This window comes from Delphinapterus leucas, chromosome 3, assembly GCF_059928025.1.
Source record: "Delphinapterus leucas isolate spDelLeu-1000000601 "Yukka" chromosome 3, BTC_Dleu_Yukka2, whole genome shotgun sequence".
Taxonomy (NCBI): Eukaryota; Metazoa; Chordata; class Mammalia; order Artiodactyla; family Monodontidae; genus Delphinapterus; species Delphinapterus leucas.
Window position 1 is genome coordinate 110,957,547 of NC_143131.1, and position 229,858 is coordinate 111,187,404.

The 229,858-nt window shown below is 45.8% G+C and overlaps 4 protein-coding genes and 1 long non-coding RNA gene across 24 annotated transcripts; 3 read left to right on the plus strand and 2 right to left on the minus strand.

Annotated features, from left to right (window-relative positions):
* Positions 1-35,128: 35,128 nt before the first annotated feature.
* On the minus strand, positions 35,129-113,686 carry P4HA2 (prolyl 4-hydroxylase subunit alpha 2). Of its 16 annotated transcripts, none has more exons than XM_089909293.1 (17): positions 113,577-113,684; positions 112,894-113,112; positions 75,393-75,653; positions 67,222-67,321; positions 66,516-66,612; positions 66,077-66,228; positions 62,965-63,102; positions 59,257-59,496; positions 57,779-57,972; positions 56,819-56,995; positions 52,907-52,977; positions 52,571-52,670; positions 48,381-48,434; positions 47,766-47,831; positions 45,971-46,039; positions 45,482-45,578; positions 40,432-43,787 (listed from the first exon to the last, which is right to left on the minus strand). In XM_089909293.1, the coding sequence occupies exons 3-17, from the start codon at positions 75,426-75,428 to the stop codon at positions 43,693-43,695; spliced, it is 1,686 nt and encodes a 561-aa protein (XP_089765419.1). In that variant the 5' UTR covers positions 75,429-75,653; positions 112,894-113,112; positions 113,577-113,684; the 3' UTR covers positions 40,432-43,692. The 16 variants fall into 16 exon arrangements, 14 of the variants coding, with proteins under 14 accessions (XP_022444448.1, XP_022444447.1, XP_089765423.1 ...); XM_089909294.1 differs by having other exon boundaries at positions 112,894-112,969; positions 113,577-113,626; XM_089909299.1 differs by lacking the exons at positions 112,894-113,112; positions 113,577-113,684 and adding exons at positions 68,517-68,605; positions 75,984-76,191 and having other exon boundaries at positions 75,522-75,653.
* On the plus strand, positions 97,727-113,696 carry PDLIM4 (PDZ and LIM domain 4). 2 transcript variants are annotated; one of them, XM_022588751.3, is made up of 7 exons: positions 97,727-97,873; positions 102,350-102,501; positions 106,277-106,358; positions 110,777-110,958; positions 111,175-111,338; positions 111,663-111,780; positions 111,912-113,696. In XM_022588751.3, the coding sequence occupies exons 1-7, from the start codon at positions 97,781-97,783 to the stop codon at positions 112,114-112,116; spliced, it is 996 nt and encodes a 331-aa protein (XP_022444459.2). In that variant the 5' UTR covers positions 97,727-97,780; the 3' UTR covers positions 112,117-113,696. The 2 variants fall into 2 exon arrangements, with proteins under 2 accessions (XP_022444459.2, XP_022444460.2); XM_022588752.3 differs by lacking the exon at positions 111,663-111,780 and having other exon boundaries at positions 97,749-97,873; positions 111,912-112,095.
* A 14,607-nt stretch (positions 113,697-128,303) lies between these two features.
* Positions 128,304-185,182, plus strand: SLC22A4 (solute carrier family 22 member 4). Of its 2 annotated transcripts, XM_022588755.3 has the most exons (10): positions 128,317-128,981; positions 144,499-144,602; positions 145,948-146,102; positions 153,360-153,531; positions 157,361-157,487; positions 160,695-160,789; positions 169,319-169,533; positions 170,442-170,624; positions 172,783-172,918; positions 175,793-185,182. In XM_022588755.3, exons 1-10 carry the CDS (start codon positions 128,589-128,591, stop codon positions 175,866-175,868), a joined length of 1,656 nt encoding a protein of 551 aa, XP_022444463.1. In that variant the 5' UTR covers positions 128,317-128,588; the 3' UTR covers positions 175,869-185,182. The 2 variants fall into 2 exon arrangements, with proteins under 2 accessions (XP_089765431.1, XP_022444463.1); XM_089909305.1 differs by lacking the exons at positions 144,499-144,602; positions 153,360-153,531 and having other exon boundaries at positions 128,304-128,981.
* Positions 154,291-197,682, minus strand: LOC111182413 (uncharacterized). Its single transcript, XR_002646742.3, has 3 exons — positions 196,985-197,682; positions 169,386-169,527; positions 154,291-158,469 (listed from the first exon to the last, which is right to left on the minus strand). It is a non-coding gene; the product is annotated as an uncharacterized LOC111182413 (long non-coding RNA).
* On the plus strand, positions 197,196-226,204 carry SLC22A5 (solute carrier family 22 member 5). 3 transcript variants are annotated; one of them, XM_089909304.1, is made up of 10 exons: positions 197,196-197,894; positions 205,003-205,106; positions 211,842-212,020; positions 212,977-213,148; positions 214,343-214,469; positions 216,207-216,307; positions 217,922-218,136; positions 219,681-219,863; positions 221,103-221,238; positions 221,593-226,204. In XM_089909304.1, the coding sequence occupies exons 1-10, from the start codon at positions 197,502-197,504 to the stop codon at positions 221,678-221,680; spliced, it is 1,698 nt and encodes a 565-aa protein (XP_089765430.1). In that variant the 5' UTR covers positions 197,196-197,501; the 3' UTR covers positions 221,681-226,204. The 3 variants fall into 3 exon arrangements, with proteins under 3 accessions (XP_089765430.1, XP_022444462.2, XP_022444461.2); XM_022588753.3 differs by having other exon boundaries at positions 197,203-197,894; positions 211,842-211,996; XM_022588754.3 differs by lacking the exon at positions 221,103-221,238 and having other exon boundaries at positions 197,199-197,894; positions 211,842-211,996.
* The last annotated feature ends 3,654 nt before the right edge of the window (positions 226,205-229,858 follow it).

Below are 229,858 nucleotides of genomic sequence, written 5' to 3' on the forward strand. Positions count from 1 at the left end.
AAACAAAGAAAATGAAGGAAAATGAAGATAAAGGTAAACAGGATGAGAGACAGTGATAAATATAAAAGACTGACAAAGAAGAGTAATGTAGGTTTCACTGGATCCTTAAAAAAAGAAAAATGAAAGAATGGATTTGACCTAAAATGGCCAATTCTAAGATATATATCCTAGTAAAACAAGCAAACAGAAAATGATGAACACAGTAAATTAATCTAAAATAGTATGTCAAAACTGAGACCAAATACATCAATCATATGAATAAAGTACTTATTTACGTAGATAAATACAATTATTTTTATTAAAAATAAGAGACTTTTTAATATAGTTGAATATAACTCCTAACAGACTGACCCTCACCCAGATAACTATAAACTCTGGACAAAATATGAAAAATAATTACTGGAAGGCACTGCAGAGTAAACAAAACAGGCAGATTATGAATGGCAGTCAATCCTTAAAAGACAGGAATGAGGGGCTTCCCTGGTGGCGCAGTGGTTGAGAGTCCGCCTGCCGATGCAGGGGACACGGGTTTGTGCCCCGGTCTGGGAAGATCCCACATGCTGCAGAGCAGCTAGGCCCGTGAGCCATGGCCACTGAGCCTACGCGTCTGGAGCCTGTGCTCTGCAACGGGAGAGGCCACAACAGTGAGAGGCCCGCATACCGCAAAAAAAAAAAAAAAAAAAAGACAGGAATGGTACAGGCGGCTTCCCATTTTTTCAATGGCTGTTAGCCTTGGATGACCACAGGTGACATAGCACAGTCTGACAAAAAATCCAAAGTTTTTATAACCTGAAGCACCACATTACAGAAGCAACCATAGGTGCTAAAAAGTGAAGAGTGAATCACAACAATGTGAAAGAGAGAGACTTTCAAACTCTACGTATAAGCTCTGCCTGAATCTCTTGCAGACCTCTAAACAAAGCATATGTAGGTGAGACTGTAAGCATCTCAGCCAAGTATAAGAACTGAACAGCACAAAAAAGTTTGCTGTTTCTGTCCAGCCAAGTCAACTGCCTGTTATTAAAAACAACAGGCTACCTCTTTCAAGATGGTGACATAGGAGGCTCCTGAACTCACCTCCTCCTATGGACACCCTAAATCTATAGCTACATATAGAAAAATTTTCTCTGAAACAAATCCAGAGGATGAGTGACTCCTACATATCAGGCGAACAAGAAAAAATCCACATAAATGGTAAGAGTTAGAAACTAACACATCGTAAAACAACTACACCCCAATAAAAAAAAAAATGGTAAGAGAAGGGGAATTCCCTTGCAGTCCAGCGGTTATGACTCCACGCTTCCACTGCAAGGGGCACAAGTTCACTCCCTGGTCAGGGAATTAAGATCCTGCAAGCCACGCGGCATGACAAATAAATAAATAAATGAAATTTTGAAAAATGGTAAGAGAGAGCAAACTCACAGATATAGAGAACAAACTAGTGGTTATAAGTGGGAGAGGGAAGGGGGAGAGGCAAAATAGGAGTAGGGGATTAAGAGCTACAACCCACTATGTAAAAACATAAATAAGCTACAAGGATATATTGTACAGCACAGGGAATATAGCCAATATTTTGTAATAACTATAAATGGAGTATAATCTACAAAAATTTTGGATCACTATGTTGTACAACTGAAACTAATATTGTAAATCAACTAAACCTCAATTTTAAAAATGGTAAGACTCCAATAAAGAAGTTAAAAAGATAAAAAAATTTAAAAAGTTGCATTTTAAAAATAAATAAATAAATAATGGTAAGAGAGGCTGAGACACAAATCTCACCATAAACCCCAACCCTGGCAAGGTGGCACACAACCAGGAGGGAACTCACAACTCTCAGCTTCTCCCTGAAAGGCAATGGGTTTGGACCCCACATCCAGCACCCAAACTTTTAAGACATCCACCTGAGAGAAGGGACCCCAAAACATCTAGCTTTGAAAGCCAACAGTGCTTGTATCTGTGAGATCTATAAGACTATATGGCAAATTAAGAGACAGTTCTTAAAGGGCTCGCATGGACTCACCATACCTAACCCCCCAGGGCCCAGCAGAGGCAGCAAACTGAAACCAGTCTTCTTGGTGAAAGAGGACTATTTGCTTATTTTGACAGCTGCAGCCTTAGGGGCAGGCTTCTAACTTAACACACATCAAGGGGCCAATGCCAATACTCTCCAGAGACCAGGGAGGTCATCAGCAGGTACTATCTTCACACTCTCCCTCTGCCTTGCTCCAGGTCACTGGTATTTCCCAGAAAGAGTTTGTGTATATCTCTGGCACCCCAGATCTTGTGGGTGCAGCCCAGGGCATGACTCTTGAACACCTGGTTTGCTGGCCAGTGGAGCATGTGTTCATGATTTCTTCAAGAGGAGGGGAGCAAACAAAGAAACAGTTCTTAACTGGCTATCACACCTGGCCACAGTGCAGAGGGAGCAGACCAAAACACCCATTTCAGTATTCACCTGAAACAGGTATATTTGCATACTTTAAAAGCTGCTGCCAGGGGGTCCAGCTTACGATCAGCCTGCATCTAGGTGCTGACTGATATCCTTCCCTTTGGACACTAACAGATCTTGGCATACCCTCAACTACTAGAAGCCACTAAGAACAAACCAGTCTGCTTGAACGACTACAAACGTTTGAGAGAAAACTAAAAGCAAGGGCAGGGGTTAATGACAAGGTTAATCTCCTACACAAGACCACTCCTTTAAGACTGGAAGAGGGGTTTCTTTATCTATTGCATACAAACCAACACAGAGAGTCAAGGAAAATGAAAACAAAGAGAGGAATACGTTCCAATTGAAAAAACAAGAAAAAGCCTCAGACAAAGACCTTAATGAAATGGAGGTAAGTGGTTTACCTGATAAAGAGTTAAAAATAATGGTCATAAGGGAGACGGAGTCAAGATGGTGGTGTGGGAAGACGTGAAGTTAGTGTCTCCCCACAACAAGGGCACCTGCTGGCCGCTCGTGGGGGACTCTGAGGCCCAAGGAGATGGGAGGAATCCCAAAGTGAACCGGTAGGATGTAGGGGGACTGAGGAAGAAGGAGAAGTGGAGGCAACACAAGATTGGCACCCCTGACGCCAGGCAGATCAGGAAAAGCACGCAGAGAGATTCTCCAGGAAGAGTGGGAGAGGAGTGGAGGGCGATTGCCCCACCCACTCAGGCCTGGGGAGACTGTTGAGCTCCCAGGCCGGTGCCCTGCCCTCCAAAGCCCCCTTCAAGGCACATGGGTCCTTGGGGGCATAGGAGGGAGGCCGGGGAGATCAGGAGAGGCAGGCAGGAGGGCCCCTCCCAGACCGGAGGAGCAGGAGAGGAGAGGAAGGCGATTGCTCTGCCCACTCAAGCCCAGAAAGCCTGCTGAGCTCCCAGGTGAGGTCCTCTGCCCTATGAGACCAGGGGTGGGGGGCATGACTTTTTCCAGGTTTTTATTATGTTTTCTTTTCCCTCACCCTCCTTTTCACTATTGTGGTACTGATGTACCTTCCGGTTGCTGATTCATCTATATTTTTATTTTTATATTCTTTCTAACATATCTGTTAGTTTCCTAGTCTAATTTTATTTTTTACTTTTTGTTCCTATTTTTTTTTTCTGCCCCACACGTCTTGTGGGATCTTGGTTCATGAGCCGGGGATCGGGCCAAAGCTCCTGTCGTGGGAGCTCCAACTCCGAACCACTGGACTAACAGAGGACCTCAGACCCCAGGGAATATTCATCAGAGTGAGGTCTCACGGAGTTCCTCCTCTCAGCACAAAGACCCAGCTCTACCCAATAGCCTACAAACTCCAGTGTTGGAAGCCTCAGGCCAAAGAGCCAGTAGGACAGGAACACAATCCCACTCATTAAAAAAAAAAAAAAAAAAAAAATTAGATGGCAAAAAAATATGTCACAGATGAAGGAGCAAGGTAAAAACCTAGAAGGCCAAATAAATGAAGAGGAAATAGGCAATCTACCTGAAAAAGAATTCAGAGTAATGATACTAAAGATGATCCATAATCTCGGAAATAGAATGGAGGAACGGATTGAGAAAATACAAGAAATGTTTAACAAAGATCTAGAAGAACTAAAGAACAAACAAACAGAGATGAACAACACAATAACTGAAATGAAAAATACACTAGAAGTAATCAATAATAGAATAACTGAGGCAGAAGAACGAGTAAGTGAGCCAGAGGACAAAATAGTGGAAATAACTGCTGAGGAGCAGAATAAAGAAAAAAGAATAAAAAGAATTGAAGACAATCTCAGAGACATCAGGGACAACACTAAATGCACCAGTATTCAAACTATAGGGGTCCCAGAAGAAGAGAAAAAGGGTCTGAGAAAATACCTGAAGAGGTTATAGTCAAAAAATTCCTTAACATGGGAAAGGAAATAGTCACCCAAGCCCAGGAAGCAGAGAGAGTCCCATACAGGATAAACCCTTGGAAAAACACACTAAGACACATATTAATCAAACTAACAAAAACTAAATTTGAAGAAAAAATACTAAAAGCAGCAAGGGAAGAACAAAAAATAACATACAAAGGAATCCCCAAAAGGTTGTCAGCTGATTTTTCAGCAGAAAATCTGCAGGCCAGAAGGGAGTGGCAGGATATACTTAAAGTGATGAAAGAGAAAAACCTAGAACCAAGATTACTCTACCCAGCAAGGATCTCATTTAGATTTGATGGAGAAGTCAAAAGCTTTTCAGACAAGCAAAAGCTAAGAGAATTCAGCACCACAAAACCAGCTTTACAACAAATGCTAAAGAAATTTCTCTAGGCAGGAAACACAAGGGAAGAAAAGGACCCACAAAAACAAATACAAAACAATTAAGAAAATAGTAATAGGAACATACATATTGATAATAACCTTGAATGTAAATGGATTAAATGCCCCAACCAAAAGACACAGAATGGCTGAATCAACACAAAAACAAGACCCATATATATGTTGTCTACAATAGACCCACTTCAGACCTAGGGACACATACAGACTGACAGCGAAGGGATGGAAAAAGATATTCCATGCAAATGGAAATCAAAAGAAAGCTGGAGTAGCAATACTCATATCAGATAAAATAGACTTTAAAATAAAGACTTACAAGAGATAAGGAAGGACACTACATAATGATCAAGGGATCAATCCAAGAAGAAGATATAACAATTATAAATGTTTATGCACCCAACACAGGAGCACCTCGATACGTAAGGCAAACGCTAACAACCATGAAAGGAGAAACTGACAGTAACACAATGATAGTAGGGACTTTAACACCCCATTTACACCAATGGACAGATCATCCAAACAGAAAATAAATAAGGAAACACAAGCTTTAAATGACACACTAGACCAGATTGATTTAATTGGTATTTATAGAACATTCCACCCAAAAGTGGAAGAATACAATTTCTTCTCAAGTGCACATGGAGCATTCTACAGGAGAGATCACATCTTAGGTCACAGATCAAGCCTTAGAAAATTTAAGAAAATTGAAATCATATCAAGCATCTTTTCTGACCACAACGCTATGAGATTGGAAATCAATTACAGGAAAAAACTGTAAAAGACACAAATACATGGAGGCGAAACAGTGCACTACTAAATAACCAAGAGATCACTGAAGAAATCAAAGAAGAAATTGAAAAACACATAGAAACAAATGACAATGAAAACACGATGACCCAAAACCTACAGGATGCAGCAAAAGCAGTTCTAAGAGGAAAGTTTATAGCAATTCAATATCACCTCAAGAAACAAGAAAAGTCTCAAATAAACAATCTAACCCTTCAGTTAAAACAACTAGAGAGGGGCTTCCCTGGTGGCGCAGTGGTTGAGAGTCCACCTGCCGATGGAGGGGACATGGGTTCGTGCCCCGGTCCGGGAGGATCCCACGTGCCGCGGAGTGGCTGGGCCCGTGAGCCATGGCCGCTGAGCCTGCGCGTCTGGAGCCTGTGCTCCGCAGCGGGAGAGGCCACAGTGGTGAGAGGCCCGCGTACCGCAAAGAAAAAAAAAAAAAAAAAAACAACTAGAGAAAGAAGAACAAAGAAAACCCAAAGTCAGTAGAAGGAAAGAAATCATAAAGATCAGAGCAGAAATAAACGAAATAGAAACAAAGACAACAATAGCAAAGATCAATAAAACTAAAAGCTGGTTCTTTGAGAAGACAAACAAAATTGATAAACCCTAAGCCAGACTCATCAAGAAGAAAAGGGAAAGGATGCAAATCAATATAATTAGAAATGAAAAAGGAGAAATCACAACTGACACTGCAGAAATACAAAGGGTTATAAGAGCCTACCACAAACAACTATATGCCAGTAAAATGGACTACCACGAAGAAATGGACAAATTCTTGGAAAGGTACAATTTTCCAAGACTGAACCAGGAAAAATTAGAAAATATACACAGACCTATCACAAGTAATGAAATTGAAACCATAATTAAAAATCTTCTAACAGACAAAAGTCCAGGACCAGATGGCTTCACAGGCAAATTCTATCAAACATTTAGAGAAGAGCTAACATCAATCCTTCTCAAACTCTTCCAAAAAATTGCAGAGAGAGAAACACTCCCAAATTCATTCTACAAAGCCACCATCACCCTGATACCAAAACCAGAAAAAGATATCACAAAAAAGAAAATTATAGACCAATTATCACTGATGAACATAGATGCAAAAATCCTCAACAAAATACTAGCAAACAATCCAACAGCATATTAAAAGGATCATACACCATGATCAAGTGGGATTTATCCCAGGGATGCAAAGATTCTTCAATATATGCAAATCAATCAATGTGACACACCATATTAACAAATTTAAGAATAAAAACCATATGATCATCTGGATAGATGCAGAAAAAGCTTTTCACAAAACTCAACACCATTTATGATAAAAACTCTCCAGAAAATGGGCATAGAGGAAACCTACCTCAACATAATAAAGACCATATATAACAAACCCACAGCAAGCATCATACTCTAGGGTGAAAAACTGAAAGCATTTCCACTAAGATCAGGAACAAGACAAGGATATCCACTCTCACCACTCTTATTCAACACAGTTTTGGAAGTCCTAGCCATAGCAATCAGACAAGAAAATGAAATAAAAGGAATACAAATTGGAAAAGAAGAAGTAAAACTTTCACTGTTTTTCTGATGACATGATACTATACGTAGAAAATGCTAAAGATGCCACCAGAAAACTACTAGAACTAATCAACGAATTTGGTAAGGTTGCAGGATACAAAATTAATGCACAAAAATCTCTGGCATTCCTATACACCAACAACAAGAAATCAGAAAGAGAAATTAAGGAAACACTCCCATTTACCACTGCAACAAAAAGAATAAAATACCTAGGAATAAACCTACCTAAGGAGGCAAAAGACGTGTACTAAGAAAACTATAAAACACTGATGAAAGAAATCAAGGATGACATAAACAGATGGAGAAATATACCATGTTCTTGGATTGGAAGAGTCAATATTGTGAAAATGACTATACTACCCAAAGAAATCTACAGATTCAATGCAAGCCCTATCAAACTACCAATGGCATTCTTCACAGAATAAGAACAAAAATTTTAACAATTTGTATGGAAACACAAAAGACCCCAAACAGCCAATGCAATCTTGAGAAAGAAAAATGAAGTTGGAGGAATCAGGCTCTCTGACTTCAAATTATACCAGCTATAGTAATCAAGACAGTATCATACTGGCAGAAAAATAGAAATATAGTTCAATGGTACAGGATAGAATCCCCAGAGTTAAATGCATGTACATATGGGCACCTAATTTACGACAAAGGAGGCAAGAACATACAATGGAGAAAAGACAGCCTCTTCACTCAGTGGTGCTGGGAAAACTGGACAGCTACATGTAAAAGAATGAAATTAGAACACTATCTAACACCATACGCAAAAATAAACTCCAAATGGATTAACGACTTAAATATAAGACCAGACACTGTAAAACTCTTTGAGGAAAACATCCATTTTTCCAACCACAACAGTATGCAACTAGAAATCAATAACAAGAAGCAAATTGGAAAATTCACAAATATGCACAGACTAAGCAACACACTGCTGAATAACCAATGCATCAAAGAAGAAATCAACCAAAAAGGTCTTGAGGGAAATAAAATGGAAATACAACATACCAAAACTTAAGGGATGAAGCAAAAGCAGTTCTAAGAGGAAAGCTCATAGCAATAAAAGCGTAAATTAATTAACAAGAGAGAACTCAAATAACCTCATTATATACCTCAAGGAACTAGAAAAAGGAAAAAATGAAGCCCAAAGTCAGTAGAAGGAAAAAAATAACAAAGATCAAGGGGAAACAAATGAAATAGAGACTAAAAAGGCAATAGAAAAGGTCAATAAAACTAAGAGCTGGTTTTTTGAAAAGATAAACAAAATAGATAAACCTTTAAGTAGACTCACCAAGAAAAAGAGAAGACTCAAAATCATAAATGAAAGAGGAGGTGTTACAACTGATACAACAGAAATACAAAGGACCTTGAGAAACTACTTTGAACAGCTCTACACCAACAAATTGGGACAACCTGGAAGAAATGGATAAGTCCCTAGAAACATACAACCTACCAAGAATGAATCAAGAAGAAACAGAAAATCTGAATAGAGCAATTATTAGTAAGGAGACTGAATCAGTCATTTAAAACCTCCCAACAAAAAGTCCAGGACCGGGCTTCCCTGGTGGCACAGTGGTTGAGAGTCCGCCTGCCGATACAGGGGACGTGGGTTTGTGCCCCGGTCCGGGAAGATCCCACATGCCACGGAGTGGCTCGGCCCGTGAGCTGTGGCCGCTGAGCCTGTGCGTCCAGAGCCTGTGCTCCGCAACGGGAGAGGCCACAACAGTGAGATGCCCGCATACCACAAAAAAAAAAAAAAAAGGGTCCAGGGCCATAGGGCTTCACTGGTAAATTCAACCACACGTTAAAGAAAAATTAGTAACAATACTTCTCAAACTCTTCCAAAAATCTTAAGAGGAGGGAATACTTCCAAACTCATTTTACTATCCCAGCATTACACTGATACCAAAACCAGACCAAAAAAACTACAAGAAAAGTAAAACACAGTCCAATATCCTTGATGAACACAAATGCAAAAATCCTCAACAAACTATTAGCAAACCAAATTCTGCAATACATTAAAAACATCACAAACCATGATCAAGTGGGATTTACCCCTGGAATGCAAGGATGGTCAAACACTTGCAAATTATTCAATGTGATACACCACATTAAAAAAATAAAGGGCCAAAATCATATGATCATTTCAACACATGCAGAAAAACCATCTGAGAAAATTCAACATTCATTCATGATGAAAAATTCTCAACAGACTTCCCCGGTGGTGCAGTGGTTAAGAATCCACCTGCAATGCAGGGGGCATGGGTTCAAGACCTGGTCCTGAAGGATCCCACATGCCACGGAGCAACTAAGCCCATGCACCACCACTACTGAGCCTGTGTGCCACAACTATTGAAGCCCGCATGCCTAGAGCCCATGCTCCGCAACAAGAGAAGCCACCACAATGAGAAGCCCATGAACTGCAACGAAGAGTAGCCCCCACTCACCCCAACTAGAGAAAGCCCGTGTGCGGCAACAAAGACCCAATGCAGCCATTAATAAATAAATTTATTTATTTATTAAAAAAAAACTCTCAACAAGTGAGTATAGATGAAACATGCTTCAACATAAAAAAGGCCATATGTGCCAAGCCCACAAGTAACATCATACTCAATGGCGAAAAACTCAATGATTTTCTTCTGTGATCAGGAACAAGACAAGGATGCCCATTCTCATCACTTTTATTCAATATAGCACTAGAAGTCCTAGCCAGAGCAATTAGGCAACAAAAAGAAATGAAAGGCAGCCAAATTGGAAAGGAAGAAGTAAAACTATCTCTATTTGCAGATGCCATGATCTTTTTTTTTTCACTGAAGTATAATTAATTTACAATGCTGTGTTAGTTTCTGGTGTACAGCGAACTGATTCAGTTATACATATATTCAGTTATATATATACACATATATTTTTCTCTTTTTCATATTCTTTTCCATTATAGTTTATTACAAGATATTGAATATAGTTTCCTGTGCTATACAGTAGAATCTTGTTGTTTATCTATTTTATATATAGTAATTTCTATCTGCTAATCCCAAACTCCTAATTTATCTCTCTCCGTTTCCCTTCAGTAAACATAAATTTGTTTCCTATGTCTGTTTCTGTTTTGTAAATAAGTTCATTTGTATCATATTTCAGATTCTACACATAAGTGATATCATATGATATTTGCCTTTCTTTGTCTTACTTCACTTAGTATGATAATCTCTAGGTGCATACATGTTGCTGCAAATGGCATTCTTTTATTCTTTTTATGGCTGAGTATTATTCCATTGTTTGTGTGTGTGTGTGTGTGTGTGTGTGTACACACATATCACACCTTCTTTATCCATTATCTGTCAATGAACATTTAGGCTGTTTCCATGTCTTGGCTATTGTAAATAGTGCTGATATGAACACTGGGGTGCATGTACTTTTTTAAATTTGAGTTTTCATCTTTTCTGGATATATCCGCAGAAGTGGGATGACTAGATCATGTGGTAACTCTATTTTAGTTTTTTAAGGAACTCCATACTGTTCTCCGTAGTGGCTGCACCAATTTACATTCCCACTGACAGTGTAGGAGGAACATAAGTGAGCACATAACAAAAAAGCTGAACATTTAGACTCAGGAAACACAGATCAATTATTCACTTTTCAAAGGACAAATTTCTTCATCAGTAAAATGGTATATCTGGATATCATGATCTTTAAGGCCACCTCTAGTTTCAAAGAGGGTCTATGATATTTATCAAATCCTGCCTCAAAGAAGAAATACAATATAGGTATATATTGTGGTAACTCTGGTGTATGATAGTTTATCCATTTACTAGCTGCGATGTCTTGGGCAAGTTTATTTATGTTTAAAGTTCTGATTTTACTCTGTATGTGGTTAGTGTAATGAGGATTAAGTAATAGATTTAATGTGACTGGCACACAGCCATCATTCCATTAAAAATAACTACAGCCATCACTGTTTCATAAACATAAAACATAAAAAGTGTCTGCTTTTTTTATGTTGCTATGTTTGCCCAAACTCTGCCCTTAGTCTACTTCTCCCTCTCTATGTTTTTAATAATAATAGTAGCTAACATTTATTGAGTGGTTACCACTCTTCTACATATCATCATGTGTAAACTCATTTAACTCTCACAACAATTCTATGAGGGTAGGAACTCTTTTCACCATTTAATATTTGTGGAAATTGAGCATAGTGAGATTAAATAACCTGCCCAAGGTCACATAGCTAATAAAGTGTCAAAATCAAGCATTCAAGCTTTAAAGTTCATGTTTCTTTTTTTTAGCTTTTTTTTTTGATGTGAACCATTTTTAAAGTCTTTATTGAATTTGTTGCAATAATGCTTCTGTTTTATGTTTTGGTTTTTTGGCTGCGAGGCATGTGGGATCTTAGCTCCCCGACCAGGGATCAAACCCACACCCGCTGCATTGGAAGGCGAAGTCAACCACTGGACCACCATGGAAGTCCCTAAAGTTCATGTTCTCAACCACCATGCCCATATAGCTACCTCAAATAACACACCTAAGCAGACAATTTCCAAATCTAGTATCCCGTGCTTTGGATCAAAATTTTAAAACAAGGCTGAAGCCAGGAGAGTGTCAGAACCAGCCAATGGAATTTCTGTCCCTGTGGGTTGGGTCCTATGGGTTGGGTCCCTATGGTCAAATTTGTAAAGACAATTTACAAAATAGCGTTTTTATAAAATCAGTTGAGAAATTGAGTTATTTGTAGTGAGGTGGATGGACCTAGAGTCTCTCATACAGAGTGAAGTAAGTCAGAAAGAGAAAAACAAATACCATATGCTAACACACATATATGGAGTCTAAAAAAAAAGGTTCTGAAGAACCTAGGGGCAGGACAGGAATAAAGATGCAGACATAGAGGATGTACTTGAGGACACGGGGAGGGGGAAGGGTAAGCTGGGACGAAGTGAGAGAGTGGCATGGACATATATATGCTACCATAGGTAAAATAGCTAGTAGGAGGCAGCCACATAGCACAGGGAGATCAGCTCGGGGCTTTGTGACCACCTAGAGGGGTGGGATAGGGAGGGTGGGAGGGAGACGCAAGAGGGAGGGGATATGGGGATATACGTATGCATATAGCTGATTCACTTTGTTAAACAGTAGAAACTAACACACTATTGTAAAGCAATTATGCTCCAATAAAGATGTTTAAAAAAAAATCAGTCGATAGTAAAAATAAATAAATAAATAAATCAGTTGATAGTGATATAGTAAGAATCCAGCTAAGCAGCACTCAAAGGAGAATCCTACAATACACTGATGGCACAGCTCAAATACCAATGCCGTACATCCTTCCTATGGCAGAAGACTTCTTCTATAACTGCTTAGCCTTGTTCCCATTCTCTGATGGATAGCTAACATTTATTGAATCGTTACCACTGTTTGAAATTGAGTCTAGGAAAAGATAATTACCTCACCAAGGTAACAAAGCATTCAGAATATAGGGCACGGTCTAATGTTTTTAAAGTCTGCTTTTTACTGAGTACTTTGTACCTGGTATCAGAATATATGCTTTATAAATATTATTTCATTCACTCCCCATCTCAGTAATTGGCACATCATTCAACCCATTCAACCAAAAAGCCATGGAATCATCTTTGACTTCCTTTTTGCTTTCATAACAAACACGAGATCCATTACCATACCCTGTGATCTCTACCTTCAAAGTGTATATCAAATGCAATCATTTCTCATTACTTTCATCACAACCACTCTCATCCAAGGTACTATAACCTCTTTCCTGAATGAATGCAGTAGTCTCTTAGCAGGGCTTTCTTCTATCTTGCCACCTCTACAGCCTATTCTTCACAGAGCAACCAGAAGTGATTGATCCTCTATGGTCTCACTCACAGTAAAATCCTGACGTCCTTGCCCCAGCCTGCAAGGTCCTCCATGCTCTGGTATCTGCCTACTTCATCTGCTAAACCTCCCCACCCTTGCTTGTCCACTCCAGCCACAGTGGCCTGACCTTTACTGTTCCTCAAAAGCACCAATCATTCTCCATTTCCAGGTAATTTATATTTATTATTCCTTCTGACTTAAATGCTCTTCTTCTTTATTGCATTCAGGACTCTACTAAGAGAGGACTCGCCCTTATCTCCATAAATATCAGACTCCATTCCTCTCTATCCCCTTAGGCTGTTTTATTTTTCTTCATAAAAGAAGATAATCAGAAATAACCGTTTCTCCTGTCTTGTAAAAATCTAAGTGAGACCATGCTCAGAGCTTTTAACGAGAACAAGAGAAACTGAGCAACTTCTCAAAACAGAAAAAAAGGTCAGCAGAGAGAGGAAAAAGACAAAAGTCTAGTTGAGAGAACTGAATACTACATTCACATGCAGCATCTCTAAGAAAGAATTAGGCCTCAGAAATGATGGTTCTATGGTACACCAAAAGGAGTACCAGGATTCTCAGCCTCCACAGATTCCTGAACCCCAATGTGGCACACAAGCAGAAAACTGTCATCTTTTAAGGAAACACTGTGGATGTCAACAAACATCCATATACTATCAGCAATGACCAGGACAAAGTCAAAGTTTGAAGGCTTCCTTCTATTTTCTGTGGACCTTGCTAGGCTGCTACACTTTGATGGGAACTTTGCAAAGAACAGAACTCCCATAGTGACTGACAGTAAATTTCTCACCAGCACAGGAAAGAGGCTGTAAATCATATTTAATTTGAATTAATGAAAATTTTCAGCATATGCTATTTCTTGCTTACCAGGCTTTAGATTCAGACTTACTACACATAATTTGGATCAAGTTTCTTCTCTTGTTCAAATATTTAAATATTTTGGATAAAATACAAATTCCTGATCATAGTCTTCAAGACTCTATATGAGCTTGCTCTTTTTTAGCACTCTAATCTCATCTGCCCCCACAGTCTTCTGGCTCCCTATGTACCAGCCTTCTTTTTCAGTTATTCAAAACGTCAAGCTCTCTTACAACTCAGAATCTGTTCCCTTTACCTACAATGCTATTTCCCCTCTTTTCTTTACACTCTGATTCCTTCCAATCTTTAGGTCTCAGTTTATATATCACCTTCACAAAGAGGTCTTCCCTGAACATCCTATCTGAAATCCTCCTGCCTGAAGATTCTCCATCACTTTTGATTTCCCTTAGCAAAAGACAGAGTTTTCCAGTTTGAGTAAATAAAACAAGATCTAAATACATACTACATACAAAAACACACTTTAAATTAAAATAATCTAAGAAAATTGGAAAGTAAAGGGAGGTAAAAGATATACCATGCAAACAGCAACCATATTGATAGAACAACTACACAAAAAATCAGTAGGAATACAGAAGACTTGAATAATATTATTGGAGTGGCAGAATATGGCACCCTAATATGGCACCCTTATGTTATTTTGGCATAAGAATTATTTTGAGCTAAAGACACTAGAAAAACAGCAAGTGCAAGTAGGGCACTCTGACCTCCTCTTTTCTCCTGGAAAGCAGGAGATAAAACTTATGTGAAAGATGTCCTCTGAATACCAGGATGAAAGCAACATTAATCCCCAGAGATTGGGAGTAGAGGCCAAGAGAAATCTGTACAAACAGACCTTGTTAAAATAACTCAACTTCTTTTAGTATCCCCATGTATTTTAGTCAGTTTTCCACATTTGCTACTCTTTGTTCAACCTAGTATATAAGCACTTTGGCCTATCCATTTTGGGAATTTTCATTTTCCTATGGGGACTCTCATGTACATTTTAAATTCTACATGTTTTTCTCCTGTTAATCTGTCATATCAATTTTGTTCTCAGGCCCAGACCTAGGCCCTAAGAGAGTAGATATAAAGTTTTGCTTCCCCTGCAATATCAACCAACTTGACCTGACATCTATAGAATACTCCACCAAATAACATCAGATACACATACCTTTTAAGTTCACACAAAACATTCTCCGGGACAGATCATATGCTAGGTCATAAAATAAGTTTCAATGAATTTTTAAAGATTTAAATCATACATTCTCCAATCACATGGAATAAAAATAAAAAACTGCAAGAAATCCTAGACATCCTCAAATATTTGGAAATTGAACAACATACTTCTCAATAACCCATAGGTCAAAGAAAAATTTGCAGTGGAAATTAGAAAACATTTTGAACTGAGTAAAAACAAAACTACAATATGTAAAAATCTATGGGCGCAGCTTAAAGCAATATTTAGAAGGAAATGTATAGCTTTAAATGCCTATATCAGAAAACAAAGGTCTCAAATCAATAACCTAAGTTTCCACCTTAAGAAACCTGCTTTGATTAAACTAATCAAAGCAAGTAGAGGAATGAAATAATAAGGATAAGAACAGAAATGAATGAAATAAAAAACATAAAAACAATAGAGAAAATAAAGGAAGCCAAATACTGTTTATTTGAAAAGATGAACAAAATTAACAAACTTTTAGTTCAAGTGACAAGGAAAAAAGAGAAAATAAACAAATAAATAAAGGAATAAAGTAATGAAACAGAGAACAGCAGTATCAACCCTACAGAAACTTAAGAAATTATAAGGGAATATTATAAACATCTTTATGCTAACAAAGCAAACAACTTAGATGAAAGAGGAAAATTCCCAGAAAGGTACAATTACCAAGACAAACTCAAGAAGGTACAGAAAATCTAAATAGATCTATAGCAACTAAAGATATTGAATTAGTAATTTAAAATATTACCACAGAGAAATATCCAGGCCCAGATGGTGAATGCTGGTGAATTCTATCAAACACTTAACTAAAAAATAATACTAATCCTTCACAAGCCCTCTCAGAAAACAGAGAGCACTTCCCAGCTAAATATATAATGTCAATATTACCTAGATACCAAAGCCAAACAAAGACACCATATGAAAAGAAAACTACAGAAGCCTCATGGAAATCCTAAACTATTAGCAAACCAAATCCAGCAATACGTAGAAAGGATTTAAACACCATGATTAAGTGAGATTTATCTTACTTAATATAAGAATATAATATATAAGAATATAAGGTTGGTTTAACATTCAATTAATGTACGATACTATCTAAAATAAAGGACAAAAAACACAATCACCTCAACAGATGCAGAAAGAGCATTTGACATAATTTAACACTCATTCATGACTTAAAAAAAAAACCCTCACCAAAACATAAATAGAAAAGAACTTCCTTAACCTGATAAAGACATGTGTGAAACTCTCATAGCTAACATCATATTTAATGGTGAAAGACCAAATGCTTTCCTGCTAAGAACAGGGACAAAGTAAGGTTGTCTACTCTTGCCACTTCTGTTGGACACTGTACTAGAAGTTCTAGCCACAGCAATAAGATAATTTTTTAAAATTAGAAAAGAAGAAATGAAACCATCATTTACAGACTACAGGTAGAAAATCCAAGGAATTCACAAGAAAACTACTAGAACTAATGGAAAAATTCAGCAAGATGACAGGGTATAAAATCAACATACCAAAATCAATTACATTTATATATCTTAACAAGGAACATAAAAAAATGGAATTAAGAAAATTCCATTAACAACAGCTTCAAGAATAATATACTATATAGAATCAAATTTAACAAAAAGTATGAGACTTATACATTGCAAACTACAAAACACTGCTGAGAGAAATTTTTAAAACTTTAAATATATGAAAAAAATTCCATGCTTGCGGACTGGAAGACTTAACATTAAGTTGGCAAAATACTCCCCAAATTGATTTAAAGATTCAATACAATCCCTACTGAAATCTCAGCTGGCATTTTTGCAGAAATTGCCAAGCTGATTCTAAAATTCATATGGAAATGCAAGGCACCCAGTGTCAACCCAAACAAACCTAGGAGGCAATAATCAAGCAAAAAGCATTTATTTGGGATCAAAGAATTGAAATATGGGGCACACAGATTTGGGTAGCAACCCAGTGCCCCACTAGGGAGTAAAAGTCAGGGGCTTTTAAAGGCAGAGAAAGAAGGTTTGCATTACAAACAAATGTAATTGGAGTTGGAGGCAGAAGTTAGTCTTGGCTACATATGATTGAGTGCTAAGGCTATCACTAGAAGCAAGTAAAAGTTCGTTACTGTGACAAGCTGCAGGTGTTCTTGCAGAGAGTCCTTGGAATATTTGTGGTTTGGCCCAGTTCAAAAGTTCGGTTCCACCTGGTTTACCTCCTTAATGATCTCCTTTCTCCATTAAAAATTTCTTTGACATAAGTGACTCCAGTTTATTTCACATTTCACACCAGAATAACCAAAAATTAGAAAAATTTTGAGAAATCTTGAAAAAGAATGAAGTTGAAAGGCTTATATTACCTGAAGGACAAGGGACGTCTCCCCTAAAGGACATTTATGCTTAGCCCCCTGAAATAAATGGGAAGACCACTCATTTTCCTATTAGTAACTTGAGGTCAGGCTCATGACTGCATCCTCACCTGCCCCCATCCCCAAGAAATACTTCAGGAAGAACATCTAGCCAGGGGGTAAGTGGCTGTCTCTTTGAGGTATGCTATAATTTCATCTAGAACCCTATAATCCTTATAACTCTCCCCCTTAAGCTGACCAATTAGGAAAACTAAATCATCTGTTTAGTCCTTTTGTTCATAAATTCTCTCAATTGTTCTACCTAAACAATAGACTACTTGCTGTAACAACAAAGTTATGGAATTGATATGTTATCCAACTTTCATAGCTAAGGAAATTAATGCACAGCATCATTAAGTTAACTTGCCTTAGGTCACGGAGTTAAGGGGTGGACTCAGATATCTTACTGTCTAACCAGGATATGAAGAGCTTAAAAAGTGAATAATCATGTTCTAAGTATTAGCTAGTACTGATATACCATCCCACAAACTCTATAAAGTAGATAAGACAAGATCTTTCCTACTGTTTGGAAGAACCCAATGCTCTAAACATTTAAGTGGTATGTCCATGTATTGACACTTGTTGACGATTTACTGGTGGCTATCTCCAAACTTGGAACACAATATAAGAGAACAGAGAAGGTTTAACTAATTTTTACACTGACCATGATTTATAGAAATATTTTTCTTTTTTCTTTTTAGATTATATTACAGTGATTATAAACTGTAGAACTGAGGAACTAAACTCACTTAAACTGAAAGCAGTTTCTCATTGTCATTTTACTGTTGCTGAATGATTTTAGGAAGAAACATTGGTATTTCTCTTCCAAAAAAACAAAAAGGTCACCACTGAGAGAGAGAGAAAAAGCAAGCCACTAAAGACAAAGAATATTTTTGCAACATAGACTACCAATAAGAGCCTTGTATCCAGAATATACAAAGTATTCCTACAAATGAGTAAGAAAAACTACTCAATGTTAAGTCAGGCTAGAGACTCAAAAAGAACTCATAAAAGGAGATATCCATATGGCCAATAAAAATGTGAAAAGTGTTCAGTACCATTCATAATCAGAGAAATGCAAAATAAAACTACACGATACAACTACACACCACCAGAAGGGCTGAAATTTAAGTCTTACAAATACAAAATATTGGTAAGGATTGCAGTGCAATCACATGGCTGGTGAAGTGAAAATACAACTGTTCTGAGAAAGTGGCATAATCTAACAAATTTCAATGACCCAGTAATTCCATTTCCATGAATAAATAGTAATTTCATTCCCATGAACTGAATAGGAATATGTGTACAAGAAACAAGTACAAGAATATTCACCAGAGTCAAAGCAATCCTGAGAAAGAAAAATGGAGCTGGAGGAATCAGGCTCCCTGACTTCAGACTATACTACAAAGCTACAGTCATCAAAACAGTATGGTACTGGCACAGAGACAGAAATATAGATCAATGGAACAGGATAGAAAGCCCAGAAATAAACCCACACACATACGGTCACCTAATTTATGACAAAGGAGGCAAGACTATACAATGGAGAAAAGACAGTCTCTTCAATAAGTGGTTCTTGGAAAACCAAACAGCTACATGTAAAAGAATGAAATTAGAACATTCTCTAACACCATACACAAAAATAAACTCAAAATGGATCAAGGACCTAAATGTAAGGCCGGATACTATAAAACTCTTAGAGGAAAACATAGGCAGAACACTCTCTGACCTAAATCGCAGCAATATCTTTTCTGATCCACCTCCTAGGGTAATGAAAACAAAAACAAAAATAAACAAATGGGACCTAATTAAACTTAAAAGCTTTTACACAGCAAAGGAAACCATAAACAAAAGGAAAGACAACCTACAGAATGGGAGAAAATATTTGCAAATGAAGTGACTGACAAGGGATTAATCTCCAAAATATAGAGACAGCTCATACAGCTCAATATCAATAAAACAAACAACCCAATCAAAAAATGGGCAGAAGACCTAAAGAGACATTTCTCCAAAGAAGACATACAGGTGGCCAAAAAGCACATGAGAAGATGCTCAATATCGCTAATTATTAGAGAAATGCAAATCAAAACTACAATGAGGTATCACCTCACACTGGTTAGAATGGCCATCATCAAAAAGTCTATAAACAGCTACCAAATGTAAAATGGATGGCTAGTGGGAACCTGCTGCATAGCACAAGGAGATCAGTTTGATGCTTTGTGATGACCTAGAGGGATGGAACAGGGAGGTTGGGAGGGAGGCTCAACAGGGAGGGGATGTGGGGATATATGTATATATATAACTGATTTCACTTTGTTGTACACCAGAAACTAACACAACATTATAAAGCATTTATACTCCAATAAAGATGTGAAAAAAAAAACCTACAATCAAAAAATGCTGGACAGGGTGTGGAGAAAAGGGAACCCTCCTACAATGTTGGTGGGAATATAAATTGGTACAGCCACTATGGAGAACAGCATGGAGGTTCCTTAAAAAACTAAAAATAGAGGGACTTCCCTGTGGTCCAGTGGTTAATACTCCACGCTTCCACTGCAGGGGGCACTGGTCCAATCCCTGGTCAGGGAACTAGGATTCTGCATGCCATGCAGTGCAGCCATAAATAAATAAATAATAAATAAATAAATAAAGTGTTCCCATATGATCCAGCAATCCCACTCCTGGGCATCTACCCAGGAAAAAAAATATAATTCAAAAAGATACATGCAGGACTTCCCAGGTGTCCCAGTGGATAAGACTCCACGTTCCCAATGCAGGGGGCGCAGGTTCAATCCCTGGTCAGGAAACTAGATCCCACATACATGCCGCAACTAACAGTTTGCATGCCACAACTAAGGAGCCCACGTGCCACAACTAAGGAGCCCGCCTGCCTCAACTAAGACCTGGCGCAATCAAATAAATAAATAAATAAATTTAAGACAAAACAAAAAAAACATACACGCACCCCAATGTTCACTGCAGCACTATGTACAACAGCCAAGACATGGAAGCAACCTAAATGTCCATTGACAGAGAAATGGATAAAGAAGATGTGGCATATATATATGTAGAGAGAGACAGAGAGAGAATGGAATATTGCTCACCCATAAAAATAAACAATAAAATAATGCTATTTGCAACAACATGGACAGACCTAGAGACTATCATACTAAGTGAAGTCAGACAACGACAAATAACATGATATCACTTATATGTGGAATCTGAAAAATGATATAAATGAACTTCTTTACAAAACAGAAACAGACTCACAGACGTCAAAAACAAACTTATGGTTACCAAAGGGGAAAGGTGGGGGGGAGGGATAAATTAGAAGTTTGGGATATATATGTGCTACTATATATAAAAGAGATAATCAACAAGGGCATCCTGTTTAGCAAAGGAAACTCTACTCAGTATTCTGTAATAACCTATATGGGAAATGAATCTGAGAAAGAATGGGTATATGTATAACAGAATCACTTTGCTGTACACCTGAAACTAACACAACACTGTAAATCAACTATACTCCAATATAAAGTAAAAATTAAATTAAAAATAAAAAAGAACTTCATTTAAAAAAAAAAGAACATTCATACCAGAGTTCATCATATACCTAAAGTGGAAGAAACTCAAATGTCCATCAATAGTAGCACAGATAAAGAAAGTATGGTAGACCACAGTTTCTATCCAATTGAATACCACAGAGTACTTAAAAGGAATGAACTACACATATTACACAAGATACACAAAAATAACATGGATATATCTTAAAAATGTCACACTGAATAAAATAAACTAGACCTAACAGAACAGTGTATGAGTTCATGAACATAAACTTTTAAAAAGGTAAAATTATACTGCTAAATTATAAAATTGAATTATCTCACAAGACCATTACATTTAAATATTTAGTTGTATATACAAAGAACAGAAAAATCTTGGATTTCCCTGGTGGTGCAGTGGTTAAGAATCCGCCTGCCAATGCAGGGGACACGGGTTCGAGCCCTGGTCTGGGAAGACCCCACAAGCCGTGGAGCAACTAAGCCTGTGTGCCACAACTACTGAGCCTGTGCTCTAGAGCCCACGAGCCACAACTACTGAGCCCACGGGCCACAACTGCTGAAGTCCACACGCCTAGAGCCTATGCTCCACAACAAGAGAAGCCACCGCAATGAGAAGCCCACACACCACAATGAAAAGTAGCCCCCACTCGCTGCAACTAGAGGAAGCCCATGCGCAGCAACAAAGACCCAACGCAGCCATCAATAAATAGATAAATAAAAACCTTCAAGACATATTACTAACAAAAGTAAACTGCAGAACAATATGTTTAATATGATTCTATTTATGTAAAACATAATTTATTTGCATGATATATACCTGAGGCATTGTTCAATAAAACTTACTGCAATAACGGAAATGTTCTATAATCTACTGTTCAATTCAGTAGCCACATGTGGCTGTTGAACACTTAAAATGTAGCTAATACAACTGAGGAACTGAATTTCTAATTTAATTTGAACTACTTTCAATTTAAACAGCCTCATGTGGCTAGTGTCTACAGTTTGGACAGTGTAGTTATAGATAAATATATAATGATTACCTCTAGAACAGTGTCTCTCAACCTCGGCACCATTGACATTTGGGTCCCAATAATTCTTTATTGTTGGGGTTACACACTGCAGATATTTAGAAGCATCCCTAGCTTTTATCCTCTGGATGCCGATAGTATCCTCTCAGTAATGATAATCAAAATTATCTTCAGACCTTGCCAAATGTTCCCTGTGGGGCAAATAGTGTCCAACTGAAAGAGAACCCTTTTGCATTGTTAGTGGGAACATAAATTGATACAGCCACTATGGAGAACAGTATGGAGGTTCCTTAAAAAACTAAAAACAGAACTACCATATGACCCAGCAATCCCACTACTGGGCAAATACCCTGAGAAAACCATAATTCAAAATGACACATGTACCCCAATGTTCATTGCAGCACTATTTACAATAGCCAGGACATGGAAACAACCTAAATGTCCAACAGATGAATGGATAAAAAAGATGTGGTATATATATACAATGGAATATTACTTAACCATAAAAAGGAATGAAATTGGGTCATTTGTAGAGATGTGGATGGACCTAGAGTCTACCATACAGAGTGAAATAAGCCAGAAAGAGAAAAACAAATATCGTATATTAATGCATATACGTGGAATCTAGAAAAATGGTACAGGTGAATGTATTTGCAGGACAGGAATAGAGACGTAGATGTAGAGAAAGGATATGTGGACACAGGGGGGAAGGGGAGGGTAGGATGAATTGGGAGATTAGATTTGACATAAATACACTACCATGTGTAAAATAGAAAGCTACTGAGAACCTGCTTTATAGCACAGGGAGCTCAGCTCGGTGCTCTGTGCCGACCAAGATGGGTGGGATGGGGGTGGAGGTGGGAGGGAGGTCCAAGAGGGAGGGGATATAGGTATACATATAGCTGATTCACTTCATTGTACAGCAGAAACTAACACAACATTGTAAGGCAATTATACTCCAATAAAATAAAAAAATAAAATAACTGTAAAAAAAAAAAAGAAAAAGAAAAACAAGTTACTGTGGACCACAGTGTAAGAGCCCTGGGAGAGGCTTCAGAGTGATTGATAGAATAAGCCAATAAATAGTAAAAAAGAAACCAAAAAAAAAAACCCACTGCATTAAAGATAGGAGGAAAATGGGGGGAGGAAACATTGTAACATTTTGCTCAATTTCTGTTTTGCCTAAATTGTTTAGCAGTAATATGTACATACATGTTCTTTATGTAATTAATAATCTAAAAACTAAGGCTATTTTCCCATAGGTAAAAATGGAAAGTACATACCTAAACTCCAAGGTTACTGTAAATACTAAAAACAAAATGGAAACAAATCATCAATTTCCTGGTGCAGTAAAAAAAAAAAAAAAAAAATGAAAGTTAGAAAGTTCACATGATTAGTTATGAAGAACAGTGGAGAAAGAAGATGGAATCTGGGATCTCACAGGAGTCTGTAGCTAGAGAAGTGATCAGTTATTTTTGCCATTCACAGAGACAGGCAAAACAGAAATAGGAACCACTTAAGGGAAGTATAATGAATCTGGTTTGGGATATATTAACATGGAAGAACTTGTGGGCCCTTTAAGCAGAGCTATAGCTGCTAGCTGGAAAGCGATAAAAGCTAGAATTAAAGATTCAAGAGTTGTCAATACATAGGCAGTATTTGGATATCACGAGCCTTCAGGAGAAAGCAAAAGGGGCATAAAGAAACTCTGGGCCATAACTAAGGATTGACAAGGGCCAGGGGAGAGTCGAGTAGTTCTAGTCAAAGAGATAGAAGAAAAAACAGAAGACAACTGGTTTGGCTTCCCATGGAAGCCAAGAGAACGTTTTTGTTTTTAAGTGGCTAATGTTTCCTTAGATCTCATCTCTATTAAAAAAAAACATATTCAGTAGACTATTGGCACAAGAACAAAAGAGATGAAATAGATTTAATTCAGGAGAGAGTGGGGTCAGCCTCAAAGTAGCACTCACTGACCATCAAGGGAATAACTCTGGAACTGAGAAACCACTGGCCCTATGAATCATCAAAGGACGGTTCTGCTAAAACAACAACAACAAACCTGAACTCTCATGCACCTCTATCATTCTTGCCTCCTTACTCAGGGGCTTTTGCCAAGCACCAGGCCTCAGACCTGTACTCAGAGGAGAGGAGCAGGCTACACTCTCACTAGCAAGCACTTTCTGAAAGGTCTGCAGCAGACCCTGATCTCTGACCAGGCTAAGGTAGATCCCATTTGGACTGTGATACACAAAATCTACATAATTAATCAGAAATGCTCTTCTTTGGGCTCCTGGCTTTTCATTCTTGATTCTACCTGTAAAGACCAAGTTTCTATAAATAAGTCTGATGGATTAATTTGAGTTATTGGTCAATGGAGAATGGAATACAATGTATTCTCATGGAAAAGCTCTAAATCTGATGTATATCTATGAAAACACACTTTCTCATTTTATCATCACTTGAGGAAACCCTAACTCAAAATCTGAGTTCTGGAACTGTAGCAGGTCTGGCAAGTTCTGAAACCACAGGCAAAAATTAGTGTGCACCTTTTTAGGGAGAAAGTCCTCAATTTCATAATATTCGCAAGAGGGTCTGTCACCCCAAAAGTTAATAGTCACTATAACTGTATTTTTTTTCCACCTTAGGCCCTATTTATGATGATTCACTGCATAATTTGTGACATCCATTCCAGACTTATGTGCGAGGTCCAGGTAGATATGTCCACTAGGAAGCTGGACATAAGGGTCTAGAACAAAATTCAAGAGAAAGATTTGAGAGCAGTTTAATAAATCATAAGCACATAAACGACTGTTACAGCACTGAGAGTAAATAAGATTCCTTCTCCTACAGAATAGTATTGCGAAAAGGAAACATGGACTGGGGAACATACACAGGAGAAATGTGGCCCAATGAAGAGAAGCGAGCAAGGGAGGCTGGGAGAAAACAAAAATCAAGAATCATGAAGCTATTTTTCCTTCACTTAAAAAAAGTCAAAAGTGTCTACTGAGTTTGGCCACTAGGAGGACCCTGAATACTTCAACAGACAATTTCAGGGAATTAGTTGTGGTAGATTTACTATGCCAAAAAATAAACAATAGGAGGTGAAAAGACAGTATAGTATATAGTTTTAAGTAGCTTGCCAATGAATCAAGAAGACAGACAAGAGGACATCTGTGATCCCATCAGAGGTTTTGGTTATGACTTCAGCGAGGCTCAGTGGCTGCAAATTCATGAAGCAAGGGAAAGAAAGAGGCTGACTTTTCAGAGAAGAGAGTATTGTCAGGGACAAGAGACCACCTGGGGGTTTGCTGATCCCCTATATTATAAAAGCACTTTCAGAAACACACCGAAAAGTTACTTTAAAACACGAAGCTTCGGGTTTGCCAAATACCCGTGGCCTTTTCCTTCCACTTATTCTCTAAACCCCCAAACACTTCACACACACAAAAATTTCCCCGAGTTTAGAGGAATAAAAAAATCTTCACAAAAGTTTAAAAAACCTCTTCAAAGTGGCCTCAGCCTCGTAAATGATGTCTCATACAGCGCTGGGCACTCCCCAGCCCTCCCTCAGGGCGCGTACTCCACGCCACCTGCACTGTGAGCGCCCCCTCACAGGGACACAGCCCCACAGGCCCACTCAGGACCAACCCGGCCCTGAGAGCCTGCTCCGACAGGACTGGCCTGAACAGACGGGCGGGCCATAAGTCCTAAATCAGAGTGGCTACACAGACTGCCTTACCCTCGAGGTCCGCAGAACCAGCTCGCACCGCCTCACCTCTGGGATCACGCGCCACACGCCCAAAGCCTCTCGGGAAACCCCTAGCCCCGCCCTTCCTGCAGACTGCCACAACAAGCCCCACCCCTTCCCAAGGCTGCTCACAGGCCCCTCCCCATCCAGGTACTTAGCCTCATCCGGGTACTTATTTCCCTCTGGGTGGCCGCGCTTTATCGACTCTTGAGGGAGGGCTGCAGGTAGTCAAGCGCCGTTTTGGGCGCTGGCGATAGAGAAGTGGGAAGACAAAGCTCCTTCCCTTAGGGGGTTCCTATTCGAGTTGGGTTAAAACCTAATACACAAATAAGTTTGTCATTTAACGGTGGCGGTGTGTGCTATGAAGAAAGCAGAGCGGGGTAGGGAAATGACGCAGATCTTCACGGAAGTCTTGAAAGGCCTGCCTGATGAGATGCCTGAGAAGGTGGGACTTGGTCAGTCGGAAGGGAATGAGAACAGAAACTCTCTGACTACCTGCGGGAAGAACATTCCAGGCAGAGGGACCAGCAAGCACAAAGGCCTGAGGAGGCCAGTGTGCTGGAGCGCAGGCATAGGGGAGGGAGGGTGGTGGGAACGGAAGGTGCTCTCCGTCTTCGTCAGCCGCTCGCCCTCCGTGAGGGTGAGGGCGCGGGGGTCCCCCTACCTGGAAGGATTGGACGTGCCTACAGGCCGCTCAGCGTGACTCGAAGCCAGGCGACTGCCCCTACGAGCCCCAGTCTCCTCTGCATAACCAGCGGTCAGGGTGACGAGGCGCCCATGGTGGACCCAGAAACAGGCAGGCAGCTTTCTCGCCCATGTAAAATAATGATGTTTAGGGTGGGAAGATAATATACAGGATGCCCAATTAAATTTGAAGTCCGGATACGCAACGAATAATTTTTTAATACCTCTCATGCAAAATTATTCGTTGTTTATCTTAAATTAAAGTTTAACTGGGTGCCCTGTATTTTTGTTTGTTAAATCTGGCAATCCTAATGTTGGAGTTCAGATGCTAGGTTTGGAAACTTAAGCACGGTGCTATGCCAAGCCATATTAGAACCTGAGACAGAAGAAATCGCGTGCCCCTCATATACATGTTTTTGTGTAGTTTTGTTAGTGTTCCCAACGTAGTAAATTAGTTGAAAATATTGCAAAATTGAAAAGATTGGTATATTAAAATTCACATTATTTTTAAGTATTTTATTTATACCAAAAATAAAAATTACTATGTTCTATTTTCCTGGTTTTAGTGGAGGCAGACTCGTCAGTAAAAATTTCAAAATTTACCTCTCTTGACCAAATGCAATCTTAAGTCATCTTAAATTAGCTTCAGTTTACTGAAACTTTTTTTTAGAAACATATTTTTTAATGCTTTTCTCTTTTTTTCAATTTATTTAATTTTTTGTTTTTCTTTTGGCTGCATTGGGTTTTTGAAGCTGTGTGCGTGCTTTCTCCAGTTGGGGAGAGCGGGGGACCACTCCTCCCTGCGGTGCGTGGGCCTCCTACCTCGGTGGCCTCTCTTTTTGCGGAGCACGGGCTCCAGAGCGCAGGCTCACCAGCTGTGGCCCACAGGCTCAGTCGCTCCGCGGCATGTGGGATCCCCCCGGAACAGGGCTCGAACCCACGTCCCCTGCACTGGCAGGCGGACTCCCAACCACTGCGCCTCCAGGGAAGCCCTGAAACTTCTTTTGTAGGATGCCACTGTGACTGGTATTTAGAACAAAATTCCCTAGACCACTTCCAAGTTTGTATAAGATTGCGCTAAGAAAAATTTGTGAATCAGTTTTAGAGGATCCAAACACAATGCTGATTTGATATTACAAATCATTAAAACTACTTCAGATGAAATGTCCATAGTATTTAAATTATCAGACTATTTAACAGGCTGCTTTTTGTAAATCAGATGTATTCATAGAAAGTAACTTTTCTCCAAGTAAAAATTCAGAATATCTGAAGACACTTCACTTGGTAAGTCCACATCTAGGATATCTATAATCTCTTTAATTTCTATTTGATAAACACTTTTTTATAATAATTGATAGACTCATTCAATAATTTTTACATTCCTAATTTCGTTTTCAAATTCAGGAAGTATATTCATACCTCTTGCTAAAGTTTAACATTAATCAAACATACTTTCAGTTACTTGCTCTCATTTGTTATAAGCAAAGGGATAGGACTTCTATTAAGCATGCAGCTTTGTATATAGTCGTGATTTTTTAAAAACTTTTTTTAGTCCAAAATATCATCCCCAACATATAAGTTGCATAAAAATTTGTAATCTATTTGCACAATGATGCTTTATGTTTCAGCATGTTGTATTTTGTCGTTTGATGTTATACCTTTTAACATTTGACAAACATCTTTAATTTGTGTGAAGTGCCTTGATCGCATTTGATCTTGATGCCCCTCAGGATTAGCATTTGTATTTTAATGTAGTTTTTAGAACAGTCATAATATTCTAACTGCTCAATGAATTTTATATATATCTATCTATATCTATCAGTATATCTATATCTTCTGTACAGTACTGAAAAGGTTATATTTGAAGTCACTGAAAGCAGTCTTTTTGCACATTAAATTATGAGCTGAGCAAGGCACAAATTTGGCGTAATCATTTTGGGGGGAAATAGTGGCTTGTATACCCTATATACACACCTGCAATATATGTTCCATTAACATAACTCTGGCCTCAAAGATATTTTATTAAAAGTTTCATTTCATAAGATAGCTCATATCCCTTAATCTCTTCATCTCTTCAGTAAAATCAAAATTTCTTCTGTTATATTCTTTCTTATTAATGTTTATTTATTGATTTGGCTGCGTCGGGTCTTAATTGTGGCACGCAGGATCATCGTTGTGGCATGTGGCATCTTTCATTGCGATATACGGGCTTCTCTCTAGTTGTGGCGCACGGGCTCCAGAGCACGTGCGGGCTTAGTAGTTGCAGCACACAGGCTCTCTAGTTGTGGTGCATGGGCTCTAGAGTTGTGCGGGCTTGGTTGCCCTGGGGCATGTGGGATCTTAGTTCCCCAACCAGGGATCGAACCGGCATCCCCTGCATTGGAAGTCAGATTCCTAACCACTGGACCATCAGGGAAGTCCCTGTTATGATATTCTTAATGCAGACATACTGAAAAATCTGACACACTTGTTCATGATGGGCTACATCTGATATACAAAAAGTAAGGGAAAGTATTTTGCCTCTTTTATTCCCAATAATGTTGCAGATCTAATATGATTTCCTAGCAGCATTATGTACCTCCCCGAAATTCATACGTTCAAGTCCTGACACATAGTACCTTGAAATGCAACTGTATATGGAATTAGGGCCTTAAAGAGGTAATTAAGGTAAGATGAGGTCATATGGGTGGGCCCTAATCCAATATAACTGGTGTCCTTATAAGAGGAGATTTGGACACAGACACATCGAGGGGTGACCATGTGAAGACACAGTGAGAAAGTGACTATCTGCAAGCCAAGGAGAAAAGCCTCAGAAGAAACCAGACTTCCTGACACCTTCATCTTGGACTTCTAGCCTCCAGAACTGTGAGAAAATAAATTTGTTTTAAACAACCCAGTCTGTGATATTTTGTTTTGACAGCCCTAGCAAACTAACACACATTGTAAATTTGTTTTGAATTTTATTAGACAAATAAGGCACAGATTCCTTTTTACGATAGCTACATCAACATCATAATGACTTAAACTAAGATACATACCTAGTTTTTGTTTTCCAACTTTTAAACTCAACTTATCCTGGATATTAAAAGTGTCCAAAGTATAACTGACACAAGTTGGGAGGTAAAAAGGCATGTGAAAGCTAATTTTATATGTCAACTTGGCTAGACTATGGTGACCAGTTGTTTGGTCAAACACTAGTCTAGATCTTCAGCTCACATACTAAAATGTCAGAGATGTTATCTTAGGCTTACAGAACAAAAAAGACGTTTGTGTTACCAGGCAAAGAAGAAAGGACTATAGCTATCAAAAAGTGACAAAGGGAGGGGAAATATGTAATGTAGGATAGTGAATAAAGCTAGATGATCATCTCTCAAATTTCTAAAGTGGAAAAATCAAGAGACAGCACTTTGTAAATATATGCTTTAGAGTCAGAACAATTAAAGACAATTGAAAAAGTTCCTCTCAGAAGGGGGACCAGAGGAGGAGAGAGTAGGGTGGGAAAGCATTATTCATGGTAAGCTCTTCTGTTCCTTACTTTTTAAGCCATGTGCATGTATTTCAAACTGGGATAGCATAGGAAAAAAATTTCTATTTATACTTCAAGACCCAGATCTAATGTGGTGCCAACTCCCTCGTTAAATGAGACCTCACTCTCCTATGCTACTCAAGCACTAGGTTCTCTGTTATCAAACCTCTCAAACTTTACACATCTATTTATGAATCTGTTCCATTACCCAAAATTATTTAAAGGTAAAGGCAGTATTTATCTTTGCTACCACATCAAATCTTTAATAACTGTTGAATGAATAAAAATATACATTCAGATACATTATCTAACCTTTCTGACCTTCAGCTTCTTCTGTATCTGTTCTAAAGAGTTGTGAGCTTGAAGTAACAGACTGCAACATTCCTAGCACACTACCTCACGCACACTGAAATGTTCAACTCTTTGGTGCCATAGTGAACATGTTAATACTTAGCTAAGTAGGTTAATAAAGATTACTGAAAACAATGCCATATCTCTAAGGTTATCTTCTGTTTGTTTCCAGGACCATACAGGGGTTGACAGGAAGGCAACAACACATAACAGATTCCTTAATAGCTGATTCCATGCTTAATGCAGGAAATGTTTAAGATGAATGTGGAACATCTTATTATACCAGGTAGCAAAGGAAGATATCAAAGGCAAATGATATCTGTATTTCATTTCACATGAATATTAATGTCAAAAACAAATGAATAAGAGAATTCTACTCCTAGCTAAGATGGAATAGCTTGTGGTAAATCAACTTTCATGAAACCATGAAAGCTGGATAAATCTCTTAAAAATCTGAAGACATCAACAGACTGCTGAAGCAAAAAGGGCTTAAGCATCAAGATCCTGGGGAAGGATGAATCTCAGGTGGGTGAGCCAAAACTCTGGCCTCTTTTATCCTTTGATCATTTACTGATTCTAGGCATAGCATAAGAGACTGAGGATCCAGATAAAGGACCCAAGCAATGGGCAACTGCTAAGAGACAGAAACCAGCAGAGGTCTTGGTGGTCTCAAAGGGCACTGTAAGACAAAAATGAGACTAATTTTTTTAGCATATTGAATACGAGGGAGGGGTGTGGAACTTAGTAAACCACTCAGACTGTTTACCCATTAGGACATTTTCTGAAATCTGAAGCCATGCACAATGGAAGATTAAGAAGCTAAGCAGAAAACATCTGGGAAAAAAATGGATTTGGGGGGCAATGTCTAGATACTGAGGATACAAGGATTAGAAGTGTAGAACTGCCAGTGAGACAGATCCAGGGAACACTCTAGGCTGTCAACTAAAAAATCCCTGGTGGATTATATCCTGTAAGGGGGTATTGGGGCCCAGGGTAGGCCACCCCAAAATGTACCTCAATGGCATATTATTTTGAATCAAAGTTACTTAAGAAATAGACATCACAAGGGGGACACTCTGACCCTCCTTTCTGTCTCCCTGAAAGCAGGAAATAAATCTCTCGTGTGAAAGTTGCCCTCCTTGCATCTGGAGGTAGAAGGACACCCTTATCACCAGAGTTAAGTGATATCATTATCATTCAGACTGAGGAGCCTGCATAAATCTTGTTACTTATTTAATTTACCACCCTAAGTCCAAATTCTGTTTTGGTTTTTTATTGAGCACCCAAAACCTAAGTTTCTTTGTCCTGCCAATGCTTCACAACTTTATTGTTTCTTTGTCTAAAAGGTATAAAAGCTGCCTGCTTTGGCCACTTCTTAGATCCCATTTCTATGAGACCTCTGTATGCATGATTTAAAATGTTTTTTTCTCCTGTTAATCTGTCTTATATCAATTTTATTATTATACCAGCCACAAGAACTCAAGAGGAGAAGAAGGGGAAATTTTCTCCTCCCTGACAGGGGATAACAAGGGTAACCCAGAGGTAGTGTCTGAAGAAAACTGCAACCCAGCTTTAATTAAGTCAGCCCAGGCCCTGACTGGATTGAGGTGATCAGTCCTCACTCTGCCTAGTAGGAGAGTGGTGTAGGAGGTTATCACCATCCAGAGCCTCTATAATTTGTCATACACAGTGCCCAGCATTCAATCAAAAATTATCAGGCATACCAACAGAATGGACCAAATGACCAGAAACCACAGGAAAAAAAGACAATAGAATGAGATACATAGAAAATCTAAATCATGGAGTTCAGACAAGAACTTTAAAATAACTGATTCATTAGTTAAAGAAAAACATGGAGAAAACAAAAGGTAAATTCCCCAGAGAATTAGAATCTATTAAAAAAAACTGAAAAGACATTCTAGAACTGAAAAATAGATGAATGAATTAGAAGACAGATTAATAGAAAATATCTAGTCTGAAGCGCAAGGGGGAAAAAGAATGGAAGATACAGAAAAGGAGACATAATGAAACACAATGAAAATCCAGATTACTGGGACCCCAGAAAGAGAGGAGAGACAGAAAATGAGACAGAAACAATATTTGAATAATGTCTGAGAAACTTTCAAAACTGATCAAAGACATCAACCCACAAATTCCAGAAGCTCTGTAAATGCCAGGCCAGAAAATAAAAAGAGAAACTCACACTAGGTACATCATAGTAAAACTAGTGAAAACCAAAACAAAGAAAAATTTTAAAATTCAGATAGTAGGGAGGGGGTGGGGGGGGGAAATTACTTTCAAAAGAGCAACAAAATGACAAGATCGCTGAATTTTCAACAGAAATAGTATAGACAGAAAAGAATGGAATTACATCTTTAAAGTGGTTAAAAAAAAACTCCTAGATATATTTAATAGAAATGGATTAGTATATAAGAAGACAGTTGTAAAAATTACCCAAAAACATAGCATAGATATTAAAAATATGAAAGGCAGCTTAAGAGATAAGAATAGTACAATATACTCTAATTTACATTTAACCAGAGTTCCAGAAGGAATGCAGAAAACATTGAAAGAGAAAAGGATTGAATAATTATCCCAAACTGATTAAAGATACTACTGCACAGATTCAAAAAGCCCAAAGCATCTCAAACAGGACCAAAAACAAACAAACAAACCCACCTAGCTTGCCAGTAATTTTTGTTGTTTCTCAGCTCTAAACTCATTTTTCTATACTCTGCTGTTATACTGGAGTTGCAACTCTCTGTATTTCTCAGATTCCCTTACTAGCTGGCTTCCTGTTAGGTTCTGATGGTGGAAGGCACTAGAGGGAGATTGCATGGCAGAAGATAGGTAACAGTTGCCCTAGAGCCAGTGATTTCTTGCATGAGAGTTTTATACATTAAGCCACTGATATATCGGGATTATTTTATTACTCTAGCATTAGCCTAGCCTAGCCTAATAAAATATGTAAAAAGAATCTTTTTAGGTAGACCCTTGCACCTCATATACAAAAATAAAACCTAGGTATATTAAAGATACAAATGTAAAAGATATGACTATAATGATTTTAGAAAAGAATATAAGAGGGCTTCCCTGGTGGTGCAGCAGTTGAGAGTCCGCCTGCCGATGCAGGGGACACTGGTTCGTGCCCCAGTCCAGGAAGATCCCACAGGCCGCGGAGCGGCTAGGTCTATGAGCCATGGCCGCTGAGCCTGTGCGTCCGGAGCCTGTGCTCCGCAACGGGAGAGGCCACAACAGTGAGAGGCCCGCATACCGCGAAAAAAAAAAGAATATAAGAAATATCTTCATAATCTTGGGATACAGAAGAATTTCTTAAACAAGACATAAAAACCATAAATCAAAAAGAAAAAGCTTGATAAATTTGACATAGAAATTAAGAACTTTTGTTCATCAAAAGACAGAACTAGGAGTGAAAAGACAAACTAGAAAAAAGATATTTGCAAAACATGTAACCAACAAAGAGCCTGTGTCCCTATTAAAAATTCCTGTGAATTAGTAAGAAAAAGACTTTAATAGACAAAGATGAAACCTAAAGACTAATAAACATACAAAAAGGTGTTCAATGTCAATAATCATGTTAAAATAGATAACACTATACACATAACAAGCTAGCTAAAATGCACAAGTATGATAATACCAGATATTGGAGAAGGCTGGGATAATAAGAACTCTTATTTACTCCTGGTGACAATGTGCATAACCACTCTGGAATACATTATATGGTAAAGTTGAAGACACACCTACTTAGACTCAGAATTTTCACTTCTAGAAATACATTCTACAGAAATGTGTTTATTTGCACCAGAAATCACATATAAAATGCAATGGCAGCCTTATTCATATTATAAAAGACTGAAACCAACTCAAATGTCTATCAACAGTATATCAGCTATAATATGGTGCTGTCCTACCAAATACACTAACAGAACTGAACTACACGAGTTAACATAAACTACAGCTGCACAGTAACATGAATGAACCCTAGAAACAACTGTAAAATAAACGAAGCCAAACACCCCCCAAAATATACTGATTCCATTACAGAAAGTTCAAAATAAGGGAAAACAAATTTTTTATTTATTTTTTATTACTATTTATTTAGTAATAAAATTTTTATTTTAAAATAAATTTTATCTAAAATAAAATTATTTTTTATTTTTTATTACTATTTATTTAGGGATATAGACACATATAGTAAAACTACAAAGAAAAGCAAAAGCATGACTACCACAAATCACTAGACAATGGTTACCACTGAGGTATGGGGGCAAGGTCAGAAATGTGATCATGGAGGGACTCACAGCAGGTCCTGAGGTGTAAATTTGAAAATAATCTCTTCTCTAACCCAGGTGATGGTGACATGGGTGCTCGTGCTCACCTGCATATTCTTTAAACTGTACGTCTATGTATCACAAACAATTGTGTGTATATCTCAAATTTTTAAAGTTAGAAATTTCAAATTATAACAGCATCACAATCATGGACATACATGATCTCTATGTTCTCTGAGATGCAAGGAGGGACTGTCTCCCTTACTTTGCAGAAAGGACACTGAAGCTTAGAGAAAAAATAAGTGTTGAAACCTGGTCTAGAACCTAACTTCAGGTTTGCCACTCAAGTATTCATTACCTAGATTCTGCCTGTACAGAGAAGATGCATAGGAAATGGTGAACTTGGTAAAAGCTCCCCGTCTTAAAAAAATACTCCAAATAAGGCTCTTTAAGGCTTCTGGCAGGGACATTTTATTTTTTGGTTAAAGCCACATTAATAGAAATTCCATAAAAACAAGCACGTAAACAAGGTATCAGAACTTTGGTTCACTGAAACATCTCACACCTAAAGCACCTGAGGTACAAAAGCACCTTGCTAGGTACTAGACCACCTGACTCTGCTCCAACCCTACCCTTGCGACCAGAGATAGCTGACAGGTGAGGCTGGGACCCAGGTCACCCAAGTCACCCAGGACCTTCCCCAGGACCATCTCTGCTCCAGACAAACATTCACGCCTCCAAAGAGCCGCCTGACAAAGGCTGGAAAGTAGAGGGGGTCTGTCACGTTGAACTTGAAGACAACATGGGCTGTGGGGCCAGGGAGGTGAAGGGCAGAAAAGGATGTCAGTCAACTTCTGTTGATCCACATGGCCTCAAGAACTCCTGTCCTCGTTCATGGAACCACTTATTGGAGACTGTGAACAGATAGAAAGTACGTTACAATCCTGTTGGTTCAGCAGCCAAAATTAATGATTCCTTCTTGATGACTCCTACACTGGGCCTGGGAATCAGACATGACTAAGACTTGGTTTCGGGCATCAAGTTACTTAGGAGCTGGTGAGAAAGAGAGATAATCGTACAAAACTCTGTCAGTGACACACGATACATGTGTGTAGGTTGCTATGGAAACAGAGCCAAAGGGCATCTAACCATGTGGGGGAAGAGGAAACCCCAGGGCTGGGACTCCCTGAATAGGAGTTATCCAGGGAAGAAGATGGACAGAATAGGTGGTTCCTATACCAAGGGGGTCTAGGAAGTGGGAACAGGATGAGAAAGACATCAAGGCATGATCCACACTGGTATATGTCAAAGACCCCAACAAGTTTGATATTACTGGGATGGGGTGGGTGGGAACTCAAAGGTAAGAGACGAGGAAGTCTGTCAGGATTGTGGAGGGCCTGGATGTCAACCTCAGGAGCTCTGGGCCGGCAGATCAATCTTGTGTTCTGTGGGTAGCAGAGAAGCAGAGCTGATGCTAGCACTATCACCTAAACTTGTGTCTTACATGTTCACAAACCACAATTTCACTTCTCAATATAGACTCTTTCATAATGAATGAAAAAACAAATTGCTTTTAATGTACTAATGAAGTCATAGTACTTTTAAAATACAATTAATAATAACTAATTTTTGTAAGTAATACACGAACTTAGTTGAAAAACTCAAATTGTTCTACAAGGCTTATAATGATAAATAGCAATCTCCTACCTACTCCTTCCCACCACCAATCCCCACTTCCTCTAACATTCAACTCTTGTTTCTTCTGATATTTATCCTCATTTTTCTAAAACATAATGTTATTTCTTGACTTCCAACTTTAGATCTTATATGTTGACAGTCTACCATAGAATATGGAGATTTGGAATTTTTTACACCACTGTTAAAATACATAGATCCCCCTCCCATCCCCCAATATAGTTAAATCACAAGTTCTAGTTAACTTAATATTCAGTATTTACATTATTATGTCATGTAAATATTACTCACACTTGAGCTACCAAATAGATGATACAGCTCACCCTTGAACAACACGTTCGAACTGAGCGAGTCCACTTATATGCGGATTTTTTTCATTAGTAAATACTACAGTACTACATGATCCGCAATTGGCTGAATTTGAAAATGCAGAACCTTGGATATGGAGGAACCGTGCATATGGAGGGCCAACTATAAATGAGACACGGGGGCTTCCCTGGTGGCGCAGTCGTTGAGAGTCCGCCTGCCGATGCAGGGGACATGGGCTCCGGCCCCGGTCCGGGAAGATCCCACATGCCGCGGAGCGGCTAGGTCTATGAGCCATGGCCGCTGAGCCTGCGCGTCCGGAGCCTGTGCTCCGCAACTGGAGAGGCCACAACAGTGAGAGTACCGCGTACCGCCAAAAAAAAAAAAAAAAAAGAGACACGGATTTTCAGCTGTGCAGAGGGTCAGCACCCCTAACCCCTGCTTTGTTTTTTGGGGGGTTTTTTCAACATCTTTATTGGAGTATAACTGCTTTACAATGGTGTGTTAGTTTCTGCTTTATACCAAAGTGAATCAGCTATACATATATGTATATCCCCATACCTCTTCCCTCTTGTGTCTCCCTCCCTATCCCACCCCCTAGGTGGTCACAAAGCACTGAGCTGATCTCCCTGTGCAATGTGGCTGCTTCCTACCAGCTATCAGTTTTACATATGGTAGTGTGTATATATCCATGCCACTCTCTCACTTTGTCCCAGCTTACCATTCCCCCTCTCCATGGTCTCAAGTCCATTCTCCAGTAGGTCTGAGTCTTTATTCCCATCCTGCCCCTAGGTTCCTCATGACCTTTTTTCTTTTTTTTAAATTCCATATATATGTGTTAGCATACATTACTTGTTTTTCTCTTTCTGATTTACTTCACTCTGTATGACAGACTCTAGGTCCATCCACCTCACTACAAGTAACTCAATTTCGTTTCCTTTTCTGGCAGACTAATACTCCATTGTATATATGTGCCACATTTTCTTTATCCATTCATCAATGGACACTGAGGTTGCTTCCATGTCCTGGCTATTGTAAATAAAGCTGCAATGAACATTGTGTTAACATGACTCTTTTTGAATTATAGCTTTCTCGGGTATATGCCCAGTAGTGGGATTGCTGGGTCGTATGGTAGTTCTATTTTTAGTTTTTTAAGGAACCTCCACACTGTTCTCCATAGTGGCTGTATCAATTTACATTCCCACTAACAGCGCAGGAGGGTTCCCTTTTCTCCAGCATTTATTGTTTGTAGATTTTTTGTGATGGCCATTCTGACTGGTGTGAGATGATATCTCATTGTAGTTCTGATTTTCATTTCTCTAATGATAAATGAAGTTGAGCATTCTTTTATATGTTTGTTGGCAATCTGTGTATCTTCTTTGGAGAAATGTCTATATAGATCTTCTGCCCATTTTTGGATTGGGTTGTCCGTTTCTTTAGATATTGAGCTGCATGCACTGCTTGTAAATTTTGGAGATTAATCCTTTGTCAGTTGCTTCATTTGCAAATATTTTCTCCCATGCTGAAGGTTGTGTTTTCATCTTGTTTATGGTTTCCTTTGCTGTGCAAAAGCTTTTAAGTTTCATTAGGTCTCATTTATTTTTGTTTTTATTTCCATTTCTCTAGGAGGTGGGCCAAAAAGGATCTTGCTGTGATTTATGTCATAGAATGTTCTGCCTGTTTTCCTCTAAGAGTTTGATAGTTTCTGGCCTTACATTTAGGTCTTTAATCCATATTGAGCTTATTTTTGTGTATGGTGTTAGGGAGTGTTCCAATCTCATACATTTACATGTACCTGTCCAGATTTCCCAGCACCACTTATTGAAGAGGCTGTCTTTAATCTGTTGTATATTCTTGCCTCCTTTATCAAAAATAAGGTGACCATATGTGCGTGGATTTATTTCGGGGATTTCTATCCTGTTCCATTGATCTATATTTCTGTTTTTGTGCCAGTACCATAATGTCTTGATTACTGTAGCTTGGTAGTATAGTCTGAAGTCCAACAGCCTGATTCCTCCAGCTCCGTTTTTCTTTCTCAAGATTGCTTGGGCTATTTGGGGTCTTTTGTGTTTCCATACAAATTGTGAAATTTTTTGTTCTAGCTCTGTGAAAAATGCCAGTGGCAGTTTGACAGGGATTGCATTGAATCTGTAGATTGATTTGGGTAGTATAGTCATTTTCACAATGTTCATTCTTCCAATCCAAGAACATGGTATATCTCTCCATCTGTTGGTATCATCTTTAACTTCTTTCATCAGTATCTTATAGTTTTCTGCATACAGGTCTTTTGTCTCCTTAGGTAGGTTTATTTCTAGGTATTTTATTCTTTTTGTTGCAATGGTAAGTGGGAGTGTTTCCTTAATTTCACTTTCAGATTTTTCATCATTATAGGAATATAAGAATATATAGGAATGCAAGAGATTCTGTGCATTAATTTTGTATCCTGCTACTTTACCAAATTCATTGATTACCTCTAGTAGTTTTCTGGTAGCATCTTTAGGATTCTCTATGTATAGTATCAAGTCATCTGCAAACAGTGACAGCTTTACTTCTTCTTTTCCGATTTGGATTCCTTTTACTTCTTTTTTTTCTCTGATTGCTGTGGCTAAAACTCCACAACAATTTTGAATAATAGTGGTGAGTGTGGGCAGCCTTGTATTGTTCCTGATCTTAGTGGAAATGCTTTCAGTTTTTCAACACTGAGGACAATGTTGGCTGTGGGTTTGTCATATATGGCCTCTATTATTTGAGGTAAGCTCCCTCTATGCCTACTTTCTGGAGGGTTTTTATCATAAATTTGAGTTGAATTTTGTCAAAAGCTTTTTCTGCATCTATTGAGATGTTCATATGGTTTTTATTCTTCAATTTGTTAATATGGTGTATCCCATTGATTGATTCATGTATACTGAAGAATCCTTACATTCTTGGGATAAACCCCACTTGATCATTGTGTATGATCCTTTTAATCTGCTGTTGGATTCTGTTTGCTAGTATTTTGTTGAGGATTTTTTCATCTATGTTCATCAGTGATATTAGCCTGTAGTTTTCTTTGTGACATCTTTGGTTTTGGTATCAGGGTGATGGTGGCCTCGCAGAATGAGTTTGGGAGTGTTCCTCCCTCTGCTATATTTTGGAAGAGTTTGAGAAGGATAGGTGTTAGTTCTTCTTTAAATGTTTGAGAGAATTCGCCTTTGAAGCCATCTGGTCCTGGGCTTTTGTTTGTTGGAAGATTTTCAATCACAATCTCAATTTCACTGCTTGTGATCAGTCTTTATATTTCTTCCTGGTTCAGTCTCGGAAGGTTGTGCATTTCTAAGAATTTGTCCATTTCTTCAAGGTTGTCCATTTTATTGGCATAGAGTTGCTTGTAGTAATCTCTCATGATACTTTGTATTTCTGCAGTATCAGTTGTTACTTCTCCTTTTTAATTTCTATTGATTTGAATCTTCTTCCTTTTTTTCTGGATGAGTCTGGCTAATGGTTTATCAATTTTGTTTATCTTCTCAAAGAACCAGCTTTTAGTTTTATTGATCTTTGCTATCGTTTCCTTCATTTCTTTTTCATTTATTTCTGATCTGATCTTTATGATTTCTTTCCTTATGCTAACTTTGGGGGGGTTTTGTTCTTCTTTCTCTACTTGCTTTAGGTGTAAGGTTAGGTTGTTTATTTGAGCTGTTTCCTATTTCTTAAGGTAGGATTGTATTGCTATAAACTTCCCTCTTAGAACTGCTTTTGCTGCATCCTACAGGTTTTGGGTCGTCATGTTTTCATTGTCATTTGTTTCTAGGTAATTTTTGATTTCCCCTTTGATCTCTTCAGTGATCTCTTGGTTATTAAGTAGTGTACTGTTCAGCCTCCATGTGTTTGTAATTTTGACAGATTTTTTCCTGTAAATGATATCTAGTCTCAGAGTGTGGTGGTCGGAAAAGATACTTGATACGATTTCAATTTTCTTAAATTTACCAAAGCTTGATTTGTGACCCAAGATATGATCTATACTGTAGAATGTTCCATGAGCACTTGAGAAGAAAGTGTATTCTGTTGTTTTTGGATGGAAGGTCCTATAAATATCAATTAAGTCCATCTCGTTTAATGTATCATTTAAAGCTTGTGTTTCCTTATTTATTTTCATTTTGGATGATCTGTTCATTGGTGAAAGTGGGTTGTTAAAGTCCCCTACTATGATTGTGTTGCTGTCGATTTCCCCTTTTATGGCTGTTAGTATTTGCCTTATTTATTGAGGTGCTCCTATGTTGGGGGCATAAATATTTACAATTGTTATATCTTCTTCTTGGATTGATCCCTCGATCATTATGTAGTGTCCTTCTTTGTCTCCTTGTTTTAAAGTCTATTTTGTCTGATATGAGTATTGCTACTCCAGCTTTCTTTTGATTTCCATTTGCATGGAATATCTTTTTCCATCCCCTCACTTTCAGTCTGTATGTGTCCCTAGGTCTGAAGTGGGTCTCTTGTAGACAGCAGATATATGGGTCTTGTCTTTGTATCTATTCAGCCAGTCTATGTCTTTTGGTTGGGGCATTTAACCCATTTACATTTATGGTAATTATCGATATGTATGTTCCTATTCCCATTTTCTTAATTGTTTTGGGTTTGTTATTGTAGGTCTTTTCCTTCTCTTGTGTTTCTTGCCTAGAGAAGTTCCTTTAGCATTTGTTGTAGAGCTGGTTTGGTGGTGCTGAATTCTCTTAGCTTTTGCTTGTCTGTAAAGGTTTTAATTTCTCCATCAAATATGATGAGATCCTTGCTGGGTAATCTTGGTTGTAGGTTTTTCCCTTTCATCACTTTAAATATGTCCCGCCACCCCCTTCTGGCTTGCAGAGTTTCTGCTGAAATATCAGCTGTTAACCTTATGGGGATTCCCTTGTATGTTATTTTTCCCTTGCTGCTTTTAATGTTTTCTTTGCAATTTTTTTTTTTTTTCAGTATGCAGGCCTCTCACTGTTGTGCCCTCTCCAGCTGCGGAGCACAGGCTCCAGACGCGCAGGCTCAGCGGCCATGGCTCACGGGCCCAGCCGCTCCGCAGCATGTGGGAGCTTCCTGGACCGGGGCACGAACCCATGTCCACTGCGCCACCGGGGAAGCCCTGTATTTAATTTTTGACGGTTTGATTAATATGTGTCTTAACGTGTTTCTCCTTGGATTTATCCTGTATGGGACTCTCTGTGCTTCCTGGACTTGATTAACTATTTCCTTTCCCATATTAGGGAAGTTTTTCAACTATAATCTCTTCAGATATTTTCTCAGTCCCTTTCTTTTTCTCTTGTTCTTCTGGGACCCCTATAATTTGAATGTTGGTGCATTTAATGTTGTCCCAGATGTATCAGAGGTCTCTGAGACTGTCCTCAATTGTTTTCATTCTTTTTTTTTATTCTGCTTCTGCAGTAGTTATTTCCACTATTTTATCTTCCAGGTCACTTATCCATTCTTCTGCCTCAGTTATTCTGCTATTGGTTCCTTCTAGAGAGTTTTAAATTTCATTTATTGTGTCGTTCATCATTTGTTTACTCTTTAGTTCTTCTAGGTCCTTGTTAAACGTTTCTTGTATTTTCTCCATTCTACTTCCAAGATTTTGGGTCATCTTTACTATCATTAGTCTGAATTCTTTTTCAGGTAGACTGCCAATTTCCTCTTCATTTGTTTGGTCTGGTGGGTTTTTACCTTGCTCCTTCATCTGCTGTGTGTTTCTCTGTCTTCTCATTTTGCTTAACTTACTGTGTTTAGGGTCTCCTTTCCTCAGGCTGCAGGTTCGTAGTTCCCATTGTTTTTGGTGTTTGTCCCCAGTGGCTAAGGTAGGTTCAGTGGGCTGTGTAGGCTTCCTGGTGGAGGGGACTAGTGCCTGTGTTCTGGTGGATGAGGCTGGATCTTGTCTTTCTGGTGGGCAGGTCCGCATCTGGTGGTGTGTTTTGCGGTGTCTGTGACCTTATTATGATTTTAGGCAGCGTCTCTGCTAATGGGTGGGGTTGTGTTCCTGTCTTCCTGGCTGTTTTGCATAGGGTGTCCAGCACTGCAGCTTGCTGGTCGTTGTGTGGAGCTGGGTCTTGGCGTTGAGATGGAGATTTCTAGGAGATTTTCACCGTTTGATATTACATGGAGCTGGGAGGTCTCTGATGGACCAATGTCCTGAACTCGGCTCTCCCACCTCAGAGGCTCAGGCCTGACACCCAGCCAGAGCACGAAGACCCTGTCATCCACATGGCTCAGAAAAAAGGGGAGAAAAAAAGAAAGGAAATAATAATAATAATAAAATAAAGTTATTAAAATAAAAAATAGGTATTAAAATTTTTTTAAATTAATAATAAAAAAGAGAGCAACCAAACCAAAAAACGAATCCACCAATGATAACAAGCGCTAAAATCTATACTAAAAAGAAAAAAAAAACCAGAACCCTAGGACAAATGGTAAAAGCAAAGCTATACAGACAAAATCACACACAGAAGCATACACGTACACACTCAGAAAAAGAGAAAAAGGAAAAATATATAGTTGCTCCCAAAGTCCACTGCCTCAATTTGGGATGATTTGTTGTCTATTCAGGTATTCCATAGATGCAGGGTACATCAAGTTGATTGTGGAGATTTAATCCACTGCTCCTGAGGCTGCTGGGAGAGATTTCCCTTTCTCTTCATTGTTCACACAGCTCCTGGGGTTCAGCTTTGGATTGGGCGCTGCCTTTGCGTGTAGGTGGCCTGAGGCCATCTGTTCCCCACTCAGAAAGGATGGGATTAAAGTATCAGCTGATTAGGGCGCTCTGGCTCACCCAGGCCGGGGGGGAGGGAGGGGTACAGAATGCTGGGCAAGCCTGCGGTGGCGGATGCCAGCATGACGTTGCACCAGCATGAGGCACGCCGTGTGTTCTCCCAGGGATGCTGTCCCTGGATCATGGGACCCTGGCAGTGGTGTGCTGCACAGGCTCCCAGGAAGGGAGGTGTGGATAGTGACCTGTGCTTGCACACAGGCTTCTTGGTGGCTGAAGCAGCAGGCTTAGTGTCTCATGCCCATCTCTGGGGTCCGCACTGATAGCCACTGCTCACGTCCGTCTCTGGAGCTCTTTTAAGCAGTGCTCTTAATCCCCTCTCCTTGCGCACTGCGAAACAAAGGGGCAAGAAAAAGTCTCTTGCCTCTTCGGCACCTCCAGACCTTTTCCCGGGCTCCCTCCCGGCTAGCTGTGGCACACTAACCCCCTTCAGGCTGTGTTCACGCAGCCAACCCCAGTCCTCTCCCTGGGGTCTGACCCCTGAAGCCCGAGCCTCAGCTCCCAGGTCCCACACCCCCACCCCCTGGTGGGTGAGCAGACACGCCTCTCGGGCTGTTGAGTGCTGGCTGGCATCAATCCTCTGTGCAGGAATCCCTCTGCTTTGCCCTCTGCACCCCTGTTGCTGCACTCTCCTCCGTGGCTCTGAAGCTTCCCCCCTCCACCACCCATGAAGGGGCTTCCTACTGTGTGGAAACCTTTCCTCCTTCACAGCTCCCTCCCACTAGTGCAGGTCCCATCTCTCTTGTTTTGTCTCTGTTTTTTCTTTTTTCTTTTGCCCTACCCAGGTATGTGGGGAGTTTCTTGCCTTTTGGGAGGTCTGAGTTCTTCTGCCAGCGTTCAGTAGGTGTTCTATAGGGGTTGTTCCACATGTAGATGTATTTCTGATGTGTTTGTGGGGAGGAAGGTGATCTCCACATCTTACTCTTCCGCCATCTTTTTTTCTTTTTTCTGGCTGCGTTGGGTCTTCATTGCTCCGCACGGGCTTTTCTCTACTTGCGGCGAGCAGGGGCTCCTCTTCGTTGCAGTGTGTGGGTTTCTCATTGCGGTGGCTTCTCTTGTTGCAGAGCACAGGCTCTAAGCGCATGGGCTTCTATAGTTGTGGCTCACGGGCTCTAGAGCGCAAGCTCAGTAGTCGTGGCGCACGGGCTTAGGTGCTCCGCGGCATGTGGGATCTTCCCGGACCAGGGCCCGAACCCGTGTTCCCTGCATTGGCAGGCAGATTCTTAACCACTGCGTCACCATGGAAGCCCTCTTCTGCCATCTTCAAGCTCCTCCCCTGCTTTGTTCAAGGGTCAACTGTACTTATATTTGCTTTCTTGTACAACTTTTTCTTTTCTCATTTTCTTTTTCATTTGCTTAATTTTCTCTGAACCTATCACTCTTTATCCCCATAACTCTCCAAGAGGGCTATAAACTTATCTCTTTGTGATCACTTCCTGTCACATCCTGCTTCAAGCCTCTCTATGACTCACCACAGCTGCTTCCAGAATAAAGCTCAACTTCAGCCTCCACAGTTTGGTCCTAGACTTGCCTCATCTCTTGGCCCCTGTGCCACGGGCCTCCCCTTGCACAAGAGACAAAGGCAGCCAGCCCCCACACCTTGATGCTCGTTTTAGCCTGTGCCTTGTTCCACGTGGGTTTTGCTTGCCTGGGACACTCTCTCCTCTCTGTTTTCAGTTCTCCCCCACTGCAACCTCTGAACCCTTGCCAGAGTCCACTTTTCTGGGGAGCCCTCCTGGACCTACGAAGCTTATGTAGCTATTCTTCCTTGGGGCTTCCTTAGCTCTCTACGCATCTCTGGGAGTGTTCCCAACCAGCTGTCTTGGCACATAACTAGCTGAGTGGACAGCAACATGGCTGGGTGGGACTACCTGTTAGCAAGAAAAAACAAAAACAAAAAACCAAATCTCAAAAAGTGAGACAGTCTTGGCTTTGTGAAAATTTAGCAGCAACTGTCTCCCAGCTCAGAGTCTCAGGCTGACCACTAGAGCCCAGAGGCCAACACCACACCTTAAGCCACTCACCCCACTTGCAGCCCACAAGCACGGGGCAGGCAGCATGTCTCGTTCGGTAGTCACCTTCCCCGCTCCGCAGGAGGTTGTACCAGAATACAGCCGTACCCTGGAAAGAGAAGCCCTGTCATACAACACCCTTAGATATTGGGCTCAAGGATCTGACCCCGAGTACCAAAGAGCCCTCCCTGAGTAGAAACACCCTCACTTTCCCATGTCCAGGGGCACAGGGCTTTGGCACTCCAGTACAGAGAAGCTCCCCAGAAAGCACCTACCCTTCACGGTAGCGTGGATGTTTGGAATCCCACCTGGCCCTAAAGGGACTTCCCTCTCCATCCCATCTCGCCAGATGGAAGCTGAGACCACAGGTCAGGGTTCAGGCAGGAAGGGGCTAAGGCCCCTCAAAGTGATATTCAAGCAGGCCAGAGAATGGGACTAGGAGACATGGATGAGGTCTGAGTTCTGCACTTCAACTTTTGACCCACAAGAACCAGAACTTACCTTCTTAGGCCAAAGTGCAGCCCCCAGATCAGGAAAGACAGTGGCACCACCAGCTTCCACATCGCTCATCTGGGAATACAAGGCATAGAGCTTGGCCCTTCTACTCAATGCTCTCAGAGCAACTGAGCCACCAAGGACATGACAAAGTATGCAGATCACCCTCCTCTGAGCATGAACAACTCCACCACCAGCCCTTTGGCCAAGAAAGGCTCTTCCCACACCCTGCCCCTCCCTAAACCCTGTTTAATCTGTGTGGTTCATCAGGACAGTCTCCATGCCATGGAGAGATGTAGGCCTGCAGGATACCCATATCTTGGCTGTCAGGTGGGAAAAATCTGAGTCTGTACTGGGAAAATGCCTGACTGACCCCACCCCCTTTATCCTCATCCAGGCTGGCCTGCCTAAGCCACTGTGCTCTGTGAGCTTCCCTGACCAGGAGCTCCCTGCAGCTTCTAACACCATCTGTGGTCCCAACTATGGATTCTGTTTCTCTGGCTTGAGTAACGTGCAGCTCTAGTCAGACCCTCACCTTCCCAGAACAGCTACCGTCCCCAGGGCCAGCTAGGGCACTGTGTCTCCAGAAGGCCTGCTTTCTCCCACAGTAAAACCTCAAACTAAATGGAACACAATATCCACAGTAGCAAGGCTGCACTCATGCCCACAGAGCGTGCCTCAGCTCATGCCCAAAGCGCCACTTCTTTCTCATCTGTCTCTTACTTCAAGTTTTTTGCCTGTAATGTAATCAAACGTGGAGCTAAAATATTTCCACAGGACACATACCAGACAGACTGAAAGGCACCCAACAGACATATGGTAAATGAATAAGATGAAAACCCCTGATGGCTTCCCACCAGAGTGGGCTGAAGGTCCTGGCAGTCTCACCAGCCTCTCCCTCTAGCCACCCCAGATTAATGCACTATCTCTGAGACCCACAACCCTTTTTCTCTTTTTCCAACATCCCAATCTCCTTCCCTCTTCCAGGTCTCCACACATTCTCTTCTCTACCAGAAATCATGTTCCACCAACTAATTTCCACTCAATCTTCAAGTCTCAACCGACAAGTTACTTCCCAAGGTAGGCCTTCTCTGAACCCCAACTCTGCACTACTTCTTCAAAGCACTTATCACTATGGTAACTAAACAATTACCTCTCCTATGTTTAAAAGTAAGTCTTTCATATTAGGACCGTAAGCCTAAGAGAGACCACAAATGTCCTGCTCACCAGCATGTTCACGGCAGTCCCCAGCACATAATAACCACATGATAAAAACTTAAACAAGACACCAAAGGGAAAAGTGGACACAGGCTTCTGTCTCTAAGTTACTTGACAGCTTCTATGCCTCTCTAGACCTGGCTGTCTCAGCAGAGGGGAGAGGAAACTGTTCCTTGTGTGAGAGGTAAACCCAACAGCCTGTGGCTGGAGTACAGGTAGCAGGTGGCAGGCAGGCCACTGAGCTCTGGGGAAACGAAGGCAGCTTCATCTAAGAGCACTTCCAAGCTACCTCCTCACTCTGCTGCCAAGCAGGGAACCCTCCAGGACACCCATCCCAAAAGTCCAGACTAGCTGTGGGCCATCTAATAGGAGCCAGGGATGTAAATGTCACAGGGGTTGGGGGAAGCACACAAATGGCAACAAAGGGCAACTCTCTACTCCAGCCAAGAAGGGCGCTGAGGGCCAGAAGGGCCCAGCCATCAAGCAACAGCTGGGGGTATCAGCTCTGACAGGAGTGGATATAAGAGAGCACTCTGGACCCAGGCTCCCCTTAAGGCCCACACACTGCACGCGTCATACTCACGTAGTTTAAGAACGTGGCCACACGATTCCCCGTCCCTAAACGCTTGAAAGCATCTTGCTCATCCTTCTATAAAATTAAGTGAGAGTAAACAGTGGGCCTGTACCCAATACTTACATAGTTAAGAAACGTCGCTAACCTATTTCCCTCCGTTTTGAGGCCGCTGTCAAAAGGTCGCTGCAATAGACAACAACTTTCACCCGAGTTTGCAACTGACTTCACCCACCACCCACAGGACTGGGGCCAAAAAGGTCAAGGGAAGGTACTAAGTATGTGTTCCATATATTGGCCTGGACCAGGGGCCAAGGCTGCAAAGGAAACCCTGGCCAGGCATGGGGGAGAGGGGGCAGGAACAGCTTTCACAGAGACCTAGTGAGGTCCTCTGCTTTAGAGTCAGGGCAAAGAATGGCAGGCTTGGGCCAGGGGGACTACTCCTGACCTCACAGGGGAAACAGCTGGGATGCACTTGGCTCTGGACTTGGGCTTCTCCAGCAACAAAGAGGGGGCCCTGGTGAGGCAGGGGGGCCTGATGTGAAGGCCACAGTGCTCCTAAAAGCTCCAGCCTTCTCAAACCAGCTACAGCAGAGCCCTTGAAAGCACCTGTGATTTGGGCCTTACCCTAGAGAAGTCAAAGTGTGGCTCGTACTGTCCTCCCATTCCATAATTAGCAACCTGGTGGGAAATAACAGCATTGGACTGTTAGCAGCATGAACCACCCTGAAGCAGCCCATCTCCCTAGGTAACAACCAGATCCCCAAGAGCAACCTCTCTAAGGAGGGTAACTATCCCCTGCCAGTACAGGCAGAACAAATGCTGCAAACAGGTCTACAGCTGTGTCCAAGAGGAAGGGTGCAGCACAAATGTGGTTTCCCAAAAAGGAAAAGATGGGCAAGCTGCAGATGACCACTGTGGAGAAGCTCCAGCCCTTCAGGGCAGCAGCAGAGGGAGCCCTCCTTGAGGCAGGCCCTGGCCTGGGCCCTGATTATTTGGAAGATAATGAGATGGTAATCCAGAAGAATGCCAACAACAAACTCAGGATTGGGGGTTTTTTTAATGCTAGTTTGGAAGCTACTCAGTGCCTGGCAGTGCTCCTGCCACCTCTGTCACCATGCCCCAGAAGCTCTTCTTGGTCAGTCTGAATAGGACAAACAAATCCCACTCCATCTCACAGTGGTACACTGCACAGAGTAATTCTGCATCCAAGTGAAGCAGCAGGGAACGGGCGGCTGGCTGCAGGGGGACCAAAACTGCTGCTCTACCTCAGTGCCCCCAGTGGAAGCCTGGACCTGGAATAGGGCCTGAGCCACCTCAGGTGCCACTAATTGGATTAGAAATCATAAATGCTTTTATGAACAGTTTATCAGCACAATATAAGTCCTAAATCACAATGGTTATTTTAGCTTCAGTAGCTAGATGAGAGATGAAGTTCATGACAAAATACAGAATCTGACATGAAAGCTGATGTACCAAATGGTACCACTAATGTCCATCTGGGAACACTTGGCTACTGTATCTTAATGAAACCATACACACCTTTGGAGTTCAAATATTAGTCCTCAGAAAATTGATTTTGTATATCCGTTTTGGCAATTCTAACAGGTGAAAGATGCTGCAAAACTGGCAATAATGGCGACCCATGGACATGAGGGAGAGAGAGGAAGGGTGAGCTTTACAAGAGAGAAAATCCTCCTCTTGGAGTGAAAAACAGTATTTATCAAATGTGATGAAATGTGGATTTTCGGCAGCATGATTTTTCCGTGTCCAAAAAAATTAAAATGTTGATATGAAGAATCAGAATCAGTGAGAAAATATGCTGTCATATACTGCTTTAGCCTTCAAGTTTCCCACACCAGGGGCTTCCCTGGTGGTGCAGTGGTTAAGAATCCGCCTGCCAATGCAGGGGCCACAGGTTTGAGCCCTGGTCGGGGAAGATCCCACATGCCGTGGAGCAACTAAGCCCACGCGCCACAACTACTGAGCCCGCGTGCCTAGACCCCGTGCTCCGCAACAAGAGAAGCCACCGCAATGAGAAGCCCGTGCACCGCAACGAAGAGTAGCCCCTGCTCGCAGCAACTAGAGAAAAAGCCCGCACCCAGCAACGAAGACCCAACGAGGCTAAAAATACATAAATTTATTTTTTTAACAATTAAAAAAAAAAAAGATTCCCACACCAAAAATAGCTACAAATCCTATCAACAGTGCAAGGAGGCCTAGTGCAAGGAGGTCAGCAGGTGACCCTAAGCCTGGAGGTTCATCTAAGCAGGGAAGTTCTAGAGCAGTTGATGAAGTGACATTACAAATGCTTTTTCTTTGGATCCACTATAGTCGAGAACTTGAAGAAAATTGTAAACATGACTGTGATCAATTTGCCAGTGCACTCAGGAAAATTCAGTTGCTGCCTGTTGTTGGAGCAGCAGGGTATGACTGCATTTTCCAACACTCCCACTTGTTGGATGGAGTGCTTAAACTTTCACTACCTGGGGATAATGAAAGAAGCTGTATTGTTAACAGCTGGCTCATCTTTTAACAGTTTTGGGAATCACATTTGATCATGGTGCTAAAGCTATTATACCTATACTATTTTAATACTGTCCCCAAATAGTACAAGTGTCACGGGAACTTCCGGATGTGCAGCCATCAGAATCACCATCTGAGAAAACTCCGGGCCACAGACCCATACCTTTAATAACAATCAAAACTGATTCCTGGGAGGAGGTATTCATTTGTTACAAAAGTAGAAGAATCAGTCCTTTGAAAAATGTGGGTATTTATGATATTGAGGTCAGAATGAAGGGGAAAAAATGGTTAGAAATCACTTATTTGGTGAGGCTGACACATCTAGTCGGAAGTGTCTTCAATCTTCAAGAATTCTGGCAATGTAGCATCTCTTCCACTCTTAGGCCCTCATCCAATTCAAAAGAAAGCCTCTTTTACCCTTTCTTCCAAATAATCTATAGCAAACACATCAACTACAGATGAAAGAGTGTCAATAGATAGCATAAAAACCAGTTCATTTCCAGAAGCCTGTAGGGACCCTGGTGAGAAGGCTGTTGCTGGTGCCTAGGCATGTATCACACTGCATGGAATGTGGAATGGGCACAGACAGGTACTGAAACCCAGGTTCCTATCCTCAGACCATGTAGGATCAAAGGTTTCAACAATGCTGACTGGCAAAGAAAATGCCAAGGCAGTTCCTAGAGAATGAAAGCAAACAAAAATGGTGTCTCAACCTCCTGGCAGCTGTGGTCTTCTTCCAGAAGAGCCCTGACCATAAAAGCCCCTCCACTGGAGTTGCGGCATTCAGATCCCATTCATCAATTGAGTTACAACATGACAAGATATCAGTTAAGATGAAGCCAGGGTTGTGGCAGAGAAGCCAGTCCAAGCACGAAGCTGCTGTCTTCTGGGGTTGCATGTGAGATAGGGTTCAGAGGGTGCAGCCAGGAGAGCAACAGGGGCACAGGTCCTGTACACTCTTTTCAGCCTCTTGGTCCAGGGTACAGAATCAGCAACCAAAAAGAACATCATCCTCAGTAAGGGCCACAGCAGTCCTAACACTGGCTCTGATATGCAGTGGTAGATGTCTTAACAACAACAACAAAGCTGCTCCAGGAAGATATGAATCACAACTACGCCAACAGGGATGCACCCAGGGCATGGAGAGCCCCTATCACTCTTGAAATGGTGGTGTTCTCACACGTAAGAGGAAAGTGGGAGATGTGGCAGAAGTCCTCTCTTGATGTGCTTGTCTGCAGAACTTACCCAAAAATTAGGCTTACAAACTCAACACTAAGTTGAGTTGAAATGAAAAAATTACATTAAAATTTCACGGGACTGTAAGATAATCAGCATGTTTTTAAAAACTCTGGTGGACTTCACATAGATTCATTAAGGATGACCTTCAAAATTGGTTTTGATTGCTGACACAGCTATGGGGTGGGGGAAATGAGTGCTGATTTGCTTGTATGTGTCCAGGCAGAAGTTCAGAGAATCTTTTCCAAGTGATCTCAGTTCAGTATTCTACTGAAGAGCCATGGTTGATCAGGTAAAGTGTGATATTCTTAAATACACGGGAACTCTGGCCAAACAGACAGATCCAGGGGGCTCAAGAAAAATGCCATTGAAACTTCTCTGGCAGTGTCTCAGATCGTCATTTTACAGCAGAACCCAGAAGTTGGGATGTTCAGAAGGGAGTGTGGCCAGTACTGATTTGAACTCAACAGAACAGACAACACATTAGTAGCAGCTTTACCCAAAATTTTCAGCATGGTGCTACCATGTTTCTTCACAATCACCTCTGAAATAAAAAACAGGAGGCCAGGGTCCCAAGGGGGTACTTAGAAAGGAGCATTCCACCTTCACCAGCCAACCAGTCCAGGCCTCTCAATGCTACCAATGTATTACAGAACACTTTACCTCCAAGTGCATTTGACTATGACTCAGAACCATGACCTATGAAGATATTTATAGCTCTTAGAGGTGTCCCTGAAACAACTCAGGATTTCAGCTTCTGTAGTCAAGAAGACATAAATGGGCCTGCCATGCCCACCAATGATCCCTAGCTCCGAGTATGATACTTGGGCACACAAAAGACATTCAGTTGACATTTGTTCAATGCTAATTGTTGAATGCCAGTGGGCATACTTAATTCTGGCTTCCCAACACGAGGCCACTCCATACTCATAGCATCCTGCAGTCCTACAGTTTACTGGGCAAGTCTCCCTATGTCTGGCCCTGAGCACCCTGGAAGAACATCTAGCTAGAAATACTCCCTTCCCAACTCCAGGGCTGCCAGAAACAAGCCATACCTGCAACAATTCTGCAGTCTTTACTGTTAGGCCTGTGATGTGCTGCATCCGAAGATTCACCCGAGCCACAACAGGGTCATCATCCTCCTCCAGCCAGGAGCTAAGCCAAAACAAGAGGGAGAGAAAGGAAGGTGGGGAAGGCAGGTTTCGATGAGGTTCTGCACTCTCTCCCCAGTATCAGGGCCAGCACTAACAGGCAGCACGGGGTGAGTGCTCCATGTAGGGGAGGTGCCAGCAAGGAGGACAAGCCAAGCCACCCTCCCTTCAATAGGAACTGGGAGGCCCAGGAGTTGGGGCTTGAGCAGCCACCCCGCCACCACCATCACCTTTGCTAACCTTTTGGAAACTCTGTAGCTGGCAACAGTGAGAACACCTGTCTTGGGATCACGAACAGTGGCTCGTGCAAGCTGGAAGGCAGGAAGGAAGGGCAGACTTATCATTCTTTGCCTTGAGTATCTTTTTCTTGGAGAGACTGGGACCTGATCTGTCAATCAGGCCAGTGCGGGAAGGAGCTCTGCAGTCAGTGGCTCTAGCCAAGGCCCCATGATCCTGCAAGCCAGGCCAGGGCAGTGGTCTGGGGCCTCCAAATTCCTGCTCTATCAGACCCTGGCCACTACCCTGCTTGGCTGCTGCCTGCCCCTGCTCCCTCCCAGGTCCATGCTGTCTGCAGAATTATGCCTACGGAGTCTGCTTTGTCCATCTGCCCATCTGCCTGGACAGCCCCTTTCTCACCAGGCCCACCCACCACACCTTCCTGCACCTGGCTGCTCCTACCACACTCAGACTGTGTTACCATCCCTGAGCCTCAATCTTGCATGCTCCTCTCAACGTGGTCAACTACACTGTCCTTGGGAACCTCAGCGGCCTTCTCTGCCCAGAAACCTACCCAAACACTCTCCTACTGCACCAGCCCACGCTGGCCTCCCACTGCTGCAAGGAACAAAAAAAGAAGGCACAGTTTTCACTACCTTGGGAGGCCTGCAAGGTCAGATGATAGAATAGGAAAGGAATCTACAAGGTGCAATAAGTAAACTGCTGCCTGGAAGCCACCTCCACATACTCACTCATACACACACACGCACACACACCCCACCTCACCTACCTCATATCCCCCCAGTCTCCACAAACTGGTGCAGTGATACTCCCAGGAAGGACCTGCTGCCTGGAGCCAGCCCCCAGTGCTTCGGCTGTGGACTGTCCTAATGAGTGCTTACTATGTGCCTGGCACTGCTGGGTGACTAAGACATGGCCCCTGCCCTCATACAACTCAGTCAAGTGGGGAAGGCAGAAAACTAGCTGGGTAATCACAGCACAGCATGGTAGGTGCTGGGAGAGGGGAAGCTCAATGTCTGTGGGAGCTCAGTCTACAGGGTCAAGAATGGTCTCCTACAGGGGGGACCACCTAGCTGAGATCTGAAGGGTAAGTAGGAGTTAGCCAGGTGGGAGAACATTACAGGAACAGGGAAAGATCAGAGATGCAGACGCCCAGAGGTGAAAATGGATGTGGCACTATGACTGTGGGTTAGAACTCAGAGCAAAGAGATGAGAATAGGCTGAGGAGGCAAGTGGGGGTTGGGCTGGATGCAACCTATGACCAATGAGAAGCAGGGAAGGCTTTATGCAGGGGAGGGACACCACAATCTGAATGTAAGAAGGATCACTGTGGAGACATCATGGAGGGCTGGCTAAGGAGGCATCAAAGCAGGAAGAAGGAGGCCAGTGAGGATGTAAGGGAGAGGTCAGGGCAAGAGGTGGCAGAAGGGATGGAGGGGGTGGATGGACTAGAAGACTGGCCAGGAGGTGAGATCAACCAACCTGGACACGAGCTGCTGCAGCACATTCTGGTAAGACGGCACTGCACCCAGAGCAGAGAGCTTCCCTGAGATCGTATCTACGGTTCTTTCCTGATGACAACTGCAGCTGCAGCTAGACCCCATCCAAACATGTGAGCCGCAGCACTGGCCTGACACCCACAGGGAGGCTCTGGGCAGCTGGGGCTCTGCTCCCAGGGATAGACAGGGCTATTTTGAAAGCAGACCAGAGACCCACAGGCAGCTGCCAGGCATTCCCCACAGGACAAGTTAAGCTCATGGGCCCTACTTCAAAGCCAGCATAGCATCTGTCCCTCACAGGCTCCGGAAAGGAGAGGTCAGCTTGTAATAGCCAACGTGTTTGGCTCTTCACATGGCTTCTGTTCAAAGACAAATCTTCCCAACACACTCCTCCCTGCCCACACTGCCCAGACACACCCATGTGCACACATGCACCCAACATCAACGCACACACACACACAGCGATGTTTTAGTGCTTTGGTCGGAGAGACAAGGGAGAACTCTCTCAGGAGGTTATGGCACAACAGTGCCTCTCTCACCTGACAGCCAAGAAAGCAGCTTTCTTTCCTGGAGGAATCTGGAGCTGGTCCAGGGAATGGAAGCTGGGGGGCAGAGGGCGAGGTGTCTCTGGTCCCCATTCCCCACACACACTGGCTAGACCCTCCCTCAGCGACATCAATGACACTAAGAACTGACTCTGAGCCGTAGATGTCCTAGTATCTCAAGCCAAGGCTGTTCCAAGATACAGTCCAGGGCCTAGGATAGGAACCTATTTTAGATCTCTCCAGGAGTGCTGGGGCTCCTGGCCTCTACAATTCTATTAGGAGCAGAGCAATAGAGGATCTCCAGCTAAATCCTCCCTTCTAATCACCAGTGATAGGAGAAGGATGGGGATATGGCAGAAAGTAGTTCTCTTTGAAAGATGTCAAAAAGGAGAAAATCTTTTATAAACTAGAAATAGAAGAATAATTTTACAACATGGTGAATATATACAAAACCAACAGCCAACTGCATAATTAGCAATGAAATACCAAAAGAATTTCCACGAAATTCAGGAACAAGACAAAGATTCCTATTGTAAAAATGCTCTAGAAGCTCTGGGCAGTTCAAGAAGACAACAAAAACAAAAGAACTATAACTATTAGGATGGAGAAAACAAAATTTTTCTTATTTGCAGATGCTAATACTATCTGGACAACCCAAGATAATTAGCTAAAATCCAAATGAAGAATAAGTGAGTTCAACAAGTAGCTGTGATCTGCACCATGTCTGTTTCCTTGCAGGTAAAATGAAGATGATGACAGAGCCTTCTAAATAGACACAGCAGTTAACATATGTTAAGGACTTAGAAGAGGGCCTGCCAGGACTTCCCTGGTGGTGCAGTGGTTAAGAATCCGCCTGCCAATGCAGGGGACACGGGTTTGAGCCCTGGTCCGGGAAGATCCCACATGCCGCGGAGCAACTAAGCCCATGTGCCACAACTACTGAGCCTCTGCTCTAGAGCCCGTGAGCCACAACTACTGAGCCTGTGTGCCACAACTACTGAGCCCACATGCCTAGAGCCCGTGCTCCACAGCAAGAGAAGCCACTGCAATGAGAAGACCATGCACCTCAAAAGAGTAGACCCCGCTCACCACAACTAGAGAAAGCCCGCACACAGCAACGAAGACCCAACGCAGCCAAAAATAAAATAAAATAAATAAATTTACCAAAAAAAAAAAAAAAAAAAAACCAGGGCCTGTCACACTTCTCAACTCAGTAAACATTAGCTATTACTATGAAATATATTTTTACAATCAATAGTTTAGTATATAATAGTAAACTAATTTAATAATGTAACCAGTAAAAACATAATGATGAAAGAAACAGTTTTTTGTGAAGTTACAATAACAAAAAAAAAAAAACACTGCCTAGGAATAAATTTAACAAGAAAAGTGCAGGGCTTAGGTGAAGAACAATTTTAAAGATATGAATAAATAGAGAGACCCAGAGTGCTCTTGGATGAGAAGACTCAATACTGTAGAGATGTTCGTGCTCCTCCAAGTCAATCACTTCTTTGCAATCCTAATCAGGAGACCCACAGAACCCACCTTGGCAATGCCCCAAGGCATAACTTCCTAAAAACTAGCCCGCACACCAGCCCCCAACACGGTGAGGTGAGGTGACACTTCTCACTGTGGGCTTGCCCTGCTTCCAGTGTGCCCTTCTATCACAGCCCTTGTCTGTCCATACTGGTTCCCTCAATTTTCTTCCCCCACTGGACTATGAACCCTCAAGGTCAAATTGAGTCTGTAGTACCTTAGTACCCGACAGTGGACTCATGCAAGACATAAGCAAAGGCCAGCCGGGTAAGCAACTAAACTGCCCCATGGTACCAGGAGTGAGTGGCCCAAGAAGGAACTGCAGAGACACCTACTTTGGGTTTTGCAATTTCCTTGATCCTCTCGATTTCCTCATCAGACATGACATCGTAGTACCTGACGATGTGTGGACTGTCCCACTCATCCTCCTCTTTGAAAGGGGCGATGAGCAGCTGTGGTGTCCCGTTGCCATGGTGGTACCTACAGAAAAGCCTCTTCTGCCTTCGGGGTGTCTGGGGAGCACAGAGCAAGAAGCCCTGAACTGAGTGAGTCCTAACCCTCAGTCCTAGGCTAGCTGGCTGCAGACACTGGCCTCACACCCCATGTCCAGCAGCCACTCCCTCCCGCCTCACCAGAGAAGAAAACAAAAGCCCCTCAGTTTGACTGGCATGAAATGATACCCCACAAATCATGCAATGTTTCTTCCCTCCCAAGAATACCTCATGTTGACAAGTCCTGTAGCAGGGTGTAATCCCTGGCCCCTCTCACAGAGATGTGAGTAGGTCAGGAGGGCTAGGGCCAGGGAGAAGTCTTTCTAGACAGAGGAGCCAGTGGGAGCCAAGCAGACATGGGCATGGAGAAGACCGAGAGATTGTCTCACACCTGAGCCTCCTTGAGGAAGCACTGGGGTCCAAGGGCTCTCAAAGGCCAGTGATACCCCACACCAAACTCTAGCAACTGCCTGGTCTTTGCTAGAGATCATGACTTCAGTGGAGGCCCAAGGCACATCCACACTCATGGCTTTCTTCAGAATAGTGAGTCAAGTAGAAGCTGCCCTGTTGGGGTCGGGAGGGGAGCTCAGTAATAACTTAGAGGATTGAAACTCTGCCTGGGACATCAGGGAAGACAAGTCTCCTGTCCTATACCTCAGAGCACACCCACGTGTCAGCCTCAGCAGATGCTACCAAGAATTGAGAAAACTACCTACAGACAGAGGAACATCTTCCTCAGATCTGCCTGTCCAGAGCCAAAGTCTAGGTCCACAGCCTGGGCCCTGACCCATCCACGTGTCTCACCAGTTTGACACCCTCCCCACGACAGAGGCTCTCGTAGATATCCCTCTCGGGCAGGTAGTCCACAGGCCTCTCATATATGCCTTCCTGGGGTGCTAGCTCAGCTTCTGTGTGATTCAATAACATTTTTTCTCTTTCTTCCTCCAACAACCGTTCAAAGTAGCGCAGATTCCCTCCAGCTCGTTCATGGCTTGGGTCTAGAAAAAGCAAAGAAGAAGAAGCAAAAGGAAACCACAAACATCTGTTAGATCATTTAGAGAAATTATTCTGTAAGTGGTTTTCTCTCCCAGCAGCTCACTCGCACGCAGCATTCTGCCTTCCACAGCACCTAAGCACAGTTCGCTGGTCGTAGAGGAAAGGCCAACAGAGGTTCTCCCTACTCTGGTCAGAGATGAGAAAGGAGCAACAAGAGCGGGGCGCAGGGGACGCTTAGCCACCAACGCGGCTCTCCTCCGGAACTCCCTGGAAGTCCCAAGGACACAGGTCCAGAGAAGCAGGCCAGAGTTCTACCTCCTCCTCCCCACTTGGCTGTGTGCTAGTTACAGCCGTCCCCTAGAGTACATCCACTACTGGTGACATCACATGCTGGCCACAGCTAGAAGGCAGGCTGAAACACCGGCGGCAAGAAGGGCCACATGACACTCCCACAGCTTTGTCCTGTGGGCCTCACAACAAGAAGGAGCAAGCTTGGCAGGATTACTGTGCTACCCCTCAGATGAGGAAACTGTGGCCCAAAGATGTTAGAGATTAAGGTTAGGTTATTCAGAAGAGAAATCCAGGTGTCCTGACTCCCTGTACAAGGCTCTTACTAACACGGCAGAGTCCAAAAAAGCTCTCTTCCCACATCCGTCTTACAGACATTCACACTAGCTGGTCTCAGACCCAAAGCCCATGAAAAGGAGCAGTGAAAGGAAGTCTTTGCTGGTCTGTGAAATCTCAGACTATGATATCCCATATATTAGTAAGAGGTGGAACAAATGGGTTCTTAAGACACAGTGCTTTTGATCCCCTTCAGTCTAACCCCACAGGACAACTGAAATCACCAAAGCCATGGCAAGTCCACCAGTTAGACCTCAGGGCTCTAACAGGTCAGGTCACTGTCACTGCAGCAACCCTGAAATACAGCTTGCCTCTCAAGCTATTCCTGACGCAGTATAGGCTCCACCCTACATAGCAGGAGATGCACTGAAGCACTGGATTCCTATTTAGAAATGGACTAGGAATCCATATGTAGGGCCACGGGTGCCATAGGCCTGAGTGTATCCATCAGTGATTGGGCAAGGGCTAAGCCAGAACTACAGCGAGTAAAGAGCTAGCTGGCAGCTGGACTGGGCCTGAAAGCAGCAAAGCATTAGTCAGTGGCTAGGCGGCAGGTCAGACTGGCTCAGTTCCTGGAGAGCAGTCAGGTAGTGGCCAGCAGGGTGACCAGTTCCCCTGCTACCTCCCCCTCTGCATCTGACCTTCCCCTAGAACCTCCTTACCAAGGGAGAGCAGTCGGCGGGTGAGCTCCAGGGCACGGTGCAGGTCACCCAACTGGAAGACGGCATAGCTCAGATAGTCCAGCACCTGGGCCTTGGATGTGGTGGCCTCCTCCCCTGCATCGAGCTGCTTCAGCACCTGTTCCATCCACAGCACTGTGTGGTAATAGTCTCCTTCATTGTAGGCCGAGCGGCCCATCCCAAAGCAGTCGTCCACACTCAGCACTGCCTGGTACTTGGTTCCTGCAGCAGGAGAGGCAAATAGTCAGGCTCAAAGAGCCTCTGGGTTAGGGAGAAAGATTCCCCCATTGAGGGAGCCCGGCTCCCTGGGTGGGGGGCATCAGCCCAGCAGAGCCCCACCAGAATTTCAGACCACACACCTCCAAGGGCCATTAGTACGGAAAGCACAGCCAGGCTGGCCCTGCCTCGGGCTGGGGTGCACAGCCTACCTCCTAACTTCAGACTCCCCAAGTGGGAAGGGTCCTTTGTTATGGAAGAGCCAAGGAAGCCCAAGGAATAGTGTTCAGCAAAGTATAAAGGTCCTGTGAGCCACATGGCAGATGTCTATGAGGCAGCCGGCCATTTGAGACTGGAAGTCAGAAAAATAAGTTAAATATAAAAAAACAGAACTTAGATGGAAGGTAAAGCCATGGATGAAGATAATCCCTTCCAGAAATAGTGTCAGGAAAGAGTAGAGAAGGTGGCTGAGGCCAGGGCCCCAGAGACCACCTATACAGGAAGGACAGAGTGAATAACACTGAGAAAGAAAGAGAAGGAGCAGGAGTGATGTGACAGATGCCAAGGGAGACCAAGAGATAAGACTGCAGTGCCAGATTTGACCACTAGGTGGTGGGGCCCTTGGTGAAGATCAATTCAGCAGGTCCTGTGACTACAGGTCATCTGCTGTTGGCTCAGCGCTGGAAAGTGACCATGAAGAGAGTTTCAAGTCCAAAAGGAGATGTGGTGTGTAAGCTATGGGGAGATGCAGGGTTTAGGCTGTGATCCTCCCTGGAAAGCAAGGGAGTTTCCCTACAACCCCATCAAGAGCAGCCTAGGCATGGCTGACATGGAAGAGTTGCCTCAAAGCAGTCTCTTGCTGCCTGATGTCCAAGATGTCCAGCATGAAACCCCTGATGCAGTGTGTTGGCTGCTTCAGAGACCAAGGGTTGCTCGCCATGATGGCTCAGGAACAGACAATGTGGGACAGGAAAATGGAGAGAGTAAACACAAGACAGAGTTAGTAGGCAGAACACAGATTGGGGCGGGGAGGTCCTTGAGTCCCTGTTCGCTCTCCACGTACCTCCACAGATCTCTGGCTCTGTAGGCCGAGGGACTGAACACTGATGGAGGCAGTATAACACAGCTGAGTGAGCTGGTCAAAACAGGGTCTGTGTGGGCCTAACTATGGCACCCCACAACTGTGTGACTATGGACAAGTTACGTAGCCCCTCTGATTCTTAGTCCCTTATCTCTAAATAGAGATAATACCATCAGTTTTAGAGGACTTGCGCCAAGAATTCAACAAGACGACATACGAAAGTGTCTCCTATGATTCCCTAGAGTGGTAATAATCAGTAGCTATTATCAACATGTCTCACAGATACCAAAAATGTCAAGAATGGCTCCCAGACACTCAGCATCCTTCCCAGAAGCCAACTTGAAAGTCTGCTCCCTAGAGAGTGCTCCCTGGAGAATGCCAGCAGAGCTGAGGGCTGAAGGGCAATCACACGTGATGAAACCCAGCTGAAGGGGGTAAAGGTATTCCTGCAGAGGTTGTGGGATGAACAAAGAAGCTGAGCAGTGGCAAAGCTTAGTACAACAGACAAGGAAGCCAGGGAGATGGTGCCACACAGGACCACAAAAACCACACATTAAGAGGAATTTGGTTTAGCCCTAAAAGTTAAGCATTGTGATCAGGAACTCATGTAAAAAGATATGTGCTTAAGACCACATGGAGGATGATTTTAAGGAGTCAGCTGGAGGTATACAATAAATTAGAATAATATTTCAATAATCCAGTTGAGAAAGAAGTGACCATGAGGCTGGAGTCAGGGCCTCCAAGTACAAAAGACATTGTAGGGAGGTAGAATCCAGAGCAGCCGGTGGATGGAGTGCTTTTTGCTGATGTAAGGAGGAAAGACAGTAGACAGTTCAAAAAGGGATGAGGATTTCAGTTTGGGACACGTGAATTTTAAGGAGCCCAAGGAACATCCAAGTAGAGATGTCCCACAGTCATTTGCCTGCACTGGTTGAAAGCTCAGAAGACAAGCCCTGACAGGGAACACAGATCTGGATGTCATCCGTGTACAGGTGATACATCAAGTGATGGAAATGGCTGGGCTCACTTGGAGAAGATGCTTAGGGAGACACCAGGTAGGGGTGGCATCCTGGGGAACAACTCCCATCCACCCCTCATTTCCCCTCCAGGATATGCACGGGTCTGTTAACTGAATGTAAAAGGTCAATGCCTGGCTCTCTCTTCCCACCAACCATTCTCACAGCGACAGGGTGAAAATATCCTGCAGGTGCCCCAAGCCACCTTCTCTCTCTGGCCTCATGGCCTGGCTTGGTCCAAAACCTGACTGAGTGAGGATTAAGGAGAAGTCTACACTCCTTCCTGTTGGCTCACTGGACTCCTCAGTACCAAGGCTCCAGGCCCTGACCAGCCGGCAACACAGTGCATCCCTCCCCCTCACCGTGATTCCCTCCGCCGTGCCTCCTACAGGGTCCCCACGGGTGAGGTGGCATCCAAGGTCTAATGGAGTCTAACTGAATTCCTGGGTTTATTGGCCTTTAATAGCCCCCAAACCCCAACACATGCCTTCTTATAAACATACTGAGGCAGACAACCGAATTGAAAAGGGGCCTATAAAAAAATGAGAGAGAGAGGAGCCAAAAGAGAAACAGCCAAGATCAGTGCCCCAGCATTCAAAGGAGGGGAGACTATCAGGAAGAATGGGGCAATCAGTGTGCCAAATGCTGCTGAAAAGCTAAAGAACATTCTGCCTGAAACCTGTCTACTGGCTTTACCAGCCAAGTGGCCACTGGTGACCTTGCAGGGGCAGGACTGGCCAATGGGGAGGAAAGATGCCAGACTTTGCGTTTTCAAGAGGACATAGGAACCAAGGAAGTAGAGAAAGAGTGTGGATGACTCTCCAGCTGCCTAGCCAGGAGGGAGAAGAGATCAGTCAGCAGCAGAGACTCAAAAGGGCCTTGGATCCTGAGGGAGTGGTTTGTTAGATAAGCAAGAACAGAGCATGTGGAGAAGAGTCCAGAGAGGTGGACACAGAATGAACAGGGGCAGAGACTGTAACTGAGGGCACACAGGACATGGGGCAATGAATCCAGAGATCAGTCTTAGGCAAGATGAAATCGGAGGGTGGGGAATAGAACTGGGTGTGGGTGCAGACCTGAGTGGTGCCCTGGGGAGAGAGACCAAGGAGGTCCTGAGCAGCAACCTCGGCATTCTCTGAGCTGAGAGAGGACAGGCCTGGGCTAATACTGGAGGGAGGTGGTGGGGCAGGGGCTGAGGGGAGACAGTTGTCATGGGAATAGAGGACTGACACCAACTGGAAACCCAAGAAAGAACTACAGCCAGAGGTCGTGGTGAGCCTGAGCGTAGAGACCATGAGTCAGCAGTGGCTCCATCCTTGTCCATACACCACAGCAGACACACAGGTTGGACAGGCTTTGCACGGAGTGGTGAGTTACCTGGAAGCTCGCCTTTGGAAATTGTGTCTGGGTCCAGTTTGTATGTGTCCTGAAGTCTCATCAAGGCCTTGGCGGCTCCTGTTTCATCTTCATCAGTGGGAAAGAACTGTCGCTGCACTGACAGGTTGGCAATAAAGCCTTCCAAAGGAGAGAGTGAGAACAAAAGGTTACCCTGATCCAGGGATAGAATTCCACCTGGAACCAGACAGGCACCCACCGGAGGGTCTCTGGCTAGTGCAATCTCCCTGCCCCTTCCCTCAAAGGCTGTTTCCCCTTCCTCCAGGAAGCCCTCCTTGATGGCTCCAGTCCAGGGAGACCTCCCCTTTCTCACTCCTCACTGTACCAACTGCCTGTGCTGCTCATTTGGAACTGAAGAGAAAGGCCCCCTAACACTAATTAACACATGGGAATCTGAGAGTCTTGGCGTGGAGAGAGAAGGAAAAGAGGGCAGTGAGGGTAACTGACAGGGACACAGGAAAGGACTCAGGGAGGACTTGCTGACCACTCAGTGGAAAACAAATCACATGGAAAACCTTGATCCAGGATTATTAGCCTGGCCAGGTAATCACAGATTCCTAGCCTACATCTCAGGTTGAACAGCCCAAGGGACAGAAGTGGTCAACTCAGAGAGCCCAGCTGGCCACTCATTACTGACCACTGGCCCTTATCATCCAGAAAGGTGATGATGACAGTCCTGGAGGTGCTTGGTGCTGTCCCCACGCCAAGATTAGGGACTGGAGAATCATCTGACCAAGGTCAGTATTAGGTGGGGCTGCATAAGCCCGGCATGGTTCCCCTGAGAGACCACACTGGGCCTTGCTCTGCTTACTAGGGCACTCCTACCACTCAGACCCACAATGAGCTCAGGGCATGAGTTCCCCAACTGTGGTGCTCAAGACCACAGCCTGGAGCCTGGGAGAGCCCCTGAGCACAGAAGCACCCAAGGAAGCTGTTTGGGGACTCCAAGCCCTAGCTGTAAACCAAGATATACACCTCCTGCAATCTCAGGACTCCAGGTGGAGGCCAGGCCCTCCCATGCTGATTCAGAGGCTTCAGTTGTGCTCATAAGCTGAGAATTAGTAGGGGAAGTCCAAGGCCATTTCTTCTCTGGTCTCTTCTCCAGAGCAGCAGGACCCATAGCCACCTACTCTCACAACCTCAGGCTCAAACACCCACTTCTAGCCCTGCCTGGGGACCCAGGGACCAAGATGCTGCAACCCTGTCTTCCTCACGGCTGCATGGTCAGAGACTCTATGCGTTTACAATCCAGGGGAAAAAAATGCTTCCAGAAAAAGCCACATTGTTAGCATGTCTCCCTGCCTCCCCCTCTCCCCATTTCTGGGGAAAGAACTCTGAAAGAAAGAGGTGAAAACAACGTATTGCTGTCTGGGGCTATCCTGTCTCCCTCCGGGTAATTATAAGGTTTTCCAGAGGAACCAGATGTTGACGGTCGGGGATGGGTATGAAGAACAAGACTTGAGAACAGAAGATCATATGGGCAGGCTTATTCTCCCACACTGCAGGCAGGACAGCCAGTTCTGAGCTACAGGCTCAGGCTGGGAGGCAGGGTCTGGGAAAGGCAGCCGTGGCTTCTGGAGGCAGTGAGCTCACTGGGCACAGCTCCGCCCGGCTAAGCTCACCAATCCCTGCCCGGAGGCCACCCTGCTCCCAGCCAAGCCCAGCCCAGTCTGGCCATAAGGGCTAAAATGCCTCAGCCCCCGAGAGACAACGATGAGTCTGAAGTTAATCAGCACTTCCAACTCAGGGAGAAGAGACAGTGAGTCCAGGGGGGCTGGGCTCAAGGCTGGAATCAGAAGGGCCCACCTCCAGGCCTGCCCCACCATCTCCTGCTAAGAGGAAAATATCAGAGCATAGAAAGTACTACCACAGTAAAAGACTAAGCACAGTTAAAGCTTTAAATAAGTTCATACTCTAACCTGCAAATCCCACTTATAGGAATTTATCATGAGAAAATAATCAGAGATGGGCATAAAGATATGTGTAAGATTGCTGATAATCTGGAAACAATTCCACATCCACTGACTTGACCTGTTTTACACTACACCAGTATGGCATATTACTGTCCAGCCATTAAAACCATGTTGCAGAAGGGCATTTAAAGGACATATAGAGAAGCTGAAAAATTCAGGAAAACAGTATATGCTTATGTCACAAATCTGCCAACAGATAATGTTTCCTTTCTAAAAGATATGAATGGTGGGCTTCCCTGGTGGCGCAGTGGTTGAGAGTCCGCCTGTCGATGCAGGGGACACGGGTTCGTGCCCTGGTCCGGGAAGATCCCACATGCTGCGGAGCGGCTGGGCCCGTGAGCCATGGCCACTGAGCCTGCGCGTCCAGAGCCTGTGCTCCGCAGTGGGAGAGGCCACAACAGTGAGAGGCTCGCGTACCGCAAAAAAGAAAGAAATAAAAGATATGAATGGGAATGAATTTAGGTGAGGCCCGTGCTCCCCAACTTGCACTGGTCCCACCACTTAGCCCACTTATCTTACTTTTGCTAATTCATTTGGTCCCTCGAAGCAAATAAGTTTGCATTCCACGATATATACGTATGATTCCATTTTTTTAAATGTATATACATGTGTAAAAAGACTAGAATTTTAACAGTGATTATCACTAGGCAATTGGATTAAGAACTGTAATTTTCTTATATGATTGTTTTTGTGTTTTCCAACGTTTCTATAAATATGTATTACTAAAGCGTAATTAGAAAAAAGTCACTACCAAAAAAAAAGGGACCCCAAAACACTAGGAAAAGGCAAGAACTGATTTATTTTTTTTTTGACCACGTAGCATGGCATGAAGGATCTTACCTCCCGACCAGGGATCAAACCCGTGCCCCCTGCAGTGGAAGCTCGGAGTCCGAACCACTGGACCACTAGGGAATCCCGAAGAACTGATTATTATAACATATTAAAAGCAAGGACAGACAACTGCCAGGTCCCCACAGAGATGACAGCCACTGGACTGGCAGGCTGCATGTTCACACACTGCACGTGCACACCCCGACCCAGGACAGTTTCAGACCCATACCCCCCAGGTGCCAGCACACAGACATACTGGCTCACCCAACCACCTGCTCACTGTCCCTCACCTGCAGCTGAGTTCTGCAGGACAAGGTCCTCCAGTGCAGGCCAGTCTGTGTTTAGTCGCTTCACCAGTTTATAGGCATTCACAGGGTGGGACAGGTAGCCTTCAGGGTCAGCAGCTGACTTGCTGGTCAGGGCTTCCATTTTGTTGGCCCAGCTGTGGAACCAGAGAAAAAGGAAGGTTAACACACGGATCTTGACCTATGGTAATTTTCCTGGTGAGATTCAGGGGGTCTCTATTTAAAAAGGAAAAAGCAGTGAGTCCTTAGCCCACATACTTAGCTACTCTGGGAGACTGGCATGAAGTAACCTCCAGGCCAGTCCCACATTGCCCCCTCAAGGGCTTCCTCTTATGGGCACCCAGGATGGGTTCTGGGGGTGGGGGATGGGGCAGGGGAGGAGGGCTGGCTCAGGGTGGGTGTGGGGATTTAGGACATTAGACACCTCTTAATCTTAGAGAGCTTGGCTTCCTCCACCAAGATGTACTCCTTCAGGGACAGCACCAGGTCCTTCTCTGCATAAATCAGGTCTGTCATGTGCCCTGCAAGGGAGAGATAAAAGGGCCAGTAAGAAATGGATGAGGGACATCCAGCTCCCAAACTTGAGGCACAAAACGTCAGCACAGAGGCCAGCCCCCTGGGCCAAGGGCATATCAACTCTCTTGGGATCATGGGGACCTAGAGTTAAAGGAGGCCTAGATATTCGTATGGTCCTGGCCCCCCGCTTCAGGAAGAGAGAGGCAGAGGCTCCAAGGGAATGTTAAGTGCACTGAGGACACCTTAAGGAAGAAACCCCAAATCTCATTCTCCCACTGCCACCCAGTTGGGTCATGTTATGGGACACAGACATCCTGGGGGCTTCTCTGCTCAGAACTACTCTCTAGTCCAGGAGAAAGTTGGTCAGAAATGCCAGGCAGCCCAGGAGCAGCCTGCACTACCCAGGGTGGAGGCTCAGCTGAGACAGCTGGCTCCCAGGAAGGACATCCAGGTCATCAGGGCTCAGAGGGGGAAACAGCAGCTCTCCCCAGATCTGGTCAAAACCAGTGGATGAGGCCATCCCACCCTGAATGAGAACAGGCCTCAGGCAGTGACATCCCCTGGCACATGAGCCAAGGATTGCTCAGGTAGACAACAGTCCTGTTGGCACATACCAATAGAAGTAAAGAATTCAGCCTGCACACAGCCCAGGACACCAAACCAGGCCACCAGCAACATGGATACCCAGAGTTTCATGGTCACAGAAGGCAGTGTCTGCAAGGCATTCAGTGATAGTAGTCATTAGATCAACAATGGTAAAAAGCAACTTAAGTAAGGATACACGTACACATGTACACATATATACACACATTCAAACATGCCAAAATCCTGACCTAACACACAGAAGCCAGGGAAAATATTCAGGACCACCAGTGGAAAGATGCCAGGGTATAGAACCAGGGATGTATGCTTAATTCTGTCCCCTGCTCTGGGAGGCCAAGTGCCCTTGGGAGAGACTCTGCCTTTCGACTTCTGGTAACCACTGACAACACGGGAAGGCTGAATGGAGGTGGAGGCCGTGGACGACAGTCACCTCTGGGTCTAATAGTCTGTCAGTTCAACATTCTGGCCCAGACCTCTTCTCCGTTTCTGTCTTTCCTTCCAGCACAGGTGTGAGGACAGTGCCAGGTGCTGAGGACCCAGATGTAACACACAGTCCCTGCCCACAAGAAGACAAAGTACAGGAGAGACAATAACAGAAAGAGAACTTGACACAATATGCCCCAGGGGACCCACACCCAAAATAAGGTGCACAGCAGATGGTGAGCCAGAAGAGAAATCAGACTGCTCCCTGCTGGTCTGCACCTGGCCACAGTTAGAGCAGACTGGGCAGACACTGCTCTTCCTGTAGTGAGCTCCTTGGAAGACACTGTCCTCATGGAGAATCACCATTCGCAAATATTTACTAAAGACCCACATATGCCAGGCACTGAGCTACGCACTCGGGATACAAAAATGAATCAGCCACACAGGGCCAAAACCTTAGGCCAGGCTGGGCTGCTGACATGAGTAAGAGGCCAGCTGCTGTCTTCTCATCAGCCTAGAAATAGCGAGACCCAGCTCTGAAGGCAGCAGGCACACCATGGGGCAAGCCCCACTGGCAGTGGACCCAAGTACACAATGGAAGCTTTGGACATCATCTCCAAGCTCAGCCATGCAGCCTGGAGCACGCTGAAGGAACAGCACCCGCGTAAGCCCTGGTTCTGTCAGTCCCTCCTCTTCCTGCTCTACTTCAGCCAAGCCCCACTGGAAATTTACTGGGAGAAAACAAGGAATATAAAGGAAATACAAATGCTTTCTCTCCAAAATGTAAGCCTTATCTCACAGAATTCTAAGTCTGAGCTAACGCCAGCTCAGCAGTTTTTTGCCTGCGATGATTAGATGCACAGTCACGCCCACCATTCCTCACCTCACCCTTTCAGAAGAAATTCCAATCCACTGTGGTTCCAGATTAGGCTCAGAGAAACCCAACCACGACCCCCACCCTCAAACGGGTTCCTATATGAGGAAGAGGAGAGAATAAGTGAGTGTCCCCATTTGTTCATCCCTTGCCAAATGTCTGCAGAGCTGACATCATGCCCATCAATACCCTAGGCGTCAGGGGCCCAGAGATACACAGAACAAGATCCTTCAGCCCACAACCTACTGCAGGGTAGGGAGTATGGGCTAAGGGATCCATTATAAAGTTAGGGCAGCAGATGAAAGCAAGTCACCGAGAAGAGGTGAGATGGCCCAGCCTAGCCCCAAGGTAAAGCCCAGATCCCCCTTTTGCCAGCCACAAATCTGCTCCCAGGTCTCAGCATACCACATCTCCACCCTGGGATTCCAGAAGGCCTCTCTTCTTGCTTACATAAGACCCATTCACAGGGTTAGGGTCTGCTCCTTGTACTTCAAGAGGCTTCATCAGCTCAGGAGAACGCCTTCTGTATGTGTGTAGGGAGGGAACAGTAAAAACCCAAAGCCAGGAGGCTGTATCTGCAGACAATGAGGCATCAGCCAGCTACCCATCAGGCTGGGGTGATGGGAGAGCAGTGCCCAGGCAGCAGACCAGACCAAACATGGTTGGAAGTTGGGGGGCACCAGCGTTTGTCCCCTGTTCCGTCACCAGTTGCAGTGGCATGCCCATTCAGAGATCAGGTAGCAAATTTAAGGGAGGGAGAAGACTCTCTGTTCCTTTCAAGACACCCTGGTGATACTGCCCATGGTTCATGCCTTACAGCACTCAGTAAAGCAGCCAAGTTCCTTCATTACATGAATACCAGCTGTCATTTCTCTGGAATGTGCTATCTGGCTTAGACTGAGCCTATCGACGAATCCCAGCCTGGAGGCAGAGCCCAAAGAATCACAGATGGGATTCTGGGCTGACCAAGAGCCTACGAAGTCCTGCTCTGATGGAGGAGGGGGATGACAACCCTGCTGGTCCAGAGAGCTAGGCGCTGCCACGCAGCCCCCAGACCACCACAATCAACACTGCCATCCCAGGCAAAGGTACACTAGAGTTCCAGCCTATTTCTCCTGATCCTGAGCCCCCGAACACTAATTTATATTAGGTGTACAAAAGGCCATCTAATCAGGGTCAGGCTGGGAGGAGGCAGTCTCCAGGAAAGACTGTGTGCCACAGAATGGGAAAAGCCAACCACCTACATGCCCCCCATCCCATCTCATACCTATACCCAGAGCTTGCTTATGACAGAATAAGTGGGAGCATGTATGCCTGCCCAGTGCCCCCACCAGTGTCCAGCGCTGTCAAAAGCCCTCCAGGAACCCTCAGAAATCCATGCTGAATAGGCCTAGAAATGGGCAACATTGAGGCCCCTTTTATGAAAATAAAGTATCACCAAGTCTGAACAGAAAACCAATACTGAGTTTTTTCTGAGCTGCATCCCAAGTTCAGAACAAAGTCTGGCCCAACAACAACAGCAAAAAAAAAAAAAACCCTCACCACAGACTTGTTCATTCCAGGAAACTGTAACAACAGAAGATGTTACATTTCTTCCAAACAGTGGATTGTTATAGATTGTGTAAAAATGGACACTGTGTGCACATTAACATTGAGAGATCAAAGCATCCTGTTAAGTGAGAAAAGCAGGCTCCCAAACAAGATATACTCTATGATTTCATTTTTATAAGGAAAAATGTTTATATATGGAAATTTACATACCTGCATATATATGCAAGCGGAGAGTTAGAAATCTAGTTGTATATTGGTGAAATCATTTTATTTTTCTCTTTATGTTTACTTGTATTTCCTAATCTTTCCACAAGGAGTTCTATGGGAAATTTAAAATATATTTCATATTTAAAATGAAAAGAAAACAAAGCAGGCCCTCTCAAACGGACTCCAAAGCGGCCCAGCAGCCTGAGTTTGGACCCCCACAGGGAGGTCCTCCAAAGCCTGCCAAAACCCCAGTGACAATAAATCACCCACCAGGCGACCGGCACTATTTCTAAGCACAGGACAATTCCAAGACATACAATCACAGGCCTTAGCACGCCCGCTCTTTGGAAAGGACGTTTACAACCTGGCCAAATAACCATGAAAAGATGTTTCCAACTGCAAACCAGCAGTGTCCTTAGCTTCTCCCCTTACCTCATCAGGCAGGAACCTCTGCCAAGCTCCCAGCTGCAACCCAAATGCAACAGCTTGAGTTTTAACAATGTATTTGTCTGGCTTAGCTCTGAACAAGAGGCTGCCTGCCTTCTGTGAAGGGGCAAAATGAGCCTGAACAGGGCTCCCCGCAGCGGTCTTACCTCCCAGTAGTGTGGCCAACTCTGAATGGCAGAGCCAAGAGGACCTGAGTGCTCAACCTAGGAAGAGTTCAACAGAGGCTCCAGGAGGCCCTACCTACCTATGCACATGGATGTCCATTTGGGCCCATAAGCTGCTCTCACTGGCACCACAGGGAAGCATGGGAGGCACCCTACTCTCCCTACCTGATGTCATGCCTCAATTATCACCCTGATTTGAGCCACCCCTAAGTCCCTCTTGCAGCTATACTGGCCCCTACCTGCACTGGTCTCTCATCTTACGTGGCCTCCCTCCCACCTCTGCTCTACAAAATAGCCATCACAGCTTACTACAGCTCCTCATTTTGTCTCTTTCTCCCTAAAAACCCTCCAAAGGCTCTCCACTACTCTCAGGACAAAGTCCAAATTACTTAGCCCTAAGGGCCTTTTTGACTCTGCGTGACCTGGCCCTACTGCCCTCTCCAGCCCCATCTCATGACTCCAGGTTTCATACCTTCAACTACCACATCACATGAAAAACATTCTCCTTCACTGAGAACCTAACAAAGCCTAGATGTTCATGCATACCAATCCTTATGCAGTTGTCCCTCAGTATCCACAAGGGATTGGTTCCAGGAGGCCCCGCAGATACCAACATCCACAGATGCTCAAGTCCCTTATATAATAGGTGTAGTACAGCCAGCCTTCCGTATACACAGGTTTTGCATCTGCAGATATGGAGGGCTGACCGTAATTTCTCTATCCAGTACCTGGACATGTTGACTTGTACTTCCCATGTGGGTACCATCAAAACTCCAAAGTCTCCTGCTTCAGTAACTAGACAATTAAGCAGCAGAAAAGGCTGTATAAACCAACATGCAAAAGCCAGCTGGGTTTTCAATCAGTCTTGGCAAAGACCTGGCAGTCCAGGTAAGACTACCTTATAAGGAACTACAGGAAAGAATAAAATCCACACACCACTATACTGGATGCATCTGATATACCACCTTGTACTCTCTTGGCCTCACCTGCCTCCTGGGCCCTGGGCCACTTGCTCTGCCTCAGACTCAGTGAAGGAGACTGTGCAGTCCCCAAATCTCTGACTCCTCCTGCTACTTCCAGACTCCAGCGAAACACCACGCTGACCTCCCCAGGGGCTGCTGGAGGGCCCTGGGAGTGCAACTGAGGAGTGAGCATGGGGGAATTAACTCCTCCTGGGGCAACTGTGACCAATGAAGGACAGAAACAAGAGGACGTCAGCAGATAAATTCCCTCTCCAGGCCTTCACTGAGAAACTGTTCTGCAGCACGGGGCTTCTGAAGAGCTCACCCAGAGATGTCCTTCATGGCTGAGCAACTAGTGTATCTCTGTGCAGACTGGCCAGCTTGCTAATGCACCACCTTGTATATGCTTCGCCTCCTTCTCGACCTCACTTTTATTTTCCCTTACCCTTGCTACTCCACAACTGTACCTTCTAACAAAGCGTTAAGTACTTAAGCTCTGCCTTGGGCTCTGTTTTCTAGGCTAAGATAACCACTATTCATGTTTCCAAAAATCTTTCATTTCTACCATCTAATCCTCACCAACACCTTGTAAACTAGATAACCATCTCCATTTCAGATATAGATATATAAGATACATAACTGAGGCTGAGAGTTTCCTGCACACCTCACATGCTACAGGAAATTAATGGCAGAGCCCAGACTCAAATCCAAAACATACTTTCTACTATATATTGCTGCCTTCAATCCTACTCAGTAACATCTGTTGTCTTATAGCACAAGGACTTCCCAAAAGGAGGAGCCACACTTTGGCCTAGCAGAACAGGCCTGCCCAGGTCAAGGACTTTATTGTGGTTCACAAAGCAGCCTCATGACGTCCGTGGCTGGATCCCACCAGGCGGCAGACAGCAACATGGACCCAGAAGACAAAAACGTGGTGCTTCAAGTCCAAGTGAGCAGTCACTCCTGCCCAGACATCACAGCACTCACAAATGACCGAATGGCCCAGATCAGGGCAAGACAGTACAGTCTAGTAGGCAGGCACACCCACCCTGGAGTCAGAGACCCCCAGAATTAAAGCTTAGCTCCACAATCACTTCCAGGCTTTGGGGCCTTAGACAAGTTACAGGGTCTCTTTGAGCCTCAGTTTTCCCATCTATTTAACAGTTAAAATAATAGAATCTGCATATCATAGGGCTGTTTTCCAGATTGAATAAGATGACAGATGTCAGTGGGCAGCCTAGCACCAGGCACAACTTATACCAGTCAAGAGCACCAAGGGTACTAGAGGAACGGCAAAAGACCTGAAGCAGCCAGCTCCCTAGCTGATCCCTGGAGAGAAAGAAGGTCCAGTCTAGGGGACAGTGAAGATGAAAACAACACAGAAATTGAATCTCTTAACACTCCATGTCCCAGGAGTGTTAAGAGATTCAGCAGAGGGTGGAGTCAGGCGTAACGCAACATACTGACCATCAGGGAATAACTCTGGAAACTGGTCTATCACTGGCTCTACCTCTCAGCAAGGAAGGAAAGTTCTCTGGCAAAAACAGGTGACTGGACCAATACTCTAGAATCTCACGTATTTCTACATCTCTGACCTGCTCACTCCGAGTTCCTACAAGTACCAGGCCTCAGGATCGCGACCACACCCTGGGCCCTCAGGAATGCCGGGTACAGAGCAGGCTATGTTTTAGCAAGCACTTCATGAAAGGTCTAGAGCAGATGCTGGTCTGTGATCAGGCTCACATCCTATTTGAGCTGGGGAACTCACTACCCAAACATATAATCCTCTGCCCTGCAATGACACCACTTGAACAAACACTCTCTCCTAGGTCTCCAAGACCTAGGTCTCCTCGGTCTCTAATCCAGACTTTTCATGCTCCTCTGCTCCTTCTGAGAATAAAAACTATATCCCTCATTCCACATCTCCAGCTCAAACCCCAGAGACCACAGGAGCCACCAGCCCTCTCTGCTCAAGAACAGACTAATGTCCCATCCTGGTGCCCTTCAAAAGTTCAAACTGCTAGTTTTGAGCAACGTTTTCAAAGCTTAACTCTCACTCCAGCACCCTGTCTGGGCTTGCACGTGCCTGCATCACAGCATCTCCTGCCAACTTCCATCTGCATAGAATTAAACTCTTGAGAGATCCCAGGAGCCAGGGACACACCGGCCAGCCCAATGCACACTACAGCCAGCGTGGCCACACACTGGCCAAGGTCTTCCATCCAGTCTCAGACCCTCCCAAGGATGTGGGAGGGCAGAGTCAAAAAGGGCGGTTCTCTCAGGAAATGAGCAGACCCCCGATTCTCTCACCCCACTCATTCCTCACGGCTGTACCCATGCGGTCTCTCCTTCTCACGAGCACTCACACTCTGAGCTCCTCCCTGGCACATGACCACCTGCCAGCGTGAAGCAGCAATCTCAGAGAGACTGTGAGCCACCCATGGGCAAGGACAGTGCCACCGCCACTGCCTCCTTTCCCTCCTCCCTCATTCCAGCCCCAGGTACACTTAAAGCAGAAGCCCAGCACACAGGAGGTACTCCAGGAATGAACAGAGATTGGCTGTGGCCAGGCTAAACCAGTGACAAAGTAGGCACTCTCCTGGGCACACCCATTTCAGAGCATTGGACAGGGTAGAAGGACCTATCACAAGCCACAGACAATACTCAGTCGCCACCATGTCTGCCTGCTGACCTCTCAGAGAACTAGGGTGGCCCACTATGACAGCATCTCTGGGATGAGGCCCCCAGCCAACACACTCCAACTCTGCTACGTGGCTTCCTTGGCTGGGCCACACAGTGCGTGGGCTTGGCCGTCTACAAATGAGACCCAAGGATAAAAGGATTCAAAGCCCAAACATTTTATGAGTAGGGAGAACTGAACAGAGAGGCTGGCTCTTGAGGCCCAGAATAAAATGAGAGACTGCACCCTGGAAGCTTCAGGGGCTGTTTAAGCACAAGCCAAAGGAAACCATGGTTCATTTAACGGAGCACTAAATCATGGAACCTGCTATCCCAGATGTGATACGGGCAGCAGCTTGCAAAACCATTCTATAAATTCTTAGGTGGACAGTGGATCTCTGCAAAATCAGGGACATTTGAGAATGCCCTAAGCTACAAAGCAATGTTCCCCAACTCCTGCTCTCAGGGCCAGGATCTCTTGCAAAAGCACTGAGGTTGCTAAGCTTCAGATGGTTTACATCAAGCAGCACAAGCCTTAGGTGTCACTCTACAGCAGAAGACACCAGTCTCAGCCTTGGGAGGGGCTCTGATGTTCTTCTACACCACCTTAAAGGTGTCAGATTAGAAAACAGAGGCCAGGGGCCTTTGCCCTGAAGAAGGAGGGTTTATGCTGATCCATGTTTATGGTGCAAGGGTTCACTGAGCATCCTCCACATACAGGGCACAATACCAGGCACTGTCCTCTCACTTGAAGCTCTTTGGACAGGGTCCACGGGCAGCTATTCCCTAAAGTGTCCCTTCCCCCATCACCTTGCTTCCACTAAAGTGCCCAGGTCTGCTTCCACTCACACACGCTGTTCCTCTGTCCGGCTTACCCTTTCTTCTGCCTTCATCTGACCACTCCAGCTCATGGGTCACCTCCTCCAGGAAGCCCTCTGGCTTGAAGCATCCTGTCCTCTACCAAGTACCCACAGTCCGGTGCTCCTTCCCAGCACAGCACTCACCACACTGCCCGGGGCCTGGCCTTTCCTGGTCTTCCAGTCTGCCTGCCCCACTGGGCTAGCAACTCCTCGCAGTTTCTGATACGCAGAAGGGTCCGTTTGTTGAATTAATTAACTAGTTACAAGTCTCCGCGCCTGCTGAGGCAAAACCATGCAGGTTAGAAAAGGATGTCTGGAGGGGGAAAAAACAAAAACAAAAACAAAACTTTCTCATCCAAGAGCCTGTCTCAATGGGCAGAAAGCGAGGCCAAGGCCGCAGACTCCCAGTCCTTTGGAGGCAGGATGGTGGACCTCCCTAACACTAAGCGGCCCCTCAGGGCCTGCCCGGCGCCCCTGCCTCCGCCTCCAACCTCTGGCAGCCTTCGGGCCAGGCCGCCCCTTCCCGGGAGCCTGACAGGCGGGGCGACCACGCTGCCCGCCAGGTCCGGCCGCCCCGAGGGGACTGGAAGGAAGGGTGCGGCTGACCTCACCACCCTGAGCTCGGGGAGGCGACGCGGCGGCGGGACAGGAACCCACACGGGTGTAGAAACAGAGCGGAGGTCGCGGGGCTGCGGCCCGGACGGCGCGACGCCCGGTCCCCAGCTCCCAGCCCCGCGCTGGCAGAAGGCTCAAACCGGCGACCCCGGCCCGCGCCCGAGCTCCGCTGTGGACCCGGGGGGCGGGCGCGCGGGACGCTCACCCGGACACGCGCCGCTCCCGGCTTTTCCAGAACCTCCCGCGGCGGCACCCAGCTCGCTCGGGCCCTCCTCCCTCGGCGGCTCCACCTCCCGCCGTCGCCGGGCTCCGCCCGCTTGACCGGCAGCCACGTCCCCACCTCCCGCCCCGCCCCCCGCTCCCCCGCCCCCGGCCCCTGGCTCCGCGCCCAGACAGCCTCGGCCAGGGGTCACCACCACAGACAGCGACCCCCGGGAAGGCCGAGGCCGCCCGGCCGCGCGCAAGCCGGGAGCGGGCCTGGGGCCGCCGCTCGCGCCCTTCATGCCGCCCGCCGCTCGCCGCACGTACACGGCGCCCGCCTCTCCTTGGCGCTCGCACCTGTGAGACTCGGCCCGCCCTCCTCCCCGGCCCCTGGGCGGCTGGAGAGGGGCCCACGACCCGATCCTGAAGCCGGTGCTGTCGGGGGGAGCATCCCTGATTGCTGGCCAGCTACCCTGGCCCCAGCTCATGCCCATTTCCTCGGTGGTCCTGGTGTATACACGGCTCCTACTGCTGCCTCCCCATCATCACCACCATCAGGTTACAGGGGGTGGGGTCACCCGGCCCAGGAGCTGGATTCTCAGGGATGGGGACAGTGGAGAAGGACCTTAAGAAGACTGGAGACCTGGCATCCACCCCCAGGGCCAAGCTCCCAAAGGGATTCAGACTGTCCCCAGCTCCTGGATCCGACACTCCTCCTGGGGGCGTGGGGGGAGGGGAAGGGGGGCACCCTGGATCTAACCTTTGTTTTCCCCAAGCCCTTACATACAACATGGGCCAAAAACAGTAGACACTTCTTTCAGCCAATCCAGGCTGGGAGGGAGTGAAGGCAGGGATGCTGCAAATCTCGGCCTGGGCTAGAGGAGTCCCTGGCCGCCAAGCAGGTTCCCACGCCTGCTCTGTGAACCTTCCTAGTCATGAATGAGGGGAAACAGTGTCTGAGAATCTCATCAGAGAGCTAGGCCAGAATGGGAGGTGCTCAGCCTCTGCCCAGTCCAGTGTGGGGATATTCCCTGTGGCACACCATCCAGGCTGGCAGCCCAGACCTGGGGAAGGCATGAACACACAGAAAAATACACACAAGACACATAAAACACGGAATGAGCCACTGTTCTGCCCTTCCTCAGCCACCAGCTGACCTCCCCAGAGCTCAACTAAAACCAGACAGAAATTTTCCTGCCTCTGCTACATCCTGTTATGCCACAGGAGTCTCTCAGTCTGCTCAGGTTCTCCCATCCTCTCCCCCTTCTCAGGAGCTTGCCCTGTGAATCATCCCTTCTCTCGCTTGAATGTTCAACCTCCTCTCCTCAAATGGATACATCCCTTGACCTGTAAATATTTTCAGGTCTCTAGTATGGAAACAAAACCCTCATTAGACCCCACCAACTATTGCAGTGTCTCTCTCCTTCTCAACCACAGCAAAATTCCCCGAAAGAGCAGTCTGTCCTCACTTTGCTCCCACCCCTCAGAACCCTGCAGTGGGCCTTCTGGCCTCCCGACAAGACCAAACCAGATCTCAACAAACTCTCTATAACCTCCAAGTCTAAATTCAACAGCCACTCTTCAGTCCTCATCTGCCAAAGCCCCCAGCAGCACCTGACACCCCAGCAGTGTTTGGCCACTGTCTCCCTTGAACAATTTTTTCCCTCGGTTGCCACTAACCTCTCTGGCCACCTCTGCCCAGGCATCTTCGCCCCCAGCTCACCCGTCTTTCCCTCTCTCCCCATTAGTCGATAAAGGTTGGGGGTTCCTCAGAGTTCAGGCCTAGGCACTCTACTTTCCTCTCCTCTTTCTATAATTTCTTCCTATACACAGATGACACAAATTTCTCTCTCTACCCTTGCCCTGACTCCTGAGCTCCAGACGCGTATGAATGGCTGCTGAGTCTATGTCTCCGCTGAGTGTCCACAGGCACCTCAATCACAACGTGCCCAGCACTGAGTTTATGCTCTCTCCCCTTCCCCCACCCCCATACCGCTCATATTCCCTGCTTCACTGAGGGAGCCACCCGGCCCCCTGCACCACCACCAGTTACCTAACTAGAAGCCTGGGAATCACCCTCAGCACTTCCCTCTGCCCCGCCCCCAAACCCTGTCCTTCCATATCCCATGTCCATTCAATTCTACCACCTAAATCCCTCTCTAATTCATTCATTTCTCTCCATCCTCTTTCACTTGAATGATTGCAACAGTTTCCCGGCTGACTGTCCCCCTCCATTCTTACTTCCTCCCCTCTCTCCTCCACGCGGCAACCACAGTGACCTCCTCAGATGCAGATCTGAACCCATCACTCTCAGCTTCATAAATTGCATTGTTCTTAGGAAAAGTCCTGAAAGTGGCCTATAAGGCCCGGCATGGTTTGGTCCCTGCTCACTCCTCTAGCCACACTGACATTCCCCTCCAGTCCCTCTAACTGGTCATTCTCCCTCCCCAATCCACTCCCAGGCCTTTTCACATGCTGTTCTTTCTGTCTAGGAAAATGTCCCTCCTCCCCAGTTAAATCCTTCAGGTCCTCCCAGAGGGAATTTCCTCACTTCCCTGGCCAGGTCAAAATCTCCTATAACAGCCTCTCATGTCCTACATGCATCCTAACACTTGCCACAGTTGAATGTTTGTTTGATTCATGTCTGCCCCCCTCCCCCCCCCCCACCACTGGCCTGGGTGTACGTAAACAATGTGTGTTTTGTCCATCATGACATCCTCAGCAACTACGACAGAACTGGACTCAATAAATATTTCATGAATATATGAAGGGATGGGTGTCTCCTTAATGCCTTGCTCCACAAAACCATAGCCAAAGTTCTGACTAAACCCTCCACAGGGCCTCAGAGCCCTGGACCCCACTCATTCCTCAGTGTCTGCTTCTATTCCTCTTCTGTCTCTTATAAGGATACTTATTGGACTTAGGACTCACCTGGGTAATCAGGATGATCTCACCTCATGATCCTCAAATTACATCTGCAAAATTCCTCTTTCTAAATAAGGTCACATCCACAGTGTCCAGGTATTAGGACATGGACATATCTTTTCAGGGCCACAATTCAACCTACTACACTTGACATGCCCTCATGCCCTCCAGGGGCTCCTGGGCCCCTTATAAATCCTTGGCTCTTAGTTCTCCAGCCCAGGCCCACTCCAGACCCACACAGCATTTTCTTTGAGGCCACTTGATGGGTGAACTCATTATCTCCCCACACTCTACCTCACACCGCCCACACTTCCTTCCACCCCAGCATTTCCCATATCTCAGGAAGCAGAATCAACATCTCCTGGTCATTTCCATTTTCTTCCCCACCACATTCCCCCATTGTAGATCTTACCTAGTAGATCACTCAATCCATTTACTGCTCTCCATTCCTGTAGCCACAGCTCAAATTCAGGACACCACCATCTCTTACCTGGACGGTCCATCCTGGCCCACAGCTTTCACTCAGCTCCTTCCATCCTTATTTCACACCACAAGCAGAGTGATATTTTAACAGTGTAATTCTGATCATGTCATTTCCATACATAGAACCTCTCAAAGGTGTCCCTGCCACAAGGATAGACACAGATCTCACCAAGGCTGCCAATCCCCTTTATACAGCCCTGATGGCCTCTCTTATCATGTGTAGCCTCAAACTTGATGCTCCTGCACCTGAGGCATTTTTCAGTTCCCTGACCTTTGACTGTGTCATTCTTCCTGTCTGGAACACTCCAAAATGTTTTCCCTTTGGACCAAGCCTGAGCCAGGTCCCTGCATAGACCCCATAGCTCCTCGTGGATGAATTTCATGCAGGCTATCTTACTCTCATGTCTACTTCCTTCACCACTTTGCCTTCCTAGGAATGGGGGCTGCTTCTGTCCTGTTTACCACTATGTCTCCAGCTCTAGCATAGGGTCTGGAATCCAGGACCTAGAGAGGGAGTGGGGAAGAAAAATACATGAATAAATGAATGAATAAATGAATGAATGAACATCCTCCACTAATGTGGCCTCCAGCAGGCCTCACTAAGCACACCCATTTTGGGTCACTTAATAAATCAACGGCCATCTTGAGCAGCCATGTCACACTCCTTTCCCCCAAATCTACTGTGTAAATAAAGTCACACCTCCCTTCTGGTAATGGCTCTACCCTATTCATTCATGCATTCATTCCACAAACATTTGCTGGGCACCAGTTGAGGCCCTGGCTGGGGATTCAGGGACCATGAAGATCAAAGGGCTCTGTCTAGTGGGGAAAACTGGCAGGTGAACAAAGCAAACTTACCCAGGGAGGGAAAGGCCCAGCCATTTCCAACTGGTGACAGAAGGTGCTACCTGCCTAGTCCCAGTCTTAGAGACCCTTCCCAGGCTCAAGATCAGGTATGCACTGCCACCACTGACCCTAGCCTGGCCAGGGGCATTGCCAAATGAAGCCCTAGCCCCACACTGTCCCTAAGTGACAGCCCTGGCCAATGGCTCCTCAAAGCAGGCTAGACTTGTCTGCCCACCACCCTCATCCCAGGAGAAGAACCTGGTATCTCTCCAGAAAAGGATGAAAAATATCTGTGCTGGATGGACAGGTAACTGGATGAATGGGAGGGCAGGTGTGGTGCAGGCTTTCCCTCTAAACAGAGGCATCCTCAGCTTGCCCTGCTCCTGCCTTCGCCCACTCACCTGTGATCCCTGCCCTGGAGAAGAGGAAGGGACAGCTTCCACTGCCTGACACTGAGGCCTCCCCGACTGCTGATGGCACTTTCAGGGCCTGGCAACTACCACAGCATGTGGAAGCCTGGCCAGGGTTTATGAGCACCTGGTCCCTTCATGGGATTCCCCAGAGCAGGGCTCCCGGGATTAACGAATGCCGCAGAGGGTATTATACATACACATCTGTACCTTTCAGCACCGTCAGCTAAGAACTGTCCACTGGACCTTGGGACCAACCCTCCCCTCCAGGTTCCTCCTTTAGGGACCAAGAAAAGACAGGATGTGTCCCAATTGACCAGCACTTTTGACTCAAGGCCAGTGAGAGACGGTGCAGCTTGAGTGGGGCCACCTAGTGGTGGCCTTACTACTTCAGAAATAGGGCCTTGCCAGGTAGTCTGGTCTTACAGCTTGGTGTAGGACCCTGGGGTAGAGACAGAGAATCTGGCAGAAGCCCCAGGAGCCTGCAATGCCAGCCCTGGACAGGGCCAAGTGGGTTCCCACAGAGTGCCCACCTGGTACATGCAAAAGATGAGGCAGGCCTGATAGAATGCCAACAAGTCCCCTCCCAGCTGCCTCCCCCATGGACCCCTGCAGCCCAAGCAGAGCCAGCACAAGCTGGGCTGTCATTACAGGGTGGAGAGAGGCATCTGGCGCCTCTGGGAACCATAATTATGCAGCAGGTCCAGGACAGGCCCTCAGGGTCGAGTCAGTGGGCTTTGACTTCGGCTTCCCTCCTCACCACACTCTCCCCACTTCCATCTTGAGCAAGGAGCTTCTGGGCTGGTGCAAATACCCAGAGGGCCAGGAGTTAGCTAGGTATGGTGCTTACAAATCTTGATATTTTAATGCATACTGTGTAAATATGTTTTTAAAAATTATTATTATTACAACACAGAAGCTCATCCCACCCCCACTCCCATCCCCGTCCCTCCTCCCCCAACCTTGGGCTGGGTAGGGATTAGGGATGGGTGAGGATGAGGTGAGAATGGGGATAGTTATTGGACATCTGACTTAGCTACTGTTTAAAAGGCTGAAAGTTCAGTGGTTTTACTATTTTTTTCAGGCCTTGTCAAAATGTCAGGAAGCCAGTATAGCAGAGGATAGAGGAGAAGCAAGAGGTGAGGCTGCAGAGGTCCCGGGGCAGATCATCCCTCGTGGGCCCCCCAAAATGGATTTGGATGTCATGCTGAGGGCAGGGAGCAGCCACCCCAGAGTGAAAGCTAGGGAGGAGCAGGATCCCATTTGGGATCCAGGAAGAGCACCCTGCCTGCCTACTGTTGGGGAAGGGGGAGAAGGAAGAGCAGAGTCCGGAAACGACTGGGGACGGGGCTGGTGCAAAGCCTACATGACAGCTGAATGGCGATCTGAAGTAGGGAATGGCAATGCATAGAGAAAGAAGGGGGCAGACTTAAGAATTCATAAGGAGGTAAAACAGGAAGGCTATGTTCATTCATTTATTCAACAAATATTTATTGAATGCTCTGCTCCCCATTCTGTGCTCCCTCTTCAGGATGAGGCCCTACTTCACATCCAGAATGAGGTCTTTTCACCCTTGGCTCCCTCAGCCCTGCCGTTTCAAAGCAGGCCCTGCTAAAGGAAATCAATGACAGCCCTCAGAAAACACAAGAATGGGGAGCAAGTTGGTCACCCCCAGAGAACACATCAGCACCCTTTGGAGTTTTAGACTGACACGGAATCCTAATCACAGCATCTGGTTTCCTCAGTCGTGAGGCTCCTTCTACAACAAGGTAACCACCCAGTTAATGATGGTCTTGGCACTAACTTACTAATGTCACCCTTCCTCTCCCTGTGCTTCATTTCCCCCTCCTATTTTTTAATCAATTAATTATTTATTTTTGGGGGTAAATTTATTTATTTATTTTTGGCTGCATTGGGTCTTCGTTGCTGCGCGCAGGCTTTCTCTAGTTACAGTGAGCGGGGGCCACTCTTCGCTGCGGTGCGTGGGCTTCTCATTGCAGTGGGTTCTCTTGTTGTGGAGCACAGGCTCTACACGTGCCGGCTTCAGTAGCTGTGGCACGCAGGCTCAGTAGTTGTGTCTTGCGGGCTCTAGAGTGCAGGCTCAGTAGTTGTGGTGTACGGGCTCAGATGCTCTGCGTCATGTGGGATCTTCCTGGACCAGGGCTCAAACCCGTGTCCCCTGCATTGGCAGGTGGATTCCCAACCACTGTGCCCCCAGGGAAGTCCCCCCCCTCCTATTTTTAAATGAATGTACTTCTGCTCTAGTGCTACATGTTTCTAAGGAGCCTTATATCCTTTTTGTAATGAGATGGATATCCGTCCATGAGTGACCCTAGCCCAGTCAAGTTGTGCAAATTCTGTGCTGCACAAGCCTGGGGCTCCATCCACATCACAGACATTGTAGATTTGATTATTTATTACAACTTACCAGTAGATGGAAATAAAGTGAATTGCAAATGGGGTATTCTTTGCTGATTTGTAAAAAATCGCCATATGATTTGGTACATCTACCTCCACATAATCATAGGATGCTGAGTCACCCTTTTCAATAAGGCCTTAAGGACCCCAACTCCTGTAGGCTCTCTCCTGTCCTCAACTATCCTGCCTGTATCAGCTCTGTTTGTGGCTCTGACTATCCCCCAGCCCCTTGAGTAGACACAGTCACCTAAACTTACTGGTGAGCCCTGTCCTCTGCCCGAGGGACACTACCCAGGACCCTGACCCACCACAGGGAGGCCAAGGCACTCATTCCTCTGGACGCCTTGACTACCCCACACCACATCAAACACACTGCAGTACACCCACATCTCATATAAGTACATTTTATACTTCCCCAGTAAGAACATGGCTGAGTCACAGTTAACTAGTTTCCATGACATAATGTTATATTTGCTAGCATTTAGTATTTACATTTTCTTTTTTGTAGTTTTCTACATTTTTTCCTGTCTCCATCATTTGCATGAACCTGTGAGAAGCTTGATGATCCCTGTGCCTCTAGTGCTGAAAGACAGAATGACTTGGCCACAGCCTTTGGTAGGAGAATCTTTACCCACTGGACACGCAGGCACACACACACACATGCACACAGGGATGTGCAGGCATGCACAAGCCTGTGGAACTTGGCCTCTCACGTGAGGAGGAGGAGGTTCTGTGATCTGTACTCTGGCTCTGCCCTTAAGCTTGACTCTCTCTCACAACTTAATATTAACTTTGAAACAGAATCTGACTTATCCCTGACCTTGAACCAGTCAGCTGAAGCTTGGAAACAGAAAGATGTCCACTTCCATCATCTGCAGAAATCACACCCCCAGAGGGATCAGGGGTGACTTGGACAGCGTACCTCCCTGGCTGAAGAGTGAGTGGTCCAGATGGTGAAGGCGGAGACGTGGCTTTCCCACCGTGTCTGGCCATCAGACACTATCATGCCTCAACAGTCTTGGAAGCAAGCGTTATTGTCTCATCCCAACAGTCACCCAATATCTCTAGGCCAGGCTGACCCCCTGCCTTCATCAAAACCTGGGGTTTTATCTTTACTCCATCCCAGGACAATAGCAGTTATCTGTGTCCCCGGGCTAAGATGCATGGGGCCTCAAAACCCTTTGGGAGAATTCTGCGGCTCTGGTCCTGCCCAGAGAGCTGCATCTGCAAAAATGAGGATGGCCAGCAGAGGGTGCCTGGAGCCCACCATGGGCCACCCAGTTAAAGGAGCAGTCCCAGCCTTGCTGAAAAAGCTCTTCAGTTCTTGATCCCATGCTCTACCCCTCCAAGCTGCCAAGGTTTAACTGGGACCCTTGCCTAGAACTGCATAATCATGAGCAACTGGGGCAGATAGAGATGTTTACCAGGCCATAAGGAATGCCTCCAATGCTGGGACCTCTAGTGGTGGGAAAGGCAGGGAGGATGTTGGGAGGGTCCCAAACCCCTTATTCAGCCATGGGTGACCAAGGCGCTTCACATCCAGTTAAGTTGACTTGCAGCCTTGCGGGAGACTCAGGCCATAGGAGCCAATAGGCCTAAAGAAAAACCAAGGGCCAGTAGTGCAGTGAAGTTAGGTAAGGAGATGGGGGAGGCCACTGACAGGACTCTGAACGTACCTAGAATATCATGGCTCCTGTTGAGATAATTCCTTTAAAGAGAGGGGCCAGAGGAGAAGGAATGGGCAATCCTCATCTGGGTTCCCCTGATGCTCCAAGTGCTTCTGTAATAGGGCAGCTAATGGAGGGAGCGTTCTCCTGGTACCAAGTGTAACCTAACACTTCGCAGACATCGTCTGTGTTGGATGGCTTCTGCTTGCTCCTTCAGATCCCTGTCTCTCTCCCTTCCCTTGCTCTGTGCTCCTGGCTGCTTACCCATATGGATGACATCAACAGGTGCTCCTGCCGTGTGACTCTTGATTAGATTCAACCAATGGGGAGTACCAAGAAATGGTCAGCCAGAGGGAGGAAATGGACTTTGGGGAAGTTGCCTGCAGCCTACACTTGAGGGCCTGGCTCAGTGACCTACTCAGCCTCAGGACTGTCTTTGAGCTGCCCTGGCTATACTGAAGGGCAGCCAGGCCCATCTGCTCTAGAAGGGCATTCACACTGGATCACTCAGCCCGAGGACTCAGAAGCCTTCTACACCCTCATTTACCCATGTCAATAAATATTTGCTGACACCTTCTCTGTGCCCAGTCCTAGGTGCCCAGGGACATAGATACAGAGCTGAGTCTGACAAAGGCGTCTGACAGAGCTAAAGGTTTTTTTTTTGAGGGGGGCCAAGGACACAGACAGGAAACTGACAATGAATCCTAGGGGTTGAGGGAAACTGCAGAAGGGGCATCTCACCTGCTGAGTGGTCAGGTAAGGGAGTGGGGTTTGGGTCTCCCTGAGTAGTCAGCCAGGGGGAGTATTGGAGGTCTGGGGGACAGAAGGAACAAAGGCTGGGGTGGGGGTGGGGGTGAGGGAATTCCCTGGCGGTCCAGTGGTTAGGACTCTATACTCTCACTGCCGAAGGCCCGGTTCAATCCCTGGTCAGGGAACTAAGATCCCACAAGCCACGTGGTATGGCCAAAAATTAAAAAATAAAAAGGCTGGGGCAGGGGATGACTAATTCACATGGAAGCCCGTGGTGGCCAGGCAGGGCCTCATTCCACCCACTGGAAAGCTAGTATCTCCTGCTTGAAATTCACAGACCCCTACTAGCAGGGGTGGGATGGCATGGGCAGCCAGTGCCATTTTAAACTTTTGTTTAAAAACTTCTTATTAAGATATAATTAACATACAGAAAACTATACGTATCTTAATATATAGCTCAATGTGTTTCGGATATATATAAATTCATATAAGCATCACCTAGATCAAGATATAGACTATTTCTGCAACATCAAAAGGTTCCCTTGTACCCCGTGGTAGTCAATAAAATCTCCCAAAGTTGACTACTATTCTTTCTTCTTTCTCTTTTGATTATTTTTGACAGATTTTGAATTTTATAAAAGTGAACATATACACTATATACTTTTATGTCTACTTCTTAAACTCAACATTATGGTTGTGATAGCAATCCACCTTGCTGCTTTTGGTAGTACATCATTCAATTTCATTGTTGTGTGGTATTCCAGAGTTTGAATATAACACAATTTACCCATTCTATTGTAGGTGAACATCTGGATTGTTTTTAAATAAAGCAATAAAGCTTTTAAATAAAGCTGTTCTGTATATGTTTGCACATGTATATTCTTAGCATACATTCTTATTTCTTAGTGGAAATAAACATTCATTTATGTAGAATATAAACCCAGGAGTGGAACTGATAGGTCATAGGATATGCATATATTTAGCTATAGTAGTTACTTCCAACCATTTTTCTAGGTGGTTGCACAAAATTACTCTCCCAGCAGCAATGTATGAGAGTTCCCGTTGTTCCAGGCAACAATGTGGGAAATGCCCCCAGAAAAAGCCAGGGTAAGTGTGGAACTCACTACACATTATTCCCTTTCTCAAGGATCATAATCCTTCAATTCTTACCTGTATTGGTTGTTCTCCAATACCCTCAAATAGTTGTTCTTTATATTTTGTCCAATTTTCATAAATGTTTTTGGCAAGAGTATTAGTCTGATACAACCTACCACCATGGCCAGAACTGGAAGTCTTATTTAGTCCAATTCTGATGCCACATTAGAAAATATTGGAAAGGGATAGGCCCCACTGGCCCAGCTGCTTTCAGCTCCAGCTTATATTCTTAGACACCTGTGGTATCAGATCCACATTCTGAATTAGGGCTCCCTATTTTCCTTCCTCTTCCTTTCTTCTTTTAAAATTTTATTGGATTCCAAACGCGGGTGAGTAATTGGTAATAGACTTACTTCTCCACCTAAACAACTATAAAGCTATAGATAAAACATTTACAGCAACCGATTACAGGCACTGGACATCAAATAGACTCCGTCCTTGAGAGAAAGGAAACACATGAGGTGAATTCCACATTCACTAAGTTCTTTGCCTAGGGCATTTTCCAAACGACGCAGACGGAAGTGGAGCCCAAACAGAGCAATGGTCTCCCTGAGTAAAGGAAACAGAGATCAGAGATAGAGGATACTGAGGTGGCTGAACTTTGGGGGCAGGGTATTAAAGAGGAGGGAGCTGCATGGAGAAGGAGCTCTAGAAATCTGCATAGATGCACTCTTGAGGCTTTGTCTAAGTTGTACATGTGCAAGGAAAGAATCTTTGAGGCCTGATGGATAAAAGCTCTGAGTCTGTGAACTAAATGGGGATTCCAGAGTTAACACAGTGCTGAGCCCTGTTCTGATCAGAGTGGAAAGACCTTGCTGAACACCCTGAGCATTTAATTAAAATCTTAGCAAGTCCATACCTTAGGAATAGGGCTACTCTAGCCATACAAAATGCGTTAGTTTTACACCTGTTCTAACAAAGCCTCAACAGGATCAAATTAATCCTCTAGTAGATTTACTGCCTAGTGGAACAAACTCAACACTCTATAAAGAAGAGCATAGTCCAGACTCTCAACAATGTATTGTCCACAATTCCCAACATACAATCAAATATTACCAGACATATGAAGAAGCAGGAAAATATGATCTATAGCCAAGAGAAACAATAATGAATAGAAACAGATTCAGAGATAACACAGATACTGGAATTAGCAGTTAAGGACTTTAAAACACCTATTATAAATATGTTCAAGAATTTTGAGTAGTAAGAGGGACATAACAAATGAACAGATGAGCCATCTCAGCAGAGAAGTGGAAACTGTAAAAAAGAACTAAATGGAAATTCTAGAACTGAAAAATATAATATATAAAATGAAAAATTTACCAGGTGGTCTTAAGAGCAGACTGGACACTGCAGAAGAAAAGTTCAGTAAACTTGAAGTTAAGTCAATAGAGACCATCTAAATGGAAACATAGGGAAAAAAAGGACTGAAGAAATGTGAATAGAGCCTCGGTGAAGTGACCTGGAAACAATATCAAGCAGACTAGTATACATAGAACTGAAGTCCCAGAAGGAAAGGAGAGAAAGAGATTGCAGCAAAACTTCAAAAGAATAGTAACTGAAATACTAAGTTTGATTTTTAAAATTATTAACTCACCATCCTCCAAAGCTTAGGATAATAAAACCCCAGGCGGGATAAACACAAAAGAAACCACGTCCAGGCACATCATAATCAAATATCTTAAAACCAAAGAGAACATCTTAAAACAGTGAAAGAGCACAAACACGTTACATTAAGAAGAGCAATGATAAGAATGAACATTTACGAGTCATCAGAAGTAATGTAAGCCAGAAAACATGGAAACATAAGACGATATATTGCATATTAAATATGCTATTAAAAGCAACCTAGAATTCTATGTCCAGAGAAATTATCTTTAAAAAAGAAATGAGAAATAAAAATATTTTCAGGTTAAAAAAAAAAGCTGAAAGAATTCATCACCAGTGGACCTGCACTATCAGAAATGTTAAAGGAGGGGACTTCCCTGGTGGCGCAGTGGATAAGGCTCCACGTTCCCAATGTAGGGGGCCCGGGTTCGATCCCTGATCAGGGAACTAGATCCCACATGCATGCCGCAACCGGAGCCCACCTGCCGCAACTAAGACGTGGCTCAACCAAATAAATAAATAAATAAATATTAAAAAAACAAAAAGAAACGTTAAAGGAAGTTCTTAAGGCTGAGGGGAAATGATACCTGATGGAAATTTGGCTCTAAACAAGGGAACAGACTTGTAATAAGTAAATATAAAATATGTTTTCTTGTTTCCTAAATTATTTAAGAGACACCTGACTGTTTAAAGCAAGAATAAGAACTCTTCATTATGGAGTTTATGACATTTGTAGAAGTAAATGTACAACAACATAGTAAAAAGGAAGGGGGGGGGTAAATGGAAGTATATTATTGTAAGGTTTTTACATTGTCTAAGAAGCAAAATTTATCCTTTTCTTCTTTATTTTTCATTTTATTATCTTCATCTTTCTAGTTATAAATACCATACAAATTTATTTATATAAAATTAAAACACTGTAGAAATACATAACCTGGAAAATGTAAATGTCACAAAACACTATCACCAGCAATAACTCTCAATAGTTTGCAGTATATTGCTTTGACTGTTTTTATCTATATATAACAGAAAGCCATATTTAAAGTATTTATCTTGATGAAAAAGACATTATAAAATATTTATCTATAATTTCTACCAGCCCTTTTTTGTGTTTAAGTATATGAATAGTTTATAAGAACACTCAGATCAGAAAAACTGAAACATAATTTGTGAATCAGTTTGGAAGTCATTTTATAGTATGGAGAAGTATATAGTATACAGGATTATAACCATACTTTTTTGTATAGATAATAAATGACTCCAACATGTTTATCCTCTGAATTAAGATGTATCCTTTACCACATGCTATGAGCTGTCTTGTTCCATTGATATATTTGTCTTTTCCTATGCTGCACCACACTCAATTACTTCAGCTTTATCACATATTTCAATGCCTGTAGGGCAAATCTCTGGTTTTTGTCCATATTTACCCTTCCAGTTGATCTTAGAATCATCTTGCCAATTCTCCTCACCCAAATAAATTTTGATTAGAATTACTTTGAATTTATCAATTAACTAAATGTAACATACTGAGTCTTCCAGGAACATGACATATGCCTCTATTTATTTTGTTTTCTTTTCTATTTATCCTAGAGCAAAACTTATATGCCTTCCATGTGCCCTAAGTCAGTTTCTAGGTATTTCTCATGTGTCACTGTTATCGTGAATGGTAAATTGTTTACATCATATTTTTTAATTAGTTGTGACTTAATACTTTTAAAAGCTATTAAAACCTGTATACATATACGAATATACCTTATTCTGCTCCATCTGACTAGATCCCTCTACTAGTCATAGTAGTTTTTCAACTGATTCTCCTGGATTTTATGAAGGCACAACCATAATAACATCTGGCAATAATGACCCTTTTGACTCTTTCCACTACTTATTTTTTTACTTATCCATTATTTCTTTTTTTCCACCTTATCGTCCTAGTAAGGACCTCCAAAACAACACCGCACAGTAGTAGCAAAAGGGACATTATTTGGATCCTAACATTAATGGGAATTTTAGAGTCTTAAGTCCAATATTGCCTTTTGGTTTCTAGTGTATGTTATTTAAAGTGTTAACGTTTCCTTCTCTTCATGATTTTCTAACTGTTTACTGTGAACGGCTGGTGAATTTTATCAAATGCCTTATGAGATGATCACAGTGCTCCTTTTTTCTCTTTAATCTATTAATCAATGGATTTTATAATGTTAAATCAAGCTTGCAATCCTAGAAAAAAATCGCCAAGTTGATAACTATTTTATCATACTACGGAAGCCACTTTGTTATATTCACAAATTAGATGGATCTGCCATTTTCTCTGCAGGGGGCTGCCTGGGTGTTAGGATAATAAATAGATCTTAACAATAATTGTGGAAGCTCTCCATCTTGCGCTGGCTCTGGAGCACCACCGTTCTCAGAGGGAGAATGCTTGTGTTCCTTATCTGGGCCAACAATGCTTCATGCTTGAATGCCCAACGTCACAGCTCTTTGTGGTCACTTGTTTTAATGCTAGATACAGCTACCTCTCAGGGCCTGCTGGTTCCAGAGTTCTGGGCAGGGCCCATTCCAACACTGAGTGCATGTCTAGTCCGGACCTGCCATTTTCCCTTCATCTTCCCTGAGATGAGACGGTTCTTGCTTAACCCTCAGCACACAGAATGCTCATTATACATTCTCTGCGAGCAATCCTGGCTTCTTGTATGGGAGAGGCAGCCCTCTACACCCCCCAGCCCCACCTCCCCTGTTCTTTGGCAAGCCTACCTTCCTGGAAATACAATGATCTCACAGGCAGCAAACAATCTGATCCAGTGTCCTCTCAGCGGGGGCTCACATCACATATACACTCTTTCCACTGTGGGCGGGTATAAGAGATGTGGGGTGTGAGGAGCTCAGTCCCCAACACTGAGGGCTCTGCCCACTTCCCACTGCTGAGCCTGGGTCTGCACAGCTATGGACCTAGCCTTGGGAGGGAAAGTAAGTGGGAAAGGATTTTTTTGAAAATTCTTGGGAGGCAAAAAATAGCCACCCAGGACCTGAGGCTCACTCATGGGTCCTGCTCCAGTCCATTCACCCCATGGGCCTGGAGAAGCCTCAACCCAGCTTCACCCTTCCAGGCCTGTATCTGGCTCTTTCTGCTCTAATCCCTGTGGCCCCCCGCACCTGGTTTCCCACACCCTGGGGCCAGCTGGGGACTGCTGCACTCTGTGGGCACAGCTCTGCCCCACTCTCCCAGCAACCGGGGTGGTCAGGCTCACACCAGGTGGCCACAGCTGGGGTGTCCCATTGCCAGGCCCGGAGGTGAAGTCAGCCTGAACAGTCCCTGCCAGCCCGTGACTCAGCCACTAGAGGCACCACAGGCACGACTTGGCAGAGCTGCGCTCCACGGGGCAGGGTATTTCACCAAGACCAGCCAGTGCCTAAAGTTGCTGGTGCAGTAGTGCGGTGGGTGGTCCTTAGACATAGAAAGGATGCAGCTGGGAGGACAGGCTGGAAACAGGGCCATGCTTGCTGGACTCCTGAGGAAGGGTTCACGGCTTCCACCAATCTCACTGTGGTCCCCAAGACTCTTGGGTAGCCGGGGACAGAGGCCAAATCTATACCAGTAAGAAAACTACGAGGGGTAGGGGCTGTTAAGGTTCATCTCGGGGAGAAGGACTAGGAAGACTAGAATTTAAATCTCTGAAGTTATCTCCAAATGAGGCTACACATTTTTATGTGTGTTACAGACATTCAATTGTTTGATACTCAGGCTTAAAACAATGCCTGACCTATAGGAGGCTCTCAAAAATATTTGTTGAATAAATGACCAAAGCAAAAATAACATATGCCATGATTCTTAAAACACTATTTTCACATTTTTTCCATTTTTATTTCACTGAGAGCTTAGAAATATGCAAGTGGCCAGGACCACTTCTGCTCTCCCTGAGTGGCCTGGGTGTCAGCTCTAATGGTCAGGAAGAGGAGGAAAGTCCTCAGCCAGGAGAACAGAGTATCCTGGCCAGGTCACTGCCAAATGTGAGTGTCTGTGGATGTGTGGACTGGGGTAGAGCTAAGCTGTGCCAGGAGTCCAGGCCCAGGGAACAAGTCCCAAGTTGACAGACAAATAGAGGTGTGTGTCTCAGGAGCCCCAATGATTAGATTCCTGGGCTGCTTCCCATGCTTGTTTCCTCTCTGTCATGCCTGCACCTTTGGTAGAGCCTTACCTGCACCTGACAGCCATGTCTCTCCTCCTGAGCTGCAGAGGGAATAGTCCTGCTTATGCTAGAGCATGGTGATGATCGGGCCAGGGCCAACAGCGTCCAGGGAGCAAAATGAACAGTCCAGTTGCTCCCTGATCCCTCTGCTGTTCTGCCTGGAGAAGCTGATTTGTAAAAGGAGGTACTTTCTCTGCACAGGGACCAGTGTGGCTGGCTGATAGAAGCCTTCAACTCTCAGGGGAAGCTGGAAATTTGAGAACACCTGCACTGGACTTCTATTTTGGGGCTACAGGTAGAACTGAGGCATTTGGTATTAGGAGAGGCTGGGTGATCTAGGGCAGGCTGCCTGCACCCTCTGGTCTGAATGAGAAGTAGGAGGGAGGGTAAGATGGGGGGTGTCCTTGAGGCAGGGGCTGAGACTATGGTGGCTTTGTAAGCTGCTTTCCTGAGGCCCCAGTAGCACAGCACTCAATTACATGGGCCTCACCGCCACCTCCCACAGCCTGTTCTGTCACCTCCCTGCCTGGGCTGGGCTGAGCTGCCCCTGGCTCTCCCACCTGTCTGCTGCTTCCCTCCACTCTTCCCAACACCCTCCACTCCCAGGCCTCAGGGCCAGGGCCTCCCTGGGCCCAGCTGGGTAAACCTGCCCCGCCCTGCTGCGTGGCAGTCCCTTTGTTGGGTCCCAGAGCAGATGGGTTTTCTCTGTAAAAACAGAGACAAAGCAGGTCTGACAGGGGTGCTATTGGGGATTGCAAGTATGACTGAGACACGTCTAGTCCCTGGTGCAAGGGGCATGGCAATGTCACCAATGCAGCGTCTAAACCCATGATCAACTGCTTAGAAGCTATGTGAGCTTGGGTTGGACGCTCACCCTTTCCAAGGCTCGGTTTCCTGATGAGAATTGGTTCTGCTTTCGTGTCCGCCCTGGAATCTGGCTCTGGGCCAGTAACTAGGCTCCAATTGTTAGAATTGGCTTTCTCCCTGTTTGGACCTTCAGAGACTGGTTCTCTCTAGAGCCTCTAGCCTCTCAGCCCCCAGAGGAGGTGCAGCAGAGTGGGGAGTCCCCACCACACCTCCAAGTCTAGCGAATCAGGTCTAGGCTAGACACACAGCAGGCACTCAATAAGAGTTTGTTGAGGGATCGAATGGCACAAAACTAGAGCTGGGAAACTCCCTTTGTCACAGGCATGCCCTCCTCTGTGTTCTGCTGCACCAAACGCAGCTCAAAGGCCAGCTTTGTTGCCTCCTTGACTAGCCTTGTCATCCCAGGATATGTGGGGCATCAGATCCTCAGCCAGCCCAAAAGCTACACCACCCCAGACCTTCCTTTTGGATGTCGCCTGGTGCCCATGCCCCTGGCTGCCTTCACCCCTTTCAGAGCCCCTCAAACCTTGCCTAGGCCTGCCTTGCTCCCTACCACTGTGGCGCCAAGCCCTGGCCCTGCAGAAGGCCCACGTAGCCCCTTCCCATCCAGCCCTGCCACAGACTGCTGTCCTCTCCACCCTACAGACTCACAGGTTCCTAGCCTTGACCAGCAGGCCTCTTGGAGAGCAGACCCCAAGGAGGCCAGAGGCCATGGGACCTGGGAGTCGGGCCACATTAGGCCACATTAGACCACACTGAAATGAGGGCTTCTCAGGTTCTTCTTTGGCTACCCTCTGAGCCCTGGAGTGGCCAGTACTGGGGAGTGGGCATCCCATGAAGAGGAAATGCCCCATCAAGATTCAGATCCCCTTGGAATCCAAGCTATTGACTGAAGGGAGAGAACTCGGCCTTGAAGGAAGGATGTATTGGCCTGAATGGAGCAGATTCTACCCAGAGACCTGTGGTCACGGGGCCAGGACAGGGCAGGTTAGGGTCTGAGCTCTCTGGGCAGCCCCTGGCACCTCACAGGAAGGTATCCTAAAGGGCTGCTCCATCAGCTTCACTACACACTCCACCCAGGGCTGCTTCCAACTCTGCATGGTCCCCAGGGTGGGCCTCAACCTCAGCCTGAGGTTGTTCTTGTTCTGGCCCTTCCCTCCTGCTCACCCTGGGCTCAGTCCCAAAGGCATCTTCCAAGGGCATCTGCTCCTGCTGGAGCCTGCCAGTCCATTGGGGAAAAAGCATTGTAGTTTCTCCTGACCTTGGACAGACCTGGCCACACACAGCAGACCTAGGCATAGTGCCCTGAGCTACTTGGGGCTCCCTTGAAAGACAGGGCCACTGAGTGTGCCTCCAAGACAGCAGGAGCAGAAGTCTTCCCCCTCCTGGGCCCCCTCATGCCCTCCCTGCCTCTCTCTGGGCTGTGGCCTGGGGGTGAGCTGTGATAATAATTCCCATAACGGTAATAATATTGTTACTAACAAATGTTTTTGAACACCCTCTGTGTGCCAGGCTCTCTGTGGGTGCTGGGGAAACGTAAATAAATAAGATAGACACAGTCCTTGTCCCCATGGATGCCCCTACCACAGCGCTGGGCAGGAATAGGCCATGGCATATGGAAAGCACCCAATACGTTTGTGTTGAATGAATAAAGAATGCATGAAATGAGCAGTCTGGTTATACTCAGCAGCACAGATGCCTGGTGGGGTGTGCAGTGAACAAGTGAAGGCCACTAGGGCAGAGGTGAGGTGTGACTCAGCCACCACCATCCCCACCTTGGAGAAGGCTCCCAGACCCTGTAAATTGTCCCATGACCTGGTGCTCCAGCATGATAGAGATTCAGCAATACAGCAATCCCCCAGGAACAAGGGCATTAAGTGTGAAAAGGAAATTCTGAGAGTTTCCTGGAGGGAGTATTGGGGATACATTTGTAGCAGCTTGTCTAACCTGCTGTCCAAGATGCAGGGTATCTCAGGAATGAGCCTACAGTGTGGCCCCTAAGAAGGGCTGCTTCCAGTCTTCAGGAGCATAGCCTTGTCCAGGCCTGTGTCCTGTGGGAGGGTGCTGTCAGAAGTGGGTCTCTGATGTCCTCTCAAGAGGACCACACCTTGCCATCAAGGACCCACTGTGGGGGATGACTGGCATGGACCCTGAAACTACCCCAGAAACTGCTCAGTGAAATGGGGAAAGTTTATTCGCCTGATTCTAGAAGAGCCACTCCCCACCACACCCCTGTCTTCAACCCTCTGCGAGAAGCCTTCAGAGATGGATTACACAGCCCAGATGCTGAAGGGCTAGGAAAGTCATACTCGGGAGGACCACTTCTGCAAGGGGGTGATACGCTCCCCCACAAATGGAAGTAAACAGGAAGGTAATGAAGGGACTTCATGACGGTGGGTGGTGGGGTTGGCAGTCCCTGTGGGTGTGTAAGTTGGGAGAAGGAAGCAACGTCTAAGGAAGAGTTTCAGGAATCCACTATGGGATGCCTTGGGCAGGAACTTCCACAGACTCCTGAGGTCCCCCTCCCCACAGCAAAGCTCTGCACCATTTTCATTCACCATGGCTCTTGGAGTCCCGATGAGGTTTCTGACCACCCAGCCATGCTGTGCACTTAATCCTCAGACAGTCAGTGATAGTGATAGTTGCCCCCAATCTTCACATCATTCAATGGGGTCCAAGTCCTGGGGAGCCTCTGGCCTAAGGGTTCCCAAGAGACCATCCAGCAGCCAACTCTCTTACTGGCCCTTCCACTCGGTCCCCGTTGAGCCTAAGTCTGTACAGAGCTGAGCAGAAACCTTCTCCCTCACAGTATTGAGAGCCCAATGGCTGGCACTCCCTGGATATGTACACATACACACACACACACCCCCATATACATCCTCCTACACACACACCACTGCCACACACACCACTCATGATTCTCTGCCAGCTGAACAGACAGCAGCACCCCGTCTCCCAGAGAGGCATCCATATTCCACCCTGAAGGGCACCGCACTTCCTTGGACTACCCTAAGTTTGTGCCTCTCAAGCATCCTCCTTCTTGAGATGTTACAGATTCCACAGACACATCTTACCCCATAACCTGTTAGCATCCCAAGGGCAGCATCCATAACAGAACTTGAACAAGAGGGCACACAGGGTTATCAAGAATGGCTAAATTAGGGGCCCCTCAGGGTCTGGAACGACAGATAGTGCCGCCCTGATGTAGCCAGACCAAAGTGTCCAGGAGGGTCTGAGAGTGGTAAGTGGGGCCCTGGCTAGGCCATGGCACCTGCAAAGGCTGTTCCTGGAGGACAATGGTTGAGAGTGGAGAGAAGACTAGGGAGGGTCCCAAGAGAAGGGCTGCCCCAAATTCCACTCCCCTCAGTACTTCACACACCTCCAACGTGGCACAGCCAAGACCCCAGCTACCCTAGCTGCTCCTTTTCTAGGTAGCCTGGGGAAACAAAGCTCCTTGCAAGGGAGGAAGGAAAGGGGTCATGTACGCAGGGATAAGGCCTGGAAGGACAGGGCAGCTGGAGAAGGCCTGAGTGTCCTGGGGAAGCAATGACACCTGGAAGGACAAGACAGGGCACCTTGCTTCTAAACTCAAGTCAGCGGTCACCTCTTTCAGAGAGCCTTCCTGACCTCTCCAAATGAGGTTGGGTACTTTTTTGTTCCTGCTCCCATACTTGGCACTGCCCGCTGTCATCCTGGGTCTGTGACACTGGCCCAGGCCTGCTCAGGCCCAGGGCTCCCCATCAGTGCTCGTTCGCTGTTCAGAGGACTCCTCGCACTGAGGGGTGGGGTCGCAGGTTTGCCTGCCAGGACCTTGAGGAGGTTTCGGAGCAAGGCACGGTCCCATCCCCCATCTGGGCTGCCCCTGCCCCCCATCCTTCCCCGGGCTGGGGCGCCGCCCCGCAGAGGCGACTTCAAAGGGCCAGGCTTGAGCTTCCACAGCCGGGCTCCGGTCCGCGGCCCGCAGAGCGGAGGCCGGGGCAGGATCTCGGACGTCGGGCCGTTCCAGTCCCGGCTCTCTGAGAACCTGGCGGGGGTGCCGGGCTGCAGGCGGCCGGGGCTGAGCGGCGGGTCCTCTGAGCCCCCCGAAGTGGGAGGGTCGGGTCGGCCGCGGGGCCAATCCCGGCGCGCGGGGAGCAGGGGCGGGGGCCGGGCGAAGGGGGGTACGGGGGCGGGCGGGCCAGGGGCGGGGCGCGGCGTCCAGGCGGCGGCGGCGGCGGCGACGGCGGCGGCTCCTCAGTGTCCGGCTCAAGCTCCGGCCGCAGCTCCGGCTCGCGATGCCCCACTCCGTGACCCTGCGCGGCCCTTCGCCCTGGGGCTTCCGCCTGGTGGGCGGCCGGGACTTCAGCGTACCCCTCACCATCTCGCGGGTGAGTCCAGCAGACACAGGGCGGCGGGGAGGTCCTGAATCTGAGACCCAGTCCTTACAGTCCACCCGGGACCCGGATCCCCGACGTCCTGGAGGCTCGAAGGCCAAGGGTTGGCCTCGGTGACCCACAGGCTGTAGAGGAGGCTTCCAGGCTGGGCAGCGTCGCCACAGCCCCCTCCCCCTCCCGCTGGGCCTACCTGCCCTTATCCCTTGAAGGATTCCCCCCAAGAGTTCACAAACCAGCCTCCCTGCTGGCCTCATTCTGGGGGACTCACTGCAGGCCAAAGTCATGGGCCAGAGATCTGGACTGATCTCCAGAGGCCCAGAGATGCTGCTTCGACTGAACCGAGCCTGAAAATTTCAAGCGAGATGACTTGAGAGACTCCGCTTATCAAGGGTCCCTGCCAGTAGAGCTGAGTGATCCCAAGGAGGTCTGGGGTCCTCTCTGAAACTGAAGAAAGAAAGATCCATCCAGTTCCCCACTCTGGTTTTGGTCAGTCTCTCATCCATGACCTCAGTTGTCCTAAGGGGAAGTGACCAGGAGGAATTTTTGGCTTCCAGGGAAAGGGAGACTTGACTATGCAGTTGTGAGACCCCCTTGCCACAAGACACACAAGGCCAGGGGCCAGGATAACCTCCACCCAGTTCCTCAAGTTTCTGTGGCCATGCACTGCCCCAGGTTTAGGCAGAGGAGGAGGAGGAGGGGGCACCACCCCAGGCGGTGGCTAATCTGAGGAGGACAGAGGAACAGAGGACATGACTCGGGCCCTGTCAGAGGGGGGTGACCAAACTGGGAAAGACAGGATCCTGGCCCAGCCTTGGGGTCCCATATTTGAAGGGCCAGAAGACGGGACTCAGACGCTGCCCCTGGGGGTCCCAGCCTAGGGGACAGAAGAGGAGAGAACCCAGGCCCTGCCCTTGGGGGCTCCCAGTCTGAAGGGAAGAGAGAAGGGGACCTGGGGCCATCCCTTGACCCCATACAAGCTGTTCTGGTCTTCGGGGCCCTGTATCGGGGGAACTGAGAGCACCTTCCCCCCACCCTTCCGCCACCTCTCACCATGGGGGCTGGACCAAGCTGGCTGGGCTTTCAGAGTCTTCTTTCCAGTTTAGGGGAAGGGGTGGGCACCTGGTGGAGCATGGAATCATGGAATCCTGTTTCTGGGGGCCAGGGTGACAGGCAGGCCCAGCTGTCCTGGGAGGATTCCCACATCTGCCCTCACCCCATGGCCACCAGGTCCTTTGGGGCTGAGTGAGGTGGGCCTTCAACACATCCGGGAGCCTTTCATCTCCCACTTCCCTGAGAGAGCCCTGCTGGGGGCCTGTGTGTGTGTGTGAGAGAGAGAGAGAGAGAGAGAGCGTGCACATCTGTGTCTGCCAGTGAGTGTCATGCTGTGTGTCCACCACCAAGGCAGGCTGTTGGGGGTGCTAGGCCAGCCGGTGGGCCAGGCATCCTGGGCGTGAGGCCGCTGACAGGCTAAGTGGCAGCGGCTGACGGCCGCAGGCAGCAGGGAGCAGAGACATCTGTTGCCCACGCGGCTGCCTGCCCGCCGAGGAAAGGCCTCCACACGTCACAGCGGCAGCAACAGCGGTGGCCTTGTTTGGAGCTAATCGGGATGCAGGCCGCTGGCAGGCAGACAGGCTGGAAAGGGTTTACCAGGAAGAACACCCCCGCCTTGTCCCCCCAAAGTCTCAGAGCAGCAGCTAAGGCCTGAGGAGCCAGGATGGCTGAGCCTGGGTTTGGGTGGGATCTGGGGAGATTTACGGGGCTGAGGAGACACAGGCCACAGCTTGCCCAGCAGGTACCTCAAGGGCAGGTCTACAGACACTGATTATATGTGGGAGTGTCCTCACCGAGGGGGTTCAAGACCCGATCCCTCCCATGCTTACGGGACTTCCCCCACCCAGTGGAGACAGCCACACTCAGACAGAGAGGAGGCTGGCTGCCTGGCAGAGCTGGGACTATGCAACCTCAGCCCACAAAGCCTCTGGGAGCCCCCCCAAACATTGCCCAGGGCTCCTTCCTCACAAACTATAGTGACTACTGGCCTTGGAATCCTAATGGGTTGTTGCTACCAGGTCCCTAGAAGCTAGTGCCTGGAATGAACACCACTAACTGTATGCCCAGCTCCCTGTAGGGGCTTTTTGCCTCTAGGCCAGGTGGAGTGACACAGGGGCTTTAAATGTCGCTGCTATAGGTGAAGGGGCTGGTTCACGCCCCAGCCTCCCAGCTGACTTCACCACTCCCCTCTCTCTTCCTTCTGTCTGTTTATCCTGCACTCAGCAGCCAGAAGGATCAGCCTGAATTCAACTCTGTCCTGTGATTTCCCTGTTTAGAATCCTCTCGCCTGGGCCTACAAGGCCTGTAGGTCTGGTCCCTGCTTTTTCCTCTGATTTCATCTCTTCCACTCTCTCCTCACCGATATTTTGGTGATATTTTTGCCACAGGAGCCTGCTTTTACTTTCACTCCCAGCTGAGCCATTACACATGCTGATCCTTCTACTTGGGACACTGTCTCTCCCCTCACTCCCTTTTGCAGAAAAGCACACTGGTTAAGAGCATAGCATTTGGAATCGGTTGGTCTGGACTGAAATCCTAACTCTGCCGTTTATCAGTTGAGTGTCCTGTACTTCTCTGGACCTTGGTTTCCTCATCTAGGAAATAGGCTTGCCTTGAGGACTAATGAAACAATGCATGTAAAGGCAGTTGGAAGAGTCACGGTTTCCTGGCCTCACACCCTCTCTGACCAGAGCTCCCAAGCTAACGGAACTGGCAGAGTCCCAGCCACCCCTGCTTTCGAGAACTTCCTCCACCCACAGGGGCCTGAATGCACCCCTTGTGCTGGCTGAGTCATCCTGCAGCTAGCCACCCCCCTGAGGAAGAAGACTCCTCTCCAGCATGGGGACTGGGGCAAAACGCCCCATCCCCAAAGCCTCTCTTTCTTCATCTGAAAATAGGAATGAGAACAGCCTCTGTCTCATCAGGTGGTTGAGAGGTTGCCATGAGCTAGTTATGGCTAAAGCACTGAGCCCAGGCCATGTCACAGAGCAGGTATCCGTGTAGGAGAGGGGGCCTAGAGCAGGGCCTTGGGGGGAGGGTGGGATGGTGCCAAGTGGGTGCCTTCCCTGGGAAGACAGGCCTGTGTAGGTGCCCATGCCCTACAAAGGAACATTAATGGTGGGCTGGTTGGCTGAGGGTAGCATGCTCCAGAAGAACATTGCTTGGGGCAGCCTATTTCAGGGCAGGTTGCTTGGCAGTACCCACACCAGGACTCCAGCCAAGGAGCTGCCAGCACCTCAGCTTTGTCCACTCACTACAGGGAACTGGCTAAGCTGAGCCTGGCCAGGCCTCCAGGAGCTCCCACCCCAACAGGGACAGTGCCACTGACAGCTCTTGAGCCACAGCTTGAGAGGCTGGGAGGAATGAGGGTCCCTAAAGTCTCTTTCCAAAGGTTGTGCTGGGACCAGGGACAGGGTAAAGGATGTCCTGTTGCCTGAATTCCCTCCCGAGGCTGCTTACTTAGGCCTCCTGTGAGCTTATTCCCAACCTCATGTGGCACATGTCAAGGGACCGGCATTGTAGGAGGCTCCAGATGTGGACACTGCTTGACCCTCTGGGATCAACAGTGGCACTGGGGTGGCCTTTGTGCCTGTCCTCCGGAGGAAAGGGAGGTGAAATTGTGACCCGGGAGTGCAGGCTGGCAGCTAAAAGTAGATGACCCTCGACTTGCCTGGGGAGGTGACAGCACAGAATGAGGCACTAACAATGTTATGGGAGAAGAGTGGTAAAGGGGGTGCACAGGGTACTGTGGGACCCCAGAGGAGAGGCTTCCAGGAGAAATGGCCTCTGCTGAGAGCCTGAGACCTGAAGGATGAGGAGGCGTAAGCTGGTAATTAGGGTTTGGGGTCAAAGGAAAGTGTGTTCCAGGTAGAGGGAACAGCATCTGTAGAAGTGTGAAGGTGAGAGCTATCTGGTACCCGTGAGTACCCCCTTGACGTTCAGATGGTCTGGATAGAGTGTGGGTGTGTGGAGGTAAATGTGGAGGGGTGGGGATGAGAAGAAAAAAGGTCACTAAGGGTTTGAACATCAGGTCAAGGGGCTACTATGTGGTCTGTCTGGGTGGGGCAATACAGGGTACATGTGACATGTCCATGCTTTGTATCTGATGGAGAGCACATATCCTTCTGTGTCCCTTGCATGTATGCAGGCTGCAAGAGTGACATCCCATTTGTCCCAGCCCAGAGGAAGCCCCTCTCATATGCCCTTCATACCTCACCAGACCTCCAGGTGCTGGAGTTGGGCTTGTTTAGAGCAGAGGCTTCAGCAAAGCCGTGTGGGAACTCAACTTGCCCACCCACAGGTCACATTGGCAGCAGGGCTACACTGGCCCAGTTCTGAGGTTGGAAGGGGTCTAGAACAGAGCCCACAGCAAGGCCACATAATGACCAATGTCCAGCCATCTGGCTTGTCCATCCACAGGTCCATGCTGGCAGCAAGGCTGCCCTGGCTGCACTGTGCCCTGGAGACCTGATCCAGGCCATCAATGGTGAGAGCACAGAGCTCATGACACACCTGGAGGCACAGAACCGCATCAAGGGCTGCCATGACCACCTCATACTCTCCGTGAGCAGGTACGCACAGGGCAGGCTGGGCCAGGATGATGCGGGTGAATCAGGGCAGGCTCGGTTCTGGGTGGCCAACATCCTGGGTGAGCTGGGCCTCACACAGCCTCTCTGCTTCAGTTCCTGGCACCCCACTCCTATGGAGCAGCACTTTCACAGGGGTTTGACAGGCACTGTTTGGAGATGCAGGTGGCTTAAGAGAGGAAGAAGCCCCCATTTAACCTATGGCTGGAACTATGTTGGGGGACTTATGGCAGGGGGTAGGCAGCCCAAAATCAGGGCTGAACTAAGACCTTGAGTAGCCTCAAACCGGGGGTGAGGTGTGTGTGATTTCAGTCCTTTTCCCACCCATGAGTGACGAGCTTGATGACCAGTTCAAAGAATTTTATCGTTCAACACCTTGTTTAACTGTCAAAACAACTCGATAAGGTAAAACCTAATATAGTCTCCACTTTACACGTGAGACAACTGAGACTCAGAAAGTTTGGAAGGTGCTTCAAGTCACACAGCAGAGCACTGGTGAAGCAAGATTTGACCTCAGGTCTCTCTCACTCCCAAAGACTCCATTCCTTCTGCTTGACTGCTGACCACTTCTACGAGCCCCACAGCTGCCCTGCCTCAGCTGTCCCCACTATGGCCCAAACCTCTGCCCTGCTTAAATCTGGATGCCGTGGACTGTGTAATGTTATACTGCCCATCAGGAAGGGGAGGATTGGGGGGTCACCAAGCCCCATCTGTGCCCTGGACATGCTCCAGGATGGAAGGTCTACCTGGGGCATCTCCAGCCTTGCTCAGGCTGATGGCAGTCGGCTGGGTCCGGGCTGGGCGGGATCTCCCCCCCAACCTGTCTTGCCTAGATCCAGGGAAGTCAGACATAACTGCTCAGCTCTGCCATGTTCACTGTTAACAGCGACTTTCCACGACCCCATGTGGATGTGTGTAGGTGAATCCTCCCCAAACCACAACACGGCTAACCAGGCCTTAGAGCCAGCAGGGCAGGGTGTAATCCATGGGCTCAGAGCCGTTAAACATGGTGGGAAGCCTTCTGAAGTAGCCCCATTTATGTCTGGCCCAGGTCCGTGTTGAAGTCAGGACCCCTGACTCTGCTCTCGGCGCTGAGTGGGCCCAGCTGCAAGTCCAGGGCCTTGTACACTCCACCTGGCCCGCAGTGAGGAGGCTCTGTCCTGGGAGTTCAGCAGAGCTGGCCCTCTTCCAGACTTTTTGGGCTCTTAGGCTCACCAGATGACCTCTGTGAGCCTGGGTTTCCTTCTCCATAAAGCAGGATCACATTCATCACCCTCTCTGAGACCGAGGTACAGGCTGGCTGGGGGAAGCATCAGCACTGCTCTGCCCACGAGGGGCCTCTGAGGCCACCCAACTTGGCTGGGTTCCTGGGCCCTGATTCACCTCTGGCCTTGACTCTGCATGGCTGAATAAGGGAAGCCCTGATAGTAGTGGGACAAGGGGCAGGGGAGGCTCACAGGGGGCCTGATTCAGGAGGTCCACAGAGGGAATGATATCAGGGGAGGGTAGCAGGGTGGGGGCAGGGTGGAGGTCCCCCTTCCTTCCTTCCTTCCTTCCCTGGCCATTTGTTCCAAGCCAGGCATGGATGGAGCCAGGGGTCCACTGACCTGTTCCACACTGGGTATTTGAGCCCCCAGATGCTGCCTGGCCATGGAGCAGGTGAGAGCACACTCTCTCCTATCACAGATCTGGGTTCCAGTCCCAGCTCTGCACTTGAGAACTGTGTTGTCCTAGTGATTTAATATCAGACCCCTTAGCTTCCTCAACTTCAAAATGGGGGATCTGGGATTGAGTGAGGATGACATACAGGGTCTGCTCCGTCAGGATGAAAACCTGATGTCCTGTCCCCCAGCCGCCTATCCCTAATTCTCACACATGCAGATTCTGGGGGATCAAGACACAGGGGCCACCTTGATCTTCTGGGCCAGCATCTCTTCTCCTGGGTGCCTTCTCACCTGCAAGGCCTCTGACCCTGCTCTCTATCCTGCCTGTCGTGCCAGGACTTATGCCTGAGCCTCCAAAGACAACCCCCAACATGGGGTCTGTGGAAGATTGGCCTGGTGAGCTGCTTGGAGGGAGCTACTCTGTGCCAGCACTCCCAGAGCTCTACCTAGGCCAGCTTCCCTACCTGCCCTCTTGCGTACAGAGGGCTGTACTCCTCCAGACTTCTCCACAGGATGAAAAGTGAAGTAAAGGCCCAGCTTCCCCGCTATGCTTACTTTGTCTGGAACTCAGAGCCAGATATCCAGCAATCCAAGCTAACCCATAATTTCTGGGCATGTTCTGTAGGTCCAGGACCTTCCTTGCATCAGCTGCAACCCTGGGGCCTCTGGTGAGGTCCCTGTCACCTATTACACGGGATACAAGGTGGATTTGTACAGCCCACCCTTTGGTGGGCTTAAAGATGGCAGATGGAGCTGCCTGCTCAGCCTAAAGTGTGGAGACCTGGGGGTGGAGGTTGACACATGAATAAGCCTCTCATTCCAATCTTATGCCTTTAGGCCACTCAGATGGCTCTGGGTACTTTGTACCCTCTGATCTTCAGACCGCAGGCTTGTACTTCTCTTCTGGGCAGGACTTCAAGGAAGTATAAGGCCAAATAGCCACACAAGATGTCCTAGGTTTATTCCAGCAGAATTCTGAGTGCACAGAGACCATAGTTAGAGGTGTGAGTTAGGGCAGTCAGTTGGGCGCCTGGCTGAGGGGGCTGGAACCAGAGGCCAGTGGGGGGGTAGAACAGCAGAGCCTTGGGGCCACAGGCCTCTGAAAGGCTGTGGAGAAGAGAGGTAGCCTGCAGGGGACCAAGGAATGGGCAATGGTGAGGAAGAGCAGAGTGAGTGTGGACTACACGTGTAATCAGATTGTTAAAATCCTCTGCTGAGTGGGGGGACAGGGGCAGGGTTGAGCTGCTAGCCCAGTGGTAAGACCCCTGAGAAGACCCAGGAGGCCCTGTGGGGCAGCGTGGGGACATTATTCCCCTTTGGGGTAACCAGCCTCACTCACACCCACCTGCCAATCCGGGGTCCACACACCCTCCTGGCCTGCCTTCTCACAGGACTACTCAGTGGCAGGACTGGGCCCCAGGCCTGTAGCCTCTCGGCCCTGCCTGCCCCCACTTATGGCAGGTTTATGATGTTTTTCTCCCTCCTGAGTGGTGTTTGGCTTTTGGTTTCTATGGCGAAGCAGGAATTTCCTAATGGCCTGTTTCCCATCTGGGCTGGGCAGACATTGATGATGACTCTGCCAGTGGCAGCAGTAAGGGAGGTGCACCCCTCAGAGCCTCCATTCCACTTTTCCTAGGCCCACGGATGCCTGACTCCCAGGCCCCATCAGAGGCTGTGAATGGAAGCGGGATGAGTTGATGGGCTCCTAGCTGATCAACGTGTAAGGCCTGGCTTGCTCCGCCATGAGCTTGGCCCTCTTTATGCTGAGCTTCCATAGGCCACAGAGAGGGTGGAAAGGTGGGGAAGCTGCAGGGCTTCCTTTCTAGGAACCAGACCAGAGGGGGAAGGAGCAGCTGGTGGAGAAAGGGCACACAGCCTACCCCAGGTGAGTGGCAGATCTAGAGTTGTGTCTCCTTGCCACGAAGGCCAGCATTCTGGCGCAGGGGAAAGAGTTGGGGTAGTATCCTTATCCATGCAGGGTACGAAGCCTGGTCCTAGGTGGCCCTGGGCCCAGACCCCAGCGCTTCTTGGTCCTAGTTCCCAGGCATGGTGGGCTAGTAAGCAGAGATTTCTGACAATCCTAATTCCTGCCACAGGCCTGAAGGCAGGAGCTGGCCCAATACCCCAGAGGACAGCAAGGCTCAGGCACACAGGATCCACATCGATCCCGAGGCCCAGGTATGTACATATACCACCTGGCCTGGCCTGGCCTGGCCTAGCTCAGAGCAAGCCCAGGGCAGAGAGGCCGGGCCTTGTCCACGGGTTTAACTGCATTGGATGTCCTCACGGTGGTTCTCAGATGCCCAGGTCAGAGACTGAAGCAGAAGGCTTCTCTGGGCTCTGTCCATGCCCCATCAGGGGCTCCCAAGGTGACAGGTACCTGCTGTGGGCTCTGTCAGTACTCTAAGCAGTCCTGGATTCTGGGACAATAGTGCCTGTGGTGGGCAGGGACTGGGCCAGGCCTTGGCTCAGGGCTACCTCTTACCCAGCTGGGTTTCACTCTGTCGCCCAGTGTTGCCAGATCAGGAGGAAGTCACCAGACTTGGGGGAGGGGTGGGGGACAGCCATAGGCTGTGGAGTGACCTCAGGCTATGGGGCACTCTTCTGTCTCATCCTAGCCTTGGGCACCTACCTGGCCAGAGCCAACCTTAGAATATAAGGCACTGCCTTGCCCTATCCAAGACTGAAGTTTTCTCCTGGCCATTCCATGATCGCAGCTAGCAGACCTCAGGCTGCAGGCCTGTCTGCTCATTCACCTTTCTGTGTATGACAAGAGTCACAGCTATGGTGCTGTCCTCAAGGAGCGTGAGGTGGAGCCAGGCTGCTTTAGGGCCTCATTTTGCCATGGGCTTGAGGGGTGGCCAAGTGGGCAAAGCTGAGGTATCCAGAGTGAACTCGTTATTTCTGGGCCACTGAGTTTGGGCAAGGTGGAGACTCGACTGGTCTATGATGGAGCCAGAACTTGGGACCCAGCATGTGGGACCATGGCCCCCAGGGCCTGCTCATATCCACTATCTCTCCACAGAGGCTTTGCTGTACCAGAGGGAATGATTTGCCATGGCCTCTCCTTCACCCCCTATCCCAGTCCCCATCTTTCTCTGACATTTGTTCCCTACCTTGCTTTTGCTGGCATCCCTGAGGCCAGGTGCTTACCATACGCAGGGAGTGCCTGTTCTGGAAGGGGAGAGGCACCTAGCAGTTCTGGGATGGAAGAAGCCAGGGGTCAAAGGAGTCCAGAGTAGGTATCTGACTCAAGGGGTCAGAGAGGGCTCCCTGGAAGAGGGGGTATCCAAGCCAAGACCTAAGGGTCTGGAAGAATAAGGGAGGCAAAGGGGCATGGAGAGAAGTGTGCCACATACAAAGTGAAGCACATACAAAGGCCCAGAGGTGAGATTGTGCACCGTAGGTTCAGAGAAAAAAGTCCCAGGGGTGGCAGGGGGCAGAGGTGAGGGCTGAGGGCACAGAGAGGCTCTCGGTTTCCTCTACCCAGGACCTCAGCTGTTCTTGAAGAGATTTGTGGCCACACCTGGGTCTCAGAAGCTTGCTCTGGTAGTTCCATGGACCCATGGGGACAGGGGCTGGGGGGCATAGACAAATCACCCAGACTTGACATGGGCGAAACAGGAATAGTGTAGTACAGGCCCCCAGCTCGTGTGTGAGCCCAGCTCTCATGTGTAAGTACCAAGATGGATAGGACAAGGGGGCCTGAGCTTTGGAATATGAAGCTCAAGTCTGTTGAGTCCTCCAGGAGAGGCTCTGGGCCAGTGGGGCTGGGGGCTGGAGAACAGCTCCCTCTGTCCCACACTTTCCCTCACTGACCTCCTCAAGGGCCAGGCTGTGGGGCTCAGGCTGGAAGCGGGGGGGTTTTCCACAAGCAACAGGGCAGCCCCTCAGCTGCTGCCCCCCTTTCGTACTTAAAAGGTCATGAGCTCCATGGAAGGGGGGACAGAAACACCCACACCCAGCCCCTGTAGGGCCGTGTCCTCAGGAACACAGATACAGGGCCCATTGTCTCCATACTGCTCCCACCCTCTGCCTGCAGGGGGGAGGGCGGTGGGCCCAGCTGGAGCCATCACAGGAGGGGAAGACGACAGCTGGCCCTAAGACCAGCACAAGGTACCCTGGCACTCACCAACTGGGGCTTCAGGCCCACCTTCCATATAGAGTCATCGGAGTCTCCTTCTCTCAGCCCTTACGTGGGAACACAGCCCAGAGTGGAGGAAGGATGGTGATCAGAAAAGGTTTCCCGGAGAGGGTGGCATTTGAACTGAGAACCAGGTGATAGGTTAAGGCAAGCCAGGTGCAGCAGGCAGCGCAGGACTCAGCCTGTCCTCTCCAGACCAGCAGGGAGCTGGAGCTTGGCCTCTGGGAGGTGCCACCTGCTCACCTGGATTTAGTGCCCACCTCTGTCCAAGTTGAGTGTCCTAGATTCTGACCACAGTCATGCTGGAGCTGATGAACAAGCTAGCAGTTACCCCCATGCTGCTGACTAGCCCACTGAGACTTCAACAACCAAATCGGCAGCTGGCGGGTACTCAGACACGGGGAACACATGGTACCAGGCACACCATGGAGAAGGGAAATCCAGGAATGGGGGCTCAGGAATGCCCATGACAGCCATTCATCCAAAAATGGATGTGTGCCAGGCACTATGCTAAGTTCTTTGTATGCAACTGTCTCATTTTATCTCCACGAGGAATTTATGATAGAAACCATCATCCCCATTTCACAGATGAAGAAACTGAGATTCAGAGAGGTGATGTAACTTGCTCAGTGAGCGAGTGATAGAGCTGAGACTCAAACCAACACTGAGGTCACCATGTGTGTCCTAACCACTGAGTTCAGACCTAGAGAGGCTGCTGCATGGGTGGCCATGGGAGGGGCGGTGGCTCTGATGATCCTGCAATAAACTCCCACACCCTGCTGGGTGGGGGTCAGTGAGGGCTTCCTCCCTCCAGGTCCCTCCAGCTCCCCCTTCCTGTTGAAGACTGTTCTGTATGGGGCCCAGCCCTGCCCCCATGGCCCATAGCCCATCTGGTCCCCATTAGAGGCCAGGCCAGCCCCGGCCTGCCTGCCCTGCAGACACATGTGTGAGAGTGCTCAGGTTTCTCAGAGGCTAAGGCTAAAGGTTTTTCTGCTGCTGTTGCCTCGTTGATGGGGGCCCACCTGGGCAGCGAGAGACCCCCTCTCCTTTGTCTGTTGGGGTGGGAGAAGTTGGGACACCACCCCCATTCAGTCACTCAGCTGCTAGTCTGCCCATTCCTCATGCCCCTGCCCAGCTCAGAGCCTGTGGAAAGCAGCAGCTTGGGCAAAGCCCTGCAGGCTCAACTGTGCCCCAGCTGGAGGCTGACCGAGTCCAAGGCTTGCTCTTTCCCTCTAGGGTAGGCGTCCTTTCCTCCCCACCTAGCATCCCTGTTCACACTGTAGAGGGGAGGAAAAATTTACATGTCACCTCCCAGACTGAGGCTGAGAACAACTTCATGGCCTGGGCTCTTGGGCCCCACCCCAAAGTCAGGCTGCTCTGGCCACCAACTGTGTCATGGAGGTCACCATTGTCATCCCCAGCATGATCAGCACTGGCTCCGAGTATATGTAACTGTGTCTGTGTGATTAGGTGTATGTAGGTGGAGGACTGGCTGGTGCCTATGTGTTGCCTTCATGCATGGGTATGTCTGTAAATGTACTTGTGAGAGTGTGCATGCCTGTTATCACACTGCTGAGGGCAGGCTTGTGTGCCTGCAAGCGAGGGGCAACATGGCCCTGCAGCGACAAAGATCTGAGGTCCCAATTCAGAAACCACACCTGCAGAGATTCTGACCTCTTCTCATGGACTGAGGAGGCATTTTCAGGGCATTCTTCCTCAAATGTTTCAGCCGTGGGCATCAGGCTGGCTGTGGGGTAGTGGTGTGGGGAGCTTTGAGCCCTGGCCAAGCCTTTGCCCCTATCTGCTGTGTCTACAGAAGGCCACCTATTTTGGCCTGGGAAGCAGGAAATGGGGGAAAAAATACAGGCCTGGAGGGGGCTGACCTCACAATGGTACCTTTAAACCTCAGCCTGCTCCCACTAAAGGGTCTTGGGACACAATGATTGATGACCCTTCCTGGCTGCAGAACAGGAATTCCTTTTTTGCGTTCCCAGCCATGGGCGCATCCAGTACCCAGCACAGTTCTGACAGGGAAGACGACTTGGTATCAGGACCACCTCTGGAAGGAAGCCACACACTCAGAACCAGACATGCTGGCCTTAAAAAGCTTCTTGGGATGGTCCTGCCCCAACACTGTCCCCCATGGGCACTGGTAGTCAGAACCACCACAGGGCTCATGAGCCAACGTTGAGTCTCAGGGACTCAGGTTTTTGTGTCTGACTTTCCATGAGCATTTCTCATTTCTGCAGGGATTGAACCAGGCCCAAGGCTCAGCCTTTCCCCACAAGCCCCTTCCCTGACCGGGCACCATAGCCGAGATATGCCCGAGCAAGAGTAGCCAGCCAACACCCAAGAAGGCTTGGCATAGCAGGGCAGGGGTGGGTGTACAAGGAATGGCCAGAGGGCCTACCCCAGAGGGTCTCCCAGTGCCTCAGGCTCCTCTCTCTCCTAGGATGGCAGTCCAGCGACAAGCAGGTGGCCCTCAGCCACGGGGCTTGGGCCAGAAGATGGCAGGCCAGGCCTGGGATCTCCTTACGGGCAGTCACCTCGCCTCCAAGTCCCTCACAATGGCAGCAGCAGTGAGGCTACTTTACTGGCCCAGTTGGGCACCCTGCACGTGTCTCCACCCCACAGGTAGTACAGAGGCATAATCTTTGATGCCATACCCAGATCCCATTCTAATCCCCGAGCCCTTAAATCTCACACCAGGTCCCATCCTGACCCTTAACACTTGATCCTTGGGTCTCAGCTGATTGCCTTCTGACTCATGAAACCACACCAGACCCTTAAGCTGGCAGAGTGAAGACTGGTACTGCAACCCTGTCCCTTAGTGCATCTTCTTTCGCCCAGCACTGACCTGACCAGAGGCCTTTCGCGGAGCCGCGACTGCGGAGTAGACCTGGGCTCAGAGGTGTACAGGATGCTTCGGGAGTCGGCCGAGCCGACGGCTGCGGAGCCCAAGCAGTCAGGCTCCTTCCGCTACTTGCAGGGCATGCTAGAGGCCGGCGAGGGCGGTAAGATTTTACCTCACCCGCCTTCCCGATCCCTGAGGTACCGAACTCCGCGCCCCCAACCAGCCCAAGCCACGCCTTTGCGACCCCACGTCCGGCCTCCCGGCCATGAGCCCCGCCCCCCGTGTCTATAGCGCGCTCCCACACACCTCGCTGCGCCCGGGCTTTCTCATTCCCACCCAACCCCTGTCGCCCTTCCAACCCCCATCCCAGTCTCTTTGCCGGTGGCTACGGAAGCAGGGCCCAGCCCCACACTCCGCAGAAATGAAGTTTTTCCCTTTTCTGACCTCCGCACCGGGCTCTTGCCAATCGTGCTCTGGCTTTCAGGGGAACGGCCCGGGCCTGGCGGCCCCCGGAACCTCAAGCCCACGGCGGGCAAGCTAGGCGCTCCGCTGAGCGGCCTGCAGGGGCTGCCGGAGTGCACGCGCTGCGGCCACGGCATCGTGTGAGTACCTCCCCTGTCTTCCCCACCCGCCCCCCACCCCTGTGGTCCCCTGACCCCGCCCGAGGCCCTTAGTGGGGGCGTGCTCTCGGATCGATCAGCCGCTGACGCTGTCCTCTCCGATCACCCGTCAGGGGTACCATCGTCAAGGCGCGGGACAAGCTCTACCACCCCGAGTGCTTCATGTGCAGCGACTGCGGCCTGAACCTCAAGCAGCGCGGTTACTTCTTTCTGGACGACCGGCTCTACTGCGAAAGCCACGCCAAGGCGCGCGTCAAGCCGCCCGAGGGCTACGACGTGGTGGCGGTGTACCCCAATGCCAAGGTGGAACTCGTCTGAGCCGCTCCCGGAACCTCCCGTCCCCGCCTCTGCTTTTTTTAATGTCCCCGCGCACCCGTGTAAATATGTTTACGCCCTGCCTCTCTAATAAATTCCCTCTGCTTGGCCTCAACCGTGTTGGTGCCCTGGCCTGCCTCCCTCCAGCACAGGCCATGGCTCCTGAGTGCTACACCTGTTCAGGTGCCAAGCATTTTCTTAGGCACTGGGTGCAAGGGGGAGCAAGACAGGTACTGTGGTGCCCTCAAGGAAGCCACAGCCTGGGTGGATGGCAGACATGAATCACAAGGGCAATCCTGTTAATAGGGAAGCGAGGTCTGAGGTGCTAGAAGGGGACGTCACGCCAAAGGGTTTGACCTGGATGGAGTCAGGGAAAGTGTCAGCAGAGAACTAAGGGATAAGGGAGGGAAGAGCTCTACAGTGTGAGGAACTGTGTGCAAAGATATGTCAAAGGCGAGCACAGGCAGCAAAGGCCCCGTGTGGGCACCAGCACGAGCGCGGGCGGCCCCTAGCAGCTGCAGGAGGGACTGCCCCGCGGCGGATAGGACTGGGGAGATCACCAGTTTAGTTGGGGGCGGTATCTGCCTCCCGGCAATCTCAGCATTTCTCTCTTCCGGGTTTCTTCCCGTCCTCTCCGATCCCCCCGCCCACCCCCACCCCCACACTGTATTCTTTCCTTCTTTCTCCTTTCCCACTCTCCCCACCAGGGAGCGCGCAGGGCGTGTGTGTGTGTGTGTGTGTGTGTGTGTGTGTAAGATTTTAGTAGAAAAGAACACTCGCCTCCAGAGTACACGCCACTCCTTCTCCGAGGCCTGGCCTTTCACAGCTCGGTTGCACACTCCTGTAGAGACTCGCACTTTTAAAAAATATAAGTGATAGCAGAGTTGGTGATTTGTGGCTGTTCGCACTCGATGACGCATCCTGGACTCCGGGTCACGTGGATCTACCCTCTCCTTAGGTTGCTCGGAAGAGGAAGCAGCCTCGTTTATTTAGTGAGCCCTGAGTAATGGACGATTGTGCTATATTCAGTTTTGTACTATCACAGACCACAAAAGACTGTTACTGTTGCAGCAAAAATAGAAATCTTCTGATAAACAAAGAAAATAAGAAACAATGAGCAGGCTGGGGAAACAGCATAAACAGTCCTGAAAGAATTAAGCAATCTTGGTTATACTTCAGCTGTTACTACTAACAAACACTTGTCCTTTACAAAGCTAAGCAAAACCAATTACTCTCTGATTCCATATGAATTGTACCCTGCACCTGGCACTTACTCTTGCTGCATTCTCTTGTAGCAAATCACCCCTCTTAGCTGTTTACATTTCAGAAAGAAGGTCGCAGGCCGATAACCCAGAGATGAACAGACCCAATTACCAGGCTGCCTGACGCCAGCAGTAACTTTTAAAATATTGGAAGAAGAAGAAGAATGCAAGACATTCACCACTTTGATCCTTTTCACTTACCCTTTTCACTTCCCTGAACTGCGGGCACAGTTCTTGAGGCGCTGCATGCTCTGTCTTCCCTTGTGCATGGAAGAAAAATAAAGCCATCTCTCTCTTCCTCCAAAATCTCTGTCTCTATTTCTGTTCGGCATTGGTGCACAGGAAGCCGATATTTCGGCAACGTTACCAATTCACACTCTCACCATCAGCACGTGACAGTGCTCATTTCCTCATGCTCTTGCAACACAGGGTATTACCAGGTTTTTATTTTTCATTTTTGCCAATCTGATAAGTAAAATGCGATATGTGGTTACTTTAATTTGCATTTCTCTGATTACCAGAGATGAGCATTCATTCAACAAACATTTGTTGTGTTTGCTGGTGGGTGCTGAATGAACATGGAACAGAATGGTCTTCTCCCTCCAAGAATTCCTCTAAATCTTTCACTCATTTTTCTGAGGATTAACTTCTTAATGATAGATAGGAACTTTTCATATTTTTGCAAGAATCTTTGTTACTGGACCCTATTCCACTGAAATATTTTCTTATTATTGAAACTATCACATTGATTTAATTATTACCTCTTAAAGAGTTTAATGTGCTAATCTCTCCTCCTTGTTCTTCGTTTACAAACTTGCCAAGGTTATTCTCATACATTTCCAATTGTCCAGAGATTTAGACTCAGTATCAGGCTCTGGAAAAACAGACAACAAACCCCTTTGAACCGTGACTGGGGTTGCCCTGATTCTAGAGACTCACTTGGGGAGAACTGGCTAGAATCCTTTCCTCCCAGAGAATACTGTGATCTGTGCTTATTCTGCATTTATTCGGGTTGATGAAATAAAAATTCAGATTTTAAGGCAAAACCAAAAAAAATTTAAAAATAAAACTTTTTCTCTGCCCTTTAGCCTCCTCCCTCCCCCTAGTGTGCACTGCGCAGCTTCCATGTGCGTTAACTAGACCTCCCCAATGGCAGAAATACCTCCTCAACTATAAATATCAATTTTTCTCCTGGTGCCAGCCATGTAACTCTTAGAAGGTAACATTCCTTTCTCAATCCTGTAAGGGGTCATGATGACACACCTCCACTTGCCTTGTATGTGCCTACCTCTTTGGTGAACTTTATGTACAATGCCAGTGTATAATTTCCCTTAAAGATAGTGATTGGTGCAGAATGGACTGGTCAGACGACCTGGGTAAATACTGGGCCACACCTAGTGGAAGTTCTTAGCTTAAATACTTACTTATGACCTTATTAATGTTACTCGATATATTTCTTCTTTTTTTTTTTTCTTTTTTTAACTGGTACGCGGGCCTCTCACTGTTGTGGCCTCTCCCGCTGCGGAGCACAGGCTCCGGACACGCAGACTCAGCAGCCATGGCTCATGGGCCCAGCTGCTCCGCGGCATGTGGGATCTTCCCGGACCGGGGCACGAACCCGTGTCCCCTGCATCGGCAGGCGGACTCTCAACCACTGGGCCACGAGGGAAGCCCTCAATATATTTCTTATATTCTGCCTATTTTGCCAGATTATTGTTTCTTGCATTACCAAATGTGTGACTGAGCCTCAGATAAAATTAATGATTAGGCAACTTGAAATGACTGACCAATATATAGATCTATAAGATCAATGAGTGTGATAGTGTAACTCTAGATATGTGAAGAAGCAACAAGAGGGAACCATTTCCTGGACCATAACAGACTAGTGAGATAGGCAGTCCAGAGGTCTTTGGTTACTGTTAACAGGGCCTAGTCCAGTAATAGCACATTGAGTGGCCTATCAATGAAATCCTCGACTGACCTGGGAATGAACATTCCTAGTGTCATGGGACAAATTGGTCATGAAATGGCCCCCAGACCTCAGTTGAAATTAAGACTGAAAGGGAAGGGATTGTAAAATAAAGAATGTTGCCCACCATCCAGTTCTACAAGAATCAAGTCATTAGCCACTTCAGTCACTGACCTACAGTAGACCCTGAAAAGAATTCAAGGCAAAGATCAGGATGAGGCACTCTGTGTTCTGGGAAAGGTGGTAGAACAGGCCTTCAGAGAGTTAGATATTTTCAGGAGAAATTTTTAAGAACCTTGATTCTTGCATCTTCTCATACTGAGAAAAGCACTAAAACCATTAACTAAGATGTCTGTTGCTCATGGCTAGCAGCAACCTTCTACTGAGATGTGAGCTGGATTGCTACTATCCACTTAAACAAAATCACATATATACTGACCTCCCCACCTACCTCTACCTCTAGTTCTCAGAGCTCTCTCAGACTGTCTCCTGGGCTATAATCCTCAGTTTGGCTCAAATAAAATCTTTCATTTCTTTCTTAGGTTGACTATTGATTAGCTTTTTTCATTGACAGAGTGTTGTGAAGTACTCTGGTATATTTTTATTTCCATTTTCTTCTTATAGATCTTGTGTTCCTGCTTTAATTAGTTCCTAGGAATTTCTTCCAAGGCTCCTCCCACGGACCCCACCCCTCCCCTCCCTCAAGGAGCACAGGGCAGTGTGCAAGTGTCCTCTGAGAATTGAGTGGCTGGAGTCTTGTGCCCTGGTCCTGCAGGCCCGTGCAGTCTGCAGACAAGGTCAGGCACCACCCGCTCATACGGTGAGCAGAGGACTGGCCCGCAGCGGGGGAAGCTATTAGGCTCAGGATCTCCAGTGAAAAAATCCTGTAGCCTCAGGCACAGGCCCCCACCCCTCTCCCAGACTCAAACCTGCTGAAACCTGGCTCTCCACTCCCAGCAGCCGCCCTTACCTGCCTTAATCCCACAGTCACCACCTCCCCACACGGGGCCTACCCACCCCTATTGAGGGGTCCTCCAGTTACCTAGGTACCATTAAGATCAAGATCAAGCAAAGCTGCTGCAACTGTTGCGGAGACTCAGCCTCTGTTCACCAGTGCTCAATAGAAACTCGGAAGCAGAGTTTTGGGGTGAAGTAGAGAAGAATAGCTTTTATTGCTTTGCCAGGCAAAGGGGGCCACAGTGAGCTAATGCCCTTGAGACTGGGTGACCCACCTTGGAGCGGGTAGTGAGGAGCTTTATAGTGTTCAAGGAGCAGGGCATTATCAGCTTGTGGACAGTTCTCAGACTGGTTGGCAGAAGGTGAAGTTTCAAGCACCATCAACCTTCTGGCTTTAACCAGTCTAGGGTCTATGTTCTTGGGGTCAGCAGTTTTCATCTGGTGGGAGGGGGGCTGCTTCCTATAAAAACAGCTTAGTAATGTGTGTCAGGCCTTTATATCTTTCAGGGAACTGGGAGTTCGGTGATTCTGCCATGTGACAGATTTATAGTCTAATTTTTACCATTTTCCCAGCCCAACAGCTATTCTTTGTTTCTACATCTTCTCATTTCCCAATCACTAACTCTTGAGTCAGCCTTTTACTTCAAAAGACAAGGACACAGGGTCTTGTACACGGTTTCACAACCAGATCAACCCTTGCCAAGGTAGGCATCCTGCGGGGGGGTGGGGGGGGCGGGGGGGCCAGTAGCCAAGAGGAGTGGCGCCAGAGCTGCCAGTCTTCCCTGCTTCAAGACCCAGGCTCTACCCAGTCCCCCAACTACCTCCTTCGCCCAGGGGCCCTGACTGCCCCCAAATGTGCTGGACCATGAAAACCTTGGGACAAGCTGTAGAACAAGGTCTTTGTGACCCAGGGTCCCAGTCCTGAGACGGGGCAGCTGAGTCTCCAGGAGGAGACACAGATCTAGGGTCCCCAATTCAGAAATCCCAGCCCACCTGCCCCAGACCGACCCCTCATTATTGTCCCGAAACCTGCTCCTCTCTCACATCTTCACCTCAGGGGCCTTCAAACCAGAGGCTTGGACATCATTCCCTACACCTTCTCCCCAGCCATCCCATCCTACCCATCACTGTGTCTGGGGTTCTGCCTCCTAAGCATTTCTGGGGCCCATTTCAGGACAGCTGGAGAATTCTCTTATTCCCTTGCTTCATGGACCCCCTCCCCTGGCCAACATGGCCCCAGGGCCCTCAGGATAGAGCCCCTGACCGATCAATTGTAGGCCTACCATTTAAGGCCTCTTAGACTGCAGGTTGCTGACCGACTGTGTGTCTTACTTCCTCTGCTACACAAGACTGTTCACCGTTCTTTGAGCAATCCTGGCTTTTCATACCCTCAGACCTTTTCTCAAGCTCGAAATGCCTTTATTCTTTCTTCTTCATTCAGCAAACTCCTACTCACTTTTTAAGGCCCAGCTCCACTGTCCCCTCCCCTAGAGCAAAGCCTTGGCCGGCCCATCCCCAGGCAAAATCAGTAGTAGTTCCCATCCACATGCCCTCCATCCTACCCCTTCCATTCCTTCCTGATGCTTCTGACACAGCCTATGATCTCCTTGGTCAGAGCCTGGCCCAGACCTACCACCATCCTGCCCAGATCTCAGGTCAGGCATGGAGAGGTGCAGGGGCCCTGGGGCCAGCACCGACCCTCTCTCTGACACACACATACCTTGGGCCTCCCTGCCTCTTACCACTTTCCTCCTCACCTTGCTCTCCTAGTTTCTGCTGGCATACTGCCTAAACCCTCAAGAGGAGGTAAGGCCTAGAGGGCAACTGCCTCATTCCTGAATCCTCAACCTCAACCTCAACTCATTCATTTAACTAATTATTTACTAAGAATCTACTATGTTCCAGGCATTGTGCTACATACTAGGAGACATTTTGAACAAACATATTTAAAAAGCACAGATGATAAGCTGTGGTTAATGGAAATAAATAGGATATTACAGTAGAAAATAAGGAGTAAGGGAGCATCTGTGTGGATATCTGGCAAACTGCATTTCAGGCCAAGGGAGCAGGGAACATAGAGGCCCTGGACGGGGCAGGGAGGAGGAGACATGTGCTTGCCTGTCCTAAGAACAGCGAAGAAATGTCTGGAGTAGTGTAAGTGAGGTGCCAGTAGAAGTATATGAGCTCAGAGAGACGTGGGGGTGGGAAGACTGGCCACGTTGACCTTGTAAGCCTCAGGAAGGACTTTGGCTTTTACTCAGAGAGGAGAAGCCAGAGGAGTGGCATGACCTGGGCTTTTATGTTTTAACCAGGATGACTGTGTCTGCTGTATGGAGAATAGACTGTAAGGGGCAAAGGTGGAAGCAAGGAGACCAGTTCGTAGGCATGACTGCATTCATCCCTGACTAATCCCTAACTAGCCCACTTCCCTCTGCCTCCATAGCTCCAAGCTCCAGTTCGGGCCCCTACATTCTCCTGCCTGGCCTGTAACAGCCTCCTGACTGGCCTTCCTGTCTCCCATCTGGCCCCTCAATCTTTTCTCCACCCAACAGCAAAGAGAGATTTTTTTTTTTTTGTGGTACACGGGCCTCTCACTGTTGTGGCCTCTCCCCCGTTGCGGAGCACAAGCTCCAGACACGCAGGCTCAGCGGCCATGGCTCACGGGCCCAGCCGCTCCGCGGCCTGTGGGATCTTCCCAGACCGGGGCACGAAGCCGTGTCCCCTGCATCAGCAGGCAGACTCTCAACCACTGCACGACCAGGGAAGCCCAAAGAGAGATTTTTAAAATGCAAATCTGACTATGCCACTCTTGTCTATTAAAGCTTCCATGGTTTCCCATTGTTCTTAGGACAAAGTCTAAACTCCTGAACCCAGCCCACAAGGTCCCATGAGGTTCAGTCCCTGCTGAAATTTGCTGACAGCCCTGCCTCAGGCCCCCATAATTGCAGTTGTGCTGATCTGTAAATTCAGCTTCCTCAAGATCTTTTTCCAGACTCTTATAGGCTTCCTTGACCCTCCAAGGAGCTAGAAATGAAAACTGAGTCCTTCTTTCTGGTTCTCTGTGTGATAAGCTTTATTCTCCCACCTTCCACCTTGAGAACCAAGGAAAGGGGTGAGGGCAGGAGAAACCCAGATGCTCCTTCAAGCCAGCCCTCCCTTCCCGGCCAAGGACTCAGCCCCTCTTGGTGGCACAGCAGCCTGGCCCTGTGGTAACAGCCCATGAACAGCTGAGTTAGGGGTGTTGTGACCTGCACTGTGATGCCCAGAAGCCTGGGCTATGGGCCCAGAGAGTCCTGCTGACCACTCAGGGAGTGCCCTGCCCCCTCCTCCACCTGTGGGTCCCCCTGCCCAGCTTATCTGCACTGCAGCTCCATCCTGGGGCTCATTCTTACCCAGGGTAACAGCTTCTTGACTTTAGTCCCCATGCTAACCCCCGATTTGCTTTCTACAACTCTGGGTAATTTCCTGGTTTATCATTTTCTCACATAATGTTCAAAATTTTCCCACAAAATAGTCCTTAGCACCTTAGCACCTCTGAAAAGAGGTGGAAGTCTAAAAAGAAATGAGGGTAGTAAAGGGGTCTGTAATAAGCAAGGACTGTTCTTCTGTGCCCCCTCTACCACAAGTAGGAAACTACTTGGAAACCAAATTTTATCTTTGCTCCTGTCTGATGTGGACCATCTGTGGCTGAAGGCAGAGGCTAGAAATCCCAGGAAAGGCTGCCAGAGGCCTTACCTGCTCCTGCAGGGTCTGGGGTTGGCCTCAGCCATGTGGGCTCAGGGACCTGACTGACCAGCCCTGTGAGCAGGTCTGTCTCCCCAGTCTGACTGGGTTAGTGAAGCTCAGAGGCTGAAGCACCACACCATACACCAGCTTCTTTACCAATATAGGCAGCAGTGGAAGGACACTCGGCTTCTCTCCAGGGTATTCTTGGCCTAAAGTCACATTTCATGGGAAGCCAGAGTGGTTACAGACTCAGAGGAAGTCTCAGAGGATGCAAATTGGGTAAGAAATATCATAGGAGCTAATATGTCCCAGGTCTTCATCTTCAAGTCCTTAGTGAACTGATATTACTCTTCTTTCATCTTCACATAAACCTGAAAGGAAGTACAGTTATTATCCTCACTTCATGGATGAGCTTAGAAAGGTTGAGAAACTTGCCGAGGTCACACGCTGGTTAGCTGATCTCCATGGCAAGAACACCCAGGGCAATCGCAAGTACGCATCTTCCCTGGAGAACATTGCCTGTCCTACCAACGGCCTAGTGACTCTTGCCAGGCCACTTCTGAAGGGTGCTGGCCTATCTCTGCTTGTCAAGGTCCCTAGAACAGCCTAGAGTGCAGCTCAGATGCACCAGCTCTTCACACAGGGCCAGGCTCCTCCATGGAGCATGGAATGGTGGAAGATGAGCTGAGTCAAGGTGACCCCTGAAGCTTTGGGTCTGGGTGTAGACAAGGCTGGTGCCCACAGCACCTGTTCATAAACTCTGGCTTGCACGAACCCACCCCCACACCTGCCTGACTTGGGCCTGGGGTCAGGTTCGGATCCCTGCGCTAAATGGGCTGTTCTGACTCCTCACCACCTCCCCCTCCCACTTCATGCAGTGCCTTCTCAGCCTGTGTTCCTGTCCACTCCCCTGCCTGTCCCTGAGGCACCAGCCTCCTCAAGCTTCTGGCCCAGCTTCTCCTTTCTTCTCCAAATGCTCATTCTCAAGAGTGCCTTGGGTTGTTTGCGCTGCCTAATAATAGAGCCCTTCCAAACTTCCCCTGCCCTCTTTCTGTAGTCTCACCCAGTCCCACTGGAATTAGTCTGGGAGGATAGAGCTCAGAGGCCCAGCCAAGGGATGGTTCTTCCCCTACAGGCTCAATCTTAAGCTGACTGGCCTACTGTGACTCCACTTAGGTTTGTACGGCAGAGGGAACTATACTCAATATTTTTTAATAACCTACAAGGGAAAAGAATCTGAAAATATATATATATATAACTGAAATACATATATATTTTAAAATATAAATCTAAAAATATATAGTATATATATATATATATATATATATATATAGATATATATATATATGGAGATATAGATATTTATGTGTCTGGATCACCGTGCTGTACACCTGAAACTAACATAATATTGTAAATCAACTACACTTCAATAAAAATTAATTAACTAATTAAATTTTTTAAATTAAGAATCTTTTAGGTCAAGTATGGTCTATCCTCTGCCAACCTTTGCAATCTCATCCGTCTGCCTTTCCCAACCACTGGTTTAGTGTTCACATGGCAGGTCTCTGGGTTGGAGCAGATTGCCTGGGTGCCAGGGGGTGGCCCAGGGATCCACCCGCCCCACATAGTTGACTCCAGGCCCTTTTGGTCAGAAGGAGCAGAGGCAGGGTTTGAACCTATAAATGAGGCTGCCAGGGTCTAGCCTTCCTTGTGTTCCTGGGCAGCACCCAATGACGGGCAGCACAGGCTGCATCCTCCGTGGTCATATATAAGTAGGATGACCACATAGGACTCCTCAAGCTCACAACTTCAGATATTCCAGGCACACTGTTTAGAGCAACCAGCCACTGATATAGTCACCAGCTTCTCTGGGGTATCCCAATCTCAGCTGTGCTGCTTACTTCTCACTTTCTGCTCCCAGACTCCTCGGACGCTGAGGCATGGAACACATATAGAAACCTGCTCAACATGCATGGGTGTGCAATCTGGAAGTACTGGGGGGTTAACACCCAACAGGGCACACCTGAACCAAGAAGGGTGGGAACCTATGGATTAATGTTGCCTACTTCTGAATCTTAGACATTTCTGAGACACATTCCCCCAGGTCCCCACAGCTGTAAACAACCCGACGCTGTACCTTTGTACTTGCTTTTCTTCTTCTCTGTTTTACTCTCCACCATCCCTTACTCCTGTTCCCTTAGAGTCATTCCCAAATAGAAGGCAGTCTAGAAGGCAGACTTTCAAGGAAGGGACTCTAGAACTGGAACAGTCCCCTTTCAAACAGAGATAAGGACCCCATTACTGTTAGTAAGTAGGATGGTAATAATCCCAGCATGCAGTAGCATCATTTACCAGAACTCCTATGATTAGAGATTAGAAAGAGATGCAAGGGGAAAGTGAAGCATTGGCTTGTGTCAGTGCTTTTTAATCAGGGGCTATTTTACCCCCCAGGGGACATTTAGCAATGTCTGGAGACATTGCTAAATGCCTGGTACCACTAGGAGAGTGTACTATGGCATCTAATAGGTAGAGGCCAGAATGCTGTTAAACATCCTGAAATACATAGGACAGCCCCTCACAAGAAAGAATAATCTGGCTTAGAATTTCAGTAGTGCCAAGATTGAGAAACCCTGGTTATGGCACAGGGAACATATGAGGACAATAGTGATTATAAGGATGATGGCCTTGACTGACTTTTGCTAAGTGCTTTAGAAGCCTTGAAAAAAGAAATGATAGTCCCAGGTCAGCCAACTCTAAACTCAAAGTACACTGTGAAAGCCAGGAGGCCTCCATAGAAGCTTTTAAAGAGACCTTTATCTCCTGCAGCCACAGGACAGACTGTGTTGGAAATCAAACCCAGGGCTTATTTAATTGATTTAACTATAAGGGTAGGAGAGCTACAACAAAAGGCTGCATGCACAGCTTTGTTAGGTCTATGACAAAGTCATGGCCCTGATACAAAATACACGGAACCCTGGAACATGGAACAGGGACATTTGGGTCAGTTAATTGAGAATTTTTAATTCCTGGATTCCCCCAAACCTTCAAGGCCAGCAGCAGCAGCTCTCTTCCCCATACTACAGGAGAGTAGCCTTTCCTTGACTGGAATCCCTGCCAAGACTCCTCCTAAGGCAAGTGGCTCCAGAGGTGACGCCTATCCTCCTCCGGATCCTCCCTACCTCCCCTCATGGTCTCTATACTAGAATTAGGTTTCAGCATAGCCTAAGTGGGGAAGTACAGTCCCTGATCCACAAGGAAATAGCATATATATTGAAAAAATGACAGGACCTATATTCTGGTAGGAACAGGGGTAAAATGTGTGGGAATTTACTAATCTGGAAGCATTCTCTCATTACGCTGGGTTTAACATCCAAGCAAGGATACATAAAACCATCTTCATAAGCTTCTGAGATGGCTCTTTAGTACTTGGATACAATTATGGCCTATGGAAATGAGGTGGAAATGCCAGAGCTTTCTTGACAGTATCAAAGGAGTCAGAAGGCCCAGGGGAGTGAGAATGTTAGATTGTTTTTAACACGCAAGACCAGAGAACCTATCACCGGATTATATTCCCAAGCCAAGTTCATCAGACACTCCCTTCACTAAGGCAATACAAAATGCACAGGTGTGGATCTCTAGTGTTAGTGGGGATGGTAGGATTCTAGAATAGCAGAGGCTGGATGGTGACACTTAAACAACAGAGGCAGGGTGGATGTAATTACAGACCAAAGGGGCAACCAGAGGGCTTCAACCCATGGGATCTGTGGTGATGGCTAATACACCATGCTTTTCCTAGGAGTTAAATAAATGGGCAGATGACTATTACTTGACTTATATAACAACCTCACCCCCAAAAGGAAGAGCTAGTGATCAGAAGGCTGATGACAACTGCTACAATGGAAAATAGTGTTTCCTCATAAATTTCCCAGATCCAGGCCAGTTCACGAGCTCAGAGCCTATTAATTGAAAAGGAGTCCAAGTCTCTTTAAGGAAGAACCCTCCTATACTGCTAAAAGTATTTATGATAATTACTTCCCCAATCTTTCTCTGTAAGGGATCTGTGGCTATCTCAGACTACTCAGGCTGCTATAACAAAATACCACAGACTGGGTTGCTTAAACAATAGAAATTTATTTCTCACAATTCTGAAGGCTGGAAAGTCCAAGATCAAGTGCTGGCCAATTCAGTTCCTGTGAGAGTCTTTTTCCTGGCTTGTTGATATCTCTCTGGTGTCCCTTCTCATAAGGGCACTATCCCATCATGAAAACCCCACCCTCATGATCTAATCTAAACCTAATTATTTCCCAAAGGCCCCATCTCCAACCATACTTCCACACTGGAGGTTAGGGCTTTAACATATGAATTTGGCGGGGCGGGGGGGGGGGGGGGGACGCAATTCAGTCCATAGCAGTGGCCTTTAACCTGAGTAACTCTGGCCTGAGGAAAGGGAAAGACCCAGAGCTGTCAAGAGCTGTTGGATACAGAGTATGAGCTGGCCCTGATACTAAGGGACAGGAAGCACCATTAGGGTCCCCCAGTTATACTGGGGGCTCACGAAAGCCAGGTGGTAAGTGGAGTTCTCCTGCAAGCAAGTCTAGTGGATTTAAAGATCCACACTGGATCTTTAGTAGTTCCCTGGTCCCTAAGTGCATACCTAGGAGAGATACACTTAGCAGCTGGCAAGACCCTAACATTTACTCCCTGTCCTATTAAATAAGAGAAATTATGGTAGGAAGGACCAAACAGAAGCCTCTAACACACCCACATTTTTGACCAATTTATTACATCAGAAGTAAAGCCACCTCCTTGGAGGAATTACAGAGATTAGCACCAACATCAAAGGTTTTCTTCTTTATATCCCTCAGTATGGAGGATCAAAAGCTTTTTTTATGTGGGATGAATAGCAGTACATATCACTGTCTTGCCCTTAGGTTATGTTAATTCTCCGGCTCTCTGTCACAATATAGTATTTAGTGACTTTGTCTTGATATTCCATAGAACATCATGATGGTCCACTGTACTGATGACATAATGCTAATATATCATATCCTAGTGAGCAGATGTCCTAGTAAGACACATTCATACCAGAAGATGGGAGATAAAAAGTATGATTGAGGGCCTTCCATGCTGGTGAAGGTTTTTTTACCTTTTTGTTCCAGAGTGAGTTAAATGTATATAAAAGTTGACAAAGTAGTAAAATGAAACCCTAGGACCAATATTATGGCCAATCTTATTTCATCTATATCCTCACCCACTTCTTTCATTCCATATTATTTTGTTTTTGTTTTTGCGGTACGTGGGCCTCTCACTGCTGTGGCCCCTCCTGCCACGGAGCACAGGCTCCAGACGCGCAGGCTCAGCAGCCGTGGCTCCGCGGCATGTGGGATCTTCCCAGACCGGGGCATGAACCCGTGTCCCCTGCATCGGCAGGTGGACTCTCAACCACTGCGCCACCAGGGAAGCCCCATGTTATTTTGAAGCCAATTGGTGAAGTTATTAGGGATCCAGTAGTCTGAAGCATGCCAGGCCATCCTCTGTAATGTAAAGGCAAGTTGTTGTACCCTGTACCCTCTACCACTAATAAAAAGACATAGTGCTTGGTGAGAATACTGCTCTAACCCATTTAATGGGTGCCTTGGAAGGCTCCCACCTTTGAGTGAAGCCCAGAGCAAGAGAGAGCTCTACAATGTGTCCAACTATAGTACAAGGTTCCCTGCCATTTGGTCCACATGACCCAGCAGAATCAATGTTGCTAGAGATGTTCATGGTGATAAGGATGCTGGGTAGAGTCTCTGATAAGCCATAATAAAAGAGTTTCAGTAAGATCTCTAGGGTGCCAGAGCAAGGTCATGCCTTCTGTAGCAGGGAGCTATTTGCCTTTTGAAAAGCAGCTATTTGGCTATACCTGACAATGGGACATCAAGGGTCTATGCAACTAGAAATATCCAGTAAGAGCTAGTTATTGTCAAATTCTATCAAGTCATAAGATTAAGCAGGCACATAAGCAATCCATCATATAATAGAAATGGTAGAGTCAGGATCAGGATTGAGCAGGTCCATACAGTTCAGGTAAGTTAATGAACAGGTGGCTCAGACTCCATGACACCTACACCTCAGCTATACCAACACTTCTCCCTCAACTCAAACCTATGGTCTTATGGGGGTGGTTCTCTATAACCAACTGATAGAGGGAAAAAAATACTCAGCCCTGTCTCACAGGTGCTATCAGCCAAAAACTGGATTGTTTACTGCAACATAGCCCCACTTAGGAGTGGCCCTAAAGGACAATGGTGAAGGGAAATCCTCCCAATGGTCCAGCTATAAGCAGTGTACTTGGGCATTCATTTTGTATGGCAGGAGTAGTAGTTCAAGGTATGGACTTACATATACTCATGGGCTATGGCAAACAGTTTTGTGAAGTGGTACCTGCTGGCTCTCATACATGTACACCCTGAAAGTGCAGGGGAGTCGACCAGTGGAGCCAGAACTAGTAAACAAATGCCTCTTCATTCTCTAAGGCTCTTTAGAAGGTCCCAGCTGGATCAAATCCCAATTACCCACAGCAATTAGGGTTGGGAAAAAGCTAAGGCAAGTAAAAAGAGTGAGGCACTTGCCTCAGGTGCAAAATTTAAGGGGGTGCCAAGAAATTCAATAATCAAGATAAATAATATTTTAACACAGTATTTTTAAAAATCAAAACTAATATAAAAATCCATGATGAACAAAACATCAAAATTTTAAGATACAATCAGTTATTACTAATTTTTTCCTTTGGTCTCAAGCTCTAATGTCACAGCACATCACTGTCACTGATCCTGGTCAGTACCAATGACCAGTTCAATTACACAGTCTTGTGTCAGCCTTACCTCCTTCCCTGTTCACTCTACCTAGTCCTTCACTCTCTTCCTTGGGATCACTACTATAAATAAATGATCTCCACATAAATTCTTATCTCAGGCTTTGATTTTTTATTGGGGGACAGGGGAGGCTGAAATCTAAGCTAAGTAAGACAATGACCACAGGAAATATTGTTCAAAGAAGGATTCTTGTGAAAGGAAAGGGAAACGCTATTAACAATTCTACTGGACTAATAGGCATAAATCACAGCTGTCCTGGCACATCTAGACATATGGTCTTATTAAACATAAGGAAACTGAGGTTCCAAGGGGGTAGGAAGCCCCTCTCCCTGTAGACTGGAGGCTACAAAAAATGAGGCAGAAACGTCTCCCACCTCTTAACCAGGGCCTGGAGAAGCAAACACACTTGTACAAAATCTCCAAAGAGATGGGCCCTCAGCCTGTCAATCACATGTGCCTCAGGAACCCCAGGACTCCCACTGCAGGCCCAGGCTAGCTCACACAACAGCAGAGGGACCTTAAGCCTGGACACGAGCAGACTGGTCCCTGCTCTGGTTACCCTGCCAGAACTGGGCGGCAAACTGGACCTTCTCCTCCTCCCTTCCTCCCTCCCTCTGTTACCGGACCATGGGGTGCCCCTTCTGCAAACTTGAGGCCTCCAGTCCAAGAAGACTCTGGCAGCCAGCCTCGATGAAGAGCCCCAGGGCATCAAAATCAGAGCCCAGGAGTAGTGACAGCTGGGCCTCCATTACCGTGCTCTCACGAAGGACCAAGCTCCGTGTAGTATGTTCTCCAGAGGCCCCAAAAGGATTCTGGGACGACCCGGTAGTCCTTGCTCCCCACCTCCCCTCAGTCCGAGCTTGTCTCTGACGCACCGCGATCTTGATCATCCCTGTTTCCCCCTTTTCCGGGCTGTCCCGAAGCCGCCGGCAGGTGACTGAATCCAGCTTGGGGGTTGATGAGCGCCGGGTGGGCGGGCGCCGGCCACTTGCGCTGCGGCGGGCCAGAGGAGAGAGCGCGCTCCTGTCGCCCCTGCGCCCGCAGAGCATAGGCCCCACGCACTCGCCCGTCAGCGCCCCGCCCGAGGCCCTCCCCTTCGGGCTGGAAGCGGCAGAGGACCCCTGCCCGGGACGAGGTCTGTGGCGACGCCGACAGCCAGGGTCGAGGCCCGACCTCTCAAAGACCTTGCTCTGCGGCCTCGACTCTTCCCATTCGCCCGCTCGCCCGTGAGGCCCTACCCGGCAGCCTGGGGCTGGGCGCTCAGCACCTAGGGGGCGCGGGGGCCGGGGATGGGGCGCGGGAACTGGGCCTATTTTCCGTACGGAGGCGGCACCGCTGACCTCCTAGCCTCAGCGGGGTGTCTGGCGGGGTCGCCGGGGGCGAGGAGCAGAGCACGGGCGGAGCTGCCCCGGAGCCCCACCCCATCCAGCCCGCTGCCTCGCCCTGCCCCGCCCCAACCGGGATCGGGGTGTGGTCCCGAGTTTCTACCGTGGCTTCCAGCTTTGCGTCCAGCTCCCAGGAACCTTCCAACGCCCGCAGCCCGTTTCCTGGGAACGGTGCAGGCCGCGCGCCTCGCTTTCCCTCAGCCGGCCTGGCCCGCGAGAACGTTCTGACGCCCCCGGGGAACGCCTTCCACCGCGCGACACTGTCCAGGGAACGCTCTTATCATCCCTCGTTGCCAACTGCAGAGCAGCGGCGGGGAGCATGCAGGACTACGACGAGGTGACTGCCTTCCTGGGCGAGTGGGGGCTCTTCCAGCGCCTCATCTTCTTCCTGCTCAGCGCCAGCATCATCCCCAACGGCTTCAACGGTATGTCAGTCGTGTTCCTGGCGGGGACCCCGGAGCACCACTGTCGGGTGCCGGACACAGCGAACCTGAGCAGCGTGTGGCGCAACCACAGCCTCCCGCTGCAGCTGCAGGACGGCCGCAAGGTGCCTCACAGGTGCCGCCGCTACCGGCTCGCGACGATCGTCAACTTCTCGGCGCTCGGGCTGGAGCCGGGGCGCGACGTGGACCTGGAGCAGCTGGAGCAAGAGGGCTGCCTGGATGGCTGGGAGTTCAACCAGGACATCTACCTGTCCACCATCGTGACCGAGGTGGGTATGTGAGCGACCCAGTATCTGCATCAGTCCCCCTTGAGACACCCTGGCAGTGCCTGGGTCAGCGTCCCCCACTCATCAAACCTGGCCAGCAGTCACCTGGGTTATACTTCCAGCACAGGTGTGCAGCCCAAGAGAGCAGGACTCAGGCTCATTCCCCATCGGTTTGTCTTGTAGGGAGGGGATGAAGAAGGGAGAAGGGAAGCAGTTGTCAACTGCCTTTTCCTCTGGCAGTTTCACAGAAGACAAAGTTGTTTCCCAAGAGCCTAGATACCGCCAACCCCAGGCTCCCCAGATGGACAGCCTGAGTCAAGTTCCTGCCGTAGGCATGAGGAGGGGGTGTGGGGGATGCTGCTGAGCCACGTGTAGACACAAAGAAGAGTCTTGCTGCTGGGCAGGGCATGGGCAGGTGTGGTCTGTTCCCTGGCCACAGGCTTCTGGAAGCATCATGGGGTCTCCTGCTCTGCCATACAACTATGGTAAGGCTTGGGTCCTGTCCTGAGCCTCCAGTTTCTCTGAAAAGGAGCAGAAGGCCTCCTGATACGGGTGGAGTACAGACAGGGAACTAGAGGAGGCATAACCCTGGCCCCAGGGCACTCATGAAGGGACAGACTCACAGAGACCGTCTGAGCATAGGGCCCAGTGGTGGACAGAGGCTCTGGCTTATGCCATTAGCCCCTTAGCATCCTAAGTGGTTTGGTGGCAGGATTTCTAAGTTTCAGCAGTCAGAATACACACGTACTTTGTCCTCTGCATTTCCTGCTTTGCATCTGGTAAGGGCCAGGAGATGCTATGTCAGGGCACATCTCCTTCTGAGGAGGGTATCCTCATAGACTAGTTTCCTGCTATTAATCAGGCAGGTAGGATTCCCAGTTTCTGGCCCATCCTCTGCACCATGTGAAAACCTGAGCATGGCCTCTGCTAGTCTTTTATCCCCTTCCCCAGCACAATGTGGCAATAATTAGACACCATGTCTGGCCTTGTGCTGAACACCAGGCTATACACATCTGGGGTGTGGGGTCTGCTTTTGAAGCTCAGATACCAGCGGGAACACTGGCTGTGTTCGAGAGAGCTAACATCAAACCTGGTTAATAACAGGGTTCTGGAACCTGAATTCAAATACTGGCTGGCTTGTTGTGTGACCTGGGGCAAAAAAATGGCCTTCTCTATGGGGAACTCCTTTAAGAAGGGATGATAAATTTGAACTGAGTCTGGAAATATGAGCAGGACTTGTCCAGGCAAAGAACATGGAAGATTCTGGGAATGAGATTTCATAGATCAGGGTGGCTTGGAGTTCAATGGATGGCAGGTGAGGCTAGAAATGCCTACAGGGGCCTGTCCACAGTGAGCCTTGTAGGAATGTTGAAGAGTTGAGTATATTCTGAGGACAGCGAGGAAATAGTAAGGGTTCCAAGGAAGGGGTAACATGGTCAGATTTGTGTTATTAGAAAGAACTGTCTCAAGCTGCTATGAAAATCAAGAAGACCAGTGAGGAAGCTGTGGGAGTTGCCTTGGCAAGAGATGGGTGGCCAGCTGGGAGTGGTGGCTCTTAAGTCTATAAGACCAGTAGAAAGTGGGCTCAGCCTATGGAGCGCCTCTGGATTCCTCCAGCATTGGTTCCATGCCTACCTTGGGCCCTGAGGTGGCCGTGCTTCTCTGGCTTTGATCCCCTAGCAGGGGCTCCTAGTGCTTACCCACCCTCTGCCCACAGCCTGATCCTGAGGGATCCAAAAGTAGGGGCCAGCTCACCCCACCTTAGTTCCTAGAAGTGTGGTCAGCACCTGAGCTGGAGCTGGCCCTACTGGCTGCAGCCCTCCTTGACAGCTGGGTTGACCTGTCTCTTTCCCCTTCTTTACTGGTTTTGTTCACCTCAGGGTGTGAGGGGTAGGTAGCTGCTGGCTTACAAGTCCATAGCTATCCCTGTTGTACCCTGCTCACAAGGGCCTGTGGACACCTCTGGGGATGCACATCATCCCACACTCACACACATGCACCAGGATTTGCTTTTTTCAGCAGCCTTTCCCTTCCTTGCTACCTTTTTGGGTGCTGGGAGTAAAATAAAAGGCAAAGGAGCACTAATGGTTGGGAGGAAGGAGGGGAGAAGCATGAAAGTGAGTAGGGGGGAGGTGGTTCTGCCTAGAAAGGTGGTGACACAAGGAGGAACTCTGGAGTCAGACAGGTGGGTCTGTTCTGACCCCACCCCCAAGCACTGGGCTGACTTAAATAGGTTGCATCACTGCTCAATCAATGCCTCAATTTCCTTATCTATAAAAGGGGACACAAGCAAATGAAAAGATGCTCAACATCATTAATCATTAAGGAAATGTAAATCAAAACCACAATGAGATGTCACCTCACATCCATTAGGTTGGCTGCTATTAAAAACAAACAAAACAGAAAAATAACAAACAAAGATGTGGAGAATTTGGAACCCTCATGCACAAAATGTAAAATGGTGCAGCCACCATAGAAAACAGTGTGGCAGACTCAATAAATTAAAAATAGAATTATCGTATGATCCAGCAATATCACTTCTGGGTGTATATTCAAAAGAATTGAAAGGAGGATCTTGAAATATTTGTATACCCATGTTCGTGGCAGTATTATTCACAATAGCCAAAGAGGTAAAAGCAACTCAAATGTCCAGCAACAGATGAGTGGATAAATAAAATGTGGTATATACATACAGTGGAATAGTATTCAGCCTTAAAAAGGAAGGAAATGCTGACACAATGCTACAACATGAATGAAACTTGAGAACATTATGCCAGGTGAAATAAGCCAGACACAAAAAGACAGAAACTGGGGCTTCCCTGGTGGCGCAGTGGTTGAGAGTCCGCCTGCTGATGCAGGGGACACGGGTTCGTGCCCTGGTCCAGGAAGATCCCACATGCCGCGGAGCGGCTGGGCCCGTGAGCCATGGCCGCTGAGCCTGCACGTCCGGAGCCTGTGCTCCGCAATGGGAGAGGCCACAACAGTGAGAGGTCCGCGTACCACAAAAAAAAAGACAGAAACTGTATGATTTCACTTATATGAGATATGAAGAGTAGTCAAGCTCATAGAAACAGAAAGTAGAATGGTAGTTGCCAAGGGCTGGGAGGAGAGGGAAACAGGGAGTTATTTAATAGACATAGAGTCTCATTTTGCAAGATGAAAAGAGTTCTGGAGATTGGTTGCATGATAATGTGAATATATTTAACTCTACTGAACTGTACACTTAAAAATTGTTGAGATGGTATATTTTATGTTGTGTGAATTTTATTACAGTTGTTAAAAATGAGAATCGTAAGAATGTCCAGCTTATCCAAGTTGTTGGGAGGATTCGATGAGATCATGTGCCATGCTATATCCCATAGCACCAGCAAAATGGGCATCATAGGTGGGTGGATGAGGAGTGGAAAGGGCAAGACCTCATCACCTCTGGCTGCGCACCATGGGCATTGTGGGAGCTGTTCTAATGTCCAGGTTGCAGCCAGTATAATGGGTGATGAGACTTGCTGGAGGCAGAGCCCCTTTCCCAGGGTGGAATTCTAGGGCCCAGAGAATAGGACACAGGTCTGAATCTACTGTGCCAGGGGGAGAAATGGTCTCAGCTCCCCAACAAGATCAAGCGCAGAGGCCCTGAGTAAGTTCTCTGCATCTCTCTGGCACCATACAGGTAGAGGGACCACCCTCAGATTGTCTCTGCTTTATACCTCTGAAGGGATCTCCTGATGGGCATACCCTTTGGGACAGAGAAGCCCACCTGAGCCAACCCCCTGACCCTTTCACAGGGAAGACGGGTCAGCCAGGGACCCAAGGATGGCATGTTCTGCTGTGAAAATGCCTTTTAGAGAATGCCAGGAGGCGGGAACCTGGTGTCTGAGTTGGGAACTGTGTGGGTGCGTCTGCCTATGTGTATAGGTGTATAAGGTAGTTTCCTTCCTCTAGGAACTCATGGGTGGAGCTGCAGGCAGCTATGCCCTTCACCATGATAGAACGTCCAACAAAGGGCCTGGGCCTCTGGAGGCACTAGCCTTGTGCTGTCTTTCTTGGGACCTGGGGTCAGGGCTTGGACAGAACAGGACACATTGATTCTCCACCCACAACCCAAAGGTATGAAATAGGAACAAGGGAGCCTTATCCTCTGCTAACAGGGTGCTTATGGGGGGCACTAGGAGCAGCGAAGGCGGGAACGATGAGACAGACCGAGCTTGGCATCTGACTGACAACTACATGGGACTCCATGTGGCACCTCATAGAGATGTACCTCTTTTGGGGCCTGGGTGGGCTCTGCCAAAGGTGAAGAGTTTAGGCTGTTATCTTTCCATCAGGCCTGCAGGCTGCCCTGGAATACTGCTGGCTAGTGTGAGACTGGCAACTTGGCTGTTGGGACAGCCTGAATATTAACCAAGTTCACAACCCAGACCTGCCCTCTGGCAGATTCCAAAGGGGATAAAGTGGGGACCTCTGCCTCCAGCCAGTACCAACAGACTTTTATTTCCAGTCAGTGCTTCAGAAAGAGAACAAATAAAGGAGACTGAGGGGCTTTCCCTAGCTCTGGCCTGAATTTGCTTCCCTGTTTGTTTATCAGCTGCCCCACGCCAAACAGTTTGCCTGTTGCCTCTAAGCTCTGTTCCTCTGACAAACGCCACCAGGATCTCAGAATGTGCCTTTGTTTTGAGGCTGCTTCACCCGAACCTTCTGCCAAGTTTCTGGACAAACAGACTTTGTCCATCTCTCCTGGTGGGCAGCAGAGCCCTCACACTTTGTCCAAGAGGTAGGGTGGTGCGTTGACAAAAACAAGGCTTGGCAGAGCTGGTCAGAAGAGCTGCAGGTGCCTCAGGCTTCGGAAGGGACTGTTATTTCTTCTTTGTGACAGGCTATATTCGATTTATATTCAAGGCTAACGCAGGCCTGCCTTGTTATCTGAAGCCTTGGTATGGTTTTAAGCATGTCTGTACAGTCCAAAAAAAAAAAAGCAAAAAAAAGGCAGGGATCCCCATTTGAAGCAGAGAGAATGGAGGCTCTGGGGAAAGGCTTGGCTGACTCACATGCCCTAGCGATTGGCACAGACAGCGCAAGGCTGGTGGCTCTTGCTCTGTGTTTGCAGGACTGGAAGGCAGGTTCATAGTGGCACCTTCTAGAGTTGCCCCTTGGTGCTACGTGGCTGGCACAGACCCCATCCTATTTGCTCTCATTTCCAGAGTGGAGCCTGGTAGAGCTGTGTTGGATCTAATGTCAGGACGCAAGTGGGAGAGCCAGGTCCCTGAGTGCCCCTTCTTCCCTCAGGCCCCTCCATTCCATTCCCACCATCCCATTTAAACTACCTGGGTCTTCTGCTTTGGCTCCACCTCTGATGACCACAGAACTGAGGCCTCTCCACCTATGGGTGCTTTTTCTTTACCTCTAATATAAAGAAAAAAAGACACTGAGAACATTTTAGGATTTAGCCTCCCTCCATCTCCTGAGCTCCAAGTTGCAGAGGCTAATTCCTGGTGAGTGCAGCCAGGAGACTTGGGGATCCCATCCTCCACTCAGCCCATATTAATATAGTGGCGCCTCTACTCCAGGTTCCACGGGCTGAGAATATTGAGGCCCTGGTTGCCCTTGTCCCAGCTTATTGTAGAGTGGAGATTCCATGCCAGGAGAGGCAAGCCAAAAAAAGGGATGCTACCACCTCCAACCAGCCTCTAACTCATAAGGCAGGGGATGTCATTCTGAGGGCACTTTTCCTTCCCCCCAGTCCTGGAGCAGGGGCTCAGAGATTTTCCCCAGGGGAAAAGTAGTCCATAACAACAGAGAGCTCTGAAGCTGTCCCCACAGGAAATAACTTCATTTGAAACAAGATGTGCAGAAGTTGAAGCCTAAGAGTGCTCTTTAAAACAATGGAGACTGTGGTAGTAAACAATTAAGAGGAGACTGGTAGCTCCATTTGAGCAACAAGCTAACCCATAGGGCAACTAGATTACCAGAGAGAACCAGAAAAAGAGACAGCTCAGAGCAGTCAGAACAAACCTCAAAGACTTGCCTCAAAACTACTCCTTCAAAGGGGCTTGAATTTAATTGAGCTAGACTATAGAATGATTTGTGCCCCAGAGCATTGTTGAAAACAATAAAGGAATGAGCCAGTAATTGGTGGAGCCTAACAGCTAGGTGTGATATCAGCAGAGGCAAACAGCTTAATAGAAAAACTGGGGAAAGAGACAGTCAAAAAGAGCCCTGCTAAAACCATTGTCATCCCAGGGTGACTGTGTACATGCCCAAGGCTGTGCCCTCTGAGGAGCAACATCAGAGGCTTCACACTGCAGGGGAAATAGTCTTCACTAAAGGTCCAGCCAAGTCATTAAACAAATAAACAAACAAACAAAAACAAAGACAAGCACCCCCAGGGTTGGGGGGGCTGTTCAATACTCAGAGTTTCCACAATATATTTCCTGAAATGTCCAGTTTTTAACCAAAAATTACAATACATGCAAAGAAACAGGAAAATATAACCCAAACTCAGGGGAAAAAAAAGCAGGAAATAGAAATTGCCTGAAAGGGCTTAGATGTTAGATCTAACAAAAACTTCAAAGCAGCCATCATAAATATGTTCAAAGAACTAAAGGAATTCATGTTTTAAAAAGTAAAAGAGGGGCTTCCGTGGTGGTGCAGTGGTTAAGAATCCACCTGCCAATGCAGGGGACATGGGTTCAAGCCCTGGTTTGGGAAGATCCCACATGCTGTGGAGCAACTAAGCCCATGTGCCACAACTACTGAGCCTGCGCTCTAGAGCCCGTGAGCCACAACTACTGAAGCCCACGTGCCTAGAGCCCGTGCTCTGCAACAAGAGAAGCCCCTGCAATGAGAAGCCCACGCACCGCAACTAGAGAAAGCAGGTGCACAGCAACAAAGACTCAACACAGCCAAAAATAAATAAATTTATTTTTAAAAAAGCAATAAAAAAAAGTAAAAGAAGGTATGATGACAATGTCCCATCAAATACAGAATACCAATTAAGATATAAAAATAAAAGCTATAGGGCTCCCCTGGTGGCGCAATGGTTGAGAGTCCGCCTGCCGATGCAGGGGACACGGGTTCGTGCCCCGATCCGGGAAGATCCTAAGTGCCGCGGAGCGTCTGGGCCCGTGAGCCATGGCCACTGAGCCTGCGTGTCCGGAGCCTGTGCTCCACAACGGGAGAGGCCACAACAGCAAGAGGCCCGCGTACCACAAAATAAATAAATAAATAAATAAATAAATAAAATCTATAAAAAAGAGAATCAAATAGAAGTTCCGGAGTTGAAATATACAGTAACTGAAAGTTAAAAATTCACTAGAGAGCCTTAATAGTAGATTTGAACAGACAGAAGAAAGAATCAGCAAATTTGAAGACAGAGCAATATAAATTATGTAACCCAAAAAACAGAAAAAAGGAATGAAGAAAAATGAACAGGGTCTTAGAGAAATGTGGAACACTGTTAACCAGACCAACATGTGCATAATGGGAACACTAGAAGGAGAGGAGAGGAAGGAGCAGAAAAAAAAATAGTGAAAGAAATAATGGCTGAAAACTTCCCAAATTTGATGAAAAACATTAATCTACACAGCTCAGCAGCTCAACTCCAAATAGAAGAAACAAAAAGAGTTTTGCACACAGACACATCATGGTAAAGTTATTTACAGTTAAACACCAAGGGGAATTTTTAAAACAGCAAGAAAAATAAGACACATACAGGGAAACCCCAATAATATTTATATTTGGCTTCTCATAAGAAACAAGAGAGGCCAAAAGGCAGTGGGATAACATATTCAAAGTGCTGAAAGAAAAGACACATCAACCAAAAATGTTGTATCTAGCAAAACTATCTCTTAAAAATGAAATAAAGACATTTGCACACACAGACACACGCATGCATGCACACACAAACCTGAGAGAATTTCTTGCTACCAGTGCTGCCTTACAAGAAATACTAAAGGAAGTTCTTCAGGAATAATTTTTTTTTAATGCACAACTTATTCTCTGAAAACTACAAGGCATCTTTGAAAGAAATTAAATAAGATGTAAATACAGTAAGTCCCCTACATATGAACCTTCAAGTTGTGAACTTTCAAAGATGCGAACGTGCGTTCGCGTGTCCAATCACATAAGGCGTGAGTGAAACTGCAGCTTGCCCTGTCTCTCATTGCTGATGATCCTTCAGCTCTACCATCTCCCACCTCCTCTCCCTCCTCCAGTCAGTAACTTTTCTTGCCTGTTCACTCCATGCCAGCCCCTGTATGCCAGCTGTTGTACTGTACCACTGTACTTTTCAAGGTACTGTACTGTAAGATTAAAAATGTTTTCTTTATTTTTTGTGTTTGTTATGTATTGTTTGTGTGAAAAGTATTATAAACCTGTTACAGTACAGTACTATATAGCCGATTGTGTTAGTTGGGTACCTAGGCTAACTTTGTTGGACTTACAAACAAATTGGACTTACAAGTGTGCTCTCAGAACAGAACTCGTTTGTATGTAGGGGAATTACTGTAAATGGAAAGACATCTCACGTTCTGTTCATGAAGCAGAAGACAATATTGTTAAGATGGCAAAACTCCCCAGATTGATCTACAGATTCATTACAAGAGGTGTTCACTATCATTAGTCATTAGGGAAATGCAAATCAAAACCACAAGGAGAGGGGCTTCCCTGGTGGCGCAGTGGTTGAGAGTCCACCTGCCGATGCAGGGGACACGGGTTTGTGCCCCAGTCCAGGAAGATCCCACATGCCGCAGAGCGGCTGGGCCCGTGAGCCGTGGCCGCTGAGCCTGCGCGTCTGGAGCCTGTGCTCCGCGACGGGAGAGGCCACAGCAGTGAGAGGCCCACATACCGCAAAAAAATAAAAAAATAAAAAAAAAAATAAAAACCCACAAGGAGATACATCTTAACACCCCTGGGATGGTTAAAATTAAAAAGACAAACAATAGGGACTTCCCTGGTGGCTCAGTGGTTAAGGATCTGCCTGCCAATGCAGGGGACATGGGTTCGATCCCTGGTCCAGGAAGATCCCACATGTCGTGGAGCAACTAAGCCTGTGCGCCACAACTACTGAGCCTGAGCTGTAGAGCCTGTGAGCCACAGTGACTGAGCCCGCGAGCCACAACTAGTGAAGCCCACACACCTAGAGCCGGTGCTCCGCAACAAGCGAAGCCACCGCAATGAGAAGCCCGCACACCGCAACAAAGAGTAGCCCCCCCTCACCGCAACTAAAGAAAGCCCACATGCAGCAACAAAGACCCAACCCAGCCAAAAATAAATAAATTAAAAAAAAAAGACACACAATAACAAGTGTTAATAGGAATATGGAAAAATTAAAACCCTCGTTCATTGCTGTTGGGATTGTACAATGATGCAGCCACTTTAGAAAACATTTTTCAAGTTTCTCAAAAGGTTGAACATAGATTTATCATATGACTCAGTGATTCTACTCCTCATATATACCCAAGAGAAATGAGAACATATACACTTGCAAAGTGTTGTACACAAAAGTTTATAGCAGCTTTATTCATAATAGCCGAAAAGTGGAAACAATCCAAATGTCTATCAACTGATAAATGGCTAAATAAAAGGTGGTATATCCATACAATGGTATATTATTCAACCATAGAAAGGAATGAAGTACTGATATTTGGTACAACAACATGGATAAACCTTGAAAACATTATGCTAAGTGAAAGAAGCCAGTCACAAAAGACTATATATTGTATGATTCCACTTATATCAAATGTCCAGAATAGGCAAATTCATAAGTATATTAGTGATTGCCACAGGCTGAGGAAAGAGAATGGGAAGTGACTACTAATGGGCATGGGGTTTCTTTCAGGAGTGATGAAACCATTCTAAAATTGGATAGTGCTGATGATTGCACAATTCTGTGAATATAGTAAAAACCACTGAATTGTAAACATAAGAATGAATTTTATGGTGTGTAAATTATACCTCACTAAAGACCTTATAAACAAAAAGAATTAAGTAGCCAGCTTTTCCCCCCCAATGGTCAGGAAATTTCCAGTTTTAAGTCTGCAACTAAGTTATAAAGAAGAAATTGTGGGTGGATATATATACTATTATTAACTAACTACTACTTCCTCTTCTTCCCCCCGAATGAAAAATATAACTATAAGAGAACACATAGAAATCCATTCTTAAATGAACCATTGCTAGTTTTTCATTCACAGCTGTCTCTGAGATTGAAGTCCATTTATAAAGGGATTTTAAACCTTGTGGTAAAAGCTTTTCTGGTTTTTAGTCATTGAATAGAAAGTTCTGTTTTCTAACAATCTCTTCTGCCTAGTCAGGTTTAAGTATAACCTGCTTTGCTTATTCATTAATGCTGTTTGTTATAAGTCATGGTTTTGGTTAGGACAAAGGCATGAGATTAGTAGAAAGGGAACTACCATTTAATGAGGCCTGTAATGTGTCACTGTCAGACACACTACTTACATTTCCCGTCCAATGCTCGTAACAACCTCAAGAGGGAGTATTATTGTCACCTCTTTGAAGATGAGAAAACAGGCTAATGGAGGTGAATGAGTGGCCCAAAGTCACACAGCTGGAAGTGGTAGAACCCAAGAGAGCCTGTGCTCTTTGCTCAACATGAGGCTGCCTTCCAGAGTTCTCAGTTCTATGCAGGTCACAGGGATACACTTATCTTTATGATCCTTTATGGCTTTGGTAAAGGCTAAAATTGCTAGACTTTGGTTACTTGGAGAGTTCAAGGTTGAGGGTGATTTTCAAAGGACAGTGTGTGAGGGACTTCCCTGGTGATGCAGTGGTTAAAAATCTGCCTGCCAATGCAGGGGACACGGGTTTGAGACCTGCTCAGGGAAGATCCCACATGCCGCGGAGCAACTAAGCCCGTGTGCCACAACTACTGAGCCCACATGCCACAATTACTGAAGCCCACCCTCCTAGAGCCCGTGCTCTGCAACAAGAGAAGCCACAGCAATGAGAAGCCCGCACACTGCGACGAAGCGTAGCCCGTTTGCTGCAACTAGAGAAAGCCCGCGCGCAGCAACAAAGACCCAACGCAGCCAAAAATAAATAAATAAATGTAAATTTAAAAAAAAAAAGGACAGTGTGTGATACCACACATTTCCAAACTAATTTTCCATTACTCCTAATTGTTCAACATTCATTCATCGACAATTTGTTAAGCATCTACCACGTGCCTAGCCTTGTACATGCATTAGTTATCTAGAATGATTATATGAACGTGTTCAGGTTTTAGAACTCTGTCCACCTGGAGAAGGTTGAGCAGGAGGTGCCTCTTTTCCTCTCTAGCCAGAGAGCACAGTGGCCCAGAACAAAGCCCACCCCACCCAGGACAGCTGGGCTTATGCATGCACATGTGCACACCTGATCTGTCCTGTAAAGTATGCTTGACCTTGAGCTTTGTGGAGGCAGTGACCATGTCTGCTTTGTGCCCCATACACAGTCTGGCCCAGAGCATGTGCTCAGTGATGGTTGAATAAATGGTTAAGCAATTCCTTTTACCAATCCACTAGAACTCAGGCTAGTCACTTCATTGCGCTGTGCCTTCATTAACTCATTTGTAAAATGGGGATAAAGAGAACACCCATTTCACATGGCAACTTTGAGATCCCATGAGTAATACAAGGCACCCAGTGAGCACACAATAGACTGTACTTGTCCTTTCTATTATTATTACTGTTGAGGGCATGAGACGCATATTCTTCTAGGCCAGGAGTGACCTCATGTCCCCTATTACCTTGTGACGTGGTTTTTTGTTTTTTAAAGCAGAGCTGAAGGCTAGATGGCCCAGCCAAATGGAGCTTACTCTGCTCTGTTAGGGAACATTGGTCTAAGACCTTGAGGATGAGACAGACACAGTAATCCTGTGAGAGCACATCCAGTGCCTCAACCCGGCACAGTTTGGGACATTCTACTCTTTGTCTATGGTGTGTGTGGGAATGTGGGTTATGTTTCAGTAATGGTGGTATTTGACCTTAAAGCACAGCTCCAGAGCGATGCCAGGCAGCTCCTCACCAGGCCATCAGCCATTAGCCTCTGAGCTGACTGTGTGTATGTATGTATGCTTGTGTGTGCGTGTGTGTACACACATGTGCAGTGACCCACGGGACAGTTCTGTCTCATCAAGGAAAAGACTGTCTCCCACTGGTCCTGCCATGTCATTGTTAACCACAGGGAGTTCCCTGGGACGTGGCTATTGAGGCCCCAAGACACACCCCTAGAAACCCCAAGGGACTGGGGCAGGCAGGACCTGGCCTCCTTAAGAATAGCCCCGTGGAGAAAACAGGCTGGCAGCTGATTTATTGGACCCCAGTTCCATAAGCCGCAGTGAAAACTTTATCTGCCAATCTTGCAGGTCTCTTGCAGCTTTTGAAAAGACTCTCTGGGTACAGTAATTCCCCAAGAGGGAACCCAGCCTTGGAACCAACCATAAGTAGCCATGAGGTCCAGCTGCCTTCCCCTGCCAGTTGTGAACAGGATCTCCCTGCATGGTGTTGACAGGGCTTCTTGGGCCCCTCTTCAGGGAAGGAAGGGGGACCTAGAACCATGGCCTCATGGCTTCCAGTAGGAGAGCAATGGGGAGCTGGCCCTCACCTCACCCTTCTCAGCACCCAATACAGAACTCCTTACCTTGCTCCATTCCCCAAAGAGACTAGGCTTGACCCACTATCAGGGCCAGCTTCATATCAACCCATGCAGTCACACAGGACCCCACACTTGGTTTTAATGCTCTGCTATTGATGTCTTGAAATTTTTTTTTTATAAATTTATTTATTTCCTTTTGGCTGTGTTGGATCTTCGTTGCTGTGCATGGGCTTTCTCTGGTTGCAGCAAGCGGGGGCTACTCTTTGTTGCGGTGCGCAGGCTTCTCATTGCGGTGGCTTCTCTCATTGCGGAGCACGGGCTCTAGGCACGTGGGCTTCAGTAGTTGCAGCATGTGGGCTCTAGTAGCTGTGGCACACGGACTTAGTTGCTCCGCGGCATGTGGGATCTTCCCGGACCAGGGCTCGAACCCATGTCCCCTGCACTGGGAGATGGATTCTTAACCACTGCGCCACCAGGGAAGTCCCAACGTCTTGAAATTCTTAATCATTTTTGAACAAGGGGTCCTGCATTTTCAGTTTGCACTGGGCCTGCAAATTAGGTAGCCAGTCCTGTTTACTACCTTTGCTCATGCAATGCCTGGCTCCACATCTTAACAGCCTTCCTCTTTCCTTTCTTTCTCTAAGTGCTATCTATCCTGCCCAAAGGCAATGTCCTGACAGAAAAATATTTTTAAAAACACAAAGGAGAGTACATTATCTTTGGAAGAGCTTTTCTGCTTGACTGCAGATGGAATGGTGTTTGTTGATAATGGACACGTTAACACCCCTACCAAACTTGGGATTTTCTTGGCTCTGTCCAAGGCTAAAGGCTGTGGTGTGGGGGAGATCTTCTGCCACTAGTCCTGGTGTCACATTCCTTGAAGAAGTGTAGGGCGTAATAAACTCGTTTTGTCTGGCCTTTGGAGTTCTTGTCCAAAGCGGGACATGGTTAAGTTCTGAGGCCCAAGTTGGTATTTACTTGCTATGACTTCAGGCAAACACCAGTCTCAGAGCCTAAGTTTACTCTTCTGCAAAATGGGTTATACTCCACATCACGAGGCTCTGGGGCCGCAATCACTAACCTCTTTGTGTGTTGGGGCAGATCCCAAGATCTTTTCTGACACTTTGGTGAGTGATGTTTTAGAAGTGGGTGGTCATTAATTCAGGTACATGTCTTGTCTACCCCTTCTGACCCGTGGCCTCGCAGGGCACATGAATCTGGCCATACAGTTTTGGAGGGTTTGTGCCCTTTCCCCTGAAGCCTATTCAGGTACCCCAGTTGAAGCAACACTACTCTGGGTGTGGTTTCAGACTTATCCTCAGTTGTGCCTGAGGGGTAGAGAGCAGAGTTTCTGGTCCACATTGTTTTTCTTCTGCGGAGCTGTGCTTGGGCGTCCCACCTGTAACCAGCATTGTGAGAACAAGCAGAGGCAGATTTATGAATCTTGTTATTGTCTCCAGGATGGGGTGTTCTCAAAGACATTATCCTCAACAACACAGAGTGGCCCCTTTGTGGAAGGAAGTATATAGGAGAGGCTTCTCTCAGGTCTCAGTACTCAGAAAAACTGAGCTTTTGCAGAATGAGTTTATCACTTTGCACACCATGATCCTGAGAGCTGAGCTGCTGGGATATTCAAAGCCAGATTTCAGGGCTTCCCTGGCAAGCAGACAGGCCTTTGGGCAGGACACCCAGAGGTCAGTCTTACCACTGGCTTGGTTATTTTGTAGCCCCTCCTCCCCTGAGATTTTCATTTGCCCAGATTCCCTTAGCTTTTTGTTGTACACATTTCTCTTGTATGTATCCTTATAAACGCCTCTCTCTGCTGCAGATGGGACATGATATAAATATGTGAACTCATTTATAAATCTATTTCAGGGAAGTTGTGAGGATTAAGATCTAAATTGCTTTGGGAATGTCATGGGAGCAGCACCACTGCTGGGTGGGGCTGGGATTGGGTGGGAGGCAGGGGATTTTTCCTATAGTCTGGATCATCTTGCCACACACGGCAACACCGTGACCACAGCCCCAAAATATTTATTGGCACCACCTGCTTGTTTTTTAATTAATGAAAGCTCACTGAACACACTGAATTTTCTGCAGCCTCCCCTTGAGATTTTGCTGAATTGACTTAAGAGCTGGAAACTGAAACTCTGCCTCAAACTCTCATTCTATGGGTTCACAAGCAGGGACTTGCTAGGGCTACCAGAGCCCACGGGCCCTGGGGAATGGGAGGGACCGCACTTCTGTGAGGGCTGCATGGGAAGGAGGGTAGAGGAGTGCAGAGGGGAGATAAGGAGCACTGCAGAGGGGAGATAAGGAGCACTGCAGAGGGGAGATAAGGAGCACTGGAGAGGGGTGGGAACCCCACTCCTAGCACAGTGGAGCCCCAGATCAGGCCCTAGGTGTGGTCTATGGTATAAGTGGGCCAGGGAGCACAGGGTTCTCTGGAGGATTCTGTTCAGAAAATATAATCACAGGCCCCTGGGGACCGCGTGCACTTTCCAACAAAGTAGAGGAATCTTTTACAACTGGATCATGTGACCATGCCCTCTACCCTGCCCTGCAGGCATTTCAAACACCTTCCCTCCATGCTGTGATGCCTTCTGAAGCAGAAATGGCATCTTTGCTTCATACTGCTTCACAGCTGAGGGGTCACCAGTCAAAGCCGTGCCTCAGCTGACTTCTTAATACACGATGTAAGCAGGGCCAGAGGTATCACCCTCCCTTTCGGAAGAGGAGGGTGAGCCTCAGGCAGGACAGTGACTTGCCCCAGTAAATGGTAGCGTCAGGAGTCAACCCCAGGGCTGCGAGGCCTATGCCCTTTGCATATAAGTGACAGCCTGGCACAGGGGAGGAGAGCCTGCCTGGCTGCCATGCTATGCCCTTGGAGCTGGGCTGGAGGATTTGGGCTCACACTTCACATTTTCCCTGGCAGTGGAGTCTGGTGTGTGAGGATGATTGGAAGACGCCCCTTACTACCTCCCTGTTCTTCGTAGGCGTGCTCCTCGGCTCCTTTGTGTCTGGGCAGCTGTCAGACAGGTAAGAGTACTGGGCGGGAGGAAGGGTGATTGTCAATTCATTGCCTGTCTTGGGGTTGGACTGAATTTAGGGTATTTTCACCCAGAGAAAGGGAGGCCCCTTAGGCCACCAAGTGAGTGATAGGAGGAACCATGATGTCTCCTCTGTCCTCTTCCCTCAGCCCCTTGCGGGGACTCATTGAAAAGTGGAGCCCTTATATCACCAAACCCCTCGAAAATGTACACTGCTGCCTCCCCACTGCCTCCCCACCCCACCCCTAGCTCTTGGATGCCTTGTGATCTATCCACAACCAGCCATCAGCCAGAGTCAGGGCCAGACTCTGGGGAGTACCCTTCCCTAACAGTGCACCCGCCTCTGCTGTGGGTCAGGCCCCTGGCTGGACACTGGGGCCACAGAGCTGACCCAGGCTGGTTCTGGGCCTCCTGGGGCACAGAGTCAGGAGGAGACAGCATCGCAGCTCTGGGAGATGTGCCCTCACCGGCCCTTGAATGTTCTTGGGTATCAGAGCAGGGAGGTGGGAATGCTCAACGTCAGTCTTGGGGAAGGCTTCCCAGAGGAGTGGCTGTCCCTCCCCCAGTCATGAAGCCCAGTGGGACCCCAGACCCAACAGACTGAGAACTGAGTTTGGAAGATGGGGTGGGAGACTGTTCTGCTCATACCTGTGTTCCCTTCTAGCCATTGGACACTATCAGAAAGTCAAATTAAGACTTATTAAAAAAAAAAGACTTAAGCCAACTATAGTGTCATTAATGGATGTTGCTGGAAGCTACACTTTCCATAGAGCAGTGGTTCCCAATTTGGGATGCACAGTAGAGAATATTTTTAAGTCCCAATACCCAAACTGCATCCAATTGTCTACATCCGGACGATAAGCATGTTGGAAGGCAGGTGCTGGCACCGGTATTTTTTAAAGCTCTCTTGATTCCGGGCGCAGCCAAGGTTGGAAACCACTGACATAGAAGGACTCTTGGTTCTGGATTGACAGAATTCTCATGTTGTTGTTGTTAGATGTATCTGCAATCTATACTCACATTCCAGAAATATGATGGCATCTTCTACCTATGACTCATTCTAAAGAGTAGATTTCCACATGGTCCTTGCATAAGCTGCTCTGTGCTTTCAAGATACAGGAGGCTCAGAATCTCAGAAGTTACCTCCTGGGCAGATGGATGCCTGAGGCCTCACCAAGGAAGAACCTGGGAGGGTATGACAGTAAGGAAGCCTGTCACAGCCCTGAGAAAAACAAAGTCTGCAGCAGTGCCTGACTCAGAGTTTCCACATGCCCTTATGACAGTGCTGCTGTGAACTTCACGGGCCATGTCTTGTCCTGTGCTGTACTCTACAGGTTTGGCAGAAAGACCATCCTCTTCGCAACCATGGCTGTGCAGACTGGCTTCAGCTTCCTGCAGATTTTTTCCATCAACTGGGAGATGTTCACCATGTTATTTGTCATCGTCGGCATGGGCCAGATCTCCAACTATGTGGTGGCCTTCATACTAGGTAGGAATGGCTTCTGACCTACAGGGCTCCTTGCAACCCTCTGAGAGGCCTAGGAAGAGGGGGCCACTGGAGAGGGCACAGGGAGTGCTCTTAGCACAGAAGGAAGCACCTCATCTCATGGGCTGTGCTTCCAAAATGTGATCAGCCTCGGGGATATATGTGCTGGTGGTGGAGGCTCTAGCCACAGGTGCTTTGATGGGTCGCAGGCAAGGCAGGCACGCACAGGGAGCCAGCTCCGTGCTGGGCCCTGAAATGTGACAATGAAGAAGAGCTGCAGCTGGTAAGAACCAGCCAGGTAATAACAGACACATTTCAGGAACACAGGGCTCGGGAGAGGGACAGACGAGGGGATCTTGAGGGAGAGACAGCCTAGGGGTGTCTTTGATCTGAGCTATGAAAGCTTGAGGTTTCTGCCTGGGCTGGGGCTAAAGGGTGTTCCTGGCAGCTGGGCATGGCCCATGGAGGTACTCAGGGTAGTTGGTGTGCCCAGTACACAGGTGGAGGAGGCACATGCAGACAGGAGTCCAGTGCCAGCCAGCCATCATTGGGCAGATCTGGCCTCACCCCTAAGTCAGAGCCCACCCCCAGAGCATATCAGCTGCATGCAGGACAAGCCTTACTGCTGAGAGCAGCCCTATCTCCTAGCAGCACCCTTGCTTCTGGAATATCAGGCTGCATGAGGGGGACTCACAAGCTAAAGGTCGTGAGGAGGACCCCAGGGCCTTTACCAGCTTTTCCTGGGAGGCAGCAGGGTGAGCTCCGGGCAGGGTGATAAGGGTCATCTGCAGGAGTGAGAGTCCCCAGCAGGCTCTCTGAGCCCACCTGCTCCCTCTGAGCAGGTGAGAGAAAGGGAGATGGGGGCACATCTGGGATAATAGACACCAATTCCCATAATCTCCAGTGTGATCATATTTCCTTGTTGGCTGTCCCAGTTTGTCCCTATTGTCACAGCGTAATTACCACTAGTGCCCCTTTAATGTAAGTCTAATGATTCTTCTTGTCTCAAAAATCTGCATCTAGTAAAATGATTCTGGTCACTTTTGAGATTCTGGATGACTCGTTGGCTTTTGAGATCCTGTGTTCTCTTAGTTGAGGGTGTGTACACCCTGTCACATTGCCAAGATGGAACTGTTCAAATTCCACTCCTTTAATCATTTGTGAAGAGCCCCTCTCCACAGGCCCAGCCTCAGTGTCTGAAGAGGGAGAAGGGGAGGGTATGCTGAAGCCACACGGCCCCCACAGAAGCACCCTCTTCAGCAGGCCCCAGCAGGATGAGGCCTCTCTCCTCCCTGCAGAGGGAAGGAGGGGAGCAAGATTTTCTTAAAGAGGGTCATTTGAGGAGAGGACCCAGAAAGCTTCCAGCCAGTGGTACTGGAAACTTGAGATTGGAGGAATTCAGGACAGAAGTTAATACCTCCTGATGCCTGATGGCCCCAAGGACACAGGGCTCTTGGACACAGCAGAGCCTGTTGTTCTCATGGTTTAAACCCTGCAGATTCCTTGTTCCTTTTGATGACCGCCCTATACCTGGAAAGCCCAATGGGTAGCTTTGCTTGGGCCAGAACATACCAGAGACTAAACAGAGGAATCTGCCTGATGCCAGCAGAGCCCTTTAGGAGGACCTAAAGAGTCACCTGAAATGGAAGGGCACAAGGTCATAGTGAAGCCAGAGAAGCCCTGTCATTGGGATCAGGAGCCAGGTGGCGTCTGTGCCATGCACGGCATCCCCCAGGTCCTGCGGAATGGCAGCATTGAGACCTGCCTTTCCAGGGGTAAAGGGTGCTTCTGGAGCCATGGAGCCTCCCCTGTGTGAGTGTATGCGGCCAGGAGAGCCCACCCCAGGCCTGCAAGAAAGTCCCTGCCCAGCTGACCTTGACACTACAACCAACTTCCCTCCCTGCTCCCCATGATGAGACGAGTGAGAAGGCCAAGGGGAAAGTAAGATCTGTAAGATCAGTCAGAACCTAGATGTACAAGCCAGAAATCAGTGGGTGGGACACTGGGTATAGCAGGCTCCCCATCAGCCTGGTCCAGGGCTGTGGTAGGGTGCTCTGGGAGCCTCCCTGGCTATAGTGTTACTCTACTGTGCTCTGCAGGAAACTGCTGACTTTTGTGCACTGGTATGAGCCTCTTTATACTGGGTTCTCAGGCCTGAACGTTTCAGAGTGTCGCTGAGAACCAACCTGCCCCCTGGAGCAGGCAGACTCGCTCGATAGCGCCTGGGGTAGGGTGGGGTGGAGCAGACTCGGCGGAGGCTGACTTCTGGCAGTGCAGCAGCGCTCTCTGGTGTTCCAGGCCTAGCATAGTCAAATTCTGGGTTTTATTTAACTAAAAGAAACCTAAGCTTTGGATCCGGTCTGCATTCTGTCTGGGCCTTCCCTTTTGCCCTCTGGCTCTAGGGAAGGGTTGGCAAGAGGCTGTGATGATAATCTCCCGTTTTAGGATTCTTCACATTAATTCAGGAAGCTGAATTACTCCCACTCTGAAAGCAATGCAAAAATGGATCCTCTCCTTGCTCTGCTTTTTAACAATTATAAAGTCTGCCAGAGTCACAGGAGACAAGAAAAAGAAAGGAAGGAACAGTGCTACTTAAAGGAACAGAACGTGGATACACCTGGAAGTGAGGGAGCTGCCAGAATGATGCTTGTTCAGGAGGAAGTGACCACTCAGGACCAAGGACACTGGCCCTACCCACAGTCTAGCTCCCCCTCACAATCTCCTACTGTTTCCCAGAAACAACGCCTTTGACCTGTCCACAGCCTCTGGGTGAAATGCCAGCGGCATCCTCCTTTATCTCTCATAACCAGCTGCTTGAATTTATTTTGTCTCCTGTCTTGACTGATCCATTAATTCAGTATTTTCCCAGTACTCCTAACATCAACCTCCTCTGCAATATTTGTTCCAGCATGCTGAACTATTTAAAGTTCTGCTTCCTTTGAGGTCTAAATGTATTCTTCCTTTTGATAAGTACATAACTGATGGCATCTTCCTTTATAACTTTGGCTACCCGGAAGCTCAGGCTGTATCAACTATGCAGCCTTTATCAGCCACAGAGTTTTTTAATGGAGATATCGTTTGCATACCATAATGTTAACTCTTTAAAGGTGTATAATTCAGTGGTTATCAGTGTATTCACAAAGTTGTACGATCATCAACTCTACCTAACTCCAGAACATTGTCATCACCTGCCATTAGCAGTCACTCCCCCACACTCCTCTCTCCCCAGCCCCTGGCAACCACTAATCTACTTCCTGTCTGTGTGGATTTGTCAATTCTGGATGTTTCTGATAAATGGAATCATACAATATGTGGCCTTTGTGACTGACTTCCTTCACTTAATGTTTTCAAGGTTGGTCCATGTTGTAGCATGACTCAGTATTCCATTGTATGGAGATGCCACATTTTGTTCATCTCTTCATCAGCTGATGGACAACTGGGTTGTTTCCACTCTCTGACCAATTTGGAGAATGTTGCTATCAACATTTGAGTACAAGTTTTTTGTGGATCTGTTTTCAGTTCTCTGGGGTATGTACCTAGGAGTGGACTTGCTGGGTCAGGTGGGAATTTTATGTTTTACCATTTAAGGAACTGCCAGACCGTTTGCCAAAGTGATCCATTACATATTTTTGTTCTTTTCTCCAAGGCATAGCTTTTCACCTTTCTTTGTATTTTACTTTAACATTACCATTATTTTATTTTATTCAAGTTATAAGCTACCTCAAAACCTTCAAGGGATGAGGTGGGATATAAATACATTAAAAAGATGCTGAAATTTGCTGGCAGCCCTTGTTTGCACTGAACTGTGTAAGGGAAGAACCGGGGGGACCCAGGGAGGAGGAAGGACTCACTCCTGTCTGTCGTCAAGGGGCTCACATCTGGTCGGCAGAGGCAGCCATTGCAGTTGTTATAGAGAATGCGGGTCATGGCCTAGGAGTGTTGGGAGGAGCTCCTATAAATTTTCTGGGTATATGCAGAAATAGGAAAGGTTACTTTTAACTAGAATGATCTGTGAAAGTTTGTAGAGGAGAGAGAGGAAGCAAGGGAATATCTGCTGTTTTGATGAGAATTCGGAGTATTTTCCGGGGAGCAAAGAGAGCTTCTGCTGTCTTCCACCGGGTCTCTTGGTCAAAGGCACTGTACTTTCCAACATTCCCCTGACATCTGGCACATGTCAACTGTTTGAGCAGGATGAAAGAATTAATTATTCCTGAGTACCTACCACATGCCAGACACTTGACTAGGCCCTTTATCTACATTATCTCAGGCCTCATAACAATAGCTCCATGAAGTAGGACTTGTCAAAGTCACTCTAGTAGCAAATGAGCATCAAGGAGCCCAGGCTCTGCACATGACTAATGGAGGCCACTCCTATCCTAGGGCCCTTGGGTCCTACCCCATATCCTGGCAACTGCACCACAGTCTTGTTTCTTGAGCTGGGGTCTGCAGACCTCTGTTTATCATTCATGGAGTGGCAGGTCCTGCCTCCAAGTGAAATGGATCCAGTGGTTCCTGGGCTGACTGCCACAGAAGGGCCCTGATCAACATGGTAGTAAGCCTGGCACTCTCTGAGTCACTCCCTCTTGGAGAAAGTGCTCAGATTCTGGTGGCGGTGACGGGCAGTGGGCAAACACTCCTGGCCAAGACATGCCTCTTTGGCTTAGATGTCAGAGTCTCACTCCCAAGTGGTACTCAGAGGCCCAACCAGACCAAGACCAAGTGGGCTTTGTCCTAGGAGTAAAAACCTAGGGGGTAAAGGAGGCCAGGACAAGGATCCCCAGTCAGCGGAGCCAGAAGTCACCAGTCACCTATCTCACTGCCATGGAGTTTCTGGCACCTGCAGGCCGTGAAACGTCTGCAGGAAACAGGACTCCTCTCCCAGTGTCCCTCAGAGGGGGCTGGTTGGCCTCTAGTGAGTTCAAAAACCAGCCCAGGTGGGGAAAACACAAATCCTAACTTCTAAAAGGCAGGTGTGGCCTCACCCATCTCCCACACGTCTCCACTAGGACCTCAGTTGAAGGACTGCTTGACAGGGCCAAGGCTTTGTTCCCAGGTAATTTTTTTTCCTGGGCAGTATCCACAGGTCAAACTGATCAGGCTTAAAACCTGGCTGTCCCACTGAGTACATATGTGTGAATTTAGGCAATTTGCTTCAACTCTTTAAGTCTCAGCTGATAATGTATAAAATAGAAGTAGTATTAGTTCTTATATAATTGTTGTGAAGACTCAAAGAGATAATATATGTAAACGCTCAGTCTGGAACCTGGCTCGAAGTGCCTCCTCAAAGCACTGCTAGCTACAAAGATGATGATGACGGTGTTCAAGGCAGGGCGATTGTCTGGAAGGTCAGTGAGCAGGAAGTCGTGCTAACAAGGAACTATTCAGGTTTGTGCCACCTGTGTTGCTCCACAGAAAGGCAGAGGGGTAGATTTGTGAAGCTTCTGTCCCCCATGGGTACTCTGCAAAGTTAGAACAACTCTGTTCTGGCCTGAGATCCAAGCTTAGAGGGGGAGATTATCCAAGAATCCAGTGGTGTAACTTCTCTCTCTTCTCTCATCAGGGTCATGGAAGTGTGAGGGAGCTCCCTTGGTCTCATGAGTCTACAAGATTCTCACTTGGTCCTGGGCACTTTCTCTTTTCCACAGTCACATCCTCTGCTGCTTCACCTCTGGATCTCTGCTTAAGAATAAATCACCCCCTATTCATTCTCATGTCATAATAATCACAGCCGAAGTGTTTAGAAACCATGGCATGGTGAGTCTTCTTATGGAGTGGTAGGAAGGTCATTAATGAGGTAAGAAAATATCTGGAAACAACAGTCACGATCCTGAAAGAAGTCTGGCCCTATTCCTGAAAATGAGCTTAGAGGCTGAGAAATGCCCTGGGTGGTTAGGGCTGTTGTCTGCAGTCCAGGTTGTGAGGGGTACACAATCCTGGCCATTTCTATCAGTCTGGCTTTTAGAAATGGCTGTTCAAGAGGGAACCACTGAGGTACATCTTCAGTTATGCTGAGTGAAGAAGAAGAAGAGAGGTGAGGACAGGAACAGGTAGGAGGTGAGAAAGGAAAACCAACAGAAGTAGTAATTTTACTGCTTCTCTGGAATTAGCCCTTAATTCCTTAGCCTGGGTTCAGGGCATCTAAACACGATTGAAAAACTCTCTCTTGAAAGCTAAGCCTGAATGACCTTCGAATGATCTATTTTGTAATTTCTGGGCTGCTTCTCGGCAGTGGTGGGCAGATCTCAAACAAAAGACGGAGCTGTTGCCATTGGCCAGATCTCCGCCCTGGGGCAGAAGACCAAGAGTGAACTCTGGGTAAAGGGCCTGGAGTTTTGTGACAATAGAAGGAGCTTGTTCTTGGACTCCCTGTCTCAAATCAAGCACTCCAAGGAGCAGGCAACATCTCTGGAAGAAGTGGGGCTGAGCGATCCAGTGTGGTGCTGAGCAGAGCAGGAGCCTTTCCCAGAACAGGGCCGGATGCCAAGTAGTCTTGGACCTTTGTGGTGTTCTGGGAAAGCTCTGTGAGCTCCTTCTGTGTGTGGACAGCTCCAGGGCTGCCGCCTGCCAGGCGGGAAGAGCAGCTTCTTCTTGTCTTTCATTGGGCTGTATGGACTGTGACTGCCTGGGGCTGAGCCCTGGGCACAGTGTAGCTGCAGCAGAATTCAGTTCTGGGTGCTGGGGCCCTGCTCTGTGCACCTCCAGAGCCAGCTGGATCTTCTTTATCATTTCTCAGGGCTCAAGGGTGGCTAAGGGTGTCCTAACACAACTCAGTAACTGAACTCTCCACTGTTTCCGAGAGACCCGTGTCTGCTTATTTACAGTGGAGAATTGTGGGAAAGGCTGAATGCCCCATAATCCACTCGCCCTCAGAAGAGCCCCCCCACCCCCCCGCCCCGGTCTCCTGGGACACCCTTTCTGCTCCTTACTCCGGGGCTCTTAACTTTGGAAATGTGGCATCCTCAGAAGAGGTTACCTCTTAGGGCTGGGAGTGATGTTCCTATGACATGAGGAAGCCTTTAAAAAAAAAAAAACCTGTGGCTCCTTTAAAATCTCATGAAAACTCATCCTTCTATGAGGTGGTAAGTCTTGGGTCACGTCCCACCTTCCTCCACCCTGACCGCTCCTGCTCTGGGCCATGAGGCAAACACCTTTTCCCTTTTCTAAGTGGTTATGTTTTAAACTCTAACTGCCAGGTAATGATGTAAAAAGCAAATATTAAAGTGAGTTAAAATGCTAATACTCCTCCCTTGTTTTGAACAGGAACAGAAATTCTTGGCAAGTCAGTTCGTATTATATTCTCTACGTTAGGCGTGTGCACATTTTTTGCAGTTGGCTACATGCTGCTGCCGCTGTTTGCTTACTTCATCAGAGACTGGCGGATGCTTCTGCTGGCGCTGACGGTGCCGGGGGTGCTGTGCTTCCCGCTGTGGTGGTGAGTGTGGCTCCGTCCCAGACAGCCCCCTGCTGCGAGCCAGCAGCCTGGAGCCCAGAGCCTGGGGCTGACCGTGGCGTGGGCTTGCTGATCTCACTGGAACAGGCTGGGGCCTCGAAGCCCAGAGACCGTTTGGCTCTTTGGGGTGGGCCTATGTGCTGGGGTTTGATTCCCCACCATCCCACAAAGCACCATTCTCAGGAAACCCAGTCCCCCTGAGGCTCTCCCCCCGCTTATCTGTTACTGGTGGTGATTGTTTGTGGAGATGGTCTGTTGGCTTTTGTTATTTTTAACTCTGCCCCCCTGCTCTTCTGACACTTTTCTCTCGCTAGGAAATCTTGTTCTCCTCAGGGCTACAACTAATGTAACTTCCTCAAACTTCCCTGTCGCGTGATGATTAGCGTCTGAGATGTCACTGTTTATCTGCTTTGTCTTGAAGGGCGAGAGAACTCCTTCTGTTTAATGAATTGTTAGAGAAAATGTTCTCTTCTCTCCTCCCACTACCCTTCAACCAAATTTTGGCACGTCAGTGTGGGAATAACAAAGTGTTGAGACACTGGCCCCAGTTTCACCCAGTATGGCTATGGGGAAGATTTTAGGTGAGAGAACAAATTAAGAATGATGGAATAAGGTCGCAGCCATACCCTTTTTGGGGAGGGATTCCCCATTTCTTTGATTTTTCCATATTTAAGCAAAAGGAAAGGGGATTTTTCCCATTATGGGGTCTGGTGCTCTCTCTCTCTCTCTCTCTCTCTCTCTCTCTCTCTCTCTCTCTCTCTGTCATTAATTAGTTCTGGTTTGGTTTCATGATGTTAAAATCAAATCTCCCAGCAGTGACTGGTTTTACTGAACTGCTTTATCTCTACTGGCTCACACACAATGAAAGTTTCTCTGATCATTTTTTAGAGCTCAGAGGTTAGACTAGCCCTCGTGGTTGCCCTGTCCTGTGGACACACTGCCTGAGGAAGTTTCCTAGAAGGGCCTTCATCTTGCTGCAACTGTTAGGCAGCTGTAGAGGCTGACAGGTAGTACATCTTGACCTCGTTGGACCAGATGGCTCTTGTTAGACCACTCCAAACTACTGTCCTTTTATGACCTCTAAGACTGCTATGATTTACCAGTGCAGATTCTTGGCATGGGTGTGTATGGGGGAGAGAGAACACTTTTTTTTCTTACTTCCCTAGAATTCGAGAGACAGTGTGTTAGAGGTTAGATACTCTTCTGATTTCCTGACCCAGTCTGAGAGCAGGGCAAGTTTCTGGAATGAGAATCAGCCCAGCAGCAGCAGCATCATTATCATCATCATACCCTCTGTCCCTCTCTCCACAACCCCCCTGCTCACTGAGTTTATTTTAAAAGATGTCTTGTCTTGAGTCTCTCAAGACGCAAGACAAGATTATTCAAAGGTTAGTTTCTGCCTCTTCCAATGAATGATTTTAGTAATCTGTGTTCTTTGGCTCTAGTTGTCACTTTGGCATAAGAGACCAGTACTTTTAAAATATGTTATAGCCAACTTTATTACTGTATGATTCTACCAGAGAGAGAGAGAGAAAGAGCAAAAATAGAAGGGCCCTGACTGACCATAAGGGATTAGTAGGGATTTTAGTTTGTGGGGCTTGGATCTTTGCCTCAGAACCAAATATCACAGCAAGGAACAGCTCTGATAGGTCAGCCTCTTGAGTTTCTAGCACAGAAGGTCCATCCCACAAGGAGCTGCCTTACTCTTTCCCTGAGAAGAGTTGTTCCTCTATTGCCCATGGGCTGGTTGGTAAGTGTTCCTAGCTGTGGGCACATTGTACCAGGGACAGGACTGCCCCAGAGAGAGGGCAACCCGGGGCCAGGACAAACATGCTAAGTGCTTGTCCTGAAAGTTTAACAAGAGTTTTACCATTTTCCTATAAAAATAAAATAGCTTCTTTTGAACATCTTGTCCTTGAAGGTGGGACTTCCTGAAGCAGTGCCCATCTATCCGGGTGGGCTGGGTTGATGTGGGGATTGCTTTGAGCTACTGTGACCTCTGCTGCCTACTTAATATGTATTATGGACTCTCCAGCAACACCCTTCCCCTGTTCAATTTGAATTAAATCTACCGAGAGGCTATAGTGTACAACCTTATTTGGCCCTCCACTAACTTGAAATGATCAGCTAGACTTAATTCTTTATGCACCAAGAAACCATGGCAATTCAAAAGTAGAGATCGCAGCAATCCTGAGTACAGTGGGCTGAAAATGGAGCCACTGCAGGTGGTTTGGGGATTTTTTATGTCTCAAATTTCCTTTAAAAGGCTTGGCAGTAAGTGATCACAGGTACAAATGGACTATGTGTATAGTGGGTGGGGAAGGAGCCCATAGGTGCAACATGGGGAAAGCTTTGCAACATCTAGCTGACTAAACATTAGGAACCTGAGACCAGCGATGGCACTCTGAGCTTGTAGTAAGAAAGGTAGGATATTTCTAAGAACAACCTGGTTGGGGAAAGATACCTCTCAGAAGTAGAAGTGCCCATGCTGTATATAGTGGCTGTGGGGTAAGACCTCTAATTCTTCACTAATACAGTTGCCGGTAGCCACATGCATTGATTTAAATTAAAATTAATTAAAAGTAAATAAAATATAAAATTCGTTTCTTCAGTCACACTAGTCACACCAGCTCAATAACCACATGTGGTTAGCGGTTGCTGTATTGGATAGCGCGGATACAGAACACCAGTGGAAGTTCTCTTGGACAGCACAGCTCTAATTACTGAAACGGAGTGGCCTAACATCATCACAGTTGCTACAGGGACCAACCAAGGGATATATTCCAAAAAATGCAGACTGGGTTCATTTTTCAACCCATGTGCTTGTAGTAGGCTAGGGACAGAAGCTGGGGGTTGGCTATTCGATATGTTGTGTTTTGCTCTGAGATAATTCCTATTGAGGCTTTGGAGGGGCCTATTAATTATAGGAGGACTATATCTGCTACATATAATTTATTTTCTAGGATAACTTAATACTGACAAATAAGTAAGGAAAACAAGAGCTGGCAGAAGATTGGCTAAGCAATTCTGAGAAATAAATATTAGGAAAAAATAGAAAAATTAAAGTATAATAAAAATAAATAGAAATAGAAAAATTAGGAAAGAATAGAAGTCAACCATGTTTGAGCATCAGTTAAAAATGTGGATAGATTGTGTAATAAAAAATATGTTTCTAACTAACACAACATTGTTAATCAACTATACTCCAATATAAAAAATTTTTTTAATGTTTCTAGGCATTAAAAAAATAAGACCACATTGGCTGTGGTCTGGTTTGGGTACTCACTGAGCTGAGAATCTGTTGAGAGCCATGCGGCAGCCCACAGGAAGGTGTCAGTGCACTTAACCTCCTCCTCTGACTGCAGGAAAAGCCTGAGAAACACAGATGCCCTCTTTTACCCAATAAACTTGTGAGCATCACCAGCTGGGCACCAGGGATTCTCCTAGGGATAGACACACTGAAAAGATACTAGACTGTGTTTCTTTTATGAGCCACACCGTCTATGAAGTTGTGGATGGTGTTCTCCAGGTGCCCTGGCTTAAACCCCAGTTAATGTTACCCCTTATAGTGTGGCTCTGGCTTCAAGTACAACTAATGATCTGTCTTTTGATTTGATCATAACTTTGAAACTTGAAGGTGCTTTTATTTATTCCTACAAATAATGGAAATCTTATGAGGCCTCCCTCTTGATGTTCTTTAAAAAGACAAACTAGAATTTTACAAAATAAAAATTATTCGGGGGCAACTTAACAGTTGATAGCATCAACCTTGCTACTGTGAAAAATTATAAAACATTCAAATGAATTTTAGGTTTATTCCTGAATCTCCCCGGTGGCTGATATCCCAGAGAAGATTTAGAGAAGCTGAAGATATCATCCAAAAAGCTGCAAAAATGAACAATGTAGCTGCCCCAGTGGTGGTTTTTGATCCTGTGGAGGTAAGGATTTGCACATGTTTCCTCCTGAGATCAGTTATGCATTCTTTTTCTTTCAAAGTCTTCTTTATTTTTTAAAATTTATTTATTTATTTGTTTGTTTTTGGCTGCGTTGGGTCTTCGTTGCTGCACACGGGCTTTCTCTAGTTGCAGCGAGTGGGGGCTGCTCTTCATTGCAGTGCGTGGGCTTCTCATTGCAGTGGCTTCTCTTGTTGCAGAGCATGGGCTCTAGGCACGCGGGCTTCAGTAGTTGTGGCACATGGGCTCAGTAGTTGTGGCTCGTGGGCTCTAGAGCGCAGGCTCAGTAGTTGTGGCGCACAGGCTTAGTTGCTCCATGGCATGTGGGATCTTCCCGGACTAGGGCTCGAACCCATGTCACGTGCATCGGCAGGCGATTCTTAACCACTGTACCACCAGGGAAGCCCCAGTTATGCATTCTTGATTATGGAATTTAATTTGATTCAATAGGTTTTGAGTGCCTATTATGTACCAGGCACTGTTCAAGGCCTTAGAGACACAATGATGATGAAGTTCTGAGCCCTCCTCAAAGGGCTGTGGACCAATTAAGTGCAATAATATATGTAAACTGCTTAGCATATAGCAAGTGTTGATTAAGTATTAGTTTCCTTCCCTTTTGCAAGGTTATCTCCAACTTTTTATTGGTCTTGCTCCACACCATTGATGCAGCTACATACTGGTGATTTTTGAATGTCCAGATTAAGAGGGAAAAATGTGTTTGAGGGGTATTCCACCCATGGGCTCCCCACTGTACTCTGAATCTTACCAAAGTCTGCTGGGGAAGCTGTACATGTCTTTAGTCTTGCTATGTTGTGTCTAGAACCTTAAGGCCTGAGAGCACAGGCTGGAGGATTCACCCCTGCAGGCGGGAGGCCACGAGGAAAAGCAGATATTCAGTGGAAGCAGATTTGCTTCCTGCCAGTCAGTGAGGATTCACAGTGTCCTTGGCCATGCCTTGTGCCAGCTCCTAGAGAAAACAAGAAAAATTAGAGACATAAGGAGCACAGAATGTAACCAAGAGTGTTAAGAGGATTTGATGGAAGGTAAGTGATGACATGAAGGAGGAAGTCCCCAAGGAGTGGACACTGTGAGCCAGCAGAGAAAGAGAGTAGAGTGACTCAGGGCTGAAGAGGCAGGTCCAAACAAGGGAGGACACTTAGATGGATGGAGAGGATGGGGCAATGGCACTCCTGGCCAGAGGGTCAGGAACTGCTCAGGACACCTCAAGAAGACTATATGCTTCTTAGTCTTTATGCTTGCCCCACCCCAGGACTTTGGAGGGTGGCGAGCACGCCAGTGCTCCACCCTGAGGGCTTCCTCCATTCCTGGCCTTTGCGACCTCTGACAGAAACAGATACCCTGGTGATGGCTGGAGGATTAATTACAGTGGCTATGAGCCCAAGCTCTCAGAGGGCTGCCAGAACAAATATGTCTTAATCCTTTGCTCTTCAGATCAAGAATTCCATTCCCAGCCTTGGTCAATATAACTGGATGCCTGATCCACAGGTCCTGTCTGTGCCTGGTACCACTCCCAGAACCTTCCAGGAGGACTGCTAGTTCCCAGTAGTTTATGCAGGGGCTTTCTTTGTTGGGATAACGGGGTTATACTGCCAGGGGCATGTTCTAGAGTTGTACACTCCACGTAGTGCAGAAGCAAAAAGGTAACATGGCTGTGAGCTGAATGAGGAGGTGTCTGTTTTCGGAAAGAAGGATGCTAATATTTGGGAAGCACCTGCTACAAGGGCAGGTCTGGCACTCTTCCTTCCTTTGTAGTAAAAATTCCTTCCTCAGCCTCTTACTGAACACACATAATAGGGCCACAGAGTCATTGTACTTTATCCTGAGGAGATAAAAGGCTCCACCTCAGAGCCCTGTAACTTTTTAGTTTCAATTCTTTTTTTTAAATTGAAGCATAGTTGATTTACAATATTGTGTTAGTTTCAGGTGTACAGGAAAGTGATTCAGTTATATATACATATTTTTTTCAGATTATTTTCCACTATAGGTTATTAAAAGTTATTGACTGTAGTTCCCTATGCTATATAGTAAATCCTTGTTGCTTACCTATTTCATGTATAGTAGTTTGTATCTGTTAATCCCATAACTCCTAATTTATCCCTCCCACCCTCCTTCATTTTGCCGTTGGTAATCATAAGTTTGTTTTCTATGTCTGTGAGTCTGTTTCTGTTTTGTATGTAGATTCATTTGTATTATTTTTTTGATTCCACATATAAGTTATATAATATTTGTCTTTCTCTGTTTGACTTATTTCACTAAGTGTCATATTCTTTAGATCCATCCATGTTGCTGCATATGACAATATTTCATTCTTTCTTACGACTAGTATTCTATTGTACATATATACCATATCATCTTGAGCCAGTCATCTGTTAATGGGCACTTGAGTTGTCTCCGTGTCTTGGCTATTGTAAATAGTGTATTGATAGTTTCAATTCTAATAAGCTTGATTATCTAGATTCCTAACACATGGCAAGTTAACTTCAGGAAATTAAAAGTCAAGGAAGGAAGCCCATCAACAGCGGTATGAAATTGCCACCAACCACTGACAGCTCACATCTTTTCCTCAATGGTGCAGTAATTATAGTAATAGTTAAAATGTATGGGGCATCTACCATGGTTCAAGTACTATGCTAAGATTTATATATATGATCTCATTTAATCTTCTCAACTCTTGATTATTATACCCATTTTACAGAGAGGTAAACTGAGGCTCATAGAGGATAAATAGTAACTTGCCCAAGGTCCCCTAGTTAACCCATGTGTGTTCTGACACTGAAACAACAACAGGACAAGTATTAAAAGCAGATATGGACCTCAAGGCAGTTTGGGGCTATATGGTGCTACCCACTCAACAGGCCCTAAGGCTCAGTGTGATTAAGGTCACCCACAATGATGCCCATGAGTCAAGGCAAGGCTGTGTTAGCAGTCAGGCTTTATGTAAAGAGACAGTGAAGCCAGTGTTATATATTTTAAAGGCTTCTGTCTAAAATGGGCCACAAACATTTTTAAACGTTATAATCATCATATATTTAGATGCCCTTATTCCCTGCAAATTCCAGACTTCTGAGCATGTGATGTGAGACATACATGCATAAGAATATATTGTCATAGCCAAAGATACTTCCTCACCACCTCTCAATCTCATGGTTGTGTGCATTACTTTAACAACAGGAGCTAACCCCCGTGAAGCAGCAGAAAGTTTTCATTCTGGACCTGTTTAGGACTCGGAATATTGGCACAATAACAATTATGTCCTTGCTGCTATGGTAAGTAATAAGAGATCTGGAAATGAGACATGCAAAATGTAAATATACAATTGATTTTCTTTAATTCAGGGGACAAGGTCAAGGCCTGGGTCTTCCTGAGGCAAAATTATAAATTTTAGAATTCTAAGTTATTTGGAAAGGCTTCAATTTAATTCATGGAACTGGATACTGAAAAAAAATGTCACAGGGAACAATATTTAGGTCTGCAATACTGTGACCCACTGGGAAATCGTTCCCTGCTCCTCCTAGAGCTACTGGGATTAAAACTAATGATGTCCCTGATGCCTGAAGCTGAGATGCTAATTCAGCTCCTGCTCCCAGAAGCTATACTGAAAATTAATCGGTGAAGTTAGAATACCCTGAATCCCCACTGCCTGCATTGGAGTTTTGACAAGCTTTTCATACTTGCTCATAGGAATCTACCAAGTGATTTTAAGGCCTAGAAATAACGAACTGACTTTGTAGGCAAGATTTAATAATGTATCTGCCAAGAAATTAGGAAGAAGACAAAAAGAACATGCCTACCCCATGATGGCAGCACAAAAAATGATGGTAATCAGAACAGGTAGAAGATGGTGGTGTGGAAAGATGCAGAGTTCGCGTATCCTCACAACTAGGGCGTCTGCCAGATGCTGGTGGGGGACCCCAACACCCAAGGAGATGGGAAGAACCCCCAAGTGCACCAGTAGAACATGGGAGGACTGAGCGGGGGAAGGAGAAGTGGAGGCCAGACAGGACTGGCACCCCTGAGGGGTGGCTCAGAGTGGGGGAGAGGTTCCCATGCCTGGAGGGACCCTCGGGGGCTTGGATCAGGGGGAGCACACCCAGCGTTTCCCCTGCCGAATCGGCTGGGGAAGTCTGCCCAGCTCTCGAGCCAGGTCCTATGCTCTCAGAGGTCCCCCCCAGGCTGGGTTGGTCCTGGGGGTGTAGGAAGGAGGCTGGACGAGAACAGGAGAGGCAGCTGGGAGGGGCCCTCCAGGATGGGAGGAGCAAGAGAGGAGCAGAGGGTATTTGCCCTACCCACTTGAGCCCAGGAAGCTTGCTGGGCTCCCAGGTGGGTTCCCCCACCCTCTGAGACCAGAGGCGATGGGCATGCCTGAGCCCCTTCTTCTCTGTTGAGCCTAAGCCCCACCCCCAGTGCCCCCCAGGGCCTTTTCCAGCCCTGTGGGTCCTAAGCATAGGCCCTGCCCACTGCCCAAACCTTGACCCTGCTTAGGCCCTGCCCTCCACAGCCAAGGCCTTTTCCACCTTTTTTTTTTTCTCCATCTCTTTTTTAATATCATGGCTCTGTTTTACCTTCCGGTTGTTGTTTCACCTATATTTTTATTTTTATATTTTTTCTAACATATCTGTCAGTTTCCTAGTCTAATTTTATTTTCTACTTTGTTATTGTTGTTTTTTGTTTTTTTTTTGCCACACCACGCAGCTTGTGGGATCTTGGTTCATGACCCAGGGGTCGGGCCAAAGCTCCTGTGGTGGGAGCTCCAAGTCCGAACCACTGGACAAACAGAGAACCTCAGACCCCAGGGTATATTTATTGCAGTGAGGTCTCCTGGAGGTCCTCATCTCAGCACCAAGACCCAGCTCTACCCAACAGCCTACAAACTCCAGTGTTGGAAGCCTCAGGCCAAACAACCAGTAAGACAGGAACACAATCCCAGTCATAAAAAAAAGGAAAAAAAATGAGACAGCAAAAAAATATGTCACAGACGAAGGAGCAAGGTAAAAACCTACAAGACCAAATAAATGAAGAGGAAATAGGCAATCTACCTGAAAAAGAATTCAGAGTAATGATAGTAAAGATGATTCAGAATCTTGGAAATAGAATGGAGGCACAGATTGAGAAAATACAAGAAATGTTTAACAAAGATCTAGAAGAACTAAAGAACAAACAAACAGATGAGCAACACAATAACTGAAATGAAAAATACACTAGAAGGAATCAATAGCAGAATAACTGAGGCAGAAGAACGAATAAGTGAGCTGGAAGACAAAATGGTGGAAGTAACTGCTGAGAAGCAGAATAAAGAAAAAAGAATGAAAAGAATTGAAGACAATCTCAGAGACCTCTGGGACAACACTAAACGCACCAACATTCTAATTATAGGGGTCCCAGAAGAAGAAGAGAAAAAGAAAGGATCTGAGAAAATATTTGAAGAGATTATAGTGGAAAACTTCCCTAACATGGGAAAGGAAATAGTCATCCGAGTCCAGGAAGTACAGAGAGTCCCATACAGGATAAACCCTAGGAGAAACACACCAAGACACATATTAATCAAACTAACAAAAATTAAATTCAAAGAAAATATATTAAAAGCAGCATGGGAAAAACAAAAAATAACATACAAAGGAATCCCCATGAGGTTATCAGCTGATTTTTCAGCAGAAACTGCAGGTCAGAAGGGAGTGGCAGGATATACTTAATGTGATGAAAGAGAAAAACCTACAACCAAGATTACTCTATCTGGCAAGGATCTCATTCAGATTCGATGGAGAAATCAAAAGCTTTTCAGACAAGCAAAAGCTAAGAGAATTCAGCACCACCAAACCAGCTTTACAACAAATGCTAAAGAAACTTCTCTAGGCAGGAAGCACAGCGAAGAAAAAGACCCACAAAAACAAACTCAGGGGCTTCCCCGGTGGCACAGTGGTTGAGAGTCCGCCTGCCAATGCAGGGGATGCGGGTTCATGCCCCGGTCTGGGAAGATCCCACATGCCGCAGAGCAGCTGGGCCCGTGAACCATGGCCGCTGAGCCTGCGCATCCGGAGCCTGTGCTCCGCGATGGGAGAGGCCACAACAGTGAGAGGCCCGCGTACCACAAAAAAAAAAAAAAAAGAAACAAACTCAAAACAATTAAGAAAATGGTAATAGGAACATACATATCGATAATAACCTTGAATGTAAATGGATTAAATGCCCCAACCAAAAGACACAGACTGGCTGAATGGATACAAAAACAAGACCCATATATAAGCTGTCTACAAGAGACCCACTTCAGACCTAGGGACACATAAAGGCTGAAAGCGAAGGGATGGAAAAAGATATTCCACGCAAATGGAAATCAAAAGAAAGCTGGAGTAGCAATACTCATATCAGATAAAATAGACTTTAAAATATACTGTTACAAGAGATAAGGAAGGACACTACATAATGATCAATGGATCAATCCAAGAAGAAGATATAAAAATTATAAATGTTTATGCACCCAACATAGGAGCACCTCAATACATAAGGCAAATGCTAACAACCATGAAAGGGGAAATCAACAGTAACACAATAATAGTAGGGGACTTTAACACCCCATTTACACCAATGGACAGATCATCCAAACAGAAAATAAATAAGGAAACACAAGCTTTAAATGACACAATAGACCAGATAGATTTAATTGATACTTATAGAACATTCAACCCAAAAGTGGCAGAATACACTTTCTTCTCAAGAGCACATGGAACATTCTCCAGGGTAGATCACATCTTGGGTCACAAATCAAGCCTTGGAAAATTTAAGAAAACTGAAATCGTATCAAGCATCTTTTCTGACCACAATGCTATGACATTGAAAATCAATTACAGGAAAAAAACTGTAAAAAACATAAATACATGGAGGCTAAACAGTACGCTACTAAATGACCAAGAGATCACTGAAGAAATCAAAGAAGAAATTTTAAAAAATACATAGAAACAAATGACAATGAAAACACAACGACCCAAAACCTATGGGACGCAGCAAAAGCAGTTCTAAGAGGGAAGTTTATAGCAATTCAATCTCACCTCAAGAAACAAGAAAAATCTTGTTTAATAAGATTTAATAAGATAGATTTAATAAGATTTAATAAGATTTAATAAGATAATAATAATAAGATTTAATAATTGGCATAAACAATCTAACCCTACACCTAAAGCAACTAGAGAAAGAAGAACAAAGAAAACGCAAAGTCAGTGGAAGGAAAGAAATCATAAAGATCACAGCAGAAATAAATGAAATAGAAATGAAGAAAACAATAGCAAAGATCAATAAAACTAAAAGCTGGTTCTTTGAGAAGATAAACAAAATTGATAAACCCCTAGCCAGCCTCATCAAGAAAAAAAGGGAGAGGACACAAATCAATAAAATTAGAAATGAAAAAGGAGAAATCACAACTGGCACCGCAGAAGTACAAAGAATTATAAGAGACTACTACAAACAACTATATGCCAATAAAATGGACAACCACAAAGAAATGGACAAATTCTTGGAAAGGTACAATTTTCCAAGACTGAACCAGGAAAAATTAGAAAATATACACAGACCTATCACAAGTAATTAAATTGAAACTATAATTAAAAGTCTTTGAACAAACAAAAGTCCAGGGCCAGATGGCTTCATAGGCGAATTGTATTAAACATTTAGAGAAGAGCTAACACCGATCCTTCTCAAACTCTTCCAAAAAATTGCAGAGGGAGGAACACTCCCAAATTCATTCTACGAAGCCACCATACCCTGATACCAAAACCAGAAAAATATATCACAAAAAAAGAAAATTATACACCAATATCACTGATGAACATAGATGCAAAAATCCTGAACAAAATACTAGCCAACAGAATCCAACAACATATTAAAGGGATCATACACCATGATCAAGTGGGATTTATCCCAGGGATGCAAGGATTCTTCAATATATGCAAATCAATCAATGTGATACACCATATCAACAAATTAAGGAGTAAAAACCATATGATCATCTCAACAGATGCAGAAAAAGCTTTTGACAAAATTCAACACCATTTATGATAAAAACTCTCCAGAAAATGGGCATAGAGGGAACCTACCTCAACATAATAAAGGCCACATATGTCAAACCCACAGCAAACACCATACTCCATGGTGAAAAATTGAAAGCATTTCCACTAAGATCAGGAACAAGACAAGGATGTCCACTCTCACCACTCTTATTCAACGTGGTTTTGGAAGTCCTAGCCGTGGCAATCAGAGAAGAAAAAGAAATAAAAGGAATACAAATTGGAAAAGAAAAAGTAAAACTGTCACTGTTTGCAGATGACATGATACTATACATAGAAAATCCTAAAGATGCCACCAGAAAACTACTAGAGCTAATCAATGAATTTGGTAAGGTTGCAGGATGCAAAATTAATGCACAGAAATCTCTGGCATTCCTATATACTAACAATGAAAAATCAGGAAGAGAAATTAAGGAAACAATCCCATTTACCATCACAACAAAAAGAATAAAACACCTAGGAATAAACCTGCCTAAGGAGGCGAAAGACTTGTACTTAGAAAACTATAAAACTCTGATGAAAGAAATCAAAGATGACATAAACAGATGGAGAAATATACCATGTTCTTGGGTTGGAAGAATCAATATTATGAAAATGACTATGCTACCCAAAGCAATCTACAGATTCAATGCAATTCCTATCAAACTACCAATGGCATTCTTCACAGAATTAGAGCAAAAATTTTACAATTCGTATGGAAACACAAAAGACCCTGAAAAGCCAAAGCAATCTTGAGAAAGAAAAACAGAGCTGGAGGAATCAGGCTCCCTGACTTCAAACTATACTACAAAGCTACAGTAATCAAGGCAGTATGGTACTGGCACAAAAACAGAAATATAGATCAATGGTACAGGATAGAAAGCCCAGAGATAAACCCATGCACGTGTGGTCACCTAATTTACAACAAAGGCAGCAAGAACATAAAATGGAGAAAAGAGAGCCTCTTCAATAAGTGGTGCTGGGAAAACTGGACAACTATAGTAAAAGAATGAAATTAGAACACTACCTAACGCCATACACAAAAATAAACTCCAAATGGATTAAAGACCTAAATGTAAGACCAGACACTATAAAACCCTTAGTGGAAAACATAGGAAAAACACTCTTTGACATAAACCACAGCAAGATCTTTTTTGACCCACCTCCTAGATTAATGGAATGAAAAACAAAAATAAACAGATGGGACCTAATGAAACTTAAAAGCTTTTGCACAGCAAAGGAAACCGTAAACAAGATGAAAAGACAACCCTCAGAATGGGAGAAAATATTTGCAAATTAAATGACAGACAAAGGATTAACCTCCAATATATACAAACAGCTTATGGAGCTCAATATCAAAAAAACAAACAACCCAATTAAAAAATGGACAGAAGACCTAAATAGACATTTCACCAAAGAAGACATACAGATAGCCAAGAGGCACGTGAAAAGATGCTCAACATCACTAATTATTAGAGAAATGCAAATCAAAACTGCAATGAGTTATCACCTCACACCAGTCAGAATGGCCATCATCAAAAAATCTAGAAACAATAAATGCTGGAAAGGGTGTGGTGAAAAGGGAACCCTCCTGCACTGTTGGTGGGAATGTAAATTGATACAACCACTATGGAGAATAGTATGGAGGGTCCGTAAAAATCTAAAAATAGAACTACCACATGACCCAGCAATCCCACTACTGGGCATATACCCTGAGAAAACCATAATTCAAAAAGAGACATGCACCACAATGTTCATTGCAGCACTATTTACAATAGCCAGGACATGGAACCAACCTAAGTGTCCACCATTGGATGAATGGATAAAGAAGATGTGGCACATATATACAGTGGAATATTACTCAGCCATAAAAAGAAACAAAATTGAGTTATTTGTAGTGAGGTGGATGGACATAGAGTCTGTCGTACAGAGTGAAGTAAGTCAGAAAGAGAAAAATGAATACCGTATGGTAACACATACATATGGAATCTAAAAAAAAAAAAATGGTACTGATGAACCTAATGGCAGGGCAGGAATAACGATGTAGACATGGAGAATGGACTTAAGGACATGGGGTGGGGAGGGGGAAGCTGGGGAGAAGTGAGAGTAGCATCAACATATATACACTACCAAATGTAAAATATGTAGCTAGTGGGAAGCAGCTGCATAGCACAGGGAGATCAGCTCCATGCTTTGCGATGACCTAGAGGGGTGGGACAGGGAGGGTGGGAGGGAGGCTCAAGAGGGAGGGGATATGGGGATATACGTATGCATATGGCTGATTCACTTTGTTGTACAACAGAAACTAACACAGTATTGTGAAGCAGTTATACTCCAGTAAAGATCTATTTAAAAAAAAAAAAAAAGATTACATAACATTAAAAAAAAAAAAAAGAACTAGTAGGCTCCTGCTGCAGCTAGTCTAATTTTAGAGCCATCTTGTATTGCAATTAGAAGTCATCAATGACAGAGTTTATGCCCCTGAATTAAGCAAGTGTGTCCTGGGCATGTGGCTTTCCTCACAGTAGATCTCCTTAGTTCTTACATGTCAGCAGGTATCACTGATGCAAATGTACCTTGAGCAGTGGCACTACTGAGCCAATAATAAACTAATCACTAGTTTTATCTAACCTGCTCTTATTACCAAATGTGGAAAATCACTAAGATCCCAGAGCAATAAAGTTTCATTTTTTGTTTTGTTTTGGATTAGCCCTTGTGCTACCCAACCTAGTAGAGTATGTGTAAAAAGATCTGACATTGTTCCTGAAAACATTTTTCAGGTGTCCTCTGCTTTTCAGTCATGTTGATAATAAGTGCATTTCTGCACAGGGGAGTTTGCATAGTGTAGTGTTTTTTCCACAGAGAAACTTTTATGTGGACGTTAACTATAATGACAGGATATGCAGTGTGCACTCTGTGATACCTTTTATGGGACTTTCACTTTCTTCCCTACTGAAGTGAGTTTTACTAAATCAATTGGAATTTACTATAAGTGGATCCCACAGTATTACCTATATTTCTTCTTCTCCTCCTCCTCCTCCCCCTCCCCTTTGCCTTCCTCTCCTTCTCCTTCTTATTCTTTGGGGGGGAAAATGACATATGGATTTTATGTTCACTGATGTGACTGACATTCTTTCTTCAAATAATAGCTCTGAAGGAATGAGAATATACAAACTCTCCTATTGAAACTTGAAATTAACTAGATTAGGATAGGTATTCTTGAATATTGGTATATCTAGACTAGTGCTGTCCAATAGAACTTTCTGCAATGATGAAAATGTTTTATATCTTTTTTGTCCCTTATGGTAGCCACTAACTGCATGTGACCACTAAACAATTGAAGTGTGGCTAGTGCCAAAGTGAGGGACGAAATTTTAAATTTTATTTAATTTTAATTTATTTACTTTTTCTTTCTTTTTTTTTTTTTTTTTGGCCACGCTGGGTCTTAGTTGCAGCACGCGGGATCTTTGTTGCTGTGTGCGGGATCTTTAGTTGCAGCATGTGGGCTCTTAGTTGCGGCATGAGGGCTCTTAGTTGCAGCATTCGGGATCTAGTTCCCTGACCAGGGATTGAACCCTGGCCCCCTGCATTGAGAGCACAGGGTCTTAACCACTGGGCCACCAGGGAAATCCCTGATTTATTTACTTTTAAATAGCCATATGTGGCTATTTGTAAGACAGCAACATCTAGACAATTTCCTGACCATCATGAAATTGTAAAGAGACTCAAGCCATCCTTTTGTCATTTTTGTCTTTTGTCTTTCAGGATGCTCACCTCAGTAGGTTACTTTGCTCTGTCTCTCAACACTCCTAATTTACATGGAGATGCCTACCTGAACTGTTTCTTCTCTGCCTTGATTGAAGTTCCAGCTTACATTACAGCCTGGCTGCTACTTCGAACCCTACCCAGGCGTTATATCATATCTGGAGTACTGTTCTTGGGAGGAGGTGTGCTTCTTTTAATTCAACTGGTGCCTGCAGGTAAGAAGTTATCCAATATTAACAGCTTACCAGAAAAGATCCACACCTTGACAGGGCTAATTATTAGTCCCTGTTCCCTATTTATGTAGCCTTTACATCATAAGTCATTCTTAAGTCAGTTATACAAGTGATAACTAACTCTGTGATTTCCCATGTTCAAAATTACTCCCTTCAAATCGTTAAGAGTTAACCTTAGAGAATCAGAAATCACCACCTGAGAAGGAAGAATAATGCTCCCAGTCATCCCCTTCACAGAAACATTCACCTAAACCCTCAAACCTCTTTCTGAGTCATAATCCCAATTCCCAATTTATTGGTACTTTCTTGGTATTTTCAAACCTTCTCTCTGATGTGTATATTCAAGTGTTAGAGTTGGTAGTACATGCCAGTTCCAGTATAAATTCAGTGATTTTTATGGTCTGTAATCTTTAAGTAGTTAGAGAGCACATGAAAAGATATATGCTTCTCTTTTCCCCTTATGTCTAACTTTCTCATATTGTTAAAATGTTAAGTCAACAGATTTTTGATATATAGTACTATGCATAGAAATATATATTTCTTAATAATAATAAACAGGATAAAAATGATTGGTCCTTCTCTTCGAAGATTAAACTTAACTGTATTAACATGCTAACAACTGACTATGAAACTGTTGTAATAAATAAAGGTGGACAAGGTCACAGAATGCATAAATGATCTAGAATAACAGAAGAGCGAAGCTCAAAGCAACCCTTCACGCTCCATCTTTGTCCATGTCCAATTAGTAAGGCTTTGAAGAGACTGTATAATTTGGGGAATATCTTTAGATTATAAAACATTTCTATACAAGCAAAAAGGACAATACAAGCAACTGTTAAGAAAGTATCACTTCTAAAAGCACCTCTGTTTACACTGGGTCTCTTTTCCAGATTACAACTTCTTGTCCATTGGTCTGGCCATGTTAGGAAAATTCGGGATCACCTCTGCCTTCTCCATGCTGTACGTCTTCACTGCAGAGCTCTACCCAACCCTGGTCAGGAACATGGCTGTGGGGGTCACATCCATGGCCTCCAGAGTGGGCAGCATCATTGCTCCCTACTTTGTTTACCTTGGTGAGATACTTCTTATAAGTCTATTCTTTTTTTAAATATAAAAGTAATAGGTTTTCATTATGAAAAATGCAAACAGCATAGAAAGTACTGGAAAAGTACTGGAAAAAGTACAAGTTCACCTCTACTCTCTTAGTTCCCCAAATCACAGCCCTCAGAGGAACTACTATTAACAGTTTGGTGAGTAGCCCTTCAGACATTTCATTTTGCACAACATATATATATATATATATATATATATATATATATATATATTTAAACACACAAAATGATATCATAAATATTGTTTCACAGCTTTTTTTAAACTTAACATTGTATCAGAATATTTTGCCATATCCGTATATATAGCTCTTTTAGTTAGTACATAGACTTCCAATGTATGTATACACATTATTTATTTAACCAGGTTCATGGATGAACATTTAGGCCATTTCAAAGTTTTTGTTACCATACATAACACTGCAGTGAACATTCCTCTACGGCCCCCACAGCCTTTGTATATTTGGATCAATAGATTGCTGGAGCAATTTAAAAATTTCATAGATATCGCCAAATTGACCTCTAAATACTATACCAGTTTACAATCCAACTATCAATATATGAGAGTGCCTGTTTCTCCATATCCTTACCAACAATGGGGATTATCCAATTTTTTAATCATTGATAGTCTGTTATATGAAAAACGGGTATCATTGTTGCTTTCATTTCCTTTTCTTCAATTATGAATGAGGTTGAGCATTTTTTCATATATTTATTGAAATTCTATTTATTTTTAAGAGATCTGACTGTTCATGTCTTTTCCCATCTTTCTAATGGTTTGTATCAAGTTTAGATATTTGATTTTGGGAGCTCTTTGTAATTGAAAAATTAGCCCTTTGTATATATATTATAAATATTTTTCCTAGTTTATTATTTCCACTTTGACTTCATGACTTTATTTGCATTGCTGGCAATTTTAGCTTTTATATGATCGAATTTATCAATCTGGAATAACACCACAGAGGGGCTTTAGTGGGATGTTCAGTGGATCTAGGATCTGGCACTCCAAGCTAAACTTCATCAAGAACTCTACTGGTGAGAGATGTAGACACAGCTCCTTATTCTTCCTAGTCATCCATTGGTTACCTACTAGTTCAAACACACACACATACACATCCCCAAAGACATATGTGAATTCTCAGAAAAGGTATACTCTAAATCCTTACAGAGAAAGAGAGACATTTTCCACACAGCTGCCCTGAACACCTGAGAAAGTACATTATTATATAGAACGGTGTCGTTTCCCCTTTGTTCTTCCCTATACTTTCAAACCATGCTAATGTGGTCTAATGGTGGACCATTGGTACATAAGAAATGGAGAAGTCTGAGAAAGCACTTTGTATTCCACAGTAGTGGCTCCTGTTGGTGACACAGAGGCCTCAGAGAAGCTTCAAGATTGATATTTTTTTGTCAAATAAAATTCTTGGGTGTGTTATTCCTCTGTAATCTCTGTATACAGAAGGGAAGCAAGATGAGGATCTATTATTCCCCTGTCTGAGTAACACCACATAAAGAAGAGGTGGAGTGGTTCTTCCAATTACATGTAAAACCGAGACATATAAATGCTGCAAAAAGAAACCACAGTGCCTGACATTTATTGATTTAAATTGGATTGAATATATTAATTAGGTTCTTTTAAGAGTCTCACAGCTCTGTGGACCAAGATTTCCACAGGAGCCTACTGGTTTGGGCAAAAGCAAAGGTCATATCAGTCATAACAGCCAGTAGGTGTCCCTGCAACATCCTGGTCAACCTCTTTCCCATTGGTGTCCTCCCACCCCCCATCTCCAATGACCTCTACCTTAAGAGGAGAACTTTGGTAGGCAAAAATTTCTATCAAAGGAACATTTACCACACATGATTAAGTAGTAGCTTAGAGAATGCAGTTGACCTGAAAGACCTTATGATAATGCAAAATTGAGTAGGTAAATGATTATGGAAATTCGGAGGCAATGACATCTGCCAAACAGAAACTGTGGTATTTTGCACACTTTTTTTCTCTGTAAATATTCAGGTTTAAAACTGCTCTCAAATACTGTTTGCCACCTTTACAAAATGATTCTCAAGAGCATCTGGAGAAACCCTGTATCTAATTGATGTTCTTATGTCCTGTGCCTTACAGGTGCTTACAACAGAGTTCTGCCCTACATCCTCATGGGAAGCCTGACTGTCCTGATTGGAATCATCACTCTTCTCTTCCCTGAAAGTTTTGGAATGACTCTACCAGAGACCTTAGAGCAGATGCAGAAAATGAAAGGGTAAGTGGAACTTTAAGAAATGATATCAGAATTCCTCAGAAAGAATAAACATGAAAGAATAAATAGGAAAATTCTGAAAAGAAAGTGTAATAAGTGGAAAGTAGCTCTATCAGATAATAAAGGATATTATTAAGCAATGGTAATTAAAACAGTATGATGGTGGTAGAAGAAAAGAAATCACTGGAATGGAATAGAGTTCAGAATTAAATGAAGAAAATATGAGAATTCAGTGTGTGATAACAAGTAGCAATTCAAAATCAGTGGGGAAAATTTAGATTATTCAGTAAAAGGTGTTAGAACATTCAACTAGCCATTTTGGCTAAATAAAAAGCTTAACTCTTACTTCAAAATACATCAGGATAGGGCTTCCCTGGTGGCGCAGTGGTTGAGAGTCCGCCTGCTGATGCAGGGGACGCGGGTTCGTGCCCTGGTCCAGGAAGATCCCACATGCCGTGGAGCGGCTGGGCCCGTGAGCCATGGCTGCTGAGCCTGCGCGTCCAGAGCCTGTGCTCCGCAGCGGGAGAGGCCACGACAGTGAGAGGCACGCATACCACACACACACACAAAAAACACATCAGGATAAATTCCAGAAAGATTAAAAATTGAGAACTGAAAATATAAAGTGATAAATGTAGCAGAAGAAAACATAAATATTTTTATAACCTTAGAGAAGGCCTTTCTGAGCATATTATGAAAAGCAAAGAGCCATAAAGGAGAAGATTGATATATCTGATTATGTAATTTTAGAAATTGTTGGTACAGCAAAAACGAAACCATAAATTAGAACAAAGGTCAACAAACCAGGGGAAAAATATTTGCAACACACAATGTAGACATAGAGTTAATAAATTTAAGATGCAAGAAGCTCTTAGAGATCAGTGGGAAAAAGACAAACAACTCAGAAAGAAAACTGGCAAAGGTCATGAACAAACAGTTTATAGAAAAGGAAATTTCAGTGGCAAATATATACATAAAAAAGAAATACTTGTCCATATTAATTAAAGCATAAAAAATGTCAATGTCATTTTTTGGCCTATGAGATTGTGCAAGGGTTTTCCTTCTGATATCAACCAATTCTGACACCAAATAGGTGTCCTATAATTTCATCCAATTTTGACTCTAATTACTCAGGGCTAGCATCAGACTCTACAGGTTAAAGGCTCACTCCCACAAGACAGCCTTCTCTTCAGATGCCAGCCACAAGCAATGGTTCCCCAAGGTTATCCACATTTCTGGCTATTGGGGAGGGGGAAATTTACCCTTTTACCCCTTTAAGGTCTTGTGGCTAAACTAACCATAAAATTGACACCAGTCAACAGGAGAAAAATAAACAAATTTTAATTCATTACACAGAGATCTCTCAGAAATAGGACCTAAGAAATGGCCAAAGCAGGAAGCTTTTACACTTTTTAGACAAAGAAACAATAAATTTGAGAGGAATTGACAGGACAAAGAAACTTAGGTTTGAGTGCTTAATTAGTAAGGAATTTAAGCAGAGTTTGGGCTTGTGTAGTAAATTAGTAAAGAAGTAACAAGGTTTGTTTATAGAGATTTCTTGGCCCAGCCCTGGAATTCCCTGTCTTTGGTAATAAGGGTGTCCTTCTACCTCCATGTGCAGGGATTGCACCTTTCACGTGAGGGATTTATTCCCTGCTTTCAGGGGCACAGAGGAGGCCAGAGTTTCCTTTTGCATCAGCTGCTTCACAAGCAACTTCAATTCAAAATAATCAATATGCCATTGTGGCAAATTTTGGGGCAGCCTGCCCTGAGCTCCATCATGTCCAGCTTGGCTACAAAGTCTGGTATTTCCACAACCCTCCTCTTCACATTCAGGAATTTGCTGGAATGACTCACAGAACTCAGGAAAACATTTTACTTACTATTACTGGTTTGTTCTAAACAACACAAATGAACAGCCAGGGGGAGATGTACACAGGGTGAGGTCCAGAAGGGTCCAGAGCACAGGAGTCTCCGTTCCTGTGGAGTTGGGGAGCATCGCCATCCTGGCCCATGGATGTGTTGGCCAATTCAGAAGCTCTCTGAACCCCAGTGTTTAGGGGATTTTATGGAAGTTTCATCACATAGGCATGATCAATATTGATTTGACCTCAGTCCCTCTCCCCTCCCTGGAGGCTGGAGGATGGGCTTCTAGTCAAGGCTTGGTCTTTCTAGCAACCAGCCTCCATCGTGAAGCTATCTAGGGACCCACTGAGTCACCTCATTAGAATAAGAGGCAAGACACTATTACCCTTGTCACTCAGAAAATTACAAGGGATTTAGAAGCTCTATGTCAGGAACCAGGGACAAAAATCAAACATCTTTCTATGACATCATAGATTGGAAAACATTTAAAAGACTAATGGTATGGTAGGAGAAGTTTAGATTCTAGAGTGAAACTGAATGGCCTCAAATCCCAAATCTACTGAATAAACTTGGGAAATTTGCTTACCTTTCACTAAACCTTAGTATTCCCATCTGTTATATGGAAATAGTTCATATGGCTTTTGTGATGTTATATAAGATAAAGTGTTTTTAGTGTGTAGCCATGATAAAAGTCTATATGTGAGTGGATTCTGATCCCAAACTGAACATGTATAGTGAAAGATGCCCATTTTTTATAAGTTGTTTCTTCTAATGATAAAACTACTTCAATATCAACTTTAACTTACCAAGAACTTCATGCTTACCACTCTATTCTTTCCTCAGGAAAACTATAAAATCATAGAATACTAGCTCTAGACTCATGAGGTTCTTATTAGAGTTAAAATAATTACCTGTTCATTGACTGGAGAAATGTTTTTCAGTGTCAGTTTGGCATTTTGAGGAGGCGAGTCTTAAATATTTAATTTTCTTTAGCACTTATCTTATTTTCAGGTTCAGATATGGGAAAAAAACAAAAGATTCAGTGGAGAAAGAAGAAAATCCCAAAGTTCTAATAACTTCATTCTGATAAAATTCCCACCCTATTTGGTGAACTGAAAAACAGATCCTAAGACTATGAAGACACTAAAGCCTTTCCTGATGAAATGGACTGCCTATGAAGATTAACACTAAAATGGACCTTGCTATTAAGAAATGCTTGTCATATGGCAAACTCTGGACCACGCTTACAGATAAGCTCCTTATTTTAAAAAACAAACCATTTCCAGAAAATCCTCCGTACTAATTAATTCGATGAAATGGGTTTGCAGGATTTTTACAAAACGTGTTGGTCAAGGACTGGTAAATCCATATAAAGATTAACATGCATTTCCAAATACAAATACTATCCAAATTTTTAAAGAAGTCATTGAATTAACACAACTATCAGGCTTGGGTGTGTGTGTGTGAGTGAGTAAACCAGCAAGTTCAAAATTACAGTAGTTTTTGAAGTGAACTCATACACTGCTGTAGCCAAATGATTATAAGGAGTATTCCTATCCAGGAAATTTTATATACTACTTTGAGAGGAATTGATGGCAGATATTAATAGCATTTTACAAGTGAAATGCAGCAAGAGATCAAGTAGCCTGGCTCAGATGGCCTGTCAGCCTTTAAGAAGGGAACCAAGGCAGTTCCTAGCTGCAATTTCAGCAGCTATGGCTCACAGCCTGTTGAATGGTCCACATTTGTGCTCTCTGTGAACACTTGACTAAGCTTTCTGTTCACTAAGACTGGTTTAAGAGACCTTTTTTTGGTAAATAGAGAATCAGGAAAACTGCAAACTAGTTAGATTGGTAGAGGTGGTTTGTGTGCCCCATAGCCAAGAGGGGTCAGCACCCAGGAAGAAGGCTGTCCAAGCCAAGAATCTGGAGAGCCTTTTAAAACAGTTCTTTCCCTTAATACATCCCTTCCTAAATCTGGTATGCAGTTGTATCCTCTTCAACCAGGGGTGCATCTGGTTCCAGGAATGAGCAAGGTAAAAGGTAAAAGCCACTAATGGGATAATGTATTAGCATAAACTCAGAAGATGAGTGTCAGCTCTGTGTCTCATCACATTTTAGGCATGCTGACATGAAAACATAGCAAGAAGTTCGTCCTGGAGACCTGGGCAGCATGCTTTCACCAAGGGCGGCTCCTTTTGGAGCAGCACGTGACAAGCTACTGACCCTTTAACATATCAGTGCAATGGTGCACCTGTAGAATAGGCAGCCACTAGTTTTTAATATGCTGCTTGGTGGCATCATCTCCTAAAATTAATTATCCCCAAATGTAAATATTCACTATCTAAATATTTTTCAAAGGAACCTTTGATGTAACATCTTGGTAAACAATCCTTATTTCTTTAAGATCTTTATCTGGAACTTTTCTGATTAACTCAGAATTTTTCTTTATATTGCCATATTTCTAACACATATTTTATATCCTACTGACACATTGATCCCACCTTTTGATTGTTACTTTAAAATCCAGTAGAATATCTTAGAATAGTTTATGCTTTGTCATTGGGGACTCAGGTGCACAGCTTCATCCACCCAGTGCCTTTATCTTCCCCACTGATGCGGCCTGTCTGGATCACCTTTCCACCTACCCTGCCAGACAGTAGTAGCTGCCTGTCCTGCAAAGAACAGGCCCTGCTGCCTTTCAGGAAGCGCTCCTTGAACTTCCTTCCCACCAGCAGCGACTGTTCACTCCTCTGTGCTCTTCTGGTACTTGTTACCTTCACTCAGTTGGGCTCTTGTCTAGTTGTCCCCCCCGACACACAACATGTCTATAAGCCTCCAGGAGGCCAGGGACCTAACTTTGCTTATCTTTTTATCCGTTGCAGTGCTGCTTACTGTAGTGCTTTCTTGCATGTAACAGGCATTTGAGGATATTCATTTTAATTAAAATATTTTGTAACACTAGCGTGGTGAAAATGTTATGTTTGAAACATAGACACTTGAATTTTTAAACACCAAAGTATAAAATGCTCTTAAATCTTTTTCTAAATATAAAAAGTAAGGATGTGGACTTCCCTGGTGGCACGGTGGTTAAGAATCCACCTGCCAGTGCAGGGGACATGGGTTCCATCCCTGGTTCAGGAAGATCTCACATGCCACAGAGCAACTAAGCCCATGCGCCACAACTACTGAGCCTGCACTCTAGAGCCTGCGAGCTACAACTACAGAGCCTGCGTACCACAACTACTGAAGGCTGTGCACCTAGAGCCCATGCTCTGCAACAAGAGAAGCCACTGCAATGAGAAGCCCGCGCACCACAACAAAGAGTAGCCCCTGCTCACCGCAACTAGAGAAAGCCCGCGCACAGCAATGAAGACCCAACGCAGTCAAAATTTTTAAAAATTAAACTAAATTTTTTAAAAAAGTAAGGATGTGATAATTGCCTTTTACTGCTGTTTGTATGGGTGTTTTATATTTTATAATAGTAAGAGATGACTTTTTAAAATCTGTTTATAAAAAGGCAACAAGTATACAAATGAATTACCTCTTTGGTAGTTCAAAGACCAAGTAGATGAATACATGCCAAAATAGTATTCGATTAAATTCAAGATATATTCCTGATTTTTATAAACTACTTTTAAAATTAGGTCTACAAGGCAACTACCTGAACTTGCTTATGAATATCAGTCTCAGACTGACAGCCAATATTACACTGCATGTTAGAGTGTAACATGAAACACTGGAAGCATCCCATTAACAGTAGTTTTATGGATACATGTTTTAACATCTTTTCAACATTTTTGGGTAAGTTTTAGTAACTATAATCATAATATAAAATATAGATAAGAAGTAAAACTATTAGAAAATAGACAAAATTATCAATATTACAAGGAATATATAATGATATTCTATTTTTAAAATCCAAGAGAATTAATTAAATCTAGTACCTAAGAGTTTCAATTTAAGTGGAGTCATATAAGAAGTGTCCCTAAATCAGCAACTTTCTATGTACTAAAAATAACCAGCTAGAAAATATACTGGAAAAAACCAGGTTCCATTCCTAATAATCATAAGAACATAAAATACCTAGAAGTAATCTCTAAACAGATGTATAAAACCTAAGTGAAAAAATTATTCCATTTAATTAAGAGTTGAGTGGAGACATGCTGTTTTTTTGTTTTGTTTTGTTTTGTATTTTTATTAGGTTTTTATTTTTGGCTGCGTTGGGTCTTCATTGCTGCGCACCGGCTTTCTCTAGTTAGAGACATGCCATTCTTTTTTTTTTTTTTTTTTTTGTGGTACGCGGGCCTCTCACTGTTGTGGCCTCTCCCGTTGCGGAGCACAGGCTCCGGACGCACAGGCTCAGTGGCCATGGCTCACGGGCCCAGCCGCTCCGCGGCATGTGGGATCCTCCCGCACAGGGACACGAACCCGTGTCCCCTGCATCGGCAAGCAGACTCTCAACCACTGCGCCACCAGGGAAGCCCAAGACATGCCATTCTTGAATGTGTAGAATGAATTCTGTGAACCTGCATTCTTACCAAATTAATTCACTATTTTAGTATAATTAAAATTAATATTTCAATGATGTATTTTAGGAACTTAAAAAATAATTCTAAAGGGCATCTGAAAGAACAAATAGGCAAGATTGTCTAAGAAATTTTTGGAAAAGAAGAGTTGTAAGGTAAAATATTCCCTCAGATTTAGAAATACAAAGATAAACAGGAAGGCCAGAAACAGACCCAAATGTTTATAAAATTGTAACATATGATAAAGTGTATTACAAATTATCAAGAAAAGGATAAATTTTTCAAAACTAGTGCTGGGACAATTGATAAGCTGGGGAAAAATAGCATCTCACCATAAAACACATACCAAGGGCTTCCCTGGTGGCGCAGTGGTTGAGAATCTGCCTGCCAATGCAGGGGACATGGGTTCGAGCCCTGGGCTGGGAAGATCCCACATGCCGCGGAGCAACTAGGCCCGTGAGCCACAACTACTGATCCTGCACGTCTGGAGCCTGTGCTCTGCAACAAGAGAGGCCGCGACAGTGAGAGGCCCGCAATGAAGAGAGGCTGCACAGCAATGAAGATCCAACACGGCCAAAAAAATAAATAAATAAAAATAAGTAAATTAAAAATAAACAAAAACACATACCAAATTCTAAATGGATTAAAGATTCAAAAGTAATAGATAAATAAGCTGAAAGAAAATACAGGTGATTGTTTAATCTAAGGATGGATAGGGAATTAAAGATAAGGTAAAATAGATTTTGCTATAAACTTTAAAAAATTTCTGTACACCAAAAATCTTAAAATTAACACAAATTGGAAAAATATATTGGACACAGCATCCTTTCTGTTTATGCATCAATTTAAAAGTACCAGCTAATACTCCAGTTAAGGCAAATAGTAAGACGGTTAAGTGCATCTTTGGAGACCATTGTTCCTGGGCCTAATTCTGGGTCTGTCATTTATCAGCTGTGTAGCCTTGAGCAAGTTATACAGGCATACCTTGTTTTATTGTGCTTTGCTTTATTTGTGCTTCACTGATACTGCATTTTTTACAAATTGAGGTTTGCGGCAACCTTGCATTTTCGGATGATGTTTAGCATTTTTTAGCAATAAAGTATTTTTAAATAAATTTATTTATTTTATTTTTGGCTGCATTGGGTCTTCGTTGCTGCGTGCGGGCTTTCTCTAGTTGCACAAGCGGGGGCTAGGGGCTACTCTTCGTTGCGGTGCGTGGGCTTCTCATCGCAGTGGCTTCTCTTGTTGCAGAGCACGGGCTCTAGGCACGTGGACTTCAGTAGCTGTGGCTCACGGGCTCTAGACTGCAGGCTCAGTAGTTGTGGTTCAGGGGCTTAGTTGCTCCGTGGCATGTGGGATCTTCCCAGACCAAGGCTCGAACCCTTGCCCCCTGCATTAGCAGGCAGATTCTCAACCACTGCACCACCACGGAAGCCCCAGCAATAAAGTATTTTTAAATTAAGGTTTGTACATTGGTTTGTCTTTTTTTTTTTAAGACACAATGCTATTGCACACTTAACAGAATGCAGTATAGTGTAAACATAATTTTTATATGCACTGGGAAACCAAAAAATTCCTGTGGCTCGCTTTACTGTGATATTACGGTGGTCTGGAACTGGACCCGCAATATCTCCGGGATATGCCTCAGTCTTCCTAAATCTCAGCCTCTTCATCCGTAAAAGGAGGCTAAGCAGTTCCATGGCGTGATTGTGGGGAGATAATGCATATATTTAGTCTAAGTGCCTAGCAGACTTAGATGTTTTCCTCTATCTCACATCTCACTGAACTCAAAAGTTAATCATTATAGGGCTTCCCTGGTGGCACAGTGGTTGAGAGTACGCCTGCCGATGCAGGGGACACGGGTTCGTGCCCCGGTCCAGGAAGATCCCACATGCCGCGGAGCGGCTGGGCCTGTGAGCCATGGCCGCTGAGCCTGCGCGTCCGGAGCCTGTGCTCCGCAACGGGAGAGGCCACAACAGTGAGAGGCCCGCGTACCGCAAAAAAAAAAAGTTAATCATTATAATCAACTTCCTTGCCCCCTTTCTTAATCCACCTTACTCTATCAGGCAAACTGCAAGGCTGGTTAAATACAGCCCCCCTCCTACTTCCACCAGTACCTGCACAGCTAGATGTAGCTGGGAAAAAAATATGCAAAACATGCTGACTGGTTTCATTTAAAATTAATCATCAGTCATCAAGAGGAATCTTACTGCTGACTGACAGTCATGCTCCACTGCCCTGGTCCATTCTCTATCCTTAATGACCTTTCTCTTCAGAACTCTAATATCTCCTCCCCCACGCTCACCCTCAGCTGTGCCTTTGCTTCCTATTTCACTTAAGCTCTTACCATCTTAATCCACCAACCTAACTGCATTTGTACCCATACACTCTGTCTTTTCTCTTATTACTTGAGATAAATGGTCTCTGTTCCTAGCACAAAATTCTCTGTCTCTCTGTGTGTGTGTGTGTGTTTCTGCACTTGGTGCCCTCACCCCCTTCCTTACCTACTCAAGGACATTGCTCCAGCAATTAATTCTCTTGTCTGCCCCATGATCAATCTATCAATCTTTTCTCTCTCTACTGGATCTTTTTCATTCAGCATGCAGACATGCTGGTATTTCTACAATGCTGAAAAAGCTCTCCCTTGACCCCACTTCTGCCTTCAACTACTGCCCCATCTTTCCCTATCCCTTTACAGCAAAACTCCTCAAAAGAGAGCTCTATATTTGCTACTGCTAGTTTTTTTCTTCCAATTTTCTCTTGAGCCAACTACAATTAAGTTTTAGCCTCCGCCTCTTCACCAGAGCAGCGTTTATCAAGGTCCCCGATGGCTTGCATGTTTTTAACTGAATGGTCAATTCGTGGGCTTCCCTGGTGGCGCAGTGGTTGAGAGTCCGCCTGCCGATGCAGGGGACACGGGTTCGTGCCCCGGTCCGGAAAGATCCCACATGCCACGGAGCAGCTGGGCCCATAAACCATGCCCACTGAGCCTGCGCGTCCGGAGCCTGTGCTCCGCAACGGGAGAGGCCACAGCGGTGAGAGGCCCGCGTACCCCCAAAAACAAAAAACAACAGAGAAAGGACAGTCTCTTCAAAAAATGTTTTTTTTTAAACTGGATATTCACATGCAAAAGAATGAAATTGGACCCATACCTTATACCATATACAAAAATTAACTCAAAACAGACCTAAGCGTAAGACCTAAAACTATAAAACTCTGAGAAGAAAAGCTTCCAGACATTGAATTTGGCAATAATTTCTTGGCTATGACACCAAAGCACTGGTGACAAAAGCGAAAACAGACAAATAAGACTACATCAAACTTAAAACCTTTTGAGTGTCAAAGGAAACACCAAAACAAAAAGCAGCCTATGGAATGAGAGAAAATATTTGCAAATCATATATCTGATAAAGGGTTAATATCCAGAATACAAAAAGAACTTTTACAACAAAAACCAAATAACCTGATTTTAAAAGGGGCAAAGGAATTGAATAGACAATTCTCCAAAGAAGATGTAAAAATGGCCAGCATGCATATGTGAGGCTCATCATCACTAATCATTAAAGAAATGCAAATCAAAACCACAATGAGGTACCACCTCATGCCCATTAGGATGGCTGCTATCAAAAGAACAGAAAACACATATTGGTAAGGATGTGGAGAAATTGGAATCCTTGTGCACCTTTCGTGAAAATGTAAGATTGTACAGCCATTATGGAAAACAGTACAGAGGTTCCTCAAAAAATTAAAAAATAGCATTATCATATGATCCATCAATCCCACTTCTGGGTATACATCCAAAATAATTCAAAGCAGGATTTCAAAGAGCTATTTGCACACCCACGTTCATTACAGCATTATTCACAATAGCAAAGAGCTGGAAGTACCCCAAATGTCCATCTACAGATGAGTGGACAAATAAAGTGTGGTTTATACATACAATGGAATGTTATGAAGCCTTAAAAAAGGAGGAACCTCAAGGACATTATGCTAAGTGAAATAAGCCAGTCACAAAAGGACAAATTTTGTATGATTCCACTAATAGGAAGTATCTAAAACAGTCAAAATCATAGAAATAGAAATTAGAAAGATGGTTACCAAGGGTGAGGGGAGAGGGGAAAAGGGAGGAGGAGGAGTTAGTGCTTAGTGCATTTTGGTTTTGCAAGATGAAAAAGTTCTAGAGATCTGTACACAACAATGTAAATATATTTAATACTATGGGACTGTACATTTAAAAACTGGTAAGATGGGGACTTCCCTGGAGGCGTAGTGGTTAAGACTCTGAGCTCCCAATGCAGGGGGCCTGGGTTCCATCCCTGGTCAGGGAACTAGATCCCACATGCATGCTGCAACTAAGAATTCGTATGCCACAACTAAGGAACAGGCAAGCTGCAACTAAGGAGCCTGTGAGCTGCAACTAAGGAGCTTGCCTGCCACAACTAAGACCCAGTGTAACCAAATAAATTTTTTAAAAATTGGTAAGATGGTAAAATTTATTTTTTATCACAATTTTAAAAGCTGTATGGAAATAGTTAAATAAATAACGGTGTGTTTTTATGAAAGAATATTATTCAGCCTTTAAAAACAGAGTTTAAGAATTATTTTTAATAACACGATACAATACTTGTGATATAATGCAAGTATTTTTAAAAGTATACAATAGTATTGACCAAATAATGAATGCATGCATGAATAAACTGTTTAAAAGGCATGAAAAAAAAAAACTAGAAGGAAATCTCTCAAGGTATTAATAGTAGATATGTTTGGATGGGGGATTATAAATGACTTCTATTTTAGTTTCTTTTCTGTAGTTTTCCATACTTTATAATTGTTTCACAAATAACATAGTTTTATAATCATATAGAAGTTAAAATATTAAAAATATTTTTTATTTTAATTTTATTGAGTGTCAACTCAATAAAAGTTTTTCTTTTTAAACTTCTATGTGATTATAAAGTGCAAAGTCCTGGGAAGCAAAGATGAATAACATGAAGAATGTAAAATTGGAGCTCTCCATGGGCTCAGTCTGGCCAGATTATAAACTCCTTCCTTTGTGGCCTCAGCAACTAGCTCAGTGCCCCGACCTGGAGCTGAGCTCTGTGGAGGTGATAGCCAGGTCAAAGTCATTTTCTCCCATCTGGACCTGGGCATTTTTATCTCCCCTCTCACTCTGCTTGAACAGCAGTTACCTCTACGCTTATTTAGACCAAGTCAAACTTGCTCTGCTGAGGTGAATTACCTTACCACGAGGTTATATTTAACAGACTGCTGAATGGGTCATAAAAAAATTATGAGGATTTGAACTACCATCAGCCGGTGCCTCTGCATTGGCACAGAAACATCTGAAACCTGATTTTGAGAACCTGGAAACCATCTCTCTCCAACACTGCAAATTTAATCCCTTTTGTCAAATACTTTCATTCTGACTCCCCTCTGTGCTCCCTGTCCCTGCATAGCCCACTGTCTCACCCTCCCACTGTTTACTTCCCTGCTACTGTGTCCTCTGAAACCCCCACTCCATTGTGAACAGACAGCTTTCCTCCATCAAGAATATCCCTGGGGCTTCCCTGGTGGCGCAGTGGTTGAGAATCTGCCTGCTAATGCAGGGGACACGGGTTCGAGCCCCGGGCTGGGAAGATCCCACATGCCGCGGAGCAACTAGGCCCGTGAGCCACAACTACTGAGCCTGCTCATCTGGAGCCTGCGCTTCGCAACGAGAGGCCACGATAGTGAGAGGCCCGCGTACCGCGATGAAGAGTGGCCCCTGCTTGCCGCACCTAGAGAAAGCCCTCGCACAGAAACGAAGACCCAACACAGCCATAAATAAATAAATAAGTAAATAAATAAATAAGTGCCAAAAAAAAAAAAAAGAATATCCCTGGTTGCTCTCTCCATGCCCCCGCTTTGACAGAGATCCAGCTTCCCCCCGCCCCGAGCACTCCACTTCCTCATGGTCCTGTCTCTCAAAGGGAGGCTCTTTCTTTTCCACTTCCTATGAACTTCAAAGCCAGGTAAGGTCTCAGGATTTTCTTTGTTCCCCACCGTTAACTTCTTCACTTTCACATAGATAAAATGTCTCCTCTGAGGTTTATGCTGTGCCCTTCTGTTATCAGCAATCTGCCAGTTGTTTATCCACATTCTGTGAGTTCTCTGGAATCTGACCTGAGGTATTGATGACTTTTGTGCTCAGGGTGATGAGTAATCCTATACCACATCCTCATAGTACTTGACCTTTACCAGTTCTATAATCCCTCCCTGTCAAGGACACACCCTGGGCCCCGTCATCAGTCACAACAACTCCACTTCATTCCAGAACCTTTTATTTTCCTCACAACCCTTTATCTCTGACCTTGACATCCTTTCCTTTCCCTTCCAGTTTATACCTCACAATCCCCTCGATTCACTCACACCACTACCCTAGTCCTTTTGTTTACCAATCTTGCAAAATCTAAGCCCAAGATAAGTCAAACCATTTTACTTTTCACTCTCAATCTGCTCCTGAATTAAGATAGAAGGGAAGGAGGATCATTGATGGATTGGAGGAACATGTGGGTTGGGAGAGTGACAAGTGGGGTGAAAGTCCAGCTGTGATTGAAAAGGTAAATTTGTAGAGACAACAATTCACATGGTTGTGTGATCTTCTCTAGTGTTTCAGGACAGGAGTGAAATGCACAGACGGTTGGATTTTAGGATTTGCAGTACAGGTGAGCAGAATGACAAGACAATGGAGGAAATGAGATTGAAGCAAAGGACTGTAATATCTAGATTGAAGATGAAAGGGAATAAAAACATGACTTTTTTTTTTTTTTTTTTGGCTGCGTTAGGTCTTCGTTGCTGTGTGCAGGCTTTCTCTTCACTCTCTGTGGAGAGCAGGGGCTACTCTTCGTTGCAGTGCACGGGCTTCTCATTGTGGTGGCTTCTCTGGTTGCAGAGCACGGGCTCTAGGCGTGTGCACTTCAGTAGTTGCAGCACGTGGGCTCAGTAGTTGTGGTGCACGGGCTTAGTTGCTCTGCGGCATGTGGGATCTTCCCGGACCAGGGATCGAACCCGTGTCCCCTTCACTGGTAGGTGGATTCTTAACCACTGTGCCACCAGGGAAGTCCCCAAAACATGACAACTTCTGTTGATTCTAGTATGCCATGTCCATCAACCTTCTTTCCCTTTTTTTGGTGTATGAGAACCTGGCACAGTGTTAAGATTCAGAGTGTTCAAAAGAAGAAACTGGCAGATCAGCCTACCTAACGTGGTAGGATCAGTACCATCTTTCTTGGACCATTCACCGCTAACAAAGACGTGACCATGGTGATATGAAACCTAAGGAGACTGAATGTAGTCAGTTGGTAAGGGCCGAGGGCTAGATTTCATTTTTCAGAATAATGAGACTAATAATTAATAGTGTAGACCACTATTGAGGCAGACCAACCAGAGTTTTAATTTGGCCCTGCCACATACTTACTATAATCACTGGGTAAATTACTTACTTCGGTTTCCTTATCTGTAAAGTGAGGACAATAAGAATATCTTATACAGCTGTTGTGAGGACTAAATGATGTCTTGGGCTATTGTTAGTATTATTATTGTAATAATACAATGGCAGAGAGGATGATACTTTCCCAGGAATTTCTCTCTCTTTTTTTTTTTTTTGCGGTACGCGGGCCTCTCACTGTGGTGGCCTCTCTCGTTGCAGAGCACAGGCTCCGGACGCGCAGGCTCAGAGGCCATGGCTCACGGGCCCAGCCGCTCCGCGGCATGTGGGATCTTCCCGGACCGGGGCACGAACCCGCGTCCCCCGCATCTGCAGGCGGACTCCCAACCACTGCGCCACCAGGGAAGCCCAGGAATTTCTAATTTCTAACCTGGCGTCTAGCTCAGAAGATTAAGATCTTCAATAACTTATATTATCCAAATTTAACTCAGTCAAAACCTTCTGATATTCTCTTATGGCATCTTACTCCAGTATGACTGTATCCCATAAGGAGACCTATGTGTTCCTATGCATCTTCTCTCTTGGTTGATCTCATCCAGACCTGTGGTTACGAATACCATCTACATGTGGATAACTCTCTAATTTATATCTCATTCTGACCTCTGCTATGATCTTCAGACTCGTATGTCCAACTGTCTCCAAAATTATATTTAAATTTAGGTTTAAAATATTAATATATTTAAATATCAGTTTATTTTTATATTTAAAATAAAACTCGTTTGCACAGGCAACAACAACAAAAGAATAGATAAAACTGAACTACATCAGAGCTAAAAACTTCTGTACATAAAAGGATCCAATCAACAGAGTAAAAAAAGGCAACCTATGGAATGGGAGAAAATATTTAGAAACCATATATATTTATATTTTTTAACATCTTTATTGGAGTATAATTGCTTTACATTCTTGTGTTAGTTGCTGCTGTATAACGAAGTATATCAGCTATACGTATATATATATCCCCATATCCCCTCCTTCTTGCGTCTCCCTCTCACCCTCCCTATCCCACCCCTCTAGGTGGTCACAAAGCACCTAGCTGATCTCCCTGTGCTATGCAGCTGCTTCCCACTAGCTATCTATTTTACATTTGGTATTGTATATATGTCAATGCCACTCTCTCACTTCGTCTTAGCTTACCCTGAGTCCTCAAGTCCATTCTCTACGTCTGTGTCTTTATTCCTGTCCTGCCCCTAGGTTCATCAGAACCTTTTTTTTTTTTCTTAGATTCCATATGTGTTAGCATATGGTATTTGTTTTTCTCTTTCTGACTTACTTCACTCTGTATGACAGACCCTAGGTGCATCCAACTCACTACAAAAACTCAATTTCATTTCTTTTTATGGCTGAGTAATATTCCATTGTATTCATGTGCCACATCTTCTTTATCCATTCATCTGTCGACGGACACTTAAGTTGCTTCCATGTCCTGCCTATTGTAAATAGTGTTGCAATGAACATGGTGGTCCATCACTCTTTTTGTTTTTTTAATTATTTATTTTTATTTTTGGCTGCCTTGGGTCTTCATTGCTGCACGCGGACCTCTCTCTAGTTGTGGCGAGTGGGGACTACTCTTCGCCGTGGTTCCCGGGCTTCTCATTGGGTGGCTTCTTTTGTTGCAGGGCACGGGCTCCAGGCGTATGGGCCTCAGCAGTTGCGGCACTCAGGCTCAGTAGTTGTGGCTCATGGGCTCTAGAGTGTAGGCTCAGTAGTTGTGGGCCTCAGCAGTTGCGGCACTCAGGCTCAGTAGTTGTGGCTCATGGGCTCTAGAGTGTAGGCTCAGTAGTTGTGGCGCATGGGCCTAGTTCTTCCGCGGCATGTGGGATCCTCCCAGACCAGGGCTTGAACCCGTGTCCACTGCACTGGCAGGCGGACTCCCAACCACTGCGCCACCAGGGAAGTCCCTCTGTTTGAATTATGGTTTTCTTGGGGTATATGCCCAGTAGTGGGATTGCTGGGTCATGTGGTAGTTCTATTTTTAGTTTTTTAAGGAACCTCCATACTGTTCTCCATAGTGGCTGTAACAATTTACATTCCTACCAACAGTGCAACAGGGTTCCCTTTTCTCCACACCCTCTCCAGCATTTATTGTTTGTAAATTTTTTGATAATGGCCAGTCTAACCAGTGTGAGGTGATACCTCATTGTAGTTTTGATTTGCATTTCTCTAATGGTTAGTGATGTGGAGCATCTGTTCATGTGTTTGTTGGCAATCTGTATATCTTCTCTGGAGAAATGTCTATTTAGGTCTTCTGCCCATTTTTGGATTGGTTTGTTTGGTTTTTTTGATATTGAGCTGCATGAGCTGTTTGTATATTTTGGAGATTAACCCTTGGTCAGTAGCTTCGTTTGCAAATATTTTCTCCCATTCTGAGGGTTGTCTTTTTTATCTTGTTTAAGGGAAACCGTATATCTTATAAGGGGTTAATATCCAGAACATAAAAAGAACTCCTACAACACAACAACAAAAAAATGAAAAACCCAATTAAAATGGGCAAAGGACTTGAATAGACATTTCTTCAAAGAAAGTATACAAATGACTGATAAGCACATGAAAGGGTGCTCAACAGCACTAATAATCAGAGAAATACAAATCAAAATCGCAATGAGATATCACCTCACACCTTATTAGGGTAGCTACTATAAAAAAGAGAAAATAACAAGTGTCAGGGAGGACGTGGAAAAATTGGGACCTTTGTGCACTGTTGGTGGAAATGCAAAATGGTGCAGTCCCTATGGAAAACAGCATGGCAGTTCCCCCAAAAATTAAAAATAGAATTACCATATAATCCAGAAATTCCATTTCTGGGTATATACTCAAAGACTTGAAAGCATGGACTTGAAGAGATATTTATACACCTATGTTCACATTATTCACAATAGCCAAAAGATGGAAGCAACCCAAGTGTCCATTGACAGATGAATGGAAAAACAAACTGTGGAATACTACTCATACATACAGTGGAATATGATTCAGCCTTAAAAAGGAAGAAAATTAGGGCTTCCCTGGTGGCGCAGTGGTTGAGAGTCCGCCTGCTGATGCAGGGGACACGGGTTCGTGCCCCGGTCCAGGAAGATCCCACATGCCGCAGAGCGGCTAGGCCCGTGAGCCATGGCCTCTGAGCCTGCGCGTCCAGAGCCTGTGCTCTGCAACGGGAGAGGCCACGACAGTGAGAGGCCCGCGTACCACTAAAAAAAAAAAAAAAAAAGAAGAAGAAAATTATTTCACATGCCACAGCACAGATGAACCTTGAGGACATTATGCTTACTGAAATAAGCAGTCACAAAAGGACAAATACTGTATGATTCCATTTATATGAGGTATGTAGAACAGTCAAATTCATAGAGACAGAAAGTACAAGGGTGGTTGCTAGGGGCTGGGGGGAGTGAGGAGTGCGCAGTTATTGTTTAATGAACACAGAGTTTCAATTTTGCAAGATGAAAAGAGTTCTAGAAATGGATAATGGTGATAGTTGTAAAACAATGTGAACATACTTAATGCCACTGAACCATACACTTAAAAAGAGGATGATAAATTTTATGTGTATTTTACCATGATAAAAAATGTTTTAATTAAAATAAAGCAAAACTCTTAATTTCCTAAACCCCCTATCCCACCCAATTTCCTCATTCCAAAAACTGGCACCAAATTGCTTAAGCCAAAAATCCAGGAATCATCCTTAATTTCTTCTCTCATGCCCATATCCAATAATAAGTCATGTTACCTTTTGCTTGCAAAATGTATTCTGAATTCATCCATGTATCTCTTCCACAGATACCACTCTACTTCAGGCCATCCAAGGCTCTTGCCTGGGATGCTGCAATAGCTTCCTAACCAGTTGACCTGTTTCCATGCTTGTCCTCTACAGTCAATTATCTATATAGAGGCAGAGCACTCTTTTAATGATAGAAATCACACCTTATCCTTTCTCTGCTTAAAAATGCTCTGATGGTTTCTCATTGCACCAAGTATGAAATTCAAACTCCTTGCCACTGTCTACAAGGCACTAGATGATCTGGCCACTTGCCAACATCTCTGACCTTATGTCCCACCACTACTCACTTTGATCACTATGTTCTAGTCACGCTGGTCTTCTCTCTGTTGCTCCAACACCCCAAGCGCATGCCCTCACTTCACAGCCTTTGCACTTGCTGCTCCTCTGCTTGGAACACTGTCTTCCCAATTCCTCACATGATAGTTTCCTTCTCACCCTTGTGTCTCAGCTCAGATATCACCTTCTCAGAAAAATATTCACTCACCAGTCTAAAGTAGCCACCCACTGACTGTCACTCTTTACACCATCATGCTCTTTTATCTCTACTTGTCACTTAACCACTATTTGAAATTCTTATTTATCTTCACAAGTTTATTGTCAGTAGCACCATCCCACAACTAAAACGTGAACTCCGTGAGAACAGAAATCTTGTTTCTTTTCTCAATTCCCAGAAAAGGGTTGGGCACATAACAACCTTTTCAAATATTTGCTGAATGAACGAAGAAGTAAATAACATTAATGAACTCATTTTCCTTCTGTGTCACATACATACATAAAAGCCTTTGGGGAAAACTTGTATTTCTAACATTAGCTGTCTCCAATGTCTTTTCCATCTATTCTAGAATGTGATAACCAGCCTTTAAAATAGAAGCAGCCTATTTCACATCTCACTTTATGTAGGTATACCTGAAGGGAACAAGTTTACATTCCTACCCCCACTCAAGTTTGTGGCAGTAATTATTTATATGGGATTTTAAAACTCGCATGTGTCTCTTGAAGCCAAATTGTGGGTTTTCACATTGGAAATTATACTCATTCAAAGGAAAAGTCTGGACATCTAAGTCCTTAAAAAATTGTTCAAAGTATTTGATTATATAATTTTCTAGTCTGCAGAATATTTCAAGGCCCATTCTCTTCATGATTAGTTACCTATCTGTCCAGGCCAAAATAGACTAGCATTAAAACGTAGAATCATAATAACAGTACAAATGTGATTTCTCTGGCCCTTCTGTTTGTGCAACTCCAATCTCCTTCAAAGTCAAACCTCCAACCAGAGTTGGGCTCATGAACAAAGACTTTTATCTTCTTTTTTTTTTTTTTTTTTCTGAGATGTATCTGTAGTGGACCCCTGGAGAACAGCACAAAAGTGCTGCATACCCACTGACACCTGAAGTCCTGCTATGCCAAGCTCAGATGCAGCTGCTCTACTGTAACCAAAATGCTGATATGCATAGGTAATGACATGCCACTTGGGATGTTGTCTGATGAGGTGGATAGATTCCTGTTCCTTCACTCTTGGGTCACACTCGGATGTTATGAGGCCAACGCAAACAATGTCTCATAGAGATCTTGGCAAAAATAGCTATTTCAAATTTTACTCAAGGTCCCTTTTCTATAAAATCCATACACGACCTGTGGGGTCAACAGCAGAGGCTGGACAGACCCTCTGAATCCTCCTCCATTCTGATGCAGAAGCTCTAATACTGGACTAAGCCTGGACCCTCTACTCTTTTTTTCCTCAAAGGAGTTCTTTCTTTGGAGGCTTCCTCTTCCTCAGGCAAGTAAGTACTGACTACTTCATCCCACACAACCTACAGACACGTCCAAAGGTGCTTCTTTAGAGTCAGTAATCAAAATAAAACTGTTAATTATGGCTAATACTTATTTCACACTTAATGTGTCCTAGGCATTGAGCTAAGCACTATCATCTGGGAATTTGAGGCTTGGAAAGCTTTAAAAACGGGCCAAGGGACTTCCCTGGTGGTCCAGTGGTAAAGAATATGCCTTATAATGCAGGGGACGCGGGTTCAATCCCTGGTCAGGGAACTAAGATCCCACATGCCATGGGGCCACTAAGCCCACGTACCATAACTACTGAGCTCGCGCGCCCCAACGAGAGAGCCCACATGCCGCAAATTACAGAGTCCACACACTCTGGAGCCCGCGTGCCACAACTAGAGAGAGAAAACCCACACGCCACAACTAGAGAGAAGCCTGTGCGCTGCAAGGAAGAGCACGCGCACTGCAACAAAAGATCCCGCATGCCTCAATGAAGATCCCGCGTGCCGCAACTAAGACCCAACACAGCCAAAAAATAAATTAAATAAATAAATAAATAAAAACTTGCCAAGCTAGGACTTGAAGGAGTCAGCAATTGAATACTGATCTTTATACAGAGGTTATGCTACACTATGCTGTCTCTTGTCAGGGAAATAAATTAAAAATTCTGTTGAATAGAAGGTAAAACAAATCAAGGAGTTATAGATGTTTATTCTTCTGTATTTTATTCAACATATTGTTCAATAATCTGTGCATTAGTTATATATTGCTGCATAACAAAGTACCCCAAAATTTAGCAGCTTAAGACAATGAACATTTATCTCTCACAATTGATAAAGTTCAGGAATCTGGGAGCTACCTTAGCTGGGTGGTTCTGGTTTCTCATGAGTTTGCAGTCAAGCTATTGGCTAGGTCTTCAGTCATCTAAAGACTCAACTAATGCTGAAGTTGTCGCTCACAAGCTCACTCACATCAGGTCAGAGCACCTCAGTTCCTCATTGGCTGTTGGCAGAAGTCTTCATTCTTTGCCATCACCTGGGACACTCAAAGGGCTGCTTACAACATGGCAGGCAGATTGCTTCTCCCAAAGAAAGAGATAGAGATAGAGAGAGAGAGAGAGGGAGGGAAAAATATCTAAGAGGGAAGTCACTTTGTAATGTAATCACTGAAGTGAAGAAACATCACTTGTGCTATATGTTGTTGGTCACACAGACCAATCCTGGTATGAAGTGGGAGGAGCCTACACAAGGATATGAATACTGTCAACCAAAAAACAAAAAATGCAGGAGGCTGTAAGTAAGAAAAGAGTTTACTTGGGGTCTTAAGAATTGCAATTTGGGGGACTTCCCTGGCGGTCCAGTGGTTAAGACTTCACCTTCCAATGCAGGGGGTGCAGGTTCAACCCCTGGTTGGGGAGCTAAGATCCCACATCCAAAAAACCAAAACAGAAAACAGAAGCAATACTGTAAGAAATTCAAAAAAGACTTTTTAAAAATGGTCCACATAAAAAATATATTTAAAAAATAAAAATAAATTTTTAAAAAAAGAATTGCAATTCGGGAGACACAGATTAGGGTAACCCTGAAGGAGTGTTCCGTGGAAGAGAAAGAGTCAGGGGCTTATACAGACAAAAAGCCACGAAGGCTGTTAAAAGCTGCCTGGCAAGGATTATAATTGACTCTGATGCATGTCAGAAAATAATTGTCTTTAAGGAATCATGAGTTGTTTTAGGGTAGGAGTCTGATAAGTAGATAGACTATCACAAGTTAATTTAGGGTAAGGGTCCCAGTAATTAGCTTGAGTTTCTGGTAGGTGTTCTGGATGACTGCATCAGGTCAAAACGTCAGATTCCATCCAGACTGAGATGTCCATAAATCACACTTCTTTAATGGCCTCTGCCTCCATTTTATAAAGCTCTCTTAGCAATACTGACTCCATTTTGATTTTTGTTACATAATACCAGGATTCAAGGATCATAGGGTGCTGGCTTGGAGACCAACTACCACATCTGCTAACATTTTAATTCCTTTAATCTAGGGTTCTAACCCTGAATCTGCTATCTACCATATAAATCAGTTTTATTTTCTCTTATTTGTAAAATAGGAACATCCCAATTCAGAATTTTGAGGGTTAAAGGGCCTCAGGTAACTGATTCTCTCAGATTCTGAGTTCAACTCTCTTTTAAAAGATGCAATTCAGGGCTTTCCTGGTGGCGCAGTGGTTAAGAATCCACCTGCCAATGCAGGGGACACGGGTTCGATCCCTGGTCCGGGAAGATCCCACATGCCGCGGAGCAACTAAGCCCGTGTGCCACAACTACTGAGCCTGCGCTCTAGAGCCTGCGAGCCACAACTACTGAGCCCAAGTGCTGCAACTACTGAAGCCTGCGTGCCTAGAGCCCATGCTCCACAACAAGAGAAGCCACCTCAATGAGAAGCCCGCGCACTGCAAGGAAGACTAGCCCCCACTCGCTACAACTAGAGAACGCCCACAGGCAGCAACGAAGACCCAACACAGCCAAAAATAAATAAATAAATAATTTAGAAAATAGTAATAATAAATAAATAAATAAAAGATGCAGTTCAAATAACATTCAAAGAGTAATCCCTGCCCCACCAAGGACTGGAAGGCCCTGAGTTGCTCCTGGCTTTGTGCATGTGGACAAGCCATTTATGAGAAATGGTTTGTTTTCTTTTCAGGATCTGCAGCTTCTTTGGTAGCCTGGTGAATTGTTTCCAAACCCTTTCAGGACTGTTTTCTGATGCCCAACTGATATTTCTTAAAATAAGACTTTTTCACCTTGTTTGGTCTGGACACAGGTCAGCATTTTTCTCATAGAAGCTTTCGTTTACTTTGAAATATTAAAACAATTTTGAGAGTTGATACGAGAATAAAAGTTTATGTTCAAGAAGCTTGGTTTTCCTTTTCTGTTAGTTCCAGTAAAGGACTGTTACTTGAGATAAGATGTTAGAAAGGATTAAGCGCATTTAATCCTGGCCGGGTGTCTTTAAGAGGCAGGAATATTGGATAGTAAGTATAAAGGAAATGACTAAGACCTGTGTTAAGAATTTTAGCCTAATTTTTAAAAAACATCTACTGTGGGGGTTCCCAGGTGGCGCAATGGTTAAGAATCTGCCTGCCAATGCAGGGGACACAGGTTTGAGCCCTGGTCCAGGAAGATCCCACATGCCGCAGAGCAACTAAATCTGTGTGCCACAACTACTGAGCCTGCACTCTAGAGCCCAGGCTCCACAACAAGAGAAGCCACCGCAATGAGAAGCCCGCGCACCGCAACAAAGAGTAGCCCCCACTCACCGCAACTAGAGAAAGCCCACAGGCAGCAATGAAGACCCAACACAGCCAAAAATAAATAAATTTATAAATAAATAAATAAATTTATTAAAAAAGAAATCTGTGCTTTATGGAAATGATTATTTCTTTGTGTAAAACATGCTGGCAAGGTTAGCTTCCCCCTTTTTATTTTCAGTGTAGAATACAATCACTATTAAATAGTTTATCCAACAGATTACATTTAAAAGTGTGCACTTAGTTCTCTTTCGATCACTAAGCCACCATTATTATAAAAAGGAAAATGCTCCAATGTTAAATTTAGCAACCCTAGTTCTAAAAGGCCTTAGAACAGTGTTGTGCAATAAGATAGCCCACAAGTTACATGTGGCTACTGAGCTCTTAAAGTGTGGCTAACACAAAGAGAAATGTGTTATAAAATGCACACTGGATTCTTAAGATTTAGTATGAAAATTTAAAAAATATAAGATCTTATTTATGTAAGAATGTAAAATATTTCAATAAATTCTATATTGATTATGTTATGAAATAATAATGTTATGGATATATTGGATTAAATATATTATTAAAATTAATTTCACCCATTTCTTTTGGCTTTATTATGTAAGGTTGCCCTACACAATACATCTGAATTTCATATGTCCCTGCGCATATTTTATTAGTATAAAATTATTTGTTGTTTGGGAGTTCTGGGTGGCCTGATGGTTAGGATTCCCGGCTTTCACTGGCGTGGGCGGGGTTCAATCCCTGGTGGGAGAACTGAGACGCCGGAAGCCACAGGGCGAGGCCAAAAAAAAAAAAAAAAAATTCGTTGTTTATCAGAAATTCAAATTTTAAATGGGTGTCCTATACTTTTATGTGCTAAGTCTGGTAACTTTATTAATATGACTACTAGAAAATTTTAAATTACAAATGTAGGTATTTATTCTATGGGACAGTGAAGCTTTAGAATCACCTAGTTGCTTTTTTGAATTACCCTTCAACTCTTAACTCTGTACAGAAATAACTAACCTGAGGGGAACATTTAATCCTAGGCTGGGATCGTCAGTAATCTCGAAGTTAAAATTTTACATTTGTTTGAAGTTAAAGGACAACAAAAGGGCTTGTTACAGACCAAAATATGAAAAGGGCATTTGGATTAGAATTAAGTCCTTGCTCCCAGGCTCTCCATTGGGGTAGTTAACGGTTCCGGTTTCAAGATAATCCTGGTCACTCTTACAAAAATGGGCGGTATCAAGGGCAGTAAACCAGCAACGAGACCTTGGGCCGGTCACAGTGCCCCTTTTGGCTTCGGTAAGGGGTGGGGGGGCGATGCAGTATTTTTAATACCTGAGCCTAGCTTCCGGCTCGCCCGGGCTCCGCGCTGGGCCAGCGAGCTCGGCCTCAAACGCCGCCAAGGTCACGAGTCTCGCGGCCTTCCTCACCTTCGGATGTAAATTCAAGGATGGGCCCACCGAGGCCCGCCGAGGCCGACTCCACGCGGGAGCAGAGACCGGGTCCGAGCCCCAGGTGCCCGCGGCGGCCCGGGCCCGCCCACCCCCGTCACGCGCGGCCCAGCTCCGCCCCCGTCCGCGCCGCACCACCAGCGGCCTGGGCGGGCTTGGAGGCTCAGGCCCAGAGCCCGCCCCTGCCTTGCGCACTATGTAAGGCCGGTCGCTTCGGCGGGGCTGCAGCGGCGGCGCCAGGAGCTTGCGATCTCGTTCAATCGGCGGGCCGTTCCCCGGTCCGACTCTCTCTCGGTCGCGCAGTGGGGGCCCACAGCGCACGCGCACGCCGCGCCCCGCCCCCGCGCGCCGCCGCGTCCTCCGACGCCTGGCCGCGCGCCGCGCGGGCAACTGAGGGCGGAATGCGGGACTACGACGAGGTGACCGCCTTCCTGGGCGAGTGGGGCCCTTTCCAGCGCCTCATCTTCTTCTTGCTCAGCGCCAGCATCATCCCCAACGGCTTCAACGGCCTGTCGTCCGTTTTCCTGTCGGCGACCCCGGAGCACCACTGTCGGGTGCCGGACACAGCGAACCTGAGCAGCGTGTGGCGCAACCACAGCCTCCCGCTGCAGCTGCAGGACGGCCGCGAGGTGCCTCACAGGTGCCGCCGCTACCGGCTCGCGACGATCGTCAACTTCTCGGCGCTCGGGCTGGAGCCGGGGCGCGACGTGGACCTGGAGCAGCTGGAGCAAGAGGGCTGCCTGGATGGCTGGGAGTTCAACCGGGACATCTACCTGTCCACCATCGTGACCGAGGTGGGTACCAGATCCGCGTCCGGGGCCTGGGATCGGGGAGTAGGCAGGACCTTAACAGTCCTAAAGGTCGTGCACTCCACCCGCCAAGGTGAGCGCTGGATGCTGTCACTCCCTCTCCGCGACTCACTACACACTGGCGATGGTCATCGTCCAGCCAGGTGGCTCCGGAGAACTTTTCGTGGTGACTTCCAGAGAGATCATGGACATCGCAGCACGGGTGTCAGGCTGGCCGCCCATCCTGTTAGCTATCTTAGAGAGGAAGCCAAGAAGGCCCTGGCGACTCCTTGTAGATACTCTAAGATTCTGAGTAGTCAGAGACTTTAGGTGGGGGTGGGAGTGCTGAGGACTAGAGCTAGAGCTTGGGCCAAGGAGCTGTCACCATTTTTCCTCCAGCCTTTTGGCATCTATTCAGAGAGAGGGGAAATGCCCCTCTACTTTCTCAAACTTTTTAAGTTAAAGGAAGCATGGCTATAAAACTGTCTCTTGCTCCTTTTCCCAGTTACTCCTTCCCCACCCACCTTCACCCCTAAATGACTTTACGGTCATTCCCCGTAAAGAATTGCTTACCTTTTGCTCAGGGTTAGCTACTAGCCTTTAAGGATTCATGCATCTGAAGATCCATTCAGGGTGACTTGTTGACCTGGAATGTTTTAGGATATTCTAAGGAAATGTCATTAGCCAGATTTAGTTAAAGCATACAACCTTAGTTCATAGGAACCAGGGAAGCCCCCTATTCATGTTTTTCAGCAGAAAATGAAAACCTTTCTCATGCCCCAGCCCCTTGGATTTTCCTTTTGGGTGGCCTTGTCTGTCCCCTGGTGACCTTGCAATCATTAAAGCTGGATGTATGATGTGATGTTTATTGATGCATGTGGATGTGCTTTGCATCATACTCCGACACTGGCACTCTAACTCCCTGTAGTCTCAGCAGAACTGAGCAAGCAGGACATTGAAAAGAGCACTTCTTTATAGGCTCCAGGGTGCCCGGGTTCACTGAGTGTCAGGATCAGGGGTTCAAGGATTAGGGAAGGCTTCTTGGAGGAGGAGGCTTCTCAGTGAGTCTGGGGTATAGAGCTCAGCAGATGCAAAGTCTGGAACAGCAAGAAACAACCTGGCAGGAGGGCAGAGTTCACAGAGAAGAGGCTGAAGGGCAGGGTGCACAGGTCCTGGTATGGCAGCAAACCCCGCTTGAGCCTCAAAGGGGCTTACAAGGGTTCTGGAGACCCTGTGTGTGTTGCTTCTGGGGGTTGTCACCCTTCAGGGGAGTCTTGAGTGCTGCCCCAACAGACGTGTGTGTGTGTGTGTGTGTGTGTGTGTGTTGTTTTTTGTATGTTTGGACATTTGATGTCCCCAGCATCTGTGCCTCCTTACTCCACATGTATGTAGTAGGAGTAAGACAAGAGCCCCATTGGGATCTCTGAGCAAGTGACATCATTCCAGTGTCCTCAGGCATTGTTACTTGAGAAAAGAGGTACTGATTAGAGGTAGCTGACTGTGACTTGTGGCTGACAAGTGCATGGAGTATGAAAACTTCCAGTCATCACAAATCCTTTGTCCTAGCCTCGCAAGTGAGTCTGTCACCCTTCTGGAAGCCAGTCTGTCACCCTTCTGGAAGCCAAGCATTGTGAAAGTAGAGGCTGTTCCTCAGACTGCAGGCAGAGAGCATGGAGGGGAAGCCACAGTCCATGACTCAGAAGTCCCTGCAAATTCTGCTTCTGGCTGCCTGTGGAAGAAAAGGCAGTGAAGTCAGAAGTAGCTCATGGCATTTCTTAGGATTTTTCCCTAACCCCTGTGGTCCCCAACTTACTCTAGTCATTTGCTCTTTCTTTGCTGCCCCCATCATGCCTTCGGCTGAGAGTGGTGATGGCACTGATGAGCTCCCAAAGGCCAACTGTTCCAGAAGGGTCCTTGAGCTATGTTGCTGCCAATGTCAGCCTTTCCTCTTATATATTTAGCCTATTTCTTTAGCTGTCTTAACAGTTTTGTAAGAGCTATGTGCCCTTTCACCTACTTTCAGGTTGTCAGTCTTTGCAGGGAGGCAAGATTAATATATTACTTAGCCCTTTGTTAGAGGATGCTGGAATGCCAGACTTTAAGTTCAAGGCCGCTTGTTCTCTTCTGGTGAACAGTCACTGTTGGAAGCTGTTGCATTAACATTCTGAGAGCTCCTTTTTTCGAAGGCCCATTTTCTTTCAACCTGGACCTGGCCTGCTGACCGTTGCAACTAGTCCTGTGCTTGCTAAATGTCTCCAAGACTGCCCTTTGCCCCAAATCATAGAAGTGTTTCTAAGTACACTGGTATTGAATTCCTATTCATGTGTTTTTGTTTTTGTTTTTGTTTTGCGGTATGTGGGCCTCCCACCGCTGCGGCCTTTCCCGCTGCAGAGCATAGGCTCCGGTTGCGCAGGCCCAGCGGCCACGGCTCACGGGCTCAGCCGCTCCGCGGCACGCGGGATCCTCCCGGACCGGGGCACGAACCCGCGCCCCCCGCATCGGCAGGCGGACTCCCAACCACTGCGCCACCAGGGAAGCCCCCTATTCATGTTTTTCAGCAGAAAATGAAAACCTCAGGTCTCCTGTTTGATTTTTTTTCTTTGTTGAGGTTAATGTGTGCACATGTAGCACTAAACTTTGTGGTAGACTTAACATCTCTGTATCTCCTGCAAGTCCTAACATTGATGCTGGATACAGATTGGGTACTCAGGAAAATTTTTATTGAACGGATTAATGAATAATTTTGAAATCTCTAAAGTGTGAGAACTGAAGAAGAAAAGGACAAGTTTAACTTATAGAAGGGAAACTTAGGGGTGGTTGAAAGGCACTGACTGGAATATTTTAAAGTAAATGTAATCCCCCACTCCACAAACTGGGGCTTGCCCCTGCGTGGATCTGCAACAAGGCATTGGGACTGGCAGAAAGAAGGGGACACTATTTATGAGGTGAGAAAGGTGGTTCTCCCATGTTTCAGGAATAGTTTGGTGGTCCATGTGCTTCTAGGCTAGCCCCTTCTCTAGCCCTTCAGTCACCCCTGGAGTGCTGGAGAATCAGCCACCCCACTGTGCAGTGCTGCTCCAATACCTGAGTGTTTCTTGGCCCAGGACTGCCTCCTTCTCGGGGAACCTGGGTGATTTCTCAGGCTACCTGGGTCTGAGACACCTGCTTTTTGGTGTCTCCATAGCACAGCCTGTGGCCGGAAAGGTTCCTTTAGAAACTTCTAACTCTTCTGGCACCCGTGACGTGGGGTCTCTTCAGCCAAAACCCAGCAGTCCTCTGCGTCCCCTTGCTCCTTGCCAGCCTCTGCTTCCCAGAAGCCCCCTGCCCTGACCCTTCGCAACACTTTTACTCCCTGTTGTCCTAGAGAACCTCTTTTTCTGGACCAGCTTTTCCATCAGCCTTATGCGCGTGTAGTCTTGGAAAATAGGAGAGACCCCACTGTTATCTCCACGTCCACCTGAAGAAAGAGCCACATCGACCTGGGAGGCAGGCCCCGGGCTCACTCTGGGGTGGGGAGACCAAAAAGACCTGGAGACTGTGCCTCACTGGTATGCCTTTGCTGACTTCCCTCACTCTAGGAAAGCGCAGACCCTTTCCCCTGCCTTTGCAGCTCATGGCAAGTCACTTGCTGGGTCCCTGAAGGGCCCTGTGTGTGTGCAGTCACAACAGACCCATCTGGCCATGAGTGGTCAGATTGATAGTCTCTCTAGCTAGCTGAGAACCGACATCCTGGGTCAAAGTTCTGACAGTTGTCACAGAGAAGGTGTGAGGGAGAAAGGAAAATAATCTGTTCTAGAGAATGAAGCTCAGGGTTCATCTGGGCTTTGGGCAGCCAAGCCCAAGGACTAAACCCAAGGGATAATATGGTTCGGAAGGTTGACTGTCCTTTTATCCATCTATTCACTCACTCACCTAGGTACCAAACAGCTACTGAGCCTCTCCTCTGCAGGGCACTGCCAGGCTTTGTAGAGGATATGATAGCAAATTCTTTTTCTTCTTCTTCTCCTTGCCCTGACAGCCTTGGGGCAAGGATTCACCGTTAACTGCAGCAGGAGGCAGAATGAAATGTGTGTAGAATACATGGCATTCAGTAACAGGTAGTGCTTACCAGTGTGTTTGACCATTGATGCGGTCAGCCTAGGTACATCTCTGGGAAGAGCTTCTGCCCTGTGGGCACAGGCCCTATCTCTTTTTTCTTCCAGCCAACTCACAGGTAAGGACATTTAGTCCCAGGGAACTACATCACCTCCCTACTTCCCATAACTGAGAAGTAGCACAAATTACATACTGCGTACAAGAGACACAATTTCTCTTTCTTCTTAAAAATTTTAACAGCTTTATTGAGGTATAAATGACATAAAACAAACTGTACATAACTAAAGTATATAGTTGGAAAAGCTCTGAGATATAGATACAGATATAGATATACACACATACACATATATATCCATGAAGACACCACCACTAGAAAGGCACATTTCTGACCAGGAAGGGTGGCAAGTCTAGGCTCCTTGCAAGGGTTACTCCCAGATGTTTTCAGTTTGCGCCTGCTTTCATAGCTAACCCAGCTGAGGGGTAAGGATACTAGACTCATGACCTAAATCTTAAACCTACACATTTAGTTCTAAGGTTGATCCCTGTTATCATCAGCCAGTACAGCCCATCTTTCGTACCAAGTGGCAGCATCAGTGAGCTGGTCTGTAGCTGCTTTAGTCGCAGCTGCCAAGCCAGGAGCTCAGTATAGAAATACTACATTCCTCTATAAACACAACAAGCCCAGGGTACATAGCCTGGACTCTATGGGCTTGTCATCACCCCCCGCTCCACCTGCCACCCGCTTAAGGGGGAGTCAGGCCAAGTCCAAGAGCCCACTGCACTCCATCTGGTGGTTGACAGGTAAGTGGATGGGTTGGCTGGGTGGGACCTAGCCCGTGCCTGCCCTTCTGTTCATTTTTTGAGACCTGTTATCTTTCCTGACCCTACTCACAGGCCCCTTGTGGCCAGGAGGAAAGAAGTGTTAACCCATGCTTGCTTTTGGAGGGCCCAAAGCCAGGCTGTGAGAATTGTTGAGAAATGTCAGTAGTGGATAGAGAGCCCAGTTGGACCAAGTGGTGGTGGTGAGGCTGCAGGAGCCGGAGAGATGCTCTGGGGACCTATTCCAAGGTGAGCACTACAGTCACCTTGTCTCCTGCAGAGCATAGTCTGACCTGGTTCCAGGTGGCACCTGGCCTTGCCAGTCCAGAAGTCCCTAGAAGCCTATATTGGGAGACCTGGCATGGGGAGGGGGTGGGGTTCCACCCCAGAACTCACTGCAGAAGCCTCTGTGGGTTTCTAGTCTAGCACAGCCATATCAGTCCCCAACCTTCACGAGAGACCTATTGAGAAGCAGCTACTGACTCTATTCATTTTTTTAATTTCTGTCACTACAAAAGTAGCACATGCTAGGTGGGAATAGATCACATCTTATTCAAGAGCAGCAATAGGCATAGTCTGGTCCTGAAGCTCCGCCTAACACCCCCAGAGGCCAGCACCCCATCACCAAGTCCCTCAGCTCTGACTCCCCCGCTACTCCCATCCTGACTTCGGCAGCCCTGTCTGGATGGGGGCTGCCCTAGGAGCACTCACCCTCCTAGAAGGGAGATGGTATCTGGGTGCTGGCACAGCTGAGGCTGCAGAGGTGGGAAGGCTGCCATAGCCTGAGTGATTGGGCCTTGGTGCTCCTTGCTTGTCTTCTGCTAGTCTGGCCTTCTTCTAGATTTAGGAGCTGGTAACCCCCAGCTCTTCCTGGAGTGGGGATCACCACCCCATTCTCAGTCCATCCAACGTGCGTGCTTGTTCCAGAGTGGAGAGCCAGGCATGTGGCTCTTATCATCAGCTGCAGGGGTTCTTTGTGTCCACCCTAAGGGCTGCCCTCCGGCCCCCTCTGAGGTGCCTGGAGGCACTGTGCACACACTGCCCAGCAGGGCCGAAAAGCAGACTTGCTTTTCCCTCTGACCCTGGCCTGGAAGAGATGCTTTATTCTTGGAAGCCGCACACTTCCTGGGAGCCAGCAGGCCTCATGGAGGGCAGGCCTGCAGCCTGGTGCCAGGCAAGCCAGGGTCTAAATTCCCTAGAAGGCGGCCTTCTTGGTTACTACTGAGCACCACCTCTCTGTTGTGGGAAACATTTTTCTGGGAACCACCAAGCTTCCTATTTTGATTTTTCTTCCTTCTTTTGGCCCTTGTTAGGCTGGAGCAACCTAATGTCTGAGTGTTCAGGTGCTTCCCCATGCCCATAGACCTCTTTCCGTGCTAACTAAAGACGGAACTCTACACTGGGTACTGGGAACCTCAAGCACTGTAGCCTGTTCCCCCCCCCACCCCCATCACTGTTTCACAAATGGGGAAATTGAGGCACAATGAGGGGGAAAAATCTTGTCTGAGGTTGGGTAACTAGTTAACAGTAGAGTAGAAGCTAAAACCCAGCTTCTTGACTGCCAGCTCAGAGCTCTTGGCTGTAATTGGGCCTAGTGTTGGCACAGCATCAGGGATCCCAGCTCTAAATGTCAGCAGAAGGACCCAGGGGTCACTGGCCCAGAGTTGAGGCCTGAACAGAGCTGAAGGAACAGATCCAGATGGTGCATACCAGGCCCTCTGGCCTCAGTCCCTCACTGGAAGCCTTGACCCTTAGAGCTACAGAGCCCTGCTCCAGAACCACTCCTATGCCACCCCTGCCAATGACCTGAACCCCACTGAAAGGGTGCTCTGCCCCACCCACAGCCCCAGCCTCAGCCCAGGTCCTTAGAAGCGACCGTGAAAAGCCTCGCCTCCTCCTGGGTTGGCACATGGGCAGAGTACTTGCTCCCAGCCTGTCTCCCCGTCTCAAATTGGTAGCAAAACAATGAGGCTAAGAGCTGTGAAAAACAGGATGGTCAGTCTCCCTGTGAGGGGAAACCTGCTCTTTGCCTTGCTGCCCGATGAGCCATCGCCTGCCTCAGTGAGCTCACACACCCTTGCAGTAATGTAAACAGAGCATGCAGGGATGCAGGATGTTCTGATTTCATTTTCCAAGAAGCCTTACATTTAAAACATTTTTAAAAAGAAGTGAGTGATACATCCCTTTGCTCCTCTTTCAGTGGAACCTGGTGTGTGAGGACGACTGGAAGGCCCCGCTCACGGTCTCCTTGTTTTTCGGGGGTGTGCTGGTGGGCTCCTTCATTTCGGGGCAGCTCTCAGACAGGTAAGGTGGGTGTCTACTCCTGCAGCTGCAGGGCACCTCAGCACAGAGCAAGGTAGTGTTCTCTCAGCCCAGGGCTGTGTGTTTTAAAAAGGCGAAGGCACATCTATAGTATAGACTCCAGACCAAGTAAAGAGAGCCAGCAACCTCCTCTCACTAATGCTTGCTGAGTGAAACAACCTCAGCCGAGTGTATACATGATCCAGTTGACCAGGAAATATGCCACAACTTACTTCTGCACTGCCTGCTGGGCTTCCCTAGGTGAGCGTAACTCTTTGGCATCTTCAAGCTTAGGAGAGGGAGATACCACACACACGCATGTCAGCTGTGTTGTAGATCTTAGGGCATTCCATAGGTGGCTGCCTCTGTGTTCCCAAAACCATTGCTCTTTCCTCAAGGTGAGAGGTCTCACTAGCCAATGGCAGTGTGATGGGCAGAACTCTTATGTCCACAGGGCTGATTCCCTTTATCTAACAGGCTTGTGGTTATGGCATTTCTCAGCAATCAGGAAGTGTGCTGTTTTGACCCATAAGCAGGTTATTTGTGTAATTCCAAGGCTCTTAACTCAAAGTCCATGGCTTAGGGAGTTCATCTCCTCTGGAAATCCCATACAGAATTTTAGAGATTGTATGTGAGCATTTTTCTGCGGAAAACAGTTCCATAGTTTCCATGGTGTTCTCAGAGGGGTTTATTATATTGTGTCTTGTTACCCCAGAGCTTCAGGGTCTGTGAGCGAAGCCCATGGCAAGAAGAGCAGCCTTCAGCAAGGTCCTTGGCCACACTGGGTCACCCAGTGGAGAGGAGTCCCAGCATCGTCCCAGCAGGGGGAGTCTCTAATAGAGAAGTTCAGGGTGAGAATGTCATCCTGCCTTAAGACTACAGCCATTTTATCCTGCAGCAGACATGCAAAGTGATGTTTTGGCATGTTTGCATCTATGGATTAATGCCGCTACTTGAGAAGTCTTTCCTCATAAGAAATATGTGCATTTCTCACTAGATTTGTCTTTTCCAGAGTGTCATCTAGGGATTTTTAAAAGGGACAAATTCCTACAGTCACCAATGAGCATTGAAGAGTTAAGTAGGCTGTGACCACTGACTGATGATTCTACATGAGCCTGAGACACTTACCCCTTTAGGGGAAAGGCCTTTGCTTCCCCAGACCCTTAGCTTAGCAGCAAGCATCAGCTGATTACTTACATTTATTTAATGAACACGGAGCACCTAATATGTGCCATTCACTCTTATGAGCACTGTATACCAAGTGAAAAGAAACAACAAATAATTTAATCTTCATAACCCTATGATGTGGGAAGCATTATTATTTTCAGTTTATAGATGGGAAAAAGCCCAGAGGAATTAAATGACTTGCCCAGAGTGGCAAGTGGCAGAGCTAGGATTCGGGCCCAGAGTCCTGATCCTCTGTTTTGTGTGGACTACTGTTCCAGGTGCCTGCTCTTCTAGAACTTGCCTTCTAGCAAGGCAGAATGTATTAAAGAATTGAGGGAAGTACTTGTTATCCTTTATGGTGGTAAGTGATACAGGGGAGAAGTACAGGGTGCTCAGAGAGGGTCTGACAGAGGAGACCTGAGACGGTGAAGCATTGAAGCATGTGCTGGGGGTTGAAAGATGAGTAGAAATTAGCTAGCTAAAGGAGTGAAGAGAGGAAAGAATGTTCTGGGCAAGAGAGCCAAGAGTACTTAAGCCTAGACTCAAGCGAAGGCATAGCACACTTTAGGAACTGGAAGAAAGTGTTGGTGGGGGGTGGGGGGTGGGGGTGTGAAGAGTGGTATAGAGACAAAGCAGCGAGGCAGGCTGAGGCCCAAGCAGAAGAGCAGGCCGGGCTTAGCAGATGACAGGAGTCTGGGCTTTCGTCACAGAGCAGTGGGCAGCTTTTAAGAGTGTGACATCATCAGACTTGCATTTTTACAAAGCTGTTCAATAGCTTTGTGGAGAAAGGATTGAAAGGAAGCAAGGAGGATTGTGGAAAGACCAATTAAGAGGTTATCACAATCATTTATGCAGGAAATGAAGGTGGCTTGGACTAGGCTGAGGGCAGTAGACATGGGGAGGAGTGGTAGGAGGTAAAACCAACAGGACTTGGCTATGAGTTGGACATGGGAAGTGAGGGGAGGGAGACTTCTGGCCTGCATAGCCGCGTAAATAACGATACCCTTCTCTAAGACAAAGCACTCTGGAAGGGGACCATGTTTGTAGGAGAAGATGTTGAGTTCAATTTGAACATACTGAATTTGGGGTAACTATGAGACTTAGGGGTCTCATAGGAGGAATGGAGTATGGAGTTGGATGTATGGATAGGGTGCTCCGTGAGAGGTTTGGGCTGGAGAAACACGTTCGGGAATTGTCAGTTGATAGAACCCTCATCAAAGCCCCGTAGGTGGATGAGATTGCCTGGGAACAGTATAGAGTGAGAGGAGGGCATGCCCTGGATGGAGCTTAGAGGCCCTCCCAGAGGGGTAGTGGGAATCCCCCTCTCACAGGGTTGGGTGGCAGCTGAGACTCAGAGGAATTACCTTCATGTGAAAGACTAGGAGGAGGTACCCCAGTTACAGAGTTGAAGCTCAGTGCATTTTTCTGGTCAGCTGTGTCATGGTATAGGGAGATCTTTGTGGGCTGGCCTCAGAGCCGTGTAACACCACGATTACCTGAGGAAAGTGTTTAAGTTCCCAAAGATCTGCTCCTGAGGAAACAGTAGAAACAAAGTTGGTGTGTATGTTGAGGACCACCTTAGTCTTCAGAAGGGCTAGTACAGGGTTTCTCAAACCTTTAGACATTTTTTTGCCAGCAGACTTCATCTTTTAAATAGGATCGTTTAAGTTCAGTCAATGAAATAGCTAAAAATGTGGCTGTTCTGGCTGCAGCACCTACCTTCAGCTCCCTACACCACCCCTCAAGCTTGTCTGCACCCCCTTGGAAGGCCCAGGGCTCTGTGGGATGGACAGTTTACTCCTAAGTGAGCCAATTCAAAAACCTAAGCCAGGGCTTCCCTGGTAGCACGGTGGTTGAGAGTCCGCCTGCTGATGCGGGGGACGCGGGTTTGTGCCCCGGTCTGGGAGGATCCCATGTGCCGTGGAGCGGCTGGGCCTGTGAGCCATGTCTGCTGGGCTTGTGCGTCCGGAGCCTGTGCTCCGCAATGGGAGAGGCCACAACAGTGAGAGGCCCACGTGCCGCAAAAAAAACAAACAAACAAAAAAAACCTAAGCCAAACAGATTACCTAACGGCAGTGGATTCATGCCCTCCAGAGTTGTCTAGAATATCAGGTTTTTATATAGGACTCCTTGTTGGAATATGAATAAGCCAAAAAGTCAAAAGCAATTAAAATAATCCTGGGCTGTCAAAGCATTTTATCTGACGTCATTGAGTTACCTCTATGTGCAGAAATAGAAGGGAGGCACAACTCTGGGAAGAAGTAGCTGATATTTCCTATTTTTGTAGGCATGTGTGTGTTTGACCTTTTGTTGACAGACTTTAAAAATGAGCATTTCTTACAAATTAAAACTACAACGAGGTACCACCTCACACCGGTCAGAATGGCCATCTTAAAAAGTCTACAAATAACAAGTGCTGGAGAGGGTGTGGAGAAAAGGGAACCCTCCTACGCTGTTGGTGGGAATGTAAGTTGGTGCAGCCACTATGGAGAACAGTATGGAGGTTCCTGAGAAAACTAAAAATAGAGTTACCATATGATCCAGCAATCCCACTCCTGGGCATATACTCGGACAAAACTATAATTCAAAAAGATACGTGTCCCCCTACGTTCATAGCAGCACTATTCACAGTAGCCAAGACATGGAAACAGCCTAAATATCCATTGACAGATGAATGGATAAAGGAGATGCGGCACATATATACAATGGAATACTACTCAGCCATAAAAAAGAACGAAATAATGCCATTTGCAGCAACATGCATACAACTAGAGATTATCATGCAAAGTGAATTAAGTAGAAAGAGAAAGACAAAAGCCGTATGATATCACTTATATGTGGAATCTAAAATACGGCACAAATGAACCTGTCTAAGAAACAGACTCACAGACAAAGAGAACAGACTTGTGGTTGCCAAGGGCGAGGAGGGGAGGGAGAGAGATAGACTGGGAGTTTAGGGTTAGTAGATGCAAACTATTCCATTTAGAATGGATAAACAACAAGGTCCTACTAGATAGCACAGGGAACTATATCCAATCTCCTGGGATAAACCATAATGGAAAAGAATATAAAAAAAGAATGTCTATATGTGTATAACCGACTCACTTTGCTTTACAGCAGAAATTAGCACAACATTGTAAATCAACTCTACTTCAATTTAAAAAAATAGAGAAAAAAATGTTAGTGGCTATCAGAGAATGCAGCTGATTTTTATTTTCTTCTCTGTGCTTTTCTATATTTTACAAATGTACAATTTATGCATAAATATCAAAGAATAAAAATAGACAAATATTTCTTTAAAAAAACGTGAGTGTTTTCTGGCCCCAACCCTGGATTGCCAAGGACTATAGCAATGTAAGGGCTTCCTGAGTCTTCCTCTTCCCTACTATCCAGAGAGCCCTTGGGAAGGGAAAGCAGGGTAGGAAGGGCCCTCCCCTTGGTTGGTGTGCAGGGCACTGTTGTTACAGGACAATGCAGGGGAGCCTCCTTTTAGGTCAGGGTTGCTCAACCTCAGAACTGTTGACATTTTGAGCCAGAGACTGCTGTGTTGTGGGGGACTATCCTGGGCATTTTCGGATGTTTAGAACATCTCTGGCCTCTATCTACTAGATGCCAATATCATCAAAAACAACAAAACCCTGTTGTAATGGGAAGAAGCAGCAAACTCTTTACCGTGGCTGAAGGTCTTGTGCAGTCTGGCTCCTGCCACCCTCTACTGAACAGCTGCCCTTCGTGTTCACCATGCCCCTCTAGCCACAGTTGCACATGCTCTTCTCACAGTCACAGTGAAGAATTCCCCCCCCCACCCCCAGCCGCGTGCTGTGGCCTTCCTTGACCACGCAGGCGGCCTCCTCGGGGTCCCTGGTTTACATTACCCTGGTTCCTTGTTCCTATCAGAAATTGGTAAATAAAAGATGACACCATATGATTAATATTGGCCTCCCCCACTGTACTGTGAATATCGTTGAAAGCTTGGTCCCTCTCCCCTACTCCCCCTTGTCAACAACTTCTTTTCCTTTGGGTCTGGTCTCAGTGCCCCATAATCAGGGAGACCTTCCCTGAATGCCCACGTCCCCAGCCCCTACCTCCAGTCCAGGATAGGTTCCTCTGTTGTGTCCCTTGTGGGCCAGGATGCTGTTCCTTCAGTGCTCTTGTTCCAGTGTGTAATTGTACATTCAGCAGTGTTGTTCGATTAAAATATGATTACTGTCTGTCTCACCAACTGTAGACTATAAGCTCCTTGAGGGCAGAATCAGTGTCTTTTTTTAATTCAAATACATCCGTAGTGACTAGTATATAATAGATGTTCAAATAAATATTCGTTGAATGAACATAGGTGTCTGCTAGCCCTGGGCAGACTTAAGCTGAATCTGCTAGGTTGAATGAACTAGGTTGACTTGTTCCTCCTTGTTGTGTCACTGTCTTTAAAAGCAAACAAATCCCAAAAAACCAACATTTTTTAAAATTTGAAAATGAACACAGGTACAGAAACCACACAGAACAAATGAGGCTTAATGAATTATTCCAGGGAAATAACCATATAAATACCACCAAGTCAAGAAATAGAACTTTGCTGGCCACCCAGAAGCCCCATCCATCTGTCCCATCCCAAAGACAACAGCTTCCCTCACCTATAAGTAAACACTAGCCTGACTTTTATAATAATCACTTCCTTGTGGGTTTTTTGTAGTTTTATCGTCCAAATGTACATCCTTAAACACAAGTTTAGTCTTGCCCACTTAAAAATTTTTGTATGTCTTTTAGTCTACTTTAACCTATGGATTCTCCATCCTTTTCTTTGCCTGGGCTGTTCTACCTGTAGAATTTCCCCGTTTGAATTTTGCTAACTGTATGCTTATGGTACAATTGAGCATATTCCTCTTTTCCCTGCATTTCTTGCAAATTGCAGCTGGATCTAGAGACTTCATCAGATTCAGGTTCAGCCCCTTTGTAAAGACTATAGGAGTCATGCGATGTTCAAGTGTCTCTCTTTATGATGTTAGCAGTCATTGAAATACAATGCCCATATCTCTTCATTCATCGGGGGTTGTAAAATGATGATGTTCTAGTTTTGTCACTTTGGTTTCATTTAATAGTTGGAATACTTTTATGAAATGATACTCTCCCTCATCTGTTATTGGTAACTGTTCACCATAGTTTACATAGAAAAGTCAGGACAAATGTTTTCCCCTTTATTTACCAGTTTTCATTTATAATGAATTGTTTCTCCATCATCCTCCAAAGTAAACCAGCTCTTTTAAAAAAATAATAAATGATGAATGTATGAATTTAAGTATAATGAATGTGTGTCAATCCCTTGTAATCACTGTCTTAATTCTGGCACTGCCTTTTGGGCAACCCTGGTGCCCAGGCTGCACATTGGTCCTGGTGAGTGGGGAGGGGAGTAACAGCATAGGGACTGAGAGGCCAGGATTGCACCTGCACCAGCTGCCCTGGCAGCAGTGTCCGCGACCCCTCCCTGAAATGACTCTGGGGAAAGCCCCTCTTGGTGGGGCCCATTCCTGCTGCCTTCTCCCAGCTGGTTCTCTGTCATTCTCCTTTCCTTCCCAGGTTTGGTCGGAAGAATGTGCTGTTTGTGACAATGGGCATGCAGACTGGCTTCAGCTTCCTGCAGATCTTCTCGAAGAACTTTGAGATGTTTGCCATGCTGTTTTTCCTTGTAGGCATGGGCCAGATCTCCAACTACGTGGCAGCATTTGTCCTGGGTATGGCCATCAATTGGGAGTCGAGTACTTGATCCTGTGTTTCACCATCATCCCACCACCTGCTTTCTGGAGACAGCTGTGATGTCCCTCCAAGGGAAGTGGTCTCTGGCAACACCGACCAGGGATTCTTGATGAATCCAATTAGTAGTCAGGGAAACTGAGTCTTCTAAGTGCCTAGCCTGACTGCTGATTTCCAGTTCTTTTCTGGCCCCCGAGGTGTGGCACCTTGGTCTCATTAGTACTCATTAGTACTCGATGGCCATTTTGCCGGAATTCACCTAAGATCTTAAAAATAGGGCTTGCCTCTGCCCAGGGCTGGGGTAGCTAAGGAAACAGGGAGGCATGACATGAGGAGCAAGGGCCATGATTGGCAGGCTCACCAAGGAAGAAAACTGCCTCTTCTGCAAAACATAGTGGCCAGTGAAATCGACTGGCAAGAATGAATTGATAGGAGTGGGCTTTAGTCACATGACCTTCAGGGTTTTAATTGAGTCCACACTGCAGGGCTTTGGCCTGCTCTCACTGAAAAGTTGCCAGCCTCACTGTTCAGAGGCATCTAACTCTAGCTTATTGGTCTTTGGGTTTCTTGGGTTGATTGTTAAAAGGATTATTTGTTTCTCTTCACAGTTGATAAAATATTTTTCCTTAAAGCGTAATAGTCAGCATGTTTGGCCTTAATAGTGACTTCCCCTTTAATGAATCTCCTTCCTCAGTGAGGATTAAATTTTGAGGCCTCACGTGGCATCTTTAGCATAGGGCTTCAGGAAGTGATGACAGTTTCATGAGAGAACTGTCGCTGTGAGGCCACAAGGAGGCACCCGCAGCAGGTGGTCAGAATCCCATCCCTCCCTAGGGCTTGGAAGCTTCAAGATAATTCTGCCTGCTTTCTTATCTGTATGTTGAAAATTACACACAAGAAGATTAATAAGGAAATAACCGGAATTAAAATACTAACATGACTCCTCCCTTGTTTTGAACAGGAACAGAAATTCTTGGCAAGTCAGTTCGTATTATATTCTCTACGTTAGGCGTGTGCATATTTTATGCATTTGGCTACATGCTGCTGCCGCTATTTGCTCACTTCATCAGAGACTGGCGGATGCTTCTGCTGGCGCTGACGGTGCCGGGGGTGCTGTGCTTCCCACTGTGGTGGTGAGTGTGTGGCCCTATGCCCGGTGGTGCCCACCAGCAGGATGTCTTCTATCTGGCCTTCACTAGGGGGCAGCAGCAACCCACAAATCCCCATTTGGGCTCACAGAGACAGAAAATTTAAAGTCTTTATAAGGTGTTTCAGAATGTTTTTCCATACTCAGAAAAGCCAAAAACAAAACAGCCCCAAGACATCAACAGACTTGTTCTCAGCCCTGTGCTGGGTTGATTGGAGTGCAAGGAGAGGAAAGAGCAGTAGCTGCGAGACGATGGAGTTTAGCATAAGCTCCAGGAAGCTATCAGACTGCAGGACAAGACAGCTTAGGCCCTGGCTCTGGTTGTATGTTGCCGCACCCTTGTGCCAGAGGCACCGGGAGAAGAGGGAGCACGTTGTGCGAGTCCTCAGGGTAGCTGGATGGAGGAAACCAGGCTCCATCTGAGCCTCCAAGATAGAGGTTGGACAGGCAGAGAGGAGACCGTTCCATACGGAGAAAGAGAACACAGCCGAGGGGCTGAGGCAAGAATCGCCCCTTGCAGGTGGGGATGGTGAGATCACTGGTCCACCTGGATGTGAGAGCATTGCAGAGCATAGTAGGAGAAGATACAGAGCAGAGATGGTACAGCTGAGTCCTAGTTATGACCTAAGGGCAGGGGCTACCTCATGAGGTAGAAAATAAGATCCATAAAGTCTCAAAACACCTAAGTGCCTTATGGAGAGTCAATTGGATGAATCAAGGCGGGGCAGGGGGAGGGGGGAGAGTGAGGAAAAACTAGAGGCTATAAGAGGCCAGTGCAAAAGCTGCTGTGGATGCCAGGCACAAGCAAGGGAGTATGGCAGGGTAAGGGTCTGGGCCGGGCTCAGCCCATGACAGAAGCCAAGCTTCAGGAGCCCATTTTGCGCCTGTCTACTTAGTGTCCAGCAGGTGGCACCACCACTCTTCAGAAATGGAGGTGGCCAGCCAGGGGAGGAATCCCATCATGGTGTGTCGGCCCCTCTAAATTTTGTGTACTCCAGTGAAATCAGAAGCTTGCACTTACTGGCTCTAGTATGGTGCACCTCTTAGCTTCTGGTTTGGAAACACCAAACATCCCTCAAACCTAGCTCTGGTTCTGAAACCCTCTTTCCCACCTCCACTTATGCTCCACCTGGTCTGTGGGAAGGGAAGGCCTCAGTGAGATTGCTCCTTGTACTTCCAGGTTCATCCCTGAGTCCCCCCGATGGCTCATCTCTCAAGGCCGATTTAAAGAGGCAGAGGTGATCATCCGCAGGGCTGCCAAAATCAATGGGGTCATTGCACCCTCAACCATCTTTGACTCAAGTGAGGTGAGCACCATGCCGGAGCTGGTGGGAGGGCCTCGGTGACCATGATTTTAGGGTAGGACCACACAGCCCTGAAGCCCTCCCTTCACACGGGAGCCCAGCTCTCACCCTGCCCGAGCCCCAGCTGCCCCCAAGGCAGGTCCTGTTAAAATTTAGAAGTTGAGAAGGTGCCAACTGCGTAAACTCCTTCACCTTTCCGTGGAGTTTAGGTTTTCATACTTTATATAATTATTTTCTAAGTGATCATACAGTCAAACCATTACTTTTAATAATAAAAACTCTTTATGAGTTAACAGGTCTTTCATGAAATTGGCATTTTGGGAAATCATTGTTTCTTATACCTTAGGTTGTTTCTCATCTTAAAAAATAATACAAGTACCTAAAGTATGAAGCAAAAATAGATTTGGAGTTAGAAATGTCCTGTCTCCTTCCGCCCACCAACGGGGAGTTGTTGATTATCGTCTTGGAGCCAGGTCCTTTTTGATATCCGCCCTCCCCCTACCCCACCCCTCTCTGCAAACCCTGTTCTCACGCGCCATGAGTAATTTCCTGGCTCTGCCTGATTCCTGGGTCTTGCTTCTCCTTCCTGTTCCCTCTCTTTCCACCTCCTCTGCAGCAAGCGGTTTTCCTCAGTCTCATGCCTCTGAGAAGAGGTTAGAAATTGTCATTGCTGGCTGATGGGGTTCTGGAGTGTGTCCCTGCTCTGACAGGAAGACAAGGTCCTGGCTGTGAGAACAGCCACCATCAGTCAGTCATACCGCAGTGCACAAAGGCATGCAGATGCAGACTTGGGGCTTGGGAAAGAGAGACTGGTTATTATAGGCAGCAAAGAAGCTGCTGGCCACTGACAGCCCTGCCGGCCTCATGGTTAAGCGGTGGCCCAGCACCAAATCCCACTCAGCACATCCTAGAAAGGACTCTGGTGCACAAAAGCTCAGGGAGGGGTAGGTGGCAGGGAGGGCTTTTAAGTGAGGTGGCCTCTGTAGCTTTGCAGAGGTCAGTCTGGATGAAACCGTAAGTCCCACTGGCATCTTTGTGGAAATGAGGCTATTCCAGGGGATCCATTAAGTCAAAAGTTGACCTTTTGTTGAACTGCTAACTCGGGAAAAACAAACTCCAAAACTGGGTTTGCTTAAGAAAGCAACATCAGTGTGTTTAGATGTGTGGTTTATTGATGTCCTTGGCTGTGCCAGATTTCATAGGAAGTTACTCAGAGTGAAGCTGAGGTCAATTTTCCTGTTTTTCTATCTGAAACTTTTTTCCTTGGAAGTAGACCAGTAACTACATGGTATGAGGACTGAAAACATTAATTCTTTTAAAATATAATATGAATAAACTACACAGCCAGTTTCTCTCTCTGACCCAGAGAGGCCGGGAGCCAACCTTGGAAAGGAATGCGCAGAGGCCTCCCTGGAATGTGGCCATTGACGGGGCTGGAGGTTTTGCCGGGAGGGGGCAGTCAGCTTGGGCCTCCTCCTTGGCTGCATCGCACCAAGGGCTGGTCACTTACTTTTCCTCCTCATTCTTGTTCACTAATTTGTTATCCACAAGGCCCGGTGAAGCCTTCTGCAGCCCAAGACATAGTCACTATATGTACCCTTCTTTTCAAGCAAGAAACATAAAACACTCCCCAACTCGGAGACGCAGAAAGCTAAGATGCCAGGGTTTCAAGTATGTTCTTGGGTCTCTGAGTCTCCAACCTTCTCTCCGTCCCGTACCCTTGTCATGTTGTTCCTGCAGCTACAAGACCTAAGCTCCAAGAAACAGCAGTCTCACAGCATTCTGGATCTGCTCCGAACCCAGAATATCCGGATGGTCACCATCATGTCCATAATTCTGTGGTGCGTAAGTGAGACATACCTAAGGCCTCCAGACAAAGCTTCTGGCAGTGTCTGTCAGGCCTCGCATTTGCAGACGTCTCAGATCAGAATTGAAAGCCTGTGTCATCAGAAAGTGGCAGGGATGTGCCTTGCAATAAAAGAAGTGGGCATGTCCCAGTTCTTAACGGAATCTCAGAAGAGGAGAACGAAAACTGTTGTGGGGGCTTTGGGGGGAAGATATGGGATCTTTGGGGATCCCTCCGGGTCAGAAGGCAAATCGCTGTTCACATTGGGTCCCTAGTTTAGTTGTTCCTGTTGCCTGTGCATCAGACAGTGACTGAGGCCTTTAAGAAGTTCTAAGTGAAGACACCGTGTCCTTTCAGTTATAGAGGCTGCTAAGTATGTTCTGGAAATGTGGAAGCAGGACATCCTCCCTCTGGGATGTTTGGAGACTGTCCTGGAGGCAGAGCCATGGCCTACATGTCCTCGTCAGGTTCCTTCTAACGAGGCATTTCACCAAGTGTGTCAGGGAGGGATCTGTGATTTACCAGAGAAAAGGAACACATCCAAGTGCCTAGATAGCATTTGCTTAGTGGCCAGACCCTTGGGATTACAAGTGACTACCTGAGCCTGCCAGGGAGGAAGGCAGACTTCATCTCAGAGTGCTTATTGCTGGAGTCAACAAGCCTTGGCAGCCAGCCACCCATTTCCAAGGAATGGCACGGGATCCCTTAGGGCGGTGCACCGCCCCTGAGTCGGCCTCAAACAAAACCAGCTTTCAGCCTGCACCACAGACCTGCCAGCCTGCGATGAGTCACCCTTCCATGGTTCACCCAGGCACCCCTCCTGCTCTGGATTTCCCAGGGACTCCTGTACATGCCCTTTTCCCTGATTGTACCAGCTGTGGTTTCAACCTGCAGATTAGTTAAAAACAGTCTGATTCATACTGGTCTGGTTTGCCAAAGAGTGTTGACCATCAATAGAGAGAATGCCTACTGGGGACAGAGTCTAGGCCAGGGGCAGCGGGGGGCATGCAGATGGCCCACTGGGAGCTCCCTCTCCTCCCCATGAGTCCGGTGGGGTTGGGGTCACCTGCTTCTGACCAGCCTCTTCCTGGCTGGTCGCCCCAGAGGGTCCGCCAGGGATCTTTCTCTAAATGTTTGACCTAATGATTGTTCCTTATTTTATCTCATCAGTCTTATCACACCCCAGTTGCTATCTGCCTCCTTACTCATACCCTAACTCCTTCTGCAATTGTTGGATTTGGGAGGTTCAGAGAGTAGGGAAATAGGCTTTTGTGAGTGCTTTAGCTTAGGATTTTTAAAGCCGAAAGGCAGGTTGGAGTATTTTTGGTTTTTGATTTTTTTTTTTCCAACAAAGTGAATCTATCTGAATTATATGTCTTTTTGCTGGAATGCTTTGTTTAGAAAGCTCTGAAAGTGCCCTGACCCAGAAGGTACCCTGGTCTCGGGGGAAGTTATCTTTCTTTCTAAGAAGTAAGACTCAGGGTTAAATCTGCTGCCCTCCTGGTAAGGATAGTTTTGAATTTCCTGCAATAATTATATTTTAAAAGTTGTCCAGGTTGGGAGGCACGTGGATGCCACTTCTCCAGCTTTTTTCTGCATTCTGTTTCAGGATGACCATATCAGTGGGCTATTTTGGGCTTTCCCTTGACACTCCTAACTTGCATGGGAATGTCTATTTGAACTGCTTCCTCTCGGCTGTGGTTGAAGTCCCAGCATATGTGTTGGCCTGGCTGCTCCTGCAGCACCTGCCCCGACGCTATTCCATGGCCACCGCCCTCTTCCTGGGTGGCAGCGTTCTTCTCTTTGTGCAGCTGGTGCCCCCAGGTAGGTACCATACATGTCTGCAGTCCGGGATATCCATTGAGTCACTCAGTCTCTACCATACTGTCTCAGCCAATTAATAAAGAGAATAAAATTATGCCATTACAGCTCGCCTGCATATCTGTGTTCTCAGCCCACAAGTCAAGAGAAAGTGTCTCCTGGGACCAGACAGTCATCATGGCCTGGGCTTTGGGGGAGAAGGGAGAGTGACCCTGTGGGGCTAACGGTTGATTGTACTCTCTACCCAAGTTAATGTATGTGTGTGTGGTTTTTTTTGCAGAGTGAGGGGGAGGAAAGAGGGCCATCCCCATGTCTTTTTAACCTGGCCCCATCTTAGTCATTTATTCATTCAATAAGTAGCTGTGGAGTGTTTACTGTGGGGGAGGCACTGTGCTTGGGGCTGACGGTGCAGAAGTAAAGGAGTCGGGCAGAGCCCCAGGCCTTCCTGGCACTCAGACTCCAGTTGAGAAGACAGACAACAAACAAGTAAATAAAATGCTTGTTATAGTACAGACTGTGTTACCTTTAATAATGACACTGAAGGACAATGGAGAGCTAGTTTATATAGAGTGGTCACAGACAGTAGCCCTAAAGAGGGGAAAGTTGAGCAGAAACAGATGAAACGATGGAGAAACCCATGAGAAAGTCTAGGAGCAGAACATTTCAGGCCAAAAAAGAGCAAAGGCCAAGACCCTGAGGAGGCAATGAGCCTGGCACACTTGGTAAGAGATGAGGAGAGGAAAAAGGGCGGGGCCAGGCCACAGCGTGGCTCTCACAGGCCAGTAGCAGGAGTTTATTTGTAAAACCATCTTGGTATCCCACAGAAGGGTAGGAGGCAGCCCTCTGAAAATTCATAAAACGGTTTATGGATCCTCATGTCCATCATGGTACCGAGAGTTGTCATGGGTTTGGGGGCCTCTGGTAATCATTTGTGGGCCCCTGAGGCTGGCAACACTCTGCACAGGAAGAGCACCCACTGCAGCATGGCTGGGAGCCCAGGAATGTATGTAGAGGTTCACACCAGAGCTCAGGGAGACCCACAGGCCACTCACAGCATCTCCTCATTGGCACAGTGAGCAGGAGAGATCCGAGGATCATTCATGAGGGTCTGCTGGTCTGTGAAGTGTTGCATAGAATGAAAGCGTGAAGTGAGTTATAATTGAACTTCCCATTCATCCACAAATCCTTAGTTAATTCCACAGTGCCTCCAGCATGAGGTTCTGGGGTGCCAGCTGCCCCCTCTGACACACATGTCTTTAATGACTTTTGGACTGGAGAGCAGGTTTCTCTGGGTTATTGAGGGGCTCGCTCACTCTGGTGGTCTTTAGGCTGAGGAGAAGAGCATGTCCTCACACAGCTGCAGGTCCCAGCCTCCTCTCGGTAATCAACTTGGAGGGACATAAGCCCCTTATCCCACAATAGGAAGTTATAGAAACTTTCCTCCCCCACCCTTCCCAGGGAGAAAGTATGTCTGTTTCAGGCAAAAAACTAGTAGCAGTGTGCCTTGGGTTGGTGCCTTCTCCTACTTTCTTCCCTTTGCTCTTCAGACTTGTATTATTTGGCTACCATCCTGGTGATGGTGGGTAAGTTTGGAGTCACTGCTGCCTTCTCCATGGTCTACGTGTACACAGCCGAGCTGTACCCCACAGTGGTCAGGAACATGGGCGTGGGAGTCAGCTCCACGGCATCCCGCCTGGGCAGCATCCTGTCTCCCTACTTCATTTACCTTGGTAAGTCCCGTGGGTCGAGCGCACACAGGAGGGATGGGGTGGAAGCACTGATTGGCTTTAATGCGACCTGGGGATGGCTTGTTAACAGGAAAGCAAGCACACTCAGCAAATGTGATCCATCCAATACTGGATCTATGCCTGGAGAAGGTTCCTGTCTGGGTGCACCGTGGTGGAAGCGCTCATGTGGAAAACAACCTATAGACAGCTAGAAATTGATGACAGTTGAGGGTTTTTGTATCTGTTTTAGCCTTCCCAGGCCTTCCATCAGAGAACATAATTCCCCTATGCTAAGAAATTGCAGCGTCGTTTAGGGAGCCAGTGTACTAATTGGGGAAATTTCTTCTTGGAATCATAGTTTATAAGGAACAGGAAGGGAAAGATGTCTATTCTAGAGGTCTGATGAACCGAGAATTTCTGTAACTTGAAGCACTTAACACAGCAGTTTTACACTGTGCAAAGATCTGCCTCGTACCATTTTATGTAATAGGGCCCCAGTTTTATCTTTCTCAGAATTATTTCCTCATGGCAGCTGCTGTCCCCCTGCACATGCCTAGGTGGCACATCTCTGGGGACGGGTGGCACCCACCTTGGGAGTACTCAGAGTGCTTTGTGAACATGCTACATAGACCTGACAAGCAGAAACACCTTCTGATCTGGCCTGAAGACAAATCGAGTGGGTTGTGACACATCTGGAGAGGTGGAGGAGTTATTCCTATCCCTGGACACATACCTTGAGTTCCTTGGAAACCCAGCATTAGGAAATAGGGTGTTTTGTGGGTTTTTTTAATTAATTAATTTTTGGCTGCATTGGGTTTTTTTAAATTAATTTGTTGATTAATTTATTTATTTTTGGCTAGAAAATAGGAATAGAGAGACTTCCCTGGTGGTCCAGTGCTCCCAGTGCAGGGGGCACAGGTTCGATCCCTGGTCGGGGAACTAAGATCCTGCGTGGCACACAGCACGGCCAATAAAAAGGAAATAGGAATAGAAATGGCCCAGGCCCATCCTCCCAGGCTGCACCCATCCCCCCATCCCCTGCACCGAGGTGTTGCTGCTCTGTGCCAACTCTGGGTTCTGTGACCTGCCTAGGTGCAAGATTCCAATATGGCAGCTCAGAATGGGAGATGCTGAGGCTGAGAAGGCAGGTGATCCCTGTTAGAGTCCTGGGGACACAAAGGGAGGGAGAGAGACCATGTCAAACTGCACTTCCGGCTTGGGGCTCTGTCTGCTTTGCCACAGGTGCTTACGACCGCTTCCTGCCCTACATTCTCATGGGGAGTCTGACCATCCTGACAGCCATCCTCACCTTGTTCCTCCCAGAGAGCTTCGGCACCCCACTCCCAGACACCATTGACCAGATGCTAAGGGTCAAAGGGTAAGGGGGCCTCCTTCTTCACAAAGTTAATGCACTGGGTCTGGGCCTGGCAGAGAGTTCCCCACGAACTCAGAAACGCCATGGACTAGTTTAGCCATAATAGGATCAGACATGGCCGGGTACTTACAGCCTGTTCTCTCTGGCCAGACCCAGACCACTGGGTCACCATGAACATCTCGACAGCAGTAGCAACTCAAGTAGTACAGAGACAAGAAGAAACCTTTCAGAATCTGCTGTATGATATTTTCCCTTTAGTGAGATAACCTCAGCTCTGGGGCATTTTTTGTTTGTTTTGAGACTGGTAGACGTCTTTTTAAGATTTGTTTCTAACATTTGTTTGGCTTGTTCTTCTAGAATAAAATACAGGCAAACTCCAAGCCACACAAGGATGTTAAAAGATGGTGAAGAAAGCCCCACAGTCCTTAAAAACACAGGCTTCTAACACAACCTCCAGTGAGAAAGTAAAGAGGAAAGACCGTCTTGTCAGAAGTGGCTTGTGCAGACACTGAGTCCTTCAGTGGCAAAGGTCTTTGCTGTTCATTCTGTGGACGCTGTGTCTGCCTTGCTCATGGATGGATACCCAGACTCAGCTGCATATGGTCCTAGAGCACCACCTTCCCTCCAGGGACACCATGGCTACTGACGGACAACTTTGGGTAAATCCTAACTATTACAGTGATGGACTTGGCACTTCCTAAGAAGTTAACTACTCACTAGAACCAGTAGGATTTGGAAGAATATGAGAGACAATTGCTAACTTTACATTTTAATTTCAGACTGCCTGAAAAGGCCCCTGATAGAACTGGGGGTCTAGTTCTCCACCTCCTCACCCTGCCAAAAAATCCTTTCCCTGTTTCCCACTAATGGTGCACTTTAGAGGAAAAGAAATAATTTCACAGGGAGTCTGATTTCTCATACTTTCTCAGTTACAAAGGATATTAAATGGGATTGTTGCTTCCCCAGGGCAGGAGAGCACAAGTCTGGGGAAACCTAGAGGTATTTCATATGGAGAGGACAGCAGATACAGAACAGAGACAAGTGCATTAACTTATGAGCTCTTGGACCACTCAGAGTGACTACTGGGTAGACTTGTTTACATCTGATCAAAGCACTGGTCTTGTGCAGGCCCATAGGAGATTCATCACTGAATCTACTATTCTTGTTTTCCACTACTACGTGAATCAAGTCTCCTAGCTACTATGGTTTCTGATGTATGGTTTGAAGGAAGTATATCAATGAGAAAGAGAGACGAGCAAACTTGTCTCTTCTCCCAAAACTATAATATGGATTTTGATTGTGTTTTGCTTGTTGTTTGTTATTATGTCTTTTTTTCTCCTTAAGTTATTTGCACTTCAGAATAGACTTAGGAAAGGCTGGTTCCTTAGCCTCCTGGTTTGTGTCTTTTATTTGTTTGTTTCAACCCAGAATCACTCTGGCAATGGTCCACAGTTGCCACTTGTGCAAGGCCTCACCAGCCTTAGCTACTAGCACTTTTCTGGGTGCCAAAAATGACATCATTGTGTGTGTTCCTTTCATGAAACTTAATCATGGAAAAAAATTACAAAGAAGAAAATTAAGTCGTGTTCACAGTCTTTCAGAGTTGCTCACTTCAGTGGTGTAACATTGGGAGATATTTTGTGTTCAGCGTAAAATTGTCTTCTCTTTTCTGATTATGCTACCATGGTACTTCTAAAGCATATGCTTCACCTGGTTAAAAACAAAAAAGTATTTTTGTGAAAGCTACTGAAGTGCCTTGGGAAATGAAGATGTTTTAATAAATTAAATGATTTTTTAAAATAATAACAACTGCCCACAACTTTTATTTCCACAGTTTGGTGAGCCATGCCACACCATCACATCACTTTTCTCTATATCAGCTTGGGCTAATTCTAACAGTGGTTTATGATTAGTCTCTAAAGCTAAAATTTAATCCCCATGTACTAGAGACCTTCACTCTATTGACTATGGACTGAGGCAGCATTCTTGCACAAGTGTCTTAGCCTGGGTTCCTCAGAAAGCAGAGCCTGAGGCCAGTGCTTCTGTGCAGTTAGGTAATTTATTTGGGAATAAGATTCCAAGGAGCAGAAGTAAAGGATAGGGGGAGGAAACAGGGAAGGAGGGAGACCCAATACCAGGATGCATTATCAGGATGGCCAGCACCAAGGGCACTGTTCCATCCAGCCAAGATTTCTCAGGAGCCTTATGAAATGTATCTCAAAACCATCTGCGCTATGATGAAAGGGGAAAGCATTTACATATTGGCCTTCATTCCCCATTCGTCAAAGGCAGCCCCACAGGTGTCAATTCCCACAGTTCCAGGTTGCACATGGATGAGTCCCAAACAGGTTCTGTCCCCTGGATAGAAAGCAAGAAGTAATGTACTGCAGGCCTGAGGTGAAGCACTGTCAGGCTGCACTTCAGTGAAGCTGGTCAGAGTGTGTGAACTGGTTGCTGCAACAGTGACTTGGAGTAAGCGGTGGGGCTGAGGGGACTGGGGATTGGACGTGGTGCACAAGGTATATATATAATGTGTCACAGGGAGATCTGAGCTAGAATGTGTACAGACATGGGTAAAAAGCTCCAGGGTTGGATAGATAACTCAAAAAACGTGTAGCATAACAAAACGAGCAGCATCAAACTCAGGTGGGGAGGGAAGGAAGCTTGGTTTCTGTAACAGCGTTAACTTCTCTACTCTCCTCACACCCGGTTCTGTGCAGGGTTCCTGATTAACTGACATCACAGTGCCTCCAGAATATAATTACGGTCCTTCCTGCTCTTTCTCCTGTTGCACAAATGAGCAGTTCTGAGTTTTCTCTCTTATTCTCAATGTCACTGATCAGTCATTTGTGACCTTCTGGGCGCAAAAATCATAACTACCTGAATGCTTCAATCTCTTCCAGTGGCAGGGCAATAGCCCAAGTCCCTGCTCCCAGGCTGAACCAAGTATCTGAAAAATCCAAGGCCTCTGTGCAGGCCTGCTGGACTCTTGTGTGACTTGTTTCCATCAGTCATGATTTTGGGAAACTGACCAGATTATCCTGCCCAGGGATCTCCTCTCAAGGAACCCAGAGGGATGTTTGGTGCGTGGTAAGGTGCTCAGTTAATGCCCATAAGAATTAGAAACCAGGATACCCACAGAAATGCAAAGGACAAAGCAAAGGCAGTGGAGGAACAATTCAGATTTTAAAAATAATAAAAAGTCTTCTACCACAGATCGAAGTGCAAACAGGAGTGTACCCCATAATCTTTTCCTATTCTTGGCAACTAGTTCCTGCCTCCCAGACCTCCCTGGAACACTATCCTGAATTCCAGAAGGGCTGGTGTTTGCCAAAGAGAATTAGTCTGCTTAACACCTAGAATAAGTGATGATGAATGCCTTGGGCAGAGGGCCATGTTCCCTGTCAGGTAGTAAATATCACAACAAATCTTTCCCCTAGGTGTTTGTCATTTAACTGATTTTCTTAAAGGGCTTTTTAAGGTAACAGAAAGAGGCTTGATGCAATTCAACATTAACAATACCTTATGTTGTGTGCCATTGCAATAAAAGCACTTTGGAAAAATACATCTATATTTTCATTTGATCCTCATAAAAGTCTTATGAGATTGAGAAAGGATGCCCAGGATGACAAATCAGAGGTTTCTCAGCAGAAATCATGTCTTCCTGGAGTCTCAGGCAGACCCACCCCAGAAGGTCTCACCTTGGGAAGAGGGGGCCTCATCTCAAGGACAGGTGTGCAAGAGGCTTCCAGAGACACTGGGACATCATCTCTCTGCTGGGCCAGCCGGAAGGCAACAGCCAGGCACCAGACTGACTCTTTTAACCCCAGAAGTCTCACATGAGAAACTCTTCTCATGGATGTGTAGGGGAGGTGTGGACATACACTCTATACATCAAGGAGAGTCTGCTAAATGCATGCAGCGGTATCAGTATTTCACAGGGCTAGTCTACTGAAACTTCAGAACTATTGTATTCATAATCATGTAACCTTTGATTATGAACGAAATAGTTCTGAAAACAACAAATGTCATCATAGAATTGCCCTCCCCTAGACCAAACAAAATGAGCATAAAAAAGTAAAAACCTATGAATATTTTTCACCAAAATTAACCAAACAAGAAAGCAGCATAACTTAAAACAATACACTTTAAAAATCGATGGAAGGAAAGAAACAGAAGATTCTAACATTGCTCCTCAGCTCTTTAGCCATACTGGAAAGGCATCAACATCTGAAACAGTCTCTCTACTTACTCCCATATCTGGCAAACAGCAGACAGGGTGAAGGTCTCTATTTATTTCCCCGTTCAAAGATTTTTGGCAACTACTGTAGAGAACAAATGGATGAAACAGAGAAAATGGACAAAGAGGCTGATTACTCTGAAAGAATTGAGACCTGCTCTATGAGAAATGCTAAAGGGAGTCCTTCAGGCTGAAATGAAAGGACAACAGCAGGACTTTCCTGGTGGCGCAGTGGTTAAGAATCCGTCTGCCAATGCAGGGGACACGGGTTTGATCCCTGGTCCAGGAATATCCCATATGCCACGGAGCATGCTCTGTGTTCCACAACTACTGAGCCTGCATGCCACAACTACTGAAGCCCGTGTGCCTAGAGCCCGTGCTCCACAACAAGAGAAGCCACCACAATGAAAAGCCCCCGCACTGCAATGAAAAGTAGCCCGTGCTCACCGCAACTAGAGAAAGTCCATGCGCAGCAACAAAGACCCAATGCAGCCAAAAATAAAAATAAATAAAATAAAATAAATTTATTTTTAAAAAAAGGACAAGAGCAATGCAAATCCACATGAAGGAATAAAGAACACGGAAAAAGGGAACTACCTAATAAATATAAAAGACAGTATTAATAAGAGTGAGGAAATTAATACAAATCTTACAGAAAAAAGGATTATAAAAGAATACTATAAACAATTGTATGCAAACAAATTAGATAACCTAGATGAACTGAACAAATTCCTAGAAACACAAATTACCAAAATCATCTCAAGAAGAAATAAAATCTGAACAGACTTAAAGAGATTGAATTAATAAACAAAACCTCCCAACAAAGAAACGCCCAGAATCAGATGGCTTCACTGGTGAATTCTACCAAATATTTAAAGAAGAATTAACACCAATCCTTCTCAACTTCTTCCCCAGAATAGAAGAGGAGAAGACACTTCCTAACTCATTCTATGAGGCCAGCGTTTCCCTGAGACCAAATCCAGACAAAGACATCAAAGGAAAAGAAATCTATAGATCTAATCCCTTTTGAACATAGATGTAAAATATTCAACAAAATACTAGCAAGCCAAATCCAGCAGTATAATAAGAGAATTACATACTGTGACCAAGTGGGATTTATCCCAGGAATACAAGGGAAGTTCAATGTACAAACATTAATTAATGTAATACAACACATTAATAGAATGAAGGTTTTAAAAAATGATCATATAAATTAATGCAGAAAATCATTTGATAGGGAATTCCCTGGTGGTCCTGTGGTTAGGGTTCCATGCTTCCACTGCAGGGGGCACGGGTTTGATCCCTGGTCAGGGAACTAAGATCCTGCAAGTCACGCGGTGCGGCCAAAAATAAAAATCATTTGACAATATCCAACACCTTTTCTTGATAAAAACAAAACACTCAACAGACTAGAAATAGAAGGGGAATTCCCTCGACATGACAGATGGCATCTATGAAAACCTCATAGCTAATGTTATACTCACTGGTGAAACTGAAAGCTCATCCCCTAAGATCAGTAACACAACAAGGATGTTCATCAACAGAAGGATGGCCACTTCTGTTCAACACTGTACTGGGAGTTCTGACCATAATAATTAGGCAAGAAGAAGAAATAAAATGTAGCCAAATTGTGAAGAATAAAATAAAGCTACAGTAATCAAAACACTGCGGTACTTGCAGAAAGACAGACATATAGATCAATGAAATAGAATAGAGAGCCCAGAAATAAACCTTCACATACATAGTCAAATGATTTTTTTAAAAAAATGCCAAGATCGGGCTTCCCTGGTGGCGCAGTGGTTGAGAGTCCGCCTGCCAATGCAGGGGACACGGGTTCGTGCCCCAGTCCGGGAAGATCCCACATACTGCGGAGCGGCTGGGCCCGTGAGCCATGGCTGCTGAGCCTGCGCATCCGGAGCCTGTGCTCCACAATGGGAGAGGCCACAACAGTGAGAGGCCCGTGTACCGCAAAAAAAATAAAAAAAATTTTAAAATGCCAAGACCATTCAAGGGGGAAAGGACAGTCTTTTCAACAATGCTGCTTGGAAAACTGGATGTCCACACACAAAAGAATGAAGTTGGACTCTTACCTTTTACACCATATGCAAAAATTAACTCAAAGATGGATTAAAAAAAAAAAAAAAAACTAAACATAAGAGCTAAAACCCTAAGACTTTTTAGAAGAAAACATAGGGGGAATTTCCATGACACTGGATTTAGAAATGATTTCTTGGATATGGCACAGGCAACAAAAGAAAAAAATAGGTAAATTGGACTTCATCAAAATTAAAAACTTTTGTTTATGTCAATTACATCTCAATAAAGCTGGGGGAAAAAGTTTTGTGCATCAAAGGACATTACCAAGAGATGAAAAGGCAACCTATAGAATGGGAGAAAATGTTTGCAAATCATATTTCCAATAATGGGTTAATATCCAAAATATATAAGGAACTCCTACAACTCAACAATTAAAAAAAGTTTTTTTTAACGGGCAGAGGACTTGAGGAGACATTTCTTCAAATAAGATATACAAATGGCCAATAAGCACATGAAAAGATGTGCTAATCATTAGGGAAATGCAAATCAAACCACAAATAAGATACCATTTCACACCCAGTAGGATAGCTGTTATTAAAAACAAAACAAAACAGAAAATAATAAGTATTGGTGAAGATGAGGGGAAATTGGAACCCTTGCGCATTGCTAGTGGGAATATAAAGCAGTGCAACTGCTATGGAAAACAGCATGGCCTTTCCTCAGAAAAACCAAACACAGAATTACCACATGATCCAGCAATTCTAGTTCTAGGTATACACCCAAAGAAATTGAAAGCATAGACTTAAACATATTTGTACACCTATGTTTACAGCAGCATTATTTACAATAGACAAAAGGTGGAAACAACCCAAGTGACCATCAGCAGATGCGTGGATAAACAAACTGTGGTATATATACACACAATGGAATACTATTCAGCCTTAAAAAGGAATGGAGTTCTGAGACATGCTATAGCATGGATGAGCCTTGAAAACATTGTTAAGTGAAATAAACCAGACACAAAAGGACAAATATTGTATGATACCATTTATATGAGGTACCCAGAATAGTCAAATTAATAGAGACAGAAGATAGAATAATGGTTACTGGGGGCTAAGGGGAAAGAGTTAATGGGTAAATAGTTTCAGCTTGAGATGATAAAAAAAAACTCTGGAGATGGATGGTGGTATTGACTGCACAACAATTTGAATGTACTTAATGCCATTGAATTGTACACTTAAAATGGTTAAACTGGGACTTCCCTGGTGGCATGGTGGGTAAGACTCCACACTCTCAATGAGGGGGCCTGGGTTCCATCTCTGGTCAGGGAACTAGATCCCACATGCATGCCACAACTAAGGAACCCACGTGCCACAACTAAGACCTACTGCAACTAAATAAATAAATAAATAATTTTTAAAAAGCTTAAAATGATAAATTTTAGGTTACATATATTTTACCATAATAATTTTTTTAAAAGAATTGTTCAAGTATAATGGAAATAAACATTCTTAAATATTAAATTCAAGCAATAAGGTACCCATGAATCCTTTTTGAAAGAAATTATTTAAAAATTAAAGCCAGCCCATTATTAAATGAATCCATTCACAACCCATATAACAAAGAGCTAATTTACCTAGCATAAAAATATCTACTACAAATAAATAAGAAATCAACAACCCCAATAGGAAATTGGGCAAGAAATATAAATAATACATAGGTATTGAAGCACAGATGACTTTTAAACATATGAGAAGATTCCATACCTCTCTCCTAATAAAATACAAATGAAAACTATACTGAGATATCACTTTTCACCTGTCCATCCATCCTCCTCTCTGTATAAATGCAAAGAAAAATGTATCTAATGATATTTTCCTAATATTAGTAGTTATAATTTTTAGATAGTAGGATCTGGGGAGCTTTTAAAAACATCTATTGTTGTATTTGCTATAGTGTTTATATTCCTTATAATGAGCATGTACACATTTTTAAGTAGCTTTAGTTAAAAAATAAAACTGGAGGGCTCCCCTGGTGGCGCAGTGGTTGGGAGTCTACCTGCCGATGCAGGGGACATGGGTTCATGCCCCGGTCCGGGGGGATCCCACATACCGTGGAGCAGCTGGGCCCGTGGGCCATGGCCACTGGGCCTGCGCATCCAGAGCCTGTGCTCTGCAGCGGGAGAGGCCACAGCAGTGAGAGGCCCGTGTACCACAAGAAAAACAAAAAACAAAACAAAAAAATAATAAAACTGGAGGTAAATATGCAAGATGAGGACAAAGATGAATTATTTTCTGCTGTGTAATTTTGAGTATTTTTTTTAGACTCCTCCAACCCCCTCCCAAA

Bases quoted from the DNA above. Each gene is read 5' to 3' on its own strand.
- PDLIM4 (XM_022588751.3), top strand. From the start codon at position 97,781: ATGCCCCACTCCGTGACCCTGCGCGGCCCTTCGCCCTGGGGCTTCCGC. The intron at 110,959-111,174 runs GTAGTACAGAGG...TCTTTCGCCCAG, and splicing joins CACGTGTCTCCACCCCACAG to CACTGACCTGACCAGAGGCC. The intron at 111,781-111,911 runs GTGAGTACCTCC...ATCACCCGTCAG, and splicing joins CGCTGCGGCCACGGCATCGT to GGGTACCATCGTCAAGGCGC.
- P4HA2 (XM_089909289.1), bottom strand. From the start codon at position 113,663: ATGGCTTTATTTTTCTTCCATGCACAAGGGAAGACAGAGCATGCAGCG. The intron at 52,978-56,818 runs GTAGGTGTCTCT...CCTGCCTTCCAG, and splicing joins AGGAAATTGCAAAACCCAAA to CTTGCACGAGCCACTGTTCG. The intron at 48,435-52,570 runs GTATGGCTTGTT...ATTTCCCACCAG, and splicing joins AGACTGCAGAATTGTTGCAG to GTTGCTAATTATGGAATGGG.
- SLC22A4 (XM_022588755.3), top strand. From the start codon at position 128,589: ATGCAGGACTACGACGAGGTGACTGCCTTCCTGGGCGAGTGGGGGCTC. The intron at 170,625-172,782 runs GTGAGATACTTC...TGTGCCTTACAG, and splicing joins TCCCTACTTTGTTTACCTTG to GTGCTTACAACAGAGTTCTG. The intron at 172,919-175,792 runs GTAAGTGGAACT...TCTTATTTTCAG, and splicing joins CAGATGCAGAAAATGAAAGG to GTTCAGATATGGGAAAAAAA.
- SLC22A5 (XM_089909304.1), top strand. From the start codon at position 197,502: ATGCGGGACTACGACGAGGTGACCGCCTTCCTGGGCGAGTGGGGCCCT. The intron at 205,107-211,841 runs GTAAGGTGGGTG...TTTCCTTCCCAG, and splicing joins TCGGGGCAGCTCTCAGACAG to GTTTGGTCGGAAGAATGTGC. The intron at 221,239-221,592 runs GTAAGGGGGCCT...TTGTTCTTCTAG, and splicing joins CAGATGCTAAGGGTCAAAGG to AATAAAATACAGGCAAACTC.